Consider the following 206,418-nt stretch of genomic DNA (forward strand, 5'->3'; position numbering starts at 1 on the left):
GAGATATTTGCGTAAGTGTGTGCAGGTATAAGAAACATACGGTACGCCTCTGTACAATTGGTTTCGGTGATTAGAAAATAAGTTTTGACGCAAGAGCTGCAGAAGAGAAGAGTAAGTACCCTGCAGTGGTATAGCCGTAGTTAGCTTACAGGACAAGACCCATCGTAAAAGCCAAAGCTGAAGCTAGCCGAAGTCAACTCGCCAGTTACAATAGAGGATAAATTCAGTCAGTCAGTCGCGCGACTGGCACCGCAGTGTGCAGACCCAATTATTGCTCTGCAAAATTACATAAATATATACATATATATATATATGTTTACAATAATTCATTTTATCAATTTTCACGCGCTCCGATAATTCAACCTACGAGTACAAAAGATTTAATTACAATCACGATTATTGTACACGATTTTAAATAAAATATAAATTAACATTTCCCGTTTCCCCTATCAATCGATTGTTTTTCTCTAACGATGGTATTACGGTTGATCATGAATGCTCTTTTTATTACGATTTGAAAAAGAATGCGCAACAAGCGGTACGAGTTGGTCGTATTTTCTTAAATCTTCGTCGAAACGTCTTCTTCGTCAGTTCGAGTGGTTTCTTTTTTTTTTAATTCAAATTCGAACAGTGCTATCCCGATACCGCGAAAAGTCGATTAGGATATATAATTGAACATTTAAATAATCTGCGCGCCATCGATTGCGAACTTTTTCGAATGAATTTGAAATATATGGATAATAAGTCGTGAAGGATTTTAAACGATTGACATTTTTCAAATTCAATCGGTAATCACCGATCAGTGCGAGTGACGAATTATTGACGCATATACGTACAATTGTCACAATTTTATATATTGAGTGAACCAAGTATTTTATCATCATCGGATTACTTGTAATCGAATAATTCGGAAGGTAAGAAGTTTCTCTGATAAATTTCATCGCTAAACGATTCCGCTGAATCTATTTCCCCTTTCTAACATAATCATTTTCGCTCATACAACTAGCTAATCATATTTCCATTTAACGCGATACGCGACAGCCGTGATCGATCTGACGCGCGTAAATTTTAATTTACCGCCAGTTTTCGTTTCGGCTTTTTCTATTCGTCGCCAGCCGTGTACCTATTCGCCATCTCTCGTGCAGAAAAATTCGATTTAAAATCGTACACTTCGCGCCCAGCTATCGTCCTGGAATTACTTACAATTTTTCGAACGTTTTTCGGCACGTTGAAAAAAAAAAAAGTAAAATAGTTCCTGCGTTCTAACTCTGCGTTTAATTGTTAGTTTCAAAAAACTGCGAAGAGCCGGTAAGAGAGAAAATTATAAAATGATAAAAATACGATCATGGCCAATTATATCGTGCATATATCAGCCGAAAAAATGTTAATTCTGCTTCTATTTCATTCGGGCATATCTTTTCTCTCGACTGCAAATAGTGTAGGTACATAATATAAGTGAAAGTATGCTAGCTCGAGATGTACTATAGATACATCAAACGTACATTTCACTCGCGAAACGAAATTATCATAATATAAATGTTTTTTCATTCAAAATTTTTTTTGCCAAATTATTATTTCATATCCGGTAACGTGCTATTACCGCGAATGTATATGATATAACGAAAAAAAGTAATATCTGCCAATATATGTGACTGAAATAATTTTAAATAACATTATACGCGGCTCTGAGGCCCCAACTATTTTACATCTTTTCGAAGCTCTTTGAAATTTTTTTGTTGTTTTTTTGCCATCTCCTTTCTTCAATCAGACACCGTCCGCACGTAAATGAAATAGGCAAGGTATATATATATATATATATATAAATATTAACATTCGAGCGGATAAGTACCGGTAGTATTTGACCTAAATTTATAAATCCCGCGCGCTGTCGAAATACATACGTATATACATGGGTATATATATTTCATCTACACAACCGAACCGTAATGTAGGTACCGGAGAACTAAACGGTGGGCACTTTTACATTACATTTATATATATATGTATATTATACGAATAGGCAGGTGTGTACGTGTACACGATTCAAATACACATATTGTAGATTTATGTTGGGGAGAAATGAGAACGGTCGATACGACAGTGCTTAAAAATTGTAATTCGCTACGCGAAATAATATAAGGAAGTGTTCGGCAAAAAACGATAATTATTTTTCAGTCGGATAACCGTTTGTTTTTTTAATTTTAATTTTTTCTTTTCATTTATTCTTAGTTTGGAGAAATTTAACGAGACCTTCTTCAAAACGAGGTTGGAAAGAGTCGCAGCGCTGTAGTAAAAAAGTTGAATTATATATTTTCACCGAAAGAAAAAATTTTTACTCCATCGTGCCATAGGATGGATTCTTAATCATACGCTCAGGTGAACGAAGAACTTGAAAAACGTCGAGAAAATCATTTGTCACATTTTACAAAAGTGATCGAGTTGCAATAATATTGTATCGGCGATATATTTATTTGTTTTCTTTGATTCGCTTGCGAAATCGAGAGTTTCGAAATGTATTTGTGAAAAGGAAATCAATCGACCAATATCGGCAACGGGTAGCAATCTTGAGAGAATGTATCTTCCGGAGGATATTTCGTCCTACCTTCGAGGAGTCTCTCGATGACCGAATAAAAACGAGTCTTGCGAGATATTTTTATCTTCGACTCGATACGAATTTTCTTTCGACTGAAACGTACACGCACGTATATCTAATGAAATTCACGTCTCAATAACTATCGGAGTGTAAATGTGAAAGTTCAGTCGAACGTTCTTAACTAATAAAATAAATTCATAGTGCATAATTGACATAGGTCTTTCGTAGAATGAAATCGTCCGGAGAGTTTCTCGAAATTTCAGAAACGAGATCAGGGCTTTCGAATTTCCTTGGATACGGTTCATCGAAGTCGGTTCGAACTCCGGGTCGTCGAATACCACGATTGGACCGCGTCGTAAAGAAAAAAATTGATCGAATGCGGGCCAAGAATTATGAAATTTCATTTCTGACGAGGAAAAAATCGTCGATTCGTTTACGCGAAGGCAAAAAACTGAAGGAAGCGTTAGTAAACACACTCGTACATGTACACAACAAAAGCTTCGTCGCGTTACTCTATTTTGATTTTATTGCACGATGAAAAAAAAAAGCGAAAATTCCGTGCACGTTGTCATCAAAATATATACTTGCACATAATCGCGGCCTCGCCTACTTACACTATTGTATGTACAATCATCCCAACACACGAACAAAGCAAGTATACGTAGCCAAAAAAAAAATATATGTAAATAACGTACACGCGCGTCAGGTGTACCCGCCTATATCGTACCATAAATAAAATAGAATTTTCTACTTTCAATTGTTTTCGTCTATTCGGGCGGATCGCGGTTCACTAGACGGAATTGAGGCTGCGGTTGGAGAAGAAAAAAAAAAAAAGGAAAAAGCGGCACGGCCATGTACACAGTTTTCGTAGGCATAAACGAACGCCAAATCTCGCGTTGCAACGATCCACGTAACGCATACGTGGAGGGGGAAATGAAAACAGGATGAACGTTTGGAGACGGTTAGATTCATTGATAAATTTTGGCTCGACCCATGGATTACAATATTCTCTACTACGGCGTATCTACCTACGTCGCGATGGTGTGTTTTAGGACATACCTAGGCGGCACAACCTGTCGGTGCTTTCACTCCGCGAGAACGCCAAGTTTTAGACGGCAGCGGTCGTATGCCCATCGATTATTATCATCTGCGATCGGGATCTGCGACGATATTACGGTTTGTAACGTCACGCCCCGATCGTTATCTCGTAAACCGTACGTCGAATCCAGCTAATCGTACGGAAGACCTAGAGCCGAATAACGTCACGAATTAAATACCGCGATACATATATGTATACGTAAAGTAAACATTACATTTTATGTAGAAAGTCGACATGTTTTCATCTGGCATAATTATTACGCTACACGTAGCATCGGCTCACGATCGGTTATAGTTTATGCTAATCGACGAAAATCTCGACAATCGAGCGCATCAATATTTTTTACCTGCAACGCCTGTAACCCTGTTTTTTTTTTCTTTTACAGCGGTTTTTGAAAATTACTATTTGCTGTAGGTAAAAATTCGAAAAAACCAAATAAATATTTTTGATAAATGGAATAATATTTTCGTTCTACGCGTATGACTGCGGTATTTTTTGAAAATCACGAGGTGTTGGTGCCGACCGAAGTTCCAACTAACTAAATATCAGTCGTATAAAACGTTGTATAATGTCGTGAGAAAAACAAATGATCGATTCTCACATTTGACTGACGATTTGCATCGCTGTGATAATTGGCACGAATCATACGGTATAATAATGAATAATGTTCACCCCTCCTCCCTTCCTCACTCATATTTGCAAGACTATAGCTAATCGTAAGTATACGCACGGTATGTAATTTTGTTTTGCAGATTTTGAGAATAAATGATAGAAAAAGAAAATTTTAGATTATGTATTAATTATTGTGTTGTTTGCGAAAATATTCATTGTGTATAACGTAGATGATATTATATGTGTATATTACGTTATACCTCACACATACGATATTTATTTGTTTACACGCACTGCAATATTGTTGAAAAAAAAAAAAAAAAAAATTCACAATCGTTCGGATATTCGATGAGGAAAACAAGTCACCGATTTATTGTAGTGTAAAACAGTTATAGATTGCAAAAATAAATATAAATGGACAATTTCATGGTCGCATTACGAGGGTAAAATTTATATCAAAGGCAAGGAAATCGGACACCTGGATTATATAATATCCTTGATCGGTATTATAATTGCGCAAATCCGATGAATTACGATAAATACGAGACTCCGGTACATCCCACGTGTGTATGTGCCTATAAACTATACATACATAGAACTGCAGCAATACCGGCTAGGTGCGGAAAAAAATCGACGCTCCCAAAAATCGTGCGGATCGACCGATGGAATTATTTTATCCGCCGTACGTGTTGGTTGAAACTTTTGCGAAACGATAATCGGGTATTACACTTTCGAATTTCCGAATTATCATTTTTTTCTTCTTCATCTTATTTGTCGAAATTGTCCCGAAAGCGCATCAACGCATCTGGGGAGGTGTATATTTTCATTTGAAAAAGTTCGGGAGAATCGTGACGGGAAAAAAAAAAATCGGTAGAAAGAGAAAAAAAAAAGATCATTACGATCGTTTCGTAATCGGAGATGATCGATGAGCGGCTCGATTCGGCGCGTAAAAACCCGATCGCCTTTTTCTAGGATCATTCCAGCGCGTTAAATTTCAATTCTAATACAATTACGAGCGGATAAACAGATAAACAAACTTCGAGACGAAGCTTCTTGGAATTTCGCTGGTACAACGCGTATTTCATACACGTTAATCAAATAAGCGGTCGGTTTTTAAGTTTACCGCAAAAATTAACGCTTTTTTGACACACAATGACGTGTGCGCGTAAGTACGAAATCATCCGTAGTCGCTTAATAAATGACCGAGAAAAATAGCTTTCGAAGGTTGTACCCGGTGTTGTATTCTTGACGAATCTGCTGCGAAGCGATAACGATTTCATTATAATTTTCTTATCACCCTCAACAAAGTGCAACGACATGGCGAATAAATTTTTTTTTTTCTCTCTCTAAAAAATATTCATCAGTATCTTCGAATTTCTCGAGTTAAAAAGCCTCCTGAATTTGATTTTTTTTTTGTACCACCTTCTAATGATCGGATTATTACGCTATATAACTCACTCGCTAACTGCAGTATAAGCTCTTGACATCCACGGAGTTTGCTGTGATTCACTCCGTAAATTGTTAAGAGTACGAATGGAAAAAATAAAAAAAAATTCAAGTACATTTTGTTATTCCTCTTTTTTCTTCTATTTCAAAGAACGCGTATCGTAAGCATTATACATATGTACATCGAAGAGAAGAATTACCGATAACTGTAATTGATGGTCATAAAAATAAACGATCATTTTTCTCTAATTGTTTTCTTATCATTGTTGTTATAATTACTCGTTGATTTATACGTTCTCGTACTTTTTTTATACAGTTGTAAGGAAGTTTTACACGCTGCAGCGTAAAGGGAACAAAATTTTTACGGTATCGAGGTGCAGAGAAAACGACGAATCACTTCGCCGATAGTCCGACTATTTATAGATTTTCGAACACCCTTACTTCGGATTCACTCCGCTGAACTTTTGCAAACTTATCAATTACACCGAATTTATTATCACATCAGTGACGGCAAAATGATATTGGCCCTGAATAACGACACGACATTCGCTGACGAGGTCGAGTGGCTACACGGCTCACCTCATACTCCGAACTCGACCCATATCGCCAATATGTTGGCAAACCTTTCATGGGTTGTATTTTGAAACTTACGTACGCAAAAAGAGTAGGCACATATTTTGAAAGATGATTCAGCAACACATGCGGCGCATACATATAAGCGACGTTTGATTTCCTCCTGCCGATTAAATTACAATCTAGGAGGACCCGACTTTTTTCCATCTTCTTCCGACCTCTCGTCAGTTTTTCTTTACACCTACTTTTTTCCCGTTTTTTTTTTTTCAAATAGGCGAAACAAACTTCGACCCGCTCCGTATGATCTTGGTGTGAAATGCCGCGACGAAGCCAACGGGGGAAAATAAAATCGTGCACGTTATAATTGAGTACGAAATACGATGTTTTTGTTTTTTTTTTTTTTCCTTTCTTTTTTACAGATTTCTCGCGGTGTGATAATTGGATGAAAAAAAGTGAGCAATATATTATGTTTTGTCGGAGAGGAGTGCGACGCGCGTTTTGAGAGCGTTACTCGCGCGCAACAGGCGCCGCAGACATCCGAATGACGAGACAAACGTAACCGTATAAAATGAATAATTGGGGGTCCAATAACTCTCTGGTATATCACGAAGTACACGTTCTCCGTTATACATGGCATCTAAAACGGGTGCTGTCAAAAGAATCTTTTTCAACTTTGAGTGCCTTGACCACGTGAAGAAAAAAAAAACAAAAACAAACATCAACGAATAAATAAAATAAATAAATCGAGCGATCGCTTTCGCTCGTATAATTTTGATTGAGGCATTATCGCCGATCCTTTCTACCGCGTATGAAATAACCACGCTTAACCAAAAATGGAAAAAAAAAGAAGAAAGAAAGAAAGAAATTATCTTTAACATTCGATTGAGCAAATCGTTCGTTCTGTTGAAACGCGATTTTCAAAGTTTTCTTACATGTAATTAACCTAGACTTAAAATTTGACATTAAGTAAAATTGATGTGCGATATCGAATTACAAAATGATGATGTGATTCCGTTTCTGAGTATAGGTATACGATTGAACAGAATTTTCATACAATCGGTTCGCCGTTGACGATGATCAACAATGTTATTAATCGCCAGCGAAATTGGAAGGATTTTTTTTTTTTTCTGTTCCGTTGATTTCACCGTCGAGAATCTCTGGCGTTAAAATGGCTACGAGGAATTTTTGAATGTCGGTCTCGCGCGCCTCCGAAAATAATCGCTACGAATAAATTATCATCGGTGCAGGATATCGAGCCTGCACGCGACGCGCAACAAGATGAGTTCAACGTCCGATAACAAATTGTCGCATAAATTTTGAATGCTCAATTATAAAGTTAGTCGATGTACATAGAGACGATCGTTATTATCGTCATCATCGTCGGTAATCATTGTCACTATATAATCGTATTTCTTAAGCGTTCCTAACTATGTGTATCTCTAATACGTTTGATCGGTTCACGGGCTGCGGGTACCGCACACACTCCGTAGAAAATTGAGCAACGCGGAAATTTCAACGTCCGCAAAACATTTTCTAAACGAGCGTAAATTTAACATTCAATTACACGTACCGAGTACGCGATATAAAACGTAGCTGATAAGTAGTTGAGGTGCGCGCAAAGTTCGCCCTCGAAATTTGGAGCACGCGACAATGCAGATTATACGGCAGAAATGTGCAATCCAAAAATTAGCAAAAATTATAGACACGGCGTTGCAACGGTGAAATAAGTCGAGTTATTTCCTCGTCGTTTTTAACGAAATTCTGCGGATCTCTGAAAAATTATTACCTCCGCGGGAATAATTATCCGTCGTAACTGATTGTAAGTAACGGGGGTATCGTGGACCGACGTATAGCGAATAAAAACTAGCAGCAAATTTAAATGATTCGTAAAAGGTATGCGCGGACAATAAGAGGCGAGGGATTGTATGCGGGAGATTGTAACCTTATTTCTGCAAGGAGGTGAAGGCGATAGTCGAGTAATGGATATTTCATCTGTGAGCTTGAAAACCAACGGTGTAATCGAGCTCTTTTACGATGCAGCTTCGAGGCTTCGAGGAAATAAAATGAACGATCGCGTAGGTGAGCAGGGGGGTGGGGGAACGAACGAGAAAAAAGTTGAAAAAGATTTTCTCGATATTCTTGTTTTTTTAATATTAAAGGTATTTGTTCACGATAACGAGGAGATACTAGGTCCAGGTCTCGCCAACGAGAGCAAAAAATTGGATTCAACGCCTCGTCCTTCAAAGTGGATGTACCAAAACGTCGTTTTACGGTCTTCTTATTTACACCTTGTGGTGGTAGTCGAAAGTCAAGTACGTACTTATATGCGTGAGTCTGGATGAGTGGGATACTCTTATGTATTTCACAAGCAGTGGATATCGTAAAAAATGAATTGTTGCAGTCACAACACGTATAGTTTTCAAGAACATTGAATTTTAATTTATTCATCAATTCTTTTATCCTCGCATTTATCATTACACAATCGTAATTTCGGAATTATACGTTCATGTCTCACGCGGTGTAAGATTAGCTGAAAATTATTTTGACTGGATGAAATATTGCGAAATCATTTTCTGTAAAATAGTGTGCTCAAAAAAATATTGAAACCAATGAATTGAAAAATTCAATTTTTTATGTTTTCTATTCACAAGAGTCCCGCATACGTGGAATCGATTCGATTTCTTCCAACCCCCGTCTATGACTCGAAGGAAAAACGAATAAAAAAAATTCTCGCAGCTTCCTGAGACGCCTACCGAACCTATAGGGTGTGAAGTTTGACACGAAAATCTGGTGAGGTTTCACCTGGTCTGCGAAAGATTCGATCGCAGGTAAATTAACCGAAGACGTTTCTGATTCATCATTGTGCCGGTTGAGAAAAGATGAAAACAATTAAAATAAAATGTGGAAGATGAAAGATGTGTGCCACGGTTCATAGACTGCACGTCGTTAATCTATACAATTTATGTTTCTGCATAACTGCATGAGTGAACACTGCACTGTCTGGTATTTAAATTCTAGCCTTTTACGTAAGCGCGCGCTATATAATTATATTTTTAAGTGCTCGTATTCATATACGTTGTACCTGTACATCTCATCCTCTACTTTTATCCGTTACGTTATGGGGTCGTAATCGCCGAAAAAGGCCACCCAAACCGATGTTGAAAGAGTGCCTAATTATTTTCACGTGTTTTCGTAGTGATCGGAATGCAAGACGGAAAAAACGAAAATCGTTCGGAAAAGCTGGAGTTGAAAAATGGGTAATTTTAAAAAGTGAAAAGACGGTCGGTGCGAAACTCTTCCAGTATACCGGCTCGAAGTGATACAAAAGATATCGCATAAAAAATCGATAAACTTGAAGGACGAGATTTTTTTATTATTTTCAACCGATTTCAATGATGAATCCGGTAATCGGATATTTTGGGTATTTCAGCGGTGCAAATGCCGCATGAAAGCTGAAGCGAACAAGTGAAGAAATAAAATAACGTCATCTTCCCTTTTTCTCACGTAGGTATAAGGTTAAACGGCTTTAAAACGTAATAGACGCGCGTTATACTCTCAATTTCCCTTTTTTCTTCATTTGTAATTTCGCTTTTGTTTTCTTTGTTTTCTTTGTTACATACCTGCGCATACCACATCAGCTACAGCACATCATTTGATGCACCAGCTATGTATATAGAACATAATATCTTTGTCAGGAAGACGGTTGTTAACACTCAACTTAACAGCTCCACAAACTCACAAGGCCTTATTTTCCGTGTTATTTTCCCAACTGTGGTTACGCAATAGTTATAATAACGACAACAATAATCAGAATAATAATTTTGTCGCGTCCTTTTTGCTCAACTAATTCTAATAACGTTTGCTATAATCTGAGAGTGAAATATATTTCGAGGTATACACCTGTATATTATTGACGTGGAAAATTTAAACATTGAATTGAGGAAAACCGGATCTATGCATTTTTCAATTTCTACGCAGATGCGATCGAGTCTTTGCAAATTGTTAGCTTTTCTTATCAAATTATTCTAAACTTCCTCTTTTATCTCATCCTCCAAGATTTGAAATTCGAAATAATTTACTTGAATTATTCCAGGAAGTGATCGATGATTTTTTCTTTATCGTTTTGCGTATGCCTCCACGCATAAACTTTTGCGACAAGTATGTTTTTTATGTATCTATTTTATCGTGCTTGAAACTCAATTAGTGTTTGAAAAAGACAAAAGAAATCGTAGAGCTAATGTTGAACGAGTGTCGTATATCCGTATACCCATACGCGCGCTGACATGTACGGTGGAATGCTGAGACTTTCGATAACATACATCGTCTGCAATTTTTAAACATAAACTTTACCACGTGCACTCGAACACCTGACATTTACAATCGAGATTACACGCTTCCGATATGATTGGAGGGGAGAAAATCATCATCATTATTTTTTCTTCTTTCGATTTAGCACACGCGTCTTTTCATCTGTACAATTTCGAGTTACGCTATTTGTAAAAATATTTTCATCGTTCAATTTGTATTCTCTGTCGTTGTGTTCATTTAATCATGATTAACGACGTGCGTGAATTTATTTCCGGATTTTGAAAACGGTTTTCACAAAAAAATTACCGCGGTATTAACAAGGGAATTATCCAATACACGTTGCAGTACTGGAGAAGAATTAATATTTCGTACGTCAAAATGAATGAACGAATGAGAGAACGATTAATGATGTTCACCCGACGCGAATCGGACATATTTCGTAATTTTCAGAGGCCATAACGAACCTATTCGAGTCCAACAGAGGATACTGTTAAGTGGCAGGTTGAGAAAAAACGACGGAAAAAAAACAAACAAGATGGAAACATTTTCAACGTGTGTCGAATTCGTCCGTATTTCGTGGTGTGCGGTGTGCGATCTCATTGTAGCGATGATAGAATAAAAAATTGAACAATATACATATATTCTCGACGAATTACCATGATACCCGGTTGTATGGGAATTCGAAAGAATACCGATTGATTGAAAGAAACCGTCAGCGTGCCGCAGATGATTGGATAAGTGATCGATTTTCGTCCATAATTATTCTCGTAGATTTTTAATTAACATAACAAAGTAAAGTGAATGGGTGAATGGATTTTAACGGATTCTGATGACTGGCGCAATTTTCGAAAATTATTCATTCTCTATTAGGTAGATACAACGCTATATTCGCACGTATAATTAAGTGGGAATTGCATAACGCGCATTCGGCAAAGGTCGGCGGATTTCGAATAGTGCTGTTCAAATATATTTTTTTTTTTTCATCTTTTTTTCTTTTCCATTGCACGTACGGACACACGAACCGAATATTTCGTGATTACGCCACCAGCTCAAAAAATATGTACAAGTATTCGTGATGTACTTACAGAAAAATAAATCTGATAAGGTCGATCGGCCATTAAGATAAACGATCGATCAAGCTCTTTTAATTTTTGAATGCAGCTCAGCTAGGGGGTGGGGAAAAAATAGCTCATTGTCATCCTTGCATTTTACAAGGATTTTTTACCTGGAAATTTCGGATCGAATGGCAGAAACTGTAGACTCGCAATTGATAAGTCAAAGCCAAAAATCTGAAATTATCAAGAAGAACAAAAAGATTTAGTTCCGCAGTAATACGGAATACGACGCAACGTAGTCAAGTGCATTAGATCCGTTGAACAACTCGTATCTATATCACACCTGTGCAAATTTGTTTTGAAACGATGCCGCAGGTGCAGCAGAATTTACCGTACATATAACATGCGGCTACGGTTACGCGTGCTGCGCCGAAGATATTTGCGATAAAAAGAATATAATGATAAGTACGTTAATTAACGCGATCGCTGATTCTAATTGAATTCCACGACTACAATTGAACCAGAGTGGGAAGAAAACGAATCTTTGATATTCAGCGATTTGCAGATCGCCTGCATCCCGAAATTGAATTCGCATGGTTGATTTTTTTTTTTTTTCTTCATTCAAGCCGTACACTGAAACAGCACCGCGCAAACGCGACATTGAAAATCACGTGCGATGGCCAGGCATCGCTCTTCCTAATCGCGCGCTGTAAATCTGCCTACAAACAGGTCGTTTTTTTTTTTTTTTTTTTTTTTTAATCGTATGCGATACGATTCAATGTTACGTAAAATTTAACGGTATGCATGACCATCGTGCACACAACCTACGGATTTCAGGGGCAATGGCTGTCGCACGCCATTGATGTCTGGGTCATTAAAAATCGTGACAAAACTTCGTACCTCATCGCTCGTAAGACCAACTGGGCGCAGCTCCAATGTCGATTCTTCGATTTGCGATTAAAGGTCGTCATTGAACATCGTATGCGTTTTAACGAAGACTTTGAAGTACAAAATTTTATGAAATTTTTCTCCTTCTTTTTTGCTTTACAATTAGTTGTATACCTCGACATTTCGTGGATCCTGTGCATCAGATCTTGAATCCGGAAAAATATCGGGAAACCAAATGAAACTGGGGGAAAACGGAATTTTTATTATTCGCGACCCCCTAACGAGCTATAATTGCATTGACGACGGAAAAAATGTCAACTTTGATCGCGGGGTCAAGTCTTCTACGCGAACTTTATCCTCCACCTGGCGGAGTAACGACGACACGTACGGAATACTGTGTTACGAGAACAAAAAATCATGAAATTGAGAATACCGAGAATGACGATATTAAATAATAATAATGAATATCCGGAATTATTGTAATGACATAATAGATTGATACAAGGGCGATACGAAATTAAGACTAATAGTCGTATCACGGTCCGCGTTTTAACGTTTAAAAAAAAGGAAGCTTTAATCAACAAACTCTTAAATTGGCGGACCAAGAATATTATTTTTCGAGGACACGTTATAACCGCCTTAATTCACACCTTACGTACATAAATGCATAAATACACACGTGTACATACGTATACGTACAAATGCGTAGATACATAATACAATAATATATTTGACCAACGTATATATTTATGATGTACTTGAAGACGCGTTATTTTTGCACGCTGGAATTTTGTTGCCGACTTTTCTTTCGCGGATTAATCTCTGCGTGATAATTACATGCCGAATTTATTTACTCTCGTGCGTTCGTGTGCGTCTGTATTCATGTATTTTTTCTTCTACTTTCTTTTATCGTTTTTTACGAAACGTGTGCAATAATCCTTCATCGTTATACTTGTACGCCGATATTTTCTCTCCGAATATCATTTTGGGGATTCACCGCGGGCCAAAGTTGAAAAATATACCACACTCCCAATACATGTGGATTACAGGTATACGCCAACTGCTATGATTGTTTCGAAATGTTTTTTTTTAATTTTTATTTCCAGATAGACCGAAAATTGCAACGATGACGTGGAGATCGAGAAAGGACGTGATGGTCTGATCGTACATTTAATCCGGAAGGAAACAAAATTTTCGCTCCTGCAGCCGCGCTGTCTTCTTTCCACATTATTCAACGAAATTTCTAACCCCCGCGATCAGCACGATTTGAAAAGTAACGAACAAAAAAAAAAAAAAAAAAAGGATAAAACAAAAACCGTCAAGATGACGATTATCAAGAGTTTCTTCAGGCGGATAATCAAGGATTTCCAGCACAAAGAGTTACTTCCCCTGAAGTTACTATTTTTCGTACAATCATCCAGTGAGTTGTGATTATATTTTTATAAACTTAGGGCATAGAAGCGTACCGGTTTTGGTCACCTCGGTCCAATTGCGTTGCCAATTACACCTCACTTGTAATACATTTTTCAAGGCAATTCTAACGTTGAATAGAAAATTGAGGAAAAATTGTATGTAATTGTTTAGTCAACTTCGTGCGATAAAAAGTAACAACAAAAAAAAAAAAAATTAGGCACCAAAACAAATGTTCACAATTGGTATCGGTGTGGCTGAAACCCGCGGGTCTATCTAATTATTGTAAAAAATTTCAAACGGCAGAACAAACCAACGAAATTACTTACAATTAGTTTACACAAAAACGAATTCGCTACGAAATTCAAGTTGTTAGTTTCCTTCGACTTGATCGCGCAATTTTATCCTTTTTGTTTGCGATTTATTTTTTTAAATAAAAAAAAAATTCATCCAAACAAACATCGCCTTTGGCTGTCACTCAATCATGATATTAAACCGCAACGCAATTTATTTTGCTCAAATATCTGTGCCAAGCTGCTTGATGTCGGTCTTTTTCTGGCTCTAACCCCTCGGCTCTTCGGAAAGTTTTTTTTTCTTTTTTTTTTTTCTCAGATCGCCTTATTTGATTTTAAGCAAGCGGTGACTTGACTGACCAACTACGACCGACCGATGATGATCCATCACATTTTATAATATCTTTACTGTTTCATTTTGTTCGTTTTTTTTTTTTTTTTATTTTTTTGGTATTTTTTTTTTTTCCACTTCCACTCGCGGGAACCGATTTGCGTTCCACTTGTCTCGTTTGCGCGGATGAAATTGATGGATAAAGAGACTTACTTTGCGGCGTACGTATATGGGACGTTTGCCAAACGGTAATATGCTGATGTAAACAAATTCGAAAGATTTGAATTAGCTATACAGTCAAGTTCAAGGTGAATTGACCGCGCGGAGTTCATAACTGAGGCCTGCCAGTGTTCGATTTTTGAAACGCCAATGATAAATTACCTAGTTTCACGTTCAACATACGTTACAGAGACACGTCAAGCTTTTTAATGTTATCTACCGAGATGGCATCACCTCATGAGTTGAAAATAATTCATCGTATCTACACGAAAATAGTACGGATCATGGGAATTTTACTGGAGAAATCGAATCACAAGTTTAGAGTAATAAAGTAGCATTTCACGAGTTTCGACGGATGCTGCATAGGAATATTTTGTTCTTTTTATTTCAGAAATGTTGCAAGAGCTTAGCCGTTATATTCTCGTCTAATATAATTGAGAAGAGAAAGCCCGATTGCTGCAGAAAAAAAAAAAGAACGAATTTTCGGAAGATATTTCTTTTCTGTTTTCCGATTTTCTCTCCTTCATTATTTCTTTGTTTTTCCAATGCACAGCACTCTTCGTTCTTTATCCATACCTGACAATCCACATGCGAGAGTTGGGCATAAATGTCGAGGAAACTGCGATAATGAGCGCCGTGACCCCCGTCGTAGCGATTGTGATGCCACCGTTGGCAGGGATGGTTGCCGACCGGATTGGCAATTTCAAGGTGATTAAACAGTGGACAACATGTGTTGTTTCGCTCTTTTCTCTACGAGGAAACTTTCGAAAGAATAATTACCAGATGACACTTACCGTTCCAGATTTTGCTCTGCGTATTTTCTTCCCTCGGTGGGGCAGCGGCCCTTCTACTCCTCCTAGTTCCCGTGGGAAGAGTGACCGTCAAATTTCCGGAAAGAGTCGTCATGGATCTCGGTTGTCCGGGTGCGAACGGCGACCTGGTTTACACTATGAGTCAGGCGAATCCCTGCGAGACTCAATTGGTGCCGGAAATAAACACGAACATGGAAAGCTGCGGGTGCGTTGAACCATGTTCGGTATTATTGTTTTTGTTCCATACGATACGGGGCAACGGTACAAGGTCACCCGAGGGATAATTCTCGATGTATACGCAATCGCGATGACGATGAGAAAATTTTCAATCGCACTTTTACGCGTGGATTTTTACTCTTTCGAAGAGGACGATTTGCCGAGCACAAGCGAACCGGGGTACTTTGAACCCGACGATTAATTCGTCATTTTTTAATTCTCAGATATATTTGCCACGCGGATTTGCACAACAACACCGAAGTAGAGGCGATACTGGCCGCCAGAGCGTACACGGTTAGACATTTCGATCTTGCGACCGGCTCGAATGTCTCCTTCAAGTACACCATATCGAAATCTGAATTACCTCAGGTCAGTATATCTGATTGGGCAGGGAGCGAAAATCTATCGATTTACAGAATAGTTGATTTTGAACTTTTTAAACGAAGTCCAAGAAAAATTTTTCAATGACGTCGCAAATCTGTCCACAAAATCTTTGGGAAGTACGAAATTCGACACTTTGGCGGAGTTTATCCAGTAATTGGCAGTCGTAACTCTTAGAGCTTCCAAGGTCAAATCCACATTTTGTTCGAAGAAGACAGAGAATTGATTGTAATCGTTAATTTCGCCTTGGCATTTTCCTGATTTTTTTATTTCCGCATCATGATCCATGGAATCTTGGAAAAACAATATCCCTGCAGCTCGTGTATTTCTTTCATCTTCAACTAGGAAGGACAAACTCTCTCTCGTTCGATATGTCCTTTAGCTCAGATAATAAAAAACCTACAAGGCTTCATAACAAAAAAAAAAAAACACAAAAGAAAACGCAATTGCTGTATAACAACTTCGACGACATATCAGTTTGTTTTTTTTTTTTTTTTTTTTATTCGATTTGTAATGTATTTTGTTCCGGTTCATTATCAGGCTAACAAAGCGAAAGAAGACGTGAGGGAACGTCGTCTACTGGCAAATAATGAATTCTACAAGACCTCCATAAGACAGCTTTCAAAAAGTACTTATTTCTTCCCAACGAGTAAACTTTACGAATTTTCTTGCACCGAGTCAAACGCCACGTTGAATCAGACCAATTGTGCATTCGGAGAATTCGGAGTTACGGTGAGAACAAAAAAAAAACCAGAGCGTTAAATTTTGTACTTTGTGGTAATCGTTGCCAATGTGTAATATATTTCGTTGAATCTTTTCGCAGACAAATTCAAGCAACGACAATATCAATCATCGTGGCTATAAATCAAAACTAAAACTACTCAACGCTACGAACATCGACATTCTCGAAGCGAAACGTCAGTACATATCAGAGGCGATATCTTGGACCGGAAATTACGGATTTCAGAAATTGAAATGTGCCAATCCGGACAGGAAAGAACAAAAAATCGCACTCACCGTACCGCTGATTAATTACACCAACGGTGTCGATGTCTATAAATCACTTTACATGGAAGGATGCAGCAAAAGATGCGTCGTTACAGCAGCTAGAAAAGATATCTGCTCGAACACGGAAACCGTAATCGAATACAACATCAAACTTACTTTTTGGTTGTATCTCGTGATAAGGGTTTTCATTGGTGAGTTTTTCATGAAAATAATACGAATTTCAAATTGTTTAGAAATTTCAAACTGACTTCGGTCGTTTCGGTTCATCTTCTTTTTTAGGGATGATCGGAGGCACCGCGTTCGCAATGTTCGAAGGTGCCGTTATAGCCATTCTGAGGGAACAAAAAGCGGATTACGGATTACAGAGAATCTACGGTAGCATAGGCGGTATGATATCTTCGCCGCTTTCGGGGATGCTAATCGATTACGTCAGCAGTGGTAAAGAGTACACAGATTTTAGGTGAGTCGTCGTTCGCGATAACCGGCAATTTTGACGATCGTCAAACAGCTAATTTTTGGATAATTTAACCCGACAACTAATCACATTCATTCCATTTGTTTACCACTTCAGACCGGCTTTTTACCTCTACGCTGGTCTCAAGATAATGTCTGGTATCCTCATGCTCTCCATGAGTCTCGAGTTCAAGGCACCGGCCAAAAACGTTGTGAGCGACGTTTTGGGCGTTCTAAAAAACGTAGAACTCGTAGCTCTTTTCATCGCTTGTTTCATTTTAGGTAAGTAATTCGCGAACGTCATTACATGAGTGTGCACATCCGCATGTTACTTTTTTTTCAATCGGATGCAAAAAAAGAACGAATACTTCAGCGGTGTAGTGGATGTCGGTGGTATCTGTTCGTTGAATTTTTTTGAGTTATAATCCTCGGCTGGTCCGCTTTTGTCATAATAATTCACTCGTGCCAATGTCATTCGCGTGATATCCGTGCGTGGAATAGCGATGTCCTTTTTTTCTTTCGAGTATAATATGCATGTACAAATATAGCTACTGCGAAATTACCAAAGTATAAAGGTACTCGATCACGAATCGAAGCGGTCTGTTAAAGTTAGCGAGGTAACTCCGACGATTGACCGCGAACACACATACTGGCAATGACAACGTCACGAGGCAGTGTCAACAATAACCGGATATTACGTAACGATCATATATCGCTTAACTTCCGTCTCGCTTTAACGCACGAACAAATAGTTAAATTATAACATTCGCATTCATCGTGTGTACAAAAAAAAAAAAAAAAGAAAAAAAAAGAGGAGAAACTCGGTACATACAATTGTAGGTTTTTCCACGGAATTGCCGATGTCTGTTTATCTTTCAGACGATGCACTGATCACTTCTAATTGACGTTTGTTTGTTTGTTTTTTTTGTTTTCCAGGAACCGCTTGGGGTTACATCGAATCGTTCCTTTTCTGGCTGATCCAAGACTTGGGTGGCTCTAGATCGCTGATGGGCATCACAATAACGGTCGGAGGAATCGCTGGAATCCCGTTACTGGCCATGTCGGGTCCGATAATCGAAAAAATCGGGCACGCAAACGTGCTTTTTATCGGTTTCATATTCTACGCCGTCCGACTAGTCGGTGAGCAACGACGAACTCCCCTTTTTCATCTACGTGTCGAAACTTCGTCCAAAATTTACCGACTATTCGCATTTACAATCGCTTTTCAGGCTACTCCCTAATTTACAACCCGTGGATGTGTCTCTACTTCGAAGCTCTGGAATCCGTCACATCTAGTTTAAGTTTTACGGCAGCCGTAACATACGCTGCCAAATTATCGACTACGACCACCGACAGTTCGATCCAAGGACTTTTGGGTGGACTTTACTACGGCGTTGGTGAGCAACGAAATTTTAACGTCTGATTCCCCGGCCGTGATATTAAATTCTTAATCCTAATGTTGTGTTCAATTTTAGGCAAGGGATCGGGAAGTCTGATCGGTGGTTATCTGATGAAGAGCGTAGGCACTCGTCCCACGTACCAAATATTGGGTGGAATGTCCTGTATAACAGGAATCGTTTATTTCTTGTTCAACCGACTGTATCTGCGAAAAAGACCGCAGGTCGAGGGTAACGATATCGTTAAAAAGAAGCCGAAAAAGAGGGACGCCGAGGTTGCCGATCAAGGACCGGTCGAATTGACGGAGAAATCGGGTTACAAAGAGAAGGAGGAAAAGCGGGACGATAAGATTTCTTACGGTTCTGAAAACAAAGCCTTTTCCAACGATGGAACTGATAAGATAAAATCGGAAGTCTCCGATATTCAAACGCAGGACTCCGAGGCGAAAGAAATCGAAGCGATCAAGAACGCCAAGAATCTCGACAGGATAGAGAAAATTGACGAGGTAGAGAATACCGAAGTCATCGGTAAAAACAAAAACGAACTCGCGGTTGAAAAAACGGGAACCGACGACACGAGCAACTGTAAAAAGAACCTTCAGAACGGAAGCACGAATCTTGCATACGAAACCGAACAAGACACGGACGCGGGCAAATGTAATGTCACTATCGAAAAGGAGCCCGACGAAAGAAAGTAAGAGATTTTCGATAAGGTGGAACTCTAGACAAATTAATATTGACGAAACAAAAGAAAAGAAATAAATAAAATGTTGTACAGTAATTTTTACCTACCAAGTAATGATCGAAAGTTATCGATATATATACATAACATATCTGAATATGTTTGATTATTTATGTACCTATTTTTAATAGTAAAACTGTTGTAATTTGTTATATAAATGTATAGATTATTGAACATCGTCGATGATTATTACTAGTGATTAAGGTATTTAGGACAGAAACATCTGATAAAGGTGTTGAGACATTCCTTATATACTCCAATTACCGAATAATCACCCATGTGAAAAAATTTCAGTAGATATGTATTGGATTATCGGTCGAAATTGGAACACAGTCACTGAAAAATATTTTAGAAAATTTGCGTAGCAAAAAATTGAAACTTTCAATAAAATCCGAATCAAATCATCGCGTTATTACTTTCCGCGAAAAGTTTCACAAGATTCCTAAAAATACAAAAAGAGTAGAATATCACTAAAATGCCAAGTCTCTAAAATGAAAAAAAAAAAAAAATCTTGAATAAGAATTTCTCAGATCTGATTCAGGTGTGAAGGAAAAAAGAAGTCAAAACGTACCCCACTTGACCGATTTTTTATGATTGACGTTCGATTTTGTATCGTGAAATCCATCGCGGTGTTCCAAATTCGAGCGATCAGGTAGTTGTTACACATCGGTTGACAATCATCGGAGATAACAATTGTCAATTATAATCTGATATCGCCTATCCCAAGAAAAGAAATGGATCGTAAAAAAAAGCTAACAAATATTTCCGACTCGTCGATTTATAATTTAGCGCCAACCCTGATTATGTGAATTAGTCAAAATCAATCAGTTACCGAGGTCAAATCAATTAGGTCATAACTATAAATTACAAAGAAAAAGGTTCCTATGAAAGCAAAACGTAATGCTGAAGTCCGATTGGATTACGATGTTTTTTTCTAACATGGAGAAAAAAAGAATTGCAGTACACATATTTCTGAAACTGTATCAGAACCTACCGTGGGTTATTGAATAAATAGTGATATTACAGTGCAGGTAACAATGCGATACGCATTTAGATTTTAGTTAGTATCATCCGAAGTTCAAACAACATTTAGATAATACGATATAGTTTTCTTTTGTTAGTAAAATCCGAAAAATAAAATAAAAACGTGAAATCTAGAATACCGATAAGTATAAGACGTATTATTAAGATTTGCATTATAATATTATAATCGTAGGGAGTATGGAGGAGACGGAATCACCTGATCTGAGCAAATGATGACGACGACGACGATTTTTATGAATTCATTGAAAACTTTCGATCGCAGCTTGCGTCTTGTCTACCTCAAGACCTGTAGATTATATTATCAGTATTTTAAAGCTGACCCAATTGTTGTACGCAGTTGTTAATCAGCGATTGTTAACTAATAAAAATAATTACGAAAATCGCCTTAGTCGTAACTCTGATATTTTCCTCATTTTTTTTTTTTTTTTTTTTTTTTTACGATCCTCACCCGAATAGTTCGAATGCGAACTGACCAAATTCCGATCGTATCGAAAGGATTTACAACAGAAAAGAGCTAAAATGTCGAACGACTCTATCGATACTCTGGTAATCTAGATCCATACATACTTGATCGTCTGGAGAAACGTCAGCGTAACGGTCTGTTACAGTTTGTAGAACGAATTAGAACAATTTCGTAGAGAATCTTTGCGGTAATATTTAGCGCCTATAACGTCAGAGGCAGAGAATCTTTTGACATTACAATTGTTATCGAAATCCACGTCCGCCGGAAATTGTTTCGAGCAATTTTATATCGGTGCTCGATCGAACTCGAGTACCTAGAAATTGCGAAATGTAAAAATCGATCGGCTTTTTTTTTTTTTGCTACAGACGAAAGACTGTAACGACGTCGAGAAATCCAAGTTCGACAAATGGCTTCGAATCTCCGAGTCTTCAATTTCGTAAATTGAGTAAATTATTGTCAATTTATATTTGCTCCGGCTTCGCGAGAGGGTTGGAGATGACGTCCTTCCCGAAGCTCCGTAGTAACGTTACGACAATAATATTACCACTGGTTGCTGAAAGTTACAGTTACGAGTCTATATATAGGAGAAGAAGCTGGTGGTCTGGTCATTTAGATGAAAGCCCGTAGAGATGAGGTTCCAGCTTCTCATTTTGACCCTCTCAACTGGACTTGTGGCACCTGCTAGTTTACCGGAAATTACGGGTTACGCAAAAGTGACTAAGAATGGCGAAGAAGCCGACAAAAGTCACGGCGGACCACTCAGCTGGATCATGAGGTATGTGCATTACAATTTGAAGATTTTCAAGTTTCCAATATCACTTGTTCTCAAGGACCTTCAACCCCAACGCAACGAAAGTACCGGAAGTTATCGAGGGAAGAAGCGGTTCGGACATCAGCATAACGGTTTCACCTGTCTACGTTCCTCCGAAAATTCCGGAACTCCACAAAGGCGAAGCGGTCGATTATCCGACGACCAAAAGGTGAGCCATTCGGCCGAATCCTTCGATCTCGACCGGGGATCAATACATATCTCTATCGATTACCTCTTTTCCCCCCAGATATTCGACGCTCGACGAAGAAATGATCGCTCATTTAGACGCCAAGGCTGCGGGTAGATCGAGACCGGCCCAAGACAGATTTCACCCTCCAGCGTCCTTCCAGCACGACGTAGCTCACGCGAACGCAGCTAGATTGCAGCAAATGGCGGGAGGCGGTAGCAGCAGCGGGGGCGGCAGTTCCTCCCCATCTTCGTCCGCTCCTGCGGGATCTGCTTCAAATTCGTTCGGTCCAAGTGCGGGATATTCTTCACCGGTTTTCCCAGGAAGCTACGACTACAAACCACCGAGTTTCGTCGACGTCAAACCATCCGCCGTGATACCGTCCTCCGTGGAGAGTTTTTCAGCGCCCGATTCATTTCCAAAGGTAATTGAGGAAAGCGGGAGAAAATCGATGAGAATTAACCGAGTAGTTTGTCATTGGCTCACGTCATTTTTTTCTATCCCACAGAGTCCCAGTTCTTACGATTCGTTCGGGCCATCGCCGGGGTCTTACGGCCCCCCGGCGGATTATCCTGATCCGGAGTCGCACGACCACGACCACGATCACGATACCGAAATCACCAAGGAGCTTCACAGTTCGAACTACGGATCTGGACCAATTTATGGTGGCTCGGTACCTCCGAAGCCTGTAGAATATGCCGGTCACTTCGACCGTCCATCTTTCGTAGACGATCCTTACATCCACGATCACGATCACGATCACGACTACCACCATGATATCATTTACGATCATTTACCCGACGATCACACGACACCTCCTCCGGAAATGATGGACCAACGACTGAGCAAACGACCTTACTCGTACTACTACATCGGAAAGAAATTGTGGTACATTCCACTTTACTTCAGTATATATTTCATCATCTACATCGCGGCGTTGATTCTGAAGAGCATTGCCAGGCACAAGATAAATTTTCCGTCGACCCTCGCTGCTGCCGCAGCTGGAAACAGCAGGAGCGTCAAATCGAATGAAGGTCCCGGGTGGCTCGATATGACCGTCAAAGTTCTGGAAGGCATCGAGACCGCAAGAAAGGCTTTCGGGAAGAATTGATGAAGTTTTTTTTTTTTCTCACGACCGACGATGTACCGAGGATTGAATTTGTTATCTTCGTACGGTCTAACGACAACACGAGAGGATAATAGATCAGGTTATTAGCGAATATCATCTCTTATTTTCCACTCCGAAAAGCCTTTTTGCGACCAATTCTTGGCTTGAAGAATTCTTCGCGATTCGGCTAAGTCGAGTAACATAAATGTAATATATTTATACGTATGTGGCCATATTTTTTGTACAGAATAAGTCTAGGTATGTGTTGAAAAAAAAGTATATATTTATAGATGAAAAATCTAATCATCTTTGTATCATATATGTATATGTATCGAAATAAAATTATTTACATAGCGGTATTCCGATCAGCATCTTTTTCATTGTCGTTTATATATACATATATGTATGCGTACAGCAGGTGAAAAAATTGAACAAAAATAAAAATAAAATTATCAACCGTCATTAAGGAATCGAAAAATTGGATTATGGATTGCCTAATTCGTGACCCAATTTCGTTAAGGTCTGTTACCCAAAGATATTGATATACGTGAATTTTAATTTTCGAAATAACCGCGCTGTTATTTGGACAACGTACGATGACGATGATGCGGATGACTGAGTACTCAGAGATGATGCTGTACGTATAACAGAACACGCGTCGTTGACGATTTGACGTCTGTTAAGAGTTCAGAGTCTTGCTGCTGGTGATTATCACCCTTGTTTAGAGTATTATTTCAACGGGACTTGGTTCAGATCGCTAATCGCCTGTTCTAACGTACTCTTTTTCAAATATGGAACACCTAACTGGTGGTAGCGCGAATCGATACGAAGCATTTTATTTATTTACTACACCTCGGACGATCGCGGATGGCACAGAACCGATTGATAATTCGTTCGACAAACTTTTCGAAATTTACCATAGATTCCAAAGGCAATAAAAATCAGTCGCGATAATCTCGCGAAATACAAAGTGACAAGCGATACATCGCATCGCCGCAGTTCAATCTGTCGAGGGTCTAAATTTTTTTTTGACATTTTTCACACGGAAAGAAGTTAAAAAATGAAAACATGCGGTGCTCTGTATGAATTATAAATCGTATGTGGGATCTGTTAAAACTTTAGTAACTGGACAATTGGGTCGGAATAAAAAAAGAACGGAGGCTCCTGCAGCAGTGAAAAGTATACGGTGGCTATGTTTAAACAGCGGAAAGTTTTAAAACGCAGTCTGGAATGTTTGAATGGAAACGAATTGAGCCAACAAAAATTTAGAGCAGTAGCAGTTCCCATAATGATGTTTGATTTTCTCATTTCATCCTTAGCCCGATAAAGCGATCTTCGGGCCGAAAACGGAGGGGGAAAAATAGTATGTCATTAAATAGAATTCCAAATTCGAAGATTTTTACGATTCGGTTTTCTCTCTCATCGAGGACTCGCTGTCAGAGTATGAACCAAAGAAAAAACCGATCGTAAGAAAAAATACAGCTCGACGGTGCATTTGACGCATTTCTGTCAAAGATGAAGCGATTTTTCTTCTCTTTTTTATCTCGTCCAAGTCGCAACGATGACCACGAAATTGTTAATTGATCTTTTCCTGCGCTACTGATGATTTGAAATTTTTTTTCTTAACGTGCATATCGGTCAATTATATCTACGAAAGGCGCGCATATAAGTCGGTAGGACTCGTTGAATTTGTAACAATTAGGATATTTAACACCAATTGGTTGTTTACCTAACGTTTCTTGTGATACAGTTACCGAAGGAGCGCGTAGAGCACGAAAAACGAGGCAAAGAGCGTCTTCTGCACCCTCGCCCACTGGGATGCTCAGTTCGATTTCAGATTTTCCCTAGAACACGTCCTTTCCGTTTCAAAATTAGTCCGCGTTATCCGCGGATTTAACAGCTGTGATAAAAAAAAAAGAAAAGAAAATAACGAACGGTCGTAAGAATAAGAAGAAAAGTCAATTGAATGTTATGCGGATATCGAAATACGAAGAAAGTTAAAATGCTTCATAACTAAAAAAACTTCTACTTCGATTTATCTCGTTCGAGTGCTTCGGATGCTTTTTTTTTCACATTATAATTTGTAAAAGCAAATACCAAGCTTGGAAGTGCTCGGAAAAATAAATCAAATATTTTGTCGTATTGAAAAACAAACAAGTTTTATCTAGGTGAGTAAGTTTCGAAACCATTATTCAACTTTTTCCAGAGAGATATACAGATATTTCCTCTTCGTACCATTCGATAATTTAAAAAATTGATTCGTTGGTGTTTCATTGTTATTTTTATCTTTACATTTTTTCTTCACCGTCAAGTCAAAATGAGAGCGAAAATTCTGCACGAGTCTCTGCTCATCCTGATATTAGCATACCCTCTGATAACGTCGAGTGCGCCTACTACGGAAACGGAAATGGAATCGGTAACGGGAACGAGGGAACAAGAAGAAGAAGAAAGTCTAAGAACGACGACGGAAGTTAACTCAGCGGTCGCTACGACTGCCCAGTACTTCCGGTACGGTTGAGATCATTTATTCAACATTCGAATGACACAATGTCCGTGTACCACGGTTCAATTCGTGAAACCGTAATCTGAGCTTCGTTAATATATTCCCGATTCGATTGTTCGTATTTCGAGTTTCACGTAGCAACGATAATCTCTTGCATAAATTACAGACAATCCCGAAGGTACCGACCCGGGGGTTACGAGAGAGGAGGTCACGATCACGACGACTACGATGACGTCCCCGACGTCCATCATGACGACATGCACGACCAGGACGATTCCAAGAACATGGTTGAAGAGGGAAAAGGCGATTACTTGGGTGGATATTATGACTTTCTGATAAACGAAGGGAGCTACAAATTCTGGGCTGTCTTTCAGGTACGTTCCCCATTGAAATTAAAAAAGAAACTTGGCATTTCGGATGTCTTTCGTTTTCGAAATCTTCAGATCTGATTATTTTTTTTTCTTTTCTTTTTCTTTTCGTTTATTCAGCTCGGGACGGCAGCTTTATTGATATACAGTGGTTTCGCCGCCGTTTACTTCGCCAAAGTAAATCCACCTGCTTCCGACGATTACGAGGATTATTTTTTCCGACGGCGTCGATCGGTGCAACCCCCTCAAGAGAGAACATTTTTGGGTTTAACTCCGGAAGCATTTCAGAGGATACTGGACGCCGTTGCAAGGGAATTTCACTGACGACCTGTCGGTAGCGCGATTATCATTCTATTATTTAATTATTTTTTCTTTAAATTATTTTAGTCAACGAAGCGGTAATAAACAGAGGAGAAAGAGAGAAGAATATTTTCGAAGCGATCGTAAAGATGCGCTATGATTTTCAAATAATTGAAATTGCTCACGCAGTCAGGATTGAATTGTCTTCGAAGTTGAGGCGTATATATAGGGTATTTAGGTATATCTGTACAATGTACGAAGACCGTGATGTGTGCAGGAAATTTTTCCGATTCGCGATATCGTGTGTCCACAATATCACGTCTGGTTCTAATTATCAGCAAGACGAATCGTAAATATTTCTTCTTATGAACTAATTAGGAACGATCTTGCATCCTTATACCTGTCGTGCAAGGTAGTTTTTACTTTGAATGAATAAAATCACCATTGTTATATCGTATAATCTATGGTACCACAACGTATATGAGAAATCGAAAAATTACGATACCATCTTATAAATATGTACTCGTCCTTTTTTTTTCTGGCGTACGTATAGAATTATAAGTATCGCGTAACCATTATATGCGTATAGTACACGCATTTTTGTTACGCCTTTGATGATGATGTATATACATTAATTACAATATTATACATTATATCGGGTGTGCCGAAAATACAGACAATAAAATTACCGAATCTTCCTATTTTTTTCAAATCGCTGATCGCGCACTATGTGCATCCGATCGGACTTCAGTTATTGTCGGTTATTCTGCAATTTTTCCGTTTGCATGTTTTCAGGAATTTTCGAAATCCGCTAACCAAATTGATCGATTCCATATACCGTGATTGATAATCACGGTTCACGTTGCTAAAATTCAACAATAAAATTACCTTAGAAAAGACGGAGACCGCCGATCTTTGATCGCTGTTACGCAGGTACGAACCACCTCAAGACTATCTTTTGTCGAGCTACCAGTGCCACTGCCTCGGCTCATGCGGCGCCATCTAACGCAATCGGTTAATATTTTTTTGTGCATTCGAAGAACGTTAATTAACAATGTCCGAACGACGAAAAATTTCGAATTTGAATTTCTACTTACTCACAGTCAAAATCTTGCTGGCTATCTCGCAATTGCCTCACAATATGACAATGACATCTGTAGAACGATGAATTTTAACTATTCAGTATCTGTAGCACGATATTTGAACAAGAAATCTGTGAATAAGTGGGATAAGAAAACTCCTAGACCGTCCAGAGAGAAATGACGATCGCCCGATCGTTGCTTGGCTCCCGCGTCAAAGCTGCGACCAATCGGCGAACTAGGCGTTCGGCGGCCGCATTTGAATGCGAAGAAATTGTTCGAACCAGATTGAAAAAATTCTAAAAACGATAATAAAACCCAAAATATGCCTTCATCCTTCCACTGAATAGATCAGAAATAAAATCACGCATCTAACCTGGGAAGTAATTGATTTTTCATCTGTAAAAGACAAAATGAACAAAAAGTAAATTGAGTATTAATTTTTTCTGGTCAATTTCAAAGAGCTGAATTCGATCCTACGTAATAATATTTTATTTCGATGTCGGTTGATTTTCCATTCAATTATATAGCCGAACTTGTGCCGCATCGGCTTTTCTATCACGTCGTTAGATATCGATTCCCTTTTGCTTTTTTTGTTTAACTTTTTTTTAATTTTTTTTTGTTTTTTTTTTTACTGCATGTGCAGTTCGTTATTTCTCAACGTCACCCGGTTCGATCGGGTAGGTATACTTGGAATTGGTCAAGTATAGCTATGTGTACATTAAAAGGAACCGCTAAATATTCAGCGGATTAAAGGGCAATAAAAAATATATGTATTGAAAAATGCCGCCCGATAAATCTACCGGAGCTGAAGGGTCGCTCGATGCAATATTATAGGTGCATATGTATGCTGCCGCAGTTGATCACATGAACTTATGCAGACTCGAATAACATATACATATACATATACATATAATTTATAGGTAATGTGTATACGCGCATGTAGGATTGTAGGTATCGAAATGCTATAGGTACAGGTTTATAATATACGAAGAGTATAACAACACATGTAAGTAGACGCGGCTCATTTTCGAAGCCCTCGAAGGCAAATTTTCTCGTCCGAGTCCGAGACGGGGTATACGGACCGTTCGTGTAAAGCAAATTCGCTGAAATAAAATCAGAGGAAATTAGCGGCGGCAATCGGAGAGAATCGCAAGCGGATATGACGATCGGTTGTGTACGAGATCGTCAAGAAAAAATCAGACGCGGCGCTACAAGGGAGCGAAAGAAAACGACCGAGTAGAATCGCGAGGAGGATACATTTCGCCGGAGTAATTTCGTCCCTTATCCTCTTTTATAAATTTCATACACCTTCGTTTATGCTTGACTCGATCGGTCCCGTGGCGAGAAATGCGCCTGGAGGACCCAGACCTGCGTTTCGAACGGTTCGGTTGTGAAGGAGAATCGGGTGTTCTATAGAGAATACTCGGTGCGCTGCCGCTGCCGTTGCTGCGTGCCGAACGATTTAAAAAAATAAAAATAGGTATATATTCTCAGAGATAAGCGCTAAGTATAGGGTTCGCGCGGATGCACCGCGACGATCGGGATCAACTGCGTCGTCTGCACGCGGTCTACTACATGACGCGAAAGGACCGCCCGAGGCTACCCCAATAACGTTCGATACGAACGGGAGGCGCGAGATACCGGGGAAAAATTTCAACTTCGAATACGTCAGAAGCTACGTGAATTTCAATTTTTTGACAAACGACTCACGCAAAGTCTACCGCGACGCGATAGTCGTCCTTTGTAATTCTTCTCTATCGATAGACCTTGAAAATTGAAAACGTGGTATATGCGCCAGGAAGGCGGCGACATACGTGTAAAAAAGAGTAAACGTTATCTCGATTTTATCAACACGGAAAAAGAAATGGCGATGAAATTTTCCTTCTCATCGTATTTTTCTGATTCGATATTTTGACAGACGGGATTACATTTACGGTAGCGGGATGCCGCGGTACCCGCGGAGAATCGTCGCAAGTCTAAAGAGAGGTTGACGCGAGGTAGGAAAGGGTTGGTAAAAGTTGTCCGGGTGATTATGACGGGAAAAACGTTGATGGAATGTCGAGGGAATTTGGTCGCATTCCTTCCCCTTGGAGAGCGGCAACTCTTGCCGGACGATTTAGACGCGGTTTTGAGTGGTTTGTAACCCTACACGTGCGCGCGTGTACGTTTGTATTGTATAGGAACCGTACGGCAAAATGAAGGACGTAAAGCCACGGCGAGGATTTTGATATCACGGATCGGACGAAGGGGATCCCGAGAGCCGATGAAAAACATTGAGAAATACCTAAAGTCATGCGTGCAGTGATATACTCGAGGCAAAATTAGGTATAGTGAGTGAAATCTATATAATACCGCGAAGCAAATCCTACGGAGTTGAGATGGCATCGGGTAGGACGCGAATGCAGCATCCAAATCAGATATGAACTCCGAGCGCTCGACAAATGCCAGTTTTTTGTCTCTCGATCCACTGCCGCCTCGCCCATTATATACGTTTTGTTTCCAACCTATTTAAGTGATCGTTGATTGTCATTTGTTCGATCTTCGACGTAACATTTTTTGCCATATATTCATCCGCCATTTACGGAGATCGATATTATATTCCGGCTCTAACTCATTTCTTACATTTTTTTTTCTTTCTTTTCTTTTGAAAAACTCACTTCCACGCATTTCGCCGTGCTACAAATGATCGGGTTCAAGAACTAGAATGCATTTTCACTTTCGGCATTGAAGCGAATTGAAATGATTTTGGTTTTTGGTGGAGCGAAGGACTTCGATCGACGAAAATGAATCCGAAAAAAAGTTCAATCTGAATGCGATAAATTCAAAACTGCAATGAAAGAACGTATATAGTACAGACAAAAAATAGAAAAGAAAAATTGAATACCTAAAAAATAAAGCACATCATAATCACTCTGCAAAATATACGTGGGAGAAACGGTATATTACACAGCCGTATAATCTATATAAATACAAAGGTATATATTACTCATGTATAAATATATATATTGAATACGTATATTACATGTGTCTGTTGAACGTGATAATAACGCGAATTGTAGGCATGCGAGAGAAAAGAGAATCGCGTAGATTTTCCAGAGTTACAGTCCGAATGTGAGAACAAAACGTATCTGCGAGTTGCACAGAACCAGCGGATTTAATTTCATTCTCTTCATCCTGCTCGTGATCTCATAAAATTATATGTAATAATGATATCAAGTATTTGAATCACTCAAGTATGTGTACCTACGCGGTTAACGATAATACCAGGTAAGATCTTATGGGGAATTTTTTCACCGACTAAAGTGAACGATTTGTTGTTGTGTTTTTTTTTTTTTTTTTTTTTCCTGTAATGATACTCCTCGCGAGATTCGTCATTCGGTCATCCTTTATAGAGGCAATAATTTCGAGACTTTGACCCGACATAATTACGTAGCTGTTACGGTGTCGAAAATGAATAATTACACGTAAAATATACAGCGCAAGTGTTGTTGAGCTGCCCCTCAATTTAATCGGATTGGTTTCGCGGCGTACACGTATAATATGTGGAATAACGAAACGAAATAGCTGATAAAATTAAGCGGTGAATTTCAAAGGTACGACGGATCGAAGATTCCGTACGAAAATTCCCATTTTATCGCGCCTATACATATGTATATTATGTGTCCGCGGTCGCCCGCAACGTCAATTATTCAAATGCTAATAATTGAAGAAAAAATGGTAATCCTCGGAGTAATTATATATTTACACCATCGCGCATAGTGTACGTACATATAATGTATACGAGCGCACGCACGCAATCTCGGGCGATATTGAAATACTAGGCTTTCGAGCCGTGGCACATAAAACGGAAAAAAATGCGTCAAGTGCAAGAGCGAACGCAAATGCGCGTTACATGCACGTTTACCTTATACGTATGTGACGTGCGCTGCAGAAGCCGTTCAAGAAATCGACAACTCGAACGATCGGTATCGCAGCTTATATCCAACTTATGCACTGTGGGAAACACACGCCGATCCATGCAGTTTGATGTTCACATACGGCGCATTTTATACCTGTTATCTTAATTCTCTTGTAGACTAGTAAAAACGGGAGTCACATTCCGGGTGATTTTTTTTTCTACATTTTTTGGTATTTTACCTACAGGTGTATATAGTTTGATATTCGACGGATTTTAATAGCATTATATCGTTAAAATCGTCAGATTTTTTTGGTATTATTACACAAGGTATTATACTAGCAGATTTATAGTCTACAATTCTACAATTGAATAGTTTCACACACTGTCCCGAGCTATTTGATTTTACTGTTAGTCATGCAGTGCACATAGCAGTGTGCCTCGACCTCTATAATTCAGGGCTGCTGTGCGTACGAAGTTGACCTAGAAGATTTACGTAATGAAAATTTTCCTGAATTGAATCACCGCAAGCTGCGTACATACAGCCATTAAACCATATTGTAAATAATTTAATTAGAATTATCTCGTCATAATCAGAGATTATAAAAATTCTGTTCAAGTTTCAACCGAATGAATAACTTCGTTAACTCGATATTAATTATAAATATAACTAAAAGTTTCATTAACTCGCGGCTTAATTTCACATGGCATAAAAATTCTTCATCCCATGGCACCCCCGTTAATTTGGGTCTGAAAATAATCTTTCATTGTTTTTTTTTTTTTTTTTTTTTCGGTTAACCTTTGTGTGAATGTTTTCGAGATGTGTATGAAATGAATAAATAAAATCGATTCATTGAAGTAACATAAATATTATACCAATCCGAATGTAAATATAGCATTTACAAACAGCCGGTCCCATATATAGGTTCAAATTGTTCGAATATTATCCTTAAATACATGTACGTGTATATGTATATACATGGCGTATATAAAATATATATATATATAGATAGATATACATAATAATAATTGTCGTGAGTTGGACGACGTGAGAAAACCGGACCGTCTCGCGGTCATTGGCTGTGTAGTTCACTGCCATAGAGCGAGTTGCAGAGCGAGAGAAAGAGAGAGAGAGAGAGCCGGGATCGGGAGGAAGAGAAGGATCGAGAAGGCGAGAGAGCGAGTGAGAAGGACGAAAAAATAACGACCCGAAAAAAACAAATAATGAAATCAAGAAACTGTGCGCGCCGCGCAGGAACGGCAGGTACATACGGCGCATAGAACGATATACACCAATGTGGGTTCATATACGCGCATGCATAGCGATTAAGTTCGACGCAGGGATATACGTTAATTCGTCTAGTCGGATTCCGAAACTGTTCATTGTCATCTCCGAAGTTATAAAACAGCTTCATAGGTCTCAGAATCCAATCGAACGGATTTATAAAGTATAAGGACCTAGAGCACGTGTAGCTCACAGTCGGAAACCGGGATTGCAGGCTTTTAGGCGCTCGCGGCGCGCGATGTGGTGGGGCGTCGATGGTGCTCGCTTATGCAGGCGTCGAAGTCTCCGGAGTTCACTCCGTGCACACGCGTTCAATTCTCTCGCTCGCGTTACGTTAATTGAGATTTAAGGGCCGCATATCATGAACAATTAGGACGTACAAAATTAACACTTTTTTTGCTGACTTTTCTTTTCTTTTGTCGCATTATACGTCTGCACTCATCCATAAAAGTATATGCATAGGCCTGTACGAGTATAATCTAATGAAATTTCTCAAGAAAAAAGAGAAAAAAAAAAAAATAATTTTAAATGAACGAAAATTAAATGGAGTAGGTACATCATATGTGTACTCTTTAAAGTATACTATATGGGTAGTAAACCGTAATGACGGTATTAAAATAATCATCAGTTTCCCGTGTTCTATATGTAGTTCAAGATTTCAATCTCATGTATGCGTTTCATATGATACCTTTTTTTTTTTTGTTTCATTTAATTTCTTCATGTTCGTTCTCAAATTGAACTGTAGTCACATGTATTATTATAAAATAATTTCGTCTGTAAATTGGTTCACGTCCCTGCAGAATATTATTTCGTGACGATGTTTTAGGAGCCTATAAATTTGCATGTGTGCGCAAATAACACATCACGCTATTTAGATACTTTATAGACTCGAATAAAAATTCTGCCCAGTTCGCAGAGATCAAAAAACTATGTTTATAACGAGATTGATTTTTTTTTTATCTTTTCAAGTTTATATAATAAAATCAATGGGTATGCGATAACGGGGTATTTGAGATTTGCAAATATATAACAAGGACGTAAGGATATTTAGCTGTATATATCGCGATAATATAGTTACGACCAACGGATTATACAGCGATCCTCACAGCGTGGTATAAGTCCGACTTATAGCATGTACAGCAAAGAATGAAGATGAAGAATAGCAGAGCTAGCTGTGTTGTGTGAAGATCTAAGGATGTCAGTTCAGTCGGTGGTCAGCCGTCTTCGAGGAAAGAGCTTCACAATTTCAGAGGTTATGTAAAAAATAATTTATCCTCCGTCATGTATATTTCGTTGTTATTGCAACAATTCAAATATTCTGCATAAACATAAATATAGTGCGGTCAGATTATACACAGACGATGAAATTTTCATATATTTATCGTTTCATCTCGAGCCATAATTTTATGTGTCAAGAATAATATGAAGATAATTAAAAAATTTAAGTAGTTATATTTAATCGAAACTCAATTTCATGAAGCAAAGTTACATTTTATAGTCAGAAGAATTAGGAAAAAGTCAGTAATAAAAAAAAAAAAAAAGAACTGAAAAACATTGGACATTAAAGTATATATCGTTGATTTTGAAAAGTACGTAAATTTTCAATACATCTAAACTGTGTTGCCCATTACGCAGATAATGTGAACGGAATAATAAAATTTACATTTAACGTAATATAGAGTGAGAATATTGTGAGCGCATCAAGGACGAACGTTACTGCACTTTATCGACGTAAACCGTAATTATAACTTATTATGCGAATAATAAGGACATAGCTGATCGTCGATAATTATAAGGACAGTTTACATGCATAAACGTATTACGGTGATTATGATGAAACAGTTATCGCTTGTAACCTAACAAAAGACAAAAATCCTGGCATCGTATTTTGTCTACTTTTCTTCCTCTCTCTTTCTTCAAAAGATAAATTTCAAAGTGCATCGATTTGATACTTCGAATACTTCAATCGTATAATAAAAATGAAGAATTTATTTCTTGTTTGACGGGTAATCAATGTACCTACACCTATCGATCATACAATACTAATGTCACCATTGATAATGTGTGGAAAATTTTCTAGTGATAAAAAATAAAGAAGAAAAACTAACGAAATTGAATATAAAAAAAAAAAACTTAATTGAAATTGAGACAGAAATAATACCGTGTAAAATCTATTATACCTGTAATAAATAATATAAAAACATGGCATCCATGTGCGGCAGCACCAAAAGTTATCCGCCTCCTTTAACTACCGGCAGTTTCTACAGGCCGGGAAACAATTATCCTTACCAGGTAAATGAATTGAAAAATTACTACTTACAATTGTATAATTTATATTTTTTAATCGAAAACTTGTATATGAACGATGTAAAGGTAATTCATAGCGATGAATTTAATATTATATACGAGAATTCGACGGATGCGTGAGAAAACCAAAAATTCAATCTATATTTCATAACTATGAAAAGCATCCTGTGTTATGAAATTATTGCGGGGTAAAAAATTCGAACGATTTTGAAACTATAAAACTGCAAACACAACAGCGATGGCTGTATATTACAGGTAGGAGCAGCGTTCGGCATTGAATGCACCTTATACACATACATATGTATATATGTGAGTAATGGGACGTGTCATGTGACCGAAATAAGCACGCCGGTTTACCTTATATACACCTGTATTATACATTACCTAGTTATGAATTATTAAAGTTGGTCTTTCGGTGTTTAGAAAAAAAAAAACAAAAAAGATGAAATGAAAAAAACTCGTCGCGATCACATCAGAGATGGAGATTACGATCTCGACGGGATGCAGCTCTGAATCAAACTACGCCACGTTCTATAACCAATACTTGCGTAACATTTTATATGTATACCTACTTACAGGATAGTTTATTCCGCATAACCGAGCCACTATGAAAGACAAGGCCAAGGCCCTCGCGCGGAAACACGTGGATAAACTTATACATACTATTATAACTCGTACAGATATTATAAACATAAATGCAGTGCTCACACTCGGTGTTCCATTGTTTTCGTAATAACATAATCACCTTAATTCATTCCACATAACAATGACTACAACGATCCCTCCGAACAGATTATGTATAATACGTATATATGTATATGTTATTATATTCATATACCTCATCGCTCAAACTTGCAAATATATGCGAAATAAATACAAGGTATATAGGTGTACATGTTATAAGGTGCGTAGGAAATGGAATATTGAATGAAAAAAAAAAACGAAATAATAGAAACAAGATTTTGATAAATCAAAATTAAACGAGTCGGCGTATTTGACAAATTTCGTGGAGACGCACATAAAACGCGGTGGTATACAATAAGTTTATCTGAAATTGCGGCCTGCGGGCCAAATATTTGGCTTCCAAGGCGACGCGATGTTACCTCGAATTTAGTAGGGGGTGGATTCAACATTATGCCAGACGCGTAGGGACGCGAAGAGCGGCGGGACGAGGAGTTCGTTTCTAAAGAAATACGCTCGACTTCACCTGTCCGACTGTGTTGACGTAGGCGGAACAAGACTCTTTTGTTGTCTGTACTAAATCAACGTTTGCTTAATACAGAAACGAGATATGTGAAAAGGAGGTAGTAAAAATTCACGAAATTGTCATACCTGTAATAATAATTACACAAAACACGCGACGCGACATCGTATAGTATAGTGTGCGAGCGCGGTAAACGCGAATGTCGGTTTGTAACAGTTTTCCCAAATGTCTAGTTAATGCTTGGATTTCGATCGTAAGTATGTCAGTGACATAACAGTACCCGAGCGCAAAGCGAACGGTCTTTCTAGACTCCGTGCGATTAATCGTGGGCGTAGGTGCGGGTGACGAGGATAACCATTACAATGATAACAATCCTCGTCTATTGTCATTGTTATGAATCGTAACAGTAGTTACTCGAGATAGGTCAGTGTCGTTTGTTTGAAATTCACATCGCGCGCCGTTACGAATCCCTCGGAAATTCGACGGTGATTTTCGAATTCCTATATCACCCGATCACATTTTCAGACCTACGTAGATTTCTTCATTTTTTTTTTTATTCGTCAAAATTGTTCTCAGGGGTCGCGAAACTCGTACGTAGCTTTCGTCGAAAATTCATCGAAATTTACCGAAACACTATCGAGACGCGGAGAACGCGCGGCAAATTTCAGGCTCTGGATATCATAAGTTTATGGCTTCTTCTGATCCGGTCGGAAGAATTCACGACCGTTATATACCGGCCATAAAATCAGCAGAAGCTTTTCTCCTCTTCGTTTTTCGTCGAGAGTTGTCCTTTTTCGTTTTTTTTTTTTCTGTTTTTTTTTTTTTTTTTACTTGTTCTCGGCAACGTAAACGGCGAGATCTCATCACCCTGGGATAGTTCGATGCTCGAAATTACACGGGTAGAGAAATATATGTGTGTTCGATGAACCGCAGCTGTCGCGTGCAATTCCGTATCCGAAGATGGAAATTTCGTTTGAACCGTACGAGATATTGTAATCGACGCGCGATACCGTCGTCCCCGTTATAGGTTTATTAAAACCAAGTCAATTTTGTCGAGACGAACGAAGAGCGTAAGTGTGGTTATAATAGGAACGCTTCTATAAATAGGATGGAGAACGCTGGTGAGCTTGAACTGTAAGAAAAATACAGGTAGAGGTATGCCAGCCGGTGGTGTAAGTATATATATAAGTATAAAGGCCTATAGTCGATGTGTCCAACTAGAAAAGCCGGTACTGTGGGAACTCGCGACCTCTTATAAGGGACTCCTCCAGCTCGCGCTCGCGGGATTAAAGAAATACACGAGCTGTCGGAAAAAGTGGTATCGCAGCTGAGGAGGAGGAGCGAAGAATAAAAAAAAAAAAAAAAGAAGAGGATTATAAAAGGAACGAAAAGAAATGTAGAGGAGAAGAGATGGTTGATGCAGGTCGATGGTCAATCCTCGTACATTATGATATAGCAAAGAAACTGGAAATCAACGTCACGAGCTACACGACCGAGTATATGTATAACGCACGTAATGCGGGCGACTCGAATACCTTGTGGAAAAAAAAAAAGAAAATAAAAAAAAATAAATAAACATTCATAAAAGGTGGGTAAAAATGTGACCCATTTTTTTCAATTCAAACCGCCGAAACTCTCATATAATGGGAAATGTGGAGAGAAGAAAAAAAAATTAGTAGGTGGAAAGCGAAATATTTCCGAAGTTGATGTACGGTTGAAAATTGGCCAGGTATACGCGCCCGTATAATTTTCAATATAACGTGGAAATGTTTGAATGAAATTTTTGTTCGTCGGACAAAAACGACTACCCCGTATAACGAGCGCCACGGGTTATCAGTTATTGAAGGACTTTGACATCGGACAGAGGGTCCCCGGTATATAAGGTTTTTTTGTCTAGCGATGGGCATCACAATGATTCACAGTTAGGTTCAATGTACCTCACCCAACCTGTTATACATATACCTACACCTATATACTATTTACATACACGTGTATATTATGTACGAATACACTAACAAAAGGTCGATATATCGGCGTTATGTAAGAGCACGTTTTATACGATAAAAAAAAAAAAAAAAAAAAAAAAGAGCGCAATTTTCGGATAGACCGACGGCAAAATAATCACATTCGAAGAACCGGGCGTAACTGTTGATCTCGAATTTTATTTCACTCCTCACCTGGTGGAGCTTGATTTATGTATTCCTGTATTTTTCAAGATAAGAGTGAATAATTAACGAGGATGTAATAAGTCGCGTTAGAAAAATTTCGTCGCTGCAGATACGCGAGGATCCGTACGCAATCGATATAATTACAAGCGATGACGTTATCGCAACGTATCAATTGATTGCCAAATTAAGAATGAATTAATGTATATATAATGATATAACCGGAAATTTCATAGATACGCGTTGCTCGTTAACGTCGCTCACCTTAGACGTGTTTCCGTCTCGTATTGATGCATAAAATAGCTAATCATATACGTATGCACAACGATCAAAATAATACGCCACGGGTATGCCGATAATGGCGCGAATTTTTTTTCTAGACGCGACAACCGCCGCGCCGGAAATATATAAATATATACACGGGGTGAAAAGAAGACGAAAGAAAGCTACATCATTTTTATCCTCTGTTGGATTTCGACTTTTGTCGTTACTCCGCACAAGAATTTAATTCGCATCGGTCGTTTCGCCTCATATCCTCATCTGCAACGGATGATCGGAGTCTCATTAACCTGACAAGGACTGCAGCAGGACTCACGATCCGCAACTTGTGCAGGATAGGTATACGTACGTACGTACATACATACAAGTGCGGTACATATATACGCGACGACCTTGCCGGGATCTTTGCCCTCGCGCGGTCTCATCTTGTAACTATACGTATATTTATACACGTATATACTTGGAAAACTATCCGCAAGGACGGGATGATGATGATAATGATAATAATAATAGTATTAATCACAATCGTGATATACGAACGCTTCGTCAGCTGCGCGAGTCGCGCAGCATCCCCTCGTGATAATTTTCCGAATACAGCCAAGTTTCCACACAATCGAAGAAATCGGTTGAGCGTTAACTCCTTTCGGGGGTTCACGAGTATCGTATTAATCCGTTTTTCTTCAATTTTTCCAAAAGAAAAAAAGGATCTGATCAAATTTTCCACGTGCATACCTACAGCGAACATCGGAAGCGAGCGTATAGTTTCGTACTTATATATTTTTTTTGATATTTCGAATACTTTGGAGAAGAAATATAATTTGCGCGCGATCGGAATTCTTGAGAATTTCGTCGTTGTGCAGTTGGAGAATCACGAGGATGATATTATATGGCATGAGGTTGTCGTCGCGAGACGCGCGGAGAAAAAAAGTTATCGTTCGGCGGTTGCACAGTGCGTCTGTGTGCGGTGCAGTTGCGGCAGGTAGATTCCTCTCTTCATCTTTATCTCGAATAACCGAAAATACAGCTGGCGCTGGTTATTCGACGATGAGATAACTCCTGACACAGGGGAGTTATTTTAAAGAGGATATTTAGCCCCTTTTTCTCGTACAATTCCACGAGTTGATCGTCGTCAAATGCGGGTGATATAAATCCAACGAATCGGATCGTTTGGTTAACCGGTGACCGTCGACTCGACGCTTTGTCGGGCTGCTCAAAGGGTAAAAATTTAGCTACCTACGGGGTGTTCGATTTCGGATAAAGGGTGTACGAAAAACAATTCGTACCGTCAAACTCTGCAGTTCAGATCGAATTTACGGGGTTAGCGAAACGACGCCGATAAATGGTCGTATCAATTGGATAAAAGAGTGCGATAAAAATTTCAACGATCTTATTTTTTACTTATTATCTTATAGCTCGATGCTCGATTTCTTTACATGCAGCAACGATTCAACTTTCGCAATGACTTATCCAGACGAATCGTTGAAGTTATCGTTTTTCAAACATTTTCCGTCCAATTTCTCGGCGAACTAACTTACTACACTCTTCGTTGAGAAATGAAATATTATTGAAATCTTAATGGTATATATGCAAAATTATGTAACGAACCTATCCACTTATAAAAGTGCTACGCACGTGCATCCCTCGATTCTTTTCCGTCCGCGGTGCAACGTATTCGTCCTGTAACCCGCGTTACACTATATATACCAGTCTTCGGTTGTTCTTTATTTTCTATTTCCTTTATCTTACGACAAAAATTTCAACGCGTATAGCTTTCGCGTTACTTTACCTCGGTTTATAGCTGTTACCACGCTTTGCGATTCGTGTAGTTAGTCGGACATGCACGGCGTACCGAGTTAACAACAATTCCGCGCTGAAATTTCATGCAGCGCAGGGAAAATCCTCGGTGTATACTACACACACATCAGATAGACGTATAACCTGCGGCGTACGCCACCATAACGTAGGTATAATCTGGCTGGTGTAAGCGAACGTATAAAACAATAAAAATAACGTAACACAATAGCTATTCTGCCCGAGTGTTCGTCGCACGCGCAAGCGGTGGGTGAAAAAAAAAAACCCTCTCTCTGCGCGAGGGCCGCTCGTAGCCGTCGCCGCACTGCTGCGGAAAAAAACTTGGAATAAAAAAGAAAAAAAAAAAAAAAAAAAAAACCAACAAATTCACGCACAAGAATATCAACGGAAAAACTGGGAGACGGAAGTCACGCGCCACGAATAATTGTTTCTTCTTTACTTCATTTTTTTTTTTTTCTTCTTCTTCTCCTTTCGTTTAATGGACAACATCCTCAGAACGTAAGTACGGCAGCGCATCCCGCGGTTCAATCGGATCGAGATAAAACAAACAAAAAAAAAAAAATCAAAGTTTACCCAAACGACTATTTTCATTCATTAACCAGATGTACTCTGAAACGAATTAATGTTTTGAAAAAAAACTTTGAAAATCGATAGTCGGCCAGGTATTCAAGGATCACGAAAGTGCAGTTAGATATTTCGTTTTCATACTTTCCATGTGAGAAAGTAATAGAATTTCATCGTCAGGATCTGATACGAGACGTCCAAATATTTATGTGGTAATATTCGATTCCGCCGTTTATAATTTACCAATTAAAAATCAATGTCACCACAGGGTATAATGAATTCGTAATTCCATTTTCGAGTTCACGAGTATATAACGTATGATATCTAATTTTCTGTGCACGAATGTGTAAACGTGTATTCGAGTGTTTTCAACAATGTTTCCCTTGTGTTTCGATGATTGTTTTTTTATTCTCGCCTCTTCGTTTTTGTATATTTGTCGTAAATTCTCACTTCGTCATTACGACAGCAGGTGTAGCGTTTTAAAATCGCTTCACGGCCGTCAAAACAGTGTCAAGAAGAATTCCGTTATGGCAAGACACGTAATATTACCGTATCGATGAATAAAACGTATACAGATATAATAATAGCAGCCGTATATCGGCTTTCGTTAATTAGCTCTTAGATATCCGAAGCGCAGTTACGTGTGCGTGTGTAAACGCATGATACACACGTCCTTCGTAATCTGTGCCAGATCGATAATAATTCTTTGTTGCATTTAAAGGCCGATCGCATACAGTCTTTGAAAGCATATATATAGGTAAGCATGCGTACCTAAACATCCATACACGTGTAGTTATAATGACAGCTAATTACATCTCGATACACTATATAATTCCCACTAACTGATTCGTCGGTATACACATACATATATGTATATAAATGACGAACGCGTGAAAAAAAGGAAAAATTATTATTTCAAAGTGTAAATTCAATCATTTCCATAAGATGTGTGCAAAATATTTCGTGGCCCAAAATCGAAGAATTTGTAAAAAAAAAAGAAATCTAAAAAAGTATGAGGCAGAAAATTGGAGGGACGACGTAAAATCGAAAAAGCGCATTGAACCGGTGGCCCTGACATCTCTGTGATTTGTGGTTGATTATTCGGCGTGTAGTCACAGACTCAATTTATATCGAATGGACTCTAAATGAGCAATTATTGTAACTTCAAGTTACAACCGAGGAGAAGGATGTGGTCCGTTAATCTTTACGTCTTCATTAATGTATCCGGTGTTAAATTCGCGGCGATTCCTTTTTTTCATTGACCTTTTTTTTTCGTTTACGTTTCAGATAGCGACGAATAATCGAAATAAATTCGTGAGTTGATCGATAAAACGTTTAAAAATTAAATATTCGTCAAAATGCGAGAGAATTTCATTACGTTGAACAGGTGCGACGTAGGTATGTACTTTTTCCTCGAGTTTCCCCTTCCCCCTAATAGCTGCAAATCTTTTCATTCGGTTAACGGGAACTTCGACTTTATTATTAACGACATCGATTCGCGTACCACATGGTCGACGATATAAATTTATATATATATATAGATAGTTAACCTATTTGCTAATCAAAGCTAGTCGATGAAAAACAAAGTCTACATAACTACAGGTGAATACGAATGTCCAGAAGCACGCGGATCAATGAATTCTTCGCGGCAATCCGACGAATCGATTCAGTGATGGTTATTGATCGGATCACTCAGCCGTGCAAACATCTAGGTATACTATACATTATATTGCTGTAGGTCAGTCATCAGCGAGTGCAGAAACCGGAAATAAGTGAAGAATCTTTCTATAATCTCTTTTTTTTTTTTCGTATACGCGATCCTTTTTTTCCGCGAATAGAACCGCGGAACACGTCAATTTTTTGTTCGATTATGCGGTCTCGCGACTCTTTCGTACGTACACACATATATATACATATAATTAAATTATTCCCTTGTATAATTTAGCGTCCGCGGAACGAATTTTTGAAATAATTTTTCCCTTTTCGTCAATCGTTAACGTATGCGCATACGTAAACACGCATCAGCAATAAGAGACTTATAAAATTTATATATACTCAAGTTCACCGGCTGCGTATAGTACGGCATTACGCTTCGTTATACCCTCGTAAAGTACGGAGTTGAATTTCGCGCCGCTCACCTCTTTGACGAAGACCTTGTCCCGAGCGAAGAGCAACATCATGTGCGGTTCGCGTATGTGCGGTAACGACTCGGACGCATGAAACCCTTGAAACGGTTCGTTAAGAACAATAATTCTTTCTCGTTCTTCGGTATCCCCTACCCGCACGGTCGACGCGTCGTATGGCTGATTTTGTTTTTGCAATTTTTTTTTTTTTTTTTTTTTTTTTGTTTTCGATCTTAGAAGAAAGTCAAATCGTCGATCGTTTCTTATTTTCGTCGTCGAGTCGAAACGAAAAACGAGACGCGTGTAACTAACGATGAATCATTTGGCATCAACGTCGCCTTCGATTACAAATTTATAATAACTACATAAATTCTCCATCGCATACTACGATGTGATGTAATTATTATGCTAATAATTGAATCGCAGGTATTCAGCGGGACGATTCTGTATCGTCGATGGCGCTGCAGGTGTATAAGAAAATGTCTGCATCTTCTTTTTTTGGCTCGATCTTTCCTACTGCTTCTTTAGCGGATGATGCAGCAGCTATTATATTACCTTCTTGTCCGACGCGTATCGTCGTACGATAGCGGTTGGTTTTATATTATAAAAGACGTAGGTACGCTGGCGCCGCAGCGCAGAGTAACGTATGTAATACGGTAATTAAGTTGTCACAGATCGTTAGGTAGACGAACCGCGGCCTGGAACCTGGAACCTGCCGCGAGTTGAAATCCTACGCGATAAAAACAATGAAAAATTTCTTTACAGAATTGAATGGCGCGCGCAACGGCAAGAAATTCACATAAATGCATATTATTCTGCTATGCGCTCCGCGTGTAGGTACACGAGCAGTGGTATACAGAAATTAAATCACACGTGGTACATAACAAGTTCAAGGAATTTCTTTGGCCTGCGGTACATCTGCGGAGCAATTTCTTCGAGCGCGGAACATCTCATTGAAAATAAATAGGCGAAACGAAATACATGCAATTACCGCAATAGGTAATTGCGGATTTGCGCGTTTATTTTCATTGGGGAGAAAAAAAAAAAAAAACAAAAAGAAAAAACTAAAACAAAAAGCAAGAAGTCACTCTCACCTTTTCAGACTTGATTGGCAATTTTTTGTTCATTTTGCTCCCCTGTTCGATGTACGTACGTTACTGCAAATACACGTGCTTCGGAAAACGAGTTTTTGATTTTTGTCACAATTTTTTATACTTCCTTCGCGATTCGCTTTCTGGCAACATCGCGTCTACATTTTCGATGAATCTATCTTGTCTTTATAAAAAATGAAACTAAATTTTCGATTTTTAACAGCGTATCGTATGTGTCTCCAACTTTCATTAGGTACAGGATATGACGAAATTATAAACGTGAACATCGAAACGTGTAGATTGAGTATTATACTGACATGGGTATTGTATGTACATCTATGAAGTATGCGGCGTGTGATACGACATGAATTTCTAACGGTTAATCCGCCGAGAATAACATCGTTGGGGCTGCTGCATCAGCTGCGGAAGAACGAGAGAAAGAAAAACGAAAAAAATAAACGGAATTCAGAGATGAATAAAAAAAAAAAAAAGCAATCCAAACTTGACGGAAGTCGCTATAAGTCGGTCTTCGTTTCATTTGTTTGTTCGAGGATCGAATGGAAGAATTTTAATAAAGCTAAGAAAACAAAATCGCTCGCCAAAAATGAATATATGTATATTGACTGCTAACTGTTTCGACATAAAAAACAGTCCTTTTTTTCAAGCAAATTCGTGCTAGATTTTTGAGGTATTAACTGTATATACGCACGTATGTGTGTGGAATTATTATACTATAGCCGAGACAGTTCCGCACGTTTTGAACCTCGGAGACTTTATGAAAATTATACGTTCACGTATACACCTATACCACAACCCTGTATAACAGTAAATTTGTTCCTGAGATGTGACGAAACCGGCGCGATACATACCCGTTTATCCTACAGAATTGTTGTATGCATAGGATATCAAAGTTCGCGATTGGTAATACGTTGCGAATGTTACGTGTTGTACGTAATGGTATACAGCGCTTGATGTGCTCGTCGACGTTCGAACGAGCGGTTAGAATTTTAAGAATAATTTTTTGTTGGAAAAAATGGTTCAAAAAAATGTCGGAGATTCCGAAAATTTTGTGGTAGCCGTTGGAGACTACGGCTTTGAACGGCTGACAAAATTTCGAGAGGCGACGAAATCGGTGGTTACGACGAATTGAAGATTTTTCCGAAATCGTCCTAGTGCCGCAGCGGCAGGAGGCGATATGGGCAAATGATGCTGGACGAGAGTGAGCCGGAGGAATTTCAAATTTATGTTTACCGAGTCGTTAAGCTGACGCCTCCGTTAGCGGAACTGTTTTAAACTCGCCTCTTCGACTCGCTTACTCCCCGCAGTGCGAATGCCCGGTCAGTATGTATATGAGATAACTGCTCGCGCTGCCCGTTCCCGCCGCTGCTGCACTGCCGCTTCTCTTATAATCATCGCGAGCATTCGTGATTCGCTTTAAGGTTTAATGTAATGTAAGCGAAATTCACTGCCATCTTGGAATCCCGCAGAGAAATGACAAACAAAATGCAACGAACGTCGGCCAATCTTCGAACATTTTTATTCGTCAATTTATTAATTCATTTATTTAGTTGTTTATTTTTGAATCAATCACTCCGATCGATAATTGGTGGCTAACAGGGTGGTCTGAAAAATCTTCAAAAACAGAGGGCGAAATACCGCAGAAATACAAGTTTTTGTTTTTTGAATTTCTTTTTTCGTCGTAAGCGGTGTCGAACGCTTAACGAAACCGAGTTGGATATCAATCTGTATGATGCTTTTCTAACGTATTTTGACCTCGCGTAAGTTCAATTTCAGTATTCAGACGAAATTCGTCAGGGATGAGTAAAAAATACTTGAAACTCGATGCTTCAAAAATTTATACACCTTGCGATCGGAATGTGAAAAAAACTACTCCGTTAAGTTTAAACTTTCATTTGGAATAATTCTCGTTTTTAGCTAATCAGAAAAAATAAAAAAAATCTCCAATCATTTGAGGTCGTCAAACTCCGAATCTAATTTACTTCGAGCGCGACGGTAATTAAATTACCTCATCAACTTTTCAAAGCGCGCTAATAAAAATTCACGACGTTCATAAACCCGTTCGTATGTATACGCTCATTTCTGCTGTAGAAAACAAAATATACGTGTACAAATCGATGGTCAATTATTTGCAGAGTGAATATTACCTGCCACCGAGGTCAGCTTGGTACAGGGTACCGCCGCATATGAACAAAAATGGAAAAGAAACTAGAAAATGGAAAATCAGCAGCGCTGTTTTAATAATAGCCGCAATGCTCGTACTCGTCGTCGTCCTGGCGGTCGCGGGTCTGGCTTTGTGGATGGGAGGTGAGTCGACGAGAGCAAAAAAAAAAAGTCAATCAATAAAAAAAGCCAATATTACATCGCAGTGAACTAAAATTGTCCATTTTTTCCCCCCCTTTGAATTTGTTACAGCTCTCAGAACGGACCCGACAAATGGTACGCGATGAAATTTTTGCTTCCGATGCGTAAGGAGACGCGTACCGTAAAGAAAAAAAAGAAATTAAAAGACGTTGATATTTTTCAAGAGACGATTCTTAAGCGTAATTATTTTCAGCTGTCGCGGGATTTGCATGCAGTTTTCGCATCGTACGTGGAGAACGGTACAATCCGATGTTGAAGTTAAACACCAGTATGGTGTTCCGTGAAAAAGAACGGAAGTACAAAAATATAGTGAGTGACAAATCGACGTTTTCTATGACGCGATTATTCTGCTGTTTTGCATCGCAATACGTGCGATGTAATTTTTTTTTTTTTCATTTCCTGAAAATCGACCGTAACTGTAAATTTTTTGCAGTTCGAACTAATGTTCAGAAGAAGCGTTCTCGCCGGTGCTTACAAACAGACAATGATAGACAAGTTTGAAAATGGAACGCTCAAGGTATTCTTCAGACTGTATCTTGACCGCAGGAAGGTACCGAAGTCGATCACTAACCTTGAAGACACAATCGCCGATATTCTAGCTAAGGAAACGTACTCGGCCACTTCACTCTTCAAAAATATGGAACTGGACCTGACGAGTATTTCGGTTAAAAGTGAGTTTTCGTTTGGTATGGGTACTGGTTTCTAGAAGAGGGTCTGAAGACTTTATTTATCTTGTTTTTGCGCAGAATTGGGTCAGGAGAATATCCTCAATCCAAAACAACAACAACAACAGCAGCAGCAACAGTCTGGAGAGAAAAAAAATACGATGATAACGAAAAACGGTTTATTGCGTCCAAATTTAAGAAATACTTCCACAGTTGTGGCGACAAAGATTTTGCCGTCAAAATCGTCAAAGATTGAACCTGACGAGGCCGACATCGACTTCAGTAACATACCGACTATCCAGGGAACCTACAAAGTGACGAAACTTAACGAAACTTCGACTCGAAAACCTTCTGGAATTGGAACGACTCCGAAGAGGGGCAATAATACCAGAGATAACACCACGACTACGAAAGTCCCGGAAAATTTCGACGCGATCGATAAGGTGGCTGAGAAACCCAAAACTACCCGAAAAGAAGTAGATATGACGACCGAGAGCGTGACGACCGCTAAATTACGAAGGAATTCAACGGTTACATCGAGGCCCAAGGTCACCGCAGACCGCACCAGAACGACCACGATGACGACGCCTTCGATGGCACCGGAGAAAAAACCTTACAGAGATTTCGTTGACCCAGAATTTGAAACATCACCGTGGAGGCCGATTATTCCAGGCTTTGTCAACACGGAACTCAAACTACTTCCTCTGAATGGAAATGAAACTTCTTCGAAGCATGGCTCGGTTCTAATAAAAGCTGATTCTAGCGCGACGCACGGTGATCTGGATATCAAAGGTACCGGTGAAAACGTTGCCACGGTTTTTAAAGAGGGACAAAGTTCGGAGAGGCCAAACTTTTCCGAAAAAGTTGTACCGGCGATACCGGAAGAACGGCTTCCTCACGGATCGTTTCCCGCGGCTACCGGTAGCAACGGAGAACCAGTTTTACTATCGGAGGACAAAAACCCGTTTACATTTACACCCGGAGAAACTAATCAAAAATTTAAGGATGCCCCGGTGACGATCGACGTTCGCAGGGACGATCTGGAAGCACTTCCTCACGACAGAATCGTTCCGCAGGAAATGGTGAACTTTCGCGTCAACGGGAAATTCAAAAACAAAATACCCACCGGACTGATAGAACAGGAACCGCTATTCGAAGACGAAGTGCATCGTAGCAAGGAACGCCTCGACGCCATTGAAGTCTCCGACGTTTCGCCGCTCCAAAAAACTTACAGCGTTCACGTCAGTTCTTCGGGAAATTTTCAACGTACCACCAGCGATTTGGATCACGTGACCGTCCCGTACGACGGGCAAAAAGCACAATTACCCCCCGAAAATTTCGGGTCTCAGTACTTGCAGATGGGAATGGGGATCAGGTCAACGCCAAAGACGCCGATTGACCTGAAAAAGGTATACGTCAACAATAAACCCGTCAGCGAGTACCCGAATTTTCAACTTCCAACGTTTGAAATGAACGCGGCGAAAGTGGAAATCGCAGGTGTAGGGGAGGCAGAAGTTGTTCTTGACGTAGCTGAATTGGAGCCAAAAAATCGGTATTCGGAAATCGAAGCCCTCGACGACGACGACGATATATTGCGACCTGAAAATTTGATGCAAGATAGAAAAGCCACGCAAAATTCTCCGTCTAGAATTTCAGAGCCCGTTTACACTAGCTACAAAAGTCCGGATTTAAACGGAGAAGCGAAACCAAGTCTCGTCGAAAATCCTGGGACCTTGAGACCCTTCAGACACACTATTCCCGTGGATAAAATAAATTCCGTAGTTTTGAATACAAGTCAGTTGAATTCAACGCGAGAAATTGTCCGTCACGAGATCACAGCCGACGAACGATTTCACAAAAATGTTAGTTCCGAAGTGAAAAAACCTCATACAGATATCGCAGCAACGACGGATAGTTCGGCGGAATTGATCAACAAAAACGAAGAGTCGTACGAGTACGAGGACGAGGGGGACGCCGAAATCGGAGCGGAGGTCGGTGATCATTTTTGGGAAGAGTCGTCTACGATATCCTGGAGTGAAACGGAGAACGCTTCGGGGCTTCCTCCAAAAAAATCGAACCTCGAATTGGCGGACAACGTTCCTCCCGCAGAGGCGGAGGACTCCTCAGGCGTCATGATAGACGACGAGAAAACGCTGAAACACACCACGACCGAACTTTACTCCGAGATGTTACATCCTCTGAATAATAATGGTCAGAAAATTGTTACCGTCGAAGGTAATCGCGAGACGGAAGTCCGACTTCCGTTGACTACGGCGCCTGGAAGGAATTCGACGTTCGTTAAAATCGACACGGTCAAATATGCGCCGGAGGATTCGCCTGGGGAAAATAATCATCCCCCGAAGGAAGAGGTTAAAACTAAAATCTACAACGACACCCTCAGGGCTAACGTTGTAGAGAATCTCGTTACTCTTGCCCCGGCAAAGAGTAACAGCGGAGTCGGAAGGCCTGTGAGGCCGCGGCCCAAGATCAACGGAAGTGAAGCTGAAGAGAATTTCGATTCAAGGGCGGAAGACGCGACGGAAGAAGACGAATTTAGCGACGACGGAAGCAGCGAGGCGGTTAGAAATTTCGACAAGTCACCTCTGGAGCAAATAGTCGAGGTCATAACATCGATCAGCACTCAAACTTCTTCCCATGAGGAACGAAAAGGCGACGGGGAATCTGAACCACCTGAAAACTTTTCCATTAATTTTGACGAGATTTCCGAGGCGAAAGACGTTAAGAGGAATTCCGAAAATCCTGAGGAGGGTTCACCGGCTTTTAGCGAAGAGGGGGAAGAAAAGATATTCACGGAAGTACAAGCACCCCAAATTACCGGGGAATTCAAAATAGCATCGAATTCCGATAGGAAAATATCCAGCCACCAAGAGAGCATAATGCTTTTAGAGAAGCTGAAACAATTCGCCAAAGTCAGAACAGACACTTTGACGATATCAACTAAACAGGACACCGAGACGGTGAATAAATTCGAAACCGTCACGCCGATTTCAAGACCGGAAGTGCAGGATATCGACCACCCTGCTAATTTTGAAGAACTATCAAAACTCGCCGCTGTTTCAACCGGAAACAAAGTGAATCCAAGAAATGAAACGGCTGACTTTACTCTCAGCAGAGACGGGGTGAAAATTCTCACCAAGGTTCTTAACAAAGCCGAAGAAAGGACGGAGAAAATGCGCTCCAGTACAGAAGAAATTGAAGTAAAAAATCTCGGTAATTAATTTCATAAATTACAACAATTGATCGATTCCTTACTTTTTTTCTTTTTATGCCTCCTCATCAATTGTTCAAATAATTCAGATACCATCCCGGAAACCTGCGAGGGATTTCAATGCAACGACGGAAAATGTCTTCCGGCTGGGGCGAGGTGCAATATGCTGAGAGAGTGCTCTTCTTCGGAAGACGAAACGAACTGCAGATGCGCTGATTTTCTGAAAGCGCAATTACTCTATCAAAAGATTTGCGACGGTACTCCGGACTGTTGGGATTATTCGGACGAAACCGATTGCGGTATGTAAATCGAATCGCAGAGTAAATATGGCGGTAAAGAAAATAAATTGAATAATAATTAATCGTTCGATCGACAGAATGGTGTAAAGAAGGGCAATACGTATGTGGCAACAGCAGAGCCTGCGTGAATCCTGATAAAGTTTGCGACGGTTTTCGAGATTGTCCGGGAGGGGAGGACGAAAAGAAATGCGCGGCTTTGATAGACGATAATTTTTCGATGACCGAGAGCAACAATGCAAGCAGAGAAAACATCCAAGTCGGAAATATATCGCTGTTGAAAATAGAGGACGAAGTGAAACCAGAAGTCGAGCGCGGCGACGACCAGATTCCCTCAGTTCTAGAAGGGAGAAATTTCGCAACTACGGAAACCGACCAGGAAATGATGGAGTCTTCCATTCTGGAGACTACGACATTCCGCATCGTTGTTAGCGGCGATATGAAATCAAATTTTAGCGAGACGAGTACGAGACGTACGTCGGATGGATCCCAAATTATTCAACCTGCAGTTTCCGGAAGAGAAATAAGCGCGAATACAAGATCGACAGCGGTTCATGGTAACTCTTTTAACCACATTCAGGTGAAAACTACGGAAAGCATAAGGAAAAATGAAGTGGACGACTACAACGATAAGGGATTTTTGAGCGTCAGGAAAAACGGTAAATGGGGAAAACTTTGTCTCACTGGCATGGACAATCTCCTCGAAAGAAAACGAACAATTTGGACTATCGAGGACCTGGGTCAGGCTGTTTGCAAAGCGATTACTTATCAGTAAGTGATCTGTTTTGTTTTATTTGTTCGATGAAATTAAACATACCCCGTCCATCGTTCGGATTATTAAATTTACTAATTTCTCAATTCTCACAGAGATTATGAGAAGGTTGAAAAGGTGCGACTCGAAAGATCAAAGTTGACAGATGACCAATACTACAGTTTGGTGTACAACGAAAAGTCAGCGGACAAGACCAGTCTCACATTTAAATCTTCAACCTGCCCAAGTGGCGAAGTGTTGAGAGTGAAGTGCAAGAATTTAGAGTGCGGCGTTCGAACCCAGACGCCTTCCCAGGCCAGGTAATTAGAATATAGTGGCGGAGAAATTCTTGAGCAATAATGGTTTCGTCAAAATTGTACACAGTCACTTCACTGCACAGTCGGAAAAAGAAATTTAATGATCTAGATGGACTTTTTCTCGGCGTTCCAGAATCGTAGGAGGAGGAAGTTCTACCTCCGGTAGCTGGCCCTGGCAAGTCGCGCTGTATAAAGAAGGCGATTATCAATGTGGTGGGGCTCTAATCGGTGACAAATGGATTCTCTCCGCAGCCCACTGCTTTTATCAGTGAGTTTTTCTGGCAGAATTAGAAATGAAAAACGCATGAAGTATTCGGAAATTATTCATAAGCTCGCGAAATTCTACTTGTAGAACGTTTACGAAGAGTTTTAATTTTTAGCGCACAAAATGAGTACTGGGTTGCAAGAATAGGCACAACCAGAAGAGGTAGTTTTCCTAGCCCGCACGAACAACTGATTCGTGTCGATCAGATATCACTGCACCCCGACTACGTCGACAATGGATTTATAAATGACATTGCTGTATTGAAATTAGAGAAGCCGACAACATTCAGCGACTATGTGAGGCCAGTCTGTCTTCCAAAAAGCGAACCCAAGGGTGGCGAGATGTGCAAGGTCACTGGATGGGGTCAACTCTTTGAAGTTGGCAGAGTGTTTCGTAAGTATATTGAGAATTGAGTGATGAGAGATGAGAGAAAAAATTTGTAACACCAGAAGATTAAAATATCCGATAATTGTTACAGCTGACACCCTTCAGGAAGTAGAACTGCCAGTTATATCAACGGAAGAATGTCGGAGAAGAACATTATTCCTACCACTTTACAGAATAACTTCAGGCATGCTGTGTGCTGGACTGAAAGATGGGGGTAGGGACGCCTGCCTAGGAGACAGCGGAGGACCCCTTGTCTGTCCTGAGTCAAACAATAAATACACGCTGCAAGGTAAATCCCAGTGTAGAAATCACTTGTTCTTCATTCACAGATTTTACGATCGCTCTTTTTTGTTTATTCGCAAAACTTTACTACTCAGGCATTACTTCGAATGGTTACGGTTGTGCGAGACCTGGACGACCAGGAGTCTACACAAAAGTCCATAATTACGTTTCTTGGATTGAACGAGTTATGGTTCAGGAAGAACTGTCAACGTCAACATCACTGTGCAAGGGTCACAGATGTCCCTTGGGGGAATGTCTACCAAAATCACGCGTTTGTAACGGATATCTCGAGTGTTCGGACGGCAGCGATGAGCTGGGATGCTCAATTAATTAATCAACTGAGTAGACTCGACTTCTAGTACGAATTGAAAACAAGTGCATTGCATATCAAGTACCTAAATCATGAGCGATTAATTGTTACATAGGTTCGATCATATGACTCACAAGCAGAAGTTTACGACCCACGTTGATTATGATAAATTTGTAAATAAGTCAAAGCAAACTTCGGAGAGATGACTGAAACTATAAGGTACTGAAGCCCGATAATAATCTTATTCCAGAATCTAAATTAAACGTGATTAAATTATGTTAATGTTAATTTTAAGTAGTGTAGTTACTTTACTAGCTCAACGTTACGAGCAGTATTGGGGATCATTCTATGATAGATAGAATTCTATATAGATCGAATGCACCCTGAACTGCGGACATCGAGGACATACTTACAATGAGCAACTTACATAGTAATATCAGTAGAATAGCATACGTATACCTGTCTTAAAAAACGTATAATGAAAATGATTATTTAATAATGTGATATACCTATGACCAATGTTCAGTTTTAAATACTGAGCAATGATAATTCTCAATTCCTTATAGCAGGGGTGCTTGAGGGAATTGTTGAATTGCTCCTGACGAAAGCCTGGCAATTCGGTTTTTATTCTAAAAAAAACAAACCCTAAGGCCATGTAATTAGAATAACTGTTTTAAAATTAATTTCGTTTTAGCCTCTTATCGGGCGTATACTTATACCTGTCTGTAAATACTTATATTTGTATAGCAATAGGCAATAGTATGGCGAAAAAAATAAAAAATTTATTTGTAAAACACAATACGTGAGTTCTGACCTAAAGAAGAGAATTTGGATAGTGGACAGAGTGAGGGAATGACTTGAGATGTTTCTTCTTATGGAATTGCGTAGTTACTTTTTGAGTACACACTTTATTTGACAAAAAAGTTTGAGTTAGACACAAAATGGAAGGTAATTCCAAATTAACCGCCAATGACTGGTCAATTTTTTGATGTTGAAAGATTCAAATGATTTTAAGTAAACTAATGAACGGATGTAGAAGCTAAAAATAAAGCTGTTTACGTATGTTTTTTTTTTCCTACATTTTTTAGAATTCTAATCCAAAACAAACTCTCCACTTTAATTCGACCGAAATTGAAATTGTTGGCATTGAATGATTTTGAACCAGTTATTGAATTAATACTTTCGAACAACTCAGCTAGTACCTTACTTTAGTAGTTTTAGTTGTTGATTTTGGTTACTTGAATTACTTACAGTCTACGACTTACACCTAAGATTATACTGAAAGTTAAAAATCACATATTTAATCCCAAAATTATTCGCCGTTCTTACAGTTGGAATTGAAATTCAGTTTGACGTTTCCGAGACCAGATGAAAATCCTTACGCCGTACGGAAAATGCAGTCGCATTTTTTCTCGCAATCATTGAATCTGTGACTAACGTTTGGTTCGCGACAAATAATTACCTTAGAGACGAAAAATGTTCTCTAAGCTCCGATAACAAGGATCATTGAACTCCAAGAGCAATCCATGTATCACACGTCTGATAATATTTAATTTTTAATTTTCATTTTTTATAGCTAAATGGTCGCGAGGCAAGATATTCATATCGAGAAGAGAACTGTTTCATGTCATACACAATCCTGCAGATTTAAGTCTATCGGTTTGAACATTTTGGAAGCCACTCGGAAGGAACAGCCAATATTAATTATTTTCTGAAGTTAAATATCGATTGTTGGACCGTTTCCAGTTTGGGCAAAAGTTTATTTACGGTAAAAAACAGTGTAAATATATAAAAGTGCAGGTGTCAGGGCGGGATTAAAACTCTTGTCCAAACGTAACTCACCCATACTGGTGGTGTTTCTGAAGTGGGAAATATTTCATTGGTTTTTCGCATACATATACCATTTATATGTACGAAAGATCACTACTCGGATATTTACTTGCCACAAGTGATCAAAAATTTTTATCAAATAGGCTAATTTTTACTTGTAGTATTCAGAATTTCAAGTCTAGTATGATATATCAATCTCCATTGCATGGGATCGATTCATCGCGCAAATTTAAGCCACGGGCGCTTGAATGAAATACGTAAATAGTAAATACGATTCGATATTGTTATCGACATTACCTGTGGGCCATTCAATACGATGTTTTTGTATATATTAAAATGGAGTAAAATTTCTCTATACTTTTTGAAAAAAAAAAAAAAAAAATTATTAATAGTGGGCAAATGCTGTGTAAATGTAAGGGTTCAGGATTTCAAAATATGGTCAAGTCCCGCGCATATAGTATATAATCAATTCACTGCAGTCCATATTATAATAAATAATAACTTGATGATGATTTATTTTACGGATAATATCGTTACCGAGTCGTATCCAAACGAGATGTTTGCGGTAAACTTATATTTAATTTCATTTAACCCAGAGAATCGACAGCGGTTGTCGTAAGACCCGTTCGGCCTATAGTAGTTTTAAACTGCTCAGGTACTGGGTACTCCGTCTGTAAAAAGTATCAAGTAAGAATAGAAACAAATCTCACCAGGGATGATACGTCGACGTTTTTCTGAAGCTTTCCCAAACAATGAATAGTGCGATGACAATATAGAAGGTACAATCATTTCACGTGGATAATATGAGTAAAAAATTACTTACATAATCCCCATTTCCTTTTGGAACCATTACATTCATTTCGCTAGATTTGCTAGATATGAGTTCAACTTGAAGAGAGTCTGCGCTCAGATACATCTGACAGCCGTCAGTCTTGTCGATAGAAATAGTAGGTACTTTTCCCAACACCTGAAAATAGAATCATCACATTGCTATGCAACCACTGGAAATTTTTTTCATCGTCCAATTGTTTTAGACCAACATGGCTTCAAAGTGAAAATGTCAAAGGTAGTTGGAACTTTTTTGTTATACTAAACATCTTATCTTGCACTTCTGTTGGTGCACAATTTTGTTATTCATTTACATGCGTGATATTTTTCACACAAATGGGCAGAAATGCGGTGGCGTTTTGGTAAGTTGTATGATGATTCTCAGTTTTAAATTGGACGAATTTTATAGCTGACAATGCAGGTTGTGCACACTGACAGCTATTTTTTTTTTTTAATTCCGCATTTACTTCTCTGTACAATGTCAAAACTAGACATGCTAATCGGATAAACTTTTTTTAAAAAGGAGGTAATCTACAACCAGTTCGAATGATTTGTGAGTATGATTGGAAAGAATGTCCGATAGCGGTCGTCAGCTACATATGGTCGGAAATAGTTACTGACGTCGTCGATGGTTTAACTGGGGAGGGCCAGTTATGGCGTGTGAGTAATAAAATCACTGGTAAAATATAACTCATATCTCATGCATTAATCGAATACTTATAATCCGATCAAGCTTTTAGCCATCATGGCCTTGTGTTTAATGCTGCTACATGCCGTGTACTATAAAATAAGGTGGGTCAACCAAAGTGAACATGACTGTACAAGAGATCGCTTCATGAAAGTTGGATATAAAATGCATGATTTAGAGTTGAAGATTAACATTTTAACGTACAAAATGCAGTACGGAATTTGGCCTTTGCCTCATGAAATACCTAAACCGAGCTTGAACCAGCTGCAGAATGTTAAATTAACTTTGTCAAATACAAGTAGGCAAAATATGTGGTCCAAACATCAACTGCATGGGTAATTATAAAGGATAACTTTTAATGTTAATCCTGATGTAACGTGAGAGAATATTATTATCAGGCATATGTCAAAATGCATGCAGAACTCGGAGGGCGATAGATTCATGAATGAACAGTCATTTGCAAATGAGAAAATGAAATTAGCACACCAAAATTTTTGGTCGCAATTTGAGGATAGAAAAAGTGATTCAGACACTAGAAACCCTTGTAAGCTCAATCCTTTGCATGGGGAAGCTGGTTGCGAGAATTATCAGAGGCTATTACGAACAGCTGACGAGTGCAGAAAGTATATAAATGAAATCAATGAAAGTAACAAGAGTCTAGGATGGTTTGAAAATTCAACTGATATGAGCGATCATAATTGCATTGACACAGAGGTGAGGTACAACCTGACATTTACAAAAGAAATTATTCAGGTATATCGTTATTTTGCTTTTCTTTACCCTCTTATCATCATCCATATTTCAGTCCGAGAAGAATTACCATCGTTATTTAGTAGACCCTAAAAAATGGCACGGAATACAAAAGTGCAGAAATGAAAAACTTGGAAAACTGAATGAGGGCGACTCGACTACATCGGATCAAACGTCATCTCGGTCAAATTGGAATCACAAGTGTACTATCGATAATGTGCGATACGCCAAGGAAAGATCTGAGAATAAGTCAAAACTATTACCTCCTGATTTGAGTATCACATTTCTCTCTGATAAATACAATACGCTTCCAGCAAATGAGAGAAGCATGAAGATAGAAGATGGAGAGGAAATTCAGAGCAAGGACTCTACAAATGAGACATTGAATAAAGTGAAGAAAAAACTTGAAAACTTGCATGATATTAGACACAACGGAAAAAATCTCAAATTTCTGTATGATGCTGATGGAAATATAGAGAATAAAGCAAAGTCTCATGATACCAATGGCAAAGATGAGAGAATGAGTACAAATTTAGGTAAGCAAATTGGCACCAGCAGTAAAGGTGTGGAAAAAGATTTAATGCCAATCAAAGAGCAGAGTTTGAGTGCAACCAGAAATTCAAACTCCCTCATTGAGCACACAGATACACTGAAAAATACTAGTCAATCGTCAAGCAACTTTGGGAATAATACAATCACACCAAATGATAAAATTAGCATTGCAAATCCTTGGAACAAATCCATATCTAAGGAAATGAACAAGCACTCGGTCATATTTCCAAACAAAATAGCATCGTCCGTTAACAGCCTGAAAAAAACCTCTTGGTCGAATACACTTGTAGAAAACAATTTATCACTAGAAACTAATTCAGATGAATCAGTCGAACAAAATTCGAAATGTGTTCAGAACGATATTATGAATTCAAAAGAGAAATACAACTTGTGCAAAAAACAACCCTTTGAATCAAACGAGAATTCTTTGATACCTGTAGTCAGCGATAGCGAAAGTTTAAGAAATAATATCAACATCACATCAAATATCTCCACAGATAGTATTCAAAGAATAACTACAACATATGTCATGTCACCTAAACAAAAAGCAGTTGATCAAATTCCAATGGATACCGATGAAGATCAGATTGTATCATCTCAGACCTCAAGCCATACTGAGCTATCAAAGGATAGCGATACAGATGACAAATCAACAGCAACGTTACTGCGAGAAGCATTGGAATACAAGAAAGTTTTGCTAATGCAAATTCGGAAGGAAGGCAAAATTGACAACAGCATGGGTTTAAAGAACGAAAGCAGTGAGTATGACTCTGATGTGTCGTCCAGATCAAAGACTGATAATCGTTTCCGTTCGAAACTACTGGATATTATTTCTGAAGAACAATCTGCCGGCAGTTCAACTGAAAAAACGAGTGGAACTTACATACTCGCAAGAGCAGTGAATAGAACAAATCTTCATGAAGAGTTCGACGACACTCTGAACAAAGAAACTACTGTAGCAGCTTTGAATTGTGCGAATATGGAACTAAATGACGAATGCTATGGAGATGTAAAAAGCTTAGTAAAAGCGATCTCGTCAGAATATTTTAGTATTACCAACATAGGAGATAGCAAACAATGTAACGCACAAAAACTTAACAAGTGTATTGCAGATGAAAATGGACTTGGGGAAGAGCAAAAAGAATACGCCAACCCGAGGCTGGGAGGCAAATTGAAATCGGATGAAAAAGATGAAGTTAATATTATTCCCAAGAATATCAACGAACAATCACGAAGTAGAGCTGCTACAGAAAAAAAACAGTTTGGTAATGAATCAGGCGGTGTGTTAAAAAAATCAGAAGATATTCAGAATGCTGAAAACCCAGTTGAAAGAATAAATCACATGCAACTTCTGCAAAGAACTGATGATAATAGTGTAAATTATTCACTAGCACTAAATAGATCACAAATACAGATAGAAAAAACAGAAGATATTGATGAAGTCATTTCACGGGTTAGAGAACAGCAAAACGATACATTAGAAAATATTGAAGCACAAGCAAATTCGATAACTGGAAACATGACAGCCAACAACGGTACGAAAATACAGTTTTTTAGAAAGTTAAGTTCAGTGGATTCGGAAAAGGCAATATCGTGGAACTCAATAAGTGAATCATCGAGTAACGGAAGCATTGTATATGCTGTTAATACTCCAAAAAATATCGAATCCAAAAATATTGATGCAATCCCAAAACAGCAGCTGATGATGCGAAACTCTACAAATTATGAAGGACAAAATTTGGCAACAGCTAGTGAAGAATTTGAGTATATGTTCGACTTCCGTAACAAGCAGCCCCAGAGTTTTGTTTCGATATCAGGAGTAAGCATCTCTACTAAGAACAAAGACGACATTGTTGAAGAGATTTCAAAAATGATTACAGATCCAGCAATTTTTGAACAAAAACTGGAGGCACAGGTGAAGGTTTCACCATCTGATCGCAACTCGATGGAATTTGAACAGAAAAAGTTACAGAGAAAGCAGGATATATTAAACAAATTGAAGACTCTGGATGCATTTACGAAGCCTTTGGATATTAGTGACTGTAATGAGGAAAACAATGATAACGATGAAGACTCCAGCCCGCTAACCGGTCGTACGGTAGTGTACACTACCAATGATCAACCAGAAAAAAATGTCAGCCAAATAGAGCCTAGAAAACAAGAAAATCTACTAGACGCTAAACATATTAGTGGTGAAGTGAATAGGAATTCATTAGAATTAGGCCCTAAAGCAACTTCTGAAATTGGGAACAATATGGAAAGAATTTCTGACTTTACAAGGAGAGAAACGATTTCACATTTGAAAATGGAGCGACCATCGAAATCAAGTATAACTAATTTTAGTACCGAAACATCAGAGTCGTACTTTGACGTGAGCAATCATGATTTTGCAGTATCCAGTATAATTTTAACTTCGCAAAATTCAAATCTTGCTGATAAATGGAATAACAAGTCTGTGAGGAGTGACATGTCTTCTCTATACGTAGATGCCAGTGACCATAGTTCAAAGCTAGGAACTAATTCAATAAAGGGCACTGGAACGACAAACCTATCTCCGAAGCAGAACTGTTATTCTGAATCGCAATTAATAAAGTCACATGCTAGTACATCTGGAGAAATTACAGTGAGCTCCACTAAAATACCAAAAAAAGATGTTAAAATACACGATGGTTGTGATTCAAAGGACGATTCATTGATTAAAACGCGACGCATACCGAAAAGTACATCCAGCTTGCTTATGAGTGATCGAAAGTCTAAATTGCATACCGAAAAAGTCGGAATATTAACGAGAAGAAGCCTGAGTTTGGAACAAGAGCGATTGAGGACAAGGGCTGTAACGAAAGATCAACTTTGTGGTCATAGCAGCTGTAGTTTGAATGAGGGAGCTTCAGAATGTAATTCTAAAGTCATCTCTGCATCACCAAAGAGTAGGGCTACATCGAAATCATCTATCCCAATTTTAAAAACCCGAAAAGATGTTTTCGGCAGAGAAAAATCAATGGAGCCTAAGGCGAGATCGCAAAGTCCACTTCTTAAATCGGATACGGCTAAAGTTATACACGGAAAAAGTACTTCTCAAGTGAAAGCAACTAACAACAATGTTCAGAATGAAAACGATATCGAGCAATCACTCCATGAAAATAGAAAATCATTGTATCGAAAAGAATCCTACACTGTACCCTCCAAAGATGATGATAATAACCAAGAACACTCTGGAGCAGGACCTGAGCCTGCAGAAAATATAGACTGTAGAACTATAAAGTCAATCTCAAAAGAGTTAGCCATCACTCCGGAAAAGTGCAATTTATTAAGCACTTCCGGACATCTGACAAAAGAGTGTACAGTTATATACATAAATATTATATCAAATGGGGATAAAAATGAGCTTCGGGGTGCCAGCGCCGAGGAACTAATGAAATATGTTAACGATAAACACTTGATTCCTGACGATCGGAAGTTAAGTCCATTATCTCTAAAATATTCAACATCAAATGAATCAGATGAAACCCAAGTAATTGATTCAGCTAGTCCAAGGTTAAAGACTCAAGTATACAAAAATTCGGAAGACAGTTCAAAAAATAAAATGGATAAGACTAGAACCACAAGTCCAGCCTTTCTCGAAATGAAAGAAAAAATTCCAAAGGCTTTAGGTGTAATAGGTTCAATTGAAATTTTGGCACCTTCTGAAACGACAGCGGACAAACTACTGTCAACGAGTACTTTACAATTATCAAATTTACTGAAAGTGGAGAAGAGAGAAATTGAAGTTTCAGCCACACCATCGGTAAAAGATACTAGTACATCTGTATCCGATTTCCCTGATGCTACTCAAGGAGAGAAACATTTAATTTATAATATAAAGAATGACGTGTTTGATGTACCAAAGGAGATTGTACATAAAGAACAAATAGTGTTATCAGAACTGTTAAACGATCCGGACTTTTTCGAATGCAGAAAAACTCATCGATTCTACAATAAACTCGGACTTGGTTTTCAAGAACAACCAGAATAATCTTAGTCACTTATTTGAATGCCAAACGTTATAAAATTGATGGTCGTTGGCATTATGACTTTTTAGAGGATGTACTTTTATTTGTTTTCGATGTTATACACGTATGGTTCAGTGTCCAAAGTGAATGAATAAAAAAAGCATAAAATCAAAACATATTTCCTTTTGCAATAAATAATCAGAGAAGAAGGCGGATTGATAACAACGTAATTACCTTCATTGGAATGTTAAGAATAAATGTTGTCTGACTTCATTTTGATAGGATCAAAATGTTCCATGTTGTTAGCGATAATTTGACGTCTGTTGTAGATAGCGATATGATATTTGTCAGAAGTCATTAAGAGGTGTTAAATTCTCTACATTCACGGTAATAAACAAGTCGTAAAAAATGTATGATGTAAAATAACATACCTGCATTTGTACACTTTGACAGTTGACGAACTCAACACTAGAAACCAGCGAATCAAACACAATGGAGGTCTTACGGCACGAATCTAAGACGATAGAGTTGACCTTGCCCTTAACTACCAGTGTACTATCTTCACAACGGAACACATAGACCACGTTGTTCATCTCAGCGTTTTCAATCACCAAGTCCTTATTGCCCTTTTGATACTCCTAGAATAGACAAGTTGATACTCGGATTGTAATTATGGTACGAAATATGAGTTACAATACAATTAGTGTACAAATATCGTACCACAAGCCATTTCTTGCCATCACGTGCAAAAACAGGGGGCTTGTTCAGAGGCTTTGCAGGTATGCTGGGTGCAGAATTGGTCTTTCCGCTCACAGGTGCTTTAAAAGGAGCAGGGCCAGTGCGAAGGCTAGCATTTTTATGCGTTTGCATATCCGAGGTAACCTTCTTCAAGCCTGGATGAAATAAAAATAAAATTTGATAAAAGTCTGTTTGGATGACTTGCATAAATAATGAGAAGTAGAACAGACTTCCAGCAAATGTTTATTAAATAATGAAAATGTGAGCACGTTACTCATACTTACTCTTAGTGATACCTTCGCCCTGATTTATTTGGGCAAAAAGAGCACTCCTGTCCTCTCCGAGATCTGCAGTAACATCTCCAATGGGCATGGAAGGTGGTGGTGGTGGGGGAGCACCAGGAGCAGCAGGAATAGCCGAAGCTCCAGACTTGGCCCAAACTACACCGGTTGTATGATGTTGACGTACATATTTCTGGAGTTCACTTAATGTCTGAACCCAAGCTTTGCACCATTCAACGTGATTCTTGTCCCTGAAAAAATCAATCATTGGACTTAAATCGAGACAACAGAAAATGGGTTGGAAAAGATGAATCGCTGACAACTTGTTCTTACTAATTTTTAATGAAATAGGGTTTTAAGTATTCGTAGAAATGTAGGTGCAATAATTACTTCTCTTTCCAATCTTTCAAAACACGATTGGTGTAAAACTGTCCAGCATCATTCATTTCCTTGACATAGGGTGCTGGTGCAGGTGATACAGCAACCCACCCTAATGCAGGTATACTTTCACTGATAGCAGAAAGATGATTGAAGAAAGATGACCCTCTGTTCTTTTCTCGGAACTCTTGTATTTGTTGAATTTGAGTTGAAGTTGGTGTCAGGAGAGCCATTTGTTGGGACTGGTTTGCAGGAGTAGGATGTGACGCAGCCGTTTGGATAAACTCTAGCTGGACTCTGTGATAAAAATTGAAGACGAAATAGAAAAGGATTGAAGAATTAAACAATTAGAGTTTTCACAAATGAACTCTAAATATAAACACCATACTAACTTGAAGGCTTTTTCAACAAGTTTGCTGTGGGTCAGGACATCACCACCAATTTTTTGACTGAGTTGCAGGTATTGTTGGACCGGCCCTGCGATAATATCTTCGTAACCTGCGACCGACATCTTGGATTGCGGGGATGACTCTGTCGCCAGAGAATTTTTATGCACTGGAGATGGTGTTTTGGTTTGAACTGCAGTCTCTTGTGTTTCAGCTATGTTAGGAACTTTTTCAAGCCGCCTTGTGACGTTTTCCAAACGAGTTACCAATTCTTCGAGTTGTTCTTCTCGGCTGTCAGGATCACAGCCTATAAAAAATGGAAATATAAAGAAATCATCTCACTGAACAGTAATTGCATGAAATTTTTCAAAAGATTAATATTTCAACGTTTCTTCCACTACCATATTAGATTAAAAGACAAGCTACGTACATTCACTACAACAGATATTGTTGGATAAATACCTTAACATACTTTATAAAACTAACAAATATCAATTATATTGCATATAAATAATTATATAATCACCCAATGAAAAGGATCAATATTTGCCAAAAATTCACAATTCACGTATAAAAGTAATGACATATTTGTTACTTGAACGAAAGAAGAGCGATTTAGTAAGAAACTGGGGTAATATTACAGTGATTTAACATCAAGTCTGTGAGTCAAACAGATTAGAGATGGGTTTAGTCAAAGTTTTAAACTAGCATGCGATGAGTTAATGAAAAAAATTAGTGCGAGCATATTTTGTTACGTTACAGAGTACATATTTCATAATAAAATTAGACTGATTCTGGACACACCTATTCGCTTTCCAGAAACGGGAGGGCAACTAAGATATCTTACGAATGATACAAGATGCCAGAATATACCGATCTATAATTAGATAACTAGCAAAAACACAAGAGCTCATATATGCGACGAGTGTGGGCGTTAGTTAACACATAGATCCAAAGTATGTATTTATAACAATTGCCACACTTTCAATCAAAGTCATTCGCGAAATTTATATCTGCAGAAGCACAGTATGCAGAAAGATATCTTTTGTTTAATTCTTGTAGAAATATACGTTTGGTTGAAACACTATTCCATTCCATTAAATTATCTAAATCTTTTTACAGTACTTGATGTTCTAGCTCACCCCATTACTAAACTATGAAACAGAGTAATTTAGTTGACTTTGCAGGTGAAGTACAAAAACTATATACTCGATTGTAAGATCGTTATAACAAATATGCAACATGCAACCATTTATTGAAGAAGGCTATTATTTCTTGGCCCCTAACCAGCGTGCACTGTTGGTCCTAGTGGGTCAAATCTCACTCTATGTACAGAAGTGTTTTGCGCAGCTTCAAGTAAGTCAGAGAAAAATCTGTGCCGGCGCAGTGCTAGTTCATCTCTAGCTACTGGGGTAGCTGGGGGCTCTTGCATTCCTCCGCATCCTTCAGATATGTTATCAGTCTCTTCTTGTGATAGCCATCTTGTTAAAGGTGCAACTCCTTTTGTTTGTAAAATGTGTTTATTTATGTTCTTGCTGTATTATGAAGCAGTTGACTAACGTCAAAGACTCAACATTTTTAACAGACCATAAATACAGAATCGCCAAGGTCTTTGTTTCTTCACTTTCTAAAAGCTTGTATCATCGTAAGTAATAGATGGAAAAAAATCAAATAAGGTCAACAAGAGTAATACCATATGGAGTGTAATATGATACAGTCTGTTTTCAGAAAACCAACTGCATCTAGCTGCTTTGACGAAGAATAGGATTGCATTACACTCATCTCTTAGTATTTGGTTACCAGTTTAGTGCCTATAATTTTTAATGTATTATAAATTCAGTAGTCAGAAACTTTATCCAAACTCTGAGTAATATTACTTATTAATCTTACAATGTCTGTCAAAACGTCACAAATTTTTCTTCAAGCTACCTATTTACCATCTGCATTAGTCAGAAGGATAAAACCTTTGAGAAATTTAAATCTTTTGAGGTTGTTGGATAACAGTGTCAGTTTGCCAAATTGGAATATGATTGCAAAATTCTTGCCAGTAAAATTCAATTTTTTATGGAAGATAGAAAAGTAGACATTGGAACAAATAACCGAAACATAAAAAAATCTATAATTTGATAATCTAAAGGATTCTGAAAGGAAGATTGTGCAGTGTACACCAACTTTCCTTGAGTTAATTTCCAAAAATATACCTGGTAACGATTTTTTGGTCAGATTAGTTTCTATCGATGGTGGGCCAGCCTCAAAAACAGAATCATCTCCTTCTTCTTCTGGTCCATCATCAACCGTTCTTTCAATGTAAGCAATATTGCTATACAAGAAGTTTTTCTGGGGACTAGAGAGTTTGGTTGGTGATTGCTCCAAAGGAGTGAATGCTTCTATCTGTTTGTTCTTCTGTAAGCTGTCTCCAATATTATCTTTGCCATTTTGATTTTCATTTTCTGTGTCATCTCCTGTATTTCGATCCTTAATTAGTCTCACATCATTTTTACCATCGATACTCTGATTCATTTCACTCTTCTCTAGCTTATCACAAATGTTTTGTTTTTCTGAATCACTCGTGCTGTTCAACTTTGGTCTACTTCCATTCTCTCCAATTACCTTGGTCGTTTTTCCATCGATTACTTTGTTCGTTTTGGATTGGTTGTCATTTATGGGTATTTCATCATTAGCCCCTTCTTTTTTGGCTTTCTTATTGCACACGCAGCATTTGAACATTGTTATAGATTATTTTTAAATCTCTTTTTCGAATCAACAATTTAATATAACTGTGTCTACTATTGTTATTCACTCATAAACTACTCAACACTACCAATAAATTCATCAATGTTATAATAATTATTTCAACAATCAATAATAATCAATCAAATATAAAGAACTTTAATAAAATTTATGAACTCTGATTTGGTGTTGATGTTACAGGAGAGTTCGTGTTTTTGATTTTTAATGCTTAGCGCCGTTCAAATAGGATGTGTCTCAAAGACTATGAGATGTAGCACCATGAAAATTAGGCTATTGTTTCATATTCAGAAAAATACTATAGAAACAAAAATAGTTTGATGAACAAGCAAGCTTGAGTTTTCTCACCTTGCAGCGATGTTTAATTGGTTAAATTTTATCTAATCAATATTCCACAACAAGGTGTTAATATTTGAGGTAGATTATGGTATATTCATGTGATTAAAATTTCACACCAAAGCATGGATATTAACAATTGTGAAAAACTTTAACAATTAACAACAGCAATCAAAAGTGAATGAGTCTTTATCAATCAAAAGCACCGTTGATTTTCTATTTTATGAAGCTTCGAAAAAATGGCTATAAAATTCTGTCAGCGGCATAAAAACTATATTTGACATTTGTGCGTGTTTCTTGTGAGGTGTATAATTATACATGTATATTTTGCACCACTTCGCCGCTCCCCGTCGTCGTTAGTCCAAATAAGATGGGATATTCTCAACATGGGCTTGTCACATCGACGTTAAAGATCGGTGAAAATCCATTCTTGTCATCGATTAGTCGTCTCTTCCGTTAGTGTTTAGTTTGTTAATATATTAGTGGAATTAATTCATGTAGCACATTCTCTATAACTTGCCTCTGAATATTTGTATTATAAACTATCAGGTACACCCTAAACTGCACTTGTCAATAATGTTAAAGTTATCCCAACGCAACGACACTACTTGGACGCCGAAAGGCGAATGAAGATTAGAATGAAATGAAACTCTACCCGCAACCCGGGGTGTTGGGGGGAATCAAAAGGGAAGAAACGAACGACGCATAGTCCGAGAGTATCGAATTCAAGCTAGACGGCGGAACTTTCAGCCGAATTTCCTCGCCGGAAGAAAATTATTTTCCCTCGTCTGAGCTATTTCCGGTAACAAAATTTCAAACTTTAATACATTTCAATTTTCAAACTCAACGCTGAATCGTCATGAGGTACCTAAATGAAAATCATTGTCATTTTTATCTCACGGATATTTGTCTGCCGAAAAGATTAATATTCATCTGATAATTCTTTTACATCACCTGAAACTCGAATTACGAAATATCTTCGGGTTAAAGTCAAAATATAATATGAAAAGAAAAAAGGAAGATTATCACGTCCTGCAATTATTTGATCATTTTATTGAAGTACGCTTAAAGTAACCTTAACACCAATTCATGTTTGCAATAGAAGCAAATTTTCGAGAAAATGTTTACTTACGATTTTTCCAAAGCGTGAGCAAGTCTTTGTAATCCTCTGGGAACATTCTAGAGCTACACTCTTTCGGTTCTAAGTGTGGCATCTTATCGCGCAAAAAGCAAAAAATGACTAGACGCCTTATAAAATCGCAAGATTATTATAACCGATGATCATGAGCTGATAAATTTGTTATCAATTTTTGACGTGTGCGTATGACGTCCAAAATGAGGTGTGATGATGAGCAATAAGTTTTCAATACACCGAACGATAATCTCTTTGCGGCATTTCAAGCAATTTTGGCAATGACAATCGCGTTTTATTTTTTGTAACGTATCACTCTTTCCCCATGATAATTTCCGTGACAAGTAAATTTCTTTTTCTTTCACAAACAAGAGGTAAAACACAGTGAATGTGTTTCTCCGATCAGAGATAATCTAGAACTGAAAATTATGGAGAATTCTCTTGAGCCTTAATCTTCGAAGGAAGAACGGTTAAAGAGCTGCAGGAGATAGAATAAGATAATATGACAATTTTGCCGTTACTTTTCTACCGTTTACGAGCTTCTCATTGGTCGCTAGTGATGAAGTAGCCAAATTACTTTTCGTTAATTATGCGCATAGCAAGTTTATAGCGATAAACCAGCGCGAATGTAGAGGTAGTGAATTGGATTTAACAGTATTTGAATTACCTAGCCTTTCATAAGAAGTACCAGAATCCAGCTCGATGAGCTTACTCGTACTTGCAGAGCCTATAATTTATCAGATGGTACCGTTCAGCTCTTGATTCGAAAATAATTATTCCGTTCTACTGCAGTATACACTTCTTCGATCCAATTGACGACAAAACTCTGGTAAATAATAAACACGGATCGCGGTAAACTCAATTCACGCTCTACGGGATGTTGAATTTAATACAGATAATACCGCGATAACTGTACATCCGTTACATATTTTTTTATAAATTCCAAGCGATGCGAGTAATTTTCTTGATCTGTTTCAAATTCAAACGGAATCTGCTTGAATTAGTAACGTGAGTATTATAAGTAAACGTTCAAATACCATTAGTTTTATCATTCATCTCCTTTTATTGTCGATTGAATCTAATTACCTGGACGGATTAAAATAATTATTGCATGTGCATGGATGAAAATTTAAGCAAAACGCATTCACCCTTGTCCCGCGTTGATTTCCGCATTTCCGCAATATACTTATACATTCGACGAGTGAATATAACAGTTAACAATACCGCAACGATTATTTATTAACTTGACTTGATTTCCTTCGCATATCGAACCATTTGAAACAAGCCTATGTCCGTGATAAATTGATCATCCTGTTGTCAAGCCTCGCCAAGCATGGCTTGTAAATCAGAACAGTGTAACGTAATAATAGATGATATAACATGATGAAAAAATCGCAAATTGGATACCGTAAGTCCAGGCTATAGTTTTAAATACGGTAGACAAATTATAACATTATGTATCTTAATTTGAAAAGCATTTGATTCATGACCAATACTAAATTCTTGGAAAGATTAACATCGTAAGACATCTGTCAGCTATCTTGACACATTCACATGCCAGGTGCCAGGGTGAGTCATTCTAAAGCAGGCAGGGGAAGGGCAACTCGATGGGGGGTATGAGACAGCAGGGATTGTATTTTTGTCTGATGAGTTTTTTATATCATCACACATGATTTACCAGGAGCCTTTGGAGCCTCTTTACTTCTGTGGTTCAATGATGATATTGAATATACCAATTTGAAGAGCCGGGCTTGAAAAAACATTTAAAAGGAATGTTATGCAGAAAAATTGCATAGAAGGGATGCAAGTGCAACGTTTTTCGGAATGTTAGTAGGCTATACATACAAATCAAATATCTACGTACTATAAGCCGCTACAATACGGTGTAATTTAATTAGGAATAATTTGCTTACCAAATTACGAGGTAACCGTAAATCAAAGACACAGGTATTAACGGCTTAACTGGTTTTCGACTAATGATATACTAAAAAATTGTAAAAACGTTGTTAAAATAAAACTAAACGTCTGACCGATCATAAGTTTACGGTGACAGGGCGTCTGCCGGATATAGTAACCAGGAGTACGAAGTTAAAACGACTTTGAGAGACGTGGAACTCGCACGAAACTCGATGACAGTTCGTATGACAATTCAACTATCGGAGATTTCTGTAAGCTTAAGTGATGCGACGCAGTGCAACGTGAGTTGACTCGCAATGAACGAAAAATAACATTCTCTCACCTTGTCATGAAAGGGTAGAATGAAAATATCTTTTAAAAACCAAATTGTTATCAAACTATATTATTTGGTATATGGTATCTTGTAATCGAAAAAAACGACAAATTTATCAGAGTTCCTCATTCGTGACGGCCTCTAGGTGGCGGACTGTTGAACAAGTGATGCAGGATTTGGAACGGTACAGACCGCAAGTAGTAATGAAAGCAAGTTTACGATTATTAAAGGCTAGGTCGGAAAAACTCGATTGTTAAACACGAAATTTGCACCGCCAGGTTGGATAAGAGAGTCAAACAACGATGACGTCACTCCTGAATAAAGGTAATCATTGATTAATTACAATTTCAGCCTATAATAACTCCAAAATAGGTATTTTCGTTCCTCGTAATAATTTCAACTGCTTTGCGCATTGCGCGTGCGGCAGACGGCGTGACTTCTGCTTTCGTTTCGTTTCCATCATTCCCCCCAGTTGAAAAGCGTGCACAGAAATAAAACGTAATGGCGAATGCGTCTGTTCTTGATTAATTGATAATTTATAAACTTTGAGTTATTTATTTGATACTATCAAACGTGTCTGAAATTTCATGACGCTCTTCTCAAGACGTAGTATAGTATGAAGATTTTGTTGAACAATTTTCAAATCGGTATCAAAGTTGAAAGTGCACTTATTATTGTGGGTGTTGCTGTTGCTACTGGTGCTGGTGCTGGTGCTGCTACTTAATCCTAGTGAATCATTTGGAACGAATACTATCGCACGTTGTTAACAATCGACCATAATCGTACTGACACAGACTTTATGCCATTGAAAATCAACGAGATATCGCCCCTCAATCAAGCTACAGAAAGCTCTCATCGTTCATGACAGCATTAAGTGTTTACAAGAATCAGTAATTCATCGATCACCCAGCAGTTGAATTTCTACCAAACAATCCATACATGGAGTAATTAGTATGAGCTTTGTTTGAGCATGAAGGTAACTGTGTGTTTTGACAATATCAGAGTAGTCGTACCCTGTGGAGATGGGACGCTACTTGTCAAAGACTTGATGCGCGAGGCAACTTTGAGATATAAAAAAGCAACAGGTAGAAATGACGCATGGCTGACAATAAACAGTCTCTCATCTTTGACGGGTGGAGGTTTACTTGATCCTGACGATAGGCTCCGCGATGTAGCTGATGACAGAGAACAAATAGTTGCGCATTTTGTCTCTGGTGAAAGTCTCCATGCTGGGGGTGATGGTGCCAGCTCTGTTGGGACGAACAGCCCAGATTTCTTTCACACGGATCATAAAGACCAGCACTATGTCATCAATGCAAGAGCTGGAACTACATCAAGTCACATCAAGCGGGAGAGTGCCAAAAGATTATCTATGCATTCCCTATCAACCAAAGAACCTTCCCTCTTAACGCCTTACTCAGCTCAATCTCTGCCACGGGAATCACGTCGCAAAGAGCCATTGGGCCAGGATGCCAAATCGTACTTTGACTTCACTGTTACAAAAAATGATAATTATCGTCTCAACGGAGCTTCTGACGTGGAAGAAGTTATAATAAAAAATGAAGCTGGACCTCTGGGACTACACGTTGTTCCCTGCTATGATTTATTAGGCAATGATCAAGGCCTCAGAGTTGAGAGGATAGAAGCTAATGGGCGAATAGCCAAGGATGGTCAGATTGAGTTGCATGATAAAATTATCCAGATAAATGGTCATAATTTGTTGCATGTCCCATTCTCTAAAGTGCAGGAAATTTTTATGACTGCTATGAACGAGCCTTGCCTTAAAATATCTGTTATGAAAAATAAGAAGTTAAAAAATGACAAAAATGCTAAGAACTACAGCAGTCATAGTAATGACTCCAAAACCGAGACAGAAGAAAGCTTGAAAAAGCTGCAATGCAGTAATTATAACTTACTGCAAACTGCCAACACTAGAAAAATTGGACGTATGATTGAAATCGAGCTTACCAAGGGTACCAATGGACTCGGCTTCAGTGTTACCACAAGAGATAATCCTGCAGGTGGTCATTGTCCTATTTATATAAAAAATATCCTTCCAAAAGGTGCAGCTGTTGAAGATGGCAGACTAAAGTCAGGGGATCGTCTCTTAGAAGTAAACAGCATGGAAATGACTGGAAAAAATCAAGCAGAAGTTGTTTCTTTATTACGAAGCATTCCACCAGGAGGAAAAGTCAAAATGGTCGTATCACGACAGGAAGAGGTCACCTCTGGAACTTCAGACCCTCAATTGATAACTTCATACGTACCTCGAGAATTAACAGTGTCATCTCATTCTATGGAAAGCACAGAGAGCTTTAAGTACTGGAATACTCCTAACCGTTCCCCAACTAAAAAGAGAGAGACTGAAGAACCTGAGAAAATTGATTTACATAGCTACAATCAATCTACAACTAAAAGCCCAAAACCTGTAGATGACATTGTTTTATCTCCCCGAAAGAATCGCATGATACTAACATTAGACATTCCTGTTCATGATTCTGAAAAAGCCGGGCTTGGAGTAAGCGTGAAGGGAAAGACTACGAGCACGGATGATAATTCTAGTGTAGATTTGGGAATATTCATCAAGAGCGTCTTACACGGCGGGGCAGCCTCTAGGGATGGACGATTGCGCACGAACGATCAGCTGCTGAATGTTAATGGAGTATCCCTATTAGGATTATCAAACTCTGATGCAATGGAGACTCTGAGACGTGCTATGCTCAATACCAACAGCTCTGTCACAGGCGTTATTACCCTGACAATTGCTAGACGGGTATCTTCCTACGATATTTGCGATAAGGTATACATTGATTCCGTAGCTAATTCGAGATCCAAAACGAATTTGATTAATAGAGTATATATTGGGGAATCTACAACAAAACTAAGCGACAATCGCGTGAGGGAAAAAAATGATTTGAATTGCCAAACAGATGCAGTTGACAATGGGCAGATTAGCTCTAGCACTTCTGCATCACCTTGGAACCCAGTTATAGATAGATTAACAGAACAATATAACAAGAACAGTATCAGAAATGAAAGCTATTGTCTTGCCACCAACAAAACCTGGATAGACCAGAGCAATAAGCCGCAGAAGTTATCAGTAATCCACAAAGAAGACTCTTTAGAATCTGTTCTTGCCGAAGAGACTAGCCAGGATAGAAGTCAGGGTAAAAACGAGACAAAAAAACATCCTGACGATAAAGACAGTCAGTATTCCGAAGACCCCACCTACGACAGCCAGCTCTCCTTAGAGGAATTGAATTCCTCTGGGAATAAGTTCTCCCGTGATGCCTTGGGAAGACAGAGCATGTCGGAGAAAAGACATGCAGCACTAGATGCAAAGAACACGGATACATATAAGAGAAACAAGAAGCTCAGAGAAGGTAGAGAAGGAAAACCTGTTGTGGAACCATCAAACCCCCATGAGTCATCGGAAGATCCTCCAGCTCCAAAGAAATCGCAGAGTGTTGAGAATTTTGATAAAATCAGAGCAAAAACGATATCACAGGAAAGTACATACCTTGATGAACAGAAAAATCGTCAAAAAAAGATTAACATAGATTCGACGGAGTCCGAATATTTGTATACAATTCCTGGCCGCAACAAATTGATTTCTCCAAGGAAGCATTGGCTCGTCGATGATGTACAGGGTGAAATATCCGACGCAAATAATTACCGAAGTGATCACGATGGATTTTCAAACAGTCGAGGGGACGTGAAGCAGGCGTCATTAAACTCTGCTCTTGATGATAGGTATAAACGGTCTAGGAAAAAGGGAGGCATTAGATCGATGTTAAGACTTGGAAAGAATAGGAAGTCGCTCAATTTTGGTGACAATATAGAGTCACGTCAAGAGGCTAATAATTATTGCAGTGGCACTATAAACTATATAGCATGAATAATATTTTTACAAAACTTGTTCAGAGTGCCTTAACACATACCTATTAAAAACATTATGTTATATAGTATATTGTACATGTATATAGTTTTATATTCAAATTTAATCAGTACTAATTTTTAAAAGGAATATTTCAAAATCGATTGGAAATTTTTTATTTGCAAAGCTATTCTTTGCAGGCAGCAAAAGCAAACGCAAAAATTTAATTTTATGTACATTTAGATGCTTAGATAAGGACGTAAACCACCAAAATCTTACTACGCTATTCAAGTAATACTGGTTGGGATTATTAGAGAGAATGAAAGACAAATTTATTCTGTCCACTATACAATGAATGCGATCTATTATTGATGATTATATATATATTTTTTACACTACTTAATAGTTGCGAGAAGCTACCTCCCTACCTATATGTGAAAGATGAAACACGGAAACGCAGTTTTTCAATCATTTTTTTTTTTTTTTTAACGCTGATCTATTTTTATTTCTCTGTTGGTAGTTTCAGCTTTCAAACAGACTTGAGGAAATTGTAATTATAAAATGAATAGTTATATTATGTACATATAATGAGGGAAATGACTGAAGACAATCATTTTCCTAAGGTGCGATAGGACATAATTTATAGTTTTAACCGATATAACGTAGCCATTCTATGAATACGCTGTTGTAAAATCTTTAAAAGCAGTATTCGAAGTATTATATCCAATATCCGTGCAAAGTATAATGATTTATTCAATCAATGTACTTTTTTTCTTTTGATGTTCTCATGATTTTTTCATCACTTATTAGCTCAAGTTTAATTTTACGAAATCAGTTAATCAATAAGTGAAGTTAGGTATAAAATTAATTAGAATATTCAATTGTAGCAGCTAATTTACATGTGACTGTATTTCTTTTTCAATACTAGCTCATATTATGTATTAACGAACAGTAGTTTTTTTCTTCCAAATATTTAAGGAAGACATTTTGATTAAGGTTTGAAAATCTTTTTGAAGATAAATGAGTAATCTATCATTTATAAACGCTGATTTTTCACAATTGCGTTTTAATAAAATTTCATGAAATATCGATGATATCTGATTACACATTTGATCGTTATAATTATGTATATCGTGTGTTCATTTATATCACCGTACCAAGAAATTAGTACTCCAACAGAGTTACTTAATTAATATTTATATAACTCAGGCTACAGACTTAAATCGCTTTTATCGTCTGTTGCTGAAAGATATTTCGATATGATGGCCTTTAACGAGACAGCAGAAACTTTAGGAGTCAAATAGAATCCGCATACATGTATATCTAGGTACATTATATAATTTATTAAAAATATTTGCTACAATATTTTTTCTCCACCAACTTTACTTGCATAATAATGAATTACGTTGTACTTAATTTTATACAGATGTTCCATTATTATTTACGCGCAAAGAAGTCTCGTCTCTCAGGAGCTCAAAATTTTACTTGACGCAGTATTGTTATAAAATATTTCAGCTCCATTCCATTTGTCAAAACTTTCTCGTCATTCCATTACAATCTTTCAAAATAAACTAGTGCGGTGAAATTTTTTCTGTAGCACAAACATTTATGTGACTGCAACATATTTTAGCTATGTTTTTGGCGTAATATTTAAAATGATGAAATTATTTCCAAATATTGTTAATAAATCAAACTTACCAACTCAACGAAATTTTTTCACTTTCTACAAACCCCCTCTCCCTATTTTCATTTCATCATCTTCTCAGGATCAGCGTAACTTCCAAGCACTGGCTACTCAATGAATAATGCATAACTACCATCAAAGAAAAGTTCAACAGACTTTTTTAGACACTTTATAGACGATTAGGATGTCTAATGTTCCAAATATTTCAGCAAATAATTATCGCAGTACTTTCAGTTTTCTTTCTGTTACTACAATTTCAGAAAATAGAAATTCCAGAATCTTCGTCCTGCAGACGATTAAAAAATGATTTCGTCTTGTTTCAGCTTGGTTGTTACCACCGAGACAGTTGATTGTACAACCAAAGAGATTCCGCGGGAAAATAAATATCCAAAAGCCTAAACCACCGCACTATGAACGAGCGAGGGTCATGAAATTTGTAGAACCTGTCTATGCAAGCTGGAAAAGAGGCAAATCTTTGGACGAACTGTGCAAAAAACCAGACCAAGTAGGTTTCCCAAAGCCAGACAACCCCCTAGAGCGAATTATTGCTCGTGAGGCTTATAACTGGCTCAGCAGTTCGCGAATGGTAGCGTTTTTCCATTTAAATCCAATGACAACGGACGATAGATTCAAATTAGCTGTTGCTCTCAAGAAAGTTAATATGTATATAAAAGTTTACGGGCGTGATACCTTAGCGATAGCTGTAGAGAACACCCCATATAAGGCTATTCTCCAGCTGTTCATCTCTCACAACATCATTGTGTTCAGTCCAGAACCAAATGTTAAACAGCTATTAAAAATTGTCCGCAAAGTACCCTCAGTTGTCCTTATGGGTAAGTACTCTTCAATCTTCTATAAGATGAAAGCATTGAATAACTCTTTCATTACATTATATTACTCACAGCTGGAATACTCGATGGAAAGTTTGTCGATAAAAAAGAGTTTGTGAATTATGCTTCACTTGGTGATCTCACAGCAGTGAGAACAGGACTTGTACAGGTGCTGCAAAATGCAGGCGGTGTAAACCTCAACCGTCAGTTGACCCATCATCAGTCATTGCTTGTTTCTCGTTTACAACAAATTTCATCTCCAGACTCAACTGAGGACAAAGCTGAACCAACAACACCCACAGCGGACGCCGCTGTTTGATACTGCAGTTCGTAAATATAATTTATTCATCAAAGAGTTACATTAATTTTTCAATAAAAATCACTCAAAGATACAAAAATGTAGGAACGCAATTGAAATGATGTTGTATGTATGTTTCTTTCATATGCTGATATATGAATATTAGTATGTAAATAATGATATCGTTTCAACGTGATAATTCTGAAGAAGATAACAGTTTTCTTTTCATTCTGTTCTTTAAATTATCAAAGCTTTATCCCTGAAGAGAATATTTACATAAATAGTTCATGTATAAATACAATGGTATATCACGTTTTCTATCCCGACTATAACATCCACAATTTATCGCTGTCTTGATTTTTGCAGACTGATTTTATCACATTAGTTGCATTTAACGCCGATTATTGCTGTTTTTAATGCTAATGTAAGTCTTCCAAAACCAATTTATTAAAATTGAACGTGAGCTCGAACAATGAATCCGTTTCGCGAGCTAATTAAAACTGTAGAATACAATCGCTTTCTTGCCAAATAATTGTTCGGTAAAAATATAGTGACCGTATATACAAATATACAAATTTTTTGATATTTTTCATTCCATCAGCTACCATCAAATAGAATATGTAACAGAAAAAGTAAGAACGTTATTGCTTGTTTTTGCTTCATATATTGATGTAACCATCAAAGAATGATTGCCTTATGTTGTTCAGGTAAGTGAAAATATCGAATCAATGATGAGCAGCTTACATACGACTATAACTTGACGATGCTTTTTCTGACAATGAGAGAAGAATCGAAGTATTATCGTGGCTGATTCTTCCACTAATATACCTGCATTTAATCGTTTACTCGGATTGCTCATTTACTGTCACCAATACCACTAAAGCTTATGAGTAAAAAATATATGTATTAGACGATGTATGAATCAAACAATACTAAGCGGTGAAAATACGGCATTCATCGATATCCGTGAATCGGCTGAACTATTAAGTGATTGAATTTTAGCGGGCACTCTTCAATGGCAATAGTTACAACGTGGATGACACTTTACTCCATTCTCACCGCATTTGCATCCTCCAGAAGTGTCTCCTTTACCCTAAATTTAAGACATTCATTAGCAAAAAGTGGGGGAGTTCTGCAGTCCTATGTTTAGAGCGATTAAAATCTGAAAGACACTCACTCCCGGACCCCAACGTGGTCCTCTCGTCACCCAGCATATCTCAGTCTTGCACATTGAGCAGCGAAGCCAATCGCAGCCCCACTTTTTCATAAGTACAACCGCGCAAGTTGGACAAGCTAGTGCTTCTCCACTTTCAACCATCTCCTCGAGTACGGCTGCTGTTCTTTTTGTCTCCTGATCAGTTTCTTTCAATAGTCGAATCTCGTCCTGGTATTCTCGACAATTCTTATTCGCATGAATAGCCTTTTGAGATCCACGGAGAGAAGATAAGAGAATCATGTTGGTAAATTTTTTTTCACCATTAATAGTATGCATCGTTCTCAGTCAAACTCACCTGACATGTAAGGCAATTATTAACGCCGCATACAGGACATAGAAAAACGTTGACGTTATCATCGTAAATGCACCAGCCTCGACAATCTGGTGTTTTGCAATGAAAAGCGTTATTTCCTGCATTATTTTCTGCCTGTGATACCGACTTCGCCAAATGTTGCTCGTAGATTTCAGGAGTAACGAGCTGAAATTTATTCCATACCGTTAGTCAACACCGAAATTGCATTATCGATTTATTTCCTGACATTTTCAATGCTTTACCGCTTTGATTTCACGCTCTTGCAAAGTTGACTCGCATGTATACTCTGGATCCCTGAATGGACATTTTACCTCAGCTTCATCACAGTACAGAATTGTATTTGCGATACAAGTTCTGCAAAAGATAACAGTTCTTCAATCGTGCTAACATGATATTTACGAAAGCGAAATATTCTTAAAATCAATGTGTTATTCGAACATTTGTACAATTCTATTTTCATTTTCACGATTTTCTTTTACCGAAGCGATAATTGAAAATCACAAAATTATATTCCACGTTACCTGCAAAACATGTGTAAGCAGTCCCTGAGAATAACTCCTTCGTAGGGTCCATAAGGTGCAAAACAGATAGGGCATTCGATGGGTACAGAATTTGGAATCACGTCAGAGTTTTCCAACGACATAAGGTGCTCGTATCTCTTTAATTTCAATTCTTCTATCGTAGGTTCTTTAGCATCAATCGTAGTAGGTTCCTGAATTTTTATATCTCTCATTTCAGGTGTATTATTCTTTATTCTACCATTTCTACCATATTTTCTGCCTTATCTCACCTGCAAAACAGCTTCGGGTTTCACCTCTGCCTCTTCTTCTTCGACGACTGGTACCACTTCCGTTCTTTCCTCAACAGCCGCAGTTATTTTTACCTCTTCAGCAGCCTCCTCTTCAGCAACCACTTTATCAGGGCGAATTCCTTCGTCATTCTGTAAATCTATGAATTGTGAAATTATTTTAGTAGTCATAAACCATCAAGTATGACTGTAATTAAGAATACCTGGTGCAACTAGGTAGAGAAATATTGAAGATCTGTCTATAGCGTTAAGTTCGTTTAGAGTATGATCGTCGTTATCAGCTAAATTCTTTCCTATTATCCAACGTTGTACGTTAACTGGTATATCAAATTCTGCAAATACTTTTTTCTTGAGCTCTGCGACTGTCGAGTTCAAGGATAGCTGTCGAAATAGAATGTGTGTAAATCACCAGATTTGCTACTTAATTTGAAAAATAATTAATGCGGTGCATACATGCAGTGGTATAGGACCTTGGTGAGCCAATTTATCTTCAATGTACATGTCTACGGTGATTATATCCGATGTTTTGACGTTACCAGACCGTTGTCGGATTACCGAACAGTGGATTTTTAACTGTGCAAGTTCCTTGGCAAGCCCAGCAGCTTGTTGATGTTGACCAGATGCGATTGCACCTTCCAATTTTCGAAGCAATCGGTTTATCGCTACGGTGTTCATGTTCGTTTCCGGATTCGGCTTCTCTTCATCAGCTTCTGTGTAATAACAAAACAGAAAAAAAAAAATGAATGATATTACAATTAGACTATAATTAGCACGAAATGAGCCCACGAGTCGGTTTGGATCTTCGGAGTGAACGGGGGGGTTCTTTGTTTTCTCACACAGCAAAGATTACCTTGATCTGTACCGGTCTTGGGATTGCCCGAGGTCAGAATTCTCGGTTTCTGTTTCTCTTCTTCTACCTTGACCTCCGTAACGAAGTGTTGTATATTTTCGGGTTTATTATCGCTGACAATTTTCTTTTCATTATTCGCAATTGCGCTTCCTCCAACTGCACCAATTTTGTAATTCTTAACGCTATTATCTTCCGGCAATGAGTTATTGGATGGGTTTGTAATCACGGTATTTGCGTAAAGCGAGTCTTCAATCACGTTCATGTATGTATTTTGACCATCTTTTACCGCAGTTCCTTTTTCAGTTTTCAGAGCCTCGATACAGGCGAAATCTCTGGGTCTTATCAGCTGAAAAGTATTTCGGGTCAGGCCCGCACCGATGATCTTTCTTCCGGTCGCAGTGCATATCGTTTCATCGCGTTTCCATCCGGACTTAGGATTATGCCGATCGTTGAGTTTCTCCCCAGTTGGATTCTGATCGATTTTCCGCAAATTGGCACTAGTCTGAGCGGCTGACGACACTTTATTCGATTTCAGCCCCTGCTGTTGTAGGATTTGAACTACTTTTTCTTCAGGGCGTTGCGAACCACCCGATGATCCTGCAGAGCGTAAGTTTGACTCTAATTTACTCAGGCGGTTTGAAGTGGCAATTTTAGACTTCTGATCTATGGATATTTTCGAGGATTTAATCTGTACTTTTTCGTCGTTCGTTAATCTGGAGACGGGTGAGCTCTGTTCATTCTTAGGATTGATCGCACTGAAAGGTGCAGCTACTTGTTCGCTGCTCGTCGTCGGAGGATTAGCGGATTTAGCCCCCGATTTCGCTTTCGGTCTTTTGGGCAACGAGTGTTTCATTTCTATGAGCATTTCTTTCAAATCGGCTCGTGAGAGTTGTTCCACCACTGTATTAACAGCGATTATTTTTTCCGAGTCTAACTTTTCCTCCTGTTGCAGCCGCCTGCTTGTCCTGTTATCGCGATATTCGAAGGCGTGATCAACCCGCGAAGAATTATCGCTTCTAGATTGTTTTTGTTTGTAAGAATTTCCGGCAGCTTCCTTTCTCAGATTTGTTGTAGCCGTTGGTTTTTGATCTCTCGATCTGGACCGTTTTTCGCTTCCGTTAGCCGCAGACGATGTCCTCTCGGGGAAATATCGTTTTATCTTTTCCTCCCATCCTGTAGCACTGGATCTTTGTTCAGTTCTTCGAATATCCTCAACGATATTCTTCCTTTCACCACTGCTGGATCTTGTTTGATTGCAGGCTTCGGCTTCGAGGCGTCGAAAAAAATTTATGGACGAAACATCCCCCGTTTCATTTATTTGCTCGGTTCCGTCGTACAATAATCTTTTCGTAACGATTCTATTATTTTGATCATAACTGCTCAGCCGGTTACTCGTCTGCGCCGGCTCTCTTCTAACGACGTCAATTTTTGACGGTTGATTCTGTTGGGCTCCAGATTTAGCAAAGAATGTCGCGTTCACCGTCACCTTTGTTATGTTGCTAATTGCATTGAATTTAGAGATCAGTGCCCGGGTCCCCCGCCGCTGTGGTTCAACTGACGAGGAAACCATTTCGGATATAATTTCGCCACTAGGTGTTCTGTTTTCAAACTCGGCTTGAAACGACCCTGAAGATCTAGCAAGGAATGCTTGATTCCTGGCCTGTTCTTCTTGGACTATAGCAGCAGCTTCCCTATCCAATTCGCTTATGTTAGTCAGAATTGAAAGATTCGATTTTCGTTTTTCTTCCTTATTTTTAGAAGGATTTCTTCCACCATGTTCGTGATCTCGTCTATCAGTCGTTCTCCCAAAAAAATTGTTTATTCTTGAGAATGAAGATCTGTCGAATGAAACGACGTCAACGGCAGCTTCGTGGTTCGAGACGGGTGCCTCATGATGACTGAAAAACCGACTGTTTCTATCCCGAGATTTCGAGAGGGTTGGAATTTTGAGAACATCCCTTCTAAAAGAGCCGGAAATATCTCTTTCACTTAAAGTTGTGTTACTTCTTTTGTACCAAGGCCTTGGAGCCACGTGATTAGATTGCAAATTTTCACCCTGTATCAATGAACTTTGCTTTTTTAATTTGTCATCCGAAGAGCGATCTTGCAAGACGTCCATATCTGTCAAAGAAGATTCACAACGAACCGGAACTTTATCGGTGTCGGTCTGCGACAATTGTGACGTGGAATTTGATTTTGTTGGAAGCAAAACTCCGCCTTCTAGTTTTAGGGTATCGTTACTGATTATTAAATACCGGTCTGAATCTTTTTTGTTTTCACGCTCATCCGCGGATTTTGAACAACCAGATGTACTTTTATTTTTTTCAGTGACTTCTGATTCACCAATTTCTCGGTTTGACGATTCCGTCAACGATGAACCCTCCGGGCCTGTGAGCGTTGATATCGTCGTAGGGCATCTCTTACTATTTCCAGCTGTTTCTGAAGGCTCACGATTATCCCCTGGAGGTTTCGGCGCTCGTCTTTTCCTTCGTACAGAATTAACTCCGGACGAATTAATTGTATAAGTTTTATTCTCTGCACTACTTGCCGCTGCTGCTGCAAATGACGTGAATTTTGTCTTACACTTAGTTTCCTCCGAATTGATTGCACCTGGTGGTTTCGGGGCCCGACGTTTACCTCTAACGTGAGAGTACCTTTTTTTGCAATTATTGGCTAGGTCAGCATTTTTACCGGAAGTTGGGAGACTGCGATAATGATAGAACGGTGATTCTTGTTTAATGAGTTCGCTTTTTTTTTCGTTGGTCGGCGAACCGTTGTCGTTCTTGTTGTCGCTAATTATTTTTCCGGTGCAAGGTAAATCCGCGGCACTGCTAACGACACGATATTTGTTATTATTATTCGTTTTTTCAGCTCTACCGGAACTACCCGGATTATTAGATGATAACGGATCGTCACTATCAAAAGGGCAACTGCCGCATGACGATCTCACCGCGAAATCATCCGCCGATGAGTGTTTACGGAAACGATGAAAACGGGCGCGTCGTCGATTTCGTAAGGATTTTCCGATCGATTCACAGTTGAGATTACCGTTTGATAATTTCGTCTCACTTTTGCCAGGTCGAAAAGTGAAGCTATGGACGGTCGCCGTACTGCAGGACGTATCAACGCTGCATGAACTGGAATAAAGGCTGCACGGGGACGTATTACCCGGAGCTGCAGTGGTCACTGGAATATTCACACTTTGCCTGACAGAGTTCGATGACCCTTTAGGGTTTCCTTTGTTTCCCCGAGGACGCTGATGTTCGTTGGTTTCGGGATCAGTAGGATTAGCCGTTTTTTTGAACCAATGAAACAGCGAAAATCTTTTACTCGCGTTTTTTCGCCGAGGTTGAAGCTGTTGAAGCCGACAATCAACGGACGCAGACGAGACGGACTCACCACGATCATGGACGCCGGCGAATCCCAGCTTCGTTATTTCTTCTCTTAGTCCGACTATTTCTGTTTTAACTTGGGGAAATTCCTCGACGCTATGCTGCAGTCTAACTGAGGGTGCAGTATCATCGTCGAGAGAACTCCCGTTTCTCTCACTGCAACCAGTATGCAGTACCATTATTCAAACGTCGCTGCATCCCGCTTTGATCGAAGAGCCTCGAATTATCCTATCGATATACATATGTACATATTTCTTTTTAAATTCAATACACTGTTATCGTTATCATATAACACACCGAATATTCGAATTTCGTTGTTTTATCGGCAGTTTTGAAGCGTGGATATTTCTGCCGCTTGCGCAGATGATGTGTAACTAAAACACGAGGTCAGCAACATCTTAATGTAATGTAAAACGTGGATGTTTAATAGTGTTTATTGGTAAACTAACTGCAGGGACAATGATCGCGAAATTAATTCAGTGCAGGGGGGAATGAAAAATAATTTTTTCAAACGCGTATGTAAATATAAAAGCAAGATTTTTCCCTCCCGTGATATTATACGCTGGTGAACTCCCAGCAAAGATACACTAGTTTATACTATAAATAACTCATGCTCCTCCTATAAATGGTTGCCGGGTTATTTTCACAACTCTTAACGCTCAACGGTATTGGTATACGTTACGGAGATGTTCATGATGATGATTATATCCTGATGAGAATTTAATCAAAGAACATTATGACAGACTATATACCTATTATATTATTTTCATCGACACGTCCCACAATATTGTATGATCCCTCTGCGATACAAATTTTTGTTTTCTTTGGCGATACATCCAAAAATTATGTAGTCAGCCAAAAGTTACGGATATAAATGTCTGATTTTTTCGTTATACTATGAATTGACTCGGCTTTGCGAAGTTAAATTGCGAAATTAGTTCACGGACGGCGTTACAATCGCCAGCGTACCCATTTCAATTGTGATGCCGATGAACCGCCAGTTTCGCAAATTACATTCAGATACCATTTTTAACTATAAATTTCAACAACATATTGACCCTGTCTTTTTATTCACAACCAGAACTATTGTTTGAGCATTTTTACACTATTTATACTGCAAATATTCTTTTTTATTACCCACGGTATGATCCTAGTTGGATCATGCAATTATGATCATCTCCATAAAATGAACCTCAGCTGCAGTTCATGAAATCCACGGAAAAGGAAAACGTCATGTAAAAGTAAAAAAAGAAAGAGTATGATTCTTAGACGTCCTAAACATTCCTTCGTACAGAGACAAATTATTTTTAGTTTTCGTCGAACGTGTACTTCGCAATACCACTTTTATCAAAGAATTCATTCAATCGAATGTATCTTCAAGTTTGAAACTCGTTCTGGATGGTCGAATGATTTTAAGATTTTTCCCTCATGTTTGAGGCAACTTTGAAACGAACTTATATAGAATCGTTTCTAAAAGCATAACAGTTTGTAAACGGTACGTTTTTGTCATGTCTAAGTACGTACGAGGTAATTTTCGAGACTTTCTTCGTTGATTGAACTTTCAGAAGATCGCAATATTTTTCAAATCTTCAACAATTGCGTTCGCGCTGAAATTTCAATTCTCGCCCCTGCGGCGCTTTAACAACCTGGCGCTAGACGTCGTGATTTACCAGGCCTTTTTGAATTTGGGGGAAATTCGTTGTTGCGAGACCGTAGAAGCCCTAACCTTTCTTCGCTGATGCAGTGCGGTTTATTTTGAATACAAATAAATATTGTCAATGATGGGAGATTCGGATTTTAACGAGCTCCTTCGTTCGGCTGAGCAATTATCAGCAGCTGTAGAGGGAAATGGTGAATTGCCACAAGTTGAACGAAATTTAAGGCAGATTTTAGAGGCTTCAAACGAACTATGGTCGCGTGTTGCACAGCCCGGCAGTCAGGATAACCAAGTCCAAGCGTAAGAATCTAAAATATTGTGATAAAAAACTTAGCATAGTTGCGTTGTAAATTTATGTCACTAATTCACATGATCGATATGCTTTTAACTGCATGATATCCAGGCATCTTCTCCTTGGTTCTCGTGGGGTGGATCTACCGCAGATATCTCAAAAGTTAAATTCTCTGAGTGCAAGGCGTACCTTTGAACCATTGGATCCAGTTGCAGACACAGACATTGTAAGCTACTTGAGAAATGAGAAAGAAAATGCAATTCTTGGAATCATCGAACAAGTGCACAAAGATGTTAGTACTTTGTCAAATACTATATGAGTTTATTTTGTACTTTGTAATAAATATCACTGGGCTAATGCGCAAGATTGTTTTACAGACATTTGAGCTCAATAGAGTTCATCAGCTGCAACATATGCTGGGAGAATGGAAACAAATGCGTTTTGAGATAATGAATGCCATGACTGCTCCATCCGGAGAGTTAGTTGACTTACGTGGGGTACCGCAAAGAACTAAACTCGCTGGGACGATAGTGAGTGGTTTGTCCAATGTTGAGGCAGCTTATGCTGATGCAATACAAAGCTACAACGACATGGTATTGAGAGGCATATCACGTCCAAGCCTATTCAATGTTTTGACAAAGGCCTCAGAGACTTTCAATGATAAAAAAGTAGCAGATATGTGGCAGATGGTAAGATGCATGATCGATATTCCCGTGACGCCAACAGGTGATCAAATGAAATCGAGAAGCAGCACTCCAGTTGAAAGGAAGATAGTCTCACAGGCGAGGAAATATTTGGAAAACCGTTACAAAGACTTCATGAATTCTGTCATCAGTGAAAATCTTGCACAAGCAATGCGAGGTGGGATTCCTGGAACTTTACCACTGGTGAAGAGCTTTGTTAGGGTAAAAATACAATCGCCACTGGGGTTGGAAGGAATACAAGTTGACGGAAGACCGCTCTGGCCATTGGTTTATTATTGTATGAGAGCTGGAGACTTCAATGCAGCCTTGCAGTGCCTAAAGCAAGCTGGATCTGGAGTCGACGAATTTAAAACAGTCCTAGAAGAAGCTGCGAATAATGATAATAAGCGGCCCAGTAGTAGAGCAGAATCTATTGTTAAATTGCAGTATCGAAGACACGTGCGGACTGCTACTGATCCCTATAAACGAGCCGCTTACTGTATCCTTGTTCCTTGTGATCCCGACGATTTACACTCCGAAGTAATGTCTACTGCCGATGATTACTTATGGCTTAGATTATGCCAGGTCAGAGACCAAGGTGATTCTGAAAATAAACTCACCTTGGATCACTTACAGACCACGATTCTTGAAGAATATGGTAATTATTCGCATGTTCTATTAATTCAGATTTGTACATCTAATTTTTCGATTATGGTCAACCATGATTCTTACAGGGGAGAATTATTATCGCGCAAACGAGCAGCCATTCCTTTATTTTTCCATGCTGTTTTTGACCGGACAATTCGAGGCAGCAATTGAATTCTTAGCACGTGGTGCAGGAGCACGATTATTACCTCACGCTGTTCATTTGGCTGCTGCTATGCACGAACATAATTTACTTGGAGTCAGTCAAAGCGTCCTGGCACCTCTGATAAGTGTTGACCCTATGGACAAACCCCCAGCAAAAAGGCTAAATTTTGCCCGACTGATACTGCTTTACGTTAAAAGATTCGAGGCTTCCGACCCAAAAGAAAGTCTGCATTATCTCTTCTTTTTGAGGTGAGCATATGATTGAATTCTTCGAGGATTCAAAAAAAATGACAAGGACTTTTATGTTAATTATATTTCTTTGTTTAGGTCAATGAAAGATCCGTACGATCGCAACATGTTTGCAGCATCTGCCGCAGAAATGGTCGTTGACGCATCAGCAGCTAATAGAACTCTACTAGTCGGAAAAATAGAAAAGGACCAAAGACTTCCAGGAATATTAGATCAATTACAAATAAACACAGAAGACGTAATAAATATTTGCGCTGATACATTGAATCGCAAGGGCCTTCTCGAGGATGCAGTAACGATGTATGACTTGGCTGGAAATCATGAGAGAGTTTTATCACTGATGTGCTCCTTACTTGCGCAAGTCGTCAGCCAACAAGGATCTCCCGGCTCACTTAGGTCTAGACTACAAGCAACTGCAAATGATTTGAGTCTGAGGTATGTTGGAAATATAGAAAAAACAAGAATACCTGATTGCCATTACAAAATAATTGAAAATATCAAAATATTTGTCCATAGATATGAAGGAACTACTATACAAGCTTCATCAGAATCAATTGCCACTTTTTATACCCTGAGAGATCTTATGGTCTTCTTCGATCAATTCCACAGTTCACAGCATCAAAATGCTTTGAGGGTGAGTTTTCTTTCAAATTTTTATTCCAATTATTTCCTAATTTGGTGAAGTAAAACCAAATTCGAGGCGTTCATTAGATAACCTATTGCATTGTGAATCTGTAATGTCGGAGCGTAAAATTTTTCCAGACAATCGCAGACTCCAATTTATTGCCTCTCCATGTCAGAGAAGTTGATGAACGTGTGACGGGACTCCGTCGAATATCCTCCGAAGTAACTGGTATTTTGGCGGATGTTCTCCTTGCTACGATGACCATTCTGTATCAACTATATCAAAAATTACGCTCGGCTGAACCAGGAGACGAGATGGCTAGAGAACAACAACTCTCTGATCTTAGAGAACAAGCAAGAGCTTTAACCAGTTTTGCTGGCACCATTCCATACCGTATGCCAAATGAGACAAACAGCAGACTTGTTCAGATGGAAATTCTGATGCATTAGAAAAAAGGTCTATACATCTTATGTCGGCAGACTAACAGAGTCGTATACGTTGGTGGAACAATTGCTCGGTTTTATACTTTCTAAATACCGTAATTAGAAAAATTGGAGGACAGTAAAAGTTTGCCACAATATAAATCCAGAGTTAATTCACAGTCTTGCACTCTTACATATTACAGTTACTGATATAAATATAAATAATTCCGATTGTTTCAAAATACATGCAAAAGTTCGAGTGTGAGACTCTGGAGGATTAGCCAGCAGGCTCGTTGCTTTCTGAACTCATTGATTTGATAGATGTGATCGAAATTCCGCTACTGAAATCCTCTACCTTTCCTTCTTTCACCTGCAACAAGAAGAGAAGAGGGACTTTTTCAGTGAATGCTAGCTGCCTATTTACCAAAACATTGCTGAAGTGCTCAATGATCTCTGAGTGACCGAAGCGGTCTCACTGACCGCTTTGTAATCCAATAGCATTTCTTTGAATGCTAGAAAGTCTGTTAACGTTGCAAGAACTTCAAAGACTTCGCCATCCAGTTCAGGTCGTCTTTCACTGTAAAAAAAAGTTAAACAGTTGGTCGAACAAACTTCGGAAGTGGTAGTTCAGTATTAATTGTATATCTAATTTTGTACTTTAGCTGATCTAGAAAGGTAGCGATTGAAAAGTTCGGCACGGATTTCTTGAGCTGTTTGACGATGTAGTTTTCTACTTCTTGGTTCTGTAAGTAAAAACATATATGATGGTGAAAATATTAGTATCATCGAGTACATCTAAGACATGATAAAATTTCATTGCAAGGAACGAAACTTACATACTGATTGAATATTTCCGTGTAAATGAGCTTATTTTCTTCCTCAGGGCTAAATATGTGCCAATAGTTGTCTAAGAACTTCTGTTGAATCTCTTGAAACTCACTTTCTGAAACAATGATGTTCATGTGCATATTGAACAATCTGTGTACAAAAGAATCCATACCCATTAAAAGGTCCTCTATGTGGCCAATGATTCTGTCAAAACTTGCATCTCTGTCATCCTTTGTTCCTTCATGGATTCCTGGGACATCGGTATCCATAGGCATTACAGTGATATCTAAAATATATGATGACTGCCAGTAGTTACTGAATGAAAGGTTAATTTTTCATTTCCTGAACAAACCTATAGTCTCTTGATTCATTACGTATCACAAACTCGAAAGAATTCTATTCAGATTCTCATGCCAAGCGTTCACAGCTGAAAATTATTAAAAATGCAAACTTAATGCAGGGTTAATGAATGTCAGTAATGGAAAACTGTCACAATTTTTGTTTACAAACGAGATGTCACGTACGCCGCCCTCTTGTGTATCCTTGGTAACAGTATGATTCTTAAACGCCATTGGGCGTTTGTTCAAACGTCAATCCGTCTTCTATTTCATCAATGTGCTTTGGGACTGGTAAAATAACTTGAATCAGGTAAAAACCCATGAGAAGTCGACTCTACATATTGAATTGTGAATTTCTTTAAGCATAATTTATAAAACTCTTGACTTTCCTATGCCGAGTGTCATTTACTACGCTGCTTGTATCGAAAATCTAGCAGACGACGGTGTGGAACTTGTAACGGATTTATTTCATCTGATCGTTGTATCTGGTATTTCTGATCTCGCATAAGAGAATCGTCGTTTTGTATTCATTAATTGATCTGAACTATATTTGATAAGTTATTAATAGTGGTACTGAACAGAAATCTCTAACAATAAGCTTACATAAAATTGGGAAGAGTATCAGAAATGGCGATGGAAATATATACATTTGACAAAAGTCTCCAAGAACGGCTGACCGAATACACAGAGATACTGTCAACGGAAAAAATAGTACCAGCATCTCAAATCCGCTCCGAATGGTCCTGTTACGTCGAGTTGGTGATAGAACCTGTTGGATGGCGAGCTCTTTGGAAAATTCCACGGCTGACATGCCAAGACTTTGAGATCCACTATCCTACTATTGTAGTTGTCGAGGTTGAGAATGTCGAGTTCCGAGAACTATCTGCGTTAGTGAGAATTGTGGCTGTTCAAGATGAGATACAGTTACCAGAAAAGTACGATGTTCCTCTGAATGAGCTTTACCCAACCCATCATCAAGAAAATGAAGTCCTTGATATGGTAGGCACAGCGAATTGCATCGATCAATTGAGATTCTTCTTCAACTATCTATGGATGCCATGGGACACAGACGATGATGATAATACTGACTGGGTCGCGATGCATTTGGAACCTAGGATAAGGTTGTTTTTTGACATGAAGCGAGGAGTTGTAACCAAAGAAACTTCTGATGTTATTAGGAGTTTAGTGAGAGAAGGAAAAGATATTCAAGAAAAAATTGTCCGGCTTGAAGAAGATATTTCAGATGAGGAAGAAGAACATGAGGATTTGTGGGATGAGGGAAAGGCCTGCCAGCTGATGAAGCTTCACTTCAGACTGCAGCAGATTAAGACTGAAATGGAAGTCCTCGAAAATCCTGTCATGAGAGAAGTGCTCACTAGAAATAAAGGTGTCACTATGACGGACAAAGAAGTTAGGAGACGAGAAAGTAGAGGTAGAAAGTTGGAAGGATATTTTGTTTGGCTTGGTGGTCCTGTTCAGGATATGATATTCTCGTTGAACGAAATTCAGGCTGTCCTTGGCGGAGATATGTTCTTAAAGTAAGTGGCACATAAATTCTGAAAGGCCATGAGTGACCAATGCACTGTAAAGTCATTTTCTTATAATATTCTGAACTTTCAGAACTTCAAATTGCCTGCAAGAAGCACTGGATGCTTCTGAAGTAAATGACATCGTTGTTCTTGGTAAAGGTGACCACCAAATCAGGGGTGCTGGGGGTTTGGAAGAAGGAGGTGTGATGAAGGGGCTAGATGGTCCTGAGAACACTATTATTTGTGGTAGAGAAACCGAGTGTGGACCATCACTGATGGATTTTTCTGGAGGCGAGGTACTTTTTTCTTTCTTTTACTGGTGTAACGTTGCTCATATTTGAGTTTATCATCTCCATGCAACTTTGTGATGAATTGAAAACTCTTACTTCGTTAGGTAACTATAGAGAGTGTTACTATTCAACTGGGAGAACTTCAGATGGGTATATTGGCTCGTCAAGGAACGCTGCGCCTGACAGGATGTCGGGTATTAGTAGAGAATAAAAGCGTCATTAAATTAGGTATCGTAGTTTTACCAGGAGCTAAACTGATTGCACAGAATACAGTTTTTGAAGGACTGGGAACTGCAATCGTCATTCATTCTGGAGGTGGAGTTATACTGAATGAATGCCAGTTCAACGAGTGCATTGAGGGGATTCAGGTATAATGATAAAATCTTTTTAATTTTTATCAGAAAAGATGGTTTGGTATTCAGTTATTCCTTTATTCCAGATGCATGACGATTCTAATTTGTCCATGACAAACTGTGCCTTATCAAATTTCAAAGAGTATAGCATACGCATGGAAACACAGAAGTACATGAATGGTACAGAAGCAAAGGTTGGAGGTACCGAATTATTAGAAAACATTTCAGAAGTCTGCATACAGGATTGTATATTCAAGAACAATGGTAAGGGTGATATTTTACTCCAAGCCCAACCCTCTGCTGCTCTTTCAGCCAAACAAGAAGGTACCACTGCCATGGTGTCATGAATAATCTGTTAGTATAATATCGAATTTGGTGAATATATTTTTATATCCATCAATAGGACAGAAATTATTTGCTACAACCATTGTTACATTCCACTTAGAATATTTGACGATTACTGCATTACTCATGCGGTCGAGAAGCCAGTAAGTAAAGTTTTTTTAAGTATTACTCGTACATTATGTATGTTTTTTAGAATATACGTTATTTAGGGTTGGTTGTTACAATTCGATAGTTATAGATATACAAAATAATATAATTTGAGTCGTAAGACAAACAACAAAATAAAAACAATCAGCTTTCTTCAAAAAAGTGAGCCGATCAGACATTTGTTGAACTGAATGAATCAACCTGCAACATTTTCGAAAAACCATCAAGTGCCTAGAAATGGCGTGACCTGCCATTTATACATTTGAAGCATTGGCGCACTAAACAATTATGCGTCGGTACGAAAGGCGCAGCCTTCCTGCCCTTTCGACAAGATGGCGTCCTTAGTGATGTTAAGGGTGAAAGCTTTCGCATCATTTCGCATGCGGTTGCCTGATTGTGTCATGTCTGTGTGATGTGAGTGTGTTAGTGGTAATCAAATACTCATGAGGATAGTGAACCATCAATCTACTTTGGTAAAATGAATTGATAAATACTATCCATATTTTAAAAACTATTTGTCCGACTTATGGCATGCGATTTACTAAAGACGATCATCTTTAACCGTGAAGAAGAATGTATTCCGAAATCTTCTTCCCGGGAGACAGAAGTTATAACCTCAAAACCCACACCGATACTGTTGCCCATGCTCGTATATAAAATATAATTATAAGGGTACCATTGTTTCACATATTATTCAAATTAGACTATTTACATTCATTAGTTAAAATACGTTTTTTCTTCGTTCACCGTACAATGCGGTTGTTATTTGTCACAAAATGGAACGATTGATTGATCTTAACAATGTTTGATAGGCCGGAAAAATCGGCAAACAATTCGGCAAAAAATAATTTGCCTTTACTTATGATGGAACCATAGATAAGCTCTATGGATGGAACACAACGGTGTGTTTCAGACTCTTTAATTCCATGGAAATCGGAGTTTCGTAACATCACTTGATTTGAATACCTTGGATTTTTATAATAACGGAATCAATTTCGAAATTCCATTCGATAAACTAGATATTGCGTATGCGGTTACGTGGAGATTCGTATAATATAAGTCGTGTCTGGACCAAAATTATAAATGTATAAAGTTAGCTTCCATTCTGAAAATATTCAAAATCAGCCAATCACAAATTACATAGTTTTAAAATCCACTTCTCTAAGCATATACAAGATTATAGAATAAACAGTGTACACGTAGTATATTTTTAATTTTATGCCCTACAACCCGTATTTTCGTACAATAGTAAAATGAGTAATAGGCAACAGCTGTTGTCCTCTATATTAGTCGAAAGATAATCCATTAATCTTAATTCATTGTCAGGTGTGATACACACATATCCTGACTAGTCATACATTATCTCCAGACGCGGTTGTCTAACGCCCAAAAAACAAAAAACAAAAAAATCTGCTTATTACATCTCGAATATATTGTTTTTTGGCGGCCTGCAAAAATTTCCGGGAAAAATCGGGTGAAAAAAAAATCTAAGAACAATTGCGACCATCTTTCTTGGTTTTGTAATTAGAATTTTCAGTCGCCAAAAATATTCCATAAATTTGCTGCAAAATTAATTTAAAGAAAAAAACTTAGTAAAAAGTCTTCAGACAGAATTTTAATTTCTTCGCGCGACGCTAGATATATTTCTTGCTTCGTATGTCCATTTCGCTATTTTCATTTTTGATCTGCAAAAATTTAACTCCCGACAAAAAGCAAGAATGATGAGCACGTATATTATATGTATATTTTCGTGCTTCCCATTTGTTGAGTTTAGTAACGGTGTTTTACGTACAGGTATACATGCACATATGTTGGTGTACCATACACCGAGTGTTTATTGTTGTTTTAGTTATTCAGTGACGGTCACCGGCTCTGCCTATTTCTAACGAAGCCTAGCAGAACCAAGAGCCTTAGCAGCATCGCAAGTTTTCCTCTGTTCAAATTGCTGCGGTTTTATTCTCCGTATCGCGAGAAAACGATGGTGGAAACTGCTGTTGAACCCGATAAAGTTGAGGACAAGCAAACGCAGTTCGGACACACAAGGGTTTTAGAATGCTCCGACTGCATTTTCGTCTTCCAGGACACGCTTTCCGACTATGAAGAACCCAGCTCCGATGTCGAGGTGAGTAAATAGCCAGATTTGAAAAGTAATAATTTTTATTCTCCAAGCGAATCAATCCTACCTTTAAGCATCCCTGACCCGTAGACCTTTTCTCTTTAAATGCCGAACTTATGCCTCGGCTCAGCAACACACGCGACCCATAAAGGTCTTCGAGCATTTAAATATGTTGTGTGCAATTAATCCTCCTTTTCATCGATGCCTCTGTTGCAAAGTCGATGTTGGAAAAGCGGTAAATGAAAGATGTGTATAAGGAATTTATACACGTCCAACAGGGAATGCGAGTCGCTTATTACCGGTTTTTGTCGTCTCCGTGTTGTTCAACTATAGAATTAATATCCCGTTAGAATATTGTTTGCATGTAGTTATACCTATTTATTTATATACTTCTAGGGTTGTTAATGATTTATCAGCAGACATTTATCCCTCGCATTTTCGCGTACCAGATATTTCTACTGGTTCGGAGTTTTCAAAATCGTTATTCTTTCCGATTTTGGAATCTTGTCAGGGGATTTTATGTTACTAGTGCCTTACCGTTTTTGACCAACCTAACAAACAATTCACTGTGGACCGCATTTATAGTACAATAGAAAGCACGGATGCAGCAACTAGTTATACCCACAGTCCAAAAATAGTCGCTCTCTGCTGGAGCGCGATGATCAATCACTCGAAAAAGAATCGTGCTCGTCTCTAAATAACTGCGTATACTTGAAGGGTGTGCGATCTCGACTTTTCCTTTTCTCCTGTTCCTTTTTCCCTTTTTCCCTCTTTCCCTCTTTTCTCCTTTATCCTTTCACCCCCTGGAGTAACCCCGAACTTTCCTGACCGTTGGACGTAAAGATACGTATGTATAGATATACGTCAGACGTCAAGTGTTGCTTTGCTTTGGCATTTCCGTTTCCGTTTACGTCGCGAGTTCGCGTTCGAGTTATATTATACACTATATATTACGTTGTTTGTATTTTATGTACACATACGTACGTCAAAAACGTCCGTATAGTTATGACGAGTGATCTCTCTTACTCATCTTACTTATATAGGTGTATACAACTATATTCCATTCTGAAAAGGTCATTTTACTTGACGAAGACTGACATTTTTCTTCTCTCCAACATTTTCCTAAATCTTCGGAAATTACTTTTTTTTTTTTTTTTACCCTTCCCGGTAGATTTATTGTCATCTCAATCCATCTTGATTCTCTTGTATTTGTTTCAACTTTTGAATGATACACGATCGATTTATAGCGTCGACTAGTATGGCACATTGAGATTTTTCAAACGCTGTAGCCTCAAATTAGTTTCAATTTTGATGCCTAGAATCGACATTTTTTTCAGGCCTTTTACGATATTCCAATGTATTTCAGCTTCAGAAATCCGAATTCGATGATCAAATTGGACCATCTATCGAAATGATCGGGTTATCGCTAGTATTTCGTTTGTTGGATGAAAAAATGGAGACATCTCGATGGGTTTTTCGTCGTAGCCTAATTCTTATTCGCTCGTTCGTTATCTTTATCCAAACTTGACTCCACGAGTCCCCATTTTTCATTATATACTCATTGTCAGTCGCAGAAAATATATTTCGCAAAGGGTTGGTCCGTCACTCGGTCGCACATAATGCGTAACCGACACATCTGTCATTTGGCGTTTCGTAATTTTTCTAGCGGAGCCCAAATCACGAATAAAAAATGACTCGGCTCATTCAAACGTAACATTACTCGTTTTGTGAATTCTAGGAGCATCCATTTGGATAACCTGCGGCAGCAAACGACAGCTATTAATAACGATTAATATCTAACTCGGTTTTGCTCTGCGTCCGTCTCTGCTTACCATGATACACTGCCGCTTTGCCATCTAATCAAACAACTAACAGTTATCAATCCTCGCGTTTCAGGCTTATACCTCTGTACATATGACATGCTGCACTTGTACATAAGGGGCATTTCATTCAAGCATACAGTCACCTTGACAAATTCTAAAATTCCTCCAACTTTAATTTCGCAAAATAATTAGAACAAAATACAGAATTGTTATCGTTTAAAAAGATACCCATTTTTTAGACGGCTTTCTGATCCTCTTGTCAGCGCTTCATGGAAATTTCGTATGAAAAAAGATCAAAAAAAAATTTCTCGCGTATTTTCTCAGGGTTGCTATCGCCTAAAAACAATTTCATAGCAAAAAAAAAAAGAAAACAATCCACTGAAAATTGGACTAACGTACTTGGCGTAGAATGCCCCATATACACCTGTATAAGTACGTGGAATAACATGGCCAGTTTGCTCTATGACTTAGGGTGGTTATATGCCCATGCTCATGTCGTTCACCCATATCTATAGTAATCGTAAACACGGGGGCGTCGGTACGAAGGAGAGGGCAAGTTTGGGGGATTGTTAAGAGCGAAGGTTGGTTAAAGTTCGAAGCGCTGGGAGATTCTCCGCCTGAGATAATTTCGGCTTTGCGCGCATAAGGAATTATTTATGGAACCCTCCTAAATTACCCATTCATCATCCCCCCCCCCCCCCCCCCCCCCCGCAGCCGCATTATGACCTTTTGATTTTCGAGACCGAGAACATTGCTGATTATACACACGTATATGTATATACAACATGTATCAGTGTGCATACATACATCTATAAATATATAAAACGTACATGTAACCATCGTGATTTACAAACCATGTAGTTTAGTTATACCCACTTATTTGTGCACGAGAAGGACCTAGCCTAACTTCATGCTCTGTATTCGCATGCAGAAGCACTTTACCTTACATATGTATAGATATATGCTGGTATATAGGCAAATAGTAATCTTCTGTCTCATACCATATTATCATATGATATGCCGTCTTCGGAAATTAGTCATTTTGTTTTATGTTGTCATATGCACGTTTCGATAAATTATTAATAAAACATTTGTTATCCATGCAGCGCCAGCAAGAAAAAAATCCAATTATTTGTTCTTCCATGAAGCTTATTTTTCAAAGTTAAAAAAGTAACAAAAAAAGCTTATTTCCGCACAAGTAAAAAAATCAAATTGATGCCATTTTTTTTTTTTTCTCTTCATTTAACGGTATTTTTCTGCCAATGATATAAATTCCATCGGGTTGAAAGTTTTCGGATTATTTAACAAACATACGTGCGTTTTGAATATTTTAACATAATCAAATGACGATCAGGTATGCGGTAATTTCGTGAGAAATATTTGATCGAAAGGAACCTGTGTAGTGCGGGATCTGATAGTTTCGTTGTATATACGTAGATATTCATAATTTCGTAGAGTATTTTCAACGAAGAATTCAATCCTAGCGAAATTCTTCTTCCGAAGTGAGACACCCTGTATATAAACGTGCGATGACTCGCGGTCGTTCGAAACGTGTATCTGTTGAGTTTTTTTTTTTATTTATTTTTTTTGGCTTTCGTTTTTTTCCTGCCTTTTTTCTAGTTACGTCACTTATGTTAGTTTACCAGTAACAGCAACATCTTTCGGATAAGAGGTCAAGTACGCAGTTTGCAGGTGAACGTTTTGAGAGTGAAGACGATCCTGGTCGTGTCGTATTATATTAATGAATATTCAAAAAGTAATTATTTCGAGAGAGCATCGTCCGTTACAAAACGATATACATAGTATATAAAGTCGTGTATATTATTATTATTATTGAAACTATAATTATTATTGAAATCTATGAGATCGGCGTGTTTCAGAAAAAGCTTAGACAAATCGCGTTAATTATTCAAAACGTAAGAAATAGGTTCAACGACCCCAAAATTTTTATCAGTTTTTTTTCTTCCACACGATGTCGGAGAATCATTAATCGCCGTACGACAACGGATTCTATTTTTTAATTCATCTGCAATAGTTATTCATAAAAAATAGTTCAATTTTTATTTCTTTTATTTTTCATACACTTTTATACTTGTCGCAAATTGCTCATTGTCAGTGAAAATTTATAAAATTTGAGACAGAGAGGTGGGTAGGAAAAGAAAATGAAAATCGAAACGGGTATTCTGAAAAAATTAATTTTTTCCCTTATGGCAGCATGGACAGCTTTTTTCGTGGGTTGCACCTTTTTGCATACGAGTCCACGATATACATATCGTACGATATTTTTGTCCGTGATAATTAATGCCTGAAAAAAATTCTCTTTGAAAATCCTTTGATTTAAATGAAACTATTTTCTTGTTATTGTAGAATGGTTATATTATAGCCTGTTCGCCCGGTGGCTTTCAATTTATTGCTTTGCAGATCTAAAACTCAAACTATTCAAGAAACGTATACGTTTCGCGGTTGGCCACGATTAGACCGCGTGTACCGCCCCGTCGTATTCTCTGCAGCGTCTCTCTTCCGATTCTTAGGAACGGAGCACAGTCCGACCGTACGTCCAACTCTTTTCATTTTCGTTTTTCTCTCTCGCGAAACTCCCCCGCATCCCCCGTCGTCTCCTCTAGGTACGTATATTCCTTCTCGAACCCCGGCTGGGCCACCTCGTACAATACCGTCGCGACGCCTGAAATAAACCACAGCTGGAGTAGTCAAGCGTCGCGCAAACTATCAATCAAACTACTATTTCTTTGCCCCCGGAACCGATGCGGACAAATTCGTAACGCCGCGCCGCGCCGCGTCGCAAACTCTTCTCCTCGCGTTTAGCCGCTGTACCCGGTACCCGCGAACACCAAAACGCCCATCTTCTCCCTTCGTCGTTAGTTTGTGCAATTTAACAAAAAAAATTAAAAAATAAAAATCATATCCATAGGGTGAAGAAATCATTTCGTTTATTTTGATACATTTTTTTAATTACAAGGATCTGTGCTCGTTTTTTTGCGCGTACTTTTTTTTACAACGCATATAAATTTAGGTGATCCGCGGTTTTACATTCACTCAATTCTGAAAGATGACGAAGTACGAATGATTATTTAGAGCGTGTTTCGCAGAGGACGTTAACAAGATTTTTCTCCTTCATATTTCATCCGATATCGCACCATCTTCGTCGTTCGCGTTTTTTTTTCTATTTCATTTCACTCTTGACTTATGCGATGACGACCGTTTAACGTTATTGGGACACTTTATTTCCAGTGATTTCTGCGCTATCTTCGTTTATTTTTCATAAATATTGTTAAATATCAGAAATTCTTGTACCTTAGCCGAAAATTGTAAAATCTTCGAGGTTGAGGAAACTTTTGATCTCGAAATATGTGACGGATTTTTCTTCGTCTCCTAAGAACCGGGGTGATTATCGCTACTGTCAATAAAAACGGATCTATATTAAGACCGACTGATCTTCCTGAGTCGTTTCTGCATTGTAATCCGACGATTTCCGCTCCCTAACGGCACACTTCTTATTTCCGCTCCTTGATTAGACGCGTCGACATTTTGCTTTTCGATTTTTCACGCATTATAAGTATCACATTCAGACGTGTACAAATGACGCAATCACACTTCCGTTTCTCAGAAATATACAATATCTATAATGTGACACGTTGCCCCTGCCGTTCATCTCGATCATCGCCCATCGTCGTCGTCGTCGTTATCATATTATATCACGTTATATTGCTAATTTTACATCGTCCGATCATTCGGCATTCATATTATACGCCGCGTTTCAGTTCATTCAAAATTCTTTTGAATCACTGATCTGTCATTTCCGGTTTACAGTTGTACGCACACGCGGTATTTGTTGTTACAACACATCGACCATGAATTAGAAAGATCGTTTTAGCCGTGCGCAATTCTTTCCGAATTTTTTTGTCGATAGCGTAAAAAATTTACAAAACAGTTAATTTATTTCTACGGTTCGGTCTCGGCGACTATGATTTTGATCGTCCTACACTTTTCTGCAATTACGTGCTGCCGCTTCGATTGCGAACGAGCAAAAATAACTCGTATGTATTTGCTGATTTTTATAGCTATTTTTTTTTACTGCCAACGTTTCAGGTTCTGTCCACTACTAATTGAGTGAACGTAATCTGGTGGGAACTTGCGGTTTTGTTCATCCTTTTCGCAATAGGTTCATGGATATAATTCTTTTTTTTTTTTTTTTTTATGACTTTTTGGTTCCACTCCATCTTCCACGTATCGTAATATGGTATAGGTACAAGTTGAGCCTAAAATATTTCAAAATCTATACGGAGACAACTCTCAAAATGCAGTATGGTTATATATCTATTTAAAGAAACGCGAACCGTCGTTCACTGTCTGATGCACAGCTGCAGAGAGTAAATGCCGCGAAAAGATTGTCTTTGAATATCAAATCTTGAGATGTACCAGACGCCTTAGTCTAATGCAAAAGCATATACGTACGTACGGTATATATATGTATATATATATACGTATCCACATACCCAACACCGCGGTGAGAAGTTTCACGCTTTATTGAGCCAGTACGGCTGCTATAAGCTTTTCCAACTGCAGAAGTCACGAACGAATACGACGCTGATTGACAACCAGGAAGGACTGGAAACCGAGTCAAATTTACTATAAGATTTTTCTCATTTGATTTATATTTCATCCAATTTGTGAATCAGTGTCAATTTTCAAATGTACCTTCTTCAATATTTCCATGACGTAAGCGTACACCTATGCATGCAAAAAGATTAAACTTCTTTCTTACGTTATTTTGAATTTATTTGCGATCGAAATCGCGATCGAATTATTGAGTAAAGAAATATAAAGAAAAAGAAAAAAACTGCGTTTCAGCGGAGATGAAAATCATATGTACATGCCCCACATATTACGAAGGGTGTTATTAGAGTTAACGTGTAATTTTGAGCGCAAGTCATATAAATTCCTTGTACGTATGGGTGAGAGTATATAACTTAGGTAGGTAGAGTATGTACGAAAATAGTTGTGGGCCAACAAGAAGAAACCATCATCGTATAACGCATAACCCGTGGCGGCGGCGGCGGCGGCGGCAGCGACGACGACGTTTCGTATAGAATAGAGAGGAGAGCGTCTCGACGACTCGACGAGTCGACGACTATACCCGCGACGCCGCTTCCATATCCCTATAGCTATCTAAACGTGCGCACGTGTTCGCGTCTATCCCACGGCTATGTGGCCTACACCAGGCCAACTTTGGGATAATTTTAAACATCTCCGCATTTGCCTCTTCAACAATGCTCTTTCCCTTCCTTCTTCCTCCCTACCTTTTTATCTACCCTCTCCGTACATCCCTCTCGTGTGCCTGAATTTTATATACACTTCGTCTGAAACACTTGAAACTCCATTTCTCACTCCCTTTGCCAATGTAGGATCCTACCCCTCTTATCTAAACTTTTTTTTTCATACTCGATGTTATTTCTTCATCTAGTTTCCGCACATACAATTTATATGATACGATGGTCGTTGAATTGCAATTAACTTTTCTACGGTACGCCGTCGCGACGACCCCTCAACTCTAAGATTGTAGAATAACAAATAGGTAGAAAATTACAAGCAGATATAAGTATAACGACTCGATTGAAAATCTTATCGCTCACATCGGTACGTTCGTAATAATTATTTATACGTAAAATATCGAATGAAATGCGACGCGTGCGTTCCGATCCAAACCCGCGAACAGATGAGACGTGGAATTTTTTTCAGAAATTTTTTTTCTGCTCCCTAGACCAGAATTATAAAGCACCGCGACGCTTACTTACCTATATTAACACGCTTCAACGAGCACCTCCTCTTTGATCAGGAAGGCGTAATCTCGCCGATGTTATAATTAGGTGCATCTCACGACTGTTTTCTACACAGGTACCTTGTTTTTTCGCTTTTTTCTTTCGTCTCCGGTGTCGAGTACATGACTTCAGGTTCGAAGAAAATTAGCGATCGTCCCGTGACACGTGTAGCAAATTGTTCGCTCGGAGAAAAACTAAGAAAACGGAAGAAACTGTAATAATAGCCCAGACGAAAGACAAAGCGAATTAACGATTTACGTAATTTATGCCGATCCAGGTGAGTCGTAGAGTAACAGGTGTCACTCTGATATACAATTATAGTAACTGAGCTTTGTTCCGTACAGAAATCGTTTTAGAAAAAAATTCAAACGATTTTCTACACTTTGACGTAAAACGTGGAGAATTTTTTGAAACAAGTACCAAGTAGTGAGAGTTTTATTTTTCGAATTTACAAGTTTTTTCCCCCTTTCTACCGGATTCCCCTCCCTCCGGATATCGATATATAAGCTCCTTGTAATTCGACAAAACTTTCGTTGAATCTTTCGGGCTGCACCAATCCTTGACCCGTATTAATTTTATTTATAGTCCAGGTTAATTATTCGACCAATTAGGTAAGAGATAAAATGATGTCCGATTTTGCTCATGCTGCGGATGGTTATTACGCACGCTTTGAATCCTGATTTGGATTCTACTACGCGCCATGTAAGATTTTCCATGCTAATGAGCATCGGAATTTCGTCGTTTGTACCATAAGATTGATAGCCGTACATTTCAGCGTTGCGAAGTAGACGCGTTCAAGTCCTGTATTTCAGTGTTATAACGCGGTCCCAAAAGTTCGATGCGTTATTTCCTTTATTTTGTAATTTTAGATTCGCATATTATTACATCTGCTGCAGGTGAAAGTTTCTCAAATAAAATCTTGAAAATAGAAAATAGAAAATATCAAAAACAAAATGAACGTAAAAACGGAAATTTTCTAGCGATTAAAATGAAAGTTTTGTTCTTCTGCTTTTCGTACAACCCTCCTACACTCCGTTCGGATTTTTGAACCTTTCAGCCTTCCGTCGCGTTTCGAAATCCGTCGTTCTTTTGGCTCACCCCGTATATTCTTAACGATTGCGACATTCACCGCGCATCTCATTACTAACATATATATATATATATATATATATGCTTATGTGAAAATGTGTTATATGGATAAGTATGAACACGTGTACATAGGTATACGCATGTACAAAAACTATATTATAGCATACCAGACAAATGAGCATCTCGGCTAGACAATTTGGATAGAAATATATACATTTAGTAGCATAAATTCAATTACATTATACGTAGGTACGTACATACATAAAAGCATTTACGTCGAACCCTTATGTAGTCTGCGTTGAACAGTCTCAAGCGCACGTTATGTATGATACGTGCATACATACGTAGACTTCGGGCCAATTAGGTTAATTTTAACGTTAGCTCTCGTATACGTATACATTACGTAGACGCGGATGTGTTGAGTTTAGTCCAACTTGAAATTATAAGCTAACGGGCAAAACGATCGGTTAGATAGCTGCAACAGGTTAGGTTATGCGTTTAAATCTATAGATATATACGTTATGGCTATACGAAACCAAATTCATCTTCTTGCAGTGTCTGAACTACTAATTAACAATTATCACCCCGCGTACGCCTCGCTTATTGCAGTATAATCCAAGCGAGGAATCGCTCGGAAGCTGTTACATAGGTATACATACGGGGTTGGCAAAATAATTACGGCTCAGTTAACGCTTATATTATTATCGAAATATATGAGTATATATAGGGTGTCCGTATCGGTTGGATATCGTACGAATGGAGTCGCGAAGTTGAAGACTTTCAACTACGTCGAAAACGCATCACGAAATTGAACGTTTTTACTCAATGTTCTTATTATTCTTCTTCAGATTGGGGACTTTTGGTGAAGTCCGATAACTCGAAAGATCAACGTTGTACGTACGTCACCCATTAATTCGAATCCGATGAAATTTCTGTCAAGAGAGAGAGAGAAAAACAAACAGAGTCACATTTCGAGTAATTCGATTGATGGTACGAAAAAGTTCTGCACTCGCATCTGATGATTAAAGTATAAATCGTTTGTGGCGGTCGAACAACCTGTAAAAAATTGAATTCGTGCGGTAAAAAGAGTTGAACTAGAAAAAAAAAAAAGGAGGAATTCGTTTAGAATCTCGTTATAGGTGTATGAGTACGCGTGCGTACCCCTTCGGCGTATATCCTGAAGGAAAAAAAAAGAGTCTATAATTTTTTTTCTCAACTTTTTAATTGCGAAAAACTCCTAATTTACTCAACTACTAAAGGGTGGTGCTTGCGGCTGTATTGATTCAGTTTTTTTCCTCGCACATCGCGTTCATTAATAGGACATAAAAAGAAAAATAAAGAAGACGATCCATTCCGGAAAAATCAACTTTTCGCCTGAAAAATTCCGAATATATGTGCATGGATTTTATTCTAATAACAATATCGTGTAACTTCATAATTTTTTCCAAGTTCCGAGGAGTAGGTAATATAAAGGAAAAGCTTTCAAAAAGCAAGAAGATAGAATTGAAAAAAATTTAATTAAAGTCAAATTAAACTAACGATAAATAAAAATGAAATTAGGTGTATAAAATGTGAAGTTCGCAAGTAAAATTACCGCAACAGAAGAAACGAGCGATTGCTGAGTTTTCGTTTTTTCACTTTTTTTTTCTCATCTCTCAACGAAACTCCGAACGCGGTATCATTGAACTTTCTGATGAGACTTCTATCTATATATCAGGTAAATTTTTTATTCCCGGTGATGTTACACCGCGTGTAGTTGTGTAATGCAAATATGATATATATATATATTTATACACCTAACCTGCACAACGGCAAGCGATACAGGTATAATTCGAATAATATACACGTATATATATATACGTGTATATTTATAGTATTGCGCGATCCGCTACCCGCGAACCAAACGAGTACATTGCTCGGAGTTACACACGCGTCCTTGAACCAGAAAGTCGAAAGTAACCATGGCTGAATCTACATGTTAATGTGCATATGTGAAATAACCCGACAATTTGCAACTGCAGTCATTTACCGGCACCTCCGACTCCCACCCCTACTTTACTCGCGTTTATACCTACTCACATTTCACCTACATTTCTCATACTGAGTGTCACCGCAATTCAGACGTATGTATATGTACGTACAGTGCATTCGCAGTCTCCCGATTGTCTACGGGATGCAATCGTTCTTTTTTCCTCGTCTGGTTTAACTTGCAGGTTTAAAAAAAAAAAAAAAAAACGCCAAAAAAAGAAAATAGAAAAACTAAAAAACAGCAGTCGAACTTCGAAACGAAGGAATTAGTCGAAAAATTAATTCACGTTTCGTCTGCACTCGCGCGAGAAAATAGTCGACGACAAACAACTAAGGCGAGATGATCGCTGCATCTCGAATATGTTGTGAAACGAAAGGAGAAAAAAAAAAAAAAAACAAACAAATTCTGGGCGCGCTGAAAAATAAGCGAATCTTGTGGGATCCTGCAGTGTTTCGAGACGTGTACTGCGTTCGCGGGTTTCTTTTTTCCCGTTTGGCTCTTCGAAAGTGCATTACAATAATATTTCGTTATATTTGCATGATACGAAGGACTAATTTAATTTCGCGAATGCGCAGGTCGTCGAAATCATGATATTGTCAACGTCGGTAGGTGACAAAAATTCTATTCAGACTTCCACCCTACTTCGGCAAATCGATTCGATGGTAATTTCGACGAAGTCTATTCCGCCGGTACCATCGATTATAGATTTTCAATCCGTCGGATCTATGCGTCGTTGAGGATGGCGAAAATAATCGATTAAAAGCTACCGATGATTTCGTTTGATCATCTCGACTCCGCCGGCTTAGTTAGTCAGTCCGGCGCGGTACAGGGTTCCTCGGGTTTGTGAAAATATGCAAATATACGTACACACACGTACGCAGCGTAACGTATACACGGAATAGTGTCACTCTAAAATCGTTTGCAATCCCTACAAATAATCGCTCTGGAGCAGACAGACAGACAACCAGTTATCATTTTCACGCGATCCAGTTTAAATTGGAACATGGCCAGCGAGTCAGTCAGTCAGCTAGCCAGAGCTACCTAGCCGACATCTTTTGTTGGTCGACCTAGGGCCTCCGCGTATATATCGCTCTTTGCAATCCTCTCTCTCTCTTTTTGTGTCTCTACCTATTTCCCTCTCTCTCTCTCTCTCTCTCTCTCTCTCTCTTTCTCTCTTTATCTCTCTCTCTCTCTCTCTCTCTCGACTCCTATTTCTCTGCGGTTAACGAATAACGACTCCGAACGCAGCTCCAGGTTGGCACCAACGAGATTCCGTATACGTATGGACCTGGCCTGCAACACCTCCTCGCGTACGCTCGCCTATACGTATATAGGGGCAACAGGTTCTGTTTCGTATATTTCCAACTACTACTTTTTAATGTCGTAGCGGTGTTGTGTAGTAGTTTCTAGATGCCCGGGCGCGACCACGTGCTCCAACTAAATATAGTCTTCAGTCTCTTGTCTGTCGTCTTTGCTCAAAATTCATCGCTTCTTCTCTTCTTCGTCTCATTCTTCTTTTTATTCTCATTATTTCATTTTTTTTTCCTTCTTTCCTCTTCTTCTCAAACGCAATCGAACCGATAAACCGGCTCGCGATACGAGTCTTCCAAAAAAATACCAGTTTTTCTCCCCTCATTATCTACCCACCGGTCAATGATCGATTTCAAACGTCCTCCCGTTTACGGTATACGTGAGGAAAATTTCTGAAAACTTACAACGATCGAAAAATTGCATACTTTTCTTACCGTCCTCATTTTCCTTGGAATTTTGAAATTTTTTTTTTTCAAACGCTAAATCATGGATCGAAATTTCATCCGGCGTCCGTTCACTCTTTGGCGTAATAATTTCATGCGGATTGATCGGTATCCCGTGGGATTCGGAGGGACCGAATTCGCCAGGTATTTATACACGTACGGTGTATCCCCAGGGAGGAAACGTCTACGGTGTATATGTATAGGGGTATTGCACGTGCGCGTCGGTTCGCGTGGATTTTTTTGTTCCAGGTAAATTACGGCGGCGGTGGCGGTATTACGTCCGTACGATAATTGCGATGGGTATGAAATCGAGGATGATTTCTCATTCATGCGAACCGACCCGCGTACCGTTGTAACAATAATTCAGAGACGGATGCATGTGTCGCGGGTACAGCGGGCTAGAGAGGAGAACTCAGAAATTGGCGGAGGCACTGAAAGGTGTGCCAACCCTTAGCGGCGCACCGTCGTCATTCGACGCCCTCTCTCTCATCTCCTCGTTTTCTCATCAACGGATCCTCTGATCTCTCCTCTCTCCTCCGTATTGCTCAAAAACTCTGACAGAGTTCGGAATTATTCGTTAGCGTTCCTGCCGCGCGGCCGCCATGTCGATGTATTACTATAGGTAACGACGAAACTCGCGGTGGTTGCTAGTTTTCCGTTACCCGGACGCGAGACTCGGTAGAATATAAAGGAGATCGCATAACTTACAAACCTCTACGCACCGCGATATCGCCTACGACGACCCTCCATTACGCTCGTTGTCTACCGCAACTCGCGTATAACTAATTGCGGTTATTATATGTATACGTATACCGGCTGACAAGAGATATCGTATACCTACTACTTATAGAGCGCGCGTCCAACGATATTCGCCGAAATTGGTGGAATGTCGAATGCTTCTAGCGGGGAGTAATAATGGAACCCGTATCCCCGATATCGTGAAAATAAGCTCGACTGTCCTTTATATTGCTGCATGGGCTAACAAATGTTCTCGCCAAAAGAGAGAAAAAAAAAAAAACAAAATCACCCTCGCGTACAACGCGCCTTCCATTGAGGGCGTTTCATTTGAACTTTATTTTTTTTTTTTTTCTTGGTTTTTTTTAGTTTCGCGGACTTTTTTTTCGCCAACAATTTCGTCCTCCCTTATGCGCGAATTTATATAGTTGATGTGTGTACGCGCTTAGAATTTTGTCCAGTTTAGTGACAAAACATCGAAATTCAAACCACACCGATATAATGCCGCTCGCTTTTCATGCTCATTCCTACCACACAATCGTCTCGAACGTTTCGCGTTTAAGACTGGAACAGGGAAAAAAAAAAGAAAAAAAAATAAAGAAATGTTTCTACGAAGTTAGCAGCGTGTAATAGATGCGGTGCACGCGAATTTTTTTCCTCGTTGTATATATACTTACAGGCTAAATGATATGCAGTTTGGAATATTCCGTGGGTCGTTGCAAGAATTTACCCTGAAAATCGATGACCGTATATAATGTGAAATAATTATGAGCGCACATTTCGGTGTTTCCGATCCTCCGATCGATCCGATGGTGGCGTGTCATTTTTTTTTTTCCGATCGCTACTTTGCGCAGATTTATACACGTGAGGTGACGGTGATGATATAATATATATATGTATAGATTTAATTTCGTGCGGGTTAGCTGTGTTCAAATTTGAATCCTCCAGCTGATCCTCGCGCAAGACAAGGCCACGCCGATTATGGAAATTTGAGTAATATATGTGTACACATAACTTCTTTCCGCGAATGATACGGAATTGCAAACTTTCGGTATTCTATTTTATAAAAAGGCCTTTGACCGCTGACGTCCGAGGTTCAAGAACCTCGTCGAATAGCTAGCCATGTACGTCGGTGTATATCGCAGGTGGATATACTTGTATATAATGTAATACACATGTGCCTACAGCAAGTATACTAATGTTATATGTTTGCCGATAACATTCTCGCGCACATTTTGCCGTATTACGAAGTGAACCCGGTAGAGACCAGCCGATATATCGTCGAACTACTACTTCACGCGCGGCTCAAACCAGTCAATACTTTCTTATTCTTTTTGTTGCTGTTTTTTTTTTTTTTTTCTCTCTCTCTCTCTCTCGGATGTTCCGTTTTTTCTGTATTTTATTGATTCGGATACATCGTAACCCGTGTATAGTGCTCATTAAACGTTTTTACATCTCACGCGCGAAGAACTTTTCCTTTGTCTTCATTTTTATTAATTTCCTTCTTTTCTCGAGATTTGTGCTTTCCTTTTTTTATTTCTCCCATAAGTGGATTTTGGAACCTTCGATAAAAATTGTCGTTAGTTTTGTCGCAGTCGTAGGCTACCCTCGGAGCGTGTACGCGATGTGTATATATATATATATATATATATATATATATATATTATGTGGTTGTATCAGATCCTCGGGAAATTTTCGAGCAGCCCAGGTTTTGGGGAAAAGTCTCGTAATATTGGGGTGAAATTACGGTAAAGGTTGGTGGTGAAGATAAGGTATAACCCAACCCAACCTCACCTGTGTAACGGCAGGAGATGAAATATGAATTATTCGGCAGGTGTTTCACGGATTTGCGCGGCTTGTGCAATTTTTTCCCCGATGGATCATGGTATAAAATAGAATATTATATCTGCACTCGGTAACTATAATATATGTGGGTACGCGCCATTTTTATATACATATATATATGGGTCATTTCGCGTCTTATTCTTCAATTTTTCAATGTTTCGTTCATCCGAAAAACTGTCGTTTTTTTCAGCTCACTTACCGAATCGGTGTTACCGACTAAACGCGAAATGCCCCGTATACAGAAATTTATTATTATTCATAATTGAGATTAAATCAAGGTATAATACACATGTGAAAAAAGGCCAGAAAGCCCGTGTTCGGTGGCCGCCCTTTCGGCTTTTTAACATCTTGACGACTTTGCAGGACGCGTGAGTAGAAACATCGTTGTCAAATTTTACGTACGCCTAGGTCTGATGGATATATACATACACGTATGTGAATATATGTACGTAGAGACGTAGCGTAGATCTACGTTCCGCGTTGCGGGCGCGGATTTCCGCGCTTCGTTCGTCTATTCGTGAAATTGAATGTTCTGCAATGCAGTAAAACAGCAGGGGTAAACTGCCGTCGCATGTTTAGCCTTCGCCGTAGCATCATATTTCACCTTGTATCACCTTCTTTCTCCTCTATTTCCTCTTTCTCCTTCTACTCCTGTCACCCGTCGCATTTTCAGAAACGTAGCACCGCGCACATGATCCCTGTATAATATGTGTACAGGGCTTTCCACGCCAACTCGACGTTGCGGATCTGGATTCCGTTGCGTCCCCCCCCCCCCCCCCCCCCATTGGCTTCGGGCATTTTTTCTTCAGTTCTCATTTTTTCAAAGTAAAACAAACGATTCTCGAACTTTTTCTCAAATAAGGGCGATCGAAACGAAGAATTTGAGAAAACTTTTTCGATAATCGCTAAAGTTTGCTTGAGAAAAATCAATTTTGGTTTTTTAAGCTTTTCGAAGCTTTTTCCATTGATTTTCTCCGAATCATTGACGAGTCTTGAGGGGGGATCGGAACAGCGATGCGAGAAAAATGGTCGATGAAATCGTAGAAGTATGAAAAATTCAAAGTTTTCGAGTTGGCTTGGTCGGGAAAGCCCCGTATCTATAACTCGCGTGTTACAGAAGCAAAAGTCGAAGATCTACGCTGACATTATTCCCGCAGGTGTGTATATCCGTGAGTTTTACTTTTTTACTTCAGTTATAGGCATGTGGTGCAGACGTGGGATCTACGTATGCAAATATATCAAGCGGGGCGCACGGGTATACGCGGTGCCACATGTCCAAACCTACCCCAGAACTCGTCTCTCAAAGTGAATACAGTTCTGCTCGGCTTTCTTGAAGAATTACCCCGCACGATCCACGAAGTGACGTCGCGATTCCATCGTCGGCAGTTTATTCAAACCCTACTTCTTCTTCATCGTCTCGTTAGGTGGACCGCAATTTTTCCGATCGTCGAAAATCAAAGCTTACCAAAAGTAGCCTCAAATGTATAATCAGTGCGATATTTTGAGGTTGATCGCAATCGTCTCATTGATATTCGATCACTCCGATCCCGTCGTCCTCCTAAAATCACAACCGAGTACTAGTTTTGGCAAGTATCCACCCGAATCGTAATAGTGCCATCAATTCTGCGTTGAAATTTTCGCGGTAAATTTAACAGTCCAAAGTATAAATGTTTCATAAATGTCACTAACGCGCGCGTCCTCGCTTCTGCGAACGTTATTGAATAATGGGAAATGAATGTTCGTCGTAAAATACATTGACAAAACGGTAAAAACGAAACATTTCGCCAACTTCTCACTTGCGTAACGTCCTCGTTAAGTTGTGATATACCTACGTTAAGAGAAAAAAAAATTATTTCCTTCAAAGTGACGTACGCGCGCAACAGTTTTTCCACCGCTATTCGGCAGTTGTTGTTCGAAAAGACTTTTCTATCGCGTCGTGGAAACAAAAAATTTTTACGCTGCAGCCCGATAATCTCCCTTGAATTCTGATTGCCTCGACGCTCGTCTCAGCAGATGACATTTCCGAGGAGTTATTCGCACGTAATAGCGTAGGCGGCTGGTGCACAGATAAGGTTATTCAAGGTCGGAAAGTATACCCACATTTCATAATAATCGAGTCCTTTAGTTTCCGGATTCTGGTGACGACGACGGGGGTAGCCGCGAGCGGGGGTTTGAAAATTCAAATCTACTTCGCATATCTCGAATATAATTAGATAGCTATTGCTGCAGTAATAACGAGGTCGCTTGACGCGAACCGAACAATCCGCGATGTGAACGGAAATTGTGCCTTAGGTTCGCCGTTCGCCTCTTCGTGCAGATTATCTCAATAGCGAGACCGTGTCCGCGTTAAATTTCTACGAAAATTATCTCGGTACGTGCGTCGTGCAGGTAGCGAAATGCCGCGAATTTAGGTTGGGTCGTATATGTATATAAGGTGTGTATCTTCGCGTATATCTATAACGACGTTGAAACCGGAGCGAGGGATTTTAACGTACAATGGAAACCTCCGGGGGTTCCTTCGAATCCAGATAGCTCGATGTATCATTGAATGATGCAGTTTGACGAGAGGGGATAACGACGCGATACAACGAGCACCGGCCCTCGCTCCCGATAACCGCCACTCCCATCATTTTCTTTTCCATTAATTTTACCTCGGGAAATCCCAAAGTAGCGCAAGAGAAAAAAAAATTCTGACGTTCAACAGCCTCGAGAATTCAATGAATACGTTGATACAAATTGATGGATTCGATCATAGAGAATTCCATAAAAAGTCGACTAGTCCGATGAGGCTCGAAATCCGCTCTCCGTTGGTATGATGGGTGGCCAATGCGGTAAGAATACCACAAAAATCTCAGAGAGCTTGAAACAATCGCTCCCAAAAACTGCACGAAAAGTCCCGAAAATTCGGTGGTTCTTTCGGAATAATTTTCGCCCTCCTTTACATCGCCCGGAATTTTTCATTCCTTTTTTTGTATCTAATAAACGGGCGATAGGTTCATCCGTGGTGAAAATTTGAGGAGAGAATTCTGTCGAGGTGCATCTGCACCGTAGGGCCGAAAGCCATAAGGGTGAATCATGCGAAAAGAAGTGAAGATATTTTTGAATCGCGTAAAATTTTCAGGGTCAAAAATCCGCCTTTGGAATTTGTGTGAAATTCTTCTCGCAGGGCCGATAGATTTTTGTCCCAATTTTACCGGACCTCGACGCGTATACCGAATTCCCGATGACTTCTGTTTGGTAAACTCCGGTGGTATCGCTCTCTGCTATTTTAGCCGTACTATTTATTGCGTTAAAGATCAACCAGCGGCAACTTGTAGCTCGCGGATAGAACGAGCATCAACATCGGTATGAGTAGAAGAGACGAGAGTGCGTTCCAAAGCACAAAAGCTATTATCTACCCTACGTAACCTATACGTATATAAGCAAAGTTGAGTTAGAGAGGAGGGTTTTACAAACGGTAAATAACATGTGGTAGAGCGTGCAGCCTTGGACAGCTAATGTGACATCGGTAGTGACAAACCGAGTGCAGCTGACGCCAACGAATTCAAATAGCTGTTCGACCTGCAACGCGCGTCTGCCGACCGGGCGGCCATTTTGGTTAACGTTGACATCTAACCACCACCACCTATACACAGAAAAGCTCGCGAAAACGGAAACTTACACCTTATACCTAAAAAAAACCTCGCACCTACTTACCTGCTACGATTGCCGAATAAACTTCACCGACTAACAGCTGGCGAACACATGCACTTCCGGTAATCATCATTTCGATGAAATTTTTGGAAAACTTCTTTACTCGTCTTCGTCACTCGCATACTCAATTCTTCATCTTCACCTAAATCGCGTAAAGTCTCCACTTCGTTTCAGCCAAAATTTCATCCGCTCTTTATGAATTTTTAATAATTCGTGTTTCATTTGTAATAATTTTTTTTTTTTTTTTCTCTTTCTTCTGATTGAACGACACTTTGGAGTAATTAAAAATGAAAAACAGACCGATGCTGAATGAAAATTGAAACGTAAAACAAGAAAACCTTCGGATGAAAAATTTTTGGTACATCGTATCAAAAAATGTTTATTTTTCCCTCGCTTTTTCGTTCCTTTTGGAGGATGCTAAAATATTCTCGTCGCTATTTTCGCCCGACATGATTTTCTTGAGGTACACCTGGCTGCGCTCATGCATTTTTCTCTCTTTGTTAATTTTACCTCGGAACCTCGCTGAATACTGAATAAAAGAAAGATTTGAAAAAAAAAATGCAGTGAATTATGTGCATTCAAGTACGTATTTATGTAAAATAAAAAAAAATAAATAAATAGGATGTAAGAGTTCAACGGCGATTGCCAGTTTTTCTTTCTCTCTTATTTTTATTTATCACAATGCGGGTTAGGTAAGATCAGGTCGGACGGGATATCCGACTTTACTTATCCTGTTTTCTATTTTTATTTATAACGCGCAAGTTAGTTCAGCTTAGGTTGAGTTAGATTAGTTTATATTCTTGAACTCTTCTCGGGCCGCGGTGCATACCGCGCGGTTCTGGGTGGGAGAACCTCGAACTTGCGGATAGCTTGCGAGTTTCAATCCGTGTGCCACGTACGTACGTACACATACACATACATACATATTTATAAAAATACATACACCTTGGCACATATGTGCATCGAATATACGTATTATACATACATACGTACAGCGTAGAAGTACGATAGCAGAGCTTTAACTCGCGTCACATATCCCCCGTCGGATTTTCTCTGCTCTCATTTTCTCGAAATTTTTCTCAGTCCGCATTGTTTACCGAATTTCCGAGATATACTGTACGTACCCATAGTTACGCGTGCATAATATTCCTATATCATACCCTCGCTTCAGACGAATATAACTCGGCTTGTATTGCCCGTGGTCAGGAACCGGAAAATGTCATCGCCTCGTTTCGCTTTTTTTTCCACGTTGTTCCCTTCTTCTTCTTCTTCTTCTACTACTTCTTCTTCTTCTTTTGATGCGATGCGACGTATCGGCGAATCGCTTTCTTCTTAGCGTACGTGCGCAACGTATACAGTTACAAGTGTTTGCACATTTCCGCATATTTTCTAATAATTTCAACAGAGATTACATCGGTTCAATTTGCGGCATGGTTCATCGATGAGGTACGCTCCATGTGAACCATGGTATAAATACACCGGCGTATACTTCCACGAAGTTATAATAACCTCAAGACTTCAGGCTGTGCAGTTTCTGTTTCGAAATCCCTGATTATACCGGTGCAGTTGCCGTTGCAGTTGTTACAAGATTCTTAGAGACAAAACTTCGAGACGATCACCGCGCGCGCAGTGATCTTCCGTTACACGTCCGTATTGTATAGCGTAGGACAACTTGTGATATTCCATTATATTCTCATACCTCTTAGATATACTGTGTACGTTACAGAGCTTTCGAAGCGTATAGAGAAATAAAAGCGAAGAACTCGGTGAAAATAAAAGCCTAAGACGAGGAGAGTAAAGAAAAAAAAAAAAAACAAATAAAAGAAAACAGAACGAAATAAGATAAAGAACACGACTTTGTCGAGAGTTCAAACCCCTAAAGGTGAAAAGTTTATTCCTATAAGGATGCCACCGACCACTTAAATGAGATACAAGTATAAAGGTCAGTTTGAGGCGGCGGGAAGCTAAAGCTGCTCCGTTGGATTGTCTCCCGAAACTCCTGAACTTTTACGTGGTATTGACTCGTCGAAATTTTTATCCCTCTCGAACGATTGCTCTTTTATATCACTTTTTATTTATCGTTACTTCGTCTGCGTATGATGCACGCTCGTTGCAGCCCCGATTCGATTTTTGCACCTGCAGTAAGGTGGGAAAGAATCTGTTTGAAGAATTTTTCCAATAAAAGCGAGGCACAATTCCCGATCTCTGCGATAAAGATTTATGACAACATTCTCGCCGATATCAACCCGTGTGATATAACTCGTGTCGTGTATATGTATACGTATTACGGTATTACATTGGCACACGTACACGTTAAATTCTAAACGTTATTACGCAATAATCAGCAGCTCTCCAACTCTCTAGTACCTCACTAATTCGTTACTAATAATATTCCGATGCAGCACGCCTCGCGAGAAGATCAGAGAATCACGTGTGCACGCTTCAAATGGAACGTTGATTTCGTCTTGTATGAATCGTCGTATTCAATTTACGCGCAACCTCGTGTGTACACGTTGAAATATATTCGCGGGATGAGAAGACGGGGATTATCGTGATGATAATAATCACGGCGATGAAGATCTTGATGATGATGATGATGATGATGATGATGAAGCTATTTCTACCGAAAACTTATGCATGTGGGGCCTTTCGCGCCGACTTATACTCACTTACCATCGTACAAGTTAGAAACCATCGCTATTTCCTGCTCGATTGAATTACCCGGCGCTGAAAGTCCGATCAATTTTGGTTATCGATTCGATTGCCGTTCGGTCGACAATTTATCGAAGAAGATGATCGGCGGAGGGCGATTTTCGTATCCCGCTTGGTCGGAATTTTCAGAGTCCATTTCCGGACGGTCGCTCAATTTTTTTCTCCCTAAAGTTTTTGAAAAAAAAATAATGAAAACGATTTTTCAGTCTTCTCTCACGGACGAAACGAAAGGAATTCGAAAAACGGGAAATCTTCCTAAATTTAAATGGGAAAAAAAACCGGTCCACACCGAAATTCACGTGTCGTTTGTCTCCGACGTTCGCGATGTCTTTGAAATTCTGAAACAAAGGAGGGAAAAAAAAATCGTTCATCGTTCGAATGGGGGAGATGGAGATGGAGATGGCGATGGTCTCGGTCGTCGCGAGTTATCGGCATGGAAAGCCTCGTATTATAATTATACGCGAGGGAAAGTTCTCGAACGACCTCGACTCGTTAATTGCTAACAACTCGCGACGATCATCGAGTGACGCGCACCGGACCTTCGTGCGCACACGTATACCTACCATATTATCCGTTTACAGTGTGGGCAATAAGTAAATACACCGAGTTGAATTCTGACGCAATTTGCAATGAAATCATACGTAGCACCGACTCCCAGAATCCGACTCAATTGGTGTACGTACGTATACATACTTGTACGTGAGTTGATGAACACGTACAAAAGCGCGCGTTAAAATCGAAGGTCGATTCGTCAGGCGTAATACGTATGTAGGTACGGTACCCACATACGTCCTTATTGTTGGCTGATAATTAAGCTTCACTCGCTTCTGTCCTTTTCTCGTTTTCGCACGCTCCTGCGGGGCTCTCTCTACGCCGCGGTCTATGATAAGGAAAACTAGACACGTGGCCGATATGAATGCTTCACGTCAACCTGACGGGGATACCTTATGTCTCCCTAAGGAGATACCGAAATAGTTAAATTGCGTCATGAATAAACCTGCAATGCACTTGGGATATCGTGATTAACCTGGTGGTATCTGAAAATTTATAATCACAATGAAATTAACCCTCAACCGTTCGGATTTTTTCTCCCCTACGTAACCGAGAAATTTCGAAAGAATTACTCGCTGGATAATGGAAGAACGAAGGAGAAAAATATCGGGAATTTTCGCTTACTTATTTTGGAGTATAAAAATAAGTAAAAACGGCGACTCTTCGAACTTTGATGAACTTTCAGCAACTCCTTCGTACAAATAAAATACATTTTCGATCGAAATGCGTTAAAAAAAAAAATAATAAAGTAAAAATAAAAAAATGGAATCGATTCGAGTGAGTTTCGTTATTTTCGAAAAGATCTTTTTTTTTTTCAATTTATTAGCAGACGGAAATGTCGAGTATTTTTTGAAAACGATAAATAAACACATACAGCATTTTCGGTCCACCAATTTTTTTTTGTCAAAGCCACCGTTTTAAAATCATTCGTTGAATTAGAATTAAACTCAACGAATATATAGCGCGACAATCGACTTAGCGCGACGGTTAATAAAATCGTTGAGTTTATGCGCGAATATCGGAAGAGATAAAGGGGGCAAAAATAAGAACTTCAAACAATTCCAGTGGTGAGGACGCGGTATCGTTTAACGAACAATTTTTTTAAATATTAACCCGAAGCCACGCGTGAGCCACTTTTCTAATCGACGCTACATATCCAATGTTTTTCGTTAGTCACTTCCTCCGTTTCGTTTTTTTTCTTTATTTTCTTTTAACGAAAAATATACGCGCATAACGTTGATAATAAAATAGAAGTATTTTTCCCGATAAATTTCCGACGGTCATTAGAACCGGGTATACCTATGGCGTCGCTAAAACGTTCAACTCTCGTATTAAGAAAACTATAAGTTTGTTTAAAAACTTGCGGCAATTTTACATACGGCAGCTTTACAATCGCCCAGTGGACAGTGAAATCCTACCTAATGGATAGCCTCGAGCCGCTGTTGCTATAGATAGCTTATGGGTAGCTAGCGGCTACGTTGCGTACACGTACAATAGTTGAATAGTTCAATTTTATACGCGGCACAACATTATGTAGTTTGTGAGTGAAAAGTATTTTCGAACGGGAGGAAATTAAACGGTCGGCGGCGACCAACGAAATCCGGGACTGGAAGTCATTAAATCCTCCAGAGAAACGATGAAATTTCAAAGAAAAAAATCATTTCCGTTCAAATTCAATCGTCTAGCTCATCGTCGTCAACGTTCGGGCGAAGCAGATGTAGACAATTTTTGAAAAAATTTGTTTTTCCATTTTTTTTCCAAGTATCCAGTCGACGGTCAAGGGAAACGAATAATAGCGATACAAAAAAAAAAAAACAATGATAAAATAGATTCTCGAGCTAGAATTTCGCTATTATTCACGGCGCGAAAGGGGCCGACGGGGGGGAATTATAATTTGAGCAGCTGCCGCCTCATCATTCGCGCGTATAGATATCCACTCGAAATTATAAGTATAATAAACAATTACCGGGTGACTCGGAAAAACCGACTTATTTTTTTTTTTTTCTTTCGACTAAATTCTAAATCCGTTGCCGAGGAACCTGTAGCCGGTAGATGTATTTTGTTTCTCTTACGCATATTTTTCCCCGATTTTTTCGCGAGCGTTTTATCGGCAGTCAGAAATTGAATACTTTTCGAATTTTCATTAACCTAATGGGATTTTCATCCCCATAATTTCCAGGGAGGGGGGAAAAAAAAAAAAAAAAAAAAAGAATTCGAATTAACAACGTGACGATTCATCCCACGGTTTCGATTTTCGGCTTACATACCAGTTATCCGATACATTTCAAAATTACACACGCTTCATTTCCGCGGAATTGGTTGATACCTGTTTTATTTTTCGGTCACCCCGTGTACGCGCGGGCGTCGTACCTATATATATATATATATAGGTTATATACCCTCGACCATCTCTGAGGATGAAATAATTAATTGAGTCAGATTCGATTTACAAGGGATAATTTCGCCGACGCATCTCTCCTGTATCCGCTGTCGTGTTACGGTAATTAGACCCTTGTGCTACGCGCCAGAATATATCCCTGATCGATGGCTGACCTCCCTTCCTCTCGCCGTCGCCTCTTTTCGCCAAATTGACCGAGGCCGAGAAATCGACCTACTCGACTACGGATGATCGGAAAAAATGTTGAGATGAAATTAAAAAAAAAAAATCACCAATAGCTTCATTCGCGATTTCCAAAATAGCAAAATTTCCCAAAGTCTTTAACCACCAAAAAAAACTACCCCCCTCGGCTTTGTTCGCCACATTCGTCGAGATGCGGGTAAAGCGTTTCTCGAACTCGCAATTTTTTTTTTTTTATTTTTATTTCGAATGAACGAACGAATAAAAAAGAGTAACAACCCGCTGCCGTATAATACGAGATCGCGATCTGTTACAGATTCACATTGCGCGCGTAGGTGTTCACGTTTGTAAATGTGTGTAATATATATACCTTTTAAATGTAGTTCGCGTGGATGGAAAAGCGGGTAAATTTTGGCGAGAGGTAATACGTGTATGGGACATCCAGACGCGTGGGTATATATATTCACCCCGTCCTCTCCACATTTCTTCGCCTCTTTTCTTCCGTATGAATGACCTTCTAAAGTGGTCGAACCGGGTAATAAATCTCACTTTTCCGATTTCGCGGTGGGTAGGACGGGGACGCGATCCGTTCACGTTGCAAAGAAAGAAGCACGTGCTTCGCATCAACGACGTATAACGTTCTATACGTACGCGTACATTGGAGCCGAGGGAGAAAATGAGGGAAAAAGGAGGAGGACGCCGCGACGCCCCCGCGCTTATAACTTTCCTACGATTCCTCTCCCGACCTCTCCTCTCCTCGCTCTCTCTCTCTCTCTCTCTCTCTCTCTCTCTCGGCTACTTTTCTCCCTCCTTCTTGTCGAGCTTTTTATCGAAAAGAGTCCGAATAAGTGAGATAAAATGGACGAATGAAAGAAGACGCGCGATAAAGAAGCGGTTAGAATCGAACGCCGGCGTAAGTTCTAGGCGTTTTCAAGCTTTGCCTAGCGTAGTGTAGCCGCGACGGAAAGAGGAAAGGGGCAAGAAAGAGAAAGAGGGGAAAAGGCGTGGGAGGACGGCGGCGCTGGAGGGGGAGTAAATAAGGGCAGGGAGGGGGAGGGCCGTCGCCATGTGCTCGCTCGGAGGGACGCCTGGTGTAAGCTGTAATTTTGCTCTCGGTATTCAGTAGTCGCGACGCGCTCCTACTGAGCACGTCGCACACCTGTCGTACATTTTCCCCCATTGTCCTGGATTGTTGTTGACTCAAATAATCGAGGAAATTACAGTATTAAAATATAAAACTATAAGAGATAACGATCGACGCATAACTCCGGAGTTGGATGTATGTTAATCGGATTACCACGTTAAATCGATATTGATTAATCACATCGGCGATCGTTCGTCGTGACCGGTAAATAGACAGACGAACGATTGAATGGATAAATGGGCGAATAAACACATGTTAAAAGTGTCCGTCGAATAAAATTTCGAAAATTTTCTACTTTCGTTTTCGTTATTTTCGTCCAACGTTGTCTACAGTTCTTCGATCAATTAGATCATCGTACCGTGATTATGATCGTCTATGAAATTAACCATCGTTTTTGAACGTGGAATGGTCTATCCGAAAATCGGCTTAATTACAGTCGTTAATAAATAATCGATGAGGATCGTTTTAACGTAACAACAGTTTCGATACGTTAAATTTAAACGTGATACCTTGCCGCCGATAATTCTCGGCTGATTCCAAGTTATCCAATAGTTCTCTCGCGATTCCACGTACCGATGATAAACGAATGCATTAATTGATCGATAAATAGCAGACGACAGAATATAAAATAATAAAAATAAAAAAGGGGTCAACGATGCACGAACTGGTTACCGAATTTCATTGGATACGTCGACGTACATGAGCGATTTTCTCGTTCACATGTTGTTATTTAATTCTCTCGAATTCCGATGAATACACGTATGTAGAAAAGGTTGAATGAAACATAGAAAAGAAAAAGTGCTCATTGAGAATAATTAAAAACAATTAAATAGAAAAATCAGCATCGGTGTTGGGTATCCCCGATTCTGCTCTTATATTTTCGCGTCGTCAAGACGGCACCGTTCACGAAGGATCTTTAAAAAATTGTCCGTTGGTAAATTTTCCGTGTCGCACCTCCTGCATCGGAATAAACAGCGAGGAGAATGCATCACACGGCGCCTTGGTACCTACCGTGGGGTTTGAAACTCGTACCCCTACCGATACCGCCTGGACATCCTGCCTCCAGTATACCGCATCCGGGTTTACATCTTTTGGCTCCGATACCAGGACTCTATGCTCCGGACCCCCAGAAGGTAGGATTCAAGTATGACTAAAAAAATGTTGATAAAAATGTCGTGTAAGGATCGGCTATTGCAAGGATGGACGACGCGGAGGACGAAGATCCCACCGTCTGCCTCGGAGCCGATGTTTTAATTTTCATTTTATTGTCCACGTCTCGCACTAGGTTTACGATAAAATTGTTCGACGAAGAGGTAAAGATCCGAACTTATTCAGCGTCGCGTTTTTCTCATAGGTCAGTATATTTTATGTCCCATTTCCGAAGGAGTTTATCCGCGATAAGTCGTCTCGAGAATTCATGTGGATCTTGGGAACACTCGAGGGGGCCACCACCACTACCACCCTCGGCATCAAAGTTTAATCCGATAGGTCAAGCCGTCTGAAAATGGTGGGACATGTCATGTGCCGTGTTTCGTTAACTCGCTCCCTCACCGGCCCCGTAGACCTACCTCATTTCGCGCAGAGAGGGTTCGCTAAATCCTTCGAGGATAAATCAAAATTCAAACGACGTTGCAACGTACTCGCGTCCGCGTGTCTCCATCGAATCAACGTCCCGACGATTGTGAGTTGGTGTTTTGGCGGTGAGAGGAATAAAAAGAGGCAGCGAACGTTGGAACGGCGAGAAAATGACGGTGCGGCGGGTGTAGTCGACGGGTGAAGAGGATTAGCCCGAAGATCGAAGTGAGATGGAAATTAAATTAGGGATCCTTTACTTCCTCTACGTTTCACCGTGATTCTCACCCGCCCACCCCCACAACATTGAGGGTTTTAAAGCTTTTAAGGCGAAACGCTGTCGGGCATCTCCAATAAGTGCACTCTGTCCGTCACCACCACTTCCAACACCGACACAATCGTCGTATACCGACCTCATCCGCATTTAAACAATTAGTAACTAAATCGAATGATCGCTTGTTTTTTTTTTTTTTTATTTTTAAGCAATTTTTCTCAACCTTCGCGCACCCTATTTTTCTTCTTCTGGGGGAGTTTTTTTTTCCCTTCATTTCAAAAGGGACGGGGGGGGGGGGGGAAAGAAACGCTCTCGGCTGTTCTCGTGCTCCTCGCCTCTGCGCGGTTAAAAAATTATCCTCATCTGGATCATTGTTCGAATCGTTTAAATCGCGCTCTCTCTCTCTGTGGATTTTCCAGAAAATGTACGTACGACAGTTTTTGTTTTTATTAACCGAGGAGAGAAATTGTTGAAATTATTTTCTCTCATCCCCTTCGACGTCACATTTTTTTGAACACTGCGAAGAGAAAATAACGTAGAAGCTTCTCCGTCAATTTCACCCTGAAAAAATGTCTCCTTCTTCATGGCGTCGGAAATCAAAGGGAACGGAAAGAAAAAAAAAACAAAAAAAATTTCGGACTAAAATTGAGCCGGGAGCAAATTTTCATACCATCATTTTATGGCTTACCTCTGTACCACTCGTATGTCGAAGATCGAACCTATCAAGCGGCATTGCGATGCCGAGGACGGGTTCATCGATAATTATTGCAGTTTACTACCATCCGATTTATATGTGCAAGTCATGCGAGGTATCGAATCCTCTCTCTCTCCCTCTCTCTCTCTCTCTCTTGTTCTTTCTCCGTCTCTCTCTCACCGCTTTTGCGGAATATTGAGAGAACCGAGCACCTGATCGGTTATAGTTATAACCATTTAAGTGTAGGTATGTAAGTACGTCGGATGCTTATGTGCATACATGCAACGTGCCAATGTTTGTGATGTAACGTAACGATCATACCGAGAAAGCACAAGGTTATCAACATCGCTGTTACTGGCTATACTTATAGGCACGAATGTTACTCATGCGGAGGACGACGACGACGACGATGATGATGATGATGATGATGATGATGATGATACCGCCGGCGCTGCTGCTGCTGCTGCTGCTGCTATAGTGTTGGGATGGATGTTTACAGAGTTTGTACATGACCCTAACTACTCAAGACTTGTTTACCAGACAAATATTGCACGGTATTATCCGTGCTCGATAAAGTTACCGAATATCTCCGAGCATTGGCAAATTGATAATTTTAAAACCTGAACCGGCTGCAGCAGCAGCAGCAGCAACGGTCGACGGCAACCGAACGATCGATCTGATTTTTTAAATCGGTTCGCTTCTTTTTAACATATGTTTTTTTTAACGCTGGAATTTCCGAACAAATGTATGTTTTTTTTTTTTTTCACGTCGTTTGCGAAACGATGTACGCGAACCGCGATATCGATTGAGTTGAGAAAATTTTTCTGTTTTTTTTGTTCTTCTCAACAAAAATTGAGGTGATTAATTCGTGAGCGAACATGCAGTACGTGTGCAATGATCTTTCGTGTGTAATTGTCAGAAGCCGCTTAACTTGGCGCGCTCGATTTATTGCAGTATTTTTGAATCGAGATTTTATTTCGGGGAAACTTTGGGTGTCACCGATTTCGGAACGCAAATGTACTTGACATTTTGTACGATATAATTAAGAATATTATTTTGAATCTTAGGTGAGCGAGTTCCGAACAAAGGTGAAGAATTATCTGCAACGCATTTTTAATCCTCCCGAAATTTTGTTTTTCAACCTCCAAAATGGAAACTGGTTTTTCAAAAAAACACGGAGTATATAATAAATGTATTTTCTGTAATCATTCGATGAAAGTGAATGACATTCTTGTCAGATACGTGCCATACATATCTACATGTTAATTTTGTTTTCGGCCAAATTTTATCAGCCTTTTGAACGAAAAAATAAAATAAAGTCGGAAAGAAATTTTTTTTTTTTTTTTTTCGATTTCGGAAATCGCGTGTCGAATCTCTTTTTCGCTTCAAACGATATTGTATTACCCGTACTCCTCGTAGCGGGTACATCATAATTGTTATGTGTAGACACACGTCATGATTTCATAACGCGATGCTAATTTGATTCTGTTCGCTCACGTGTGTGACGGTTTCGGTCGTCTAGTAGGTTTGGCAGAGATTCGATAAAATGAAGAAAAAAGCTTCAAATTTCGGAATTCCATGTACTGTAGCGTTCATAAAATCGTTCTTCGTAGGATTTCCCATATAGTTTTTTCCGCCTCTATCGATCACTGGCTTGTTGTCATTTTCGTCAACATCATCATCACGATACTTTATATGAAAATCGGCGTGGTTGCAAATAAAGAATCTGCCGATAAGTCGACGGCGATTCTTCGGTAAGATGCGGAGAATCCTCGACGACGTGACGCGGCGTCAATACTCCTATGCGTCTACCTTCGATCCGTACGTCTGCATAGGTGTGACCCGAATAGTTGGGTTACAACGTTTCGGCGATTAACACGTCGCGTCAGAGTCATGGCTCGTAAATTTACCAGATCGGAATTATCTCCTGTCCACCGGTGTCCGCGGTGCTCGGCTGCACGGTCTTTTTTTTGTCCTCCCAAAGGTGAATTTTATACAATATTTATACGGTAGACACCGAGTGACCTGCACCACGGTGTCACCGTCACCGTTACCGCAGGCTCTTCGTCTCTCCCAATCGTCAACTCGCGACGACTTGAAATACAGCCAAATACTGTTCTCCCCCTCGCCGCCCCCCACTATACCGTGTCTAATTTGGTGAATAGGGTATTAGCGAATACCGCCGGCTAGTTGTACAGGATGCCCCGTCTTAAACGAGTCGTTAAAATCCGCGAAACAAAACGAGCCCCTCCCCCCCACCCAAAAATCAAAATCAATTATTTTCTGTATCCGTACGTTGCAGACGGGGAAAAAACTCATCGTGTTAAAAAATCATCTCCGTTACACGCCCTTCCGTAGATAAAAGAAAAAAAAAAAGAAAAAAGGTGGAACTTGCGATAGAAGAGAAATGAAGAGGAGAGTGTAACGAACGGACGAAGAAAATAAAATGAAAATTGAAAAAGAAAAAAAAAAACAAAAGAAAAAAAGAAAAAATAAAATAAAATATGTCTCTCAAACTTTAATCCTACTCCGTTGGGCTGAAAATTTTCGTTGGTTATTAAAAAGTTTCTCATGCTCATGCCGTTGGTGTGCTCTCTTGGTTCTGCTTCTGGTGCACAGATATAACCGGCAAAGCTTCTCGTCTCTCTTTTTTAAATTCTGCTTTTGCCGGTGTGTGTGTTTTTTTTTTTTCCCGCTATTCTTTTATCTCTCTCCGTCTCATCGTTATCGGCTTTCAACCGTCTTCTGCGTATATTTCCCATCCCATTCCGACCGAACCTACCCGGCAACCACCGTGCCTTATGTAATATATACGTACCCTCGAGTGTCGCCCCCGACTCCGTACGTACGTACGTACGGTACCACCGCGCGACGCGACGCGACGTACCGAAATAAACGTGAGAAAAACATTAGACGGGTATTAGGTACCTGAAATTACATCTCTTCACCGTTCTGACGTTTTCTGATGCACGAATATGTAAAACAGATATTTAGATAAATTTGTCTCGCGACGTCTCGCTCTTTTTCACGCCTCCTGTTCGTTTTGCTATTTTTTCATCTCGTTCCTTTTTTTTTTTTTTTTTTTGTTTTCCGTCCTCCCACCGAACCGAGGAAAGAATAGTGACGAGAAATTAACGTGAAAAAAAGAAAGAGAATCGTTGCATATTTCGTCCGAGTTAGATACATTCGTACAGGTGTCGCGATGACGAATCGGTTTATCGTAATTATAGCGAAAGAATAAACTTTGCAAATCCGAAAGCAATTTTGCAAGCGATCGCGGTTTCGATTTTCGCAATTACGGCGGATTCGCGTTGTTCGTCCTTCGGCACATGTGATTTTTTTTTTTTTTTTTTTCTTTCTTCTGTTCGCTCTTTCCACAGAGGACAATTTTTCACGTTCACGTACCGACTGCTCGACGGTGTTGCTCGTTCAGTTTTTAAATAATTTACTTTACAACGTGTTACGGGGTAGATAGCCGAAATCGATCAGTCATCGCGTTTCTTTATCAAATTTTCACGCTCCGAATTCTCCATGGTGTCCGTGGCGATGCGCTACACAGATACACGGTATATCGCGTAACCGTGTAGAGACGTGAGCGTACGGGAGAATCCTCACTTGGTTCTCGATATTTTATCCCCGTCGTTTTTCTGCTCTCCGTATATTATAACATCGAAAAATTTACCCTCCGTCCAACGTACCCGCCCTGAATGTACGTGTGTTATTCACTACACTAATACGTAGCGTATGTTGTTTTTGTCCAGAATTTTTGGATGTAAGAAAAATTGATAAAAAATGTTCATCTCTGAATGTAATTTTTTAAAACCGTGAATCTTTCGCACGATTGTGCATGCGTTAACTCGATGTTCTAGAAATAAGACGAAGGAAGGGAAAGAAAGGAAATTTTTGAAAAAGGTTCAAGGGTCGCGGTCGCTACGTCATACACTGCGGGGTTAACGATGTACAGCTATAAATATATTTTTGCGTTCTATATGTATTGCGGTAATCGTCCATTGCGAGGAACGCTAAAAGGGAACAAGGTTAAGATAAGCAAAAGTTATAGTCCTTAATCCGTATCTTTATCTTTATTGTTTTTATACCGTTCGGATAACTAATTGTATTATCACACGCCGTGCCTTTTGCGCATAATATCGTATGTATACCTGTAATGTACATGCGCGATATATATATATATATATATATATATATAACGTATACGCACACTTCGCCGTTGATGGAAGAAGGAAAAGAAATTATATACCTACCTCCTCCCACTTTTCACCTTCTTCGGGGAGAAAAGCAAAAGACAAAAAAAACAAATATATATATATAAAACAAAAAATATTTTACAACCACCCCGTTTTTCTTATTCTAAACATTTATTATACGCGAATTTGCAGCGCCTACCTATACCTTACACCTATATGTCTCTACAGTCGCAAAAATATGATCCACGCGACGGGGTATGACTTTTTTTTCTCAACTCTCCTTACAACCTCTTCCACATCCTCCATTTGCTTTTTCATTCTTCTTCCTCTGTCACCTCCGATTCTGCTTACCCTTTACATTCATTTCCTCTCCGAACATGTGCAATAGGTTTTGGCAGAGAAAAAAAAAAAGGTGAACCGAGATTTTCTTTTTACAAATATCGGACACGTACCCACATCTACCGAAATGATGTTGCAAAAAATATTTTGAAATTTTTTTGTTTTCATTCCATCGAATTTCGTCCGAACATCGAGCGGGGCTTTTTTCCTTCGGATTTCGCTCACTTTTGCGGGGTACGCGCCCTTGGGCCGAAAAATGAAAAAAAAAAAAAAATCAAATGATTGACAGTGGAAAGAGTGAGCGTGACGTCCGTTACACTTATAGTCGTCGATATTTATTTACCGTAGTATCGGGTATACGTATAGAGAGAAAACAGTTCAGCGAGAAGTGGAGTTATATTATCCTTTGTCAGTTGGCGTTTGGCAGATGGGGTGGATGGGATAGCTGTACGGAATGTTCCTCCCTTCTCAGCTGATGAACGAGAAGCGAAAAGCACCCCTGACCGGGTTATTGAATACCTACTTCTATACCCTCTGCAGAATTGCACAAGGGAGAAAATGGATGGATAGATAGATGGGTTATATAACTCAATTAGAGCGATATCTATAGCTGGCCCTCTGCCGTACAGCTGCACTGTACACCTACGTAGGAACCCCGCGTTGCGTATCATTCGCCGTTTTATACCCCTGCAGGAGAAGGGTTTTCGGGACATCGTGCGGGTAACATAACCTCCGCCCCTACGATCCTCCGCCCCTACCCCTCAGTCCCCTCTAGCCTACATAAAGGGCCAGACTTTGACACTTCCGGTTCAACAGATTTTATCTATACGTACCGCGCGGTTTTCATACGAAAATTAAAAAAACACTGCAGCCTTGAAGGGCATTCACCTGCACGATTATGCTACAGGTATATAATTAACGCACTCGCGACGTGAATAAATAAGTGAATAAATAAATAGATAAATGAATAACGGAATCAACGAAAATACATTGAGACGCGTCGTTGAAATCGAGTAGAAGGGCACGACGCATGGCAAATTTTTCGATGGATAACTTGAGGAGAAAGAAAAAATGTATTCCAGTTTACAACTGCAGGTTGCAGAGGGACGTAATGATGGCGATATTGTACTACTTTATATCGTCGTTATTATTGAGAGGAGAATATATTTGGTAGCAGATGTCAACCATCAGCGTGCATCCACCCTGTACCGCAACCCTCTCGCGTTTCATCCGCTATTCCTTTGAACACGTGTAATTTTTCTTCGGGTATACTTATGTCACGCGAAACACGCGATCAAATAACATTTCGTGAAAATAGGCCGCGTGTGTTCATAAAAAACACACCTCATCCCCGTTATCCTCATCCTCCCCGTTATTCCTCGTCACGACGACCCCCTGCAGATTAATTTCCTCCGAAATTGCGCGAAATCTTTGCGTTATATTGTACATATATGTGTATGATCCGAAATCGAATCTGGTGTTTTTTTTTTTTTTGTTTTTTTTTTCATCTAAAGTTTTATTTTTAATCCGGTGCGGCTTAATATTTGTGGAAATGAGATGTTTCAATTTTTATAGTCTCGAACCGTGAGAAGTACACGAATCTCAGTTATATATTTTTGTTTCACCTCGTATAACCGAAGAAAGTATACCAGCGCGGAGTACTATTGCTTTTTTAATGCAATCAGAAGAATAAGACGAAGAAAGTAAAAGAGAACAGAATGGAAGAAAATGGAAGAAAACGACGCTTGCAGTCTTTGCAACTCCCCCCGTATACTTTCACTATATATACCGCTTACAATAAAAGCCGCTCAAATCTGTTCCGAACAACTCGATTTCATCCGTAAAGTGATTTATTATTTACTGCCGCTTGACAGTTTTACGTAACCTGCGTGCCTCTTTTATTCGATTTTTTCATCCTCCTTTTTTTCCATTCTTTTCGCTTCCTAACATTCCGTCTACCTGATGCGTATAGATGTCTCTGTAGAAATTTATCAAAAAATGCGTACGCACACCCATGCATATACTATGTACGTGCGTTGACACGTGACGAAACCGAACCGCTTCGCGATGCCGAAACTACGCTAATGCCCCTGGATAACGCAAAATCGATCTACAAAAGGGTCGCAACCGATCCTCGCATCTGATCCACCGTCAAGCCTCCGCCCCTCAAAGGAAAAGAAAAAAAACAAAAATCAAATAACGTATGCACAGATGTACTTTTTATCAATTAAAAATCATGTCGACACCGCCTTTCTCTGAAAGTAAAAAGTAAAATTCTTACTCGAAAAAATGCAGAGACGTGTACGCGAATAGTGCATCTAAATATAGATACAAATTTTCAGCGGGCCACCTTGTATACGATATAATAAAATATCAGCGATACCTCACCCGGTCGGTCTGACCTTACATTTTACCGCAGCTACGTCAGCGCGCAAGCTCCCTGCAACAGCTCGGTTAGAATTTTGTACCTCTGTCATGACGCGGTCATAAGTCAAGCGAAGTCAGGAATCGGTGGGGTTTCTCTCTTTCTCGGCAACCCACCACCACCACCCTATCCCGTGTAACGACGAGTTCGCGAAAATCTCGGGAGCTTTCACCACCCCCCCGTTCGTACGCCGTTCTCTGTACGCGCAGGCAGCCGGAAAATGTCAAGCAAATAAGAATGAGAGAAAAAAGCATTGAAGAAATGTTGTAAAACAAAAGGAAAAAAATAAATCTTCGGAGTCAAAGAAATGTATACGGGAAAACCAAACCCACCTGTTAAAGTCACTATAATTCACGATCAGAAATCTGTCGTGCGTATCCATTCGGTTTTTTTTTTTCTTTTTTATATATATATATTTTTCTTTTCCCCGTATGTTCGATTTTTCTTCTTTTTTTTGTGTCTTTCACCTTCTATTCTACTTATTCTATATTTTATCCTTAGAAAGTTTTTACCACGCGTACACCCTATGGCTCGTGTAAACTTATATTCAGAAAGAAAGAAATATAATGTACATGTGAAGGAATGCGGAGAAAAATAATAAGCATAAATTTTACAGATTTATTTTCACATGCATGCGCACGTGTGTATCAATCGGTAGGAAGAGTAAAAGCTTTGGATATTGTTTTATCATTGTGAAAAATTATCGACTACCCTGGCGAGTAGTTGATTGATTTATGTTTTGACGATCCGTAATGTCTATTAGTTTATAATTGTAGGTGGTCGGTGAGAAAAAATATTTATTTTAAATGTAAAATTTGAACTGCACAAGTATACCACATCTCATGGAAGACGAATGGAAGAGCCTAAAAATATATAATCCAAATAAAAATTGGTTCGCGTTGATTGTCCGATGAGAACGAACGCGACGATGGCCTAAAAATCATCGCTTTGTTTTTTTTCTAATTTATTTTCGTCTTTTTTTTCCCAATAATATTCGTACTCAAATTTTCCAACAAGAGTCGATTAAAAAATGACGGTGTTTAAGAAAATTTCATCGCGAACCGACAAATAAAAGCAAATAAGACGAACATCGAACGAGGATAAATTAATTAATATTTTTAAAGTGGTCAGGGTCACAGCTAGACCGAATGATTTGGCATAGAATGCACCTTACAGATAGGTGTCCGATATTTGAATCACTGCCAATGTAATTATTATATCGTACGGAGGCGGTGCCGGCGTCTCAAGTTTTGCCCATGCGGCTTTTCCGTACGTCTGACGAAAGAAGGTAAAGAAGAAAAAAGAAAGAAAGAAGAAAACGACGACGACGACGACGACGAGGGGGTCGAGGAGATCGCGCTTGTGGAAACTCACAAATCTCTTTACTCAATTCTAGAACCGAAATAGAGAAGGAGTAGGAAAAGAGAAAAAGGAAAAATAGGAAGAAAAACGCACGCCTACGGTACGCGCGGTGTACATACGGTATACGCTACCTATAGGTATATTTACGTATATAAGAAACTGCGGGAGCTTGAGTGACGTGAAACTATTTTCAATTTCATTTGGCTAATGCATGTTCCATATCCGAAGACTGCCAACTGAATGACAGCGGTCTTATGGAAAGACCAAAGACGCATACATATGTATATGTATAACTAGAACACCATGTACACTATATACGTACATATATGTATGATATCTTTCTTAACTCGCAACACTCGGCAATATAGTGGGCATATGCACGCTGAGAAAACCTGGGCCAATGTAATCCCCTTTACCACTGATGCACTAAAATACCTTCTACGTTAATATATTTATATATCATACGCAGCTATGTGTATGATACACATGTATTCATAAGAACATGGTTATTTACCCTTTGACAAACTACATTACGATATATGCTGCAGTCATGCCATTACATAATTATATTTCGTTTCTTTGGTTTTTTTTTGTTCGTTCGTTTTCATTGTGTGATTTTTTTTTTCTTTTTCTTCAGTCATACCTCTTATGTTTTCTGAAATTTTCTTTCGTTACACACGGGGATGTCCGACGAAAAAAATGGACAGAAAATGGAATCGATATCGCACGTTATATATTTTAACTACCTCGTCACGTTTTGCAAGTTGTATGTCATAACGTATATATATGTGTACGGTGTATTAGTTTACGATACGCGGGTTGAAGTTCACAAAGTTTATCTGACGTAATAACTAATTAATTAATATTCTTGGAAAATTTTCTATACCTCCAAGATTCGAATCCATAACAAAAATCATGTTGAGCTATAACTATATGCGTAACCAGTACGGAGTCCGAGCAGTATTTATTTTTATTTTTTTTTTCACGTCGAATTCTCTGAAAATTAATTTTTTTTTTTTTTCCAATTTTATTTCCGACAAACTGGCGTCCAGAATAATGGGAGCTAGGGAATACCGAGTTGTTCCATAGTTTTTTTAGGCACACAACCTGCACGTGATGTAATTCTTGGCTGGAAACATTGGCGCAATGACACGAGTCCATCCGATATCCGTACGTATTTAGGCGTGGGGTGAGAGGAAATATGAAAAAAAAAAAAAGCGAAGAAATTCGATGTTTCAATTTCTCGACGTTGAGTAAGTTCGTATGTAATTGAATGTATTTACCTACACTTATCTTCGAAACGAATTGGGGTAACTTGCCAGGATTTATTTCCAGGAACCGTCTGTATCCTTTTCTCTTTTATTTTTGTAACCCATCTTTTTCTGTCTCCTCTCCGAAAACGTATGACCCAAAAAGTGGCGGCTCATTAATTCATTCTGCAGTGCAGACAGATTTCGTGCGAAGATAGAAATTTCTCCGATGTGCAATACCACACGCTGTCGATCGAGTTATCGGACAAATTTATTCAAAGAATTGCGACAGAAAAAAAAGGAAAAAAAAAAAATCCCCAGTAGTTCTGTAATATGCAGGACGAAACGAAAGAGAGTCAATTTTTTTAGGAGAATTTTCTGCTCAAGTACAGAATATAGAGATCGTTTATTTCGTCACGGAGTTTTTTTTTTTTTTTTGTCTTCGCTTTTCGTTCTACGTGTCCACGTGGGGCTTTTAACTCGGCCACTGTCAATTTCGTCCGGGGTCATAAATCGCCGGACGGAAATAAAATTTCCGCACCTATATAGGTACGTGGGACCTATAACGCGTTTTATTATTTTTTTTTTTCTTTATCGCATGTTAAGAATCTACCGCAACTGTGCGATCGTATCGTAGTATGAAAAACGATTATAATAATTATCACAGAATGATATTAAGTGGGCCGATTCGAATCTGCCGACTACTGCTGTAATTATATTTGCGTTGTCATTATATTTATTATATAGGTGCCGATTCGTTATAATTGAATAACCATGTTTAATGAAAATTTTAACACGCTCTTTGTGATTGTACCTCACATTCTTTATCGTTTCTCATCTTAATTTACCACCCCGGTACAAGGCGACACTCGCGTCAAATTTTTACACCGTAGAAATTTATGCTAATCATTATTCTTCGTTCGAATGAAAGGAATTTCTATTTGATATTAATTATTATTTATCGAAAATTCTGCAAATCATTTATATTCACCGCGTATTTTCTTCATTCAAACCCACGTCTTCTGTACCGAATAATGAGAACTCTTTTTCATTTCGGATTATAACGGGTATAATTAATCGTAAGATGGAATTTTCAAGGATTTAGAAAATATCGTTTGCACAAAATATAATTTTTTTTTCTGTTTCTGCGAACTAATTATGATTTAACAATATTGGATTTTCGTTCGCAAGACGAGTATTCCTACTGCTCGACCAGGTTTAGTTTTTAGATTCCTTTTTTTTCCTGTTTCCAGTGATAGAAAAATTTTTATTTGAACGTTGATCGAATGTGAAGTAAAAGTGCCCGTATATATAATCGATACGCTACATATAGATCGAAAACAGCTGACAGACTGCAGATATAATTTTTCTTGAAATCTGTCGGTTGCGAGATGAAATTTTTTTTTTCGATTTTTCATTTTGGCTCCTTACCAGAAACTAAAAATCATAGAGGGATAGTAAAATGACAAAAAAAAATAAAATAAAATAAAATTTTTTTTCTCTTGAAATTGATACAGTCGTGTAACCGAATCCCTCGCTCCGCAGACACTGTTTTTTCAGTTTAATTGATTTTTTTAGATTTTTTTTAATTCGAATTCCCAATGTCCAAGTTGACGCGCATCCGTCAGGAATGGTGAACAATCTCATACTCTTTAAATAACGCGGCCATATGATCAGCGGAAATTTCGAGTGGCTATTAACGATACACATACCGCTGCAGGGTACCGACGACCATTGCAGACTCTACCATAAATTCACCCCACGTTTGACAGCTTCAAGAACCAAACAACTAGGGCTGGCGCAATCGACGATCATTCTCTTTCTTGTTCATGCTATACGTTCCTATCTTAAATTTAGGTGTGTGTGTGTGCTCTCAGCTCTGCCTATTATACAAGTATCTATGCGTATAAATAGGTCTCTAGGTATCCCCAACTCGTACAGGGTGGTAGACGTGGTAGGGGAAAAAATAGCAGAAACTGCAAATCGTCGTTGAGACTATGGTAAAAATTCCATTTCTTTCACAATGTTCTGATTTTTGTGTCTTCCGTTTCGAAAATTCTACTCGTTAATTTTTACTCTGACTCTTCGAATTTGTTCGCATAGTTATTTTTTCTATTCCGTTTTTTTTTTTTTTTTTTCTCTTTCGCCACTCTACAGGTGTACCACAAACGCGTGTACCGGAAGAACAAAAACCATATGCACAATTTTCATTCTCGAGGGAGATGAAATATGTACAGATATTTATATAGTAAATGGTACATGACGTAAGTTTATTATAAATATAACGTTGGTACATAACAAGAGGGATGATAAATAATAAAACACATATTCATCACGTGTGTAAATATGTATATTGCTTATTATATGCTCGATATTTTCTCCGTTCTATGTACTACGTATTTACCTACGTTTTCTTTTTTGGTTTTTTTCTTTTCACACATGCATATATCTATACGTGTTGCGTAGCACGTAAATGTATATATGTACACGCAACGCAATAATACATGGTCACTCGTTTTTTGGCACCATATTGTATGTGTGAACGGAAATCAGAAGTGACCTCGTGGCCGTTTATGTAATCTGCTCATATACCGGCCTCTCGATATATATACATACATATAGTTATATACGTGTGGTTCTTAATTTCACGCGTGGTAAACGTGAAAATTTCCATTCTAGACGTGTATAATTATACGTAGATTTTTTCAACCTCGGTGTTTCGAGCTAGGCGTTAATTTTCCCCCTATAATCTCAACTTATATCGCTACCGATTTTTAGAATCGCTCTTTTTTCCACCGTCACGACGAGCCTACCGGCGATTGTTTGACCCACGTTCGCGTTATAGGTATATAAATCTATAGGCCGACGGGTACACACGTGCATATATGTATAATATCTCGGGGCAATATCTTAATCCCGTATTGATAGAGGAGAGCCGCCATCCACCTCTCGTTAAACTCCCCGAGGAAATCTTTACGTCATTCCGGTTGACCCCACGACCCGCGGCTTTTCCTCTCCCATGCACATACGCTACATTATATACCTATGTACGTACGAAGGATACGCGTATATATATTTATGTGCCTATAATATTCCACACATTATCATATACCTATATAGATACGGGGATTGAATTTATTAGGAGGGCATCAACCGCGGCGGGCGCCGTCCCTTCTGGAGTATCGTAAAGGAAAAATTAAATAAAAAGCCAGGGGGGCAGGAAGGAGAAAAAGAAAAAAAAACAAACTTGGAACGAAGGATAGAAAAAGGGAATCACGGAATCGAATGTTCCTCCCCCCCCCCCCCCCCCCCCCCCCATGAACCTGTTCGTATCGAATAACAATCGAGAGTCCATTTCACACGTCTTTACTTTTCTCTACTGCTATTGCAGCTGGCCGTTAGATTACGTTGTTCGTTTTCCAGGCTCTTCTTGGTTCCTACAACTCACTTCATATACGTACAATAAATAAATAAACGTTTAACATATCGGAAACGTACACACGCATTACGCTTCCATTTCGTATACACGGCAGATGTAACACCGTGTTCTTAATCCAGTCGCTAGTTAGTTCAGTCTATAAGTCCGAGATGTATTAGGCTTCGGCGCGTTGGGATTTTTCCCCCTGCCTTTTTTTTTTTTTTTTTTTTTCTTTCTTTCTTGCTTTTTTATTCTCTCTCTTTTTCTTCTTTTCCTTCCACTTCTGCTGGCTACTTGTTCCAACGGTGCAGAGGAACGTCGACGATGTTCCAACTAAATATATAAACTATATAGCGTCAGGATTTCTGCCCCGGATTAAATTCGTTCGAGCTTCAGCAGTATAGCCAGGTTGAAGGTGTATGCGTACATACGTGTATACATACATACATATATATGTATATATGTTCATAAAATGTGTAGGTACGTACCTACGTATCAAACGCGTACTCGCCTTTGGTCGTGCCGCCAACGGATTAAGGGAAACTTTTCTTCTCCCTCCGATATCCATCTGGACGTTGCGGGTACCGTAATATACATATATTCGCGAACCTCATTTTTGCCATCAATTTGTTGGTTTTTTTTGTTTTTTTGCTTCTTTCTCTTTCCTTCGTCTCCTTATTTCTTTGTCACTTTTTTCCCTATTTTTTTTTTTCTCTTTCTTTTTCTCAGCTCCAACTTTATGCTCTGAACTTTTAACTGATTTATTATCCTGTTTCCTTTTTCTTCTTGTTTTCTTTTCGAATTGGACGAGAACCGGATGTATCCAGATTAATTGCAGAGGATAAATGAAAATTTGGATATGAACGAAAGCGAAAAAAAGAGAAATAGAAAGAGTTATCGTCGTTTAACCGAGCCTCAAAAGTTGCAATTCGTCTCTCTGCTCTGACGTAATGGAGCGTCTCTATGGGGGGGGTGGTGGTGTTAACCACCCGCTGTGCTACGGTGCTTAATTCTGCTTTTGTTTATTACATTTTCTCGTCTATTTACTCGGATGAAAAAATAGTTCGATGTATCTACGGCGGATACCATATCGCTTAATAGGAGACCACGCGCGTGACCCGTATGACGTGATACATACATATATAGATACATATATGTTATGTTACACATGCGTATATAAAATATGTATATGTAACGCATGACGTGTCGCAGCACGTGCCGTGATTATAATTAAATACCATATAATAATACGATACCCACGTGGTACTTCTTCAACGCGCGAATAACGTCATATCATTTTATTATGTACATCCTATATACACATAGGCAGGTTTTACAACCGCATTATATACGTGTACGTGTACGTGGTGCTGGGAGATGATTTTTGGCTATATGGAATAAGAAAAAAAAAAAGACTAGAAAAATCGTATCGTTGGATGGGTACGTAGATTCAATATCCCGTGTAACGAGACTTATTTTTTTTCTTATTTTTTCTTTGGCATTTTTGGCACACAGCCACGACACAATATGTACAGATACATACCGTATCGTTATTTATTAACCAGGATATCGGGATAGTAAACCGAGAATTGGCTTTCCAAAATCAATTATCATTTTTATGATTATGTGGGTTGGATATATATAGATAGATTATGTTACATTGATATCTTACTCGTAACGGTTGATGCGGCATATTAGTTATATATATATATATATCTATACTGTGAACCTCAACCTACGGGGGATGATTCCATTATTGACGATAAAGAAGAAACAAATGAAAAATATTTTATCGAATGACTCGCATAAAGGTAAAAAAAAATCAGATGTTTCACGTAAAGCGTAATCTCGTAGCGTGTGAGCGCGATATTCACTCGAGATCGAATAGAAAATTCCGTTAGTTATCAATAAAATTCAGAAAATATGCGTACACGTATGTACACATGAGAAAATCCTGTAATTAAAATTTTTATATAGTTCAGATTTTGATACTTCAGAGTATATTTATGTTTTTCTTTTTGATCAATATATGTATTTTTTTTTTTTCTTTCATTTCCGATCTTGGTTATTAAATCCCAGTCCTGGTCAATCGTGGTTAGATTTTTATTCCTCCCGTACCGCATCGGAGAACGGATGAAAAGAAAAAAGGAAAAAAAAAAACGTCCATAATAAAATCATTGAAAAAGGCAATTACATATCTATAAACTCCAGTTATTACATAATGGACGTCGAACGAACGATCGGTGGCGGGTGGCGTTTGTAAAGTACAAACAGTCGGTGGCTCCAGGCAGAATCCCATTATTGGTGATTCCATCTGTTGCATAAGCCACCTGCAGGATACCCCCCTCACCCTTTTTCCCCCGGTCCCGCATCGAAGCTCGAATCGCGGCGTTGTCGTCGCGTTGCAACGCTTTGTCTGCCTTTCTAGTCCGGTCTATATGTATAGTCCGGTCGGTCTGCTCTCTATTATCAGCCGCTGTAAACGTCCTACATCATTCATTTGACCTTTGCCGAGACTAAAACTCCAATTTCCCTCCCACCTTCCGCCCTACTTCCCCCGCAACTTTAATGTCTCTCGAATCCCGTGTGGTTCCGATCAAAAAATGACCGCGTTCGATCGCGCCTCGATATTCTTCAAATATATTCCTTACGAAATTCGACCTTCAATTGTGATACGTACGCTCATTATCGATTCGTATATCGTTCACCATTCGCGGTAATACGTCTTGCTTCATCTTTCCGTCGAAGGATTTTTTCTTCTTTTTTTTTTTTCTTTCTTTCTATCCATCGGTTTCGTTTTTCAAGACCTTCGATGCGAAGAAGGCGGAATAAAATATGTCAACTTGAAATTAGAAGGGTGGCGTAAGGTTGTTTTTCCCTTACTTTTCGTAATTCATTTTAATCGGCGAATAAGAAATTCAGGGCGACGAAAGGGATTCGGTTGAAATCGTTCTAATTTTGAGAGAAATGTATTGCGCATATTTATTCGATTCATCTTTTATTCGACCGACTGATTTTCGTGTTATTCGTTATTTTATAGAACGTGTTTCGCTCGTTAATTTCGATATCACTTACTCGAATATACAAATTGGAAGGGAAAAACCAAAAAAATGTGTAACTTTTGCCGGGGGTCTTTTTTCATTTTGGTCACTCGACTCGGCGAATCATTCCTGAGAAAACTCCGCTGCAATTTCGCGATGGGAAAGTTACGCCCAAGGCGTTCGAATTCTCCAAGGTATAACACACGTCCAGGTATACGTAGTACATGTGACTTTAAATGTAGTTCGAACAAGGCTGATTTTGCGCGACTGTCCCTCAAACTGTAAGATCGAGCGCCTTGGCTCGTTCCCCTCAACAATCAAATTCCTCTTTGATATTCGAATAGCGGGAGTTGCGAAAGTTGGCCGACGACGAGAGACGAAATCTTAGCGGAAATCACGAGACGCGCCGGATGCTAAGGTTTCCCCTTACCTATCTATTTTGCGATCACCTTCGTCACGCCTATCTCTGTCTATACTGCGTATAATAACGAACCAACGGCGTCTGTACAACCCGTAGAGATTTCCATGCCAATTTGGACAATTCTTTGATCTCGCCAATTTCCAATGCAAAGTAGGCGGTGGAGTCGAGTAGCGATTTTCGTGATCTGGAAACGTTGGAAAAAATCAATTAGAAGGACGGAGAAAACGATGGAATGCAACGAAACGAATGCCAACTTTTTCTATAAATTCTCTACCTCCGTCTCGCCCATTTACGTAACCTTGATCGGAACACCTTTTCATAACTGCTGTCCTACAACCAACGATCGCTGGTTCTCCGTTCGGATTATGTCGTCGTCTTCTTCTTCTTCTTCTTCTTCTTCTTCTTCTCTTCTTCTGTTTCGTCCAAGTCTGGTTTCGCCTGGTGTCCGCCTTGAGCCGTGCTATGAATACATTGTTCGAGCTATATAGAGTGACAGGTATATTTATGCCGTTGTGTCTCCGCGTCCCTCAGGCGAGCGAGATTTGACTATTTTCATCTAAAATTAACCCACCGCCACTTCGTGCGATGTTCGTTATTTCCACTGTTATTACCGCTTCTATCGCTCGACTCCTTTTAACTGCATTATTACCCTTCTATTTTCCTTTTTTCCTCTCATCTCGTTATTACCATTCCTCTTTGTAGAAGTTTTATTACCGCCAATTACCTCGTGATCTCAAACTACAAGGCGGTTCTAACCTTTTCATCACTTCTGAGAAAGAAAAAAAAAAAGCGCTGTTTCGATAATAGTCTTATCATAAATTCATCGAAACCTATTACACGTCCATCGTTGACTCGGCGTATCTGAAAGTTTTCACCCTCAGCTTTTCCATAGAGCTTATCGGAGCCTTTGACCGAAATCAGAGTAAGTGAATGATGAAAAAAATAGATCGCGTAATTCTTTTTTTTTTTTCGGTTTCTAGTTTTACCGAAACGAGTCGAAGGAGGCACGAAAGGCGGGTAAATGAAACCCTGTCGCGCGATGAAAAAATAAGTGGGATCGCAGGGCAGCGGTTCGTATTTATCTAATAAAGACGCCTCGAAGGTGAACCGTGCGGTGGTGTCTTTTTTCTTTCTATTTCCTTTCTTTCTTTCTTTGTCTCTTTCTTTTTTTTTTTCTTTTCTAAAAAGTACAGACCGACTCCGCACACCTTTGAACCTTTTACAATATTAAGCCTTCAACCCAGAGGCGATATAGTAAAGGGTGAAAGGTCTCTGCGGGGTTTCTACTTGCCTCGTATTACCGACCCTTGTGTTTGGTAGCGGCTTGTCTTCAAACAATGAAAACAACTCAAATATGTAAGCACATGGCGAAACAACTGTGGTTTTTGCCAAATTCTCATGCCGAGCATTTCGCCCCCCCTGTGTACGTTCCGCGCATTTCGTATGATTAATCCATCGTCGCGGTCCCGACGTGGATCAAACGCCTGCGATACGCATCGAACGAGGGGATGCGTAACGTGTGGCGTAATCGTGTGTTGAAAATTATCTATTCATAGCGCAACGGTGCGTAGCCCATTGGAATTTTCAAACCACAACGGATTTTGATAAGGGTTGAATTAGATGGATGAAAGGTCGGAGTTGGCCAATAATTAAATTCGCACGTCAGGCGAACTTGCGCGGAGGCTTCGTTTTGTCAAATTTATTCCCGGCCGTCCGACGGAGGAGAGCGAAAAAAAAAAAATTATTATTATTACACGTACAGGTATATCCCGATATTACAGGTCGGAAAAAATTTATCCGCAGCTACCGATGGGCGGGAGTAACGACGTCGTTGTTATCGCGATCGGGAAAATTTCGCGATGAGATTTCGTTGCGACGCTCAACCCCTTTACGATCGATCGATACCACCCCCTCGTTTCGTCCCTCGATATATGTACATATATATAAATGACGTACGTGTGTATACGCCTGTTTCATACCAGGTTCCCTCTCCTTTCTTCCCGATCTGTCTCTTGGCGATAAGATTTCATGGGGTGGCCACCCCTTTTCCTCGGACAAGGACACAAATTTCGCGTCCGGTCCGGTGCGCGGTCCGGTTTGCTCCGGTTGCGTGACCCAATCTTCGTGTATCTCGTACCTCTGGGAGAAACGCGCGTATAAGGTTGGAATTGCCGAAACAGCGGAGAGGTACCGAAGGGTCGATACGCTCCTGTTGCTTTCAGGGTCTTAGGAACTAGTCTCAAAGTTTTACTCTCCTCGCAAGCTACTGCGAAATAAGAGGAGAATAAAGAGAAAAAAAGAAAAAGAAAAAAGAAAAAGAAAAAAAAGGAAAGGCGAAGAGGAATCCCTCTACACTCTTTCTTTACCCATGTACGATGTTCTTCGCCCACCTAGCTCCTGGGAGTCCCGACACTCCTGAAAATCCCGCCTTCACCTCCGACGACTCCTCTGGATTTCCTTACCTTTTTTTCTCTTTTTCCCACTTTTTCCTTCTCGTTCTCTCGTGTCATCCGGAGAAGTCGGTCGCCGCTGCGCCGCGTAAAACGGAGGGGGAGGGGGGGGGAGGGGGGGAGGGCAGAATCGGAATCGGAAAGGGGAGAGTGGCGAGAGGGGTGTTGTCTGCCCCGTCAAGGTCACGAACCTCTCGCAGTGACCGTCTGGCGACCGAACATCCAGACGGAGTCTGGTGACGTTGTTAGCTTCGCACGACCGATGCAACGAACGAACTGTTGAACGACCTTCACGGCATTTCTCGTTACGCGCGTTCGTACATGGAAATAGGCGGTATACTCTCCGGCGGGGATGCGATGCCGAAAACTGAAACGAACGATGCACAGTTTTTGGAATACCGAATACTTTTTAGCCCATAGAACGAGTCCATCGAAGACCGTCCGGTCGTTCCCTTTACACGCCGTATCCCTCGCCGTTTCGTATTTGGCAACGTTTCAATCCGATATACGCTATCCATTGAATAATTTTCTATTTTATTTTCATGTTATTATTTTCATTTTTTTTTTTCAATATCTTTATATTACACGGCATCGTGTACGATCACTTTCGAAATTGAATTCCGCGGCACCCGCGGCAAGTGAAATGATTCCTTTTGTCGTCGCTTATAGTTCAGCCGAGCTTTCCATTATTAAAGCTAGACGCCGATCAGCAGCGCGGCTCGCAGCTTTTGTCCATTGCTTGTATTTATCTTCTTCTTGTCTTCCTCGGAGGTGAAATCTTGTTCGCCTGATTCGATATTGATGACACATCGATGACCCAAACCAACGTCGGGGGGCACCTTAGCTCCACGTGTGCGTGGGTATTGAATAATTCGTGCGTCGTCAAAATTACCAACTCGACATTTTCTAGATCCCAATACGCTGCAAAGATCGTAATTTTTTTTCTTTTTTTAATTTCATCACGTCTACAGAGATGTCGTATGATAATGCACGATACACGTTATCGGGAGAATATCGTCAAGGTCAAAAAAAAAAAGAAGGGAAAAAGGAGCCCGGGGGAGGAGGATTTTGCCTCCCCAGTTTCTCATCTGTCATAGCTTTTTTATTTTCTTTATTTTCCCTCATATAACCAACATTCGGTATGTGTACAATTGGAGCCTGCGGAGAAGGTGTTACAGAGGTAGGAGGAGGGGGAGGAGGAGGTTGTTGAATACGCTGTGGTACCGCGCGATCCAATTCGCCATTTTTAATCATTTTTCACCTGGGCACGAGTCGCTGTTGAAAACTAAACGTTGCTCCAGGGGAATTAAAAAGAGGGTCTTTTGTACTAAAAATTCATTTTTTAAAGGGTGCGGCGTATGCTACGTATGAATATATGTACGTATAGCTGTAAAACGGACGCGAAGCTTAGTTACATGCCTAGCAGATCGAATAATATTCCACATAACTCGCGGTTGTATCGGGTTATAATTTCGGGCTCAACGTTTCCAACCAACCTGACTCGAATCATCGATAAGAATAGAAATGAAAGTGACAAGTGACAAAAAAAAAGAAATCAAAATCAAAAAAAAAATCCACGAATCTCTCTTGGAACTCACGTAACAATCATCGCCGAGTCGCGTCTCGCGGTGGTATTATACATGTGTGTACGCGGTGTCTGATTTGTTAGGAGAGTTTCGTGTATGCGAAAAAAGGGTGCCCGCGGTAGAAATCAGACCAATTATTCGAAAAAGCTTTGATCAGTGGTGTACGCTAACGCAATTTACGTGGACCCCACCTCTCTTTGTAGCGTGGGCCCACCACCCTCCGTCCACTACTTTTCAACGGACACCGGAGCGAAGGCGGATTGAATAAAAGGAAGAAAGAAAAATTGTCTGTAAAGCCGAAATTGAAGCGCGACGCAACCCGACGCAACGCGAAGGTGTTTCGTTGCGATCATCGAAATTTCAGCACCTTGTTATACGGGTGAAAAAAAAATAAAAGGATCTCCCTCGAGGTTCTTTTTTGTTTTTCTTCCGTTTGCTGCTTAATTGGACATTTTTTTATCAAATTTCGCCACACGTACGTACATAGATTTACAATCCTTCCAACTAGGTATAAACTTTTTGCAGAATTGCAAAATCTCGGACACAGGATTATACGAAAAAAAAGTTGTTTTTTTTTTTTTTTTTTTTTGGTTTTCGGTGCCTCTCCGTCTCTCCGTCCCTCCTCGGAAAAAGACCATCCCTTATTTTTCGATTATATATGCGTTTACGTCGACGCAAACCAGCCGCCTCGTATCCCCCTTTATATAAAACTGTTATATACACACATTATACACACATACGCGTACGACCGGTACGCTCGACGCTTTACACTCGACGTAAAACGCGTGCCCGCGCGAGGTCCCCTAATATTAAATTATATCAACACTTTGTTGAATTAACATTAAACGCAGCAGCTTATAATCTCTCGAGTATACCTGGCGTTTTTATCCCCTGGGGTAAAAATGTATACCGCGGAATTGGTGTCCTCTTTGTTTTTTTTCATATTTTCTCGTGTAATAGGTACGTACGGTATGCATATCAGACAGACTGTACGCACACCCGAGTTAATGTTTTTTGCGAATAATTTTTCGTAGGTAATAAAGTGTTTTTTGTTTTTTTTTTTTTTTTTTCCAAAGAACGAGAAAGTAAAAAGTAAATACACGAAAGATCAGTTTGATGGAAAGAAAAATTTCGGTGAAAAAAAAAAAAAGGAAATAAAAAATAGCGAAAATTGGTCGATCCGCTGGGCAGATATGCTTCGAAATTAATCGACGGTATGACACGATTTTCACCAATTTTCAAGATTATCCGTTGATTCACATTGTCTAGATATTTCTTTTATGCGAAGAAAGCAACAAGCGCTTTTCTTTCCCAGCGGCGTTAAATCTGCGCTTCAGCAATATAATCCGAGGATACGGTAGTCTTTAGCTTCGTAATCGTCGGGATACTTGGCTAGAATATTTCCGTCGGACACCCCATCACTGTCCTTCTCTTGCTCCTTTTTCACCCTTTCCCTCCCACCCTTCGTCGTCGTCATCGTCTTTCTCCACATTAACTGGGACAACTAAATTCGCGAGGCTTTTGGCAGCTTCAGTTATTTCTCCCATCTCTTTTCACCCCCCAACTTACACACATGTGTGGAAGGCTCGCGTGTTTCCCCTCTTTCTATTTTATCCGATTTTGTGGAAAATATTTTTCTAAAGGCGGGCTCTCTTCGTCATCGGTCACAGAATCGAAGAGATAAAGACTACCGTTTTTGAATAATAATTATTTTTCAGTCCCGAAAAAAAAGCAAATTTTACAACAGTAATTGCAGCGTATCGTGGAAAGTGGAAAATTATAACCGGGATGTTAGACGTCGCGCAACAGCGGCGCACGTTAATGGCGTCTCCAAAGGACGGTTTTGGTTGGTTTTATGCGGTATGTTTATACGTACGTAGGTAGGTAGATACGTCTGCAGCGAACCTGTTACCAACCCCTTTCAGTTTCGTCGGTGCGTCTCTAAAGATCTACGAAGCGTTGCCGTCGTCACGCCTGCCAGAGTACAGAACTATATCAGACGAGAGGGAGAAACCGGCTAGGAAAGGGGCTCGAAAGAGAGGAAAATAGGGGCAAAAGGATGTTTAGCGCGTCTCCGTCTACGGGAAGAGCCTCCTCAAGGGTGTTACTTTTTTTTCCGTTTTTCGAACCCATTTCTCTTTGCCTTGCTTTTGTTTTTAATTTAATTTAATTTTTCTTTTTTTTTATTTTTTTTTCCCCAGTTCTTTGCCCCCCTCCCCCTCCCTCTCCCTCCTCCCCCCCCCATGTCGAACCGCCTCTTCCGCCTCTTACCGAAATGTGGAAAACGGGGAGCCGTAGACGTTAGGGTGAAGATTCTTCGTTCCGAGCGCTAAAACGCGATTCGCCAAACGGTGGGGCGTCGCGACGCGCTAATTAATGCGCCACCGCGCTCCTGGCACCGGCGGATGCCCCACGGACACCGCACCACCTTCGTCGCCGCTACCGTCACGCGGGAACCTGGCCGTGTATCCTAGGAATTGCTCGCGAGAGTGAGATTGAAGCTATGCCCTCGCCGCCCATCTTCCCTTTTCCGCCTTTACCTTTACCTCTACACACACACACACACACACACAGACACGTACGTAACCCCTTTTTCGTCCGCATCCAGGTAGCTACCTGGTGGCACGCGAGGTGCCAGCGTTACGGTGAATAATATGTACGGGGTGATCGGAAAATTTGTCATGCTATGTACGAACACCGTCGAGGGGAAATCGAGAATCTCCCTCTTTTTTGGTCGTCCGAATTGTTCGGTTTACTTTTATCTCTTCCGAAGCTTTTGTACTTTGCATCGATTTGAGGTGGTTCGAAGATCGCCTGAAAAGATTTTTTCCTCATCGGGTATTGTTTCTCTTTTTTCCAAATCTGTTCTCTCAGTTTTCAAGCTTAAATATTTTTTTTTCTTCCACTTTTCATCCAATCGAGTACACGAGACCGTCGATTGAGCCTTCTTTCGTACGAATGTGCAACCGCCCCTCGTATAGTTTGCTTATTTTTCGCAGAGCTTTTAAATCTTTTCGCAAAAAGTGAAAGGAAAGAAAAAAAAAAAACAAGAAAGGAAAATAACAAACCGGGGAAAAAGACGAATAAAACGACAAAAAAAAAACAATAACCTCGAACATCGCGTGAGAGATGGGCGTAGGTTGCTCGGTTCGTTGGTTGCAGCTAAAGTATACGTCGTGTATATGATGTGGTACGATACACGCGTATACTGTAGTATATCTGCCGTGTCGTATTATTTTATACCGATGAGGCGGTGAAAAAAAAAAAAAAAAGAGCCAAAAAAAATAAATAAATAAAACACTACAACAAGTTTCGAATCGATGTGAATTTTGTCCAGAAGAAGCTTGCGCCCTGATTGTACACCGGTGAGAGAATACGTTTGCGCGAAATCCGTCAACCCTTTTTTCAAATTTTTACCTCCGTTTTCTCTTCTAATTTACGATGGTTAACGAAAATGAAAGAAAAAAAAAAGGAAATAGAAAAACCAACGATGATTTCGAACTAGACCGAAAACGAAATTCCGAAGTATTTGAGGAAAAAGAAATTTTCGGTTTTATTTCGGTGTTCGCGAGAAAGTTTTCCACAAAATACAAGTCGCGCGTTATTATATTTACCTTCGAGATATATATATATATACACATACCGAGAAAAATGGCGGCAAACAGAAAATTTCCCATTTCATGTTGAATTTATTGAAGTTAAATATTAAAATCCCTCCCTATCCCGGAGCGAAATGCAAAAAGACGACGAGACGAAAAAGATAGAAAAAAAAAACAAAAAACCACGAATAAAAATAAGAGAGTTATTCCGTTCTCCTTTTTGATGCTTTTTTTCGCAATGAAAAACAATTGCGTTTTTTTGAGACAGGTATTACGTAACTAACGTGTATTCGGACAAAATAGAAACTCGAGATTTTATCATTTTACATGCGAAGGCAATATAACGGCGTTTGTTTCCGATTTTTTATTCACGTTCGTGCATTTCTCCGAGCCCGTAAAAGAGAAAAAGAAGGGGAACGAGAAGCGGAGGAAGAAAAAAAAACCGAGTTTAATATCCTGCCGGGTATCATTCATCGAAAACTCCCGACTACTACCTAACCTACGTACGGGTACGGGTACGGGTACGTACGTAACGGTTCGGCAGATCTTTAATTCTCGTACATCAGTTATGCCTCTGATCTTCCCGCTTCTCTGAAGCTTCTTCCTTTTTCCTCGCCTTCCACCTTTTCGCTCCCGGGTTACGGTGGGGGTACGTGGGGGGGGGGGTTAGCGTTTTATGTGTTTCCCTATATATCCCTTGAATAACGACAGCCGAGCCACGGAAACTGGCGAAAATGTTGGGGATCTGTATCCACGCGAAATACGCGTGTAGTCGGTACTCCGAGCAACACTACGACGACGTTCCGTGTATCTATATATGTATGTATGCAATATTCACATTTATATGTACCCTTACGGGTACCTATACACTTACACGACCGGTTGGGTATACCTAGGTACACACACGCCCACCTTCCCCACCCTCCGCATAGTCGGAAAACCCTGCGTGGGATCACCTAGTGTACATAAACATGTGTATATAAATATATATATATCATATATCTGCCCATATATATGCGCATGTGTTTCCACATAAAACACCAACTTCACGTGCATATAAAGTGTATGGCGTGGTTTACACAGTTGTTGGGTTCGCACATACGCTATGTGTGTACGTTATACTCATGTAAAAGTACAAGGGAATACAAATGTTGGTATTAATCTACTTACACGGGGTGCCCCGTTAGAAAACGAGTCATTAGAAAATATATCTTCGAAACATCCCTGAGAAAAGAAAAGAAGGAAAAAAAAAAAACAAAAAAGAGGTTCTTAGACTCGAAAATTTTAGGGACTCGAAATTCCGAGCAACAAATTTCACGAATTCCTTCGCAGGGTGCGGATAACTCCTTTTTATCGATGTCTGTTTTATTATGATTGTTGTTATTATTTTTCATCCCTCGCGTTTTTCACGAGTAACCGGGGTGGTGGTAACCCGACGGACAAAGCGAATTCTTCCGCACTTTTCTAACCGAACACCCTATGTTCGTGCGTGCGTGTGCGGGATGTGTGCAGTGAAAGTAAGAGAAAAAAAAAAAAAATTAAAAAAAGCAAAAATAAATAAAACAAACAAATAAAAGAACAAACGTTCGGGGAACCAATCCCGACGTCCCTCCGCGCTGGAAAATAACTTTTAATCCAGTGGCAATCTTTATATGTATCGCGGGCAGAGGAGGACGCGAGCGCGTACGCGATTTCCGTGTACACGTGTGTAACGTGGAAATATGTTGGTGGTTAGATACGTTTGTATAAAAAAACGTACATACGGACGGATACGTTTTACCCAGGTACGTAGGTACATAGATCGCAGTACCTGTGTCCCAATCCCCGTTACTGCGGGTTAAGCCGGCGGTCTCGCAAAGCCACCGGCGCGTTGCTGTCGGTCGTTTTATGCCGTCGGTGCCCCTCGCCTGTGCGAACCAGTTAATAAGTTTTCCTAAAGCTTGTAAAAAATGTTCGGCTAAAACTTTAGCTTTGATTAGTTTTTCGGATAACGAGGTTTAGCACCGCTGAAACATTTGCGGGTTAGTATTATGACTGTATGTGTATAGGTATAGGGGACATGTATTGGGGCTGGGTGTATATACCGTAAACCGAGTGAAAGAGAAAGATTGGTTGCAGGAGGGAGGGTGGAAGGGACACGGTAAGGGAATGTATAGTATGAGGGTTTCGTACGCGTTGCGTTACGTCGCCAAAACTGTGAAAGGAGTGGAAATAATTTATCGTATTAATCAGGGAGGACGATCAATGCGTTCACGACGAAGATGATTTAGGTAGATTCGCCTTGTAGATAATTGATATTTCGTCATTCGATACAACGGGTTTAACGTGAGAACGTTGAAAGACCAGATAAAGTTCAAAGACTTCGTGAAATTACCGAAAACTGTGTGGGATTTTCGATCGGTTTAAATTTTCAATGTTTTCACCATGAATTAATCGAACGAATTAGCTTACGGTATTCGCGCGCGAACTTAATGGATAAACAAATCGAAAAAAGAAAAAAAGAAAGAAAAATGAAGAAAAACGAGTGCGTTACAAAAAAAGTGAAATCCTTTATTCGCTGCAAAAGGGAAAGTAAAACAGAAAAGCGAGAAATAAATTTTGTTTTCTTCGTTTTATCCTAATCTTTTTCACGCCAGGAGAGCAAACATTTCGCAGCCCTTGGGTTGAATAAAAGTCGTAAAAGAATCTGACCGAGAAAACTGCCAGCGATTCGTCGTGGCGGTGAAATAAAATAATAAAGTAGAGAAAAAGAGAGAAAATTAAAAGGAAGAAAAAGAGACGAAAAGATAGGAGGTAAATTGAACGAGTTATTTGCCAGGTGACCAGATTATCGATCCTTGTTAATTAACCCTCGGGGTCGGACGGCCCTCGGGTCCTGTTCAGACTCGACTCGTATCCACGCCGTTTTCTTCTACAAATGATCCGCAAAGATACGCGGCCATATCTCGACCCCATCGCATCCCGTCCTCCGACCCAGAAAGAGAGAGAGCGAGAGAGAGATTTTATCGCCGCCGAACTGTACGTTAAAACGGGGTCTCTCGAAAGTGAGAAAGATGCGAAGGAGAAATTGGAAGAAAAAAAAATTCACCGTCGCGTCACTCGTTCGTCTTTAATACTTTTCGTACGGCTGATCGCAACGTGGCGTTACTACTGCGCGACTGCCGCCTATACCACGCTGCGCGCCGATCCCGTGCGTCTCCAGTAGAGACGCACGGCGATTGGTAAGCCGAGTCCGACCGCTTCACGACGTTACTACTTATTCCCATCGAATCCTCACGACATTCTTGCTAGCTTTTACCACTTTTACTCGACGCGCTCGTCGGCCCGCCCGACCCAACGCCGACCCTCGCTACTGACGGATCTTTCTTCCAACGCCGCGCGTTTCACATACTCCCTTGCACACGTTGCGGCCGTTTCGATATGTTAGAAAAATTTTAACAAAATTCAAATAATAGAAACGAGTAGATAACGCGTCGTCGTAAAACCCTCGGAATTATCACTTCCTTATCATAAGATTATTTGTAACTCGAGTCGAATTTCGTATCGATTATACTCGCGGAATGGGATCGTTATTCAAGATTGTAATTATAAATGGAAAAATTCATTACGCCGATTGAGAAAAAACTCCGTCACTTTTAATTCAATGAAATCAACCGTCGTACACGCAGTGGAGGCAAATGAGTGTTTTATTTATGCATCTATTCACACGTCGTGCACGATTTTTTTTTTCTTTCATTCTTTTTCTCTACTTCGATGCATTGTAGGTTTGAAATACGTATACGTACCTACGTGGAATTTAAATGTAGGTATTTAGAAACAATTTTTTTCCTCTCTTTCCGGCTATATGTTTCACACGTCCAAAGGGGATGTGTGTACAGTTTTTGATAAGAAGGAAAAAAAACAAACAAAAAAGTGGCTCTTCACATTCGGCTTAAGAATTTAAAATTCTGTTATCCTACGATCCCCCGCTGCCCGGACTACTGACGTGATAAATATGGTAGCAAATATAAATTTCCTCATTTATTTATTCTCTCGCCGGGAAATATAGGTGAGGGCAAAAAAAGGTGGTAGCCGTTGGTTAATGTGAAGTAGGAAATAAAACGGGCGCTTAAGCTTCCCTTTTTTCATTTTATAGTTTTTTTTTGTTTTATTCGGCTCCCACTTTTGGGTTTTTTTCCTTTCTTTTCGTTATCATTATTGTTTCTTTTTTTTTTCTCGTAGTGCCTTTTACGTGTATCTTTATATCCCGCAGTAGGCGGCCGTACGTATGTACGTACGATACACTATAACTAGTAGGTTAACGTTTTAATTTTACAACCGAATACCAATTATGCAGAAAAACGATCTACCTCTACCATAGACTTTTATAGCACCCGGCATTAATGTAGCACATTTTCTGCAGGTACAATGTAGTATGTGTGTTCTAGTTTATTTCACTATAGCAATCAACTTGGACTCTGCAATATGCACTGCTACTGCTGCTGCTGCTGCAGCAGAGGGTATAAAGAAAAAGAGAATGGAAAAATAGTGCAGCTTTTTCCCCACTTATCCTTATGTACTTCATACGCCATGGGATGAATATGTATTCGGTTTTTTCAACCATTAATTCTCGAAGGCTTCAATTTTCTTTCGGAATTACCCTTCGCCGGTGTGTGTGGTAACTGTGTAAAAATGTGAAACTAAAATAAAAAAAAAAGAAATCAAGGGCGAGGGCGAAAAAATCACCGATTGTTCACTGCTCAGAGCACCTGGAGCGATGAAGAAACTGCAGACAATCAAACCTCGAGGTTTTAGCCGCAGGACGTACGTGCGTATAAAGTAACGAAAAGCGGCGGCGACGACGATGACGGGAATATGTGTAGATATACATATACCTATATATATACATATATATGTATCGCGTAACGTGTACGGGTATGGGTACCTTATTTATATCAGTATAACGTTGACGACGATGGAAATTGTCATTCGGCTCGGCGGCAGTAAACAGCAGTCAGCGGCAACCCATTAGGTAATGAGACTTTCCTCTGTGGTTGCCTTAACAAACTCACGATTTGGGGTAAATTTCTTTTCCCGCGGATATCATCGCGCCGCTATATGTATAGAAAGAAAAGAAAATACCGCGCGTAGCCGCGCAGAGGAATATGTATTCCGACATATTTACGAGTCAATGCCGTGAGCGGAGACGCGGAAACGACGCCGGATTCTTTATTTTTTTTTTATTTTATTTTGTTTCGTACTTTTTTTTCATCTCTCCCTCTCTCTCTCCTTCTCCCCACCGTTCACTCGCTTTTGTTTCTTCTTATCCGGCTTTTATTCAATTATTCTAGCCTGATGTAATTACCGCGGTGGCGTTTAATTAATGAAAATCGATTAGCATCTCGCGTTTATATAGATATAGAGAGAAAAAAAAAAGAAAAATATGCATAAATACATCGACGAGCTCCGGTCTCCCACGACGCCAGAAACGACAGAGTTCGAGCTTCTATCTGTGCGAAGAGACAAAAGAAACCTTTGGATAATAATTTTGAAAAAATCGAAAATAGGGCCGACGGAGAAGAGAAAAAAAAAGGAAAAGAGACGAGTTTTTGGGGGCTCGAGCTTAATTCAGCGATTCGGGGGCCGAGGAGTGAGTAGGATACGTAAACGTTTGTATGCAAGCCTTGGGGAAACCCACCTCTTCATCTAGCCGTCAAAGTTAATATCCAGGGCAATGGGGAGGAGGAGGCGGATCCAGAGTTTGTTAAACGGGGAACGGTTAGGCACGAGGCTGGCTTCGGGCGGCTACCGACGCAACGGGGAGGACTGCGCGAACAAATTACTCGTAAAAGTGAAACGGGCCGCCATTATCCGACGTTCTAGAACTTTCCTACGATAGTTTTGCCGCCCGTACCACTGCCAGCTGCAACCGTGCTTCTATGGGTTGGTGGGTATCGTGTATATATATATATATATATATGTATAATAGGTTTACCCACTATGTACCTAGGTACAGGTATTATATACACCGATCGTAGTTTTAACGATCAAGTTTATAGAAGAATTAAGAAATTTCTAGATACCTATAACCCGTTACGCCGATATTATACCGAGCTTATATACTGCACCTTTACAACTATTTCATTGCATCTGCTCCCAAGAGCACAAGAAATTACGGAAGCGCCCAATGGTATCTTGAAACAATCGAGCGAATTATACCTACATTGAAATTGGCAACGATCGAGGTTCGCCTGAAAATTGTAACGCGCCAGAAATTTTTAGTCGGACGTTATCGTTCACCGAATTCGAGAACGTTTTTTTTTTCTTTTCACGGGGTCGCCGAATATCATTTTTCGAATCGGTTCGAACCAGAAAATTCGTAATTGTTACGTAACGTTATTAATTTACATTCTAATTTTGTTGCTGAATTTTATATCAAGGGTCACGCGATTGCGTTTCTGTCTGCGTTTTTTCACCACGGGAGATACGAAGTGTGTAAGTTTTTGGAAATTAGGATTAATGGAAACGAATGTGTGTTTATACATAGCGAACGATATAGATATTTTCGTGCAGCAATATGCCGTTGGTAAATTTTTAGGTGTTTAGTTTAGTTTACCTATATATATGTATATACACACACACACACGTATCAAATTACTCTTCGTAATTACGATTGTTTGGATACACGGATGTGTGTGTTTACGTGTGTATGGAAATGTTGAAATTGATGCATTAGAGAGTACAAAGTTGACTCATTGCCGTAGTAATTTACCGTAGAACTGTATAATAAGTCAACAACTTTTCAGGGTCTCATATTTCATTCCGTACCAGTTTTACATTATCTATACAGTCCTTCCTATCTACCTACTGAATGTAGGTATCTCCACTTCCCTCATTTCAGTTTCGAACCGTGTTACAATAAAATAATGTCGGTAAAACTCATTCAAACACGCTGCGGTGAAACTGTAATTGAAACATATCGCAAACTGTTTTCAATTATAAGCGATATATATATATATACATATCTCGTTATCGAACTACATAATTATCACGTGCGCATTCGAACCGAACAAATGAAAGAATTATACGAAAGTCAGGTTTTGTTTCTCTCATATTTTCGCATCAAATTGTACCGAAAATAGTTGCATGAAAAAAAGGAAAAAGTTCACCATTTTTTGTTCACTTTGATATACATTATATAACTCTTTCGGGTCGTATTTTTTTCTTTTTTTTATCCCTATTTTTGATATTGATATTTAAAATTGAAAGTAAATAACAAAAAGCGGGTATGAAATTCACCGCCAAATTTGCGTGGATTTGTTTCTCTTTTTTTTCTCTCTTCTGAATACGTTTTTGATTTTTCACCCACCATATACGTATACCAGCTCGATCGATCGTGGTCGGGCCTTCGGAATTCAGATAAGGGTTAACTTCGTTGGAGGGTTGAAGAAATGTCGAAAACGCGCGCGATCCCCGTGTACGGGGTGAATGTCCCTGTCTGCTTCTCCAGTTTTTTTCGTTCGCCGTTCCCCCGCAACTTTTTTACATCTTTACCCAACGCACCGATTTGCATCACGCGAAAGAAATACTTTACCCCGTATAGTTCGTTGAAAATCGTGAAGTATTTTTTTTTTTTCTTCATATTCATACGATAGATTATATTTCAATTCGACGTACGAGAACGGATGTTATCCACCTACCGCACTCGCGTATTTTGCAAATACCAGTCTTGGAAGGGTGCCAAAAATGAGGACGACCTCGCACCTCTGCGATCGGTATACAGTAAGACATCGACATTCTAGACTCTCTGACCTTCAAATTAGTTAACTGATATGAATAATTTCATTCCGAAGTTCGATGCTTTAACGAGTTGAAGATTAAGACTGAAGTAATTTTGTATAAATTGAATTAAAGATCAGAGGGAGTGTAAAAAAAAAAAAATATTCCTCGCAACTCGAGAACTTGACGTTAAATAAAATTTTCTTCCATAGTCGCTCGAGTGAGAATCCCCCTTTTTTTTTGTTACTCGTAATAATAAATTAATTTAGAAAACCGGTGCGGCGTTCTAATTATTATTTTTCTTCTTCTCCTCTAACAAAATACCAAAATTAGCTGATACAACGGAGGCATAATTCCAGCAACAAAATTCTCCATTCAAACTGAAACATGGAACTTTTCACCCCCTTTTTGTGTTTTTTCTTTCTTTTTTTTGTTCAATATTTTAAACTGACAAAATTTTTTTTTCTCACGTCTGTTCACGACCTTTACATATTTAAATATACACAAACAGCTGGGGGTGGCCCCTGACAAAAAAAAAAGAATAAAGAAGGAGAAAAAGACGAAAAATGAAAAGCGAGAGAAAAAAATAAAAAATTGAAAGAAAATAAAGAAAAAAAAGGTAGATACGTTTTCACCAGATGTTTGCTCAGATTTGAGACGAAAAATTTTCTTTATTTGGTCTTACTTTTTCCCAAACGGTAGCTTATACAGCCCGCGCTTGCACAAGTGGTGGGTGCATAAATTTTCCAAGCGATCTCTAAATCCCACAAGGTTTACTATCTATCTACCTGTATGTACATATATATCTGTATGTGTATATTTACTTTACTTTATTATACAAACCGTGTGTACATAGGTGGGTATATACTAAATCGTATAATATAATAATGCGCTGCAATTGCGCAAAACTTTCGACTACCTAGGTGAGTTCGACTTCGTATACCGGATTTTCGCACAGTTATAAATATTATACATACGCGTAAGTATATAAATTGTATATACGTGTGTAAAATATAATACGGGTAGATGTAGAAAATGGGCCAGTGGCGTTATGAGTTGGCTAATTTGTGTAATCTGCAAATTAGCAGATGCATAAATTTCATTTCCGTCTAACGGGTTATATAGGTATGGCATTAAATTTAATAATAGTTAATGATTTAATAACAATTTAGTATAAACAGCACGCAACGTGTTATTCAAATCGCATACGATAACCCAACCTAACGTACAGTTGTCGCCGTGTAGCACGTCCCCGTACGTTTTATTTCCTCTCCTCTCTTTTTCTTTTTTTTATGTTTTTTTTATTTTTTTTTTGCCGTCGTGAATTTTTGATTTCTCGCGTTATCGCGTATTGTTTTTCACACCCTTTGGCACGCGGGCACTTCGACGCAGCCTTTATTCTTTATTTATCTATTTTTTATTATACTTTTTCTTCTCTTCCGTTTTCATCGTCTCAGTTTTACGGTTTATTAGATTGAAATACCGAATTTCCTTTTACTACATCTAGTTTAATTTTACAACGTTATATCTTTACCGGGCTCGCGTGTCTCTGTCTCATCGCTGGGGGTCTGACGAGAGATTGGGTAGGATTCGCCCCCGAGGTGCTATCGCTCTAATTTTATCTTATCTTTACACTCGACTCACCTATTCAAATTTCTAATCTCGCCCCCCCCCCCCCCCCCCCCCTGTACGTAATATGGAAGAAATAGGCACATATAATACCCGAAGACCTTGCACAGGTGTACGTGAAAATTTGATCAATTACCCAAATTTTGAGCCCTCCAAAATCCATCAAATCCCCGACATCCGGAGCCTCCGTTTCACGACGTCGTCACTCGGCTGGTCGAGGTTTTCATTTTCTTACTTCCCCTTCTTTCGTTCATTTTCGAAACGAAATCAAACCGATATCGGCGCGACGTTTGCGTCCCGAGTCAGCGGACGAATGTGTGGAGGGCGCAGCTAATAATATATCCTATGACTATGTCGGGCTTGAGCACTGCATTGCAGGTATAAGGACGTTGTCAGGGCAACCCTTGCCACCTGCAGGGGTAGCTAAACTTGAAGGCTAGATTTAAACCCCGCTGTGGGGTGACCAAGACTTGATTACAGAGTCATTCTTGCGCTATGCAGTGTTGATGCATCGCTGACGATAAACATTCAACATATCGCAATCCTCGGTCTATTTTGTTGCGTCGTACTTATACCTGACCCAGGAATAATATCCGTACGTAGTGTAACTACTACTCGTAACGAGGTTGAAGTTGGACGATGATAATTAAAATTGAAATTAGCATTCGTTTGATTATTTTCAAATACTGGGGTACGTACCGCAGTTAACGCCGTAGAACATAGAAGTTGATTGTAATTTTTCTTAATTTTATCGTTATTGATTATGATCGATTGTTACTGATTTTAGTTTTTCATTTGTCGCGTTCGTTTGACTTCAGGTTGACTTGAAGCCCATTCGAGAACCTGTGATAACGACAGTCGCTCCCAAACTCACGGAAAAACGAAAAGCGGAGGATGCCGACGCCAATAAGGATCTGAAGAAGGTAAATAACTTCGATATGTATTTTATTTTTAATCGCAACCACGCGATGTCTCGATCATTTTTTTCCCCTCATATCTTTCTGAACTTTCGATATCTCGGATACACGAAAGTTGGTGTCCCGCAACAATTTTCGACATTCTTGAATCTTAATTAGCGATTGAATTTTGAAAATTTTCACCACAACTGCTTGATATATATATTGACCGATCGAATTGGGAGAAAAGCAATGAATCGAAGGAAAAATAATCGAAACGACACAATTTTCCTCTCCAAATATTATTCAAGCCTAAAAGAGATGTTTGATCGCTGCCGCGCGTATAAGTCGCGAAAAATGAAAGTGAGAGGAGAAAAAAAAAAGAAGAGAAATACATAAAACGAAAGGTGCGGGCGTGTATTCTTCTTCGTGCATACATATGGGTATTATACGTGTACAAGGTGCGCGCATTTTCATGGTGGCAAATTCTTTGCGGGTCGATAAGACGCTCGAACGATCGCCCATTCCTGATTTACGCGGATTTCAAGGAAAGAGCGACGCGTGTCGCAGCCGTGCGTCAGGTAGTTTTTCCCCGCAGATACACGGGGTGGTTGCAAAGTAACCACCAAAGTTCGATATCCAATATTTCAATAAAATATTCCACCGATACGACGAAATTGACAGCTGTGGTTTTCCACGAAGGTTCGTTAATCGCGGCATGGAGTTTCCGAAAAAATTTCGACAATTTTCTTCGTCCATTTGATTGAAGAAAAAAAAATATATATATATGTGAACGATGGATAATACCTTGAAAATCGATGTGGCAAATTTTATTGAAAAGAGTATAAGTATATCCGAAGTTATTCGAATTATAAGAGAAGTTATTCTAAAACCACCCTGTAAATTCGAGTCACGCCAGTATCGCGAAAAATTTTATCTCCTCTTACTACTACCTACTTCTTCTGTGATATTTTCCTGCCGATCCCTGCACGCATCCTTACACGAATGGTATGTAGAAATGAAAAATAAAGTATAAAATATACGAATAAAATACCCTGCGAACGAAAGAGAGAAAAAAAAAAAATGAAAGAAAAAATATAGGCACTGGTTCTAAACTGAAACAAGCGTTTCCGTTTCTGAGGTAGACGTCAAACTTGGGATCGTAAAAAAATATACACACATGTATGCATGTGTGAGTAAAATAAAAAGCCAACTTCGTGCTTGCATAATTGTCGATCAGATAATGTTTGACACTCGCTCGTCACGGTTGACGGATAAAAAATAAAGGAAAAAAAAAAAAAAAACAGAAAAAAAATGACTCCGCAGCATCCGTCTAAACGGCATCTCTTACCTCTTCTTCCTCGTCGTCATCGGGTCTGTAAAAATGTACCCTGAGCTTGTACATATTTTTGTTCGGTTTATTTCTGTCTCGTCAATATTTGACGGGCGTATCTAATGTCGCCCCGCCGCTGTCGTTCGCTTCGTCAAGCTGACGCCTTTCCAAACCTCCGCAACCGCGAGGACGACCTTAACCAAATAGCTAAAAGTTTGCCGCAGGTTCCGCGGTTGTACAGATCGGAAGGAATTTGGCAAACTATATAAGAATAAACGGATAGAAGAATAAAAAAAAAAAATCAAAGGAACGATCAAATCGAAATATGACAAGATCGGCGCGCGTTGAAGTAAATTTTTATTGCTTTCATTTTTTCCTCTTGTAAAAAATTTAATCGCAGTTTAATTTTTCACGGAATTTCTTTTCCAATCCCCGAGTCATTTTAGCGTATAATTGCCAAATGAACGTACACGGTAGCCTGTAACACGTTGAATTTATATCGCTAATTCAAGCGTTACCGGAAATTCTCCGAATTTTCTTAACACTTAGCTGGACAAGTGCCTCTAATTATCAGTATCTTCTCCAGATCGATCGAGGAGTTTCGAAGCCTCCCGTTGGTACGGCTTTCGTCTTCTTCTTCCTCCGCTTCGTCTTCTCCGTATTTTGCTTCTTGTGTATGCCCTATAGCAACAGGCGTTCGAATCTTCTCCAACGGTCGGTCTGTCTGGCTAACGACCTGACTTTGAGCCGGAGGGCGTCTGCAGCCTCCGAAACGGTGCCGCGCCTTCCTTTAACGCTCACAGCCAACTCAATTTTAGCCTTTCAACCCGAGGCTTCAGACCTTTTCATTTTTCTTTCGTTTTTATACACGTTTCACTTTTTCCCTCCTTTCTTTCTATGCTCCATATTTTTTTTTTTTTTTCTCTTCTTCTTTCTTTTTTAACCGCCATCGTCTTCATCGTCCCACCCGAACCGATCGCGTTATCTTCGTTGCCTCGTTCGAATTCGTTTATTCAATTATACCCATTGCGCGGAGGGCGCGAAAAAAAAAGACCCAACCCACGAAAAAAACACCCTTCTGGAAAATAGTTATGCGTAATTCAGTTTTAGAAATCAAAGATGAGCAAAAACTTGAGCGAAATTGGCTTCGAGTTCGTTGAGATACGTACGTGTATCGCTGAGTATCTACTAGAAGGGCGTATCCCTCAAAAATTTTTTAAATTTCCAGAGGACATTCTCCTGATCACGGCGGGAAAAAGCGAAAAAAATGTGGGTCACGCCCTCCTCGATCTCAGCTCTTGATATTATATAAATTTTATTTATAAATTTCTTTCGTCAATTATTTTTGATTATTCCACGTCCGAATATTTCTTATCGCGATTGTTTTTCCTGATTAATATTTCCATTACATTACTCATGTATTTTTTCACACTTCGCCGCACGTTAACATTATACTCCTACCGTTTCACTTTAACTTTTTTTTTTTTGTTTTTGGCGTCAATTCTCCAGTTCATTCAGTCGTAATTTTTCGCTCCTTGGTTTTCAACATCCTTGAGCTACGTATACTTTTTACATGGGGGATGAGGGGGGGGGTAAAAAATGGAAAATAAACAAAAAAATCATCACAAAAATTACGATTACGTGACTTTTGTCGACGTCGGTATGAGGGAGTGAGCGAAAGAGAGGTGATCACCCGTCAAATGAAATGGGAGAAGAATAAAATAAAGAGAAAAAAGAATGGTAATAATAAATAATCAGAAAAGAAAGAGTGAAAAAAGTTGGAAAACCCACGGTGATGCCCCAGGAGCACAATTCGTCCTCGCGACAAGAATAAAATATAGAGAAGGGAAAAAAAAAAAAGAGAGGAACGAAAAAGGGGAGAAATGTCGGTGCGCGGAGTTCCGGAGAAAGTAAGAGTGTATGAATACGAATCACATCGGATATAAAAGTTCGAAATGGGTTCAAGTCCGTCCCCTCCAATCACGTGAACATATGATATACTGTGTGGGGAATTCCAGGTCAAATCAAGCTTCCGTGAAACTGATCCTTATACTAAGAAAAATTCGTTTCAACGATACCTGTGATAATACGTGATATATGTTATCGTTAGAAAATTGCGAAATTCTCCTCGATTCAAATTTCAATTGAAGTACCTATATATGCCAGAAAAAGTGTATCGCTTATTGCGTATCTGGGATATATTTATGAAAAATCAATTCTCGATTCAGATTTATCGTCAGAAAAAATGATGTCATACCTAACGTCGCGTTGGGCAATGATCGTAGTTACTCGAGTTTCTTTCCCCAGAACGTTTGCAGATAGGTATCGACGGAGCTATAGATACCAATTTTAGGAGCGAATATTCCCGATCCATCCCTTTTTCTCTCCCTCCTCCTGCGTTTCGACCCTCGAATTTCCTATGGGGTTGAAATATCTGCAAACCTATCAGGGATGAATATATAGATAGCAAAGGATTGAAGGAAGGACCTTTATTATACGATATCCTCAGCTAGATTTTATATACAGAGTAGCTTGAGAAAATCGATATAGGTACTCCAACCGGAAGTTGTAAACACCGCAGTTTCGACATTCCATGATTTTCCGACATCGCGAGCATTTATTTTCCACGTAAGTTTCGTATTTCAAAAAAATAAAATAAACAAACGGACTCAAAATTATTAGCCGCCCTTATAAGCCAGAAGAAGTGGATTTCCATGGATAGATTCTCCTCTTTTCTATGATAATCGTTATTTGTATTCCATTTCATCATCTCGTTCGTGATGACGAAGGAGGCAGACGATGTCGTGTCGAAGGGAAAGGGCTTCGATCGAGAGGGATTTTTTTTTTTTCATACAATTGCTCCCGCAACGGCGTTGTTTCGTTCAAATTTTTGCAGATGTGATAAAAGATGGTTTGCGGTGAGTAAAGTTTTAACCGTATATACCTATCTGTACATCGGATCACAAGGACAGGTGACTGAGAAATGTAGGTGTACCAAAATCTCTAGGAGCTTTTCCTTTACGTCAGCAGCCACTGACGTATAAATGTTTGCTTCCGGGATTAGCGCCAAGTACTACTACCGTCAGCTTAGGAGGCGGCCATTGTCAAACAAACTCCAGTTTGTCGAGATGATGTTGATGGCGGTGCTGTTCCTGCGCTGCAGGCTACGCTCTCGTCGTACGTTAATGCACAACTCGACGATTCAATATCCATGATTTTTCATAGCCAATCTCTATGTCCAGATATGGAACGTGAAAAGGGGCGCGAAAGGGACACCCTTCAGGATGGAGCAATTCGGACACCCTTTGGGTTATTTGAAGTACGGGAGAAGAGAGTGAAATAGATTCCAATCAAAAATATTGGATCACGAGCTAATTCTATTACAATTCTGGATTTACAATTTACAATTTCTTACAATTGTATTCTTCTTACAATTAAGGATTATTACCATTCCCATTGCGTTGATACTTTGGCTTCATTTACTGTCAATTTTTTCCGACAAGTTTTCGTTCACGTGTTTTATCAAAAATTTTGCCGAATCTTCTGATGAAATACATCTGTCCATCGAAGTGATCGAGTGGTCGCCAATTTTTCGCATTCTAGAGCGAAAAATTCGTGTTCCTGAAATAAAAATACGTTTGAAAAGCTCCCTGCGATCGATTTTTTAAATATTTTACTTTTCAATCAAAAATCCAGAAAACTTCAACATTTTTGTTGTGAGGATTTGTGAGGTATATTCAAATACTTTGATCGGTATATGATCGATTTATCGCTCTGGAAAGCGGAAAAATCGAGATGTCTTGATCAATTTCAGTACTTGGCTCATTTCAGTCGATGGATTCGCGTCTCTCAGGTCGCAAAATACTTTGAAAACCAGTCGCTCGAAAGTTTCGAAAAGTATCACATACGAGGTGATTCGGAAGGTTCGTATTCCGCTTTTGAAAATACTTCGTCCCGAATTATCCGTCAGAAAATCTCTCCTCGAACGCCATAACGCGATCTCCTTTTTTTTTTCTTTTTTGATACACAACGAGAATAATTGTCTGCAAGGGATAACCCGACGCCATATTATATGATATCATTACATACAGCTTACCTTATATGTATATAAGGACAACCCATATAAATACCTACCGGCCTCGGCAAAATGGCGACCCATGAGATTAAATGCGAAGAGTATAGGTAACTGCCGGCTATAACTGTAATTGAAAGACCTTTCTTTTTTTTTTTTTTTTTTTCTTTTTTACGGGACATTATATCCGGTGCTTTCCGACGAGATATTATATTTCATTTCTGTGTGACCAGTCCAACTTCTGACGACGCTGTTGCTGCCTGGGGTGTAAATTTGAGATTCAAAGAGCCGAGAAAATTCGAGACGGTGTATAAAAAAAATTTTAATCACACCGAAATTATCGATCGATCCTAATTGAGGCTGTGTAACTAAGTTACGACTTTCGTAAGCTTGGATCGTATTATATCGACGGCCAAGAACCACGAGGGCGTCACCCATCGTAAAGCTAGAAGTTATATGGGCTGCTGCGCTCGAAATTGCAAAAGGTTCGGTTCGGTTATTGTAACGGCGAAAAAAATAATAACTTGAAAAACGAAGACGGAAGAATATTTTACCGCGAATTCGAATCAATCGACGGTATTAAAAATGAATAAAATTGAAAAATAAAGAAAAAAGTTTCTCGCGAGATAAATCGCTATGATCATAAATGACGTCCGTATCAACGCGTGTTCATAAAATCTGAACAATAAAGTTAATACATGGGTAATGAAGTCGCCCATACTAACCCAATTAAATATCCATACGGCGTATTGCAGTTTCCATTAAATCTAATTGCGATTACTCGTCATAACGTACGTACGTACATACATATATGCATATATACGTTTTTCATATACCATATTATGTTGTAACGCACATTGTAGACACAGGCGATAAAACTATAATTTCATAACGTTGCGAAAATTGCAATACGGACGGATTGGTTCGCAAATATTACCCGCAATACACGCGCTAGGGTACAATGAAAAAAACAATGAAATGGGAACGTATCGCTGATTCTTCTACTTCTACGTGTATTAATTTTTCGTTGCTTTGTTCTCGTCTGATTCCAGGCAAAATTAGAAACTAAAGCGCTCAAAGCCAAGAGGCCCGGATTCACCGACGAGCGGTACAATGAGACGAGCTACTACGTAGAGAATGGTGAGTTCGAACTTTCTTGCTGTAAATCGATTCTAGATTTCAGAATTCTCACCACGACGAGCCTCTCAAAAACTCCGGCGCGTTCCGGATACGCCGGAAAAGTCCAGCGCGAAACGTTCAATGAAATTTTTGTCTCGAATGTTTCCACCGAGAAAATTACCTTCTCGAATAATTTTCAGCAGAAATCTGCCGCTCGCCTCGAAATTATCTCAGCGACGTGCGGATCGTTTCGCATATCGGCTCGTGCGACGGCAATGCCGCAGCAAAGGGACGATTTTCCACTCGAGTCGAGCGGAGACAATTATTATTTTACATGCTTGTTGTTTCTAGCGAATAGGATGCGAAATGGTGGAATATTCGCAGATCGGTACGGAACAACGAGAGCGCCCACGAGGGTTGTAGGTAAGAGGGAGTGGAATAACTCTCGTTTGCGCGAACTTTGAAGATTCAGAACGACCGGCACAGCGGCCGCGCGCGCGGCTGACATGCCGCGTGATTTTCTGAAGGGAAACAATATTTGTGCGACGTTCGAATATCGACAACCGATATCTGTCCCATATTCAAATAATGGAGACGGGAATCTCCGGCATACGCGGGGGCAGGCTCTCCTTCCTTCAAACAAAGACCTATTAATACTGCTTCCAGGCAACCTCGTCTATACCCAACTCCTCCTCTAGCTGTTGCTGCTTCTGCACTCGTATCTATATACGTGTATACGTACGCCTGTTTCTATACGGGAAAAGGCCGTGTATTTATCCCTCCAATACCACAGGCTCCGCACAATACATTCCTGCGAATGTAATCGGGGTAAGAACCCCCGAAATATAAAAAAATCCGGCTCGAACGGGTCGGGTACTTGAACTTTTTTCATCTTTTCATGAAACGAGTGTGAAAATATTCATTTAACGTAACAGATGTACTACTGATTTCAATATTAAAATTCACGGTTTGAGGCGCCCCGCGTATACCACCCGAGGGTCGTACAAAAATGAAACACCGTGCAGTGTAGAAAAATCTATGGGATTAGGTGGGTATAAGATACGTAGCGGTATTTCGTAAATATACACATATGAGAACGCCGATATTGTATGTGGCGGAGCGGAGCGGGGTGATCGCGACGATGATGGGGGTGTGAGAATACGTGATTCAAATCTTGATTCGATCCACATCTCTCTATACCCTATCAACAATCTAAAGTTATTGAGCTGCAAGAAAATATCCCGGGGAATGAACTCGCCGACTCAGCTTTATGTACACCGATCCGAAAAGAACAAAAAAAAAAAAAGAAGAAGAGAAATATAAATATATATTACACGACTACGCATGGCTGTGTTAAGATTTTGTTCAGTAAGAAACTCTCGGACGTGAAAGAATATTTTATCGATTATTCGCAATTTTATCATGAGCTTTGTTTTTTTTTTTTTCTGTTGATCTTTCACGTCTTGTAAATTTGAATCTCGTTTTTATTTCCGACAGTTTCGTTTGAGGGGGAAAAGGTTTCTTCATCGGTAAAATTGACTCCGATTTTGACATCTTTAACCTTCGGTAATTGAGAGCCTTGTTTTAAATTCGGGAGCCGAATGGTCGATTTATTTTTCCAAGGTACCGACAGTGAACATGAAAAAAAAATGTCGAGAGCTACTTTTTAAAGAATCGCTACGGCAGGATTATTTACCGCGTCAAACAAGACGGACAGCTAGTTGGAATTTGAAGAAAAAAAAAAAAAAAAAAAAAAGAAGGGAAAAGAGAGAAGATAGAATATTCCAGAGCTGACTCGTGAATTTTTAAACAGAGCCATCGCTCCGCTACAAATAAACCGATAACTCAGCTTCGGAATTTCTCGGTAAAAAGATTCCTGATAAAATATTCTTTCGCGAGCCGTAGCTCATTTTTTGTACAATATTTGATCTTTTTGATATCGTTACGTAGAATGCGAGAAAGATTAAAGAACCTCACGTTCGACGTGACGTTAATTTTTAGAACACGTTAACGACACCTGTAATGATAACAACGGTTTCGATCGCTACAGGGTTGTTCGAAACTTCGTCGAAGAATTCATCATCTTTGCAAAGGCTCTTTGGAAGCGTTGACAAATGTACGAGTGTCGGCGAGGTATAGGGAAATCTACCGGGCGTATATACGGATAAACTAAATTGTTCAGAATTGATTTACATACATTTGAATATTGCGGTGTTACCGTTAATTGACGTCAACCCTACCGGACGGTACGCGACGACTACGACGACGACGACGACGCCATCAGTCATGCGATGCTATTCCAGAGCCTTCTACCCAACCCACATTATTATTCGACGAATGTTGCAGAAAGGAATCGTTGGGATCGGTTTAACGAACAGGTATTATACCAACCCGGTGAATCGATACGCGAGTTTACAGCCACATCGTAAAACCTTCGTATGGGTTATTCGGTGCCAAAATATACTCTCCACTATTTTATGATTTTTTCTTATTCATTCATTCATTTATTCATTTTCGGAATTTTTTTTCTAACAACTGTAACGGCCCGTTCGACCGAAATATAAATTTCAATTATCTCGGAAGCTCCATTGTTATCAGTTTCGATGAAGTTTTCAGATTTCACGCGATAAAACAATAATGATACCTAACAATCATGAAAATAAGTGTCATTCTGAAGGGGATGGTGAAACGTTGTGAAAAATATTTCTTTTTCTTTTTTTCTTCTCTTGCTTCTGCCATCGGTTTGTTTCAATTGAGATTCCCATTTTATTCGTGATTTTACAAGAAATCGTGAAAAATTGGAATGAAAGACAACGAAGTAATTTTTTTTTTTTTTTTGTTAATCTTTACGAAATAAACGATTTTTTTTTTTTCACTTAGCAAGTTAGAAATTCCTCATTTATATTCCTGAATTCGTTCATTCAATTTTCAACCGATCATTCGAAAATATTGCCATACGTATGTACAGTTTTTAATACATTTTTCGTTTTCTATCGTTTGTAAATTAATTCTTTTTTTTTTCTTTGGTTTTTGTTCAGTAGCGAAACGGGAGTCAATGACAGATAAATTCACAACTCTGATTCTTGATGAAATACCCCGTTGATCGATACTCGGAGTTATCAAGTTATCGCAGCAATGACCTATGGTGGTTTTGCCGCTAAATTTATACGCGGAGACCCATTCGCTCTTACGATGCTCTCGATGTTTGACGCGGACATGTTGAGCTCTTGTATCTCTAGGGTCTTACGATGTAGCTACAGGTATGTCGCTTGTAACATGGAAACCCATATAAACCTTTGAAGCTCTACGAACGAAATACAATGGAATAGAATGGAATAGAATAGAACAGAATAGAACAGAATAGAATAGAATAGAATATGGAACGATGGAACGGAATGGCGTGGAATGGAATGGGCGTGATACTAAATACTAATCCGAAACTTGCGGAGAACAAGAGACAGTTGACGACTCTGAGCCAGCCTAAATAGCAGTTCACATACTAGACGAACTTACCGAACCCTCGGAGATCCAAAATCCACCGGGAAAGGAAGCTTTTCAACGAATAGTCAAGTGGGAGCCCCTCCGCGTTGTAGGCCTCCCTCGCGTACGCTTTTCTCCTCTCTCTCTCTCTCTCTTACTACACACTTTTCCCTTTATCATTTCCTCTTTCTCCGAGCTCTTATACTCCGCACCGTTTATCCCTACGGTTTCCGTTTCTCGGTCGCGGCATGTGTACAGGCATCGTCGTATACCTATATACCGGTTCCATTTTACCTCATCCTCGACCGACTCGCTACTCCGCTTGCGGATTTCTCACCACTTCTCTCTCTCCCTCTCCCTACTTTTCGCGTACGCGTATATAGGGTATATAATAGGGATCTTTTCCTGAGGGGCTTAAAGTCCTCGTTCTCACCCTCCCGTTTCTCGATCTCCTTCTGCTTTATTGTATGCAGAGATCGGGGTTTGTTTTTTTTTTTTTTTTAAATAATTAAATAATTTATTGTTTGTTATTACATTCTTTCCTCATTCGTTTTTTTGTTCATGTGGTCGACGTTGTTTCTTTTGTAAATTCTAAAGTTCCGGGTCCATTCGTCGTAATTATTTTTATAACGTATCGATTATCGCGTTTAGAACGTAATTTTTTATACAAGGTACCTTTTCATAGAAATTAAGAATAAAGTAATTAATACCGAAACAGCGCGATTTTGAAGACTTTCGCAACGCACGTTGAAAAAAGATAATTTTTATAAAATATTTTGGGATACCTTTCCTAATGGAGTTTTAAGGCAATTCCCGCAGGGATATGTTGGAAAAAGACCAGATGTGTAGGTACGGAAATATTATATTATCATCACGCCTATTTGGACCGACTCGTATTCGCTTAGTTTTCTCTCCCCGTTTCTACCCATCTAATTCTCCCTGTGTAACCACATACCGTAGTCCTTCTTCCTCCTCTTTTACTTCCTTTTTCTTCAAATTTATATGTACCTCAATATTTTTACACGCACGATTTTTTCTTTGCTTCTATCTTTCATTCGTTCTATTTTTATCTTCTAGTTAGAAATGGTCATTTTTCCCGCAGTACATGATATTAAATCAATTTCCGAAAAGATAACTTCCTACCAAATTCAAAAAAACGATTAACAAATTATTCAAAATATTTCCGAAGCTCGATTTTTGTTTTTTTTCTACTTCTTCTTGACATAATATTTTATAAATGTACAATAATTAATTGTTAATTTGAAAAAGCGAATTATAATTATGATTTTGAATACACCGTATCCGAACGAAGCATTCACGTATATGTATATGGATTGTTTGAATGAATTCAGAATTTCGTAAATAAATATACCTATGCACAAATATTTTATTATTTATCATTCGTTTGTCGTCGTTCGAACTGAAATTATAATAACGAATGTTTGTCGAAAAATTTTAAACTTGGGAAAATATAGTTTCACTTCGTTCAATGTACGTATATACGTAGGTATGTGCACATTCATATCTATATGCGTGTAAAATTTCGTTTCCAATTGCAGCGATAGAGAACAAAACTCTAATGAGTGTATAAACGTAACAAAACAACGGTGATTTGGAATATGGGGGGGGGGGGGGGATTGCGGAATTCAGTTTGCGGAAAGGGGAACGGTTTATGTGTAACGTACGTATTAAATACGTAAAAACGTGAATTGTTGTACCGTGGAGGTGCAGGATGAGGATTCAGAGAAACGGCAATCGCACGCGCTAATTGATACGCTGATAAAGCAAACAACACGCAGCTAAAAGTCAATCCTCAAATTCTATAGGGCCTGCAACGGTGAACTACGCTCGCCATCCACATTAGTACAATTGACAAAATAATTTGATTATATTGTCGTTATTCTATAAATATATAAAAGAAGTCTTTTTTTTTCGTTTATCTTTAATCGATTTTTGTCTCATTGTCAGTTATTTATTCGCATTTATTTTTCAAGTCTCCCCCCTCCCCCAAAATCTGGGGAACCACTCGCCTAGGTTTTTATTTATTTCCTATAACGATTTTTGCATTGTTTGCTAGAAAGTTTTTCAACAATTTCGAAAAATATATACGATCACGAAAATATTGAATGTACAATTTTTGCGAATAACGAATGCAAAAAATGAATGGACAGCTACACACGACGTTTGCTGCAGTTTCAAATTTTAACGACGGCAATTAAGTTGAAACAATATTTTTTTGACCTCGTCATACGTCACATACTTTTGTTTCTTCTTTGGAATTGATTGAATTGGTTCATGCGGATTTCAAACCAAATGCCACGTAAATTTCGAATGGAAGAAAAATAGATGAAAGAGAATGGCACGTGCCAAGACCACAATACGCCAGATTTTCTAGGTCTGATTTACAAAACGAAAAAAAAGAAAAAAAACAAAAAAAGAATGAAGTATACGTATAGATAAGCGATAGTCATTATTTAAAACGGGATTTGCAAAAATTCCTTAGCGTTGGACAAGGGCCAATGTATTGAGCCGTGGAGTGGGTGTTGGGAGCGGGACTAATAGAAATAAAATTGAAACACAAAAAAAGAGAGGAATAAAAGGTCGAAAAAAATGGAAAAATAGGTCATACAGTCCAATTTCGTTTCTGAGAGAAGCTGACTGAAAGCGCCATATCTGCGGTTATTAAATACAGAAGCTGGACATCTTCCTTAAAAGCGTGATACGTGCCACTCGGATAATTCACGCAGTAATCTTATAAGAGGAAACACAGTATTACGGAAAATCATATTACAACCTCGACCTATGGGAAAATATGAGAAAAGAAGAAACAGGAGTTGGACGATGTCTCGCATCGCTGAAAATTCTACCGTGGTTATTCCAGCAGAAAACATTTTGTACCTGGTATATATTTGATCCCTGCAAATATAAAATATTCCTTAAGATTTCACGAAGTCTTCGAGGGATCGAGGGAATTGAATTGTTTCCGGGTTTATTCTTTTCTTTTTTTTTTGATGCCTGTTAAAATTTCATGAGATCGAAGAAACGGCGGTGCGTGTGTGTGTCGTGTGTCTATATTTTGAAGTCTCATTGTCGGGAGAATTATTAATTCTAGTGTCGTAGGTAAAAGGATCTAGAGAGAGAGAGAGAGAGAGAGAAAAGATGAAGGTGGGAATCGGAAATAATTGATTATTTCATTGATTGGTTTCAGGACTCAGAAAGGTTTATCCGTACTACTTCACCTTTACAACATTCACGAAAGGTCGATGGGTCGGTGAAAAAATTCTCGAAGTATTTGCGAGAGAATTCAGAGCACATCCTGCCGAGGAATACGAGAGGTGCATCAAGGCTGGTACACTCACCGTCAATTATCAGAGGGTTGAAATTGACTACAGACTGCGACATAATGACTTACTCGCTAACGTTGTTCACAGGTAGGTTTTCAATTCTCTAGTTTGCTTTTTAGAATCTTTAGAATCCCCTACGACTCAACTTGAAACATAAATAAATAAATGAATGAACTAAATCATCATTGAAATCATCACGATACTCGACTACGAAGAATTCTTGTAGCGTATAAAATAGTGAGAGGAATTGATTTGTTTTCGTTTTTTCCACTGGATCGATTTCATATTTTCCATGTAAAAAATTCTATCCACAGGAGTTGTCGAGTCAACGTACACAGAAAGTATGCTTCGACTTCAGATCCTTATTTTTCCCATACGTACGTATATTTTCCCCCCCAACGAAGATTACATCCCACTCGTTTAGCATTCGAACGTGGAAGGAGTTCCGAATTTTCCTATTGCCTCGATTTTATTTATTCTCTCCTTTTTTTCCTCGTATCATTTACACCCCGGCGGTCTAAGAATAATCCATATTATGAATACCTACGTGGTCCTTCGGCTGGTGCGTATCGTTTTTTTTTTTGTTTTTTTTTGTTCTCTTAGTCTGACAAAACAGCGCAGGACTAACTCGCAATTTTTTTCCCAACGTCATCTGTAACCGCGGATCCTGCTGCAGCCATTTAATTTCAATTAATTTTCGAAACACGTTTCACGAACTAACGTAGCGTTATTTTTATTCGTCCCCTTCACCACACACACTTCTGTGGGACACGTTCTTGCGGTGGCATCCGTTTTTTTTTTTTTCAATTTGTTTATTTACTTATTTTATTTTATTATCGGGGAGCGCACCCGTCTGAACATTTAAAGCCTCGATATCATATAATGGACCGTCGACGAAGTGAATTACATCAAAGAAAGAAAAGAGAAGAAAAAAAAACGAAGGAGAAGAAGAACCTTCACTTATGCAATTAAACACAAAGGCATCGGAAATGATATGATCCTTGACACACATGATCAAGCGATAACGCGTAACGTGGAGTTGATGTTAAATACTAATAATAACGACAATAATAACAACAATGACATTAATAGCGTAATTTTCGCAAGGTGTTGAACTACGGATGGAATAAGAATATATAGACGGATATGGTCGGTCTTGATGTACTTTGTTAAAAAAAAATAGTTCCATCGACTTCCATCATAAAAAACAGAAGGAAATCGTCCCAAGCCATCAAATTACTGTGCGTAAATCGCAGCACTTCTCTCTTCATTTTTTTCGTACTTCTATTTGGGTACCTATACCGAAACCACCATTTCCGTACGAACTTTGAAACAAATAATTGTCTCGCTTCAGACACGAGCGATACAATTTGAAAGCTTTTGAAGTGGTTGGTGATGTTTTATTTATTTCATTTCAATTTTTTTTTTTTTTCAAATGTCGATGAAATTTCATATAGTATGGTTGCGTGTATAAATATTGTTGAAATTGTACAATCTGTATGTGAAATGCGGTAGCATCGCGGACTCCGTATAATGAGACCTTGCGAATATATTTATTATTGTTGCTATCAGTAATAACTTCTTCTATAATTGTAGTTAATTTTCTTTTTCTATTTTTCAACATTAAATTATGTCTGTGCATCGCTCACTGACCTTTAGTTAGATCTTGATTATTTTTCACGCCGTATATCACCTATATCTGTACGTATATCGATGCATTTCATTATGTCTGCATCGTATCTTTCAAGGTAACGCTCGCGTGCTCATATATCGTAAAGCTACATAAATTGTTCAAGATATCAGTTTCTATGCCATTTGCATATTTAATTGTATACGTATCTATTCAGATATTGTATGTACACCCGATAAACAATATATACAGCCGGTTCCAATTCACTAATCGATTGTCAACTATTATTCGACTAATTAAATTATTATCTAATTGGACAGATAACGGGACGTAATGAAATCTTGTCGTTAAAACGTTCGTGAGATGAGTTACAAAATACCCGTGATCATTCAGAGCTGGAAAAATAATTTATAAACCAAAAAAAAAAAAAAAGAATCGTCGATCCAAACCGGGACGTCGAGGGTACGAAGGTTGTTGAAGTGTTAGCCTCGTAAACCCGGTAATAATATTTGTAAGTTGCATGTGAATAATTACGTGAAAAAAGATTAAATAATCGAATAAACGAACGAGTAACGATTGTTCAAAATCGAGTGTAAAAAGAAAGAAGTTTTCAATGCCTGATAAAAAAATTACTTGTCAGAAGAGAATGCTGAAAAGTTTTCGTATCATGCGTTCGCAGGGATGAATTGTTCCTTATTAGGTAAAAAAAGTAGGGAGGCGAAGGGAGAGGATTGTGTTAAGCACAGTTTTGAACAATTTTGTGCTTACGATTAATTCGACCCAACGTATATTTTCCAAATACATATCGGGGACTGTAACGAAACCCCAGAAGGGATCGAGAGAAAAGAGAAAAATGAATAGGGGTTGGTATGTGGATACGAAGGGTCGGTTAAAAAATTAAAAAATTAAAAAAAAAAAAAACAAAAAAAAAAAAAAACATTGAAAAAAGATAAGACAAACTGAACGCGTGTGCTTTTAATTTCGCCGGAGGATTTTCTTTTTATTCATTTTTTTTTTTTTCTCATCTGCAGAGCTTTAATTCAACCATCACCAATAGTCGACGCAAATCATATGATGCCCTTGATAATGATGAAGCTTAAAAAATTTTTAATTTCCACGACTGCACATTATTCGGTAAAATGAAAAATATATACGTATATTTTACTTTTCATCCCCTTCGCGGAATTTTGGCAAATTTTTGTACCCCTATCAGAAAATATCGATTCACTTTCTCTTCGGTTTTTGCTTTCTTTTGTCGTTATCACTCATTCATACAGCAAAGTACTACTCGCTGTTCGATTGATCATTTTTAGAGAACGATTACGAATAAAAAAAAAGCAGCGTTATTCAAAGACATAAAAATTCCGTATAAAAAATACACGTAAATGGATACTCATACATATACATATACTTGACGTACGATTCCCCTCGCTTTTTGAAGTAGGTATATGTCGTTTAATGTATATGAAACGTTTTGTAAACGACTTCTGTTTCACCGATTAAAGTATAAACGTACGTCATAAAGCTCGCGGAATCAAAGGGCATCCCTGATGAATATCAAAATAATAATGAGAAAAAAAAAAAAGAGAAAAACAAAATCAAAGGTGGATGAATAACTGAACCGTCCATCTGTCGTGGGTTGTTGTCAGTCGAGCTTGCGGCGTTTTTGGTTCGTAAATTCTCTTTTATCCGTGTTTTAACGTAGCTAACCTACATGTATTGTACATTCAAAACGGTTGTGGTCCCACCACATGCTATTTATGAGTTCATTTATCTTCTTTCAACTGTAATCGCTGGCATCTTCGGTTTGATAATAATTAACCCCGTAAAACACAATTAACAATTTTGGATTGAAACTTTGACCGCTCGATTCCAGATTCGTATGGAAAATTGTCATTGTTCCCGGGGTTGCAAAGTTCATGACGAACTGATGATATTCAATAAGTATTGAAATAGAAGATTACTTTCTACAACTGACATTTTGAAAGGTAGTTTTGCGTTTGATCAAATCGCGTTATACGCGGATGCCACACTATATTATAGCTTGTAACTCACGTTATAGTAACGGACCTCATCCGTGATGGGGCTGGATGGACCCTGAAATTTGAAAACCAAAACCCTATCCCACATAATTCTACGCTTCGCTGCGCCATCGTCGTCTTTTTTTTTTTTTTTTTGTATCGTTTGTACCTTTTGTTTTTGGCTTTTTTTCATCTTCTTCGTCATTTTTGTTCCTTTCCTTTGTCACAGACATAACATCGTCATAGGAAGGTTTCATCTTTCACGGTACGCTGACGACGATGATAACAAACGCGAAACGACATCCTTTATCTCTTATCCGGGTATTCTTCTTCCTTGTTTCCTCCCCTCTCTTTCTTTATCCTTTAGTTCGCTAAAGTACACCATAAGATCCTATGGGATAGGAATTCAACTCTAGGATATCGAGTAATGTATTTTATTTATTTTCTCTTCGGTGTAGGTACTCGATGAACCGTCAAATCAATTATCATCCGCTCTATACTCTGAGTTCTGCGTTTCCATCTTCGTTATATCCACATCCTTTTTATATCTTTTTCCTTCTCGTTATTGAAAAGGAGGGTACAAAACTGCCAATCGCACGAAATAAACTAACAATAAGCGAAGAAGCCAAGTACAACATACGAATAAATAAATCTTCAAATAAATATGTGTATCATGTGTCTGTAGATATTACCTGTGTATCTAGATAAATTATACTCATTATATGCGTAGAAAATGAATACCTCTTACTATTTAGTTAGTAGATAAATCTGTGACCTATGATCGTATAAATAGTGCAATTATGTGCAAAGGTGTCGCACAGTTCGACGAACAAAGCCATGTTAAGCTGGTTACGATTCGTGTGTTACAGACACGAGGTGCCGGTCACCTCGGAACCCATCACGGTGGTGCACATGGACGAAGACTTGGTCGTGGTCAACAAGCCCGCATCTATCCCTGTAAGTGGTGTACTGCTAGAACTGTACTGCCAATCTCTCTCTCTCTCTCTCTCTCTCTCTCGTTTTTCTTTTTTTGTCTGTTCTTTTCTTCCATCTCCCGAAACTCACCGCTTCTTCCTCTACCAGAATGCCTAATTGTCAGATTCATGGATAATTGTACAATATAAGGTGTGTAGGTTTGCAACAGCAAAATTTCTCGATAAAATTTGTAAAAAAAAAGTGCAAAAAATTGAATTCGGTACGGTTATCGAATAAATCCCTCGAATGAATTCTGCTTTTTTTAGTTCTTTGTGTCTTTCTGTATGTGTTCATATTTTGGAATGCATCCCCATTACTACATGTATGAAGTTTTTTGAAACTTGTGTCCAGATGTACATAGGTATTATATTGTTTGAATGTATGTGCTATATATACACGTATATATGAGTAAATAAAAAGTTCAAGAAGCATTATTATACCTCAACTCAAAGTAACCAACGCGTTCTCTCAACCTCCAAGGTTATCCAGTCATTTTGAAAGTATAATTTTGACACAACTCGATTCCTGGGATCTATAATATAATAATACTATAAATAATACACGTTCAAACATCATAATTTTAACTAACTCGAATCATTATTTGTTCTACACCCGGTATACTCACATAATCATGTGTATATGCTCATACAATTATCAACGTTCAAAGTACGAAATTATATGTATTGCATACTTATGCAGAGACTCAATTTATTCTTCCAATAACTATAACAAAAAAATGACAGAATAATTACAACACAAATAACGACGATACCAATATTGTAGCACTAGGAAATAAATGGTTTTTTTTATAAAATCGTGTTTTGTGGTAATCTAATTTAAAAAGGTATAAAACTAACGCGCGCGTTGTTTTTGCTGATTTACTTGCGAACTTGCACTTGTGAGGTTGTAACTTATTTGAATAAGTTATAAACTATGAGAAAGAAGTCTATGTACATACATGGATCAACTGTAAGGCACGTTTAAGTTTCATAATATTGTAAATAATGTATACACGTACATCGATGTACCACGCAGCTTTATAATCGTATCGCTCAAGAAGAGAACCATCTACATAGATATTTTAACTTCGGTACTTTTTCTCATGTATGTGTAACAGAATCTTTGTACCGTGTCCCACGTGGCATCTTAAAGTTTAGGATTCACCCGCTTTGATATTCAATCTATGCGGATATACATTGAATTAATTTCAAAATTACAAAGGGGCAGTTTTTTTCTCGTACGGAAATAGAATTGTCGTTTGTGCGTTATACCTTCTCTCTGTCATTGACGTTACAACGTGTCCATCGACGGTAATTTTTTTTCTCTTTTGTCTTTTTTCATAATTGGGTTATAAAAATTTCTAACAACGCATCTCACGGTTGATCAGTTTCGGAATGTTCTCTGATCTTTTACCTTAATAATTATATCCCAGGGTATTGTGTGTAATACTAAAAATGACGAAGAAAAAAAATAAAAAAAAATGAAGAACAGCATTTACGTAGTTCAAAGGAAATTCCTGCTCTAATTTATGATACGACGGAATCCGATGTGATGATATTATATCGATATGAAGTTTTCAAATGAAACGCCAGCGACGCTATAAACGTCGGAATCGGTTGAGTACGTCTTAAATGTCGAAGGGATCTTTCGTCGTACCCTTGAATTTTAATTCATTCCCTTTTCTCTGAAATTGAATTGCGCCCGATTCCCTCGCGTTTTAACTCACAATCAGAGCCTGTTTTATCGATCACGCATCTCTTAATTAATCTAAAAACGGCGCAAATTATAAGAACAAGAGAATATTTTATGTACACGTTAAAAAATTCCGTATATATTCCGATACCGGAGAAAATATGTTCCGTCTAGATATATGTATAGTGAAAAAATAATTCGTTGTCTCTCGTACTTCGTTTCGCTTCCCTTTTTCCCACCTCCTCAGTACTCGTTTCCTTTCCCTTAATTTTTTCTCCTTTAATTACGTTTTATTGTTAGTCGCGTAGCCTCGTTGGCCCATTTTCCCCCTCCCCTCTTTCCCTCTTTCATTCCCATTGCTTGCCCACTTGAACTGTGGAAGACAGTGACTGGTGGAAAATTAGGTAAAAGTTTATTATCAGCAACGACGGACCGACACGCTGCGAGAGCCGGTCAACCTTGACCCGCATGTTTTGAGCCTTTATGTGTGCTGCAGCCAGTTTTGCCTTATTACGTCTCCTTTACCTTCGCATTTGCTTTCCCTTTTAACTTTTCGTTTTACAGAAAAATGCGTCCTTTGTTTTTCGTTTTCATATTTATGCTATTTTATTTTATTTTTCCGTTAGTTGTATCCGTGTCTATTTACCCGAACACCTTTTAATCTGAAACAAAAATTTGCCTCGCCAGCTAGGCTCACTCTTTCGTAAGAATTAATTGGACGAAAGCCCGAGGGTATAATACTATAGACGCGGCTATGGGGACTCGAAATCGAAATTGGACTTCCCAATGGTACCGTTATTTTGTGGCCAATAATTAACTCCCTTAAATAAGGCAGCTCATCCCCCTTTCCTACGTATACAGGGTAACAGCTGTTCAACATCCCTATAAATGCGCACATCATCTGTATCATATCAACTTTAATTGTGCCCGATTAACATTTTATATTTCTTTCTCAAAGTCTTTTACTTAATTCGCTCTACAAAATTGTTGAATACATTTCTTCTTCACTAACTTATTGAAATTTCATTTTGTTCCGAAAATTTCGTGGAGCAATTCATAAATTTTTTTTTCGAACGAATCAAATCTTTTCAGTCTGTTTTGAGCTTATTTAAATCACGTGTTTTATAGTTGGGAGGATGATTTTTTTTTTCTCACATATATATCTACATAGTTAGGACACGCGATGAGACGCTTTCGTGATCAGTCTACGTGCGGCACGGGGTTATTTTGTATGTTTTAATATCGGAAATTGGTAGCAAAATATCGGATCGTGAGCCGCTACGTGTTTTACGCACGAAACGTGCTCGCGGATTATTCAAACTTCTTCTCACCGAATGCTTGATGTTCAGAATTCGTAAAGCTCTTCGGGAGTTTTCAATCGTATTACAGTCTTTCGATGTGTCAGCTGTTTCCTCTGAAAATGCCTGAATACCTAAATACATTTACTTTACATTCTATACCGTTATCACGAGTATTCCTTATAAACCCGACGTTCCTCATTCAACTGCCAAACGCATTATATACTTGCGTATATATTCGAATTTCCGGTATCCGTTATTACCACGATTTCTGGTTGGATTTGCTAACGTGATTTGTCGGTGATCCGTATTCAATGTTCAGTAAAGGCTGTTTGTCGTTTTTCCTTGTAATCAATCTTTCATCGCCGATCAATAAAATCGAACGATTATCGTGATTGAATTATTGTTCCAGGTTCATCCTTGCGGAAGATACAGGCATAATACGGTCGTCTTCATCCTCGCAAAAGAGTATAACTTGAAAAATCTTCGTACCATTCACAGGCTCGATAGATTAACAAGTGGTATATTGCTCTTTGGAAGAACCCCTAAAAAAGCCAGACAAATGGAACACCAAATAAGGAACCGACAGGTTGGTAACGAATTTTTTTTCCATTACGAAAGGGAAAGGATGTGAAAGAAATGAAATATATCGAGTTGTTGCCGAACAACATTTGTAAGACAGAAAAATATCCACCTCTGCTCAACTTAATCACATATATTATTATTTGTCTTGCCGCTAATGTACCGCAATCCGCTATGGTTATTAGATTTCTCCTTCGATATACTTCAAGAACTTCTGTAACTATCGTGTATTACAAAACTGATATACCGCGCACGTGTGTACGTTAACGTCGTAATTGTTCTCTGGGAATTATTGAATGGCGGCGAGGGAGAAAGGGGGATTTTTAATTCCATCGGTATCGGTGATTATACTTTGAACGCACTTATAACTTCTTTCTACCTGTTCTCGTTCAAGGTGCACAAGGAGTACGTTTGTCGAGTGGATGGCGAGTTCCCCGAAGAGGAAGTAATTTGTGCCGAACCGATCGAGGTGGTGTCGTACAAAATAGGTGTCTGCAAGGTATCGGAGAAAGGAAAAGACTGCGTGACAACTTTTAAGCGTCTTAGTTTCAATGGAAAGTCTTCGGTCGTACTGTGTAAGCCGCAAACGGGCAGGATGCACCAGATACGTGTTCACCTGCAGTACCTTGGATACCCCGTTGTCAACGATCCACTTTACAATCATGTTGTATTTGGCCCAATGAAAGGGAAGGCCGGTAACATCGGTAAGACGGATGAAGAACTTGTCAAAGATTTGATAGGCATACACAATGCTGAAAACTGGCTAGGGATGGACGGAGACTCGGAAATGAGTCTTTTCAAGCCGAAACTTGACATCGAAGACCAGGTCTTAGCCAATCCGGATAAAGAGGCGTCGCCGTCGTCTTCTCCGAGTCCACCGGAAGAGGACCTCAAGGCCCTCAAAGTTACGGTTGGAACACAAACGGGATCAGAACCACCGGATTCCAGCTTTACCAATGAAAAAGTTACCACGGACCCTCACTGCTACGAGTGCAAAGTTAAATACAGGGACCCAAAACCCTCTGATCTTGTCATGTATCTCCACGCATGGCGCTATCGTGGTCCCGGATGGGAGTATGAAACTCCATTGCCTGCATGGGCCGGAACAGATTGGACAGGCGGAAGTGTGGCGACTGAGGATTGATAATAACGGAGCATGTCGCACATATTTTGACATGAAAATTTTTGAAAATATCCCTTTTTTATATCCTACCCCGTGCCTTCCATTCGTCGTGAGCCGGTCGTGAGTCGAAAGCCTCCTACATAAGACTCGTTTTCCTTTTTTTTTTTTTTTTTTCTTTTCATGTTTTTTCTCTTATGGACCTTAAATTTTATGATTTAAAATATCTTATTTACCTACATCGTCAATTAGTGCGATTCACAGTCTTCGCTGCACGAATATATGGCCTCACTTTCACCGCAGCAAACTATTTCAGCGTGTACATGCCTAACAGTTATTAACATCAAACATCAATATTATCGTAATACTCAATACAGGTGTAGTTTTTTTTTTTTTTTTTTTTTTATACCCATTGTCGCTCATGTAATTCAAATCACGGGGTCAAATTTAGGGCGTTAACTGAAATTTTTACTGTAAATTTCATTAGTCAGGAATTGGATACCCCAGTTTAAGATGAAAATTATTCTACTTCATACATACCTATATGTGTATGAAATTTTTTATCGCGTTTATAATTAATAAGTGCTTTAATGTACGGTAAAACTTGAGTCCGGCAGGAGAAGGGTTTTCCAACAATCAGCATAATCTTCCCGTGCCTCGCGAGAGGCAAACATCAGCGAGCTTACCATATCGTAAAGTCCTCACCAATACGTAATAAATAAAACTAATTATCGCGTATTATTTAATAATCTACAACAATGATTCGGTATTATTATTATTGTTGTTGTTTTCATTATTATTATTATTATCATTGATATCATCCTTATTATTATAATTGACATCACAATGCCGCAAAAGTTTCGAATACAGTATCGATTATTTATTTTTTTTTTTGTTTTAATTAGACCAACGTGATCAATAGGTGGAGATAGTTTTAATCATACCAAAACATGACGTTACAATACAAGAGTGTCCGTCGTTTACGGTACAATTTCGCCTTATCAAAAAATATTATCATTGATTTCATGCGGATTTCTGTAACATTAAAGTTATCATATACATCATCATTGTTGTCACAATTACCATCATTATTACTATTATCATCATTATTACCATTATTATTACAATATTGTTGCTTGTTTAGACACGACGAAGGTCTCTGCGTTTGCGATCTGCTATAATCACCATAGAGAGAAAATATCAAAAATTTTGAAACATAAAATTAGTGATCAAAGAATCTATACATATATACATATATATAAATATATGTACATGTATAATATATATATAAATATTTGAAGGAAAGGAGAATGGGAAAAAATTAAAAATCATTGAAGAAAAAAAACAAAAAACAAACAAATCAATAATTGTAAAGAAAAAACGGAAAAAAATACCACAAAAACAAACAGAAAAAAAAAACAGATAATATATCTTTTCAGTTACAATAATAACAGATACCTATCATAAAAGACAGTGTGCGTGCTTACTAATCCGTAAATAATTTTAATTAATTGATATACAAAATAGAATATAACATGTATGTTATATTTTAATTAAAATACCTCCTAACGAATATATGATTGCAAAAAAGACAGTCCATTTGTATATGGCACAAAACTAGACATCAACGTCTGTTTTAAGTGAGGCGAAACGCTTTTGTATATATTGTATACTTGCGCATAATTCTTATTGTAATTATTGTTATTATGATCACTATTATTATTTGTATTATTATTATTGTTACTGTTATTGTCATCATAAAAATCGTTATACTGCATATTCAAGCGATATGCATGCATGTATGATAGTACGTTACGTTACGTTACGTTACGTTACGTTACGTTATGTTAATAAGTTATTATTGTATCGTGCGGTAGTCAGAAATAATTTAGGAGTTAGTATGACTTTCTTGTACAATAAATAAATAAACGCAAATTTACGTTTTTATCTTGCTCGATATCCTCGGTACGATACGTTGATCTTTTAGATCTTTCTTTGTAAGTTGATCCTTCTATACCTGAGTAGATTTGTCCTTTGCTATTATTCATGAATGAAGATTTTGGATCGATAGACATTTTTGAAGTAAGATCAAAAGGAAATTGATTTAGAAATTGTGCGAATAATAGTTTTTAATCAACTTCATTTCAAAACTGAGACATAAATTTTCCGAAAGGTTTGTAATCTTCGAGACTAAAACAAGCGTAGATTGTGTTTGAGATTGTTTGATTTTTGGATCACACTCTTCTAATATATAGCTTCATGCAAATATAAAAAATGCTAGCCTTTCTTGCTATCAGAATTAGGTGTGTCTAGAGAGAAAGACAAAAAATGACAACCGAACCGAGAGAAAGACAAACGAACCTTTAATGATATTCGCATTTATTGATTGCATATCCCTTACAGATTTATTCATGAATTTCCGTCACTTGTGTCATAAGATAAATTTTATATTTAAAAATTCTCAAGTTTTCCAAGTATCTGAAACATATCTGAAAGCTAGTGTCTAATTCAGTATCGGTTTACTGAAACTGAAGTAAAATTACTAGGTAAGTAGCTATTGCCGCCAGAATCTGAAATGGAAAGAAAAGTCGCGTAAAAAAAACATCCCAGAATACTTCCAGCGCGTAACTCAAGTTACATTTACCGAATGAAGCAGCGAAAAGTCTAGAGGAAAAACACCATGTGCTGAAAAATTGATGTTTTCGTGTAACAACCAAAGCGAGAAATGTTCCAACTGAAATGAATAAAAGTAGGTAATACTTTCGAATAGTATTCAAATGTAATCGGCAATCAGAGTACAAACTTACCTCTTCTCTGACGCTTTGCGTCGTTGCAGTTAACAACAATCTGTGGACAATATGTCTGGTCAAATTGGCCTGCCACAGAAAGAATAAAAAATGTTATTGCAATAAAATGGAAATGAAAAACGTGACTTCATTACCTGTTTAATGGTATTCACGACATTTGAAAATAGTAAGTGGATCGGATAGATCGCGATTACCAAATACGAAATCAAGCGCACACCCGAGTCAAATGTCAGTGAACCCTTTCCTAGTGAGTAGTAAGCAATTGAAAAATAAACATTGCCAAGTATGTTCACAAATTTGATTGCTATACAGGGTAAAATAGGTAGAGAAAAATATTCATCGATATCGCGAGAAACTTCGGACAGCATAGCACGAGTTTTATGAATCAAATTGAAAGCGGATAGGGGACTGAAATTATAATTATTTCTTTGTTTGAAAACCGAAGATTCTGTGAACAACGCAGGTGACGGACGACCACATTTGAAAGCCTTTAAGGTGGATAGTTTGTAGTTTAAATTTTCTATTTCACTGCCTGTCAGACCAACAACGATCGAGTACTGTACAATAAACCAGTACATAACTGTGCCAGCCAAAGTGTTACAAACATGGAATATATACGTCGGTCCTCTTACTGTAATTAAACTCAAAAACAACGAAGTCCACATAAAACAACTGAGAACACTCGGCACTGCCAGAGATGTCACTCTTTTTTTACGATGCGGGTCTAGCTGGTTTTCAACGGTGAAAAGTAAAATTTCAATATCTGATAATTTATTCATTATACCCGAAGCGGCTGTTTGTTTTAGTCCGGAGTAAAGGATTATGACAGAAGCTAGTGTTAGAGAGGTAAGACTTGGTATCACGTCGAAAATTCCCATTGCTCGAGTAACGCGCGGAAATTCCTTAGCGAAGAATTTCGGCGCCGCAAATATTTCCACGAATATCAATCCCGTTGCTATTAAACAATTATAAACCAATCCGGATGTCGAAGGTGAAAATATCCCTGCGCTACTGGCCGGTTCAGAGGTTTTTACTGCGATTTTTGAATTAAAACGAAACGGGGCCAATCCATGAAATTTGAAAACGTAAACTATCGCCGTGGTGACCCATGTGGGAAATTTATAAATTTTCGGACGCATTTTTATTCGTTTTATTTTGAAAAAAGGAAAAATTAGACAACTCGATCACGTGGAACAGCAAAAATTTTTCAGATGCTTTGGACAAGTCTCGTAGTCGTACTGATTGATAACTTATAAGCTAGTCGCGATCTATATCTCGTGTGTGACATTTTGCTCTCCTCTTCGTTTAAGCCGATTGGCAAATAGCGTGAGGGTGAAACCTGAATCTTTCGATGCGTTTTATAGTGATTGAAAAATCTCTCGATCTACGATCGCACTGGTTCAATATTGTGAAATTGCATCATTCAAATATTATTGTTTCAATTTTTTTCCAAATTTGATAACGTGATTAATTTCTGCTGATTAGCTGCACTTCAATTGTACCTGAAAAATTCCGATTTTATCGTAATTTGGAATCGTTTCTTCAGCCCGTTAGATTTTTCGAGTGCTGTTGGTGTGAACCCCTTCATTATTCAGAAACGAAAATTGAATCAGGATAATAAGATAAGTCGATGTGGCACCGACCATCTGAAATTCAAAATCAGCCTTCAATGAAATTTATTTTAACAGTTAATAATATACTGGAATTTTTTCTCACTCACCGAATAGAGCAGCGTGAAATCTAATGAGAAAAAATCATATGCCGTGAAGACGAAATTTTCGTGTAGCAAGCAAATAGAAAATCGCTCGAGCTAAGAATGAACGAAAAAATCAACATTTCAGAATAATTAGATCAGTACGTGTATTGTCACCTGAGCCACAATAATTAACGTTCAATTTACTTCTGATCTGACGCCATCCGTCATTGTTCTTAGTAATAATTTGTGGATGATGTGCCCGGTGAGATGAGCCTGTTACGTATATGAAAATCGATGAAAATTTGTAACGCAATAGCATATCAAAAAAAAAAAAAAAAAAAGAAATCGAAATATACTACGTAACAACCGTTACCTCTTGCACGGTTTCCTCGACGTTTGAGAAAAGAAAATAACAGGAATAGATACTTATGAGTATCAGCGCTATAATATCCGTACGTTGCAAACCTACGAGCGAGCCATTTTCGATGATATAATTCGCCAGGTAAAAACTGCTTCCAATAAGGTAGCAGAAGCAATGTGTAATTGACATTAATATCGGTAGTGAGAAAAAATTTATCAAGTCCCTACAGACTTCGGAAATTGTAACGCGAATCTTGTGAAGTCTTCTCAGAGCGGCTAATTGTTTCCGGTTGTTTGGATAACGATAGTCTAGAAGTGAAGTGCCGGTTAAAAAATTATTTTCAAATTCTTTAAATTCAATCAAATTGTCGTTCAACATCGCAAGTTCTTTAGATACCAGACCGACGACTATGGCGTACTGCAAAATGAACCAACACGAGATAATGTGCAGTTCGTTTTTCCAAAACAATTTTAATAAGTCCGCGCTTGTCGTTTGCGTAGCTAGCGGCTTCCACAACACACCCCATAAGCAACCGTTGATGACGATATGAGCGATCCAAGTTAACGACGTTATTTTATTAGACAAACAATTTTTCAGCCCGGAAAGCGTCACGTCGATTTCTAAAAGTCTTTCCGTAATTTCAACGCCGGTTTTCTGTTTTATTGCCCACCAAAATATTACGACGTAAGCAACGAATAGAGTTTCAGCTGTCAGTGCAAGGTGTATTGAATAATGGATGGGATCGTCTATAGCGGGAAAAAGTGTTCTCGGTATACATCCGACAATTATCCCGAATCCCATCAGAAGCAATACGTTGTAGGCTAATCCGAATTTCGAAAATACGAACGCTCCCGTACTGCTGCCGATCAATTCAGAGTCATTTGAAACAGCTTTCATTTGGACCGAAAACGGCGCCAATCCGAAGATTTTAAAGAGGTAAACGATCGACTTGATTTTCCAAATGGATTTTTCATAGCGTTTCGGTAGCACCCTCATTTCGGCCGACCGATATAAACAGTTAGGACAAAGTTTATCTCCGAAAAACTGTTTATAGCGATTTTTCTATAAACGCCGATTTCATATTTTGTACGATCGAAACGAGTCAGCCTGTAAAACTGACATGATGTCTGCGTTTGGAATTTTTTCAAGCTTTCAATAGACGCTGATGTTATTACGGCTATCGTGTAATCTCGCATTTCTATCACCGTAATTTCAGTTGATAGTTGCATTGCGTGACGGGAAAGTCACCGTTCGATTGATCATTTTAAATTTTAAAGAAATTCAAATCTATCAAAAGCTCTTCAAAAGTTTACTTTCTCGCCAGATCGCGCCCCTGAGCCACGATCGTGCAAGCAGAGATGGAGCTATAAGTAATATGAATTAAATATAGGGCAAAGGATTACGAAACGATGAAAAAGCTCATACTTCTCTTCAGGCATTTATTTCTGATACTTGTCATTTTACCATTGAGAATAGATTTTACCAACAATTACATTTTTATCGAACCGATTGAAACCAGCACGAGTCAAACTACGTTTGCTGGATGGGAATTGATATGTCGCACCGCCATTTTTAGCTTTTTATGAATTTCACGATGCTCGTACGAAAAAATTATTAAACTTATAAGTTGAATTTCGATTGTTTTTTTCGCGAAAATCTGAGGATTGTTCACCTCACGTCATATTTTGTTTCAACTGACCGAGCGCCTCAGCGACGACTTTTCGTATGAGTTTGAAATTTTTCTTCTGGTTTTTTTTCACATAAAAAATATTTTTACCCTCCGCGTAGCAGAGCCGTGAGCGTGTCTACACGTATTATAATTTACGTGATATTTTCGGTAGTAGACGAAGATAAACATTGATTTTTGACTACCGTAAGTCCAAATATTTTCAATCCTCACTATACAACGTATAGGTGTTCGTGAACGCTTCTTTTACTCTACATAGTGTCAGGAATGTAAATGAAAAGTTGGCGCCGCAAAATGATGATCATAATCAGGAATTTCTATGCAAAATCATACAAAATACACGAACCCCAGACTTCCCGAGACCAATCCATTCTACAATTAATACACTAATATTGAAGATAATTGAAGTATCTGCCTGCCTCACGTGCAATAAATCGGCAGTTTAATAATTATAATTCTACTCACAGATCGGTGGAAGGACGGAGAAGAGAAAAAAAATTGCAATCGTCATTTATTTCAACAGCGTAAATATTTTTCTTCAACTGGTTCTGTGGTGTAGTTACTTATGTAGATATATGGTAGAGTTGCGACGCGTCGGGGCGTTGCAAGCTTCGACTATTTTTAAAACATTATAAAATTTTCTGGCATTAAATTATACGAATACCGTTATGTCCTGACCGTTAAAAATGCATACATATACATCGCATCGGTTACCGCAGAAAAAAAAAAATATTAATAAAAAGTAAAAGACGAACACATAAGATGTATTATTTTCCTCGATTATTTTCTCTTTTCGTCACATTGACCGAGTTATGTCAAGTGGTACGTTCAATATACTTATTGTACCGTGGGACGAAAAATAACAACTGTTTTTTTTCTCTTCCTTTTGACATTAATCTATTTTTAAACTATATCATTACATAACTTATATCACTATAATTTTCATCTTTCGGTGGTTTCAAACCAATTAAAAAATGCAGCCATTACTATCATTGAGATACCGCGTTCTCTGAAACGTGTATAACAATTGCGTCCTCGATCGCAATTGTTATCGGTTCATAGGTAATAAAAAAAAAAAAACTTCGTTGAACTTGAAAAGGGAAGGAGAAAAAAATCTCGCCGAAACTCTAATTATCTGATCATGAGCGATCCTCGCTGATTTTCTGATCCGTTTGACATCCGAAGTCGTGGCGTCGCGCGAGGGCGTCCCGACGGTATCTTTTGGTGCGTTTTCCGCGCCTTCCGGACGCGGGCTATTTTTGGTGACGTTGCGCCGGCGCTTCGTTGTTCCCCCTGATTTTCGTCGGCGAGACCTCGATTGAATACGTATACATACCGAAAATCTACAGCTAGAATTATATGCCAAGAGGCACAAGTGTGGCCGTCAGCCACCTAGCCAACGGAAATATGTTAACGTTAGTTCGTTATACTATAGCTATCGAGTAAGGTAGATGAAAATAACTATATCCTACCCCTGCAGCATGCGATATTTCTCACAACTCAGTTCTTTGTGTAACGCCAACTTTTTAACAACGATTTTACGTCCGGTGCATCGCGATTGCGATTAAGAATAAAAAACATCAGACAAAAAAAACACGGCAATCTACCAATGCCGGTACACACCGGATCCGTAGTACGCAGGGAAACGCTAGCGGATACTTTGAGTCAAATAATAAAATGGAAAAGAAATAATGTGAAACAATTTATGGTAGATTTGTGAGAAACCACTTGATCGGGCCCACCTGAGAATACAATATTCATTTCGAAAGATAAAATTGAGTGATGAATTGTTTATTTAATCGTGTTTCATTTGAAAATGCAGGTGGAAAGTTCGAATGTTACGGCGATCGGTATTGTTACGAAGTGTGGCGTGGTTGTGACGATGTAGCTAATAAATTTTGATGAAAAATATTTCGAAATGGCGGAAGAGACTGGCAACAATTTTGAAATGTCGGATTCGTTGTCATTGAAAAATAGCGAAGGTCGTAACGATGATTTTGGCATTGAAATCGGTTTGAAAAAAATAATACCTCAATCACAAATGAATCAGTCACGTGTTGATGTTACGTCGAGACTTTCTAGGCGGCGAACGAGACGTATGGAAAAATTTGACGTATCGCGTTTGCCGACACCACCACCGGACCCTATACCTCCGGACGACAGCAATATATTCGAAGAGGCTTTCGCCATGCACAGAAATCGTCTCGAAGCTGAAACACTGCGAAAAGAAGGAGAGTTTTTAGATTATCTGATGAGGCTTCCAACGCCCAATGAAAATCAACAACCTGCCCAACTATCGCAACCCGCGTCCGTCTTTGCCGCGTCTCTGGAAGCTGAGGATGCCTTCGATCATCTGGACAGATTGTATACATTGATGGAGCAAGTGCTGTCTTTGAGGGAACAGAATTCAAAACTTGCTAGAAGGGTCAGAGAACTGGAACATTTGAGGGTAATGAATGACGCCCATCAAGCCGCGGAACGTGCGATAATTGTCAATGACGATTATCCCATTCCTGAGGAGGACACTACCATGGCCGAGAGTTTATTGAATGCCATGTTATCGGCCGATTATAATGATCACGCGCAAAGAAAAGTACTGAGACCACCGGTACCTCGTCAACGAAGTCGTTCCGTTGGTGTCGAGGGCACTACCTCTTTACTACACGAAATACCTCTCTATAGACAAATATCGAGTAAAAGACGATCTTCCGGCGTTCAGGGGACCCCGAAGGTATCCAAATGGACGAAGGTTAAGGCAGCTTTTAAATGGGAGAGAGCTTATACCGGTGGTATAAATGATTCGGATATAACGAGATACTTGAAGGTGCCAGAAAGTCCGGTACAGGAATGTAATTTTACACCTACAATTTCTACGCCAACACCGACACCCACACCACCGACTCCTGGAACTTTGTCTTCGGCTTCATCGGCGGAAGATGTTGACGGTATCGGAAGAGGTAAAATCATCGTTCGAAACGTACTCTACGTTTATTCTTCGATTTAAAAAAATTTAAACATCCGCGTTACATCGGGGTAATATGATATTACTGAATATTACCTTGCGAACATTACACCACAAGGAATTTCACTTAAACAATCCTGACGGACGATGATTGCCAGAACTGTTTTATTAGTTTACAGAAAGAAATAAATCTAGAAATAAGTTCAATGCGCTTTGAAAGGTTTATGCTTTGATTTTGCATCGATATAACTAATAATTTACAGTATGAAATTTCGATGAAATTGAATGAAGTTCGATTCATATTGATGTAAGAAAAAAAAAAAAGAATTCTTTTTTTTTTTTTTTTTTGTCAAACTTTTCATAGTTGTCAATAGCGTCGACCGATCGATTATTCGACACTCAACTGCAGCGTTACCGCTGGAAATTCTACTTTTTCCAAGTATGAAATCGACCGTAAATTGTCCGAATGAAGCGAAACCTGCGATTGAATTGCGTACACTGAATTGCATTCATCTGTTGGATTGACATTTTTTTTTCTATTTCAATCTTGAATCAAGGTACCGCGTCTAGTAGTTCGATACCCGCAATATCTCGGGGAAAAGATGATCTGCACAAAGATGACATCGAGGATAACACAACAAACACAAGGCAGAATTACCGACCGCTCGTTGGAGATCGCGCTTTTTCTGGCTCAAATCCAATTTCCACGCACATGTCGAAGGTACAAAAATACACTTTCTCACAATGTTTATATGCGTTCAAATTTAATCCACCATGCCGGAATATACTTTAACGAAATTTAACAATGAGTGTTGAAATCAGGCCAGCCATTTCATTTTATCTATTTATTCTCAACCCTTATATCGGTCAGCGATAATAAATATAAGAATGAAATTCACACTTCGGTATAATTTTCGCTCCTCAAATTCTTACCTCGAACACTAATTATCAGCAATTTATTGACCGGCGCATTGTAATCGTCAATTAAAAATTGCCAACGAATTCTGAAGGTTATTTTTCAAGTGCCTGTTAGTCTCTGTTGTTTATCTTGTCCGGAGAGCCGCGCCGCACTTAGAAATAGAGTCAAGGCATATATGTATAACGTCGCATTTTTAGAATGGCACACCTTGAGATCGAATACCAATTTTTATTATTAATTAACGAACGTTTCCGTTCTCGTGAGGTAATTAATACTGTTATTATTTTCTCCTGACAAAAAGCTGTTAATTACAAGTATTAGTAGGGGCGGGGAGGGCGAAACGGGGTACTTAAGGAGAGCCCGAGCTTTGTGAAATTTCTTTCTTTTATTTGTATTTGAATTAAATGAGAAAGATTTTCAGTTACCATAAAAAAAAGCAAATTCTAAAAATCCAGAATGATGTTCGAAGTCCTTTTCGATCAATTCCTCTAAAAAATTACAAAATTTTTCCGGTATTCCATCTTGCCCCGAATGAATGTCGAAGGATAAGTTCAACAATAACCGCTGTAATTGGATTCAAACAAATATTTATTCAATTAAGAAATCGTGGATACAGCAGATGTCAGTCAGTCTGTTGTAATTGCAGGTAGAAAATAGATCAGGGAGCGCGAAAATTTAGTCTAATACAAAAAGTAGAATAATAAACATTTTCTTACAACTTCGATGAATTTCATGAAAAAGAGGAAGACTTTGAAAAAAACAAAAATACAGTTGTAAACACATAAAACGAATAAACTACCACAATTTCAAATCGAGAAATATAATAAATGTATAAAAAAATTCTCAGACTAAAATTTTGTTAAAATATTACAATTGAACCGAAATTTTATCATTGCTCAATCATTGGACTGTGGAACTTTGAGGATAATCTTCCTTTATTACAGATGGAAAATTGTCGATCGAAAATTGCGACGATAAATCAAACGTTGCAAAAATGTCCAGTAAATTTACCAACGACCAGTGCGACGAGTCGTTCTACCGATCTCGCGGTGAGAAGACAAAATCCAGCACTAACGATTACCGTAACTGTACCGTCAACCGAGGAATCGAGAGGTGCTAATATTTCATCTCCTGATTCTGTATCACCCTCCAGATCTCCGGAAAGTTTTGATAGTAATTTACAGGAATGTGGCGCAAGCCCGCAGGCACGTCAAACACCAACGGAAACGGAACCGAGACAAGAGGCATCTAATTCTAACGAAGTATTCAAAAGACAGGTAATCGATTTTCTTCGATTTTTGAAATGATTTTAGCCAATGTTTTTTTCTCATAACCCTCTCCTTCGTTCGCTTGATTATCACCGATTGATCGTTCTTCAGTATTCGGCAAAGGGAGAGTCTCTGAGATGTTCACCGCAAATGCAACGCCACAATTCAAAGTGGTCCAAAGTCAAAAAGGCTTTTCTAGCGGGCTCTATGTCGGTACCACCAAGCCCTAGTAGAGCAACATCATTTTTCACTGGTATGTCTGAGTATAAGCATTTGCTTGTTTGCTTTTTCGCTTGATATGTATCAACGTTTCATTTGATCGAATTCAGACCTTTAAGAACAGTAGTGTTATACGTACACAAATTTTCGCAATGCTTGTAATAACCAGATAGTCGGCGAAAATTATGTCCGTATTTCAAAACGCAACTTCAGTACAACGTGCAGACAAAAATTGAGGAATCACTCCAGGTTACACGATTTTTTTGTGTAGCCTTTAGATCGATTTGTGTTTCTTTTTTCTTCTAGAAATGGATGGTCTCGAAAGTGACAATGCAAGTGTTGAAGATTTGGATGATAGATCATCCGTCTCTAACATCCAAGCAGAAATCCAAAGGAATTATCACATTCTTCACAAGAAATTGAGCGTTGAATTTTACGCAAAGTATGCAGAGTGGGAAAAACTGAAAACTTCATCGCACGCTGCAGATCCCGTGAGTCAAGAGCCCAGCAATTCTCCGTCGCGTATCGCGTCAAAAGGACGCGATGCCGTGAGATTACAATTAATGGGGAAGGATCAACTTAGTCCAGACTTCAAAAAAAAGCTCGAAGAATGGAAACGAATAAAAAAGGGTTATCACAGTCCTAGCAGCGAACATCCAACTAGCCGCAGGCGGTTCACTGATTGGCAATTATGGAGGTCACCTTCCAAACCTGAGACTAAGTTGGACGGAGAGCCGTTGAAACCTCGTCTGTCGGAAGATTTCATTAAAAAAATGGAAGAATGGAAGAGAATCAGAGCTGGACAATTCGACGATGAACATTATAGTAATAATTCTAATAAAAATTCATCGAATTCAGCTCGATCGGAACAAAGGAAATCAGTTTGTACCAGTGATTTTAGACAGTGTAAAATGTACAAGCCTTTGGAAGGTATGGGATTCCATTGTCTGGAAAAAGATTCGAGTAAAATCGAAAGGGAACCGCTAAAAGTCGAGAGACAAAGGGAAAAGTTTCTTGACAGAGAAGCCAGGTAATGATCAAACCGATCGTTTATTATTCATTCATTTGTTTCTTGTCTTTTGTCTTTCCTTTCGCCTATTCCACCAATATAATTAATTGTTATACGAATGTTGCAAAGGTTGTCAAAGCTGCGCCGCGTTGTTGGGTCATCGCCGCAAAAAAAGGATGTACTGGTTCAAACGGCCACAGGATTTTTCAGGTTCGAAGGAATATCCCGCAAGTTCACAAGGAAACTCTACGAATGGGAAAAGAGTCAAGGGATATCAGCCGAATCGTCAACTTTTCGCCTCTTGAATTCGGGGTCACGACTTGGTACTAATTTACCGTCGACAAATGTTTCTCGTTAGTTCTATTCAAACCACCCTATACACATTTCAGCTGTTCTGTTGTTCGCCATTATTTTACAAAAAAAAAAAAAAAAACAAAGAACGTTCATTGATTGTATTATTCACCAGATGACAGAGGATTACGATGTACGATGAAGCGTTCGAAATCTGTAGGAAGTATGGTGGAAGAAAGTACAAAAATGGAAGCACAAATCAGACAACCTTCAAGTCTATCACTGAACGACGTGGAGGAACTCGAAGCGAAGTGTATGGCCGGTAAATGCAGATAATTTTTCAAATAAAAAAAAAATAAAATAAAAAGAAAAAGAAAAACTGCCAAATCAATAGTGCAGTTGATTGAGACCAATATTAATCTTCAGCAGACTCTCGAGTGTGTTCGGAACACACGATACCGGACATTACCGAAGAAATGGCTGGCGCATTAGACGATTATGAACCTGAGGCAATAATAGTTGACATAGAGGATGTTATAGAAGAAACTGCCAGCCCCTTAACCAACGTCCAACCTCATCAGACACCGATATATTCCGTAGCCACGAGTGAAACAACTAGCATTGCTGTACCATTAGGAACAGTAACTTCTAGTCATCAAGCATCTCCAGTACGTTTGGTAGAAACTGGAAAATCGTACCCACTTGTCGCTAAAGGAACGTTCAATGGAGCTACCGATGAAAATTCAACCTCTACAAGGTCACCCATCTACCCAGATGGACATCGAAGAGAATCTGCACTTCACCCTAACAAGGACCCTAGGCAAAGCGTTGAAAAACGAGTCGATGTAGGAACATCGTCGTGAGTTATTTGGCGATATTAATCAGACGAAAAAAAAGCTGCAACTAATTCTTTCGATTAGATTTTACATTCGTTGTCTGAAAGAATAATATAATCATTCAATTCTAGTCTTCGTGGGGGTGAGTTTCTGAGAAATGAAAGAACATCTGAAGACAGTTATTGCGACGCAGGATTGACCGGTAAGTGTAAAAATGGTGGACAAAGTCTGTGTATTTCGATGCACCAGAAATATAATTTTCGTTCAATAGATTTACCAAAAACTGATTCAACTGATGATGAGGAAAAGAGAAATGCCAATGGAAGCAGCGCAGTATCAGTAAAGCGTGCTAGTGACCCGAAGGTATTCTTTTTTATTTTATTGAATTTCAATAGTAACAATATTCTATCAAAAGGCACCATTAAACTACATTCAGCCAATTTACAATAGTTTGCTATTACTACTTAGCGCAGTTTGAGAATGACGAGAAAGAGAATTCGCATCTTCCCCCTAAACAATAATGATAATCTTTAGTTTTAGGAAATTTGGGACATGGTTAGCCCTGCCTAATATTTAGTTGCATTAGGATTGTTTTGATGAAAATTATTCACTACTCCACTCACATATGCTTCGAGTTTTGACGCGGGTAATTTTTGTTTAACAATCGGCCATTGTTGTTGTTTTTGTTTGAAAAGCCTGCTCTGCTTAACTGACAAATTATAATTCACGATTCTCTGTAGAAGCAAAATATAAATCTAATTATTAAAAAAGAAATTCAAACTTTTACAGAGCAAAAAATAGCATTCTGAACTCCAATGAATCAAAGAAGATAAATCCATTCATCTCTTCTACTAGTACGTCATATTAGGTAGTCTTCAAATAAATGTGAGTGGAGTTACATTTACCAAATAAAAGATCTTCTTTAATTACTTCTAGCACGTTTTTCTTAGTTTTTTTTTCTTTTTTTTTCCATCCAGCAAATGAAATTGTGTGAATCAAAAAGCAAAAAAAGAATTATCATACAGCCACGCATTTCGATTCGTTTTATTAGGATATTTGAGTGATTGCGTCATTTCAATGGAATGCAATAGTAAACTTCGTTAAAGTAAGACGATAACCTTTTTTTTTCATTCACTAAAATTTGTTTATTTGATTCTGGCAAATTTGTTCACAGGCCTTCGTGAGTTTTTGAATACAGATATCTTTGTGTTAATTTTTAGACGAAAAATACGAACGATGGCCCATCGGCACTCCGATGCACAACTAGCGAAACGAATCCTGAATTACAAGAAAGTATGATCAACTCGAGCGCAGCTACAACTGAATTACTTTCACAAGATCGAGACACTGATTCTCACATGAACAGTTCGACAGGTCAGTCTTCACTCGACAACAAAATATAATAAAGAATCGCCTGTTTATACTAATTTTGGTCATCTTATTCATGCGCAGTTACAAAAATCCGAAAGACCAACAACGACCTGAAAACATCTATAAAATATGGGTCCAGTAACTCAAGCGATCCCATGAAAGAACAATCGGTGACTTGTCAAGTGTCTAATCCGCGCAAAGTTGGTCACGTGGCAAGTTTGAAAGTGCAACCCAATCCCGAATGGAATACCCTCTCCGATGCTACGGACAATAGAGTGACCGTTGAAAATGAGCCTAGGAAACCGAAAGATTCTACTACTCAGCAAATTTCTACAGAAAAAACTGTCAGTGCACATGGTTCGGGTGAGTCTGGTTTCTCATTGCGAGAGTCACACATAAAATCACATCAATCGCCGACATCGGCGTTCGGCGATAACGTGGGCGTCGAGAGAATAGTTATAAATGAAAATACTCTGGATAAAATAGTTGTACGAACAGCAGTTAATGAATCGAGAACTGCAAATATTCATAGAGAAAATGCAACCGGAACATTTTCATGTACCGTTGATTCCGAAACGTCTTGTACAACGTCTGATTGTATTTCCAAGAAAGAAAAAATTGGACCACGCAATGTGTTTGTGAAAACAACGCGAATGATATTTTCTCCGTTCAGACGGGATGGCAAAGGTGGCGGTTCTCAGTGTCAGGGAGACACAGTTAGAAGTGTAGAAGATAACGGTGCTCGTACAATGCAAGAAAGTAATACAGAATCCAGATCTCCACTTGTCTGGAGGAAAAAAATGGAGGAAATCGAAGATAAGCGGGAACCTTCTTCTAGGCGTCCTCCGTTACCGCAATCTCCGGTATTATCTCGAAAAGAATATCACAAGATCAATTCACCCAAAGACGCATCTTCGAGTATAAAAATGATGATTCAGCGCTACAACAAAAAACTTGACGGATCCGGTAGCCCTGCGAGCAGTGGTAGCGCATCACCGATCTGGAGATCTCCAACTAGCGAAAGAAGAGTTAAATCAAGAACGGAAAGATATTTAATAGAGACTAAAAAGGCGGTTTCGAATCCTTCGAGAAACGAGATCACCAAATGTTCAAGTGCCGGAGCGATCAGAACTAGTAGTAGAAACTCTCCCACGGTAGCTACGGACCCAAATAAATCCTCCCACCAACCCTCTGGAGTGTTGAAGAGTCCGAGTGCAGATTCTATTAGTACAACTAGCCTAAATTGCACCGATCAAGGTCAAGGTTTCGGTGAACGATATTCTTCTAGATCGAATGAACCGAGAAAATTATTGAACGTTAACGAATCGCGATGTGGTAGATTGTCGCCAGCGTTGATTCACAAGTTGACTACACTCTCTGTTGCGGCAGCTATGAAAGAAGGATCTGCCAATAGTTGCTGTTTAGATTCCACTATCCAGTCTCCGACCCATGAAACTAGTGATAAAACCCATGCAACGAACGTCACTGACTTTATAGAAAAAAAAAATGACCGTGCCTCAAAAATTAAAGAAGCCAAAGAGAACTTCCTTTCATTTGGCCCAGGATTCTCTATTGATTTCAAGGGAAATTCCAACTCTGATGTTACAGAGTCTGATAGAATGAGTAGCTGCAGAGAAACCCCGGTAAGATTAGACCTAATAAAATCAGCCAGTGCAGGAATGATAAACGTCGATGTTGACACGTTTGAAAGACTCTCCATGGATAGAGGTTGCGAATCCCTTCCTAGACCATCGAAACGATCCGTTGAATCGACGAGCCGTTTTACCAATATAGCAAGTAAATTTAGACGGGCTAGATTGAGACGTGGTAAAGATAAGGACAGTAAAATGACCACTATTTCCATGCTGTGTCGACAAAGTCTTCTTGTTGACATTCAAGGTGATGAAACAACAAAAAGTTGTCCGTCGACACCAGCACCTCAGAGAGATGATGAGGAATGTTCTTGGACAAGCCGAACTTAGCGATTACGATATTTTTATACTTACGATTTATTAATTCTTGAACAACTATCTTTATTGGGGTGCTTTACGAATCTTCCTTTTCTCAGTCTCGTCACAGAAAAACTTAGTTGTTGGCCTGAAACAAAATTCCTCCAAGGACTAGCAACGTTTTAGCTTAGATTTATAACTTTTGGGCTAGAAACTACTTTTTACTTTCGGCCAGTTTGAGATAAAAAGGCAGCTAGATTTTTCTCGATCATGCTTATATTTTTAAATGCTGAAGATGGATTTTTATTATTTATTGATGCTTGAGTCGTTTCAGACAAAGTACAGAATTTTGTACGCCAAGATGATAGTTTTATGGTAACGACAATTTTTATATTCCAAAACTGACACCGAATTATCAAATTTCAGAATGCTTTAAAGATTGAAAATAACATTACTATACATATAGCGGACTAGATTTATTCCGTAACAACGTTTGAATATTTACTAATGCAACTTGAGAGTATAAAACAAGTATTATGGGTAATTTGTGTTAACTAATAATTGTAGATAATCATTTACTGTAAAAATAATTGTTACTCGAATCACTGACAGAAATTAATTGGTGGTAAGAATTAAATTAAGCAGATATATTCTTAAGTTATTGTTTATAAATTTCTGTTTATGTTTTCCCCAGTTGATCCCATTATTTTCAGTTTTTGAAGATATTGTAATTCTCGCTCAATCGAAAACTAGGTAGAAAATTTGCATATTTTCTAATGGTCTCTTTTTATGAAAAATTGTTAGATTTGTTCCGCATTCTATCGATCCTGGACCAAAAAATGAAATATCAGCATTAATCCTGCAATAGCGTATGACCTTAGCGCTTCATTTGATAATGTTAAAGATCTTGTAAAATTTTTGCAGTAATCAAGTCCAAAGTTATAGTATAGAGAATGAATTATCGTTTCTATGCATATTCCAATATGCCGTGCATCCGCATAATCTCAAACCTAAACCGGATGTGAGAAAAAACCCCAGCTTCAAGAAAAGCCACAAATTGTCAGTCGGGAAGTCTAACGCCTCATCAGAAACCGCAATTCTTTGCCTCAAGTTTGCAATCCGAGAGAAAGATATGATGAAAAATCGCTTTATTACGATAATTCATCTTTAGTGTCATACGTTGCAAATTTTACATCCAAAGTGGAAAAAGAAGGAAGATAAGAAGTGTTTTTCTGAACTGAAAATGACATATTTCAGAACGTGTTCAAAGTTGGCACGCTGACTATTGATTAAATTAAAAATCAAAATGGAATGGGTAACATCGCGTTTTCTACAAATTACGGTAATTATTTATAAGATATTGTCAAATACGCCTGAAGCGTACCATCAGATCATTGGATTAATTTGATGTTACTTTTTAAATATGGTTAAAGTGATACTTGCGTAACATCACCACAAAATGAAGGATATGAATTAAATTGCGTAACCGACGATTGTTATGGTTTATCATAATCCATCTGTTCTACGTCAGTTGCAGAGTGCTATCCGCATAAATGGAAAGACCGGTGTATAAGTAGTGGTGGAGGGACCCTATCCTATATAATCAAGCAGACGATTGACTACGCCACAGTTCTATTGAATATTTAGCCATGTTCAAACACCAGACAATCATCGTCCTCGCCGCGCTCTTGGCATTCAGTGCCCAGACTTTGCTCTGTAAGTACGAACCGCAAAATCTCAGCAGCTATGACGATTCGCTATGATACTTTGCGCTTTGATGATTGAGTCAACAAGGCCAGTGAATCAATTGTAAAGAGATTAGCAAATGAAGACAGAAAAGTTACCGCAAATCAGATCAATCGAAATTGAATGCGATATGAATAGACAAATGTTTCTTTCATTACAGTAACCGAGGCGTGTACAACTATTGGAGGTAATGGGGGTTCTAACCGACTACACGTCCGGGTCAGCCGTTCTGTTGTCGAAGGACCGGCGCCGAAAGTTGCCACTGATGCTGTAAACCCCGGACCGGTTGCCGAAGTCAAGTCAACAGCGAATGAAAAAGGTCCTGCTCGAACTCAACCATAGTTTAAATATCAAGATGATTCGGCAGACCATGTTCAACGGATGCCAATGAACTGGCGAAATTCAATTTTTGTTTCATATGTCATCCATGAATTTTCAAATGATTTCGAATAGTTTCATCCTCGAATATGTAGAAGTAAAAGATAATTTGTTTACTTGCAGATGCGGAAATCGCAACAGGACATCCCGCTGTTGTTGTCAATCCGAAGACTTCGGCACGTAAATAGATGAAAAAAAGTCAACGATGAGCGACATAGGCTTCATAGTTACCTGTAATTTTTGTACGAATATCATTCGAATGCAAACATAAATACATGCGATATTGAATCGATTTTTTTGTGCTCGTTTTATACACTTTCCGCAAACTCCTAACGTTCCATCGCTTCTGTCCACAAAATCATCAAAGATGATAATCACGCTTAGCGAATGTTCTTTTCTTTCGATGAATGGTTGTCATTACGACTTCCTTAATCCGATGATCAAATGACAGGTGAAAGGTGAATTACAGATTGAAGTGTTTTCCAGGACGGAGCGAAAGTGAAAAGATGGCTGGGATCGTAAAAAATCTCTTAAATGGGATTATTACAGAAAAACCAACGTAAGAAATGATTCTATAACGAGAATTAGAACAGAAAATTCAAGCGGGGTGAATAGAAACCCTGTCCGTTCGAATATCTTCGTTCTTTACACAAAATTCCGGAATTATCTAATAATTTTCATGTTATTTCAATAAATGCAATGGGATTTTATTAGACAGCATTCGATGATTTGCGGCCTTGCACAACATTATTCCCGATAATGGTCCGGGAGATTCAAGGAGTATAAATGAAAGAAGAGAAATTTGGATTAGATTATTATTTTTATATTCACATTCAGCCAATGGTCGTGTACAAGATCACAGAAAAATATGATTCGACGTAATGAAGTTAATTTTTTTTTTTTTTTTCTGTCTATTGCGCCGTGTTCGTCTTGGAGTTGGCAGTTGGTGCAACAACACCGGCGTATCCTGCTGCGGTTTCTGCATATGTCGAGAAAAAAAGAGAAAAAGGTAAATTTCGTGTTTCTACTTATTTAAAGGTAAACTTTATCATTTTGATTACGAAATTGATGCTGATCAAGACCTTTTACATTCACTGCCGACTTGACTTCAGCAACTGGTCCAGGATTCACGACGTCGGTGGCAACCGTTGGCGCTGATCCTTCGACGACTGAACGACTCAGTCGAACATGGTATACGCCGTTACCGCCGTTACCCCCTTGAGTGTGACACGCCTCAGTTACTGGAATAGTAGGATAATTGATCAGTGTATTATTACACAATTATTAGGACGGTTAGTTTCGATCGGAACGATTTTGTAGCAAAAAAGTTTTTCAACTTAAACTTACGCAAAGAAGATGCGCTGAACGCCAAGAGCGCAGCGAGAACGATGATTGCCTGATGCTTGAACATGATTGACGACTGCAAAGTACCAACTGTGATGTTCGTGCACGAGTCCGCGCTTTATATACGCCATGAGCTTTTCTCCCCCGTTTGTATCCAAGAAAACTTCAATGCGACCTTGGCCCCACCACAACGATTTCATTTGAAATAAGCAGCAAACTAATTGCATCAATTAATTGTAAAATGACTCCAGACCAGTCACAGTCGCGTGAAAGAGGGTTTATTTTATACAATCACATCAATTTACAATCAAACGATTCTGATACGACTTGTCTTTAAAATCTGAAGCACACATAAGCTCATTGCCTTGGATGATCGACAAATCCAATGTTGCCCATCTGGTGTTTTCTATCATAGTGCCCAGTGTGCGAATTTTTAATCAACGCGTTGGTTCCTATGTAATTACGTTCAATAATGATTGATGAATTCAGACTGAATCCCATAACGAAATTATTGAAGCGGTTCCAACGAAGCATATGAAAACTATTACATATTGCGGGGCTGTACTCTTCGCAAACAAGTTGTTTTGATACAAAATTTTTCAATGAGTTTGAAAACTCTGACACAATTATACTTACAATTAGCTTCAACGAATATTGAGTTCTAGATGAATTTGGATAGTACGAAAATTTATGAAATATTACATGAAAATTCTTCCAGAAAATCGTGGCATCTTGAAAATCCCATCTTACTGCATCGTAGAATCGCCTTTCACTCGTCCTCATAATATCAACCACCGATCTATGAATCGACCAACAAGCAATTGATTGTAGGAGTCGGTACTTATATGAAATAGCAGTTTTTTCCTAGTCACCTACACCTTCAATGACTCGATCAGATTTAGTAGGTACCAACTTTTTCAATCGTTTCTCACTTATCATGGAGTAGTATTTTATGAACTTATCTTTTACTTTATTATGAAAAATTGTTGAATGTAGGGACGACAGAAATTTTCATAAACTCCACAAAGTCATTAAATTAAGGTTTCAGGGTAGAGTGAATCCATTGAGTCAAAACGAAATACATCAGATTAAAGGATGATATATTTTTATATTGACATTCGAGTAATGGTTGTGTACAAGATCACAAAAGAATATATAATTCATAGTGACGATCGATTGGCCTTCTTCATTGGACCGGAGTCGTTTTCAAGTTTGCAGTCGGTGCGACAATACCAGCATGTCCTGCATCTGTAAAAAATAAAATAATAATAATGTATATTTTGTGCTTGTTCGGACTATTTCAAACTAGTTCAAATTATTTACGAAGTTATACGAAAGAATTTTAAGTTAAAATACACATCGCACATTTATTGGTATGTTCGAAACCATTTTGATAAATATCAAACTACAGTTGATCTGAATCAGCACCTTTTTCGTTTACTGCAGACTTGACTTCAGCAACTGGTCCAGGATTCACGACGTCGGTGGCAACTGTTGGCGCTGATCCTTCGACGACTGAACGACTCAATCGAACATGGTATACGCCATGGTTACCGCCGTCACCTCCTATAGTCTTACATGCCTCAGTTACTGTAATAGAAGGATAATTATTAAGCGTATGGTCTGAAATTCAGCATGAAATTATTATTCTTTGTTAGTTCTCATAATATTCCACTTTTACACTCAATCTCATTTCTTATGTTATTTTCCTTCTCTTTGTCGCGTTTTTTTCCTGTATATATTTTAAGAAAATTTCCTTTTTTTGTAGCAAAAAATTTTTTCAACTTAAACTTACGCAAAGAAGATGCGCTGAACGCCAAGAGCGCAGCGAGAACGATGATTGCCTGGTGCTTGAACATGATTGACGACTGCAAAGTACCAACTGTGATGTTCGTGCACGAGTCCGCGCTTTATATACTCCATGAGCTTTTCTCCCCCGTTTGTATCCAAGAAAACTCCAATGCGACCTTGGCCCCACCACAACGATTTCATTTGAAATAAGCAGCAAACTAATTGCATCAATTAATTGTAAAATGACTCCAGACCAGTCACAGTCGCGTGAAAGAGGGTTTATTTTATACAATTACATCAATTTCCATTCTGAACGATATCAACACGGATTTTATTTTTTTTTAAATCAGAAGCACACGTTGAGTTACATGGCCGTAAGCTCACCTCCTTGAATGTTAAACGAAACGAGCGTTCCCTATTCCAGTGCTCAGCGTGCGAATTTGTAATCAACGGATCAGTTCCTATAATCACACGCAATAACGATTGTTGAATTCAAAACGAATCTGCTTTACGAATTTTTGAAAGCAGTTCAATTCAGGTTGTTTGGGTAAAAAAAATATCAGTAAATTTGGATACCCTGACTAACAAGTTGTAAAGTATACACCACTCCGGAAAATATTGATTGCTCCATGAATTCAGATGGTACGGAAGTTCATAAAATATCACATGAAATTCGAGTCAGCAAATCGCAAATCCTCGCAACTACCATCTTATCCTCATCGTGCAAAACCTTCCCTTATTCATTATGGAGTAGTACTATACATGAACGAACCTATTTTTCACTCCTTCAGGTAACACTGTTTCCTGTAAAGGTGATAAATATCCTCATGCACTAGATGAGGGTATTATGCAATCGCATGTTGTTTCAGGGGAGAGTAAATCCAATGAGTCAAAATGAAAACATCAGATTAAAGAATGATATATTTTTATATTGACATTCGAGTAATGGTTGTATACAAGATCACAAAAGAATATGTAATTAATAGTAACGAGCGATTCTCCTCCTTCATTGGACCGGAGTCGTTTTCAAGTTTGCAGTCGGTGCGACAATACCAGCATATCCTGCATCTGCGAAAAAGGAAGTGGTAACAATCTATATTGTGTGCTCATTTTGTGCTACTAAAAATTAAATAAATAAATGAATAAATAAATATCAAACTACAATAGTTTTGAATCAGCACCTTTTGCGTTCACTACAGACTTGACTTCAGCAACTGGTCCAGGGTTTACAGTATCAGTGGCAACTTTTGGCGCTGATTCTTCGAGAACTGAACGGCTGACTCGGACATGGTATACGCCTGAATTGCCACCGTCACCTCCCTTGGTGTAACATGCCTCGGTTACTATAAATAAGATAAGTAAATAGAAATGGGAACGAAGGATAATAAATAGTTCAAATTTGACATCCTCTAACATCTACATCGTTTACTAATATTGCAATACACTGATGAGTTGATCGGAATACTGTTGATTTTTTTTCTCTCTTTTTAACAATTATTCATGGTTTTATCAATCTCACCGATATAATTATATGGAAATGAATCACAAAAAGAATTTAACACCATTCAAAATACTGATATTTTGGTGTTTTTACTTACGCAGAGTTTGCGCGCTGAACGCCAAGAGAGCTACGAGAACGATGATTGCCTGATTCTTGAACATGATTGATGACTGTGGAGTGCTGTGTCCTGCAGCAGGAGTCTACGAGTTATATATACGAAGAAATCGTGCTACCCACTTCACCCCACTCTCATGGCACCTATATATTTATCAATCTGTAACTCTGCTTACGCAGATTGCACAGATTGTTATCAAGCAACAGTTGTCGGTAATGAAATTTAATAAATTACATCCAACCATACTATGTGGAAACATCTGAGCAACGATAGTTTGTTAATAGGTAGCAGAAAACCACTTTTTCCGCCGTTTGCATCATCCTTTCCGAGTATTTAAATATCTAGATGATACAACATCAGATTGCAGAAATGAATAATAAGAATTACTGAAATGAGGAAAAATTTACAAAAGTTAGTGATTGACGACGGACTATCGTAGCCCCTTTGCCTCTTAAAGCGTTTTATCTGGAATTGTCGGCAGGAAGCCACCCCATCTAGGCTTATAATTTCGAAGACTAAAATACGGCGTGACTACATATTCTCAACATTTATCATTAAAATACATTTATGATTGATAACAAAAAAAGTAATTAGAAAAAAAAACAAAATGATTGCATATCGAACCTTGAGTTGAAATAATATAGATGATATAATAAATCATGATAACAAAATGGACTGAGTGGCACGGTAAAGGAAAGGGGAAATTCATGAAAATATGAATTATAATTATGTCAAATTGTCACAACTGAATTGATAGAATCGTGGATGACTTTTTATTACAGTAACAGAGGCGTGTGAAACATTTGGAGGTCATAGAAGTAGTAGCTTATCTATACCATTCTAGGCTTATAACATCTTCGAGTCAGTCGTCCAATTGTAAAAGAATCAATACCCAAAGTTGCGATAGATGCCATAATTCCCGACCAGTTGCCGAATTAAATCTGCAGCCGATGATGTACATAAAAGGTACGTTGATGAATCGAGTCCGTCATTGTTATGTAGGACTCGATATTGTGACGAATATGAAAACATGCAAATTTTCATCTATCTTATAGTTGCTGTTGTTGAAAACCCTGCGAAACAGTAACGAGTTACGCTTTGGAGAGAGTTTGTTTTATGCCTCAAAGGAAATTTTCAATCGGGAGCACTAGATAAAAAAAAGATAAAACTTCATTTTTGGACCACTCTAATAAGTATAATATGCGTAGGTTGTAGGGTGGGCAAGAAAAAAACTAATTTTTCTCTTTGATACCGTGGAAGTATCGTGCAAGATGACAAAAAACAAATTCTGGTAAAGTTTGAGCTATTAATATCAATATTGACAGGTGTCTCTTTCTGATCTTTCATTTCTCATCTATATAAAGCGTGATTTTTTTTTTTTTTTTATTTTGTTTGAAATTTTATTGCGCGTCAACGAATTAGCGTATTTTAGAAATAAAAAAAAATCATATTCTTGTAGGAAATTGAGTGATCTACAAAAAAGGTCTGATATGATTTTTCGCTAAGTTGACTTGTTTGAAAGTTATTCAAGGTTAAACTTCAACCTTAAATGACATGTCATGACTTCTACAATTTTTTCATATCTTGTCACGAAATAATGGTTCAAAAACCTAAAACATCATATATTTCGTGAATTTTGTCCTTTTTGTATCATATATCTATAGAGAAATGAATATTTATTGATAAATGGGAAATTAAAAATCGTAGAGAGCCACCTCTTAATATTAATATTGAGAGCTCAAACTTTACCAAAATTTGTTTCTTGTCATCTTGAACGATACTTCCACGGTATCAACGAAAAAAAAATAGTTTTTCTTTCTGCCCACCCTAGTGTATAGGTACTAACTTACTCGTCAAATGAAGCAGACATGATAAAAAAAAAATGAAATATCAATGATCAGTGGTAATTGAAAATACTTTATTCGATGGTATTTAGTTAGTTTTATTCGCCCATAAAAGTGTTCTTGAATAAAATATTAACAATTCTAATAAATATTTATTCTAATAAATATCTATTTACGTGCTGCAATTTTTCATGCCACAGAGGGTGCAACAACACTAACATGTCCTGGCGCGGTCCCTGCGTCTGCAAAATAAATAGTAAGTTGTAAAATAAATTTTTTTCAAAAAACCCGTTGTATGATTTAGCATTTATATAGCATTCGTATGAAATAACATCAATAAAAATTTATAAATACAATCGATTGATACATTGATCGATGTACGAGGCAATTTTACCGTTTGCATTTACTGCAGATTTTAGTTCAGCAACTGGTCCAGGGTTTACAGCGTCTATCTCAACTTTTGGCTCCGATCCTTCCACAATTGAACGGCTGACTCGAAGATGGTATAGACCATTACCACCATTACCGCCAAAAGTGTCGCATGCCTCCGTTTCTGTGATAAAAATTAAAAAATTTAATTGTAGTTATTTAATTAAAATTTTAATTTTAATAACTTTCAATTCAATTGTAGTTATGATTCGATGAGTAGCGAATGATGAATTAGTTTCTTTTATAACCAGTTTTGAACTCACGCTGATTCTGGGCGGTGATCGCCATTAGCGCCACAAGAACGAGAATTGCCTGGTATTTGAACATGACTGCTATGATCACTGAGTGAGTAAATGATGATGGCAAAATACAAATTGTGCTCTTCGTGTA

At 38.9% G+C, this 206,418-nt stretch overlaps 14 protein-coding genes across 27 annotated transcripts; 10 read left to right on the plus strand and 4 right to left on the minus strand.

Moving 5' to 3' along the window:
* The first annotated feature begins 225 nt into the window (after window positions 1-225).
* On the plus strand, window positions 226-21,260 carry LOC105691281. 2 transcript variants are annotated; one of them, XM_012409649.3, is made up of 12 exons: window positions 226-914; window positions 13,681-13,994; window positions 15,381-15,535; window positions 15,630-15,844; window positions 16,080-16,224; window positions 16,777-16,968; window positions 17,060-17,435; window positions 17,524-17,704; window positions 17,816-17,979; window positions 18,634-18,837; window positions 18,927-19,094; window positions 19,173-21,260. In XM_012409649.3, the coding sequence occupies exons 2-12, from the start codon at window positions 13,898-13,900 to the stop codon at window positions 19,790-19,792; spliced, it is 2,517 nt and encodes an 838-aa protein (XP_012265072.2). In that variant the 5' UTR covers window positions 226-914; window positions 13,681-13,897; the 3' UTR covers window positions 19,793-21,260. The 2 variants fall into 2 exon arrangements, with proteins under 2 accessions (XP_012265072.2, XP_020711220.2); XM_020855561.2 differs by having other exon boundaries at window positions 13,685-13,994.
* Window positions 21,261-21,926: 666 nt separating this feature from the next.
* On the plus strand, window positions 21,927-23,452 carry LOC125500182. Its single transcript, XM_048651852.1, has 4 exons — window positions 21,927-22,118; window positions 22,174-22,323; window positions 22,402-22,765; window positions 22,850-23,452. Exons 1-4 carry the CDS (start codon window positions 21,973-21,975, stop codon window positions 23,450-23,452), a joined length of 1,263 nt encoding a protein of 420 aa, XP_048507809.1. The 5' UTR covers window positions 21,927-21,972.
* Window positions 23,453-25,077: 1,625 nt separating this feature from the next.
* On the plus strand, window positions 25,078-27,245 carry LOC125500390. Its single transcript, XM_048653295.1, has 4 exons — window positions 25,078-25,617; window positions 25,762-25,957; window positions 26,119-26,326; window positions 26,441-27,245. The coding sequence occupies exons 2-4, from the start codon at window positions 25,767-25,769 to the stop codon at window positions 26,642-26,644; spliced, it is 603 nt and encodes a 200-aa protein (XP_048509252.1). The 5' UTR covers window positions 25,078-25,617; window positions 25,762-25,766; the 3' UTR covers window positions 26,645-27,245.
* A 6,694-nt stretch (window positions 27,246-33,939) lies between these two features.
* Window positions 33,940-54,414, plus strand: LOC105691263. Of its 2 annotated transcripts, none has more exons than XM_012409615.4 (13): window positions 33,940-35,174; window positions 46,581-46,752; window positions 46,861-46,884; window positions 47,003-47,118; window positions 47,243-47,480; window positions 47,556-50,705; window positions 50,793-51,002; window positions 51,080-51,770; window positions 51,867-52,070; window positions 52,177-52,335; window positions 52,448-52,725; window positions 52,811-53,008; window positions 53,097-54,414. In XM_012409615.4, the coding sequence occupies exons 1-13, from the start codon at window positions 35,085-35,087 to the stop codon at window positions 53,333-53,335; spliced, it is 5,769 nt and encodes a 1,922-aa protein (XP_012265038.2). In that variant the 5' UTR covers window positions 33,940-35,084; the 3' UTR covers window positions 53,336-54,414. The 2 variants fall into 2 exon arrangements, with proteins under 2 accessions (XP_012265038.2, XP_012265047.2); XM_012409624.4 differs by having other exon boundaries at window positions 33,945-35,174; window positions 52,201-52,335.
* Window positions 54,200-70,065, minus strand: LOC105691299 (adenylyl cyclase-associated protein 1). Of its 4 annotated transcripts, XM_012409690.4 has the most exons (9): window positions 65,933-67,306; window positions 65,019-65,231; window positions 63,738-64,038; window positions 63,358-63,642; window positions 62,971-63,218; window positions 62,669-62,841; window positions 62,380-62,586; window positions 55,965-56,108; window positions 54,200-55,812 (listed from the first exon to the last, which is right to left on the minus strand). In XM_012409690.4, exons 1-9 carry the CDS (start codon window positions 66,456-66,458, stop codon window positions 55,729-55,731), a joined length of 2,181 nt encoding a protein of 726 aa, XP_012265113.2. In that variant the 5' UTR covers window positions 66,459-67,306; the 3' UTR covers window positions 54,200-55,728. The 4 variants fall into 4 exon arrangements, with proteins under 4 accessions (XP_012265113.2, XP_048508474.1, XP_048508473.1 ...); XM_048652517.1 differs by lacking the exons at window positions 65,019-65,231; window positions 65,933-67,306 and adding an exon at window positions 69,861-70,065; XM_048652516.1 differs by lacking the exons at window positions 65,019-65,231; window positions 65,933-67,306 and adding an exon at window positions 67,948-68,374.
* Window positions 70,066-70,344: 279 nt separating this feature from the next.
* Window positions 70,345-77,181, plus strand: LOC105691319 (39S ribosomal protein L10, mitochondrial). The gene is made up of 3 exons (XM_020855588.2): window positions 70,345-70,501; window positions 76,062-76,571; window positions 76,643-77,181. Exons 1-3 carry the CDS (start codon window positions 70,480-70,482, stop codon window positions 76,885-76,887), a joined length of 777 nt encoding a protein of 258 aa, XP_020711247.2. The 5' UTR covers window positions 70,345-70,479; the 3' UTR covers window positions 76,888-77,181.
* Window positions 70,514-76,126, plus strand: LOC105691275 (partitioning defective 3 homolog). Its single transcript, XM_012409636.3, has one exon. It carries the CDS (start codon window positions 71,148-71,150, stop codon window positions 74,073-74,075), a length of 2,928 nt encoding a protein of 975 aa, XP_012265059.1. The 5' UTR covers window positions 70,514-71,147; the 3' UTR covers window positions 74,076-76,126.
* Window positions 76,896-84,346, minus strand: LOC105691129. Of its 3 annotated transcripts, XM_048652515.1 has the most exons (11): window positions 84,198-84,346; window positions 83,743-83,819; window positions 80,054-83,673; window positions 79,657-79,913; window positions 79,407-79,584; window positions 79,186-79,343; window positions 78,917-79,107; window positions 78,638-78,749; window positions 78,378-78,560; window positions 78,044-78,286; window positions 76,896-77,959 (listed from the first exon to the last, which is right to left on the minus strand). In XM_048652515.1, the coding sequence occupies exons 3-11, from the start codon at window positions 83,622-83,624 to the stop codon at window positions 77,879-77,881; spliced, it is 4,974 nt and encodes a 1,657-aa protein (XP_048508472.1). In that variant the 5' UTR covers window positions 83,625-83,673; window positions 83,743-83,819; window positions 84,198-84,346; the 3' UTR covers window positions 76,896-77,878. The 3 variants fall into 3 exon arrangements, with proteins under 3 accessions (XP_048508472.1, XP_048508471.1, XP_012264842.2); XM_048652514.1 differs by having other exon boundaries at window positions 80,054-83,819; XM_012409419.2 differs by lacking the exon at window positions 84,198-84,346 and having other exon boundaries at window positions 83,743-84,023.
* A 289-nt stretch (window positions 84,347-84,635) lies between these two features.
* LOC105691519 (nuclear pore complex protein Nup93-like) lies at window positions 84,636-88,463 on the plus strand. Its single transcript, XM_012410048.4, has 7 exons — window positions 84,636-85,402; window positions 85,506-85,686; window positions 85,772-86,735; window positions 86,812-87,136; window positions 87,215-87,571; window positions 87,653-87,770; window positions 87,899-88,463. The coding sequence occupies exons 1-7, from the start codon at window positions 85,224-85,226 to the stop codon at window positions 88,208-88,210; spliced, it is 2,436 nt and encodes an 811-aa protein (XP_012265471.2). The 5' UTR covers window positions 84,636-85,223; the 3' UTR covers window positions 88,211-88,463.
* Window positions 88,344-89,595, minus strand: LOC105691528 (ADP-ribosylation factor-like protein 2-binding protein). 4 transcript variants are annotated; one of them, XM_048652518.1, is made up of 6 exons: window positions 89,536-89,595; window positions 89,364-89,438; window positions 89,020-89,297; window positions 88,841-88,926; window positions 88,664-88,760; window positions 88,344-88,553 (listed from the first exon to the last, which is right to left on the minus strand). In XM_048652518.1, exons 2-6 carry the CDS (start codon window positions 89,380-89,382, stop codon window positions 88,461-88,463), a joined length of 573 nt encoding a protein of 190 aa, XP_048508475.1. In that variant the 5' UTR covers window positions 89,383-89,438; window positions 89,536-89,595; the 3' UTR covers window positions 88,344-88,460. The 4 variants fall into 4 exon arrangements, with proteins under 4 accessions (XP_048508475.1, XP_020711095.2, XP_012265492.1 ...); XM_020855436.3 differs by having other exon boundaries at window positions 89,518-89,558; XM_012410069.4 differs by lacking the exon at window positions 89,536-89,595 and having other exon boundaries at window positions 89,020-89,126; window positions 89,184-89,297; window positions 89,364-89,529.
* LOC105691187 (protein nessun dorma) lies at window positions 89,531-91,880 on the plus strand. The gene is made up of 4 exons (XM_012409510.3): window positions 89,531-90,887; window positions 90,970-91,174; window positions 91,273-91,536; window positions 91,608-91,880. Exons 1-4 carry the CDS (start codon window positions 89,977-89,979, stop codon window positions 91,866-91,868), a joined length of 1,641 nt encoding a protein of 546 aa, XP_012264933.2. The 5' UTR covers window positions 89,531-89,976; the 3' UTR covers window positions 91,869-91,880.
* A 431-nt stretch (window positions 91,881-92,311) lies between these two features.
* On the plus strand, window positions 92,312-181,450 carry LOC105691462 (pseudouridylate synthase RPUSD2-like). 2 transcript variants are annotated; one of them, XM_012409935.2, is made up of 8 exons: window positions 92,312-92,486; window positions 93,863-94,135; window positions 156,762-156,866; window positions 163,297-163,384; window positions 170,052-170,274; window positions 174,708-174,795; window positions 178,216-178,392; window positions 178,780-181,450. In XM_012409935.2, the coding sequence occupies exons 1-8, from the start codon at window positions 92,457-92,459 to the stop codon at window positions 179,527-179,529; spliced, it is 1,734 nt and encodes a 577-aa protein (XP_012265358.2). In that variant the 5' UTR covers window positions 92,312-92,456; the 3' UTR covers window positions 179,530-181,450. The 2 variants fall into 2 exon arrangements, with proteins under 2 accessions (XP_012265358.2, XP_012265367.2); XM_012409944.2 differs by lacking the exons at window positions 92,312-92,486; window positions 93,863-94,135 and adding an exon at window positions 119,880-121,053.
* Window positions 180,866-187,360, minus strand: LOC105691255. The gene is made up of 8 exons (XM_048651853.1): window positions 184,382-187,360; window positions 184,213-184,281; window positions 184,033-184,122; window positions 183,815-183,894; window positions 182,447-183,497; window positions 182,313-182,381; window positions 182,150-182,239; window positions 180,866-182,075 (listed from the first exon to the last, which is right to left on the minus strand). Exons 1-8 carry the CDS (start codon window positions 185,363-185,365, stop codon window positions 182,025-182,027), a joined length of 2,484 nt encoding a protein of 827 aa, XP_048507810.1. The 5' UTR covers window positions 185,366-187,360; the 3' UTR covers window positions 180,866-182,024.
* A 201-nt stretch (window positions 187,361-187,561) lies between these two features.
* On the plus strand, window positions 187,562-199,296 carry LOC105691472. 3 transcript variants are annotated; one of them, XM_012409957.4, is made up of 15 exons: window positions 187,562-189,013; window positions 189,576-189,739; window positions 190,882-191,214; window positions 191,317-191,458; window positions 191,731-192,454; window positions 192,563-192,786; window positions 192,900-193,046; window positions 193,151-193,583; window positions 193,692-193,762; window positions 193,832-193,923; window positions 194,781-194,934; window positions 195,013-198,222; window positions 198,412-198,596; window positions 198,787-198,945; window positions 199,128-199,296. In XM_012409957.4, exons 1-12 carry the CDS (start codon window positions 187,975-187,977, stop codon window positions 196,911-196,913), a joined length of 5,424 nt encoding a protein of 1,807 aa, XP_012265380.2. In that variant the 5' UTR covers window positions 187,562-187,974; the 3' UTR covers window positions 196,914-198,222; window positions 198,412-198,596; window positions 198,787-198,945; window positions 199,128-199,296. The 3 variants fall into 3 exon arrangements, with proteins under 3 accessions (XP_012265380.2, XP_020711049.2, XP_012265390.2); XM_020855390.3 differs by having other exon boundaries at window positions 193,154-193,583; XM_012409967.4 differs by having other exon boundaries at window positions 192,563-192,756.
* Window positions 199,297-206,418: the final 7,122 nt, after the last annotated feature.

The sequence above is a fragment of the Athalia rosae genome, chromosome 3 (assembly GCF_917208135.1).
Source record: "Athalia rosae chromosome 3, iyAthRosa1.1, whole genome shotgun sequence".
NCBI lineage: Eukaryota > Metazoa > Arthropoda > Insecta > Hymenoptera > Athaliidae > Athalia > Athalia rosae.

Coding starts and splice junctions, on each gene's coding strand:
- LOC105691281 (XM_012409649.3), top strand. CDS start 13,898: ATGACGATTATCAAGAGTTTCTTCAGGCGGATAATCAAGGATTTCCAG. Junction 16,225..16,776: donor CGAAATCTGAATTACCTCAG/GTCAGTATATCT, acceptor GTTCATTATCAG/GCTAACAAAGCGAAAGAAGA. Junction 17,436..17,523: donor CGTGATAAGGGTTTTCATTG/GTGAGTTTTTCA, acceptor CTTCTTTTTTAG/GGATGATCGGAGGCACCGCG.
- LOC125500182 (XM_048651852.1), top strand. CDS start 21,973: ATGAGGTTCCAGCTTCTCATTTTGACCCTCTCAACTGGACTTGTGGCA. Junction 22,324..22,401: donor GATTATCCGACGACCAAAAG/GTGAGCCATTCG, acceptor TTTTCCCCCCAG/ATATTCGACGCTCGACGAAG. Junction 22,766..22,849: donor CGCCCGATTCATTTCCAAAG/GTAATTGAGGAA, acceptor TCTATCCCACAG/AGTCCCAGTTCTTACGATTC.
- LOC125500390 (XM_048653295.1), top strand. CDS start 25,767: ATGAGAGCGAAAATTCTGCACGAGTCTCTGCTCATCCTGATATTAGCA. Junction 25,958..26,118: donor ACGACTGCCCAGTACTTCCG/GTACGGTTGAGA, acceptor CATAAATTACAG/ACAATCCCGAAGGTACCGAC. Junction 26,327..26,440: donor AATTCTGGGCTGTCTTTCAG/GTACGTTCCCCA, acceptor TCGTTTATTCAG/CTCGGGACGGCAGCTTTATT.
- LOC105691263 (XM_012409615.4), top strand. CDS start 35,085: ATGGCATCCATGTGCGGCAGCACCAAAAGTTATCCGCCTCCTTTAACT. Junction 51,003..51,079: donor TTCGGACGAAACCGATTGCG/GTATGTAAATCG, acceptor TTCGATCGACAG/AATGGTGTAAAGAAGGGCAA. Junction 52,336..52,447: donor GCAGCCCACTGCTTTTATCA/GTGAGTTTTTCT, acceptor TTTAATTTTTAG/CGCACAAAATGAGTACTGGG.
- LOC105691299 (XM_012409690.4), bottom strand. CDS start 66,458: ATGTTCAAATGCTGCGTGTGCAATAAGAAAGCCAAAAAAGAAGGGGCT. Junction 62,842..62,970: donor GGGCGAAGGTATCACTAAGA/GTAAGTATGAGT, acceptor TATTTCATCCAG/GCTTGAAGAAGGTTACCTCG. Junction 62,587..62,668: donor ATGGCAAGAAATGGCTTGTG/GTACGATATTTG, acceptor TGTCTATTCTAG/GAGTATCAAAAGGGCAATAA.
- LOC105691319 (XM_020855588.2), top strand. CDS start 70,480: ATGACGTCACTCCTGAATAAAG. Junction 70,502..76,061: donor GACGTCACTCCTGAATAAAG/GTAATCATTGAT, acceptor GTCTTGTTTCAG/CTTGGTTGTTACCACCGAGA. Junction 76,572..76,642: donor ACCCTCAGTTGTCCTTATGG/GTAAGTACTCTT, acceptor TATTACTCACAG/CTGGAATACTCGATGGAAAG.
- LOC105691275 (XM_012409636.3), top strand. CDS start 71,148: ATGAAGGTAACTGTGTGTTTTGACAATATCAGAGTAGTCGTACCCTGT.
- LOC105691129 (XM_048652515.1), bottom strand. CDS start 83,624: ATGGTACTGCATACTGGTTGCAGTGAGAGAAACGGGAGTTCTCTCGAC. Junction 79,914..80,053: donor CAAGACCGGTACAGATCAAG/GTAATCTTTGCT, acceptor GTTATTACACAG/AAGCTGATGAAGAGAAGCCG. Junction 78,287..78,377: donor ATAATTGCCTTACATGTCAG/GTGAGTTTGACT, acceptor GGATCTCAAAAG/GCTATTCATGCGAATAAGAA.
- LOC105691519 (XM_012410048.4), top strand. CDS start 85,224: ATGATGGGAGATTCGGATTTTAACGAGCTCCTTCGTTCGGCTGAGCAA. Junction 87,137..87,214: donor CATTATCTCTTCTTTTTGAG/GTGAGCATATGA, acceptor TTCTTTGTTTAG/GTCAATGAAAGATCCGTACG. Junction 87,572..87,652: donor GCAAATGATTTGAGTCTGAG/GTATGTTGGAAA, acceptor ATTTGTCCATAG/ATATGAAGGAACTACTATAC.
- LOC105691528 (XM_048652518.1), bottom strand. Junction 88,761..88,840: donor ACCTTTCTAGATCAGCTAAA/GTACAAAATTAG, acceptor TTTTTTTTACAG/TGAAAGACGACCTGAACTGG. Junction 88,554..88,663: donor TGCTATTGGATTACAAAGCG/GTCAGTGAGACC, acceptor TTCTTGTTGCAG/GTGAAAGAAGGAAAGGTAGA.
- LOC105691187 (XM_012409510.3), top strand. CDS start 89,977: ATGGCGATGGAAATATATACATTTGACAAAAGTCTCCAAGAACGGCTG. Junction 90,888..90,969: donor GGCGGAGATATGTTCTTAAA/GTAAGTGGCACA, acceptor CTGAACTTTCAG/AACTTCAAATTGCCTGCAAG. Junction 91,175..91,272: donor TGGATTTTTCTGGAGGCGAG/GTACTTTTTTCT, acceptor TTACTTCGTTAG/GTAACTATAGAGAGTGTTAC.
- LOC105691462 (XM_012409935.2), top strand. CDS start 92,457: ATGAGGATAGTGAACCATCAATCTACTTTG. Junction 170,275..174,707: donor CTCGCTAACGTTGTTCACAG/GTAGGTTTTCAA, acceptor CGTGTGTTACAG/ACACGAGGTGCCGGTCACCT. Junction 178,393..178,779: donor ACCAAATAAGGAACCGACAG/GTTGGTAACGAA, acceptor TTCTCGTTCAAG/GTGCACAAGGAGTACGTTTG.
- LOC105691255 (XM_048651853.1), bottom strand. CDS start 185,365: ATGAGGGTGCTACCGAAACGCTATGAAAAATCCATTTGGAAAATCAAG. Junction 184,123..184,212: donor CGGATGGCGTCAGATCAGAA/GTAAATTGAACG, acceptor GTTCATTCTTAG/CTCGAGCGATTTTCTATTTG. Junction 182,240..182,312: donor CGCAAAGCGTCAGAGAAGAG/GTAAGTTTGTAC, acceptor TATTCATTTCAG/TTGGAACATTTCTCGCTTTG.
- LOC105691472 (XM_012409957.4), top strand. CDS start 187,975: ATGGCGGAAGAGACTGGCAACAATTTTGAAATGTCGGATTCGTTGTCA. Junction 193,047..193,150: donor CGAAGCGAAGTGTATGGCCG/GTAAATGCAGAT, acceptor ATTAATCTTCAG/CAGACTCTCGAGTGTGTTCG. Junction 193,763..193,831: donor TTGCGACGCAGGATTGACCG/GTAAGTGTAAAA, acceptor TTCGTTCAATAG/ATTTACCAAAAACTGATTCA.